The sequence below is a fragment of the Lissotriton helveticus genome, chromosome 5_1 (assembly GCF_964261635.1).
Source record: "Lissotriton helveticus chromosome 5_1, aLisHel1.1, whole genome shotgun sequence".
Taxonomy (NCBI): Eukaryota; Metazoa; Chordata; class Amphibia; order Caudata; family Salamandridae; genus Lissotriton; species Lissotriton helveticus.
The window spans coordinates 709,728,155-710,016,512 of NC_136065.1; the positions used below are offsets into that span (position 1 = coordinate 709,728,155).

The following is a 288,358-nucleotide window of genomic DNA, read 5'->3' on the forward strand; positions in this document are numbered from 1 at the left end:
TATCACAGTAGGAGGTGGTTTCTTTTGATGAAGCATGTCACCTATGATGGTTGAGAGAAATCATCCCTTAAAAGGTATAATGCACCATGGCTAGGTCACAAGCCTCAGTATCATTTTGTTTTTTGTAGGCCCAGGAGTTTCTGTTGTGGTTAAGAGGAAAGAAAGCCATCAAATGAGAATCAAGCAAATGATATTGACAAGAAAGCCGACCAATGATAAACAAAGGGCTGACCCAAATGAATTGCAAAAAATTGCATTGTACACAATAGATCTTTCACAACAAACAGCTAAAAAACATCAGTAGATGAGAACTAAAAAGGACACCGTAGATGTATTAAAAAAAAACCAGTAACAGCCCTTCAAAATAAACTTGTTTTCAACATTATGTCGAGAAATTCTCCTAAGTCCACAACAAGGTCTCCATTTCTGTCGGCTTCTTCCAGCATACCTTCCAGCTCTTTACGGGAAAAGTGCAACCCAGCTAATATGCTGGCATTCCTTAGATTTTCAATGGTTATTTTCCCATCATTATCTGTAGAAAATAAGATAGAAAAAAATGAAAAAGGTGTATATAGTTCAATGTACTTTATATTTCACTCAATATAGGAACATTTAGGTCAGGTTAGGAGTATAGCTTCTAAATGCACTAAATGCCTCCATCACCTCCTGCACTGTCCTGCCTGCATGGAAAAAGGCCAAGGTCCGGGCCCTGCTTAAAAAACCTAACCTTGATCCTGAGGATCCCGGCAGCTATCGTCCTATTTCCCTGCTCCCATGGGTGAGCAAAATTCTCGAGAAACATGTTAACATCCACCTAATGGATTTTCTCGAGAATAATCAGCTGTTAGACGCCACTCAAACAGGCTTCCGACCTAAGCACGGAACAGAAACCGCTCTGATAGCAGTCACTGAGGAAACTCGAAAGATCTTAGATCAAGGGGGATCAGTGGCAGTGGTCCTCCTTGACCTGAGCGCTGCTTTCGACACAGTCAGCCATGCCACCTTGCTGAGCCGTTTATTGGACGTAAAAATAGCAGGCGGGGCACTGCAGTGGCTCGAAACATTCCTGAGCTCTCGGTCTTTTCAGATTTTTGATGGAGACACTGTCTCAACAAGCAGACCATTGAACTGGGGAGTCCCGCAGGGCTCCTCCCTAAGCCCTGCGCTTTTTAATATCTATATGAAACCACTGGCTGAGGTTGTTCGTCCGTTGGGCATTAAAATCATCTCATACGCGGATGACACTCAGCTAGTGGTTTCTCTGGCGCAGGAGGACGGCCAATCATCTTCATCAGGACTATTAAAATGCTTGGAGGCAGTTAATCTTAAACTCAATGGGGATAAAACGGAGCTGATGCTCCTGGGACCTACAGCTCCGGAATACTTCAACTCTCTCCGGCCTCCCTGCCTAGGCAACCCCCCAGCCCCCAAAGACAACATAAAGAGCTTAGGAGTCTGGTTGGATAAGGCTCTTTCCTTCAACACTCAGGCCACGAAACTGCCTGCAACTTGTTTTGGCCTTCTTCGGATGTTGAGGAAAGTCCTCCCTCTCCTGCCTATGGAGGCCAAACAGGTAGCCGTTCAGGGCCTTATTCAATCTCGGCTGGACTTCAATAATGCTTTGTATTTCGGTGCTCCGGAATGCACATTACGGAAGCTGCAGATAGTGCAGAACTGCGGCGCCCGAACTTTGCTCCAGCTGCCCGCAGACAATCAGCCAAACCAGGGCTGAATAAGCTGCACTGGTTACCCATACGACAAAGAATCGCCTTCAAGACGATGTGCATCTCCCACCAGGCTTTTTGGTGCACAGGTCCAGCAATTGGTCGCCAACTTATAGCCCAGTACCATCCCACCAGAAATCTTAGATCAAGTCAGTCTTTTCTGGCCTCAGTGCCTAGAATAAAAAGAGCAAGAGCTGGTGGTAGGATGTTCTCCCTTAATGCTGCCAAACAATGGAACTCCCTTCCCCTCAAACTCAGGTCCAACCCCAATCTCCTCTCGTTCCGGAAACAGCTGAAAACTCTTCTGTTTAATGCCCATCATTAATCCTCCTGGTAAAACCTCTTTTGTTCAGCAAATACACCTTTTTATCAGCGCTTGGACGCTCTTGGGCAGCAACCGCGCTTTATAAATACCTATTTCATTTCATTTCATTTCATTTTCATCTGTGCTTCGGGAATGAAAGCAGAACATTATAAGAGTGATCCATTCTCACACCACCACACCCTTCACAGCAGTTTTATGACAGTGGGAGCTTTCATAATGTTTTTCTGTGTTTGGCTTGAAAAGCACATTTATGTCTGTTTTTTATTCTTTGCATTCTGATATGAGTAGTTTTGCTTTTACACTTATAAAGGACTGCAAGTACCATAAGGAAAAGAAAAACGCACCTTGGTAGAGACAATAGGTCTGGCTAATGGCTGTCAGCCTTTTGGCTTTGTCAATTCGTGTTTTTTTGCCATTTTTTATTGTTGACTTGCTTTGTTTAATAAACCATTAATGAGGCAGCCGCTATACCCTCGTCAATCGACAAAAAAAATCATTGAAAGCAAAAATATTTTTTGACCTCAATAACCATTCATTTCCATAGTAGTTGATAGCACTGAAAGGACCTTCTTTGGCCCTTATTACGATGTCGGTTGGAAAACTTCAACTGACATGGTAGGTTTACATTCGACTGCCAAATTATAATAATGGCCATCGGACTGTAAACCGGACGGGGAAATCGACTTGGTTCCGACAGGTTCAATAAACCTGTTGGCCAGTTGGAACGAGCTCATAATCCATTAAGGATTGCGTTTCCCCAGTTGGGATTATGATGTGGATTTCCGACAGCCTTTCTATGTCTCTGTTTCAGACATGGAAAGGCTGTCGGAAAGTGATTTTGGGGGCCCATAGCAGGGCCCCCTTCCCCACTGGCCCTCTGCTTGTGGCCCTGGAGGGGCACCTATAGTGCTCCCTTGAAAATCACTGCGCCCTCTGGCAAGCACCAAGAGGTGCCTGCTACACGGTGCAGGGATTTCCACAAACTCCCATTTCTCAATGGGAGCTTGTGCAGCAGGTGGTTTCTGCCAGCAGAGCAAGCTCCGATAGAGAAATTGGAGTTTGCGTCAGCACCATGTACAGTCACATCCTAATTCGGTGCGCGAAACCGCCAACCTATGGTCGGGCAGATCCCGCACCGAGACGGTGTCGGTCAGAGGCTTTCCAACTGACATCGTAATTAAGGCCCTTAGTGTGTTCTTCCTGTGATAGGACAGCATCTCATCACTTACAGTGAATTCAACTAATTACCCAATTAGCTGACTAATTTGATGCCAAGCGCTGCTGTCCTACCTTGCCTTATTTCTTTTGTTTACATTGTCACCCTCTGCTCATGACCTCTCCCTTGCCACATTTACACCCAAGTTCTTATTTTAATCTGAATTTCATGAAACTCCCTAGCAACGTACATACCCCAGGTCGCTCAATAGTCAGTTCCTCTAGTAGTGCCAAGTGACTTGTTCATTCTCAAGGAAATATGTTAATAACAGTGTAAATGTTTCACAGCATTTCTTGGTGCTTTGACAATTCCACCTTACTAACGAGTAAGGGGCAAAAACCTGGAATTGGAAGATGTAGGCATTCAAATCTTATTTATACTTGCTCTTGCTCCCGATCCCTCTCCCGAATCCTAAATGTTCACAATGCTCTAAGGAGGTGATGTCATTTCTTGTCTCTTTTGTGCAAACCCTTTGGCAGCTGTCAAATTTGCATTTCTCATTGTAGAAAAAAGGCTAAAGGCTTAGCATCATTGGTTACAAGGCAGGTCCTATCACTAAACGTCTCCATCTGTAGCTTATTTATTGTTTCTTTCAGTTTTCCAGGCAAGGATAATTGGGGGATGACAGTTTTGTGGGGTACATATATGGGGCAATCTTCATAGGAATAGGAGCTAGCGAAAGTACACAGGAAGGACTCAAACATAATTTGCAAGGAACCTTTAGTCACCAGACCCTGGGGATGACTAAATCCGGTAAAGCTTCCAACACAGACCCAAATAAAACCATGAACAGGGGACAAACACAGGCGCATCTTTCACTAGGTAACTAGGTCATGCCTGGATTCTTGGTCAGAAATCTCAAACGGTCAAGCACCTGTTTAAAACAAGATGTAAAGAAATGAGCGCGGCCGCAATGGTTAAAGTGGACCACACTTCCCAAACATTTAAATGTGAATTAAAAGGTGCAAGCTGGTTTTGTAAATATGATGCGGCCCCCATTGCTAAAAAAATATAAAAGTGGGCACCGTTCTGAATTACAGGAAAGAGTGTCATGGGTGGAATAGGAAAAATCATTCACAAAATGGTGTTCACAGATTAAATTAAATATACAGAGTAACAACACAAGTAAAAGGTCAAGTCCTCATGAGAGATTACAAATGTAGACAAGGCGGTACTAAGGAGGGACTACTAAGCCAATTTATGAATCAAAGGCAACCATTTAGAAAAGATGGTAACAGGATGCAATATAAAAGATGGGCTGAAAATGGGCGGAGCTTCAAGTCCATACCTGAATATAGCATGCTTCACAGAGCAGGACATGTGCTGCCCAGACTCAACCTAATTATGCGCATCAAAACACCTGTGCACTGGACATTCATTTAGAGCAGATTGGCCGAAGGTTCCAACATAAAGGCCAACAGCAAACAGGATAAAGTGAGAGCTCATCATCAACAAATATTCCTAGATTGTGCACTGATTGTGATGTCTTTAGTTTGTCTGGGCTAGTCCAGGGCTAGAACTTTTCAGGAGTGTTTAGTGCTCTATGGCAAGAGTACAACCTAAAGATTCTGTTTTCTCACTGTTGAATTTTAATGAGTTGCCATTCAGCCAACCTGCCATCTCTCTTAGACATTTATGGAAACCCTCTAATGAGGTGTGCCTATTGTTTTCCAATGAAAGAATTAGTTGTGTCTCATCATCATAATTTGCAAAGATAATGCCATATGATCAGATAAGAGTCAGCAGTGGGTGCAGATATAAAGAGGATAGGGCTCAGAGCTAATCCCCGAGGTACACCATGTTCTGCTTTCCTAAATTCTGAACAGAACAAGGTAGTGATATTGCCTGGGTTCTGTTTGAAAAATAGGATTTAATCCATTTTCATAGTGACCCATCCACACCTATGTCCATCAGCCTGGATAGCAGTATTCGGTGGTTGACAGTGTCAAACATTACTGACATGTCTAGTAATATTAGGACTGCTGTTTGACCTTTGTCAACCATCATTTGAAGATCATCCATTAATTGAATCAGGACAGATTAAGTGCAGTGTGTCAGTCAAAACCCCACTTTTTAGTATTCTGGAAGGTTGTGGCTTTCCAGGTAGCTTGATAGTTTCTTACAGACATGTTTTTCCACTATTTGTACAGGGTATGGGACTTTTAATTTTGGACCGTAGTTACTGGCTATTGGAGAATCAGCTTTTGGTTCCTTCAGCAAAGCGGATATTAGTGCTGTCTTCCTAGCCTGTGGAACTATGCCTGTCATTAAGGACTGATTACAGATTTTTAGTAGACTCTGGTATAAGTCATGCACCCACTCTTTCCATATTCTAGGTGGTAACTGATCCAATAGAGAGCCCGAAGTGATAGTTAAAGCCAATAAACAAAACTCTTCCTTTTTCATTGGTTCAATGCCTTCTAATTTAGTGTTTGCTGGCTCTATCATTTTGTGCCTGTTGGTCCCACTACTTGTAATCGTGTTTGTCTCCGATAGGTCTGTGTTCATGTCAGCAAAGATTAACTTAATCTTATTATTGAAGAAGTTCGATAAATTATTGCGAATATTTTGCAAGTGTTTTATTGTTTGTTTAATGCGTTCTGGCTTTGCTAGATCCCTTTCTATGTCAACTATCTTTTTTGGCCCATTCATTGCTTCTACAATTGTTTTGGTATAGTAGTTTTGTTAGCCTTTCTTATTTAGTTTTTGTATTTGTTTAATGCACTTTTTAGCAGTATCTTATGTTTTTACAGATGGATCTTCCACCATTGTCTCTCTAGTTTCTTGCTTTTAATTTTAGATTCTTTTAGGATTGTTTACGCTGATGTATCCATTATTTTATGGGTATTATTTTATCTAAAGTTTCTTTGAGTTTTTTTTGTAGATGATCATAGTTATTTCCTTCCTGCTGTTTCTTTAGTTTGTGCCATGCTTTACCTTAAACTACCTATCTTGCCAGACTCTCTTCAGCTGTTATTCTAGATCTTTTTATTTCAAAGGCTATCAGTTTGTGATCTGAGTAGCTTAGTTGGATTGTGTCCCTGCCTGTGATTAGGTCTTTCAAGGCAAATAGCAGGTAAAGGATATGTCCCTCTTGATGCGTTGTACCGCTTATTAGTTGCTCCAATACTATAATTTTGCATGAGCCTAAAAGTTCTTTTCATTGGGAGAGTGTCTTTTCTTCTGCCTAGATGCTGAAATCACTCAGCACAAAGAAATTGGATTGCCTAAGGATAAGGTTTGAGATGATTTTCAAAAATGGTTGTATGAAATTCCTTATCGACCCTGGGGTTCGATAGCACAAAAGTCCTAAGAAGACTATACACTATTTACTTTTAGAGAGAAGCCCAACATTTCCACCCCCAGTATTTTATCAACTTGTATAGAGATGATATCCCATTTTTCTTTAAATATTACTGCCACTCCTCCTCCCCTTGTTATAAAATCTAGGTTGTTGAATAACTTTAAAGCTTGGGGGCAGGATGTTCCCTGATCGACATTAGACTTTGGGGGATCCAAGTCTACGTAACAAAAAGGATGTCCCATTCGATAGTTTCCAATAGCATGTTAAGTTCAGGCGCATGTTTTACCACTGATCGTACGTTTAATAATCCACATTTCATCATCTCTACTCCTATTTTGGCATAGCTCTGAATGGCCACTGTTTCTTCCTTATACCCGAGATTCCCTCCCCTAATCCCTTCTTTGGTTCCAGTCAATCTAAGCTGTTTTAGTTCCTTACTTTAGTATGTGATCCATTCAGATTGCCTTGGCCTCCCTGTGTCAAAACCTGCAGCATGGCTGGCTCTGTGCATGGTTGATGTGCGGTTGGGCGCACACGGGCTGGCCTTTAGTTTGCCCACTGTGCATTTGCGCCATTTTCTTCAGACCTTCCTTTCATTTGACCACTAGACTGACACTTGGAAACCACCAAAGTTATGGTGTCTTCTGTGAGCACTGGCATAGCTAGCGGGGGGCAGAGGGGGGGACCACCCCAGGCGGCACTGTTTTGGAGGCGGCAAGAGCGGCACTTGTGGCCCGTGCGTTGTGGCAGCCTTTATGATTTATTTGGGGTTGTCTGACACTTTGCCAGTCAGTGTCCCCAGCCTCACTGAAGGATCAATGAGGGTCTCGTTTCATTAAAGCAGCCAGTGGGCAGTGCTTTATTTCCCTGCTTTTGTGCTCTGCCTGCCGAGACAATTAACACCTAGCTGGCATGTTCCCTGGGCCTAGGGGAACTCAGTTGTTGCTATAATGACCCGGGTTCGGCTGGCTGGCGCCGCGTAGTCTTAGACCTATACATTGTATCGACCACTGTGCACTGGAAAAATAACTTGCTAAATTTGGTCCCGGGAGCGTTCTGGGAGTCACGTGATGTGGGACTTCACATCGGCTACCTTGGAGTTTAAAAAATAAGAAGTGTCTGTCTTGGTCCAGGCAGCAGCACAAGTGATTATTGTTTTCTTTCTCTCACGCACACAAATTACACTGCAGCTTGCGCGTGGGTAGACACCGGGTGGTGGTGTCAGAGTTGCTAGCAGCAGAGAGTGGCCATGGTCGGAGGACGAGTGACAGTTCCAGGAAAGTATTTGGAGGGCATGATCATGGCAGCAGCAGCAGCACTAGTCTCTGTTGATGATCGAGGACAACCAACAGAACAGGTAACAGTGCTCAACCGAATACCATATTCGATGTGCATTTTCAGCTCTGGCTAAAGTTTGTAAATTGTACTGAAAGAAAGCTTCGTGTGTAATCTGTGCAGCATTAAAAGTGTGCACGCATACCATGAAAGGCCGTTAACGCTGTTTAATTACCATGTAGGTCAGTTATTTAACTTGGTGTCTCTTATAAGAAGGAGATGCACAGATCTACCCGGTGGTTAGATTTTCCAGAAGACGTAATCTTATATTGAATCTGCCAGCTGACAAAAGGCCCCTTCCAGCAGGTGCAAGGGACTAACTTCCGAGACAGAGAGCTCCGAGCTCTCCTTGGAGCATGCACATACACCCCTTGGCAATGGTGCCTGCATGGCAGACTGAAACACTCCTCAGCCGCTGCTGTGCTTTTTCACACTTCTTTGTTTGCTTTTAACTATTGCCGTGGAGCCTGCAAACAGAAGCAAAATAGGACCTGTTCAAAGGGACTAGAAGCCTGGAGCTGGCACGAAAGGAGCTGGTGGGGGAGAGGGACTCTGAGTGCTCACACATTTTAACGTCTACACAAAACTGCAGAAATCGGACATCAAGCTGCCTGCATGCTTTTTATATTTAACCATTCTGTTGTATTATGAAATATTTAGTTTACTCGCATGGTTGTGCAGCCTGCATCAGATTGTATGTGTCTGACAACTTTGGCTAACCTTGCCTTTTACTAGAGCCAATTGTGTTTATCATTTTAAACCACCTCAGCCTTCTCCCATTATATTTATTACATAACGGGCTCAAAAGTCCCAGCATGCAAAAGGAATGCTTATGTTGTATACCCGTGTATAAGAACTTCAGGCGCATTTCCACTGGTTCTGTCTTTTATAGACCCTAATATGGTGCAAGAAGTGGAAATCATTTCTTTAATTGATCACCTTACGCTAACGTGGCCGCTTCGGTCAGCCCGGAATAGTGTTAAATTAGAAGTATTCAAATGTCACACATAACTATACTGCCAGCATAGAAATGTCACATAAACAAACTGAAAAATTGACAGCTACGAGCATGGGGTAGTGGGTAAGCCCATTTCAGCTACTGCTAACTTCACTGTGAGGGACATAATTCTGCCCTTTCACAAGGAATGCCTCAACACAGAAATCACCCCCTTTCAGTGGCAGGCACTACTATAGCAATAAGAGTTTTTTTAGAATGAAAAAAATATTGAGCGCATGCTTCCCCCTCATTTAACAGCCCTGCCAAGTATTGGGCATCAGGCTTTAGACCAAGGCAGAGCCTGTATGTAATGTAGCTCTAGTGATAGGCTGCAGCTGGTGTGATTGTGCTGCAAGTGGGGCTGGGGAAGTAGCAGGCAGCGCCGCAGACCAGGGCAGACCGCGCAGTCACCTAATGATTTTTATTGAAGACCCTATTTCTTTTTTAAATACAGCCTGTGACCTATGATGTGACTCTTTTTAGAGTTTCTTGTTGCTTAGATTGGTGTAATTTCTGATACTTATATATGTTTCCCTCGTCTTTAATGCTTGATTTTGTTCGGGAGAAAGTGTCACTCATGGTCATTGAAATGTCACTCATATTTACACTGAAATTATGAAAATGTCACACATAGCTATCTGAAATCTTAGCAGCTATGGGTCTTTTGTAAGCCTTCTCACGGCTCAGAAGTGGGTAGTTTCCCATATTTATTTCTTCACATGGACTTTATTCCTCAGTTGCATTTGTGAGAAACTGTTACTCAAGGTGTCACAAATTTGGAACTACCAATGTCACTCATGAAAACAATTATTCCTTAGAAATGTCACATTTATCAATCTGAAAACTTGACAGCTGGGTGTAATTTCTGGTATTTATATGTTTTTCTCGTCTTCATTTCTTGATTTTTCTCGCAGTGTCACTCATAGTCATTTAATGTCACTCATAATTACAGAGAAATTCAGAAAATGTCACACCTAACCAATCTGATACCTTGGCAGCTATGCACACGTTGCACGCATGGTGGTGTGGTGTGCGCGCCGCGACAGGCCGGTCATCCCAAAGTCAGGCAGTCTCTCCTGGGCATTGTCAACCTCCCGCGCACATACAGGGGGTGGCAATCTGAGGGATAGCCCCGGGCGCCACAAGCTCTAGCTACGTCCCTGTCTGTGAGCATCAGAAGTGTCAGTGGCATCCGAGCGTTACTGCAGCCAGACCCAGACACGCGGCTCCTGATCCCGACTGTTGACTCCGGCATTCTTCCAAAATCCTGGGGTGATTCTAGGGGGCAGAAGCGGCAAAAGTGAAGATTGAGGCACAGCAGGGAGCGGAAGCGGTAGCGCGATTGCGCAGCAGTGGTGTTAGTGATCATTGCGAGACTGGGCATGCCATCTGAGTTACAGCACAAGCTGCCCGGCCCTACACTGCCCGCCTGTCTCCTCCTCGCACTCACCTCTGCCCGCCACACCAACCCTGAGCGGCCACCTCCATAGAGGAATCAGGTGGCTGGAGGAGCAGTTGCAATAAAGGAGAAACAAAGGAGTATCAAAATCACCAACTCCAAGTGGGTCCACATAGTCCTCATTGAGACGCAGAGAGAGACGCAGAGATAGAGAGGAGGGCAGTGAGAAGGGAATAGGAAGCAACTGTGTTTTTTGAGGCAGTCTGGCCTAAATGGGATACTGCAAAACTGAGGGAAGGGGAGCAACCGTACAGTGAGATAGGTGAGCAGCGGGTCGGACGGGTTGATGGGCAAGGCTAGAGCCGTGGTTGCTTCCAATTGCGCAGAGGCGGCCAACGTTAGGCCGGTGCGGCTTGCATGTCGGTAAGGACCGCTCTGCCCCGTGCCGGTCTCTGCCCTCACTCTCTCCCTTCTCCTCTCCACTCCACCCGGCGGTCTGCATACCCACTCCCTCTGCCTTTTTTCTCCCCTTCAAAGTATCTGCTCCTCCACTGTTGCTTTCCAACCTGCATCAAACCTGCATGGCATTCATTTGTTTTTATTGGCTCCCTCCCCATATATTAGCACAGTCGTCGAAAGCTCTACTTATTAGGCAAGTGAACCACAGTTTTTCACAACTTCTCTATTGGTTATCAGAGTGATTTGTTCCAGGCTATTCCACTTATTTGTGATTGGTGTTTAACATTGCTGCCTCTGATCCTGATCCAAGCCAATAGATAGCAAGAAAATTAAGCTCAGGCGCCTTTTACAGGGCAGAACTTGCGCATCAAACCCCTTCTCAAACAAAGACTCCCCTGTAACTTTGCTAAAGGGGAAAAACAATTATTCCGTTTATGGGAGAGGAAGGAGAAGGAACATTCTCAAGGAGAAACTAATGTACCATCTAATGTAAATGGGGAGACCAATGTGATTATAAATGCTGATATAAATGTTGTTACGAATGTTGATGTGGGTATGGTGGGAACTGATACGGGGGAAACTACTGGGAGCCCAGAAGCATCTAGTACATTGTTCTGGGGAACTAAATAGTTCTCCCCGTCATTTGATGTCTTCAGACTCTCCTCCACTGGTGTCAGAGGTGTCCTATAAAAACCCCCGTATAAACACTGAAGAACCCCTTGTCCGCTATTGGTAGAAAGCGTCCGAAATGAGGACTTTACCCTAGCAGACTTGGATTTGAAGCTTTGTAGGAGATATGGCTCCCATGATATTAGTAAGATTATGAAGACTGTAGACACGCCAGCTAGGATAGCACCAGTGGGGTTGAAAGTTTTTAGCAGTACCCCTTCTAATAACTCTTCCTTGATTTCTCAACTTTCTCTGACCCCTGATATAGCTGTGAGTGATATCAAACTCAGTCAACCTCCGAAGGAAGAGGCAATAGTATCAGATTCATAGGTATGTCTGGAGCGTGTGCTATCTCCTATCCTAAAGCTACATGAAAAGTTCGTGGGTGGCTTTGATTGTGTTCTGGAAACAGTGACACAAATACTAAAGGTGCTTTTCAGAAGAAAACAGAATATGGAAATAGATTCCAGTGACAAAGTAGAACAAGTAGAAATAGAATAGATTCCTAAGAAAGGTTTTGTTAATGTGGATGTTGGCTAACAGACTGTTTCTAATACCCAGGCCAATATTTTACAGTGTAAAAAATGGGTTAAAAAAGCTGTTATGCCAGTGAGTCTTCAATGAACATATATCCGAAGTTGTACTTCTTGAATCCTTATCTGAAACAACACAACCTATAATAGATATCACCCTAAAGATAAAGAATTTGGAGGAAACGTAGAGAAGGGCAGACCAGGAAATGTTTCCTATTTTTAAAACTCACTCAAATAATGGTATAGAGGGTGCTCTGGGATCCACACGGCCAAAGGAGAAATATAGACGTTAAATGTACTACAATTTACTTACTTAATCTCCCTAAGCTTCCCTTCAAGGTAATGAGTTGGTTTGTGCCAACGTAAATTCACCGCTCAATATATCTATATCTATAGCCAATGAAGACACATACAATGCCCTGCCTTCCCGTTTTGCCTTCCTCTGAACTCTACACTTCCAAAATTGGTTTTGCTAATGCTTTACAGCTGTAGCACATACTCCCATAGAGAAATGTGAGTATGCGACCACACCATGTGCGGTCGCATCATAATTAGGCAGTCGGGATGCCGACCGGAGGTCAGGTCAGATCTGCATCTGCCTGACATTGTAATAAGCCCCTTAGTAATTTTCAGTTCTTTTGCCATTTCTCAATAACACAGTATTTTTAAAACGCAACACACAATGATTCTCTTTAAAAATATATTGCCCCTGTGCAAAAGTGCATTCAATGGACCATTACCAGTGAGGTGAAATGACAAAAACCTTTTACCTTTATATTGAAGTTTGACTATTTATGCCCTAAGGAAGTGAAAATTAATTTCAAATGTTGGCATTTATAGTATCTTTGAAGGTTGTATGTTCCATTCTTGATTTTGAGTTAATAGTCAGTTCTTTCAATAAAATGGAGTTTGTAATTAAAATTCCTAAAACTATTTTTTTTTACCTCAGATCTGTGTTTTATATATTAAAGAGAGCAGGGTTTGGAAAATGATACTGCATTCGTGGTCTTTTGTTGGTTCTAAGAGGAGACATTCCCCTGTTTCTTTCTGTATAATATGTGGCATTTGCTTCCTTTTGAGTGTGAAATAAATTGTATGTTGCATTTATGTAGATGGGAGAGCTCTAATGCAGTAAAAATGTTTTTATCGTCTGGTGTTAAAAACATAATCTGTTTTAAGGTGGGTACATTTTTAAAAGCATAGTTCATTAAGACAATATTCATATTAAGTAGTAGTAATGGTTTTACTATGCTACAAATGATTATCTTTTCAGCATTTCAACTACATATGTTTGCAATAAATGTAAAAGTTAACCTGCACTCAAAGTACTCTATTCAACCCCTTCCACGCTCATGACGAGCTCAGCTCGTCATGAGTTACGCCTGTTGTACGCTCATGATGAGCTGAGCTCGTCATGAACCGCGGCTTTTTGAAAAAGTCAGCGCACAGCGGGAAAACCCGCAGCGCGCATGGGGTTAACTTGTTAAATAGAGTACTTTGAGTGCAGGTTTATTTGCACATTTATTGCAATTTCACTAGTTCTGCTCTCATACCTGAGCCTGCACCTCCTTCTGGAAAATGTCATTTGAAGACAGCACATATAACGGCCAATCAGGCTGAAATCAAAGCTTATACTCAGAAGAAGGAACAGCAATATATTCTTTGAAGAAGTTAGAACTTTTAGCACTACTGGAACAGTGTCTCAACTTTCGGAACAATTAGAATATACCATGCGCAAAGAAGTGAATCAGAGACTTCACCACTAATCCAATACCACAAAGTTGAATGGATTCCACATGGATTAAGGATTTCTATGAAACAGATGCTCTTTAAATTCAACAAGAATTTCATGTCAAAGTGGTACACAATATTAAACAAACGTTGATTGGATCTTACAATTTTAATAATTGAAGAACTCTTACAAATTCTGAAAGATTTAGCAGTAGAAATTAATTATTTAAAAACCAGCTGGAAACAAGGATAGAAAGTGAAACATGGTGAAAAACTCTAAATGACATTAATGAGAAATTGGACAATCATGCCAGAGAGATTCATGAACGTAAGCTTCGTAAGTTTAAAAGGGACACAAGAGACTACAAACTGTAGGTGGTCTACTCATGGGCTAATGCCTATGCGCAACAACATGTTAAAAAAAATATCATGCATTGTACTCTTAAAAAAGGGTAGTCACAGACTAGGATATATCACCTACACATGTACTGATAAAGCAGGCACCTCCAATCACTGAGAAATCATAAACTTCCACTTCAGTACCAACAACTTCCAAGGTAACATTTTTAGCCACAAGCCATACTCCGGACCAATGGGTTCTTCCCTGAACTAAAACACAAATCTCGTACAGGTCCAAGGAAAAACAAGCCATCAGGGTTGGACACTGAGAAGTCGGACAAAGATCTAGTTACGAATATATCTACTAGACAACTATTGTATGCATAATTGTCTGTTGTCAAAAAAGGGATGTCATTTGTTTCTACCTACCACACAAAAGCTTTGGAGATTGAAACTTCCTTATACAAATTTATGCGGAAATTATGCCTACGCTGGTTTGTACACAATTTACCTTCTACCAAAACTAATTTGGATGAACTGGAATACAAAGAATTTAAACCCAAAAGTATGTTTGTGGCACCTCACTCTCATAAATCCTTAGATGCCTTTGAAACATTGGTCGAAAACAGACTTGCAAGGTTTGCAGTACCAGAGCACAAGACATAAGAACATGACACAAATGGAACTCAAGACGTTGAATCATTTGCGAAAGGATAAGAATATTACTCTTGCGAAAGGATAAGAATATTACTCTTCAGTCCGCTGACAAGGGTGGAGCTCCTGATGGTCATGAATAGATCCTATTACGGACAAAAAGTTAATGCCCTTGTAATGAATGAAGATATAAATATCAAGTTGGATAATGATCCTACGCAGATTTCATAAAAACATTGGTAATTTGTTTGACAAAGCATAGGAGACAGGATGGACTACTAACAACACAATTTCTTCTAATGGACTATCCCAAAAAGACCACGTTTGTACATGTTACCGAAAATGTATAAGGATCTGAAAGATCCCCCCCATTCAACCCATAGTTGCAGGTAGTGAGTCTATACACAAACCCATCTAGAAATATCTGGTCTACATTTTTCAGCCATTGGTTAGAACATGGAAATCGTACATCTGTGACACCACAGATTGTTTAAATAGGCTAATGGACTTAGAATACACACCTAGCCAAGACTGGTGCTTATGTTCAACTGATGTTGCCTCTCTGTCCACTTGATTCCCCATGAAGAGGGACTGGAGGCGGTTGATTGGATGCTACTCAACAGTTAAGATGTCAAAGTTAACAAGATTTTTCTTTAGGAACTTCCCCATTTCAGCCTTTTTTACAGTTATTTTTCACGGGCAATTTCTTTTTTCACTGAGGACGGGCATATCTATGGGCTTTTCAGGGTCATCATCATATGCCAATAGTTTCATGGAAACATTCGAGCAACAATACATTTATGAGAAGAGAATATGGTCAGACAATCTAATCTCTTGCATGTGTTACATAGATGATATTCGAGTTTGGAAAGGTACACAAAAGCAATTGGTGGCAAATCTTATGTAACTGAACCAACAGAATCCTCATATCCAATACACATACAATATGAGTCAACACAGCATTCATTTTTTGGACATACAATTGGATATGACTCCAAAGGGTCTAACTACAAGAGTCTTTAAGAAACCCTCAGACAGAAACAGTGCTCTACATTATTAGAGTTTCCATCCCCCAGCACTAAAGCAACACCTACCTATGGCTCAGTTCATCGGGGTTAAAATGATCACTTCAGAAACAGACATGTGATTGTTCCGTACAGGAGTTCTATTCACAATATGAGAAAAGAAGTTACCCAGCTGGGGTATTGGATAAAGCTGTTCGAAGAGTGCAACCCATGGAACATAGGAGTCTATTACAACAATCAATCAAACCTACACAATCTAGAGAGGTTTATGTAGTGAAATGTTCAACCAAGTCAATGTAGGAAGCTGGCTAAATATATATATATATATATATAATATTCCAAAGTGCGGTATAGTGTGCACAGAGTCCAGTGGAACCCAAAAGGTAGGCAGAGGTAAAGTAGATAGCACCTCACTCTCTATTTGTGGTAGTGTGGTCGAGCAGTAAGGATTTATCAGAGGATAGTGTTAAGCATTTGTTGTACACACTCAGTCAGTAAATGAATTCACACACTCAAAGGTGTATAAAAATATTCTGATAGTTATTTTATTTTCTATAACCAAGCAAGCCCGGCACAGGTAAGCAATACATACTTTACAGTAGTAATGCAGTTTGTAAATTGTTTCAATTGCAATTGTAAATGTACTTTGATTTGATTACAGTTGTGTTACTGATAATTCAGTGCTTTTCAGAATACAGTACATATACTTTGTATAGGATTTTTTTTTAAATTACAGGTAAGTTACTTTTGAGATTACTTTTCTTACACAGTGCAGTATGCAGTTCCTGTAAACAGGTAAGTACAAGCGTTTTTTTATTACTTAGTACAACTTTAAAGAATGTCTTTAGGTTTTCCAACGCCACACTTCGAAACCTTTCATAGAAGTACAGTCAATGTTATCCTATGGAGGAAAATAGTGTTATTGGTTTATGGGTAAGTACTTTGTTTTGGGGGTTGGGGTTCTGGGGTTAGACTCAGGGGTCTCCCTCAGGGCCAAGGATGCACACTTGTTACACCTTCAGCAGCACTAGGGCAGCCAGGTGCAGAGTGCTGAGACCCAAAGTTATCCAAAGGGGGATAGGGGATCTCCGGTTGGTAGCTTCTGGCGAGCAGGCTATTGGGTTGTGGGAGCAAAGCTCCTGGACTTAAGCACAGGGCAAAGGGGGGTTTAGGCCAGCACAAAAGATGCACCCTCAGCAGGACTGGGGCAGTCGGGTGTAGAGTGCTGTTTTAGCATCGGAAGCCTTGTAGCTTTCAAGGGGGAGTCTACTGATTGCAAAAGCACTGCAGGCTCGGGGATGAAGGTCTTCTGGGTGCGACCACCACTTAGAGAGGTAAGTTGGGATCTTGGGGTTTTGTTTGGCACTGTCGGCTGGGGCTCCCAAGGCCATGGGGGGTCGCATGTAGGGGTGTCTTTTAGGGTCGGATCTTCTTACCAGCTCCTGGTCGCGGTTGGGGGGACCTTCCGGTTTGAGACTGTAGGCGTCAGCTGGAGGCTTGAGGCAGGTCAGGGGTCACCGGATCTTGGGTGAGGATCACCGGGGGGACCTCCTCTGGGTGTTGTGCCACTCAAACTCGGGCCATGGGATTTGGGTGCAGAGTGGTGCAGACCCGCAGATCCTTGCGGAACTGGAGTCTGTTGTTTGAACAAATCCGGTGTTAACGGGAGACACAGTCTTTGGGATTGAAGGTAGGCAGGTCCTCCGGCTTTGTCGAGGTTGCTGGCTGCAGGACACAACCGGATTTTGCTGGAGCAGGTTCGAGGTGGGGACAGGCTGGTAGGGCTGGGGCCAAGTCAGTGGGCGTCCTCCACTTGTTAGCTTTGGCACGGCTGTTCAATCCTTCTTCTTCTTTTCTTCTTGTCTGAATTCTTATTTCAGGGCTGCCCATGAAATACTGTATTTAGGGGGTGTTTTAGGGATCTTAGAATGACTACACCCTTGGTGTGCTCACCCCATATGGGGGGTGAGCACAGTCCCTACTCCTGATTGAGGAGTGCCTGCCCTCTGTAAGATGGCGGGCACTGAAGAGTGGGCTTCACCTCACCTCCCCCACCTAAGGGGGGGAGTTGGCAGAGGTGGGCACAACTTCTGGGCTGGCTAATGTTTCCCGCTTGTCTTCCTGCTGAAAAGGAGGGGAGACAGGAAGGGGACCAGCTCCTGCTAGCAGGAGAGGCAGAGGGTCGCATTTCAAAGGCTGCCAGGCCTTCGAAGCTCCCCTGCCACAGATGGCTCTTCCTCGCCTGGGGGAGGTGTGAACATCTCTGTCCAGGAAAGGCTTTGTTTCTGGGCTCAGGGAGCGAAGGGGTCCTAGGGGTCCAGAAACATGTCTTGTGGTGGCAGGCTGGTGTGTACCAGTCAGGGAACCCACCAGAGGCTGGTCGTTGTTTAGGGGACATCTCTAAGATGCCCTCTGAGTGCATTTTTCATTAAATCCCACACTGTCATCAGTGTGGGTTTAATGTGCTGAGAAGTTTGACACCAAACGTCTCAGTTTTCAGTGTAGCCATTATGGTGCTGTGTAGTTCGTAATGACAAACTCGCAGCACAATATACTCTTTAATGGCAGCACTGCACTTACAATGTCTAAGAATGGACTTAGACACTGTAGGGTTATAAGGCTCATGCACCTGTACCCTCAGCACGGGTATATAGCACCCAGCTAGAGGGGTGACTGATCTATGCCAGGGCAGTGAGTTGTAGGCATGACACACAGGGATGTGTGCCCGTGTCGACTCTTCTCTTTGTTGTGTACCAAAACACGCAGCCTGCAAAGGCAGTGTGTGAGTGTAAAGGTACAGGGCCTCCAAGGGTGGCACAATAAGTGCTGCAGCCCTTAGAGGCCTTCCCTGGTCACAGTACCCTGGGTACCTGTGGTACCATTTACCAGGGGCTGACCTGTGGCCAGAGAGTTCCAAATGGGTGTACAAGGTATAGTTTTGGGGAAAGAACACAGGCCCTGGGAACCTGATTGGGAGGGACCCAGGGCACAGCAAGTCAAAGTGCATCGGTAGCTTGGCAAACATTTGGGGGGTTACTCACACCAAAATCCAGCTTCCTACAGTCAGCAGTCGTTAAACGAATTATCAACAGGAGATGGGAAGTGCTGGAACAAGAATCAGACTATGGGGACCTCTTCAAAGAAAAACCTTTATTTGCACATGCACATTCCAAAAATCCCAAAGAAATGTTAAAGACACTGTCCATTCCATAGATAGAAAACCACAAAGGAATTTGTAAATGCTTCAATTGCATTCACTGTAGTAATGTCATAATGGGAAACATGTTTTCACATCCAGAGACAGGGAAAACCATCAAGTTACGTCATACTTCGGACTGTAAGTCAGACACGTTAATTTATTAATTTATGCAATTAAATGTTCTTTTTTTTTTTATCCTCATTCACGTTCATGGTTTCCAGCTGCCAAACAACCAAACAAGGGAGAAAGGTATAGAAGAGTACAGTCGTGCTGCCTCAGTCTGGGCTGGCAGGGATGGCGGTTAAGGAGTGGCAAGCAATTCCCAACAACAACAACTGGCTCACACCAATCAAGACGCCTTGTTACCCAGATGGCAGATGACAACCATTGAGCCAGTTGCCACCATTGCTATTGCCTGCCAAAGTACCAGCAGAAAAGGAGAGACTGGCATAGCAGGGAAAATGAACCATGGCTACGTAATCATCGGACCTGGGGGAAAAAAACTAACAAAAAAAAAAACAGATTCAATGGGACCAATCAAGCAAATGCCAGAAAGCTCTCTTATCTTGTTTCCCAGCCCTGGCGAGATCTAGTTTCGAGATTTGGAGGATTAAAGTGCACCAATCATGGAAGGAAGGGATGGAAGCATCCTTCCAATGCTTACAGACTTCTCTGCGAGCTGCCAGGATGGAATAGAACAGAAGGTTCTTGGCTGGACTACGAGTCTGGTCCCCAACTCCAAAGATGACAATGCGAAGATCAATCACTACTGTGAAACCCAGAGAAGATGAAAGTTTGCTGCTGATTGAGTCCCAAAAAGGTGCTAGGTGAGGACAATCGAAGAACATATGCGTGTCCGGGGCTTCTTTTAAGCCACACCGTGCACAACCCACTGTGCCCCCCAGGGAAAACTTGGCAACCTCTGCGGGGAGTAGTATGCCCTTTGTAGGGTGAAAAGATGGTTTCTACGAAGCCAGGCTGGTTTGACTAAGTCCCACAATACATTGCAGGACATTAACCACAGATCTTTCATATTCAGGCCTGGCATCAAGTCTCCCCACAATAGCTCGGGAAGGTGAAATTTGCCATCAATTTCTTCCAGTATTAGATTGTACCATTGAGAGATCTCTTTTTTTGCTGGCGGTTTATCTAACAAAAGAGATTCAAGTTCACTGCCTCCCCCTAATGGCGAGTTGTTCCAGCGTGCAGTTTGGGTGGTTAATGCTTGAGCCCAACTCGATATTTGCAAGTATTTAAATCTGGAGAGATTGGGCCCCACCTTGCTTACTAGATATTCTCAAGGAAGCAGGATCCCTTCCAAAAACAGATCTCCCCAAACTGTTATTCCAGCCTCTCTCAGCGGGAGTGCTAGTGTGTCGCCCACCCAGCCTGGAGCCAAGGGAAGATCCCATACTGGAGATCTGCTAGAGTAGTACCTCAATTTTATTGAAGACCTCACCTTAGCCCAAGTTCTTGCCAGGCCCTGCAGCGCCTTCAGTTTTACCTTTTTAAAGAATTTGGGGTCACCAAATTTAAACAAGTAGTCAGACTGCCCAACTCCTTCACACTTCAATAAAGCCAGAAACCCAATACCCTCATCTGTTGGTATTTTTAGCAGCATACGTGCGCGTGATAGTTGAAACGCCCACGCATAAACCTGCAAGTCTGGGCCCCCCCTTCTCCCTGCGGCGCCTGATTTTCTTCCAGGCCATCCTTGGATTTTTATTATTCCAAATAAATGAAGTAATTTCACCCTGTAACTTAGCCAACAAAGAGGGGTCAAAAAAAGTGGAATTATGTTAAATTAAAAAGAAACCTTCGGTAGGATAGACATTTTCACCAGATTTATTCTGCCTAATAAAGACAGGGGGAGGTGCTGCCAAGCACTCATTAGCTTCCGACATTCTTTTGCAACTACAGCAAAGTTCGAGGGGGCAATCAGACTGATATCTTTGACGATGTTTAGCCCTAAATAACGCACACTTGTGCTTAGTTGCTCATTAAATCCGCTCGCGTCATCATTCCACACCATTATCTCAGTCTTCGAGGCGTTTACCTCATATCCTGAGACTTCCCCGAATTCCAAGGCTAACTTAATGGCTGCAGGAAACGCGGTGCTAATCTTTGATGTCATTATCATGACATCGTCCGCGTAGAGGGCCACCCTCTTTTCCCAATCTCTATAGATAAAAGGCTTGATGGTATCATCCTCTCTTAATTTCTGAGCAAAAGGCTCAATATAGAGATCGAATAGCAGAGGGGATAAAGGGAAGCCCTGCCGTGTTCCTCTTGTAACTGCAAAGGGTTCACACAGGCCCCCATTTACCAATACACAAGCAGTTGGGCTATGGTACAACAGTTTTACCGCTCTGTGAAAACCCTCACCCACATTGAATTTAGCCAAGGCCCCCGACAGGTATATCCAGTTGACCCTGTCGAAGGCCTTGGTGGCATCCAACGTGAGGATAGCCAATGGAATGGAGTCCTTGGTCGCGATGTCTATAGCGCCTATTAGGTCGTAGGTTAATTCGTAAAGTTGGCGACCCCTGACAAAACCCTTCTGGTTAGGATGTAAAATATCGGGGGCAACCTGGCCCAACCTGCTTGCTAAAAGGAATGCAAAGATTTTATAATCTGCGTTCAAGATTGATATGGGACGATATGAGCCACAGTTAGTAGCAGGTTTACCAGGTTTTAAAATAAGCGCAATAGATGCGCTATTCCAAGATGTTGGTGGAAGGCCCCCTCCTGCAGTATTTGATTAAACAGGACAGCAAGGAAGGGAGATATTTCTACCATCAGATTTTTATAGATCTCAGCTGGCAAGCCATCAGGGCCTGCAGCCTTGCCCCCCTTGCTGCCCTGTACAGCCAACACAACCTCTTCCTCTGTAATCACTTTATCCAAGAAGGCACTTTGTTCAGAGGATAGTGATGGTAAAGAGATACCATCCAGCCATTTCTCTATACTATCCGAGGTGATGTTCCTGTCCTCCTGATATATGCTTTGAAAGAAATCTTTAAAGGCTGTTTTAATATCTGTATCCGAAAAAAAGGTACCTTGACTCGTTATAACAGAATCTATGATGTTGCGTGCCTGGTCGATTTTCGACTTCCAGGCCAAAAATTTGCCAGCCCCTTCCCCATATTGGAAGTGGGCTAACTTGCTCACCTCCCATTTCTGTAGGATGCGTTGATTTAGGACGGAAGCCAATTCCTCTTTTAGTGCAAGCAAATTCCTATGTAACAATGGTAGGTCGCAACTAGGAGCATTGCTACTGGTATCTATTTCAACTTGTGCTGCAAGTAAATTCGTTTCAATGGACGCTATTTCTTATGTGTATTGCCTCCTTCGGAACACTGCCTTGTTCTTAATTACACCTCGGAGAAAGCACTTAAATGCATCCCATACTATGCCGGGCTCAGCAGAGCCGATATTTGCTTGCATAAACTCCCGTGTTTCAGATTTAATGAATAAAACATCATCCGATGACGAGAGAAAGGATCGGTCAAAAGACCAAGATCTAGAAGAGGGTTTAATTACTCCAACGAGATCCAAGGATACTGAAGAGTGATCAGACAGATGTGAAGGCGAATAGCTAACGTTCTTTACAGAATTGACCAAATTACGACTTATTAGAATAAAGTCGATTCTGGATTGGTGACGGTATTTGTAGTTTCGAAACGAAAATCCAGATTCTAGTCCTGCTCTTGCCCTCCAGATATCTATGTATCCATATTTATTCATACAATTAAGTAGGAAAGCTCTAGACTTTGACAATGCTTGCTGCCTACTGCTTGGGGTCTTATCAAGCAAGGGGTCGAGCACGATATTAAAATACCCTGCTATGATAATTGGCTCAGGGAAGTGCAAAAGGTGAGAAAATAGAAGTTCCAGAGCTGTGCGATCATCCCGATTGGGCCCATAATAACCTACTAAAGTCAAACATGCTCCACCTATATCTACAGAGGCAATTGCCCACCTGCCTCCAGGGTCCACCTTCTTCAAAATAACTCTTGTGTTTATAGATTTTTTAAAGAGAATAGTCACGCCCCTTATATTTAATGTTTGGGAAGTGGATACTGAGACGTCTATCCACCTGTTCTTCTTGACCAACTCGAGCATCTCAGCCTCGATTAAGTGTGTCTACTAGAGTATAATGACCTGCGGATCCAAATCTCGCAGATATTGTACGATCCTATTTGCTCTTGGTTTGGTGCGCAGGCCATTTACATTCCAGGAGAGGATCTTAAGATTGCTCATGAGTCATAAATCGTGCCTTGCCCACAGAGTAAACTAAATCTAGCTAAGAGAAGAAAGTCACCCCGAGCTCCTACCAAGTTAAGTCAACTACCCATGTTTTGTCAAAAAAATTGTCAGAAACCAATCCGGAAATGAGGAACATTTTATACATTTTTACCCAACCCCCATCACCCCAGTGCCCCAGCCTACCCCCCCCCCCCCTCCCGTGAGAAACCCTTGTACTGTCTAACCGGAACAGATCCGGTTGGTGGTACCCCCTACCCTGCCCAAGCCCCCACAGAGTGAGTATTAGAACTAGTTATTTTTATATCTTCTTATTTTTTTTCAATCAGTTTTTCCTTTAGTTGGATTACCCTTATTTGTAAAGGCCCTTATTGCTTTCTATTACTTTAATTACCCCTTTTCTTTAGCCCCCTGTTTAACCTAACCTAATCATGATGTGCCGCACTAGAAAATTAGAGAGCTAGATAGCTAGAAAGCTAGAAAGCTAGAGAGGGGGGGGGGACAAAACAGAGAACTAAAAGAAATGCAGGACCTTAGACTGTTGAATTCATATCTCTACCTTTTAACCAGAGGCCCCCTTATCTCCCCCAAAGGACATCAGTAACTCATCTGCCGCCTGAACCGAGCGGATATTAAACATCTTATTGTTAAACATAATTTTTAAGGCGGCGGGAAAGCCCATCTGGACTGTTGCGCCTAGTTTCCGGAACGCATCCATCCTCCTTCCCAGTTTCCATTGCTTTTCCAGAGTAGCTCTGGATAGATCGTATCGTATCTGGAAAGTGAACCCTTTACCTGTTAAGGATTTTTACCTTAGGGCTAGGTTAAGAATGTGCTCCTTAAGAGCGTACGTATGAAAGTTTACTAAGATCTTTCTTGGCTTAGTCCTTTGGGGGTTACGCCTGAAAGGGTCTCTATGTATCCGTTGGATGTCTTTAGCTAACTCCTCTTTAGTTTGATCCAGGTTGAGGGACTGCTTTAAAAGCCGAATAATGAAGCATTTAATATCTGAACCCTCGCTACCCTCCGGTACGTTCAGGATTCGAATATTACAGCGCCTTGCATTGTTTTCCAATATTTCCATTCTTTCCGCTACTGCCAGGTCCTCCTTCTTGAGTTTCAGTATATCTTCTTTTGCATTATCAAGATGCAAAGATAGCCCACCAACAGTCATTTCCAAAGCTTCGGTTCTTGAGGTGAGACCATCTATTTTGCTATCTAGGGATTCACAGTAGCTTCTGATCTCTCTCTGGTTCGATGCAGACTCTTCAAACCCCCTTTTAATGTCAGCCGATAAGGTAGAAAACATGAGCTGCAAGGAAGCAACTGAAATGCATGTAGTGGAAGTAGACGTGGAAATGGTATCACTACTGCCTTCTATTATGAGAGGGGTGTCAGAGATTGCTTGCAGCGAACTACCAAGGTTTAACTGAACCTCCCGAGTTTGCCCCCCTGACCTACTAGGTCTAGTTCTGTGCCTGCCCTGCTGCATGAATCGATAACGGAAACAGCAGGAGGTGGACTGAGGGAACCCAGATTGATATTACAAGCTGCATCACCCCCCTCCTTAGTCGCCTTAGTTAGGGGACCCAACAGTACCTCTACCATAGAAACGCTTAAGCCAGTTGGAGGTACTGGTAGCATAGTACAGTTATCCTGCATAGTGCAGCTAGGGGTTACACTCGCCACCTCAACCGGGGGGGACCAACAGGGCCCCCTCCATGCTTAAAGTTGGAAAGATAACTGGTACGGTGTCTGGAACAGTTACTGATAGAAAATGTGCTACGGGGACTGACGAGAGATCAGGTGGAGACGAGGCACAAAAAAGTTCTAAGAGGCCCGATAGTGGTGGAGTGCCCGATGAACCGGAAGTAACCGGGAGAGCAGAAGAGTCGCTCGCACGGGGGGATGGTCTTGACCCAAGTCCAATACCTGTGGGACAACTTTAAAGTATGAACGCAATGAGGGCGTTATCCTAGAGCTAGAAGCGAGCACGGACTTTACAGCCTTGTTACCCCTTTTTGAACGTTTGGCTTTCACCTCAGTTGAAAGGAATGACGAGGTCTTGATTTGTGTACAGCCTCCTGAAAGTGTAGCGCTGCCTTGGAGTGAGCGCCCTGACTCCAGCTCAGAGAAGGTTTGAGATACCTGAACGGCTGATAATCCCCTTCTCCCCCCCTTCTTCTTGCGGGTATGTTTCCCTCTACCGGTGCCTTTACTCTGCAACCCCTGGCTCACCGATGGTACTACAGTAAGGGGGATCGATGAAGCTGCAGCAACTGAGGTTAGAGACTCCACCTTCTCCCCCCCTTCCACTTTCCCCTTTACCTTGCCGCTAGGGCTACTGCTCCAGTTGTTACTCCTCTCTCCGCTGTTACTGTTGCTGATGGTGTTGCCGCGGTCGATGCTGTGGCGTTGGTAGAGTCAGCAGAAACACCAACACTGGCACGAGAGTCTCTCCAGAGACTCCGCAGTCGCCATCCTCGACGGAGCTCCAGGGCGGCCCGATTCCACGGCCACAAGCCCGTCTGTGTCTGCCTCGGCGAAAGCCCGGCGGCACCAGCGCCAGGAGGTCCCGGGTCGGTTAGCACCACACCCCCCCCGAGGTGAAGCACATCAACACGGAAGAGAGAGCGCAGCGCCGTCGCTCAAACAACTTACAAAAAGCAGATAGCGGGAAGCAAAACTACTTAGTCAGGGTGAGTTTGAGCAGCTGCGCAGCTAAAACTTGAGCCTCTCAATATGTTTTAGCACAATTTTGAATGATCCTGCATGATTCTATATCTCCTGTAACCGCTGTAAACGACACTCTGCCAGGGCTTGGAGCGGAGTACCGCGGCAGCTAGCCTGCTGCCGCCATGTTTCTCGCAATTAAATGTTCTTGCAGCCAACTGTATGTTAGCAAAACAGAACACAAAATTAAAACAAGAATCACAGAACCCAAGAGTATCATCAAAGCCAAGAATCGCAATTCCTGTTTAGTGACGCATTTGGCTCGACAACAATCATAACATAGCTCAACTTCGGTTTACAGTTTTAGAGAGATTAACCACACAAGCAAACTCTATTGCACACAAAATCTTAGCGCAAAGAGAAACCTTTTGGATCAGATATTCAGATACCTTAATTTCCAAAATATTAAATGATAAACTAGTAATTCTATGTTTCTTATAAACATGGTGACAATTATTAACATGCATTGATATTTGTCACATAGCAGTGTGTCATATGTTTTAAAAGTCTTTTTTGGTTAATTTAATTCAACCTGTTCATGGAAGTAATATTGTGTTTAATCTGCAATTGTGATTGTACAATATGTGTAAATACACATTGACACTTAACCTATTCATTGTTTTATTTCTGTTTTTGTTTCCTTTGCACACTTGTTTCAAGCTCACATTCAGGCACTGGCACTATCCCGTTCTATTTCAGAATTTAACTCACAAACAGCATTTGTAAGACTGGAGGGTTTATTTTGATTTTGCGTTTCAATACTTGGTTGTTTCATATTTGCTGTGTACCTTGGTGATATGCATCTAAGAAATCGGGTCCAAAATGTTGCAATGGGCATTTTTGATTTACAATCGGATAGTCTGTCTAAGGTCTATTAGAAAGCCGACCACATGACCTAGGGATCCGGAAGTTGTTAGCCACGTAATTGTTCAGAATTAAATTACTCATTAAATATAAAGGCATGCAACTAGTTTGCTGTCAAATCATTTTGAATTTATAAACATTTTGGCATCACAATGGAACCCCTAGGGTCCATTAGTTGGGTGCACAATGTTGAGTACACCAAGTGGTATACTCTGAAGGTATATATATATATATATATATATATATATATATATATATATATATAAAACTACATATGTTTCCCATATTAATGTTTTGAGGAACAGTTCAATACATTAGAGTATACATGGTCATCAATTACTGTATGGAACATTCTCCTGTTTGTTCCAAATTACCATGCATATCTTGCACAATTGTATTGAAATAGAAACCATTTAATAATGTCATTTAATAATGTTTTGTTTACCATGATCAATGAAGGCGAATCCCTGCTTAATTTCCTCATAGTAATCTCTGGAATCACCATGCCATTCTGCAACCAGTTCCTGAAATGCTTTAAAGTTAAGCAGTCTGTAAATAAAAAAAGCATATGAGACTTTCTAAGAATGAATATAAATTAGATGTTCCTGTTCGCTAAGAGAATGTACAGTTTCCAGTTTGCTTTATATTAAAAAACTACAGCCCATAATAGGCCTTTATTTGTCCACCTGATATTCTGTATTACTCTGTATTGTCTACAGGTCCCTATCAGCCCCCTTTCAATGTATTTACTGTCAATGTCTCCATCCCTTAGGCTCAGAAGTTACTCCAAGCAACCAGTACTTTTTCTTGAGAATTGATTTTAGGAACATTATCCCCAGGGGCGTGGGGTAAGGGGGGTGAATGCCCCGGTAGTTATTGACAGGGGTGAAGTCAGAGGGTCTGCAGAGAAGCTGATGACCCTACTGCAACCTGATCAATACCTAGCTGGGAGTGCCCGCCTTCTATGATAATACTGGTGTTGTAAATAAAGCCCTTAAAAAGTGGGATTAAGTTCCCAAAATTGTTAGACACTATGGGCCCGATTACGATGCCGGTCGGACAAGCGTCCGACCGGCACCATAAGGAAGTGGAGCCTGCCGACAAAAAGTTGGCAGTCCCGCTTCCATTCTATGGATGCGACAGCCTACTTTGAATTGTGGCTTATGACGTGATCCGCAGCACAAGACTCAGTAGAAAATATACACTTTTTAAACATCCATGCACTGTGAGGCAGGCACCATGTGGTACCTGCCACATGCTGTATGGATGTTTAGGGGGCTGGTGCCCCCCAGGGCCTGTAGTGTAGGGCCAATGGGCTTGGAGTCCTTGCTAGGGGTTCCAAATAAGCCTTTCCACCAGCCTTTTTATGTCTGAAGAATCAACATGAAAAAGCTGGAGTAAAGGTCAATCATAATCACCATGGCAGTGCCAGAGAAGACACGGCCTCCATTGTGGGGAATGCGATCCGACCAACCGCCCAATAGGCTCCTTGAGCCCTTCGGAAGCTGTTGGTCAGTCCCCCTGCATCATAATGCAGCAGTCTGACTGCGGCCAAGGATGTCAGTGGGACCGACACCGACGTGTCATTGATGTCTTTCCACGAACATCGCAATGAGGCCCTATGTTTTTCATATGACTGTTTAGGTGAAAAGTTACAAAGAGCTTACCAGCTGGATTTTGTTTGGTGAAAAGACTGACATTTTTGTCCCATTTAAATGCATTGTAGTGAATTCCTAGATTTTGATTTGGATATGGATTTGATGGAATAAAAAGGAGCATATAATAAGGGTAACAGCATACTTTTTCACAATAGAAATCATTTATTGGCTATATCAACATCATTTTAGGAACCGTGGTGATTTGAACCACTGAAAACACGCTAACCTTCTGCTCGGATTTAAATAGCCATGTTTGAGAGAAAACACTTTGCTCATTTGATGGAAGCTAAAATTTGAGCACATTTTCTCTAAATAAAGAAATATCATTCTCCTCCGTGTGAGATACATTTCTGACATGCAGAGCAAAATATGTACATCCAACAGCAGAATCAGTCTGTTAATTGATTCCCCAGTGTTTTACTTCAGCTTCACAGCATAGTTCTAAAAAACAACTAGATTCTTAACATTCTATATTCAAGAAAACAGAGACGCACTTCTGGATGCCATTTAGCTGGAACAGGAACTGTAAAGCCTTTCCTATGGGACAAGGTGAAGTAAAAGTGCATCCTGGGTTTATTGCAGATAGGAAAGTAGCATGTTTAGAACATGTGAGGATAAGTATTTTCTGTAGCAATTAATCACATGATATATATTTTAAAGGGGCTACACACATTACACAAGTGATATCCTTCAATCAGAAACCCTTTTTTTTTGTTTACTCAAGTTAACCATTCTCTCTTTTTCTTAACACCTCTTCAATTTTAAGTAACAGCGTGTTGGTAGACATGAAAGGATATTTTAAGCTCACATTTAAATGTATGGGAGTAGTTATTTTTAGAGGTGCAAGAAGTTATTTAAAACAAATAGATTTGTGTTTATTATACTGTAAATAAGACCCTGATAATGACTCGTTAAATATATATACATTTTTTGTAGTTTTTCACACTTTGCTTATCGGTAGTTGCATCGACCTGTAAGAGTGCTCTCTGGCTACACATGAATATGTATTGTGAGCAAAAACCAAGAAATCGTAAATCACATTTAAATATTTATATTTATTTTCTATAAAATTGTTTTTTATATTTAAATGCTTTATTGAAATGTTCACAATAAAGAAAAATGACCAACATAATAAGTTTGGAGTGTTGTACAATATAGAAATTCGGGCCAAAGATACAAACTAATATTGCATATAATTTTGCATTATTTCAACGTTATTATTCCAAACCTTGGAAGACAATAATAAAAAAAGAAATAGAGAAAAGAGAAAGAAAAGGAAGAAAAGGAAGAAAAGAAAACAAGGAAAAGGGACAGAAAAAAGGAAAGCTCGATAAAAATCAACAAGAGAATCTATATTGAGAGACTAATGGCGCTGATATACAATTGTTAGAAAATTTACTTATAAACACTCAAAAGACAAAATAATGAAAAACAGAGCATTCGATATTATGCACATCAAATACCAGAGTTTATAAATGGAGCATGAATGCTCATAGAGGTTTGTGATTAATGAAATAAATGTCTAAGGAGTTCCACAAAGCTTGAAAGGTGGTTTCCATGGAGAGCTCTGTAGTGCAATATTGTCCATACCCCTAAGATGAAGAACTCAGTTCATCCATCCTTTATATAAAGTCTTGTGTGTATCTTTCCAATTAATAAGTATTATCTTCACAGCTGATGTAAGTAAGAGGTAAAAAAGGGCTTTATCTGTATCAGTACAAGCTTCAAACATTAAAAAGCCAGTAGTTAGTGCAGACAACTCTTGTTTTAACTCACATTTAAATACCTTGGAGGGAAAGAGAAAAACCTTGTCCCAAAATTACACCACAGCCTTACAAAGTAGAATACAATGAGCTAAATCACCAGTTTCCTCTTTACAATTCCAACACAGTGATTCGTCCCGAATTCCCAAAGAGTGTAGTTGGGCCGGGGACTGAGATGCCTTGTACAAAAGCCAATATTTAGTTTGAGATAGTACTGGGGAGATTTTATTGCTTGTTGTCGGTTTCCATACTTGTGGAAATAAAGAATCGGGTATCGGGCTAGTGGAGTGTGAATCCCAGTAGGTAACAAGATTATCTGGTATTTGCAATTGGATTGCCTATCAATTATCGGATCTAACGGAATATTAAAGTCTACACCAACTATAATGAGGTCATCTTGAGGAAGATCCTCTATAGGATTTGATGTACCCTCCCATAATTCTGGGTCATCTGTGTTGGGGCCATATATATTCACCACATGTATGAGATCCTCACCTTTCCTTAACTAAAAATCTACCATTACTATCAAGAGTTTGTGATTCTAACAAAACATTCACTTTTTTAGCTATCAAAGTGATCACACCCTTCCTTTTATGATCAGCCGGTGAACAAGTAATTGGTGAAATACAATTATGCTTAATTAACGTAGTATCTTCTTTAGATAATTTCGTTTCTTGCAATAAAATTATTTCCCCTTTGGTTTTAGCTAAACACTCAAATATTTTCCGGTGTTTGATTGGGTGATTGAGCCCTTTAACATTTATCGATATTATCTTGAGATCTTCTGCAATATTGCATGTACTAGGTTGTGCCATCACAAATACCACTGATAGCAGGTGTGTTATAGAAGAGGGGCTTACTTCCACAGTAAATACTAAGTCATTTTCATAAATCGCAATCACTACATGGATATAACCTGTTATGGTAAGAAAAAACTATAAATGCCAATAAGTATTATAATTAACATAGCACATAGGTACTCTTGTCCAATGGGGCCAAGATGCAGCCCAACTAATGATAGAAATAAGACAGTGAGCAATCGAAAAAAGAAGGAACAAAATAATAATAAGACACAAAAGGTAATACCCAAGAAACATGTCACAGCACATCTATTAGTGTTCCTCATAATCTGGGGAATTCCCAACCCCAATCAACCCTCACCCCCCTCCCTACCCAGCCCTGCAAACCTCAAATGTAGGAGGTGCGACAACAGGAGCGTCAGACTGTCTAGCAGAGATTGAGTTACATCAACAATATTACGAATTCCAGAGATTTACATTTAAAGTGAATCAGATGAAAAATTGCATGAGAGCGTCTTCAGAAGCAATCTAGCTCATAAGGAAGGCTACTGCCTAGAGCAAGAAGTAAAGGTAGCCATCCCCTTTAACAATCTTGTATCGCAATAAGTAGGGTTGATATAATCTAGTCCTCGGTCTGCAAAACACACTTATAAAAAAAGATCTGGCTATAAGATTATCAATCGCACACAAGCTAAGCACATGAAATAACAAAGTATGTGATCTTACAGTGCTACAGGTGCTGATTAAACACAAAATGGACAATTAACTGTTATCTGGTTAATAAAGGATATGTGAACATCATGGTTTCCTTTTATTGGAGGAAGATTGGGTAGACTCCATAGCTTGAGGTGGGAAACCTTCTTGAAAGTTCAGAAAATCTTTAGGGTCCGTAAAGTAGTGATGGCGATCATTGGCTATGATTCTAATCTTAGTTGGGCCGACAAAGGAAAATTTAATGTTCGTAGCTCTGAGTTTGTCTCTCAGGATGAGAAACCTCTTTCTGGTGTTCACCGTAGGCTTGGAGAAGTCCTGCGTAAAAATAATTTTGTGGCCATTCCAAATCAGTTGATGGCTTTAACATGCACAGCTGAGGATAGCTTCAGCATGCTGAAATCTTAGGTGCTTACAAATAATAGGTTGGGTTATTTGACGTGAAGAAGAATAAAAGGAAGGCACTCTATGTGCTCGGTCTAAGTCTAAAGGGTTTGAAAATGTTATACCAGTAAATTGGGGTATACAGTCTTCCAGAAAAGCTATACATGACTCCGCCACATCTTCTGAATCTTCTGGAACACCTAAAATCCTCATGTTACCTCTTCTATTTCCATCTTCAAGCTCTGTAGTTTGTTGTTGAGAGTGGCAGTAGTGTCACTAAGGTATTTCAACTATTTATTGTTTTTTAGAAGAAACATTTTCAATGTCACTGATCCTCTGTTCAGCTGCTGAAATTTTAGAATTGATTGCACTCATGTCTGCTCTGATTGCCGTAAGTTCTAACTGCATAGTGTCCATGTTTTATTGTATGGACTTACCAAGATCATGTACATCTGCGAGTCTTTTAAGAATCATGCTATGTTATGTTATGTTATGTTATGTTATGGGGTATTTATATAGCGCATAATCATCGAAGAGGTCTCTAAGCGCTGTCCGAGAGGGGTCCAATAGAGAGAGGCAGAGGGTCAGGAGTGGTTTACATAGGGCTCCAGGCTTCCAGGAAGAGAACAGTTTTTAATCACTTCCTGAAGGTGAGCAGGTTGGTCTCTTTGTGCAGGCTTTCAGGGAGTCTATTCCATAGTGGTGGCAGCATAGTTGAAAAGGCTCTCCCCCCAGCGTAGAGCGCTTAAAACGTGGACATACCAGAAGACAAGCTTCTGAAGACTGCAGCCTCCTGATGGGAACATAATGGGTCAATTTGTCCTTGATAAAATTCGGGACCGAGCCATAGATGGCTTTGTGAGTGATACATAGACTTTCGAACTTCACTCGTTGAGGTAAATGTAGCCAGTGTAGGTCCTGTAGCAGCAGAGTGACATGTGTCCTCCTGGGTTTTTTGAAGATCAGCCTGGCCTTGAAACCTGGCCAGGGATTTTTTTGGTGACCCCACGTAGAGGGAGTTACCGTAGTCCAGACAGGCCAGGATCAAAGATGGGACCATAGTCCGGATAGTAGAGAAGGATAGCAGTGCCCACAGTTTCCGGAGTTGTCGTAGCAACCCCTACGCAGGGTCCTACCACTGCTGCGACTTGTTGGGACATTGATAGTGTAACATCAATTTTTATCCCTAAACTTTTCACTACGGGTGCTGGTACAGGAGGCTGTCCCAGCTCACCAGGCCAAAACAGCTCAATCCAGGGGTTTTCTACAGTAGTGGCCGCTAGCACCTCCGTTTTATCCGGGTTTAGTTTCAGGGAATTTGCCGACATCCAATTCACCGTAAATTTCAGAATATCTTGCATTTTCGCCTGGGATGTGGGCGACTGGTCTATTTGAATAAAGATTTGGGTGTCGTCGGCATAATTATATACCCTACAATCCAACTGATTTACTGCAGCGATTAGAGGCTGCAAATAGACATAGAAGAGCAAAGGGGACAGAGCCGAACCCAGTGGCACTCCACATGTCAAGGTCCCAGGGTGAGATACCAGGTCTGTGAGTTGGACTCTTTGGGAGCGGTCTCTAAGGAAGGAAGCTAACCAAGCACTGGCTGTGTCCTGGATCCCCAAAGCAGCAATCCGCCCCATGACTTGACTATGATTCACCGTATCAAACGCCTCGGAAAGGTCCAGCAGGACCAGAGCACATGGCGTCTTCCTATCCGCTCTCAATCTCATCTCATCTAGTATGGAAAGCATAACTAATTCCGCGCTAAAGTGAGGCCTGAAGCCCGCCTGGTTGGGTTCAAGAAGATGGTTGGTCTCCAGGTAAGAAGCAAGGGACTGCAGCACATGCTGTTCTAGTCTCTTAGCCAAGAATGGCAACTGAGAGATAGGTCTGAAATTTTTCAGATCCTTATCATCCGCGCCTGGTTTCTTCAACAGCGGGATCACCCGAGCCTCTTTGAAATTGCTCAGGACCTGTCCGGTCACCAAATAATGGTTCAGGAGCGCAAGCACCCTGTCCGTTATGCTAGGTAGAGCCAATCTAAAGATCTTAGGGGGGCAGGGGTCTGAGGGGGAGCCTGATTTCCCCCTCCCCACAAGCACTGTCAGTTGTTCGTCTGTAAGAGCAGGGAAAGAGGACATGGTGGCGTCCACCACAGGAAAGTGAAATGTTGGCTCAATTGTGCATGGGAAAGTTGGGGTATTCTGGATAGTCACCAGCAGATCGCTGATCTTTCCCATAAAATAGGTTTGAAAGTTTTGGCAAACAGTTTGCGTGAAGACCGGCTTTTTTCCCTCTCTTTCCTCAGTTCATTTAGAACCTTAAAAACCTCCTTCTAGGGGCCGGACATTAAAGGCGATGCAAGATCTAGAAGGGGGGGGGGTCCGGGTTTTTTGTATAAATTCGGGTCCCCAAGATTCTTCAAAAAAGTCCGTCTAAAGGTCTTAAGATCAGCCTTGATTCTGTGGTGCAGACTGAAGCGATGTTGGGGTATAAAATATTATTCAGATCTGGCCCCCATCTGGGACTCCCCTGGCACGCCAATATGCCTTAAGGACAGTCTTTCTCAGGCTGTCAGGAGTGCAGGTGTAGCTACCTGGTCAGACCTTGTCACAGCGGAGGGTGTTCTTCCGTGGGAAGTTCTGCGGGCTAAGATAGGGGATTTTTTTTTCCCGATTTAAATACATCCAACTCCGCTCCTGGTATGTTACAGAGAAAGACAACATCGGTGGAAATTGGGAAATTGAGGTAGCACTCCAGTCTGTGGGTGTTAGGAAGAAAGAGGTAGCCCTCTGGTATAGAGAATTGCTGAATTCGGAAGAGACCACAGCCACGCCTTTAAACCAGGTATGGAGTTCATCGGTCTTTGAGGCCTCTGCTGCTGATCTTTATGAAAGATCTCTTAAATTCTTATATAGGTATGTTAAGTCGGCTTCATTGAAAAAGTACCACTATTTTGTATTAAATAGGCTGTATTTTACGCCAAAAAAAATTAGCAACGTTTGTCTGTCCCTCTCCTTTGTGTCCAAGGTGTGATTTAGCAGAAGCGGACGATATTCACATGTTCTATGATTGCCCTGTGATTGGTCCCTTTTGGACAAAAGTGGGAAAGACACTGGATAGTGTTTTAAAAGTAAAAATTGGACTGAATGGGGTGAGGGTAATATTTGGGTTGGATTCGGAAACTACTAATGAGCTCAGTGAGGAACAGATCGCCTTATTTTTCACTCTAATTATTATTGCCCACAGAGAAATTTGTATGCTGTGGAAAGATCCAGCCCCCCCACTGCATGATAAATGGCTACAGTCTGTTCTAAAAACTGTACGGCTAGAGTTGGGGGCTATACATAATAGAAATACCATAGTTTGGCTCCCACTTTGGGAATGGGCACTCGAGCTGAGGTTGGTATCCGATTCCGAGATTGTCCAATGATTACACCGGGCCCCGGGATAAAGGGGTAGCCAGGTCGGCTTCGGGTGCAGCAAGGACTCCAACCCTGGGCGCACAGGAGAGAACAAAGGGTTGCTGGTGTCTTTCTTTTGCAAGTGCCAATGGTGAGATGAGGACAATAAAAAACAAAAAAACAAAAAAAAACTCCTTCTGTGGGTTGGCTGCTTCAGTAATCCTAGTCTCATAGAAAGCAGCTTTCTTCATTAGAATAGCTTTTTTATAGGCTGCAAATGTTGTGGTGTAAGCTGCGTGTGTAGTAGAGTCATAGGTTTTTCGCCACGCTCTTTCATATTGGCGGAGGGATTGTTTGTGCTGCCGCAGCGCCTCGTTATACTAAGGGGCCCCCTTGTTCTTATCGGCCACTCTAATCTTGCGTGCGGGTGCTACAGTCTCCACCGCCTCCTTGAGAGCTTGCATGACGGCAGCACTTTCCGTGTCTAGAGTACTACTCTTGGGAGGGGCATGGTTGGGAAAGAAGGCCATCAAGTCACTGGCAGTCACTTTATTCCAACTTCGCCGCATACTCCATTTCGGAGGAGCCTGTGTAGTCTGGGAGATAAAGGAGAGATGGCCTTGCAACAGGAAGTGTTCCAACCCTGAACAAGGGGAAATGATCAGGGGATTAGGCAGCGTAAGCGATGCCCAAATCAGGTCCAAAGTGTGCCCTTTCTCATGAGTGGGGCCAGCCACCAGTTGGTTCAGAACTAATGCAGTAAGGGCATCCTCTAACTGTTGCGCCTGACCTTCCTTTGGGGTAATTTTCCAATGGAAGTTAAAATTTCCTTGTAACGAGCACGCAGGTCCTGGACCAGCTCTAGGAGGAAAGGTTCCATAAAGCCAACTGGCGTGTGTGGGGGACGATACACTATCAGTACAACTAGACAATCTCGCGCGGAGCAGAGCTTAACACCTAAAACCTCAGCCCCTGCAATATGTTCTAGGCATAGGGTTTCCGTTTTCAGCGCTTGATTGGACAGAAACGCGACCCCCCCAACCCTGGTATTGCATGGTCTATTGCAATAGATAGCAGTGAAGTCCGGTGGCAATGCTGCTACCAGGTCCGGCATGGAGTGCTCATCCAGCCAGGTTTCAGTGACACACAGAAAGTCTAGACTGTCCTTTTGCAGGAGTGAGAAGACCTCTAGGCTGTGTTTGTTCAGTGAGCGAGTATTTAGCAGTGCAAACCTGCAGTTCATATGACCGGATGGCTTTTCCTGCTTCCTAATAAGGGTATTCACTGTTCTGCTCGGCTGGTTGCAGCTGAGGTGTGGTCTCATCAGCCCATGTTGTTTAAGTTTCGAAAGGGTGAGAGGCTGCAATACGTAGTTATCTTTATTCATAGTGCACAGCTCCCGATTAGAATAGCAGAGGATGGGTCCAGGGGTCCTGGCCCCTGGTCCCGGCCTGGTGCGGACGGGCGCAGACGGGCTTCCCATTGGCGCGCCTTCAGCGTGCCAGCGGCGCGCCCGCTGCTCGCTTGTGCCATCCGGGGATTTAATGGGCCCGTGACTCCTCCCCAACCCACCACATGGCCCTGCTGTGCAGTGGCCGCAAGACTAGACCGCCGACTGCCGTAATGCAGTGGGCGGAAGTGACAGGAAGTGATAGGTACAATGGGGGCAGAGGCAACAAATTTACCAAACACAGCGGGGAAAAAATAGAAATAGTGCCAGGAATCAAATTTTTAAAAGAGCAGTAACATAGCAGCAGTTGTATTTCAAAATGATAAAAACGCAATTTCACAGCGTGTCCTTTCACGCAGCCCACCTCTCTTGGGCTTACCTCTCGAAGCGCGCTTGTGCCATCCGGGGATTTAATGGGCCCGTGACTTCTCCCCAACCCACCACACGTCCCTGCTGTGCAGCGGCCGCAAGACTAGACTGCCGTAATGCAGTGGGCGGAAGTGACAGGAAGTGACAGGTACAATGGGGGCAGAGGCAACAAAGTTACCAAACACAGCGGAGAAAAAATAGAAATAGTGCCAGGAATGAAAATTTTAAAAGAGCAGTAACATAGCAGCAGTTGTATTTTAAAATGATAAAAATGCAATTTCACAGCGCGTCCTTTCACGCAGCCCACCTCTCTTGGGCTTACCTCTCCATTTTCATCGTGCTACTCATGTCCGCTTTCGTTTTGATGGGAGAATCAGATGGAGAAGACTCCCCTTTGTTCTTTTTAAACTGCAGCCTAGCCTCTCTTTTAGCATTTGTAGCAGCAAAGAATTGGAAAAAATAATTAGGTGTAATCAAACTAGAGAAGCTACAAATAAATGGATAAAAGGCTGGTATCAATAGAGCTCTGTGAAGCCGAACAATGTACTCCATATCAGCCTGCTGTTAAGCTGAAGTGAGTCCACTCCTCAGTGAATGTACGCCATTGAGTCCCACAGTAAATGATATGGGAATGAACTGACTCCGTCAGCTTCACTTATGAGGCAAGAAAAGTCAGAAGCTGCTTTAGTATCTGCATGCAAAAAAAAAGAAAAGACAAAAATATAGCTAAATACATCACCTCATTATATATTTGGAGTACGCCTCTGGTTTAATGTATGCAGCCCCTCTTTATCAAAATTACCGGGCAAGGAGAAAATCAAAAAGATACTGGTACCCTCTTTGATATATGAGGCATTTAGGAGTCTAGCAGTGACAAGATTAGTTCCTACAGGTCTAGAACATAATTGCAATCCTGCTGCAACACCATTGATAAAGACACTAATGCAGATCTTCAAGCAACAAACACTCTCCTCTACCAGGTCGGATCTTGGCTGATAAACATGGTGATCATTCCTCTCGTATAATCACCATGACAAGGTCAGGCAGCAGACACCATTGCAATGTATTTAAATCTGTTTCAGACATCCATTTGGCTAAAAAGGCAAAAGCAGTAAATTGGCAGCGAGGACTTTATCACTCACGCGTTGTGCCCAACAAGTCAACTGGGACTTTAGCGCCGATCTGACACCAAAGAAACAATGCTCACCTTGGTCTTACTTGGCGGCCATGACGGGGTCAGGCACAGTTAGTGGATTGTGACGACAGCTAGGTCTGGTCTCCACTTCAAACCACTGCGCTCAGTCACACCAAATCAGCTGATTACGCGCTTACCCAAGCCGCTCAGTTCATTTCACTCGCTGTTGAACAGACGGACTTCGTCCTCAGTTGCAGCTGCCATTTTTGGATCAATGCGCCGCAGCGCCATACACAGCAGAACTTTACTAAATTGGTGTAAATATCTCAGCGAGGGTATGACTGAGTGAAAGTCCCATATAGCCACTGCTTAACTTGAGTTTCAAAAATCCGCTGGGCATTCAAAGCACTCCGGGCTCATAACATTCCCGATCTGCCATTTTGAGCTCTCGGAACCCCGCACATGCCAAACTGCCCACGGGAGTATCTCCAAGACCCTCAAACCATACACTCCCATGATGATATCCACAGAAGTAGCGCTCAATCAGGGGCCAAAATCGACGGAATCACACAGCCATCGGCTCTGCCGTTCAAACCACGCCCCCATTTTCTATAAAAATGTTGATCTATATAACTTATAAATGATTGCTTTCAAGGTTAATGACATTTAAAAATAAGTACAATTATAATTCACACAGAAAATGAGGCCCCTATTTTAAAACAAAATGAAAATTGTCATGGACTAAACAATTATCACAGATTTGGAACAATGTAAATATGTAGCACAAACAAATGGAACTAATGTTATCAGGGACTCTTTGTTCCATGAACATGTAGCAGCAGTGGTAATAAACATTTACAAGTATATATTAAACTTACTACACAGCAAAGTGAATGATTCTCAAGCAGAATGTTCCTCATGTTCTGTGAGTTAAGGGAATACTCTGGTTCTTTATTAGACCTCTACGATTTTCAAAAGCAGATGTCACATGAAGAAAATGTAGTGATTTGTAGGATGAAACTGTAATGAGTCTTTTCTCAGGTACTAGATATGTATTATCTGGCTAGATAATGACAAGCTAGGAGACAAATAAATGCTGCATTTTTACAAGTGTTGAGTTGTCTGATTTACAATATTTAATATTGACTTGAGTTTGCTCTTCTTCCAGTTTCATAAAATGAACTCTTATTATGTATATTGTATCCCCTGGTCTCCTTTCTTCTTTTGTATACTTGTTATGGTAATGTTGTCCTTCCATGTAACACTACTCCATGACAAGCTCAAATAGCTATCTGGAGAGGAGACCTTACACTTGGCTGGTAGTTTTGAGCACACATCCTCACATTATGTATATGACTAATTAAGGGATTTAAATATTCCAAGCAGTCTTTCACTGTCTTTGAGAAATGATTACTGTCCAAAACCAATTACAAGCTCATACTTCAGTGCTGATACTGACAGTAATGATATCAATGTATGTCATACTCCATGTACCAATACAATAGGGTTACCAGTTAAAGCAATGTCAATGTATATCAGGATCTAGAAATGCTTAACTATGTCAATATCAGTAAAGACAATATCAACATACGCTATGACAACTGTACACACAATGTTGAGAATGTCGATAAAAACGACACCAGTGACTGCCAATATATTTTCAAGAGTTCCAGTGAACTCACATCATTGCTGTTGGTTTTACCCAAGTTGACCTGCCCATCAACCAGCATCAGAGATACATGATCAGACAGGCCTTGTGACCTACGCCTACTGAATAACAGGTCACAGGCTCTCTCTTAACACAAAGACAAACGCACGCCCAGCAAAAACCCTGATCAATCCCACAGATAGATAGTTGCACCACGAACAGGTCAGAGGAAATAGGCCCGAATAAAACACGTTTGGCCAAAGGCTTGCGTTCCCCTAAAAAACACAAAGCTAGATACCGCAGGTAAATAGTAACACTCAGAAAATCAGGACATGACATGCTCAACACATGGAGTGACCGCGCACTCCTCATGCCCGACATCTGGACCCATACACACTGGCCCACATTTGCTCTCCCTGAGGTCGAAATCCATCAGTGTCCTTATCAGACGCCAAAACGTGTTAATTTATGACTGAGATACTTTTTCGGAATGCAGAAATAACTCTATAATGACTTTATTGTACCTCACAGATATATATATAATGTCAGCCAAAAGTTTGTACACCAAGAGACTTTCCTTAGACACATTTTGTTGAGACTCTCCCAGCAGCTGTGTTTAATAAACCAACTTGTTCCTGTTTTGCCAAACACTTCTTGTCTTTTAATTTATTTATGGTAAATTCATACCTGAGCAAAACAACCACCAAAATCCCTGGGTCAGATGAGATATTACATTTAATTAAGATGTACCATATCGACCAAGGAGTGACTGATATTTACCATACAGTGCGTACATTAGCGAGCTCTGAAGCAATCAGGAACAAATTGTCAAAACTGATGTCCCCTTGGTACTATAGCCCAGTATGAACAAATAAACAGTATCCTCAAAAATCAGCTTCACAGCTGGGGTGGCTGTGTGAATACAGGGATGCTTGTACACTTACTTTGGCAGTGCCCCCAAATTGACACGCTACTGAAAAGAAGTATTGGAAAACCTTGACATGACTGTGTCAGCAAACATATTAATATGTCTCCCCCATAGACAGACATACTATCTATAGTCAGCGAAAGCACAGCAACCCAGGTAATTCTTCCTCAATGGAGTACAGATAGAATCCTGGTCCACGGTGCATGGATCTACACACTTTGGTATTCAATGGCCATGCAGAAGCTTACAATGTCGATCCCTTTGATAAGACTTTCAAACAATTTGTGTCTCCTGTCTTTTATTTCTATCTTTAGAATTCAGAGTATTTGCATGCCCCCGATATCTAAAAGTGTTGCATATACTAAAGACACCAAACAAAAACAATCCATAAATGTCTCTCCGCAAGAAGTTATTGCTAAGCCCAGCCTACAGCAACAACAAAAGTGGACCCCTTCTCACTTTCAGGTGACCAGAATGAAACAAGGGATTATCAAGAGCACAAGCAAAGCTCAGTTATTCAGGTTAACAGGGATGTTAGGGTGGGGATTTTAGAGGGAGAGAGGCATGGGACATTAAGCTTGCCAGCACTCCGAGCTGTCGGCAATAAAGGATGTTCTATTTGTTCTGGTTTATTAGAAATGACAATAAAGAAAACTGATCCATAAAAAGCCAAAGATGTAACCTAATTGTTAGAAAAATCTTTACTGGAGCTTAGTAACACTAGTAAACATGAACAGTTGTATACATTATGCGGGTGCTAGCTCTCTTTGGGGATTTGGGGTGGGCTGTTAGCAGTTACTGTGAAAGGGTTACTGACTGTAAATAAACAGCCGGGGTCCTTAGTGTGGTACAAAAGGGGGTGGTCATGGACGGAGCATCTGAACCAATCAAACACTCACACCCAGTCAATAGATCTGGGTTTAATCCATCACCGTTCTTTAGCCCACTCAGCCACCCCAGTTTAGACATGGCCATATGCAAATCAGTCTGACCCTGTGCCTCATGGGAACTGTCCAGCCCGAAATGCCAAGCCATGCCGTCCCTGGACCGAAAACAAGCTTCCTAGGACCGGTTTCTGGCATTTCAGCCGTCTTCAGCCAGGCTTGCTTGAATCCAGTGGCAAAGTGAGCAAGGGACTCACGCCTGAGCATACCCTGCCAACTTATGGCAAACAAAGCGGTACAAAAGGGGGTGGTGATGGACGGAGCATCTGAACCAATCAAACACTCACACCCAGTCAAAAGATCTGGGTTTAATCCATCACCGTTCTTTAGCCCACTCTGCCACACCAGTTCAGACATGGCCATATGCAAATTAGTCTGACCCTGTGCCTCATGGGAACAGTCCAGCGCGAACTGCTAAGCCATGCCTTCCCTGGACTGGAAACAAGCTTCCTAGGACCGGTTTCTGGCATTTCAGCCGTCTTCAGCCAGGTCCTTAATGTGGCCCAACTCCCAATCTCATTCAGGACAGCAGACCCCCAATGATGACAAGTGGAGGAACAGAACTACAATTCAGAACCGTTGCTGTAGCGTTGTTTCAGAGGAAGTTTTGTGCATTAATAAATATGTACTAAGGATGTCTTCAGCCATGACCTCAAAGAAAACTCGGAATAACTGCTAAAGTTGATAAAGTGAAACCGCAAAACACCATAAATTCTGATAAACATCTCATCCCTCACAGGCTAGCTGTTATACAATTCTGCTAGCCTGTGAGGGATGAGATGTTTATCAGAATTTATGGTGTAGGAGGACTCTTGCATTATCATAGAATACCAGCCACACACTACTGAAACATTGTTACACACCCCACACACTAGCAATCTTGGTTTATAGATAGCACACCCTCACCTAGCAGTTTAGCAGTCCCAATTTACCAGAACGACTCTCACACCCCTTGCAGTCTTTTTTTTTTGCGTTGAAATTTTTTATTAGTATGTCTCACTCACTGGCAAGGGGTATTACAATAGAGGAAATAAAAGTGGCAGTTAACGTTTTACCATCAGGCAAAGCATCAGAAGAAGATACCATACCCCTGGAATTTTATAAGACCTTCATAGATGATTTGCTACTACCATTTAGTCAAGTTATAAGATCTATCGGAACAGAGGGTAGGGTTCCTGATTCATGGAACGTGACGCAAATTGTCTTTTTTCCTAAAAAAAACAAACCAGCAGATCAGTGTAGGTCGTATCAGCCAATTTCACTTATTAATACCGACGTAAAAATCTTTGCAAAGATCCTTGCAAGTCGCCTCGCTCCAATAATGCATAGACTGGTGTCGCCTCACCAGCACGGTTTATCCAGGGGAGGGATACCACTGCACATGTAAATATGGCCCTGACAGCTTTTGATGTGGCAAATGTAGGGTCAACCCCACTCGGTATGATTCTATTAGATGCTGAAAAAGCATTCGACCAAGTGGGGTGGGACTTCTTGTGGACCACACCCTCAGCTGTCTGCATTGAAGGTCAATTTAGGAAATGGGTACAAGCTCTATATGAAAACCTTGTGCTAAAATAATGTATGTTGGACTACAGTCCTCTATCTTTCCAATTCGTCATGGTACCCGTCAGGGGTACCCCTTATCACCACTGCTTTTCGCTCTTTATATAGAGCCATTTATCTCGGTTTTACAAATCCATTAGTCAATCTGTCCCCTCCTGTTAGGGGCAAACTCTCTCAAGGTCATCATATACGCAGATGATATTGCAGTATTCTCAACGGAACCAGGATGGGCACTGCAAGTGATAATAGAAGCAGGGGAGTTTGGGGTGATTTCAGGCTACAAATTAATTAGCAATAAAACTCAAGTTCTTCTAAATCATAAATCTCCGGCTCCAATACAGGGGGTCTGTTCAGCTGCTACTTACCTGGGCGTCAAGGTGGCTGCACAGATAGATACAATTATTCCTCTAAATTACGAAACACTGCTGAAAGATACAGTCAAGTCACTAAAGAACTGACACAAGTTACCTATAGGTATCATTGGGTGTATAAATATCATAAAAATTAAGATCTTGCTCAAGTTCCTCTATCTATTTCGGTCTATCCCGCTGCGAGTGACTAACTCTTTTTTTGAGCGGCTGGAGGGGATCTTAAGTAGCTTCATATGGGGCTACAAGAAGGCACGACGAGCTATAGATTTATTAAAACTTCTCTACAGCCAAGGCGGCCTCAACTTTCCTGATTTCAAAATATATTTTTGGTCAGCTTTTTTTGGTCATTTTTGAAGCTTCATTAATCATGAGAGTAGTACTTTTTTCATAAATTTACGCTGGTTGAAGAGAGTAACTTATTTCTTTTTAGAACTAATGATCCAAAATACTACAAAAGGGTTCAATTCAAGACTGCACAAGATGGTATATCTATATGGCGCGCTATTTCAATTAAGTATAACGTATCACTTTTCCATGATAAATTCCCCCTCTGGTACAATCCAGGTCTGCTAGAGATATTCCACGATCCTGTTTGTAAACTTTGGGCCAGCTATGGAGTAGTATACTTAGGTGATCTGTACGATTATAGCGGCTTTATCTCTTTAGGAAATTTGCAGATACTGTATAAACTACCAGATAACATGCAGTTTAAGTATTATCAGATCCGCGATTACTCTATACGACATCTAAATCTGATGGGCATATCCGACTCTGACATATGGAATTGTTTACACGCTATCAATGAAAAATCCTTGATCAGCAGAGCGTATAAAAGTCTGTGCACTCACAGATCGGATGATTGTGTGAGAATAGCTGATTGCTGGAGCAAAGTCCTGGGGACACCGGTCTTGGCTAACAATATATCACAAACCCTTAGCACAATGAATATGGTTGTACACTCTTCCAATCTGCAATTACAACAATATTGTACAATATGTCTATTATATTACACGTCGGAAAGAATAGTGAAGTGGTCATCTAACCATTTGCCCAGTGATCGGACAAAATGCCAAAGATGCGATCTGCATGCCGCGGACATAAAGCACATGTTTGTTACATGTCCATATCTCTCAACATTCTGGCAGAAGGTTGCTCAAGTCTTGACTCAAAAGTTGGGGATAGAAGCACCTTTAACAACTATGGAAATAATGATGGGAAGAAGGGATTTGAGCTCTAATATTGAAGATTAATTAATTATCGTGCTGGTTTCTGCAAGATGGACAATTGCCCTGGTTTGGATCTCACCAAAACCTCCCACGGTAATGGACTGGTGGACATTAGTTAGACAGACATACGATATGGAGCAAGCGCTAGCTAAATCGAAGGGAGCTCGCTCTATATACAAATTTAACATAATCTGGGATCACTGTTCTAAGAGCTAATTAACAATATGTGAGATTTATTATTGGTATTTTTCATGCTAATATTTTCACGTACGTAATCAATTATACTGTAACTACTTTACAGAGATGTATATGCTCGGATCATGATGCTACGGTTCATTCTGTGTATCCCTTATGTTGACAAATACATTTTTTTTTTTTAAAAGACATTTTTATTAGCGTTTTAAAAATACAATACATAAGTAACTTAAAATAATAGCTGGCATTAAATATTATCAGACCTATAAATATATAAATAAGTTATATCTTTGAGACATAAAATATCAACATATCTGACATATAAATATGTTAACAAGTAAATTCATATATCTTCAGGGAGGGTACCCTGATGCCTCACGATGTGTTCGTACAGGAACACGGAGCGCTTGACACGCTGTTTCTTTTGCATGCAAGTCTTTCTCACTACATACGTACTAAATGGGCCCCTGAGGGTGTGCAATCAGCCACACACACATTGGTCACAATGCAACATTTGATGGGTAATGGTTGACACCTTACAAAGTGGCTATACAAAGGCATCCATACAGTGGCAGTGGTGTATCTCCAGACTCTTCATGCCAAGTGGGACACGGACATAGGCCGGGCGCTCAGTGTCAAGGAATGGGGTATGATGTTAGAGTACCCTAGAAAGATGTCGAGAAACCCGAAATTCAAGTTCATACAACTCGTGCTCCTACATCGCGCCTACTTGATACAGTGTAAGCTGAGAACTATGTTTCAAGACGTGTCAGATGTGTGCCCGCATTGCCAATTGCCAGTGGCGGATCTGCTACACATGTTGTGGAACTGTCCATGACTAAGACACTACTGGGTGAGATTTTAACTAATATAGCTCCAGTGAGAAATAATGACAGTCTGGAATACTGTTTACTGGGGCTGGGCCCCAAAGGGAAGAACGGTAGCCCAGTCACTAAATTTAATAATTTGGCACTCATTCTGGCCCAACGTAATATCACAATGAAATGGAAAACTGCTAGACCATCGGCATTGAAAGATTGGTATGAAGAACTAATACGGTGAGGCAGGGCGGAAGGTGCAGAATTGAAAAGAGAGGAACAGCGCAGATTGCGTAAGACACCTATATCAATGGAGTGGAATTCATTGCTAGAGGAGCTTGGCGAAGTGGACATCCTAGAGTATGGATGGGCATGACCAGCGGCGGCCTTTTTGTTTTTCTTTGTACTCTTCAAAAAATGGAAGAAGAAATAATACTGAGTATATTTATATTTGGATTGTACACATGATAATATGCGGTACGCGCTGTACCTCACGGCTTGCTATAATGCGTCGTTATATTCCGGATGTAATGTATACTGCACCCAGAGATGTACAGTAATGATATCTTCTAAGATAGAGACGCTGCGCCGTGATTTTCGAGAGAGCCAAGACTACTGGGGGCTTTTTCAAAGCACTACAGGACCCAGGAGGCCCATGGGTCAGTCGCGCACCACCCGCCCCTCCCACCAGTGAAGCGGGGCCTAAAAGACCTCTTGCGTCTCCCGCTCTGCGGGAGATGCTGCGCCGTGATTTTCGTGAGAGCCAAGACTGCTAGGGGTTTTTTCAAAGCACTACAGGACCCAGGAGCGCACCACCCGCCACTCCCACTAGTGAACAGGAGTATATTTTCGAGTCTTCTTTCCCGCCTCGCGGGACGAGCCGGGCGAAGCCCGGGCCAAGGACGGGCCCATCTGAGCCCGTCCGAGAACGTCAGAGGACGGGACGGGGCCGCTCCCTTTGACTCCGCTATCAATATACTACAAAAGGTCAGTGACTCCAAGTTCCCTGCCTCTACCACTGCCCCCTCAATACATTGACTGAAGCACCATCCATAGGCAGACATGGACGCAGTCAAGGCGGGAAAGGGAGGAAATCCATATCGGGGGGCTCAATCGTGGGAACATTAGACTAATTTTTAACCAGAGCTTCTAAAGTGCTGTCATACAAGATTGAGTTAACAGAAAAAAGGCTATCCCTAGAATCATTGCCCCATAAACGGTCATTGTTGGGTGGGATAGCTCGAGCATTGTCACCAGCATCCTCACAGACGATAGCAATTGCGTCCACAGCATCTGGACATGAAGGGGAGTGCACGCAACCAGCGATAGTACTTGACAGTATATCTAGTGCCCCTGCGATTACAAACAGTGTTGAAATTGGTCTACCTATCTACCTAGTCATCCATGAAAACCCGGCATGAGTGAAATCGTGTCTGACAACCCGGTCTGCTACCAGCGCTAAACTGGGGCCCACGCATCTGGCCCCCGATCCTGCCGTTAAAAGAAAGCGGGGTGAGGCCACAACCAAGAACAAGAAGGCAAACATTCAAGTGCATGAAAACCGGGAGCCAGACCAGCAACCAAGGGCTATATTTATCCCGGAGCCTTCCCAGTCACCAGTGCACAGACTTACGACAACGCCAGGCACTGGGGAAATGGCTCCAACTGATCTAGGGGAAGATTTTTGGGTTAAACTGGAACTTGTTTTTACTGAGACCTGTCTGTCCATATATGACAGACTGAACTCTATAGAAGCTAGGCTTACCCACCTGGAAACACTGTTTACAACTGTGCAGGCTGAGGGTGTAACGCTGGTTGAATGTGGGTCGGGAAACATGGAGGGGCCCCCAAGGTTAACTAACGTAGCTTGTAAACCTGTAATATCATAGGTCTGTAATGCTACAGTGGAAATACCTGCATTACAACCCTTAAATCAAGACTGAGTGGGGAGCAATGATCGGCCCAATGGTGTGGAAATTCCAAAAATAGTTGACCAGAAGGTGGGTAGAGGCGGGGGAAGAATTACCAACCCAGGAAATTCGGCAAATATCATAGATGATCCGAATGTGCTCCCACGCTTAGACCTCCCTCCTGAGTCCACACCATATGTGGTTGTTTTAGTAGGGGTCCCAGAATTGAAACAAGGGAGAAAGGAAATATATAGCGACCTTAAAAACAAGTGCATTCACTGGTTGAGACAAAATAGGCCCCTTCCAAACCAGGTCTCAGGTGAAATCCTCTTTGCGAGACGTGTAGTCTGGGTAGGCTCACGGGCAAAAAAAACTCAGGGTGATAGTATAGTCATTAATTTCAGGGACAGAAGGGCTGTAGGACACATTTGTAATTGGGCGATTGAAAGTCCCGCAACACAGATACAATTTCTTCCCTTGACCTATTTCTACCCGGCTGCACCTATCTTTGCTAATTCTGATATTGTCACAAGAAAGCGACCCTGGGTGGCCGGGAACAACTTTTACCACTATGCGCAGGAAGGGAGCGATATAGGGATGGGGCCCCAGAATCGCCGGCCAGATTTGGCCGCTTTCCACCATGACAATCGATTCAGCATTTTGGATCTTGTTGATTGACGGTTGAGGTGTAGCCCGACAACACTTGTCAGTCCCGTCAGAAAGGCTACTGACGAAGTTCCCTGTTGCCTAGCAGGAGTTGATTGCCCTGACACAAAGTTTGGTTTGCAGAGTAGCGAGATTAAGGGGGTGGCAACTAGAAGTAGGAGCAGTGATAGACTGAGCACTGGGTGCAATCCCGCAAGAGAATCAGATGGGGCGATGACTCCACCATGGCAGGAGGCTCTAGGTAGCTCGAGAGTGAATATGGAGGTGGGGAGGATCAGCAATGCAGTCCAAATAGAGGAGGGGACTGCAGCACCAGTAGATTTAGATTTGGGGGAAGGGTATGGGGATGGATTGCGAGAGGCAAAAGGTAATATTCAAATCCTCTCATGGAACCTGGCAGGGATTAAAAATAAATTGTCGTGTCCTGCCTGGGATATGTTCATAGACAAACACGACATCTGTCTATTTCAGGAAACCTGGGCTCTAGAATGCAACAAACTAACTGGCTATGCAATATTCGATATATTGGCCACGAAGAAGGGCAGGGGTAGAACCTCGGGAGGCCTTAGTATTTTGGTGGGTATGCATTTGAGTGCAACAGCAGAGCATCTGCCCACTAACTCAATGGACATACAATGCGTCCTTCTAACCTTGCCCCCTAACAAACGAATCGCCCTAATTAACGTTTACTCGACACAGAGCGGGCTGGAGTCTACAATTGTTGAACATCTTAGTAACTATCTACCAACTTTAGATCCCGAGACTACTTTAATAGTTGGGGGCGACTTCAATTGCCAGTACGAACCTCTTAACAATCTGAATCCAGAGGGTGAAGAGGACAGTGAGTACCAGCATTGGAACATCTTGGAACCACGAATTCCAGCTGTTAGAGCGTGGGCATCGTTGGTCCTCCAAATTAATTCCTTTAAACTCTCTTTTTCCCTGAGGGCCTGCAACGGGAGATTTAAATCAGATAGTCCGGGTCAACCCACGTTTAACAGAGAAGGGCATACTTCGACCATAGAATATATTATGGTCGAATGTAGGTCTTGGGACAGGATCCATGATTTCCAGGTTGTTAGACGGAGTGATAGTGATCATAACGCTTTAGTCATGACACTCAAGCCAGGAAGCTGGGTCCCCTACCAGTACAACAACCTCTCCTGCTGCACAACAACAGGCGAAGGGTAAAATGGCCCCACATACAGGGTTCCTTAGATAAATTGGCACGTATCTACTAGCGGGCTGTGCCACACCTTATGGAAATGGAAGAGGTGGGGAGTATGGGCCAACTAGCAGGACAAGACACCAGGCCGTTAAAAATCCATAGACAGTTGACTGCCAACCTTTTGGAGGTATTTTACCCGGAAGTTAGCACTAAGGCAAGACCTCTCCCGTCACACCCTTGGTATAACTCAGCCTGTCGTACAATCAAGAGTGAGCTACTGAAAGCCATCAAAGCTAAGGATAGGATAGGTATCAAGGAACACAGGCACCTACACAAGCGGGCCATCCTATCCGCAAAGAAGGACTGGGATGTCAAGAAATGGGAGGAATTGAGAACTGCCCTCCAGAATAAGGATTTGAAATCCTTCTGGACTATAGTTAGTGGTGGCGAGAGAGAGTCGAAAGCAGCAATTGTACCAAATATAGCCCCAATAGTATGGGAGACACACTTTGGATCTTTGTATGCCTGCACAGGTGAGGATGCGGTGGCACTTCCAGCTTCTTGCCTCACCCACGAGAATCGACTGGGTGAGGAACAGGAACAGAACAGGAAATTATTCCTGCCGAAGTTGAATCTGCTATTGCCAAGTTAGTGCCAAATAAGGCGCCTGGACTGGATAGGCTGCTAGGGGACCATTTTAGGTCGCAACCGAAAATATGGGCCTCCTATCTTTGTGTCCTCTATAATTCCATCTTGAGGGGAATGGACCCGCCGGATACCTGGCGGGGTGAAGAAATAGTGCCCACATACAAAAAAGGCTGCCCCCTCCTACCATCAAACTATAGGCCCATCAGCCTAATAGATAACACGTAGAATCTGATGGGTCGACTTATTCTGGAAAGAGTCCAGGCCTGGATTGAGGAAAATGAGATCTTGAGTCCTCTCCAGGCCTGTTTTAGGGCAGGTGCATCAACTACCGACCAACTATTCAGACTTCAGGTCCTGCCTTGGAGAGTAGTGAGTGTAGAGGGTGGCAGCCTCTACCTCATCTTCGTGGACCTGAGGTCTGCTTTTGACCTGGTCCCTATGGGTAAACTGTGGAAAGTTCTTGTAGACCTAGGAATTCCATCCTACCTTCTCGACGTGCTGATTAGGCTACATACAGAAACCTATGCCCAGGTGAGATGTGGGAAGCAAGGTGAACTGTCCAAACGCTTCCCGGTAAAAAAGGGAGTGCGCCAGGGGTGCTTCCTGGCCCCCACTCTGTTTAGCATATATATAAATGGCCTTGTAGACCACCTATTAGGCCTAAAGGATATTGATACCCCGAGGCTAGCCACAGGACCGGCACCCGCATTGATGTTCGCGGATGACACTTTGTTGTTATCTAAGACTCCAATGGGGATACAGCGAATCCTGGATGGCTTTGCCAATTTTTGTGCATTGAGAGGATTGGAAATCAACTTGGCCAAAACCGAGTTCATGATTTTCAAACCCCCCTAGCAAGACCCGCCAAAATCCTGTACTAGATGGCATTCCTCTAGAGCGGGTAAAAACCTTTGAGTACCTGGGCATCACGCTCGAAGAACACCTGGAATGGGGTACCCAGGTGTCAAAGGCAGCACTCAAAATGACACAAAGAGCCGGAGGGTTAAACAAAATGCACAGACACTCTGACTATAAGCCCGTTGCACTTGTAATGGAAATTTACAAAGTCCAGGTTAGGGCTGCATCCATGTACGGGGCCGAGTTATGGGGCCACCATAAGCTTAACAACCTCACCAAGATAGAACATACATTTATGAGGAATTTGTTGCGGCTGCCTGTTAGTACTCCTCTAGTACCCCTCAGATTGGATCTAGGGCTTCAACCCATTGAGGAGGAGGCAGCACTAAGGCCGATCACATTCTGGAGAAGACTGTGGACGACCCCAGAATTATCTGCCTATAAGAACGAGTTCAGAGATCTGTGGGCGGACATTAGAGCTAAAAAGATCCCCTGGCTAACCCATATTAAGAAATACAGTAGTACGATCTGCCTGTCTGAGTTGTGGGCAACACCAGAAGTGGCCTGTTCTGCAATATCTAGGGCCAACCTTGTGCAACATTGCAGGCACTACAACCTAACCCTCTTACACAGGAGTACTACATCTGGTAAGCTGACATCTCAGTTTCTTCAAGTTAAAGTAGAGTATAAATTGGAAAAGTTTTTGGACGGGATTTACCCAGTCATGTCAAGGAAACTGTACATGCAGTTCAGAATGGGTTGTTTGCCACTTAAATCATTCACTAGCAAATGGGATACAAATAAAAACACTGAGTGCCCATCATGCAATCACCATCTAGAAGATGAAATCCCTGTCCTTTTCTTTTGTCCTAAATACTAGGCAGCATGTAGATGCTGGGTCAAACCAATTTGTAGGAATCTTGGATTCAGGGAATGCTCTAGGGCCTTTAGAGTCCTAAAATTTGATACACACCCCCGATAGTCTTCGCAGTGTCCCGCTTCCTAAATGCGATGTGGCTTAAGCGACGAAACTCTTCTATGAAATGATTAGTTGATGAAATTGTTGCAACTAAATCCTATTTGTATCTTATCGATAACTACTTCCATGGTTTAATAAGTTTTTAATCTAGGAAATGTTTTTAGAAAATTGTAAATTATTGTCAATGTAGTTGCAGTGTGAAGTTTTTAACCTATTTATATTTGTACTGTGATTTGTGTATGTATTTTATCATGTGCTTTTATGGCCCTTGGTGGCCGAAATAAAGTTATCGATTGATTGATTGATATCTTCTAATAAAAGTATGTTAAAAAAAAAGCAAATTAATCTTAGCATAAGATTATTAATACATTAATAGAAATATGCATAACAAATATAAATCTAAATCAAGAGAAAATGAAGAGTACTTAAGATAAATAAACCAACGAAATTCAAATGAAGGGTTAAAATATTAAAACGCTGAGTAATGAAATCCAAGAATCATATACAATACTGAATAAAATTGTTGAATTATTACATTCTTAAGTTACTAAAACTATTAAAAGAGTTATGTTACATTTAATCACATACTAAGAGGATAGATAAAAGAATTAAATATAAATATAATAACAGCATTTTAGCAATAAGATAAAATATTTAAAGAAGTTCTTACCCCTTAAGAAAATTAAGCAATTACAAGATCTAATTTGAATCCACCACATTTCCTAACTATATTATTCCTATCTATATCAACACATCTAAAAAGGTAATGAGATAAGGAGACAGCATCATAATACAGAACCAAAAAAGGAAAAGAGAAATTAGCATAAATACATTAATTAATTTGTTGCAATAGTCAGCATAGGATTTGCAATGATATTTACTACAGACACATCATCTGTTTGTAAAAAACGAGCCCAAACATAATTGAATAAATCAGTTTGATCATTCAAGTTGTAAATTACTCTTTCATATGAGGCAGTTTGAATCATGGCTACCAACGAGGACTCTTGAGATGGAGCTGCTGGAGATTTCCATTGTCGTAATACACATATTTTAGCTGTGGCCAATGCAGTATGTAAAAGAGGGCATTGTGGCTTAGAAAGATGTTGAGAATTTCTTGAGTCATGTAGAAGAATGGTAGCTGCTGTTAAAAGTAAGGATAGGGGTATAGTGTTATGTAAAGGCTGACCTATGTAGGACCCATAGGATTGAACCATAGGGCAATCACAAATAATATGAACAATGACACAGCCAGGAGCATCACATCTCCAGAAATTAGTATGTAGAAGTAAACCTGCATTGTATAACTTTATCGGAGACCAATGCTAGTCATGTAGAATTTTTTACAGGCAGCATTTTAATCTAGCCTCTTGATCTCCTCTATCTAAATGTTACAACAAATCCATCCATTCGTGGTCTTTGTAAACAACTGACAAGCGTGTTTGCCAATTGAGATCTCTTGATAATAGCTGCGAAAATAAGTGTGATGTAAATATTTTGTACAAACCAGATGTAACTCCATTATGTTTCCCCCTGGTATATAAATAGAATACTATAGGTGAAGTTTGCAATAACTGTAGGTGTGATCCTAGAATTTTATTAAGGCAGATGCGGAGTTGAGCATAATTTGCTTCTTGATCTGATAGGAGACTAAATTCATCTGTCAATTGTGCAAAATACTTGAGACCAACAATTATGTAAAAGCTGATCCAAGGTAAGAATGCCTGCTGTTTTCCAATGGGACCAAGATATAGTATTTCTTCTAATACGTATACCTGTGTTGTTCCAAATTGGTGCTTTATCATGAATACGTGAGTTAAAACCTAGGCTACGGGGATCCCTCTGCCTTGTTTTGCACATTGCAGCCAGTAAAGGATTGTGGGGATCAAGACGACTCGGCCTGCCCCATAAAAGATGTCTTTCTATGTGTACCCATTGTGGCCTATTGGAGTTTTCTGTTAGCATGTGCATGATTTGAGATAATTGTAATGCCAGAGAATAGTATTCAATATACAGGAGACTCAACCCCCCAGAGAGTGATGTGCCTTTAATTTGTTGATAACTAAACGTGGTTTCATAGAACCCCAGATAAAGGATTTGATCTTTGAATCTATGAGACGCAGTGTAGATAAAGGAATCTGAAGAGGAAGCATTCCAAGTGTGTAACTAAAACGTGAAAGAGTGACTGTTTTCACAGCTTGAACTCTGCCCCTCTGAGATAATCCTAATAACTCCCATTTTTCAAAATCATGTTGCATCTGGTTGATTAAAGGGCCTATATTGTCTGCAATCATTCCCTCTGTTCCTTTATTTACTAAGATACCCAGGTATTTTCAGCGTGAATGTTGCCAGTGAAAGGGAAAACCTTGTATAGCTGCCTTTGTGGTTCCATCCGATATGGAAAGCGCTTCTCTCTTATCCCAGTTAATTTTGTATCCGGAGAAGTAGGAGAAATCTTCTATAATTTTAACCAATGATGGGAGTGACCGGGGTATGTCAGTGATGGTGAGTAGAATTTCATCAGCATAAAGGTACATTTTCCAATTACCTACTGGGAGAGGTACACCTACTATATTTCCTGATTGGCGAATTGCTGTTGCTAGAGGTTCCAAAGCTAATAGGAACAGCAGGGGAGAAAAAGGGCAACCCTGGCGAGTTCCTCTACAAATTGCAAAGGAATCTGAAATAAAACCGCCTCTATTGACTTGAGCTGTAGGATGCTGATATAGTAATCTGATTTTATCTATACATTAAAATCCCAAACCAAATTTTTCCAAAACTGTAAAGAGATATTGCCATTCCACTCGATCGAATGCTTTTTCAGCATCGAGTGACAATGCCAAAGAATATTCCTGAAGAAATCTGACTGAGTGGAGTGTGTGTGACAAAGTGCGTAAATGATTCCTCGATGATCGTCCAGGTACAAAACCCACCTGAGAGTGATGAATCAGGGAGGGTAAGACTTTGCGAGGACGGGAGGCTAGGATACTGGCTAAAAGTTTAATATCACAGTTGAGAAGTGATATTGGACGATAACTACTGCAAAGTAGCTGATCTTTCCCTATTTTAGGAAGAATTGCTATTAAGGCTTTGTTGTCAATACATCCTAAAGAAGCTTTGCTATCAGCTTCTAGAAAAACAGCATCTAAAGTATCTATTATTTTTTTACCTGACCACCAGTAAAATTCTGCTGGAAAACCATCTTCCCCTGGAGCTTTATGGTATGGGAGTTTGGATATGGCTTGGGATATCTCTTTCTTAGTAATCTGTCCCTCAAGAAGTGCTCTGCCTTCTTCAGAGAGACAAGGAAATTCTACCTCCAAAAGAAAAGAGAGCATTTTGTTTTGGTCTAACTGAGTTCCTGGAGTGTATAAGGATTTGTAATAAGAAGCAAATTCATTAACGATATCTTGGGGTCGAGTTAATAAGTTTCCCTCAGACGATTTTATGGCTGGTATAGCCATGGCAGCCTCCCTTAGTCGTAATTGAGCTGCTAATAACCTCCCTGCCTTGTCACCTTGTTAGTAGGGCCTCCCTTTAATTTTTTGTAAAACGTATTCAGCTTTGGAGGTAAAAAGGCTGTTAAACACCATGTAAGCTTTCTCTAGTGATTTGCAATGTTGTATAGTAGGTTTTGTAGTATGTAATCATGTGAATGTCTCAATATCATGTTCCAACTCTTTCTGCCATTGGCATTTTGTTTATTGGCCATTGCAGCATTCTTCATGATTTGACCCCGGATAGTAGCTTTGGCCGCTGCGCATGAGTCTACAGATCCTTGATTAGAGGAAAGGTAGTTTTGAAGATGTTCTCGTAACTGTGACTTGCCCTTAAGAGTTTTATGACATTGTATATTCATCCGCCAGGGTGTGTGCCCTGGCTTAGCCAATCCTATTTGTAGGGATAAGAGTACCGGAGAGTGGTCAGATATTGATGCTTCCAATATGTGAGACTCTTGCACTAGCTGAACTATTTTCTGGGAAATTAAAAACTAATCAAGTGGTGAAAGGGTTCCATGTGTGGGTGACGTAAATGTGCATTCAGAATCGGTCAGATAGGAAAGGCGCCAATGATCTATTAAACCATTGTCTTCCATAATGTCACTCAAAAGGGGTCTATCTGGTGTGTTATTCTTATCAAAAGGGCCTGTTCTATCCAAAACAGGGTCTTTCGCCAAATTCCAGTCTCCTCCTATAATATGTTGTGAAGCATTTATCTCTGATAACGGTTCAAATGGATAAGAAAGGATTTTTTCGCTCCTCTCGGAGCATAGACAGATCCTACACAAAAATGAGTTTCTCCAATACGGAGCTTGTTAAACATGCATCTTCCATCTGGATCTTCCCATGTTTTGGATATCAGAAATGGCAAATATTTACGAATAAGAATTGCCACACCACATTTACGAGTGGGACCTGGTTTGATGAGTTTCCACTATGAACATGAATATCCTGTGAAACACCTTTCCCACCCATTCTCTGCATAGTTTACCAGATTCTAGTGCATCAAGATGTGTTTCTTGGAGTAGAGCCACATCTACCTTTTTCGATTGTAGGCAAGAAAGTACTTTTTTTCTTTTACAATAATGCGTTAAGCCATGAACATTCCATGTTATGATACGTAAAGGAGAATTAGCTATGCCTATAGGTCTATCAGTATTTTTGTATGTGGTTGAGGAGTAATAAACAACTATAGAAAAATAAATGTGTTCAATCAAAAATGTAAGAGAAAATAAATATAGAAAAGTATATGAGTAAAAGAAAAGTAAAACTATGAAATTCTATCACCAGTTACTTTTAACTTTTAACCCCGGGTCTGGGCTCACTGGAGCACCGCCACAGGTACAGACCCCCTCAGGAGGGTATAAACTTAACCAGGACCATGTAAAAGAAGATTAAAAAAGGAATGGAAATTTGAAGACCCGAGTGTATATAATATTAACTATTAGGTAGGGAGGACTCATTTCATTACGAAGTATAAATATATATTATTACATGTATGAAATTAACAATACATAGGTAAGAGATCGAGAAATTAAAATAGATTAATAGAAATGTTTAGCTATAAATATGACATTTCATATTGTAAAGCAGTATTTGATAATATATACTTAAAAAGGATTATAAATAGACATGTTATCTAATATATAACAGTAGCAATACATATATGAATAAGAATCTGATTTACAGAAGGGTAAAACTGCAAAACATTTCAAACTTTCTTCTTCAAATCAAATAGATAATAGATATGATGTAAAACTGTAAGTAATACACAGTAAAAATGTCTCTATTAAAAGGCCTTAAGTATAACATTAATGTAAATACATTTATAAGTTCAAATACTATCTAAAACATACTGAATATGGATAACACACATCTCTCCAAGTTGTAAAATCTAATTACCTACAAAGCATAAGAATTATAGGTTAGCTTGGCTTAATAAAATGGATAGTATCCGTGAAGAGCATATTAATTAAGATCATAGCAATAATAAAAGTAGACATCATCATTGTCTTTGTCTATTCGCCCTCTGAGGCAGATTTTAAGGGAGATCTAGACTTATCTCTATGCCGGTCTTGTGTAAAGGTGGTTACTGTCTGCAAGGAGAAGTGTGGAGAAGTGTGGCTCAGGGGTTAGAGGCAGCAGACCCGGAAGCTGAGATCGGTCCTGGACCAGGGTTCAATTCCCCGCCTCGGTGGGTCTTGGGCTAAAAATTCCACGGACTCGATAATTCTCGCCCCGGTGCCTCCTCGACTCTCGGGTTCACACTCTGCGACTCTGGGCAATAGCTTGCTTAATCTCCACAACGGCCCCTCGCGGCGGATTGCCTGACTTTCACCTTGTGGATACCCTGATATCTCACAGGGGAATACCAGGACGGGTTCCCTAAGCAAGCACCGGGAAACCCACTGCGGGTAGCTGTGCGCTATATAAGCTCAACTACATTTACAAGGCAGATGTTTTGTCCTCATGGGTACGGATTATTCGGTCCATGTCCCTGCCACGATGCTGAGCTTCATCAATGTTGCGATGTCTACTATCTAACAGCTGTTGAGGATGTTTAAAGCTCTGGACAGACTGATCAAAAGAAGTATGCTGTATGTCCATGTCCTGAATTAACATGTTGTCTAGGAAGTGTTGGAGGTCTTCAGGATTATAAAAGTCTTTTGATTCTCCATTTTTGGTGATACGGAAACGAGCTGGATCAAATAATACATATTTGATATCCATCTTCCTTACTTGTGGTCTCATAGCTAAGAATGCTTTTCTTCTTTCATTGCTTTCTCTCGAAAAGTCAGCTGCCATGCAAATTTCAAGACCATCATAAATGTATGAGCCTTGCGAACGTGCCATCGTTAAGATCTGTCTTACTTGCTCATATCTCAAGAAATAGGCAATTAAAGGTCTTGGATGAGGATCTGAGTCTTTACGTGGAAGACGAATACAATGAGCATGTTGAATTGCCAGTAAAGGATCAAAAATAGTACCAAGTAACTTGGGGAGGACATTACATAAGAAAGTTTGAGCATTCTGTCCTTCAACTTTTTCTGGAAAACCAAATAACAAATATTATCTCGTCTCTTGTGATCTTCTAGATCAACAAGCTTGCTTCGGAGAAGTAAAAGGTCTTGATCTCTGCTTTGTACTGAAACAAGTCTGCTTTCTACTACTGTTAACCTTTGGTCCAACCCTTACGTTTTATTATGAAATTGTACAAAATCTGCTCAAATTGATTTGGTTTCTGCAGTAAGAGAACAAATGTTAGCATCCAAATCTGTCAAACGGCAACTAATTGTCAACATTTCTTGTAAGATGCGCTCCATAGGTGCCCCTGATGTAGCTGTTGAGGTAATTAGAGACAAATGAGATGATGGTGAAGGTGGACCTTTCGTGGATATATTGCGTGACTGTTTATGAACTTCAACCTAATAGAGGTTGCCTGGAATTTTGTTTCCGTTCTTGTGATTAGACATCCGTAAATTAAAGTCTTATTCAGTGAATCATGAAAGTACTTAAGAATAAGTTTAAAGAAATGTGGTGAGAAACAGTCCTTTATGAGAGGGGTTGCCTCGCAAATGTAGTTGATCATAGCACTTACTGGTTGATAAAGTATGACTTTTTCAAACCAATAATCTTCACAGTTATTTTAATTTTTTTTTATCTATCAGAAATGTTAAGTCCTCATAAGCCTCTTTAGTGAAGAGAAAAAACAATGAGGTTCTTCCACTTGCACATCTAGATGGGCACCCGAATGCTCTGCTCTCTTATGCATTTCGGCAATACGGGTAGGAGCTAGTAGAGAGGGAGGTCGAGATTTCTGATGGCCCTTGGTCTCAAACTCCCTCTACCCTCTTGTGCATTTGTCTGCTTTCTCCCTCTCACTTTCCAGCCGGCAGAACAAAACCACAAGGACCAAAACCCAGATGCCTGATGAGGCTAATAAGGCGTAGTCATAGGACTGTTGAAAAACCGAACTATTATCATTTAGAGTATCACACTATTCAATAAAGGGAAGCCAAAAATTAACATCTCTAGAAATATTCCTATCTATGGTGGCTATTTATTTAATCAAGACCAACAAATTGTCCAAACTTGGAGAGAGTGGGGACACCCATAACTTGCAAATCTGCCTGCGAGCCAACAATGCAATGTAAAAGATAAGCCTTGCCTAACCTTTGGTAGATTTTACTTCAGGCTCCAACTGACTGAAGATAACAAGTAAAACACTTACCTTAACATGCAGCTTAAGCATTTGAGACAGCGCCCTACTCACTTCACTCCAATAAGTTTGCAATTTTATACATTCTAAAAACATGTGAAGGTCGTCAGCCTTCGTGTTCCTGCATTTCGGGCAGGGGACTTCACCTCTCCTCCCAAACTTTGACAGCTTCAAGGGTGACCATTACGCTCAATGGATGAAAAAGAGATGATTTCTCCTCAGATGTGCAGGCTTAACCGATTCAAAAAGCATAGCCATAGATACTTGCCAGTATTTTTCCAGCGATGATTCTGGCAAGTATTTTCCCACAATTCTACAGGAAGTGTAAAATCTCCATCCTCGATTTCCACCAGTAGCCAGTAAATGGTCGCTAATTCCTTCTTTTGACTAGGATGCTGCTTCAGTTTGAACTCTATATCGTTTTGTTCACCTATCTTTGTTAGTGGCTTAGCAAACCAACTTTGCATTTGCGCATATTTAAACCTGGATAGGCGAAAGTTTTTAAGCTGGCTACAACTCTCCCAGGAAATAAGCTCACCATCGCTTATTATCTGGTCCCATTGTATGAGTCCCCCCTCTAATAGAGGTTTGGCAAGATTGTCCATTCAGGGAAGCCGGGACTATCCCAGATGGGGGTTAAAAACTATGGTAGTGGATTTTTACGGTTCTCCTCACTTTGTACCATGTCTCTGCAAGCCCCTCAGAATCTTCAGCCTGACCTTTTTGAAAAAGTTTGGGTCAGCATATTTGAAAATAAACCCCTCCTTACCTCCGATTCGCAATTGTGGACCACAGGCCTCCTGTCATAGAGGGATTTGGAGAGTTAAAGATATACTTCCCATTTTTGTAAAGAAATTCACATGAGTAAAAAAGTAGATCTGGCAAGGCTATTCCTCCTTTCTCAACCCTTCTCCGCAGCTTCTTCCAAGCTATTCTCAGTCCTTTACTCGCCCATATAAACGAACCTAGGTCTCCTGGATGCTTTTTGATTCAATCTGTATTGAACGGCAAGGGGGTAGTGTCAAAGAGGATGGTCAGTTTTGGGAGAATTACCATTTTGACCAAATTACTTCTTCTGAAAATTGATAGTTGGAGATGAGACCAGGTATTCAAAAGTTTCATGATCGCCTTACGTATTTTATCGAAATTGAGTTTCGCTATTTTGCTGATGTCGTGAGATATCATAACAACCAGATACCTGATCTCATCCTTTCCGGATTCCCCTCGATGTTCCAGGACATAATTTAAGACTTGTCTCCATTGACCTCATAATCTGAGACCCTCCCGAAGTTTGTCCTTAGAGCCATCAAACGAGGCCAAGTTGTCAAAGTATTAGTGGTAAAAATCACAATATCGTCCGCGTAGAGCCCCAGTTTTTTTTCCAGATAGAGAAACTAAAAGGTATCATTTCAGGGTCCTCTCTGATCTTTCTTGCCAGTGGCTCTATGTAAAGTTTGAAGAGCAAAGGCGAGAGAGGGCAACCCTGCCTAGTTTCTCTAGATATTGTAACTGGTTGAGACAAAGAGCCATTAACTAGAATCCTGGATTCAACAGCTTGGAAAGCCCAGTAAGAGCATTACAAAAATGTGTGCCTAGGTTCAGGGAAGTAGCATCTTTTTTCACGTAGACCCACTTCACACAGTCAAAAGCCTTGGTAGCATCCAAGGCCACCAAGGCAAAAGGAAGATTATAGGTGGATGCTAGATCTATTATGCTGATCAATGAAAAGGTCAGATCTTTCAAAAATCTTCCCCAGATAGAACCTTTTTGGTCGTCACTTATTAAATCAGCCATCATCCCATTTAATCTGTCCGCCTAGATCTTAGTGTAAATTTTGTAGTCGCTATTTAGCAAGGAAATAGGGAGAAATGAATCACATTTTTTGGGGCATTTTCCGGGCTTCTATATCAGCGATATTGTGGCTTCCTTCCAGGAGGCTGGCAGGTCCATATGCTTGACGAATAGCTCATTAAAAAGCTTGACTAAAATAGGAGCTAAAATATACGCCAAGACTTTGTAGACCTCTTGAGGAATGCCGTCTGGCCCTGGGGCCTTCCCCTTTTTTTAGCTGAGCCATTATATTACCCACTTCCAGGACATCTATTTCTCCATTTAGAAGATCTGCTTTTTCTTTTGTCAATGGGTTTCCTATGCCCTCTCCTACCCACCTACTAAGAATGTCTTTAGATGGCGTAAGATCTTCGTGATAGACTTTACTGAAAAGGCTTTGAAAAACTTGCTCAATTCCTCTACTGTCACCTAATGGGCTGCCCGTTTGATCACAAATAATATCCTCAACTCTATTTCTTAGTTGTTCTTTCTTTGCCTTCCATGCCAGAAGTTTGCCACATCCTTTGCTGTATTCAAAACGAGCCATTTAGCTGGCCTCCCATCTCTTTCTCACCCCCTCTTGCAATATGGTGGATAAGCTAGCCTTCACCTGTGACACTTCTTGGAACCATCTCATCCTAGCCTCCTCGTCTATACTGGGATCAATTAGTTTTTCTTCCATGGAGCGAATCATCTCCTCCTGTACTGCCACTACTTTGTAATAGCTCCTCCTTTTCTCTGACGCTAGTGCCCCAAGTCTACCCCTAAGAACCGCCTTATAGGCATCCCATGCAACCCCAGGGGCTACTGATCCCCAATTGAGTTCGAAGAAATCTTTTGTTTCTTTTGTAAGGGCTTGTACCACTTCCTCTTCCAACAAAATTGTACGATCAAGGGTCCATCTGGACTGAGCACCAGCCTTACTAACCTCCAATGTGAGCATCACCACTGAGTGGTCTGACAGGTTGACTCCTAAATGTTCAACCTGCTGTACTTCATGCTTTAAATCTACAAAAAATATTCAATCCTAGACTGGTGCCTGTACTTCCTATTAAAGAATGTAAAGCCTTTTTGTTCCCTTGCTTTTCGCCTCCATATGTCCAACAGACCCAGTTGTTCCATCATTTGTTTAATGAACCTAAGCATGTTAGGGTTAGTGTGAGCTCCGCTATGTATGGATCTATCCAGTACGTTATTCATCACAACAATTAAATCACCGGCCAGAATGATTGGATCCGATGAGTATAAAAGCTTGGCCAACAGATCTTGTAAGGGACCCATTTTATCATGATTTGGCCCATAGTAACCCGCTAACGTGAATGGCCTATCCAAGATCTTAACTTTGGCTACTACTCATCTACCCGCTTTATCGGATGTGTAGGAGTCCAGGCTCACTTGTATTCCTCGCTCGATTAAAATTACCACCCCTTTTGTCACTGCTGTTTGGGCTGTACATGCGAAGTGTGCTACCCATTTCGTAGCCTTGAAGAGCTCTACTGCTTCCTTCTCAGTTAAATTAGTTTCCTGGGCTATAATAATATGGGCTGAAGAATCCTTCAAATACTGAAGTATTTTCGCCCTCCTACTTCTGACCTGTAAGCCATTTAGGTTCCAGGACAGTATATTTACGATCCAATCCCTTCTTACTACCCATCATCAAATACTGCTAAAAGCCTGATTCTGAAAACATTAAAAGAGACTTTAGAGGAAAAATTTTTGTTAATTTTTTTCCCACTGCTCCCCACCCTGTACACCCTCCCCCATAGAGAACCCCCCCCAGCTTCTCCATGACCCAAAGGCCATATGGATTTCCCCCCAGAGCGCATTACCATCTGACGTAAATTTACCATGACTGTGAACTTCCTTTTTTTTTCTCCCACTATCGGACCTTAAAAAAGGGGGAAAGGAAGAGTTTTTTTTTTAAAGAGAGAAATCTTTGAGTATTTCACCTCGCTTTCTCACTTATTCACTTACTTCACAATTATTTTTTTAAATCTATATTTGTTTATTTTTTTCTTTAAATTTTTCCATCTTATTATTATTATTTTTATTTCATCATCAATTTTTTCCCTTTCTATTTTCCCTTTCCCTTGTCTACTCTTCCTCTATTACCCCCATCTCTTTTCCCATAACCTAAAGCTCTTATCATGCTTCCCTTCACTGTCCTTTATTTTTACCTAATTAGGCAGAATAGCAGGGTTTAAAAAAGGTATTGGAATATTAGATTACTTTTTATTTGCTTGAAAGTCTTTTAGGAACTCGTCTACCTTCTCACCGGATTGAAAGATAAGCATTTTATTATTAACCATCACCTTTGAGTACGCAGAGAATCTCAACTGGACTACTGTACCCAAAATTCTCAGTTGGTCCATCCTTTTTCCAAGCTCCCATTGTCTGTTTGAAGTGGCAGCTGAAACATCCCATCTAAATTCGTATTTTACCCCCTCCACTTCTACAGATTTCAGGCTCAATGCTATCGAGAGTATCTTCTCCTTTAATGAGAAGGTTACGAAATTTAGCAGTATTTTCCTAGGCTTTGTCCTATTTGTGTTTAGCCTAAACGGATCTCTATGCACACGCTGAATGTCCTTACTTATTTCATCTTCGGATTCCTCTAATTGCAGCTCTTTCTTTATCATGCGTACTACGAGGGTTTTGATATCTTCTTCCTCCCTACCTTCAGGGACTTTCAAGATTTTTATGTTATTTCTCCTCTGGAAATTTTCCAACCTTTCAACTCTATCTAAATACTCTGACGATTTTAACTTTGTGATCTCAGCTGAGTTTGTGCTGACCTTCTCCCTGAGCTCCTTCACTTCCCCCTCCAATAGGACTGTTCTACTACTAAGGTCTTCCATCTTCCTCTCCAAGGTGTCACAAGCATGTCGTATTTCCCTCTGATTCCCTTCTGATGTCTCAAATCATGACCTAATCTCAACTGTAAGGGCTTTTAACACCCCACTCAGCGGTAGATCCTCACTCCCCGAGGCCCCTGAGGTGACCAGATCCTGACCCGGGGCTACTGAAACTGTTCGCTGCTGTGACCCTTCCTGGATAGCCGGGGTACTTAAACTCTCTGCAGCGGAAGGCCCGGACAGTATTTGGAGAGGTGTTGTCACTCCAGTCAATAGTATCAATTGTTTTTTTCTGGGGATATCACTGTCTCTGTGATCTTATCTTTATGTATCCCTTTTCCCCCCTCCATCATGGTCTCTGCTAAGAAGACAGTTTGGGGCACAACCTTGAAATACGTCTTAAGGGAGGGGGTGACCCTAATTTCCTGGGCAGCCTTCCGCTTCTGAACTGCAAGCTTTCTTCCCTTTGTCTTACTTGTTGTCACCTCTTTGCCCCCCACCTCCCCTTCCGCCCCATGACTTATTACTGCCTTCTGTTCCCCTCCCTTGCTTCCTTTGACACCTTTGCTTTTTTTCACTTTTCTAAGTGCATAACGAGGGTGGGTCGGTGGAGGCGGAGCGATTGCACCTTACCGCTAGGCTGAGGTGAAGACCTGGTTGGACTGGGACTGGAAACCAACGTCGTTTTCCTAGAAAGAGGCCCAGGAGTCCAGTCCTTGCCCAACTCCCCCTTGTTAAGATCAGATGGCTCCAATCACCCGCCCTTTACACAGCTTCTCTCGAGCAGGCCTTCCAGCCCGCTGGTGCTGTGACATCCTTTCTCCACCTCCATGCTGACGCTGAGCAGCACTACACTTGGGCCGCTTTACCTGCACTTCGCCCGCAGTGCTCTCGATGCCGTATGGCCCCAAACCACGCAAGTATTTCGAAAAAAAAGGAAAAAAGACAAGGGGATCAGCTTCTGTTCAGTCCGCCCTGATGCAGCTCACATTGCCATGGTTATTGCTAGATCTCCCTAAGCGCTCCGAGGGTGCTCCCACGACCGGCTAAGTGCTGGCCGGCATGTTCTCCCTCTGCCTTTGGTCCAACCCTTCCGTTTTATCATGAAATTGTACAAAATCTGCTCTAATTGATTTGGTTTCTGCAGTGAGAGAACAAATGTTAGCATCCAAATCTGTCAAACAGCAACTAATTGTCAACATTTCTTGTAAGATGCGCTCCATAGTTGCCCCTGATGTAGCTGTTGAGGTATTTAGAGACAAATGAGATGATGGTGAAGGTGGAGCTTTCGTGGATATAATGTGTGACTGTTTATGAACCTTTGTCAAAAGAGGTTGCTTGGAATTTTTGTTTCCGTGCTTGTGATTAGACATCAGTAAATCAAAGTCTTATCCAGTGAACCAAGAAAGCACTGAAGAATAAGTTTACAAAAAATGTGGTGGGAAACAGTCACTTATGAGAGCGGTTGCCTTGCAAATGTATTTGATTATAGCACTTACTGGTTTATAAAGTATGACTTCTTTCAAACCAATAGTCTTCATAGAGTTATACAGTGGCGGCTGGTGACATTTGAAAGTGGTAGGGCGTAAACTGATAATCATACTACACCGTAGCGAGCGAGCGTAGCGAGCGAGCCCGAACCCCCTAAGGAGGGTTCGGGGGGAATTCCCCCCGAGAAAATTTTGAAAAAATAGTGGAAAAATTGTGCATTTTCAAGCAAATTTGAGAAAGCAGGAAGGTTAATAAAGCAATTGTGAAAGTGCAGGTATTACATTATTAAAGAGCTGTCATATAACATAGGTAGCTGCTTATTCAGTATAACCACAGAGCTTCATAACAGGCTATGCCAATGAAAATACTGGCTGCTACCTGCTGTTATGGCTGACAAATTTGAATAGCGGCTGCCCAAATTTATTTACAAGCCACAGGTAATAGAGCTGGAAAATTCAAATGCTTTCGACGGTGGACCAAAACATGGTTTATAGGATGTGGCCTTGCCCTAACAATGGACCACATTATTACTACTGACATATAAAAATAACAATAACAGTTTGCACTGCAGGCGAATTTAAATATTGCAAATCCAAATGTGTTTACGCGATACAGTTGATGCGCTGATGCGCATTAAAATTCCACGGACCAAAAAGTAACTGTTTACTAGACCTTAAGAAGTCTTGGTCAGAACACATTTTATTAATCAGAATTTGTAGTGTAGAAAACAGTTCCTTTCTGTGCACCTTAAATTACACAGAAAGCATTGTAAATGATAAAAGCGGAAACATTTGCTGCTGCTGGCTAGTACTGTGTTTTTCTGATTCGAAAGTGCGTCATGGCTTGAAACACCCATCCCTGGGCAGTGCAGTGGGGCACCTCGAGGCGATTTCAGCCTGTTATCACTCCATATGAGATAGCCTCCCTACCTATCCTCCCCAATCCCCTCCACCGAGATAGAGGACAGATACGGCAAAGCCTTCTGAGACACCAACAGGCCACATAAATACTCTACGGTGAGCCTACCTCTCTGGAACACTCGTTGAATGTGGGAATGAAATTGGAAGCAACCCAGGAGAAGCAGTGGGAGCTTTTCACGGGCAAGGCCAGGGCAGATATTAAGCATGTATTGGTCCAGTTTCTCCCAGAGGGTGTGCACTGTGTTTTGTTTTAAAACAAGATTAAAATACATACTTTAAACGTGATCACCTCGACTTCTGCCCAGGCACACAGGCCTTTCTTAGGCCATGCTTTAGATCCCCACAGTTCGGTATTTCCCACATTTATGTTACTTGTTAGTCAACAAACGCAGTAAAATGGGATTTTGAGCCAGGAATTTGCTAACTTTCTAACCTCACATTCATTAACCCACAGAGCAACCCTCCATGCATTTTAATATGTCTTACCCAGTTATATTTATATTATAAACCTCACAAGGATGAAATGTGGAGCCAGGTCACATCTAACTATCCAACTCTGCCAAGGGCCCGCGCCACTTTCAGAATAAGAGTTACTCTTAGAGATGACACCACCCTTTGCTGGAGCAGCTGCGCGCACTATAAATGCCCATAGCATAGCATAGCATAGCACCCCATCCACAGGCTAGCCCACCCCTGTCTTATTTTGCTGAGTTGTGCACACTTTAAAACAATGACGGAGGCACATGTGGGTAGAAATGTGGTGTATAACCAAAAGAGCCTCCAAGAAGCTCCGATAGCTTGGAGTTCAAATTGCTTATTCTTGCTGATGCTGTTCTTAAGGCACGCAACCCCACAACTTAAAAAAAAAAAATGTTAAACAGTATTCAGGACATTTGCTCCCACCTAGATGTGCCCAAAAGCTAATTCAAAAGCATCCTACTGGGAAATTACATGTGTTTTTATAACAATATATCCTTAAAAAGAAGCGAAAATGCAGCAATAATAATAATTTTTAAAAACGCTTTGAAATCCTAATGGTGTTTTCTAGTGTTAGACGTGTCAGAACTTGTGCAAGTAGATGCCGCCTAAAAGTGATTATGGTGTATTAACAAATTACCAGAGGACTGGTGCTTCCCGCATTGCAGGAATTATCCCTTTCCCAGCGTTTCACATCAAAAGCCTGGCGGATTCACCAGCCCTAATCCCTGCTGGGCTCTCTCCGGTAAATATATATAGAGGCACATCGGTCGAAAGAAGCAATACGGGCCACACCTCCTCATTTAAATCTCATCATACTCTGATATGCATCTGCTCTTCTATGAGCCTGTACGTAAGGTATTCTGGGACGTGTAGTCAATTAAATCCAAAGAAGGATGCTTCTTATGGTAAATGCCCAATGTAAGCTCACCTTGAGCCCCAAGGAAAGGTGCGCTTCTAATTTCGGAAAGCGCGCTCCACATTTAAGTCCATGTTGAGACTCCATGGCCCCCTGCAATCCCGGGGTGGTGTGACTTTTATTAGTTGGAATCATCACTGGTGTTTATTCTCTGAAGGTTCCACATAGGCAACAGTTAAAAAAGATGCCACATAATGCGCTAAGCTATTTGTCCAGGATGTGCCTACAATCTTTCTCTTGGGCATTACTGTAATGTTAGCCCCTCCAACAAAAAGCCTGGTCATTGCTATTAAGTGCAGCTCGTAGAAGACGCATCTAGTACAGAGGGCAGTTCTCTACATGTGGACAAAATTAAATACATACATGAATACACACATAGACGTCACTTTTCGGATCCCACTATTGATCCTACTATTGAGGTTTACCTGTTGGGGTTAGTGCAGTGGCCCAGATGTCGTGGGTTTATTGCACCAGCTCCTTTAGAGCTGCATGTGAATGTATGAGGGCGATGATAATGATGTAGCAAGAGTATCAGGAGCTGTGAGATTTAAAATTGTTCCCTTATAAGCTATATGTATCATGTGATTGATTGGGGTAAGCAAGGTTCAGAGCTAACAGAGCACTATTTGTAACCTGATTAGCGTAAAGAGCCTGGGATGTCCCAGCACGTTATTGCAGTCCTTGGAGAAGGCTGGAAAGAGATCTGTCCCATGGGGGCAGGAAGAGCACTGTGCAGGACTGAACCGAGCAACCACTGCAATACATTATCAAAACAGCGAGCAGACACAGCGTTACAAGCATCATGAAAAAAACACACAGCTCTGTCTGGCAAATTTCTCTCTATAAAATCTGCTTTGCACAAGTCATTTAAAAAAAAGGGGGAAAACCAATTTTCTTTTAAAGGAACAGAAAAACATTTGCAATTAATTTTTTTCAGAGCCCAGACTGAACAGTTATGTCCAGTTATGTCCAAGGTGGGGTGATGAGACCAACTTAATCGTAATTGATCCGTGAAGGTGTGCGTGGCCCGTGCTGGGTTTGGTAAAATTACCTCACCCTGAGGGTTGTAGACTAAATGTACAGGAATTTATATAGCGCAAATCACCAAGCGGTTTCTTTCTTAGGGAACCCGTCCTGGTATTCCCCTGTGGGATAACCCCGGCAGGGTATCCGCAAGGTGAAAGCCAGGCATCCCGCCGCGAGGGGCCGTTGTGGAGATTAAGCAAGCTATTGCCCAGAGTCGCAGAGTGTGAACCCATGAATCGAGTAGGCACCGGAGCGAGAATTGTCGAGTCCATGGACATTTTAGGACTCAAGACCCCGCCCATTTTAGGACTCAAGACCCCGCCGAGCCGGGAATTGAACCCTGGTCCCGGGCTGACCTCTGCTTCCAGGTCTGCCTCCTCTAACCAGTGAGCCACACTTCTCCACTCTACACTACAGACAGCAGACACATACTTGTGCTGAGATTTGCCAGAAGGCCTGCTGTTAAGCGGTTTTATGAAAGAGAACAGAATGACAGCCCCGGGCACCATGCCTTTTTTTACCTGTCAAATGCAGACAATGGCAGGTACAATACTGGGTATGAACCTCGTGTGCCCACTCTTCACTAGATGTTCGGAATTACTAGTGGCACGCATTTTTTGTAAAAAATGCAGGCCAACAGGGACACAGAATAGTTTCAAAAAAAAATCTTTGTTAAAAGACAGTAAAAATACAGCAATGGATAACATTTTGACTTCCAGCCACACTAGTCCAGAGAAGTCCAATTATCAGTGCCATTCACTTTAAGGCTCTGTTTGGAAAGAGGATAGTCCCTGCATAGAGAAAGAAAAACTCTAGACTCACGACCGAACCCGGAGCCATGAGATGAGCAGCCACTTCTGAGTATATGTTTAGTTATGGAAATAAATCATATTCTATAAAATACGAGCGAAATAAATAGTAAACCAGAACAACAAGCCCCACGTCTGAGTACAGAAAGGAAAGATTTGTGTACCAACACAAGCATACTTGCAAACATGAAAAGCAATGCCACCAGCTCTTCAATTAACATAGTAATACATGCAAACTGCTATGAAGAACTGGCTGTATGATTTATCACATTAAAGGCAGGCCCAATGCGCGTACTAAGGCTTGTGAAAGCTTGCAGGTCGTTTCTGCCTGTGTTCAGTTGGTTTGAGCTCCCCTTCTATTTGTGCCCTTATAATACCGGCCCATCCACCAACAGGTGACCGAGGCCCTGGCAGTATGACCCTGGATCAGTTTCCTACCTGCCCGGCCGGGCCCCCTGCGATTGTTGCTGTCGCCTTGTAACACTTGTACTTTGGAGCAGGTGGTGCTTTTCTTTAAATACCAGGGAAAGCAGGCCTCTTTCCAGACTGCGCACAGTGCAGCCTCTAGCACAGAATGACCCTCTCGAGACAGACTGACTTCAACAGCCTCTCTCACAGTCCAGTGTGCCTTCTGATTCGAGACCGACTGACTTCAACAGCCTCTGAGAGACTGCATGCCGCCCGCCGAGCCAGTGAATGTGTGACAGTCACTTTCGCACCAACGACATCGACAGCTGCCTTATTTTTTTTGTTTCCCCTGACCTCGCTATATACCTAATACATCAAGAATGAAAACTGCGTCATTTAGACTAAGTTTGTAAAATTACCTTGGCACCCACATTTTTTCACTGGCACACAATTATTTGGCCACCCGATTAAGAACTGCGCATAAACAGAAGAAAAATCACCTGGGTAAATGGCAACTGTGCGCCCCCCCTTTTTAATATATTACCCTGTGCACACAAATCCGCACGTTCCTTTTAGAAAAGGTACATCTGATAGTAAGCGGCCGAGAACCGGGTGCTTTTTACATCTAATGAACCACTTACTCAAGGGCTTCAGTAACCCAGTCAATGCAATAATTGACGAGCCATTGGTATCAAGAGGCTAAAAATAGGATGCTCTGATGGTATAAAATATGCACACATATGGGCATATCATTTATTGCTTATATAACAACAATATGACGTTCTCTCTTGCGATGTCTGATTGCGCTTCACATTGTTAACATATACTAAATGTTTTTCAACTTGCCCCTATGTCATGACGATTTCTTTTAGTAATTTAGCATTGGTGTAAAAAAACACAGCACAAATCCTTATGAATTACACCGTTTGTGCTGCATGTGTAATTCAGAAATAGGCAAACAGATTTAGCTCCTTCAGTCAACATCATAGAAAGAGCTTTGCTCCACGGCTTGCATGGCGAAAATAATGGTGAAAAACCATAGGTAACAGAGCTGTTGCTTATGAATCGTTTTTAGGAGTGTTTTAGATATTTTAACTAGTTAAAGCAGTTAACAGTAGTGTTGTGCCTCTGACTTTACAAGGGCACTAGGTTAGTGCCCTTCCATTTCTGGTGCTTTGCAGCGGTTAACTTCGTAGTTTCTCGTTGCTCAGATGGGTGTAATTTCTGATATTTGTTACCCTCGTCTTCTTTGCTTAATTTTACTCGAGATACAGTGTCACTCATAGTTGTTGAAATGTCACTCATAATCGCACTACAATTATAGAAATGTCACTCATAGCAACCTGAAACCTTGGCAGCTATGGTGTTCCATGGCCCATGATATAGGTGTGTTAGCCAGGACACCCACAGCACTATGTAATTAGTGCTAAAGCCGGGCCATTACAGAAAACACTGCACATTATCACGTAGCTGGCAGGCAATGTGTGCAGGAGGGCCGGTGTGAAAGGAAAGGAGCGAGTGAACAGCAAGGGGGGAAAAGGGGGGGGACTCGTCATTTTTCAACAGGCGCTGGAATGTGGGAGGAAGAAGAGAGTGTGAAAAGGGGTAGGTCGTGTGAGGCCACAATGAAAAAAACGTGTTTTTTTTTTTAAACAGTAATAAAAACAAATACCTGAAACAACTAAACTCGCCTGCCTATGTCCGACCACAAGTTGGTTTCTGGCTGCTCTGAAACAAACCCACGTGTGACACACTGGAAGCAGCCATCTCGAGTCTGCGCAGACTCGATTTCTCAGCTTCCAGTCTGTTTACAGCCTTAACCCCACCCTTTCCCAACTCGTCACAGTGACGAGTTGGAAATGGGCGGTGTGACCAATTCTCCATTCTCTGATTGACGTGAAGCCCCGGGATTACAGGGCTTCACTGAAAACGCCCAGGGCTGATTTCATCCCCACGGCATCAGGGGGTGGAGACTGGTCCGCAACTCCATGCTTTTGCCGAGTTGATGACATCACAAGCCCCAGGGCGGTGAGATCATCAGCCGGCAAAAGCTGTAGACATTGCCACTCTGAGATCGTCAGCCTCGCTGCAGAATGAATCATCGCAGGTAGTGTGTGCGCACCCCCGACCCTGAAAAAAAAAAGAAGAAACTGCATTTTTAGGCTGTGTGTGTTCACTGTGTCACGAACACAAAACAGTGAAACACAACACTTTGCTTGTTTGACGAGTGCCAGCTAAAGTTAAGGGGGCGGAGCCCCGACGCCCTCAAGGAGAAACCGCCCCTGGAGTTATATACAGAACTATCACATTTAATTTACGAAGTGCTGGCAAAATTAGCATAGTGGGTCCTGACTAATAGCAGAGACAAAGGTCAATGTGGTGTTATACACAATATTAGAAAAAGACTCTTGAAAATATGATGCGAAGCAAACAAGATATTCAAGATATTTGATATTTGTTCAGTAATATTGTATAGAAATTTCTCCCTCACATTATACGTCAAAAGCTAGTAAAACAATATCAGCATACATGATTAAAAATCCATAGCTATGAGGAAGAGTTTTGTTTGTTTACTACATTGTATTCATGAGTATGAAAAGGCTCTTGAAAGATCAGTGTGAGACTTTCATAATATGTGAGTTGTTGGGTGCTTAGCGTGTGGTGCGTCACAAAAAATTCCCTCACCCATTATATAGCAAAAGTCACTAAAAACGAAATCACTATGGAATGTGAAGAAACGTGTGGAAATTCACCTCATATGAGGAACAAAATCATCACAGCCAAATGAAACTCCTCATAAAATTTCAGGAAAACATTATAAGCGAGCAGTGACTAATGATTGCAACTACAGACTTCGTAATGTTGAGATAGCATGTATAAAAACTTCAAACCACTGCACCAGTCTTACTTGTCACATTTTGAAAAATAAGAGACTTCCGGAAATACTGGAGGTATTAATACATTTGGAAGCGCTGTTCTCTGACTCTTCCTTAACGAGGTTTCCAAATGACAATTGAAGAGATTCTGTGGTAAATTCTTTTAGAAAGCGTTGATATTTCTTACGACTTTAGTGTTACTGGGACCACAGTTGATGCAGTCATATTTCCGCCATGCATGGTGTTAACCGCTCAGGAAGGCAGCAGTTGCTGCGTGCTAACTATGCAAGAGCCACGGCTTTGCTGCGTCAGAATTCTCAGTACTTGCCTACTGGGGTAGAATTTCTTTCAGTCAGAATGAACCCTAAAAGGGTCATTCAGTCAAGTCATTCAGTCATGAAATTCAGCCACAATGAAGGCACTTCGATGGGGTCTTCATATCCTTCGATTTGGTGGTCCTGGCTGTGCTGTGAAGAGCACCGCCTCTGTCAGGATTCTGTTCCAAAGCGGAGCTGCACGTTCAGGCAGCCATCTTCCTTCGTGGCCAGACCACGCCCCCACCACCCCCTGCAATCTTTCTCTCTAGCCAGACCTAAAACAGTAGTTGAGAATGTCTGCAAGCGGGGCTGAAGTATTCCTATCCTCAGGCAGTTGCCACAGCCCACGAATGGGAAAAGTATTGGAAAAGTGAAAAGGTCTGGCTTGCATTAGTAGTTATTACCCAGATCTATTGGTATGGTCAATGCATGTTTCTATATATTAAACATTATTTATTCATCAACATGTACTTTTGAGAAGCTGAAAAAACATGTAGAACAGTCCTGAATGTTCATTAATGTTCACATCCATGATGGGTATATTGTTTTTGCAGGCAAGTTTGTTGCCTTCTATTTCAAGTTAGTGCTTTCAAATCTATAGCTTAATAGACAAATAGAGTACATATACAAATATTATAGGTAGTCTTACCCGTCGTGTGTATCCAGTTGATCTGTTATTGTTCTTAACTCTTTGTCACTAATAACAAAGCCCAATAAGTCAAGAGCTTTCAGTACATCGGCCTGTTTAAGAAATCTAAAGAACATATTTTAATTAGAACTCTCCATTGACTTTAGTATATTTATATATTTTTATGTATTATATATTTCACTCATTCATTGCATTTTCTTTTGGCACTGCCACTAAAAACCCCTACAAATATAACAAAATTAGTTATAAAATGAACTGTACAATACATCTGTCAATCAATGGACAGATTCGTCTGGGTATGGTACAAAAATGGCATAACCAAAATAAAATCGGACAGACCTATTGTGTCATAAATATAATTTACAAAAATATTGTTCTGTAGGAGTTAATATTAGAACATTTCCAATATTTTCACATACAGCTCGTCCTTTTCATTTATCAGTGGCATATTTTGAATATATTTGTACAGGAAACAAAAGCGGCCTTACACTGCCTGCGCCTCCCTGATGAAATTATAGAACGTGGCATCATATGACATTTAAATGCGATGACAAATCTCAGTACTTATTTTTTAAAACAAGCTTGTTAAAAATTTGCACATGCAGCACATAACCAATTTATATCTGATGTTAGCCAAGCCCTCTTGATTTTACTAAAATTACATGTATAATAGTTATATATAAGAGCTTTCGGCCACCACTCTTTATCTATTGGCCTCTTATTGTGTCTTGAACATTTTTCTTCCATTCATCTACATCATACAACAGGGAAATTTCAGCCCTTGGCTAACTTCACTTTGAGGAATGACATTCTGTTTTTCTCAAAGGGCAGTTCCACACACAAAGTGGTTCAGTTCAGTGACAAGGGATTACTAAAAATGTGTGCTTTTTTAGACAAAAACATATTTGCTTACAGATAATTTTTTTATAAGTTCGGGGCAGTTTCTATATGAATAAAGTTTTGCAAAAACCATAACAAACCATAGAAGCAATGATAAAGCGAAAAGGCTGTCAGCCAACACCATATGATTTTGTTTTCTCTCAAATCATGATTAAAACTTGTTTTAGGTTTTAACATGCAACTCACACCAATAGCTCTTAGTCCTTGTTTATTAGAGTTACAATGATTCATGAATGAGCGTTCAGAATTATCCAAATATTTCCTGTCAAAGATATCCTGTTTGATATAAATGATAGAACACACTCCAAAATATAAATAAAAAATAACTACACCTTTCTCAAATGTTCATAATCAGTGTTTATAGTATGCAACCCTGGTTCATGCTCTGCCCAGAACGATTGTTTTAAACCAAATGTCAGAAGCTGGTAGATAGGTAGTAACTAGATCCAGGGTATACAACCTTTGAGCACGAAGGCTTCTAAAGTTGAGCAAAATCAACACAATTAGTGCAATTAGTCGAGACGAGATGATAATGTCCAATGCTTTAATTGCTTTATAGAAAAAAATGGTAGAGCCAATATTCAAATTCCATAGAGGATGCTGCTCCAAACTTGTATCTACAGCATATAACAATTCAGAGTTCATCATAAGTAACAGTTTCATCGTAGACCCAATGCATTTCAGGAAAACCCTTCCTCAGGGGTATCAGCTACTGATAAAGAAATGTTTACGACGTCAAGGATTACATACCTAGGTTTGTGTCTCATACAATATGTTGAAAGGTGGTTTATTTATAGCGATAAGAAGTGACTTACCACTAGTAATAAGGCCACAAACACAAAAAAGGATCAGTCAAGGTCTCAATAAATGATTCCCTTGCTCAACCCTTGGAGGCTGGCAACAAGCAGGCAGGCATATCTTAGGAGGCAGGTTTGTAAAACATTTAAAAACACCAATGCATTAAATAAGTAAGGCACACAACACACTAAAACTCCGACTTCAATTGATAAAAATAGGTTATATTTTTATGAACAAATTGACAAAAAAATGACATAAATCCAATGTAAGGAACCAGAGACACATATTTGTTAATCCCTTTCTAGTACTAGTACCCAAAACCCTTAAGTGCCAATTTGGGAAATCTGGTTGCACTTGACTGGGACAAAGTAAAAGTTTGAGGCCGACCGCAATGAAGCCCTGGTCGGATGCACTAAGTGGGAGGCCTCAGTTAAAATTTTACCTTCACACTTAGTCATTTTTGGGAACTTTTTCTCTCGACGTTGAGCGAGGCTCGTCTTCAGGCTGATGTTGGCAGCTTGGTTTTCTGCGAGGCCCAAGTCAAAGTCTGGAGCTTTGGAACTTTCAGCAGGACAAACCTGAAATCCAGCCTGCGTCCCAGTTCAAGGTAGCTGGCTTGACTCTCGATGTCGAGTCGGCCACCTTATGGAGCTTAATACCATAAAGTTCCCAAACTTCACCAAACTGCTAGATCATGTTTCAGAAGGTATTCTTGGGTGTTCAAAGTGTCCACACCCCCAATATAGGGTATAGAATCTCTGAGATGGTGGATGGAATGGAAGGAATACAATTCCCACAATGCACCTGGCAAATCCTTAAAAGTCCACTTGAGGCACTCCAGGATGGGAACTTCTTGGTAGAGATGATGCAGGTTAGATCAGTTAACCTGTAGCATGCAGGGATCACACTCCTTAATCCTTCTTGAAGCAAGGCAAAGTCTTTAGGGCTGTATTCCCAGAATGGTAAGCAGGTGCAGTCCTTCAGAGTTCAGACCTTTGCGGTGCAGATCAGGTTTCCAACAGGGCAGACATTCTTCTCCGTGTAGTTTCAGGCAATAGATTTGAGTCACCATGCAGCGCTTCCATATTTATGCCATTTTCCTGGATGTCAAGCAGGTCACACTCCTGAACAATGAGATGCATTGTGCCACCCAAGCATATGACCACTTGCTCCAAAATGTGGCGTATTCTTGCCCCAGAAAGCACCATTATAATCAAACATAGAGAAAGTCTCCCCTTGGACGTTAGATCAGGCTTATACAACTGTAGGAAAGTGCCCCTTTTGACATGGTTTGCCCCGACATTTTGCTTGGTGTATGATGTGATTTCAAATTGAGAGTGAACTGGGTCTGTGCAAACTAGATTTCGAGTCACACAACTCTTTCCTAAAACTGTACCACAATTGGTACATCTTCAGCCACCCCTGGAAGTCCCTAGTAAATGGTACCCCTAATACCTAGTGCATTGGGACTGGGAAGGTCCACTGGGGCTGCAGCACAAATTTTGCTATCCCAGAGACCCTTCACAAAGACTATGCAAGCTGCTATTGCAGGCTGTGTGCCTTGGTGCAGAGAAAACTGAAGAGTCGACATGGCATACAGCCCTGTGTGCTATGTCCCCTATACTGCATGAGGTATAGATAAGTCACCCCTACTGTAGGCCTTACACAGGCCTTAGACTGCTTGCTCTATAGTCCATGTGTGGACATATGTGTATGAGCAGATATGACCATACGATATCTGAGTCGTTCTTGGATATTGTAGGTGCACAGGGAAGCCATAGAGAGTACATGGTTTTGATACTTGTCATTATGAGTTTCCTAACTCCATGATGGCTTCATCTTACCCTAAGATGTTAGGAACCAAACATCTTGTCACCATAAATCCTCACTGATGCACACAAGAGACAATTTAAAGGGTCCCCTGAAAACCTACCAAGCACTGGTGTGGTCTCTGACTAATCTTAGCCAGCTTGCCACCACCAGACATGCTTCTGACCTCATGTGGTAAGAGCCGGTGCTGTCAGAGGCCAAGAACAAAGCCTGCTGCAAACAGAGGTGCTTCACTTCTCCCCCAGGCCAGTATGGCCCTCTGAGGCAGAAGCATCAAAGTCGATGTTGCCTGTGAAATGTGACCAAGGCATTTACAAAGCATGGAGGATGCCAACCCCCCCTTTCCTGTGTCACATTTGGCGGGAGGATAGGTGGGTAAATTAGGTCAATTATGAAGTGGGTCTCCATTCAGCCAGCACCCCCCCTAAGGTGGTGCAGGTGATGTGGATCCCACTTTTCTTTTACATTCATCTTTATTTGTGAAGGAATTAGCCAATTTGGATTAGGGTAGTGCCCCTTTGCAGAGGAAGTGATCGCTTAGTGGGTGTAGACACCCTAAAGGTAGGTAGAATGAATGAATGAATGAATGATTCTTTATTTGTGTGATTAATAAAAATCAATACAAAAAACGACCAATATATAAATGTAAAATAATTAAAATGGATAAATATATATACACGTCTTCTTCCTAAAACCTCCTTTGGTGTTTTTGTTTTACACGATGGAATTGATAACGGTCCTTTAGATACAACAGTGCAGTCTTTCAATGAAGGCCAGACTGGCTGGGTCCCTTATCCGGATAGTTCCAATGCACAGCCAATGTTGACCTGTCCATGAGAGCTCTGCAGTCGTGATAGATACACTTGGCAAAGTTAGCTATGTGCTTCACAGTGTCCAGCAAGTATAACTGTTTAACAGCCTCATTTGCCGTCCACGTGCCTAGTTGAAGGAGAAAGGACCTTAGATGGATTCGGCGAGCTCGCAACAAGGCAGGACAGCATAGTAGGATGTGAGCCAGCGATTTTCGCTTATAGTAGCAGAGGTGGCCCTCCTTGATGGCTGGTCTTACTTTCCCCGTAGGATACAGATCTTTTAGGAGAAACAGATGTAGTTTGGCTGGAAGAATCCTATGTAGGGCTTGCCTCCCGACCGGCTTTGTTAGATGTAGTTTAAGGCCATGCGATTTTTGGGGGGAACTTTGGGTCTCGTGAAAACCTCTAGTTGTCAGAGCTTCAATGTCCAATGTACGAGAGCATGATCTTACTTGCTTTTTTATTGCTATTTTAATGTTGGTATACTTAATTATGTTGGGGTCCCAATTCTCTGTGGCTAGTTTCAGAAGTTCTTTGGCTGACGGAAAGCTAATTGACCATGGATTGCCAGGTTGTTGAAAGATTTTGTTTATAACGGTCTTCATCGAGTTCTCTGGTGCCACCGTTGTTAGATAAAAGTATTTCGCTAGAGTCTCCAATTCTTCCAAAGATTGTTGGTTAAGATTTAATTCCAGGTGAATTAAAGTATTCCTAGTGCACACTTGTAGTCAGAATAACTTTTTGTAAGATGCACAGTGGATCTTTTCAAAGACCTGCGCAAATTTGCCTGGAAACGCCTGTATCGCATAATTGAGGGAAGGTAATAGTTTTGCCCTCAGGACTCATTGGATGGCCGTTGTTGTTGGACTTTCTAAGTCAGCATGGAGTTTGCAGATGGCGTAGGTAACCATTTTCCCTTTCTGCTGGAGCTTATGGTGGTGAACCTGTGAGCGGCCAGTTTCACTGATCCAGACCCCAAGATAGTTGTACGATTGTGTGCTATTCAACGTTAATGGACCCAGACTACATTGTCAAGTTTTTTTTCGGATGGCGTCCAAAGATCACTATTTAGGATTTTGTTGGGTTGGCAACCAGCTTATTTATTTATTTTTTGTATTCTTTTTATTAGTTTCAGCTGTGGTTATGCATACATCAACAAGCAGTATTTCAACAGTCACGTAATACATCGGTAGAGTATCAGGGGGAAGAAAGCCACCGTCGGGGAGACACAAATATTTCCACAATATACATTCCATTTGCCCCATTTTTTATCCCACTTCTTTGGGCACCCCCGAGTTATAAATACTTCCTTTACTGCTATCATACATCTATCAAAGTCTTTTGTCCACATTTGGATAGACGGTGGCCTGGCCGCCCCCCCACCCCTTAGCTATTTCTCTTTTGACAAGGGTATACACAAGTGTGGCTAGTTGTTGTTCTACCTCTATGAGGTCTGTTGCCGCCAATATATTAAGTAGACCCAACCCTGGTGTAAGAGTCAGCGCTTTCCCCAAGGCAGTTTGAATATGAGTCATGGCCCCCTCCCATAGTCGTAAAAGCACTGGGCACTCCCATATCGTATGGTAAAAGGTAGCTGTTTGGCTGCAACCCCTGAGACAAAGTGCATCCGCCCTGGCAACTATCCTTGCCAGCTTCACTCCTGTTAGGTATGATCTATGGAGAATCCTGTATTGGATCAGTCGGAACCGGAGACTAATGGCCGCTTCTCTTGGGGACATTAGGGTTGCCTGCCAGTCATCATCATCGAGTTGTCCCAGGTCTCCCTCCCACTGCTCTTTGAGCTTATGTAGAGTGTCAGGTAGGTTGTTACATAATTTTTTATAGGTCAATGTGATGGCTCTGGAGTGTAGTGGCCCATCTAGCAACCGGTCTTCCAGTGGTGACGACTCTGGTATCTCTGTAAAGTCTGACAGGGCGGTGGTGAGGGCGGGATGAACTTGTATGTATCTAAACAATTCCCCCTGCGTCATCTTATATTGATTCTGGAGCTCCTCGAGGCGTAAGATCGCTCCTTTTTTAATCAGGTTTCCAATCACTGAAATTCCAATAGTGTCCCACTTGTCAAAGCCGGGCTGATGGCAGAGAGAACCTAACTTCTGAGCGTACCATAGTGGCATTGCTTTGGTGAGGACATTGGACCACCCGAGTCCAAATTCACCTAGTGCCAGATGGCTACAGTATGAGAAAGGGGCCCAAAATAGCGCCCTCGCCTAACTTTGGAGTATAGCACTCCCAGATAACCGGATCATCCGGTCTGATATCTATCTAGCAGATATGCAGGATCATTAGGAGAACAATAAATCCATTGGTTTATCACCACTAATTGCGAGGCCCAGTAGTAAATTCTAAGGCCTGGGAGGGCTATTCCTCCATCATACCATCTTCATTGTCAATGTTTTGGTAGCAATGTGGGGGGCCCTTCCGTCCCAGAGCAGGGTACGAACCTCACTCTACACTGCTGAAAAATATGCTTCGGGGACGCGATTGGGACAATTTTGAAAAATATACAGAAAGTGAGAAAGCGCCAGCATCTTAAACAGGGCAGCATGCCCTACCAGAGACAGGAGTAGGGATCTCCAATGTTTGGCATCTGTCTTAAGCCTGGCAAGTGGAGGGGCCAAATTGCGATCATAAAAGAGGGTAGGATCAGATGTGGCATATATTCCAAGATACCAAAAGCCCTCCAATGCAACCTCAATCATGCAGTCTTGTGGGAGGCGAGAAACCGGTCCTCAGAGCATAAACCGTATCGATTTGCACCAGTTTATTTCATACCCGGAGTATTTTCTAAAGTTCGTAAAGATGTCCAGGACACCACGTATGGATTCATATGGGGAGGCCAGGTATATACTAAGATATCATCTGCGTACAGAGATATTCGGTCCTCCTGACCCTCTGCCCATTTCAGGCCCTTCACTGTCACATCGCGACAGATCCAGGCAGCTATTGGTTTCAGTATCAAAGAAAATATCAGTGGGGACAGCGGACAGCCTTGCCCAGGACCCCTTCACAATGTAAATGTTCGTGAGATATAGTTATTAATTGTAAAGCGCACGATTACCCGTAGGTGTCCTGGCGCTGAATAAAAGATGTTTATTGTTGCCCAACTCAATCATACTCATATTATCGACCTCAGATGGATGAAAGGCTGGGTGGACCTGCCGGGATTTGAACCTGTGCCCATGAGGTCGAACACAGGCCCCTGAAGCGGCTGCTTTAGTCCACTGAGCCACCGGACCCAGCCCAGGAACTTCGGGCCAAACCCCATCTTTGCCAGGACTTCGAATAGATACGGCCATTCTATGGAATCAAACGCCATAGATGCATCTAGGGATAGCACTACTGCGTCTTCTTCCAAGAATTCTCTACGTGCGAGCATGTTGATGAGACGGCGAATGTTGAGTGCAGTATTTCTCTCTGGCATAAACCCAGATTGGTCAGGGTGCACCAATGAAGAGATAGCCGGAACCAGCCTGGTGGCGAGAACTTTAGCTAGGATCTTGGCCTCTGCATTGATTAGAGAAATCAGGCGGTATGAGCCAAATTGGTCGCCAGGCTTTCCTGGCTTTCGGATTACTGCTATGGATGCCACACGTTGGTCCCTAGGCAGTGTCCCTCGCTCATAGCTTTCATTGTACATGGCGCGCAGATGAGGGGCAACTTGAGAGGCAGTAACTTTTAGGAATTCAATGGGAGTCCCATTAGGCCCCATGGCCTTCCCAGAGCAGATTCGGCTTATGGATTGTTGGATCTCGTCATCCGTCAAGTCACCTTCTAAGGCTTCTTTATCAGTCTCAGAGAGAATTTATATGTTGCTGTCTGAGAGGAGGTGGCGAGTATCCTCTGTAGTGTACGCGGTGGAGGGAGAATAAACCCTCTCTAAATGGTCCGCTAAGGCCTCCGCTATGTCTCTGGGATGTGTTATGGTCCTACCAGTGGCCATAGTCAAACTCGACACCCATCGCTCCCCTTGCTCCCTCTTCTCTAACCAGGCCAATGTTCTCCCAGCCCTACCTCCCAGTTCGTATATTCGTATATGTTGCGTATGAAGGTGTTTAGTCAGCATGCGTTCCCTTGCTTTGATCCTATACTCTTCTTGTTTTAATGTGAGGTAATGCAGCGTGTCCTCTGAAGGTGTAGTGGTATTGTCCAGTTCTAATTGACGAAGTTCGTCTTCCAGTTGGGCTAACTGGGGGTACTTTTTCTGGGTGTATCCCACCTTTAAGGACAAGGCATGGCGCTTCAGAACCACTTTAAAGGCATCCTATAGAATTTGTGCCGATGTTACCGAGCCGACATTTACATTGAAATAATTACAGGTTTGTTGACAGAGTTAAATTTTTATATCAGGGATTTTCAGTAGCCATGGGTTTAGAACTATAGTGGATCGTGGCTGTCGCTTCCAACGTGTAAGTTCTGTTCTGACTGGGGAGTGGTCTGAGATGCCTCTCAGTAGAACATGGGGATTCTGGAAGTTACCTATAGAGGCTGCATGTGTTAGAAAATAGTCTATACAGGATGAGCTCTTGTGGGCATTCAAGTAGTATGTGTATTGGGTATCATTAGGTTGTAACGTACGCCATATATCTATGAGGCCTATGGCTGTAGTGAATTCTTTCATATGTGTATTAGGACATGACACAGCCCGCTCGTCATCCATTGTCATGTTGTAATCCCCTCCCAGGACCAGTGTGCCCATTGGAAGGTCAGTCAATATTTTGCCAAGAGCCTGCAAGTGATTCCTTACCCAGTGCAGGCGGTAGGTACACTGAAATTATATTAAGTGCCCTTCCCTTCCACTGGGCCTCTAAGACAGCAAGTCTACCCTCTGGGTCTGCCCAGGTACGCTTCACAATCATAGCTAGGTTTTTCTTTCCTAGAATCCCAGTTCCCCAACCAGCTTATTTTTAACGTTGTACTCTGGGAGTGCTGTTAAAGCTTTTTTGAAGGCCGATTTTGGTATGGTCCAAAAGGACCAGGTCGTCAGCATATTGCATCTGCTAGATTTTGATTTGCCCAATCCTAGGAGTCGTTAGAGTGTCTCCATGCAGAGCGCTTCCCAAATCCGCTGTATATAAATTAAAGAGCAGCGGGGCAAGGGCACAGCCCTGCTTTAGCCCTTGATCCGTGGTGATTTATTTCTGTTGCGAACTCACATGAGAGTTTAACTCTTACCCAAGTTTGGGAATACAGCAATCTAATGGCTTGTAACAATTTCGGGCAGATGTTCCAACATGCCAATTTCTTTCATAGGATGTTATGGCCTACCCCATTGAATGCTGCTGTATAGTTAATGAAACACGCAAAAAGCGGCAAAAAGCGGCTGAGTGCCGTGAGCCATTGTTTGGTGTACTAGGTATGATAGGGCAATGATGTTGTCTAAGGTGAAGCCTCCTGATTGGAACCCGGTCTGGTAGAATGGGAGAAGATCTTCCTTGCTGACACAATCGGCTAGTTCCATGAGAAGAGTGCTTGCATAAGCAATGCCCTCAATGTACAATAAGGCAATCATACAATATATCCTAGGGTCTGTGGTTGGCCCTTTTCTTGTATATTGGGTGCAGCAGTGACCCCCCTCTAGGTAAGATATGTTTTTGTAGACTCTCACTTAGTAAGATATAATCTATTGTGGTCCGGTTGTTGTAAATGGGTGCTATTGATGCTCCTGAGTTGACTTTTGTGGTTAAAGAGTGTGTTGTTACCAGGTTGTATACCCGCATTAGGGCGTTGAATCTTCCAGTGCCCTTGTTGGAGTGGCTTTCAGGTACGTTCAGCCCTATGTCATGCATGTTAAAGTCACCAAGAATGATGGAGTCCATGCATGCATACTGCAGTAGCAGAGTTTCAATTTTGTTTAATAACCAATTAAGTTTGTCCTTCAAACCCGGCCTATGGCGATTAAAATAGACATTGATTAACAGTATTGATATTGGACATCTATCATGTTCAAGCCTTTTTAGAGTTCCAGCCAAAAACATTTCTGAGGGGTTCTTTATTACTGAGAAATGTGCTTTCAGCGCATGCTTGACATATGTGGAGATGCCCATTGGCTACTACCTGTCACTCCCTTTAACACCCCTAAATTTAGTATTTAAATGGCATCCCTGGACCTTGCAACTCAGATTCGCCAGACACAAAGAAGGAAAGGACTATGAAGAGCTGGTGAACCAAGGACTGAATCCCTGCTTCAGAACATTGGCACCAAACCCTGCCTGCTGCCTTAAGGACTCAACAGTCATAGTGTGCTGTCTTGCCCTGCAACTGAAAGTCCTCCAAGAACGCCAAAGCGCCTCCAGCCTTCCACAAATCACCAAAGAAGAACTCCCTTGAAGTAGATGTACTACTCTCCTGCAGCTGCAGGCACTGAACTGCAGAATCCAGTTTTACTGACTTGCTGCTTCCCGGCGCTTCTGACGCAGCACTTAAGTCAAAGGTAGTACAACAGCTTTGGAGGGTCAGCTCTGTCTTCCCACCAAATCTGGAGACATCAGGTCCTACCAGAGGCATGCTGAAGCAATACACAGGGTACTAAACCCTCTGCAGCATTTACTAAGACGAAGAGTCCAATCTGGTCTCCAACTGCCCAAGAAGCAAGCACCTATCAAGGGATGTCCGAATGAGGTCGCACACTGCTCGTCCCATCAGCGTGTGACCCCGGAGCATGATGGTTGATGTGGTCGGTATCAGCGGGTGCGCTTCTACCCGAGTCTTGAGTCTTGAGGGTGTTCACTGGTGTGCTTGCCATCCCTGGACACGTGTTTCGCGTTCATTAACGCTCATCAGCAGGGATTAGGCGTGTGCACGGGGTTGCTGCGTGGGCTGCCGAAATTATTCATAGGTCCAGATACCTCTTAAGGCGCGCAGGTGCGTTGTCTCAAGGTCGTCACCTCCACCGGCTCAACGGAGCCTGTATAAATAGTATGTCCGAATGAGGTCGCACACTGCTCGTCCCATCAGCGTGTGACCCCGGGGCGAACCGGATGAGGGGCTAGCAGTGTGCACTCCATTGCGATTGCTTCTTCAAATAGGCTCCCTTGACCTTTGAGCTGACGGGCTCCTGGACGACGCACCTGCGTGCTGGTTCTGGCATCGAAGACCTTGACGGTTGTTTGGCGGCCTTCTCTTCCACCCCTAACTATTTTCTCTACTGATGATGGAAGTTATCCTGAAACCCGAGCCATGTCTCGGGCGATAAAAACCCGGGACATGTATCGGGTCTAGAGATCATCAGTTCTACAAGTACCGACCTGCACCCACATGGGTGAACCACTCAAGAACACCATGTACCAGAGTCCCCAGGGGCGAACCGGAGGAGGGGCTAGCGGTGTGCACTCCATTGCGATCGCTTCTTCAAATAGGCTCCCTTGACCTTTGAGCCGACGGGCTCCTGGACGACGCACCTGCATGCTGGTTCTGGCATCGAAGCCCTTGACGGTTGTTTGGCGTCCTTCTCTTCCACCCCTAACTATTTTCTCTACTGATGAGGGAAGTTATCCCGAAACCCGAGCCATGTCTCGGGCGATACCCAAAAACCTGGGACATGTATCGGGTCTAGAGATCATCAGTTCTACAAGTACCGACTTGCACCCACATGGGTGAACCACTCAAGAACACCATGTACCAGAGTCCCCAGGGGCGAACCGGAGGAGGGGCTAGCGGTGTGCGCTCCATTGCGATTGCTTCTTCAAATAGGCTCCCTTGACCTTTGAGCCGACGGGCTCCTGGACGACGCACCTGCGTGCTGGTTCTGGCATCGAAGCCCTTGACGGTTGTTTGGCGGCCTTCTCTTCCACCCCTAACTATTTTCTCTACTGATTAGGGAAGTTATCCCGAAACCCGAGCCATGTCTCGGGCGATACCCAAAAACCCGGGACATGTATCGGGTCTAGAGATCATCAGTTCTACAAGTACCGACTTGCACCCACATGGGTGAACCACTCAAGAACACCATGTACCAGAGTCCCCAGGGGCGAACCGGAGGAGGGGCTAGTGGTATGCGCTCCATTGTGATTGCTTCTTCAAATAGGCTCCCTTGACCTTTGAGCCAACGGGCTCCTGGACGACGCACCTGCGTGCTGGTTCTGGCATCGAAGCCCTTGACGGTTGTTTGGCGGCCTTCTCTTCTACCCCTAACTATTTTCTCTACTGATGAGGGAAGTTATCCCGAAACCCGAGCCATGTCTCGGGCGATACCCAAAAACCCGGGACATGTATCGGGTCTAGAGATCATCAGTTCTACAAGTACCGACTTGCACGCACATGGGTGAACCACTCAAGAACACCATGTACCAAAGTCCCCAGGGGCGAACCGGAGGAGGGGCTAGTGGTGTGCGCTCCATTGTGATTGCTTCTTCAAATAGGCTCCCTTGACCTTTGAGCCGACGGGCTCCTGGACGACGCACCTGCGTGCTGGTTCTGGCATCGAAGCCCTTGACGGTTGTTTGGCGGCCTTCTCTTCCACCCTAACTATTTTCTCTACTGATAAGGGAAGTTATCCCGAAACCCGAGCCATGTCTCGGGCGATACCCAAAAACCCGGGACATGTATCGGGTCTAGAGATCATCAGTTCTACAAGTACCGATTTGCACCCATATGGGTGAACCACTCAAGAACACCATGTACCAGAGTCCCCAGGGGCGAACCGGAGGAGGGGCTAGCGGTGTGCGCTCCATTGCGATTACCTATCAAGGGATGTTCAGACCTCTGACTCCCACTTTCTCAGTGGCCCACCTGTCCTGTAATGGCCTCTCCAAGTTGCCTGCTCCTGTCCCAAAGGACATCTTGACGCACGCGGCCCAGCTGTTCTATCTGCTCTGTACTCAGCTCACCTGGCCTTGGTACCAGCGAATTAGCTGTGCTCCCTTGGTCCTGAGGCCCTTGCAACCTGCTCCCTTGAGTTGGACCCCTTGTACTTACCTTTAAGTCCCCTTGCGCAGAGTATTTTCAAGTGACCCCCTACTTCGTAGTGCACTAACTACCAACGTCCTCAGCAACTTGCACCTGGCCGAATCGGGGCGCTCATAAGAATCTGCTTGTGAAATATTGGGCCTGGCCTTGCTACTTACCTAAATCCTGAAGATTAAACTTGAAATCCATCTGTGTGATTATTTATGTCTTTTCTTATTTCTACCCATCAAAGTTGTGTTATTGTGCACAAAAGTAATTAATTTTGCAAACTTTGAAAATGTATATCCTATAAAGTACTTACTGTAGAATGAAGTTCCTGTAGGTAAAATTACATAAAAATCGATTATTTTTGTAAATTGGTCATGGATTTATTCTTGAGTCTGTGTCTCATTTTTTGGCCTCTGAGTACAACAAATGCTTAGCACTACTCTCTGATAAGCCTAACTGCCCACCCACACTACCACAAATACAGCCTTAGTATAAACTTCTTTTGCCTCTGTATACCAATCTGGGTCTCACTGGACTCTGTGCACAGGGTACCTCATTTTAGTGGACAATATAGAGAGCCAGCTCCCCACAACAACCCACTGGGGTGGCTAAGGTTAACTAACACTCTTCTTCCAGCCCCTTTCCTAATCTAATTACAAGAGCTCCTGTGTGGCTGGGGTTGTAGGGTGTAGAGTGAGTCTGTGCTGTCCTACAGAGTAATTCTCCATTTAAAGACCAGTTTGGCCACTCTACCACCTCTCTGCCTGTAGCTCCTGCAGCTGCAGTTCTCGTCCCATAGGAAATCCACTGTCCTCTAGCATGCTAATTCACACCTCATTAAGACACCTTGGCTCAGCCTGGCAGGGGCTAGCCGATCAGGAGAGGGCATCTGGAAGGCTGGATTTACATCCAACAGTGACAAGTTGTTGGATTTATCATAACAATCACTTAAGTCCTCAAATTACATTTTTAGCACGTTCGTGTCAAAAGAAGCATTAAATAAAATATTTCAGTGTTAGCCAATGGAGCTAGTTATTTGCAATGGGAAAAACATATTTGGCAGTGCTTCCCTCACCAGGACTTATAAAACATTGCGTATAATGTCCCTGCTTATAGTTACATGGTGCCCTACCCCTGGGGGACCTAAGGGAGACCTTAGTGGTGACATATGAAAAAATAAGGTAGATTGCTACTTTAGAAATGCGTTTAATTTCAAAGTCAAATATGCAGATAATTTAATTTTTAAGACAGTCTGCAAAGCAGGGCTGCCATTAAAATGCCAGCAGGTAACATAGCAGCGCACACTGCAATGCTGGAAATCTACTGGGTATCTGAATCATTCTGCCCTATTATATACTAGGGACGTATAGGTAGTTTGAATCCCCCTTGCCTTATTATATACTAGGTACTTACAGGGATCTGTCGCAACCAATTGTAATTATACCTAACCACCATATACCTTTAAAGCAGAGCACTGGCCCTGGGTTGGGTAAGCAGAGCCCAGGGCACAGTCAGAGTCAGTTACCACCAGTTCCAAGCAAAAAATGGGGGTGATCTGGGCCAAATGGATAACTTTCTCACACAGGCCCCACCAGACGAAAGGTGATGGGTAACTAACCTACACTCTGGTAGTTCTCATCAGCTAAATGGAAAAACCTTTAAAGTCCATCTGCTTTGGCATGGGCAAATCCTGATCTCTGTTTCACTGTGAAATCCATTCCCTGTAGGGAAATGGGCCACCTCAACAGTTAAGAATTTTTCCTCCCCATCCGCAGGAGCCATTTGAGATGTCTGTGGTCGGATTGAAGCCGGAACTGAGGGCCAAACATGTATAACCTCAAATTCATCAGGAACCAGACCACAGTAAAAGCTTTCTTTTCAATGGCACTCCATCTTTGCTCGCTGGGGAGAAGCTGCCTACTGATGAAGGCAACTGGTTGATCAAGGCCCTCTTTATTTACTTGTGCCAAAATTGTCCCAATCCCTTGGTCTGAAGCGTGTGACTAAACCTCAAATTCCTGTATGTAGTCAGGGGCAAGTGACACTGGTACTGAACACAAAGCCTCCTTCAGAGTGTCAAAGGCCATCTGACACTCTGAGGTCCAAATGACTTTCTTGGGTATCTTCTTAGAGGTGAGTTCTGTCAGGGGAGTCACAATGGTGTCATAGTTCAGAACAAGCAGTCTATAATAATACCCACTCTGGCCAAGGAATGCCATAACCTGTTTCTGGGTGCTAGGAGCTACCAAATCAACAATAGCTTGTATATTTGGCTGGAGAAGGTGTACATTGCTTGCACCTACAAGGTGGCCCAGGTACACTACTGAGCTCTGCCCTATTTGACACTTACTGGAATTAATATTCAGACCTGCTAGCTGTAGGGCCTGAAGCACTTCCTTCAGGTGGGACAAGTGATCCTTTCAAGTGGAACTGTACACATCTATATCGTCCAGATAAGCTGCACTGAATTGCTCCAAACCAGACAGGACCCTGTTCACCAGCCTTTGGAAGGTGGCAGGGAAAATCTTTAAGCCAAAGGGTATTACTTTGAATTTAAAGTGTCCTTCTGGTGTGGAGAATGCTGAAATCTATTTTACTTCTTCAGTGAGGGCAATCTGTCAGAAGCCTGAGGTCAAATCAAATGGGCTCAGGTGCCTAGCAGTCCCTAACCTATCAATGAGCGTATCGGCTCCAGGCATAGGACGATCATCAGTCTTAGTGAGTACAGTCAGTTCTGGAAGCACATCAATCAACTCATCAACCATAGCCAGTCAAAGGAGAATGGAGTAGCAGACAGTGTATGAGTCAAATACACTAAGCAGCTCTACTTTTCCGAGTCGGTGAAACAAGAACGCAGAGCCCCATACTGCCCCCTAATCTCCTGGACACACAGGATTTCCACATCTCAGAGGCCATAGTCATTAAAATCATCAAACAAATGAGAAATGATGGAGCACCGGGACCCAACGGAATTCCAGGAGCAGTGTTTAAATTTGCCCAAAACTTTTGGGCAGTGGTCTTAGCACCACTTTTCAATCACACCTTCCTCCCAACCACAGTCCTGCCAATGTGGCATGGATCTATCCTCCATCCTATATGCAAAAGGAGATTCCAAGAACCCGGCAGACTGTACCTCGAAGCCAAGGCTTATGCCTGTATTTTAATTGGTGAACTGGAAGCCTGGGCAGCCGAAAACAGCATCCTCCCTAACACCCAGTCAGGATTCAGACCAGACTGCTCAACCATTGATAACATTCTAGCACTGGCCTATCTGTCCAGACGTACCACACGGGCTAAGGGAGCACCACTATTCAGCTGTTTCGTGGACTATAGCACTGTATTTGATAGAGTCGACAGGGGCATCCTATGGCACAAATTAAATTCCTGGTTGATTCCCTCCCAACTTCTCAAAACCATAATGTCCCTGTATCAGGGTATGTGGGTCAGGACAAAAACTAGAGCTACAACAGCAAAAATGCCATTTCACAATGGCCTTAATCAAGGCTGCGTGCTGGCCCCACTACTATTTAACCTCTACAGCGCTGATCTGCCCAAATTTCTGGAAGGTGCAAGTCTAGTTACACCTAGACTCGGGAGATCACGCCTGCAGATCCTTAAATTTGCAGAGGACGTTATCATCATGGACCACACTAGAACGGGCCTACAGAGAACCCTAAATGCCCTCCACAGGTACAACTCAGAGAACAAACTCCATGAGAACTAGTCGCTGGCCAAATTAATGGTGTTTGGCAACCCCCCCACCAAAAAATGAAGGCAATGGCAAATTGGTGAACAGCAAATATCCACCTGTACATGTTACAATTATTTGGGTGTCTGGTTCAATGAGGGGCACATTCAGGGGCCCATCTCAAACATCTTAGGATAAAGGGAGCTGGGGTTATTTACAGCTTAAAACGTTTAAACCATAAGCTACACAGCCCAACAGCTGACCCTATGCTAGATGTTTTACGACCCAAGCTAGTGCCTGCCTTGCATTACGTCACTTAGCTTTTACAGGAAAACTTGGCTTGTACCTCACAAATTTTCAATCAATGGCATATAAAAAGTATATTTACCTATCATCGGCATGCAAGGAGGGCTAGGGTGAGCATGGAGCTGTAAAAGGTAAGCACTGACCTCTCCTGCCTAGGAGATCTAATGAAATACTACATCAGAACTCTGCATGCCCCAGCTATGTCACTGAAATCCCAACTTCAAATAATCTCCATAGCTGTCACAGCTACTCCAAGCCATCAACATTTAGAAGATTGAAATTACAAATTTGACCAATCTGAACATTTCCCTGCCAATGTGGAAAAAGGCAGTGAATGCACAAGTTATTGAAGCCTCATTTAAAAGAAACATTGAAAGGCTCCAACACAGGCCACTCCTCACAGCCCTGGATGCTTCATAAATTGAGGGAAAAGTCCAGCCCTTCTTTAAGTACTCACTGAGTCCTCAAAGTAAAATGCCTTAAATGAGGCTTCTAACACTACCTATTGCTGACTTCAACCCACACTGGGCATTCAGGGAAGGGCTATCTTCTTACAGGTTATTGAACTACTACTATGAGTCCTGGGTAAACTTGATGTGTTTCTGCCACACCTTGCTAATGACGGACATTGCCTCCTAATTCCTCTCTGATGGGGTAATGGCCCTAGATGCTGCAGGGAGGTATCTGACATGTGCTTTTCTAACAATACTCCACAGTCTCTTGTAAGGCTAGGAAAATTCATGGACATCATCCGAGCCGCACTGCACACAGCATAGTCCACTGGGCAGAATACGACCAAGAACAGTAAAACTCTGGATGAATAAACTATAAACCTTGGCTAACTGATCCTGATAAAACAAAAACTTTCTATTTGAAAAAACAAATTAAGTGTTTTTATACCATATTTTTGTACTGTATACTTCTCTCTTCTTCACTTTCTCACTATTACAGCCAATATATGTAATGATTTAATTAATTGAACATAAAATATAATAAGAAAGACTGCAGTCAGTCCTCTGTAGTCCACACAGAACCTTAACTCCTCCCCACCTGGGGATTAGGAATGGGCACCAGTACAACTGGCCTGGCCCATTGATTATGAGAGGGCTCAATTACTTAATATCCAAGCATTTTAGCTACTTCAGCCTTGATGCTGTATCTGACATGGTGAGACAACCGTTACAGGTTATTTTGTTACAGGTAGGCTGTTACAAGTGTTAATGTCTTGGGTAGACAAGTGATGATACCTGGGATCAAAGAAAACAGATCAGTAATCTGTTCCAGCACTTGCTTGCAGTCTTTTTTGCTGGTGTTTTGTCAATTTGGGAAAGAGTACCACTCCCTCCACTAACCCATCTAGCACATTGTTGGAGATGAGATCTGCAACTGGCTCTGTCTCCGCCTCACCTCCCTCATCTGTGACCATCAACGTGGTTATGTCTGCCATGTCTTAGTGGGGTTTCAATCTGTTGACATGCAGGACCCTGTGGGAGTTCTTGGGGGTGCTAAGGTCTCCCAGGTTGATAACTTGACCCTTCTTCTCTAGGATTGGGTAGGGTCCAGTTTTACTTATCCTGGAGGACCACAGGAGATACAGGCTCCAACACCCACACCAACTGTCCTGGAGTGTACTCAGGCATGGCATCTTCCTGCCTTTTGGTCATACTAGTGCTTCATGAGCTCCTGGCTGGCCTCCAGTTTCCTGTTTGCTTTAGACATGTACTCTGCCATGCGAGATCTCAGGCTTAGTACATAATCCAGCACATTATCCTTGACTTCCTTGAGGGCCTTTTCCCAATACTCTTTCACCAGGCACAATGGCCCCCTCACAGGGTGCCCCAAACAACAACTCAAAGGGGCTAAAGCCAACCGCTTTTTGTGGGAGCTCCCTGTAGGCAAACAGTTGGCATGGTAGGAGAACATCCCTTCCACTCCTGAGTTTGTCAGACAAACCATTGATCATGCCATTCAGGGTCTTATTGAACCTCTCTACCCAGACCATTAGTCTGGGGATGATACGGCTTGGTGTACTTGTAGATAAGGGTGGGCGGACATTTCCGTTCCGCCCACGGAATGTGCAAAAAAGGCGGAAAAATGGGGCAAATTTCCACACACTCGGGGGGGGGGGGTGGGGGGGGACAGAAGTTGGCCGCCCACCCACCGCCCGCTCGCCTCCCTACCGCAATATTACATCATTTAAAAGCCCCAAAATAAGTTTAAAAACACTTACCTTATCATGGGGGCATCTTGCTGTTCTATCTCGGCTTCTTCTTCAAACTGCGCATGCGCTGGAGCCTGCGTAGGATATTCCTTCACAGCCTGTGAACTCTGTTTCTTCTGATTCTCCCTGGCTGCCGGAGGGGGCTGTCTAGTCTTCAGCTGACCTGGTACCTGTTTTATCTTCTTCACACTCCACTATTGTGCTTGTTTATTCTGTAGCACCGCTCAAGGCCCCTTCAGGGATGCAAGACTCCCTTATTCCAGCTGAGTTCCTCCGATTACTATATCGATCAGGATATTTTTTCTTCAGACAGTTCATCGTTGTCTTTTGGTATATCACCACCACCAGCGTGGATTTGTATTTTTATCTCCTTGTTAAAATGCACTTAGCTGGTTCCACCTTGGATATATGTGTGAATCATGTATTGCATGGTATTTTTGCTCATGTGGATTGGATTCATGACTGTTTTTTCTTTTGATTAATAGCCATTACCTACCAGAAGGTTCTGCTGCAGAACTTGTCGATGGGATGTTGGCTCCACATTCCTCCTCACATAAAATGAAATGAGACCAGTCCCTTGTTAAAATTTCAGTGGTACCAGTCGCTGATGGAATTGTATGGGATAAATTACCATTCGATGTATTCGGTTCTATGAAGACCCTGCAGATACCATATGTATTCTGTGCTTCCACGGGTGATGCGATAGTGCCTGGATTGCAATCAGATGATTGGGATGTCGGTGCTGTAAATTCTATGTTTTCCAAATTGTAATGTTACACTGTCTTTGACACTGAGGAATTATATTTAAATTCTGTTAACCATGCCAATTTGTTCTGTTTTCAGCATTATGGGCACCATTGTTTGCATACTGCTAATGGACAGCATCCGTAATTTAATTATACACTGACCCCATCTAGCTTGTTATTTGAAAGGGACTCCTGCACTGGCAATTATTCCTACTGTCACACCTCTTTCGAATGGCAGTTGTCTGGTCCTTAATAATCAGGACTGTTGTGGTCTGTGGGCGGGATTCCGGTATGTGGTGTTTGTTTCCCATTTAGTTACTTTTTGCAACACAGTCCAGTTTCCCACTCCACATGGGAGTGTATATAGTTTGTTGTGGCCTTCCATTCCATCTGTGAAAACAGATTTCAATAAGCTAAGCTGACTCAAAGCCTTATTGCTTCAACAAGAAGTCACTCTCACTTTGACACCGGAGACTTTCGAATTGCACGTGGTGAGAATGTCTAGTGAAATACAGTCAATGTTAAACACAAATCTACCCGTACATTTTGAGCAATTGATACATCAAATATTTATTGTATCTGATATGGTATCAGATCGATGCATTAAATATATGATGTATCAATTGCTTGAAATGTAGGGGCCTGGCACACTTTTTTAAACTTGTGGGTTCCAGCCTCGTGACATCTTTTCAAACTATTTTTGGAGTAATCACAGATTTTATATATTCTATTTTTTCCAGCATATTTGGTGGGTTCCCGCTGATGCTTGCCTTAATTTGCGGCATCATCGTGGTGTTCCTGCTATTCCGCAATGGCTGCTCCATTTGTGGTCCTGCCTAGACAAGCATCGCAACAACTGTACCATGAGCGAATGCTATAGCTTTTTGGAATGGCACCCTTAGATGCTCTTTGTCATCTTTCACTATGCTTACTTGACCTGTGTGCAGCCTGTGCTTTATTGTATCCGGTGCACCTTTCAATGGGCACTGGACGTCTGCTTGGATACACCATCTCATCTTGCCCTGGATTTCAAACTGTTGATGGGTCCCTTAGTGGCCCATAACCAGGACTATTCCTTGGGTATTCCGACTTGTTTACAACCAAATGTTGTGACCAGTGGCCGCAGGTAATCCCTGTGGGACTACGCAGCATCTACTGGATCCTAGTTTCATCCACATCAACACAGGTTTCCCTTTCATTGTCTTGTCGACTACTGGATATGAGGAACATGTTTGTTCCTTTGACCTGCTCAACTGGATGGCTGACATTTCTAACCTTGGAGGTTCATATTTCTTACTGGAAATATTGACTTTTCACCTTGCATCCTACATCCTGGGTCCCAGCGATACTCTGTAGCTGGATACATTTTTCACTACAAATCTTTCCTTCCAATTCGACCATAGTCCTCAGAGGTGACACTGACTAAGAACTATTTCAAACGATTTGGTTCTGCTTATCACCTGATTTTGGTTTTCTTTTTGGTGCTACCATCCTGACCAAGGGAAGAGTGTCATATATCCGGTGCAGACACATTGTTGTTTTTCCTTATGTTAGCCTGGGCACGTTGCAGACTGCCCTCTGCTTTGCGCATGTTACTGTACCAAGGTATTTTGATTTGTGCCACACTGTACTTTCACACAGAACCTGTTGCTGTTTTTGCTTCTGTTCTTTCCTGGGATTTAATCTGCATACCATAGGCAAAGTCGAACAGCAATGCCCCTTGTTATTTTGTTCTGGTCAGGCCTTATAAGCTAGACAAAATACACAAATGCAGCTGTTGTTTGGGAACACATGCTTTTTCATATAGCTATGCACACGATCGGTAACAACACACTTGCAGGGAAATATTTCCAGCACCTGAGATGTAGATCTTTCATCTGTGCATGCTAAGGTACAGGATCTGCTTCTAACAGAGATGCTCTGATATATAATAATTTTGCTTCTGTGGAAGGGGAGGAAGTTTAGGCTACCCTGTCTTATATAATGACAGCTCCTTTTATGACTTATGGACTACTTACTATGCCGGCCGTATTTGTGTCAGGCATTTTCTTACTTATTGTGGCACTGCATAGTAGAGCGCAATAGTTGAAATAAACATGTTAAACTTTCCTTGTGTCTCTATCAGATATTGTTGTGGACTTGTATGTGTGTGTGTATATGAGTGTGAGAGTGAAAGGGTGTGTCCTGCAACTGTGGTTCCAGAGAGGGTCTGGGGTGTTATGTTCTAGGGTTTCTAATCTCTTGTCCTCTGTGAGTGAGTAGGAGGGCAAGTGAGACACTGTAGCTAGTTGGGCCCGGGCTCATGGGTACTCAGGTGGTAAGATGACGTAGTCCCTGTCTACTAAGGTTCTATGATCCCAAGCTTAGTTATGTGATTGCACAGAATCCCTGCAACAGTGGCATTCTACACCCATCCGCCTGCAGCTTAAATTGTGACACTGATTAAAACATAGACTTTCAATACTAGAACTTTACTTTACCCCAAGCGACTTGATGTCTCTTTGCAACAATTAGACCGGTGTTGAGAATTCAGACCTCTGCAGAGACATATGTAGCACCTATCCTTCCTTTTCTGAGAGATGCATTCCATTGGGCTTTCTTTCTTCATGCTTAGGTAGGCTTGCTTTCACCTCCACCTCCCCAAGCACCCCCTCACACCTGATGGGACCCAGATATTACTGGACGGAAGACGATCAGACACAAATTACTTTCCTGTACCAGACTTGCTGCTTAAGGTAACCCAGGCCCCTTGATACCCCCAATTACCTACTTAACAGTACCTGCTCACTTGCACTGCTGACTTCTACCTCTTGACATTTGTTGGGAAGGGAATATACCTAAATTATGTACAGTTGTGCTCCTTGCCCTGCATGCCCAAACATATACCTGTGATCCTGCTTCTTTGATTTTTGGTCATGCCACACACTAATCCTGTGTGTGAGCACTGACCTAGACACAGTCTTTAGTCAATGATAGGTTCTGGACCTTGTCCTAAACCAGGAAGGGCACACCAAGCGCAATCTTATAGTGACAAGGGACTACCACTCCCCTTGCGGGTTTAATGCTTTGGCTGTCTTGCAGTGTCTTGCGTGTTAGAAATGATGGGACCCTTTTGGCTCCTGATGGACTCCATAGAACTGTGTTGTCAATGATATCATTAAAAGTTCTGCTGGTCTGTCTCCATGGGATTCTCCCATAGTAGTAGTGCCCAAAAATAACTGTGAAGGAGCTGTATGCATATGCGTTAACATGCATCAGGCAACTAAGGCAATTGAAATAGAATGACATCCAGGTCCACACATTGCTGTCATGATAGTGCAATTAAATGGTGCCAAGGTCTCCTTTCACCTGGATTTAAATAAAGGCCATCATCAGTTGGAACTCGAAGAAGATTGCAGGTAAATTAGAACCTTTTCGGCAACTGTTGGCCTGTTTCGATACAAGAGACTAAGTTTTGGTGTGTCATCCTATCCAGAACTGTTTCAAGACATCATTCAACGAATCATACAGCCTGTCATAAAGGCATTTAATTACAGAGATGATATATTGGTTTTCATAACTCCACAAAAAGAACACAATAAAGCTCTTACACAAGTATGTCATTTACTTGCTGAAGCAGATTTGACTTTGATTGCAGACAAGTGTGAGTTCCATAAAGCAACGTGGTAGCATCTGGATGGTCCCTTTTGTCTCCCCGCTGCTGTGTCCGCCTTCTTTACCGGGCTTTGTTGCTTGCCCCTCTCTCCCCCCTCCTGGAGCCTAGGGCTCACCAGATGAGCTCACCAATATGTATTAGGGAAAACATACACAGTGTCAAACCTGCAGACGATGGACCCCTGGTAACTTTACAAGTTTTATTTGGGTATTGATGGTTATGTAGATGCCATCATTTGTTATCTTTAGTTTTATTGTGTCAATCATATCGGCATTGTCAGGGCACAAATATGCGGGAATTTTAGTACAGATGTCAGACCCAGCCTCTCCCCACAGTGCGCCTTGACACAGCAGGAACTTATTAGCAAAAGCTATCAGGTAAGGGGCAGTATTAGCCCCGGGGAAGGGTGTTTGATGTAAAGAAATGTTAGAAAATAATAATTGTTTTACTGAAATGCAAACTTTATTATAGAAACAGTTGATTGTTTTCTCCTTAACAACGTATGTCCCTGCTGTGGATATGAAAATGTAAAGATTGTATCGAAGTGATTTTACAAATACCAATAAAAACTATATTTTAAAAAAAAGTGTGAGCTCCATAAGACAAAGCTAATGTTCTTTGTCCATAATGTTTCTGATGGGGATATGACACCTGATACTGCACAAGTGCTGTCAAATGCTGAACCCCACAGGTTACTTCTATGTTACTTTCATTTCTTGGCATGGCCAATTACTGTTCCAGATCCACACAAGACTTTGGCACTGTAAGTGCTCCGTTGAGAAACTTGACAAGAAAGAATGTTTAATGTCATTAGTAACATGAATATGAGAACAGTTTTAAGAAAATCACACAATCCATTCAGAATGCTACTGAAATGGCATACTTCCATCTGAAGCTTCATACAGAGGTTGTTGTTGATGCTATCCTTGTTTGTTTAGGTGCTTTCTTTGCAAACGCAGCAGACACACAAATGCTTGAAGGCATGTTGTGGCATATGCAAGTAGATGTTTGTCCCAAACAAAACATGCTTACTCCCAACCTGAAAAAAAACTTAGCTGTGGAATGGGCTTGTGAGCATTTCCATGTATTCCTGTACAAAAAACCTTTGACTCTGGTAACTGATCATCAAACTTTACTGACTATGGCCTGAGTTAGATCTTGACAGGTTGCCCCGTCACAGCGGTGATGGTTATCCCGTTCTCCAAAATATAAATTCCATAATTTCCTATGAGATTTTTATTTCGGTAGACCTGATATTCATCACCATTGTGATGGAATAACCCGTCCGCCAAGATCTAAATCAGGCCCTTTATTTGGCAATCCAAGGGCCTAAATGCCTCCTCCCATTGAACGAAGGGGACTAGTTACAAGAGTTGACCCGGGCAGACTTTGCATTGTTGCGATACACAGAACCCTGCAAAGTGGCAAAAAAAACCTCCAGCGCTACACAGAGTTCCGTGGCTGGAGTTGCTTGCCTGCTCCTGTTCGTATGATATACGTAACACGAAGTGCATTCTCTCGCCAGAAATCACATGAGAACTGCACCACATGGTTGTGATGGGTGTGCTCATCTTGTTTATTGCTCTGTTATGGTGCTAGAGCCTACTTTCAAATCTGTCTTTAATCCGTTTAATCCTACCCCTTTCTAATTTATCTACACCTCATTTTTATTGATTATCTTTCCATGTGTCTTTGTGTTTGCGTATTTTTCATTTTTTGTAATTTGTATTGTGTGTTTACTTGACTTTTGTACTTTTTTGCTTTACTTTCTCATTTCAGCTCCTTCCTTCCTTCCTATACTCTTCTCTTCCTCCCATCCAGCGACATGGCAGAGTAGGGGGAGTGGCAGTGCCAGGCCCCCTCGAACAAGCACCACCAGCAGCAGCAGCCTACCTTGCGGTTGGCCGCACTGTAAAGGGGTACAGCTTGTGCCATTTTCTCAGAGGTGGAAGTGGCTGTACTTGTTTTTATGTGCAGCGCCACCTCCCCACCACCCTGGCAGCAGGCCAAAGACCTGGCAGTGGGTACGCCCTTCAGGACTGCTAGCAGCACAGGATGAGGGTGCGCCAGACTGTGCGCTGCTGCTCTGGGGTTCGGCACATCCAACAACAGGTTACGCACTGGTGGGCTGTCATCCTGGAAAGGGACCAGGACCTGCTCGACCTGCTGGGTCTGGAGGTTGCGGGGCTTGAGTAATAATTATTTATTTGTTGTGTCCTATCTATGCTAATATTTTTTCCCCAAATAGCAAGCATGATGCAAACATTCAGGTAAATTCAGTTTATGTTAAAATATTATGTGATCATCATCACCTAGTAGTAAGGCGACCCTTTTGGGCGGCAAAAGCTGAAACATGTTGACCGACAACTCACCAGGTGCTTTGGACCTATAATTATCCAATTAAGCACCGCCCCCTTTTTTACCCTTATCGCTCCCCTGTGAAAATAAAAACAAACTACACAGGAGATACACTTCCCACTCACGACTGTCACATACCAGACAGTCGCCCTCTTGGTGAAGGATGATGAACACCTGGGGAATGGGACACTCAGGTGCCAAAAGCCTTTGATAATTCATCTCACTTAATCAAGTAAGCAGAGGACCAAGCTATCCCACTGCCGTGACAGTTTGGCTGAGGCTCCTCATCAGAAAATTTCCAAGAGACTATGGAAAACAAGCTAAGTGATTCATTTTTTTTATTATTTAAGTACTGGTTCGGGCTGCTGAATAAATCTCTCCCTCTTCTTGTTTTCTTTTAAATCTTCCTCACATAAGCCCCATACATAAACAGAAATATACAGCATATACCTCTATATATAAGCATGTATTTGTACTGTAGATATGTACCTATATAAAGTAACTATATATGTGTATTGCTTTGTATGAACATGTAGAATAATGATGTTCTTAAAAAATAAAGATATTCATTAGTTCTGCTTAACAAATGTATATATTATTGACAGTTACATTATTCTATGTTTTAACGTGTATATAAGTGACTGCATAAATAAGTTAATATTTTATCATAACTATTTAGCAACAATTGGCTCACTATTGAATTACAAAAAGAAATAACATTTTTTTTAAAGTACAGCAACACTTGAAAAACAGAGTTTACTTAATGCATCTTTAATCTACATATACTACCTTCCTTTATGCATCTTTATACCTTCCATGTACTTATGGATCTATTTATTTATTACTTTTCTTCTAATTCAGTTTATCCAATGCACAACCCTATTTCTCACCCTAAACCGCTCTCAATATATTCTCTACCTCAACTCTCTGACTCATCTCAAACCTCTTTCTACTACTCTCTCCAATGTGCTACACTATTTATCAGCCTGTATCTCTATCAATATATCCTCTCCCTCATCTCTCTCATTTATCCAAAAACCCCGTACAACTGCTATGATAGTCAAAATAACCCGTTCTAGACTCTTCCCTACTTTATCCCTCCTTGAATCATCTCATACCTCTTTTACTATTCCGATCTCGCAAAACAAGCCTTTCAAAACCCTTCTCTCTGACTCTTCCCACGTCACCTCCCTTTTACTCATACCAAGCCTCCTCCTATTTCTATGAGTTCTAAAACAAACAAAAAGAAAGAAGTTCTAAATTCTTCCCTTTTCTATTCCTCCACTATCCTTTTCAATCTAAATAACAAACTAACATGTCCTCCACTCAAATTAATTTCATATTTCACTATACTAATTTACCACTACTTCTTTATGGGTTCCGGAGTAGTGTGCTACTTGCCAAACAGCACTTTAATACCTCATCAGGCGTCCAATGAGCTATATAAATGCAAACCTTTTTCCCTCTTCTATCCCTCCACTGTCCTTCTCAATCCAAACAACTCACTAACATCCACCACTCAAATGACTTTCATACTTCACTATACTAATTCACCACTGCTCCTTTATGGGTTCCGGAGTAGCGTGCTACTTCCCGAAAAAGCAATTTGACGCCTCGTCAGGAGTAGCAAGCACAATATAAATGAAATTACAATACAATAGTGATAGTTATTAGTATTATTGAGCTAGTGTGTTCTCCCACTTCTCTGTGCCTTCATTTTTTGCAGCTTGTACAGTACCAACCCCAAGTGATTTCCCAGTAAAGTGTAGTAACTAATAACTATGCATGCATCTATGCATTGAAAAAAATACAGACCGAGTTGACCGATCAAAGGGCGAGTGATAGAGAATGAGATGAGAAGCAAGGATGATTTGTTGCAATTCATTAGTAGCTCCAAAATATAGTTTAGGAAATTTGGAATAGGGTTTGAATATTAAGGAAGAGGTCCACATTTCTTATGGGAGAGGAGATCTGATTTATAAAAGTTAAATCAAATGTCACTGCATATGCCTCTTTCCGTCAAAATATTTTTGGGTAGATTAACTGTACCAGTAATCTTTTTTTATTTATTTAGTTTATTTTTTACATCAGTATCCAGGGGCATGAGGGATACCACCACCATTGATACACGGGCAGGTGAGGGAGCAGGAGGTGCCTTCAAAAGTGCTGATGTCTCTGCTGTCTGTAGTAAGTCCCCCTGTTAATATTAATATTACTTCCCTATCTTTCACTACTCCACATTTAGAATATTTTTTTTTTTTTTACTGTCTCCTAAATTTTTCCAACTACTCTTTGATCTATCTGTTTCCTAAATTCTTCTTATCCCTGCATTATCCTGTTTCTATTTTCTATATTTCAGCTGTTTCTATTTTCTATATTTCAGGTTTCTGTACTTGACTTCTATATATCTGTACAAGTTTGTAGCTTCCTTTTTCTTCTTCTTTTCCAGTAAGCTTTCCCTCTCCCCTCATAGACTGGCAGTATGGTAAGACTCAGAGAACCCATTTAAGGTCAGGTACTTTACTGTGTACAGTTTGCATGCCCAATTAAAGTATTCTAATGTTTGGTGAGAAGGCTTTCTTTTTCTTGCTCATGCTCAAACAGTAAAATGAGAGAGTGGCCAATGGCCATGATGGACCTGCCCAATTTTGGAGTGGAAATAGTAATTTTTACACCTACGCTATTCAACACTTTCCCTACTGTTGCACTCTCTGGAGTGGGAATAATAATTTTACCCCTATGCTATCCAACACTTTCCCTACTGTTGCACTCTCTGGAGTGGGAATAATAATTTTACCCCTACGCTATCCAACACTGTCCCTACTGTTGCACTCTCTGGAGTTGGAATAGTAATTTTTACCCCTACGCTATCCAACACTTTCCCTACTGTTGCACTCTCTGGAGTGGTAATAGTAATTTTTACCCCTACGCTATCCAAAACTTTCCTTACTGTTGCACTCTTTGGAGTGGGAATAGTAATTTTTACCCCTACGCTATCCAACACTTTCTCTACTGTTGCACTCTTTGGAGTGGGAATAGTAATTTTTAGCTCTATGCTATCCAACATTTTACTTACTGTTGTTTTTTTTTGGGAGTTATAATAGTATTTTATTCCCTCTGTTATTTAATATATTTTGTATTGTTTTAGCTAATGTAGTATATAATTAATTATAAAAATATTAAAAGTAAATTAAATTTTTTAATTTGTTTTGCATAATTATTTAATTTTTATTTATGTTAATATTTTATGTGTATAAATGAATTTGTAATTTATAATATTTTTAACTATTTATAATTTATTAAAACTGACTATTACGGGGTCGATTCCGATTCGGGAAACAAATCCGTACGACGATTCGAATTCGTAGCCGTTTCCATACGAATTGTACAAATCCGTCCGAATCGCGTAGTACGATCCGTAGGTAAAAAATATGGCCGAATCTCTGCAAACCGAATGAAAATCAAGGGAAAATCTGTACGATATGGACCCTGAAAGTGAACCGTACGAATCGTAAACATGCTGTACGTCCCGACAAGTACGATCCAGACCTGGGAATCAGAATGCGATTCGTATGGGAAAACCTCACGTATGAGCTGCGATTTGTACAGAAAACGGCGCATATGAGTGAGCCCCAAAATCAAATACGAGACAAACCCACACTGAACGAAGCGCACGCGAACCCCGTAAAAACATCGCGTATGAGCGAGCCTCAAAAATAAATACGAGACAAACCCCCCCTGAATGAAGCGCACTCGAACCCCGTAAAAAGGTTGCATTTGAGCGAGCCACAAAATCAAATACGAAACAAACCCCCTGAAAGAAGCGCACGCGAACCCCTAAAAACAGCACAAGAAGGTAGAAAGCGACTTGTACCGCTTGAACGTCGCGTTGCAGACACAAATAAACAGAAGCAAAGACAAGTAAACGAGCCATACTGAACCACGCTGACACTGTAAAAGAGCACAAAGATGGTGAAAACGACTCGCACAACACCCCAACACATGTCTTCAGTGTACAAACCATGGAAATGAATGTCCTGGCCAGATCCAAACATGCAAACAGAGGGGCTACCTCAGAACCACCCCTTATAACACACCCACCAAAAGTTCAAACTAAGCCCCACCTACAAATGGACCAATAAAAAGGGCCCACACACACAAACCATGATCCTTTGCAACAGACCCAATTGCCAAGACACACTGACAACACACCAACAACTGCACACATCCACCTTCACACATACCCCACAATCACATTCAGACCCACACACCCACATCCATACACACCGTCACCCCACACCATGTTCGCACAGAAGAATCCAAAGTTCACAAAGGAGGAGATGGAGATCCTTGTAGATAAAGTCATCAGAGTGGAGCCACAGCTGTTTGGCGCATTGGTCAGACGGACCAGCACAGCTGAGAAAACACCCGAACTCAACAGAGAGTAATGAGGAGCGATGGCACAAAAGCACCCCTACCGTGACCAGGATATGCAGCACGCCACAAGATAGTCCTGGAATTAACGGCACCCGACTGGTGCCACAGAAGTGTTTACATTTGCTACAGTGCAACATTGTGACGTCATCAGCGCAACGTTCTTGGCTTCATGGGAATAGAAATTTCTCATCAACTTACCGAGAAGGCTTGCAAAGCAGTGTTCTCCACCGGCCCTGAGGAAGCGATGTGACAGTGACATGACATACTGGCACAAAGGGCAATGCATCCATACGAACAGACTCACAGGACAGTTGACAGAACATGTGGGACATACGCTGGCCCACAGCTTCACAACATGGTTGTTGGAAATCAAAATGTACTGGCACACAAGATTAAGTGGATGAGCCAAACACATCCTGCTGCACACAGCGAGGCTGCAATTCCCCATAGAGCCTGTTGTTGTGATGTCCCACACAATCTCAACCCGTGGTATCCGCAATGTGCCAGGGGCAAGGTTTACACACATTGATGCCTTCACCAGAGTCCACACTCCACTACAGATGACTGTCAAGAAGGGTGAATGTCATGTCATGGGAGTGGTGCAACATGTAAGTTGATCCATGGTGATGAGACATGTGTGCATGGTACTACAACATGCACAGAAACAGTTCCCACACATTCCCAAACCATGCCAACACCAAACAGCCTGTTTGGATATCTTACCCGAACTGACATTTACACATGTCCGTGCATGGAACGCTGATTCAGCCCACGTTGCAATCATCATGAGGAATAGCAGGAGGACTAAGATAACATGAACAGACAACAGGCACAGCAACCTGGGAATGACAGACACACAAGAGTTCACCGGTAAAAATCTCTGCAAAAGACATGGGCAGTTACGAAACAGGAACAATGTAGGAAACATGCAAATTTCAAAGTCATTGCGCATTACTGTGTGGCATGACATCAGCACTGGCGTGACACATCAGAACACACATAAAAGTTACTTTGCATACAGTCAGCTGGACACACACATTGCAACACATGCCACTCAATGCTACAAGCTTGCTCACTCATTCCCAGTGACTCACAATTATGAGAAGAAGTTGCGTATGAGCTGACTCCGGATATCATCCTCCTCCTCCTCATCACTTGCATCGTGACCAAGCCCTTGATCCTCAACGGGTTGATGTTCCTGCTCCTCAGGATCCAGGATGAGTGGCACTGCCTTCTCAAATGCCATGTTGTGCAGCATGCAGCACACGATGAAGATCTTACAGACCTTGTCCGTTGCATATGGGAGGGATCCACCGGTCTTATCGAGGCACCGGAATCGGCTCTTCAGGAGGCCAAACATCCTCTCAATCACTCGCCTGGTCTGCCTGTGTGCATTATTGTACCGCTGATCTGCAGCTGTTCTTGGGTTGCGGTGAGGTGTCATTAGCCATGGCATGTTGGGGTATCCCGAGTCCCCTACATAGATACATCATGTAAATAAGTGGGTCAGGAGATGCCGTCAGAGCAAAAGATACTGAAACACACAGGACAAACAGAGTTTACCCACCAACAAGACATGCCCGCTCGTTGCGCAGCTGCAGCATCATTTGTGGCACCCTGCTACGCCTCATGATGAATGCATCGTGTGCCGATCCTGGAAAACGTGCACAAATGTGGGAAATCAGCATGTTAGCAAGACACACCATCAGGGCATTTATTGAAAGATAATGTTTACGGTTGCAGTAAGCCTGCTCCTGTGCCTGTGGTGGCACCAAAGCCACATGTGTCCCATCAATGGACCCAATGACATGTGGCATCCCTCCCAGGGCATATAAATCACCCTGGACATCTCCCAAATCTTCAGGAGTTGGACATTTGATGTATTCATCAATGTGCTCCAACATGGCTGCCAAAACATCACGCAGGACACGGCTGAACATCCTCTGTGACATTCCACCTACATCAGCTATGGTTAATTGAAACGTACCTGTTGCAAAAAAATGGAGGTCTGCCATCACCTTTATCTTGGGGATCAGCGCAGTAGGATACCTGTGTTGCGGTTGGAGATGTGGTGTCAGCTTGTTCGTGAACTCCTGAATTAACTGTTGAGTGAATCTGTAACGTCGGATGCAGGCACGTTCCCTCATGGTAGCCAAGTCAGGAATGGCCTTGGTAGAGGCAGTGCCCTGCAGGACATATTTGGGAATAATGGAGATTAACAGTCAGCCAACATCAATGGCAATGTACACTGCTACTACACATCAGGTCACTAAGGAGTCTGGCGTGTGCAATACATCCAGGACACTTATGCCAGCTTGCTGGCACTCCTACGAAAAGCCATATACACCTGTTGATTGACAAATAAACATGAAATGCCCTGAAATGAGCTGCTGGGCCAGTCTGAGTGAACAGCCCGAGATATCAATGGAGTGACACACATCACAATACCTGCAGTGGAAGGTTGTCATCCCATCCAGACAGCTGACTGCAAGGCACACGCACAGGTCACATGGAATGTCAAATGTACATTTCAAACACATTGCGATTAAGGTGTACAAGTGACAACAAAACAACACAGCTATTGTCACGACGCAGACATGTATGCCTGGGGAAATATGATGTCTGATGCCATCAGACCCAACAGCCGTGGGAATGCACATGTGGCATGGTGTGCTTAGATGTGAAACCATTCCCATCGCAACGCAGACCCATGTTAGATGCACCAACAGCAGATGCAGTTTACGGAACACAAACAGCAAGCCCCATTCTTACACATGACACACACCTGACATAGTCACATAGGGTCATGCTGAGCGTGAAATGTCAGTTGACAAAGTGCCCTAGTCCCTGGCATCAGGAGACAGGTGCCGGTAGTGATGACTGTGCCATCCCAGTGTTGCTGTGCATGACAAAATCTGCCTAATGATACACATGGGACAAGTGTCAAGGTGATATGTGCCACATAGTGCCCCATCACATATGACATGTGTCCACAGGTCATCACACATCGATTGTGCAACAAGATGAGATGCCCTGTGCTATATATATCACTGGCAGCCACACCTAGGGCCTGCACATGAAAGTATGCAATGACAAGTACTTGATAGACATCCTTGTGCGAACCGTACCCCTACATCCCTGCAGTGTGTGCGCCTAGTATCACTATTGTAATGGTGACATACGTGAGTGTTGAACCGCACCCTACCCCTGCATTCACATCAGTGTGTGAAACGCACCGTACCCCTGCATTCACATCAGCGTGTGAACCGCTCCGTACCCCTGCATTCACATCAGCGTGTGAAACGCACTGTGTGAAACGCACCATACCCCTGCATTCACATCAGCGTGTGAAACGCATCATACCCCTGCATTCACATCAGCCTGTGAAACGCACCATACCCCTGCATTCACATCAGCGCGTGAAATGCACCGTACCCCTGAATTCACATCAGCGTGTGAACCGCACCGTACCCCTGCATTCACATTAGCGTGTGAAACGCACCGTACCCCTGCATTCACATCAGCATGTGAAACGCACCTTACCCCTGCATTCACATCAGCGGGTGAAATGTACCGTACCCCTGCATTCACATCAGCGTGTGAAATGCACCGTATGATACGCACCGTACCCCTGCATTCACATCAGCGTGTGAAATGCACCATGTGAAACGCACCGTACCCCTGCATTCATATCAGTGTGTGAAACGCACCGTACCCCTGCATTCACATCATCGCGTGAAACGCACCATGTGAAACACATCGTACCCTTGCATTCACATCAGCATGTGAAACACACCGTGTGAAATGCACCGTACCCCTGCATTCAGATCAGCGTGTGAAACGCACCGTACTCCTGCATTCACATCAGCATGTGAAACGCACCGTACCCCTGCATTCACATCAGCGTGTGAAACGCACCGTGTGAAATGCACATACCCTTGCATTCACATCAGATTGTGAAACGCACCGTACTCATGCATTCACATCAGCGTGGTAAACGCACCGTACCCCTGCATTCACATCAGCGTGTGAAACGCACCGTGTGAAACGCACCGTATCCCTGCATTCACATCAGCGTGTGAAACGCACCGTGTGAAACACACCGTGCCTCTGCATTCACATCAGCGTGTGAAACACACCGTGTGAAAAGCACCGTACTCCTACTTTCCGTGCGTGTGTGCGCATCGTATCACTAATGTAATGGTGCGATACGCGAGCCCGTGAAACGCACCGTACACGTGTGTGGATTTCAAAATTAATAAGGGGACTAGTAGTAGGCCCTGAATGCATCCTGGGTGTCATGGATACTGATTTTGGAGTAGCTATGTGTCCAACAGGTGACCTGCAAAAGTCAGTTGGCCCAAAAAATACAATGTTGCAAAATGATTGTTGAACTGAAGCTCAAATTTTGAACGATGCAAATGCTGTCAGAGCCGTATGTTTAAAGGGATTGGAGGAAACGTACGATGCGAACGAATCTGACCTATCACTATGTACTCCTCGAACTGAATGCCCCTCAGCAGCACTGATTTAAGGCAGCAAGAACCCCTGAGAGGGCATTTGTCTGCACAACATTGGAGTGGACCACACTGCTGCTGTCTCTGCATCCTCTAGCTACAGTGGCACATACTGTGGAAAGGGCCCCAGCCTTCACAGAAGAGGAGGACCAGGCCCTGCTGGACAGCCTCCTACCAAAGTACAGCAAGCTGTATGGGAGACCAGAGGAGCAGGTGAGTGCTGACTCCACTACCTTAGACTGTGCATCTGTTCTGTGAGTGTCACAACAGGCATTGTGTCCAGGTGGGACAGACATGCAATGTGGTTTGGAGTGAGTCCCAGGGGGTGTACATGGTGATGTCTCTCATGCAGGGCATGACTCATTTCGTGTGTGTTCACTCCTCACTTGCATTGTGCTTACTGTGACATTCACTGCATAGTGAATGACACATTCAGCCGTGCCAGACCTTGGTGTCTTTATTTCCAAATGTCCTGAGGTGGGACAGTGGTCCCCCCAGTGTGACAGTTGACTGTACTCACAGATGTTCATGAGTTGCGTGGACCTGTGGTGAGATTGTCCAAATGATGTGTACAACCTCAGGGACATTGGTGTGTGTGAATGTGCCTTGTCATGTGGTTGAGTGTGTATGTAATGTGTTGCAACACTGCTGCATGGCGTATGCAGCTGCTCTCCCCATCTGATGTGACAAGTAAGCGGTGCTGTGTGCCTGACTTGCAAAGCTAGCATGACACCTGTGACACCCCACAGGCAAGTGGGACATGTGCAAAGTGAGGGTTGTATCCGCTGTTGTCAGTGACAGGCAAGCGATCTGTGCCAGGGTGTGTTTGTGTGGTCTGCTGAGGGTTCTTCAGTGGAGTGGGATATGTGACTGCTTGGCAAGTGCTGTCACACACCCTGCAGTTGCATGTGCTGCCCAGTGTGTGCCATGATCAGTGAGTGTGTTGCACCCCTTACGCCATCTGTTGGCCTTCAATGCCATGTAGTGCATTGGGGCTTGCACACAGGCCAAATTCACATGGACAATGATGCAAGCCCTGTCAGCATCCTATGCCTTGTTCACATTATCAAAGATGTGCAAGTGTGTGTCTCTGGGACATGGAGCAGGTGTATCGATGTTGTCTCACTGTGTCTTCCTGACAGGTAACACCATCTGAGAAGGGGAAAATCTGGCTGAACATCGTCAGGGCCGTCAGGTCTGCAGGGGGCACTCACCGGCACCTACGAAACGTGCAAAAGAGGTGGCAGGACAACCGGTGCTGGACCCGGCATATCGCCCGGGTCAAGTTGAAGCTGTCACCTCCATGGTGGACACCGTCACCTGACCCCCCACATGCTCCGTGTCCTGGCGGTGGTGTTCCCAGACCTCAATGGGCAGTTGCAGGAGAGACAGCAGCAAGGAGGGGGTAGGTACATGGATATTTGTTGTGTTGTGTGTCACCTACTTTTTGAAGTGCTCTGAAGCCTGGCTACACTCCCACAGTTGGGGTGTCTGGTCAGACAGGCTATATGTGCAGTGTCTTTTCGGTTCCCCAAAGTCACCTGGTGCTCATTTCATCCCTTCCCCTCCTTAACATGTGTCCCCTGGTCTGTGTGCAATCACATTTGCACATGTTCATCTAGGGTGCAAGAAAATCAGACTGCACATTGATTTCCGCATCATGTGGGAGGGTGATCTGTGACATGTGTTGGGACCTTGCCTGTGCCATGACCTGTGCACTGTGTTTGGGCTTCATATTTGTTGGCACTGATGATGAGTCTCAACATAGGAGTGTGAGGTTTCAACTGTACACCCTTGCAGCATGCATGACCTATGTTGTGTCCTCAGACATGATGTAGGGAGATATGCATAGTGCCATGACGGTTGCTCATGGTATAGTCAGCTCATTCCAGACCCACGGATCAGTGTGCCCACTACAGTACCCTGAGACACCCTGGCCTCCTAATCTTGTGTGTGATCCAACACTGTGCCCATTCTATGTGGGTTCAGCATGGGTCAGCCTCTGTAGCATTGGTCCCTGGCATAGTTTGTATTTTTCCTGTGTCTGCTACATGGGTCCACTGGACAGGGATACAACATTTGGCTTGTGCGTACTCACACTGGGCAGTGCCTGTGTGCCTATTCACAACAATCTGTTGATGGTTGTTTGTCACAAATATGTATTTCCAGCCCCACAAGGTGAACGTGGGTTACTTTTGGAATTGTTGCTGCACAGTTTTTGTTACCCCGATTCAGAGGTCTCACTTCTTGAGCTGTATCAATCACATTGACTGAGGGATGGGGGTTTTGTGCAGGAGAGGTGTACATGGGCCTGCCTGATTTAGCCTTGCCAGGTCTGACCTCTGGGTGAGAATTGGCTGAACAATTACCATGCACTGCCCCTGTGATGGTGGCCAGTGATTTCAGTTGGGGCTTGTCAGCCTATGTCATTTTGTTCCAGACATGATTCAGGCTCATACATTTTTGCCACATGTATGTAGTTCAGATGCACCGCTGTTTTGTCTTAGTGGGCACACTTCTGTGTTGACATTTTGCCTGGGGATAACGGTGTGTCCACAATGCAGCAATGATTTTGTTCATCCAATTGCTGGCCCAATAGCTTAAACATTGTCCAGAGTTGGGACATGTGTGCCACTCCATATGACAGCCAGTAGGTTTTATGTGCAAGCAACTGTGTCATCAGGGAATGGATGCCCATGTGAGGACTGACATATTTCAAGTTGTGTCACATAAATGATTGTACCTTGGCACTCACAACACTTTGTAAAAGTTGTTCATGTTTAGAATGTGTTAATATGACGAATTGTATAAATGACACTTATGTGCCTGCATGATAGATGTCTCACAAGGTAGTGCACACAAAACAACATTTCCCCTTTCTTGAAAGAAGCTGGCACCTTTTCAAAGAGACCAGTGTTAACTATTAATGGTGTGCCTTGATCTCCATATACATGTCCCCACAGGGGTCTTGAGGTCTTGAAACTCCTTTGTTGTCAATTATACAAACTAATGAGTATCAATACATCAAGACCTCCGTTGGACCATGTATATGCACAATCTGCAACGCCATTTGTTTCTAACAGTGTTTTATCTTGAAGGGTGCCAGTTTTTTCAATGAATGTGTAAATGTTTTTTAGTAAGCATTTCCTTGCAAGACATCTTTCATGCAGGCACATACGTGTTCTCTTCTCAAGATGGCGAATTACCACATTCAACACATGTCGATTGTGTAAAGTATGGTGAGTCCCAAGATACCAACATTTATTTACATTTATTTTTTGCCCAATGTACTTACTGGGCTCTGAGTGTGGTGTCACCTTGGAGAGTGAGGTGGGTTAGTTTGCCCTGAGGGGCACCACTACTGTTTATTTCTTTGTGAACTTCAGGTGGCATCACTTCATTGTATTGATCTGCTCTCCTGTAAACAAACACTAGCTTCTCTGTGTATTTCATATTCAAGTTGTGGCCTGGTGTGTTCTTTGGATCATTGTGTCCAAGTAGCATTGTGTCTATACCAACTGGGCAGTACAAGGCTCAAATATGTGCAGAGTTATCTGGCTGTTACTCATGATGGATGGCATGATTTGCAGTGTGACCTACTAATTTTGTGCTTGTGTGTCAGATGTGTACAGGTGACTGATGCATTTCTGTTTCATCTCCTTGCCCACAGCATCATCACCAGAAACAGGAGGAGAAAGCTACACGGACCAAGAGGAGGGACCCAGCCACAGTGCCACCAGCGTGGAGGAGTCAGAGGGAGCCAGTGGCACGGAGGGTGAGGGGAGTCAGTCTGCGGACCTGTTGGAAGGTGAAACATCTTACCACACCGACGGATCCGATTCTGGCTCTCTGGAAGACAGGGAATTTGCAGCAACACCGGGCAGCAGCACAGAGTCTGTACCCGCCCCCTCCAGCACCATCTCCACCCTCCCAGTTGTTCCCGTCCCTTCTGTCCGTGCAGCCCCCATGTCTCCTTCAGCCCTGGCATCGCAGCCCCTGCCCCTATCACCCCTGCTGCCCTCAGTGCAGAGTCTGTGGACTTACTCCGCCAGTTACAGGTTGGTCAGACATCGATGCTGAGTGTCCTCCATGCCCACACTCAAATACTGACACAGTTGTTGTCTTTCATGGAGGGCATGTCAGCAATGATGTCTGACCAACATTGGATTATGCAGTCCATGGACTCATCATTGACGGCAGCAATATCCCTCCTGCAGCAGTCCGTCCCCCCCCTCCTTCGGACCCATCCACACTTCCCTCTCCCATACCTGTCCAATGCACACACAGGAAGACACCATCACGTACCCCAACAGAAACAGGCAGCACACCCCCACATATGGCGAAGTGCACACCTCCTGGCACGCACACTCAGGGGGCTGCAGGCACACCCAAAGGGACTGGGCTTAGACCGCATACACGCAGCCAGAGTCACAGTGCACAACCCTCACAGCCCTCTCCCTCCACTCCAATAGTGTCCTCGGGTGTAGGGGTTTGGCTGGCCTAACTGGCTGCAGTGTGCAGCGCAGAGTATGAGTCCACCTTCGGCGCTGCCCAAACCACTGAGGAGGATACGTGCACCCACCACATCTACCCTTCCCACTCCTGTCCCTGCAGTGCCTGGTCGTGCCCCCGATGATGCCTCCCAAGGGTAAACATCCCATTAGCTACTCCATGGGCAGGCAAGTTCGGGGTAGACGGCCTATCCAACGTCCCCCTACAAGGACATTTGTGTGGACTGGCCATTGGCCTTATTTGAGCACAGACTCGCTTTTGCAAATCGTATTTTTTCCTGCTGAATAAAGCCTTTTATTTTATGTTCAACACTATTGCATTTCAGGTACTTGATGTTGGTGATGAGGGGCCTGGAGTTGGTGGCATGGTAATCTTTTGGGGTTCTGATAGATGTTTTTTGTTGATGGTCATGAGGTGGACCATGGTATCTGTGTGCCATCACAATGTCTCTGCAATTAATCATTGGTTGTGTCTGTTCAGTTTGGCTAGAGACATTGTCCCAAGGAGTGTTCCTTCCTCTGTGGCACCTGACATCTTCACTGCAGACAGTTGCACAATTGTTGTGCTGGCTGTGTGCACATTTCCTTTTTTGGTGACGGTTCCCTTCAACAATGGCCATGCCTGCTCACAGATGTTTACTGTTCATTCGTCTGTGCCATGCTTGCAAATCACTGTACTTGTATTTTGAGTATGTATAAATGCCTTCATGGACACATTCATCCTTTTCACCACTATGAATGTGTGTAATCACAGCCTACCCCTATGTTGGGGATTGTTATGCAGGGTATTTGGGCACATGACTCACAATTTTGTGCATTGTATCTAAGGGGTTTCAATCCTATTCCTTCCATGATAGACTACATCTTGGTGGTCTGACCACCACCTGGACATTCATATCAGTCCTGGGATGTGTGTGACAGTGTGTGTTCCCTTTCACTCTCTTTGTTTGGTAGGCTGTTACACCACTATACACTATTATGTCATGATGGTGGGGTGTGTATTTCTCCAGCAGCCTCCATAGGTGGGTATGCATGTGGAATTTAACATCACACCCACATGTGGTGTGCCACACACTGTGTGAAAGTAATCCATCCTCCAGGCAGTGGGACACTGCTGTAAGTGATGTGTTGCTATGGCACTATCATTATAGTCACAAGTTAGGGATGTGCACATAAGCCCCATGCAGTTGTGGTATCCTGATGATGATGTACCCCCCTATATCTGGGCATTGCTGAGAGTCCTGTGCACCCACCCCTCATATGTCTGGCCACTGCTGGGAGTCCTCTGCACCCACCCCTATACTGTTGGCCACTGCTGGGAGTCCTCTGCACCCACCCCTATACTGTTGGCCACTGCCGGGAGTCCTGTGCACCCACCCCCATACTGTTGGCCACTGCTGGGAGTCCTCTGCACCCACCCCCATACTGTTGGCCACTGCTGGGAGTCATATCCACCCACTCCTCATATGTCTGGCCACTGCTGGGAGTCCTCTGCACCCACCCATCATATGTCTGGCCTCTGCTGGGAGTCCTCTGCACCCACCACCATACTGCTGGCCACTGCTGGGAGTCCTCTGCACCCACCCCCATACTGTTGGCCACTGCTGGAAGTCCTCTGCACCCACCCCTCATATGTATGGCCACTGCTGGAAGTCATATGCACCCACCTTCATACTGTTGGCCACTGCCGGGAGTCCTGCCTACCCACCCCCATACTGTTGGCCACTGCTGGGAGTAATATCCACCCACCCCTCATATTTCTGGCCTCTGCTGGGAGTCCTGTGCACCCACCCCTCATATGTCTGGCCACTGCTCTGAGTCCTCTGCACCCACCCCCATACTGTTGGCCTCTGCTGGGAATCATAGCCACCCACCCCTCATATGTCTGGCCACTGCTGCAAGTCATTTCCACCCACCCCTCATATGCCTGACCACTGTTGGGAGTCATATCCACCCACCTCCATACTGTTGGCCTCTGCTGGGAGTCATAGCCACCCATTCCTCATAAGTCTGGCCACTGCTGGGAGTCCTCTGCACCCACCCCCATACTGTTGGCCACTGCTGGGAGTCCTCTGCACCCACCACCATACTGTTGGGCACTGCTGGGAGTCATATCCACCCACCCCTCATATGTCTGGCCACTGCTGGGAGTCATATCCGCCCACCCCTCATATGTCTGGCCACTGCTGGGAGTCCTGTGCACCCACCCCCATACTGTTGGCCACTGCTGGGAGTCCTCTGCACCCACCCCATACTGTTGGCCACTGCTGGGAGTCCTGTGCACCCACCCCCATACTGTTGGCCACCGCTGGGAGTCATATCCACCCACCCCTCTTATGTCTGGCCACTGCTGGGAGTCCTCTGTACCCACCCCTCATATGAATGGCCTCTGCTGGGAGTCCTCTGCACCCACCCCATACTGTTGGCCACTGCTGGGAGTCCTGTGCACCCACCCCCATACTGTTGGCCACTGCTGGGAGTCCTCTGCACCCACCCCCTTACTGTTGGCCACTGCTGGGAGTCACATCCACCCACCCCTCATATGTCTGGCCACTGCTGGGAGTCCTTTGCACCCACCCACATACTGTTGGCGACTGCTGGGAATCCTCTGCACCCACCCCCATACTGTTGGCCACTGCTGGGAGTCATATCCACCCACCCCTCATATGTCTGGCCACAGCTGGGAGTCCTCTGCACCCACCCCCATACTGTTGTCCTTTGCTGGGAGTCATATACACCCACCCCTCATATGTCTTGCCACTGCTGGGAGTCCTCTGCACCCACCCCCATACTGTTGGCCTCTGCTGGGAGTCCTCTGCACCCACCCCCATACTGTTGGCCACTGCTGGGAGTCATATCCACCCACCCCTCATATGTCTGGCCACTGCTGGGAGTCCTCTGCAGCCACCACCACACTGTTGGCTTCTGCTGGTAGTCCTCTGCACCCACCCCTCATATGTCTGGCATCTGCTCGGAGTCCTCTGAACCTACCCCCATACTGTTGGCCACTGCTGGGAGTCCTCTGCACCCACCCCCATACTGTTGGCCACTGCTGGGAGTCATATCCACCCACCCCCTCATATGTCTGGCCACTGCTGGGAGTCCTCTGCACCCACCCCCATACTGTTGGCCACTGCTGGGGGTCCTCTGCAGCCACCCCCCATACTGTTGGCCACTGCTGGGAGTCATATCCACCCACCCCTCATATGTCTGGCCACAGCTGGGAGTCCTCTGCACCCACCCCCATACTGTTGGCCTCTGCTGGGAGTCATATCCACCCACCCCTCATATGTCTGGCCACTGCTGGGAGTCCTCTGCACCCACCCCCATACTGTTGGCCACTGTTGGGAGTCCTCTGCACCCACCCCCATACTGTTGGCCACTGCTGGGAGTCGTATCCACCCACCCCTCATATGTCTGGCCACTGCTGGGAGTCCTCTGCACCCACCCCCATTCTGTTGGCCTCTGCTGGGAGTCCTCTGCACCCACCCCTCATATGTCTGGCCTCTGCTGGGAGTCCTCTGAACCCACCCCCATACTGTTGGCCACTGCTGGGAGTCTTCTGCACCCACCCCCATAATTTTGGCCACTGCTGGGAGTCCTGTGCACCTACCCCCATACTGTTGGCCACTGCTGGGAGTCATATCCACCCACCTCTCATATGTCTTGCCACTGCTGGTAGTCATATCCACCCGCCCCTCATATGTCTGGCCACTGCTGGGAGTCATATCCACCCACCCCTCATATGTCTGGCCACTGCTGGGAGTCCTGTGCACCCACCCTTCATATGTCTGGCCACTGCTGGGAGTCATATCCACCCACCCCCATACTGTTGGCCACTGCTGGGAGTCCTCTGCACCCACCCCCATACTTTTGGCCACTGCTGGGAGTCATATCCATCCACCCCTCATATGTCTGGCCTCTGCTGGGAGTCCTGTGCACCCACCCCTCATATATCTGGCCACTGCTGGGAGTCATCTGCACCCACCCCCATACTGTTGGCCACTGTTGGGAGTCCTCTGCACCCACCCCCATACTGTTGGCCACTGCTGGGAGTCGTATCCACCCACCCCTCATATGTCTGGCCACTGCTGGGAGTCCTCTGCACCCACCCCCATTCTGTTGGCCTCTGCTGGGAGTCCTCTGCACCCACCCCTCATATATCTGGCCTCTGCTGGGAGTCCTCTGAACCCACACCCATACTGTTGGCCACTGATGGGAGTCTTCTGCACCCACCCCCATACTGTTGGCTACTGCTGGGAGTCCTGTGCACCTACCCCCATACTGTTGGCCACTGCTGGGAGTCATATCCACCCACCCCTCATATGTCTTGCCACTGCTGGCAGTCATATCCACCCACCCCTCATATGTCTGGCCACTGCTGGGAGTCATATCCACCCACCCCTCATATGTCTGGCCACTGCTGGGAGTCCTGTGCACCCACCCTTCATATGTCTGGCCACTGCTGGGAGTCATATCCACCCACCCCCATACTGTTGGCCACTGCTGGGAGTCCTCTGCACCCACCCCCATACTTTTGGCCACTGCTGGGAGTCATATCCATCCACCCCTCATATGTCTGGCCTCTGCTGGGAGTCCTGTGCACCCACACCTCATATATCTGGCCACTGCTGGGAGTCCTCTACACCCACCCCCATACTGTTGGCCTCTGCTGGGAGTCATATCCACCCACCCCTCATATGTCTGGCCACTGCTGGGAGTTATATCCACCCACCCCTCATATGTCTGGCCACTGCTGGGAGTCATATCCACCCACCCTCATACTGTTGGCCTCTGCTTGGAGTCATATCCACCAACCCTTCATATGTCTGGCCACTGCTGGAAGTCCTCTGTGCCCACCCTCATACTGTTGGCCACTGCTGAGAGTCCTCTGCACCCACCCCATACTGTTGGCCACTGCTGGGAGTCATATCCACCCACCCCTCATGTCTGGCCACTGCTGGGAGTCATATCCACACACCCCTCATATATCTGGCCACTGCTGGGAGTCCTCTGCACCCACCCCTCATAAATCTGGCCACTGCTGGGAGTCCTCTGCACCCACCCCCATATTGTTGGCCTCTGCTGGGAGTCATATCCACCCACCCCCATACTGTTGGCCACATGGGGTGATGGCATGTGTGTGCCTCATATAAGTATTGAGAGGGTGCTGTACACAAGCGTGTGACACGCACCATACCCCAACATTCATGGCGTGTGTGTGCATTGTATTACTATTGCAAGGGTGCCATACGCGAGCGTGTGAAACACACCATACCCTAACATTCATGGTGTGTGTGTGCATCGCATGAAACGCAACGTACCCCAACATTCATGGCATGTGCGCAGCGTATCACTATTGCAATGGTGCCATACGGGAGCGCGTGAAACGCACCGTACCCCAACATTCATGGCGTGTGTGTGCGGCTCATATTACTATTGCAATGTTGCTATACGCGAGCGTGTAAGACGCACCGTACAAGTACACTTCCGTTGTTGCGGTATGTTGTTCTCACCGTATGCGCCGTCGTCATTTTCTGTGCACCAGGTCGTAGGCGTACAGGACTGGTATGTCACGGATGATGGGGTTCATGGTGTGTATGTCGCGTACCGCGGGTGCGGTTCGGGTTGGACTCTGCTTTTACGGATGTTTTGAGCTCCCGTAGAAAAAGGTCATACGGAGTGTCACAGAGACGAATCGTACTTGCTGGGCCGGAAACTGCTGCTTGATTACGTACGGACGTCGCGTAATGCGTCTTCCAGATACAATGCGCACATATTTTTTTGTCGTACGGTGTTTGGTACAATTCATACGGAGATCTGCTTTGGGTTCAGATTGTACTTCATCGTACGTACGGGGATGTTGAAGGTGTACGATTCGTACCGGAAATATGCTCTGTACAGCTATTCGTAGGGGATTTTACCGAATCGGAATCGGCCCCTAAGTAAGTATATATATTATATATTATATGTATATGTTTAATTAATTTGTTATTAAATTATGTATATTACTTATTAATATTCAATATTAAAAATATTTTTAACTATGTTTATTATATTTTTAAGTATTATTTAATTTATTTTACATATTTTTTTAATTTAAAAAACAATATTTTTTTTTAAACAATATTTTTGACATCAATATTTTTTGGGGGATATTTTTGTACTTACCTTGTTGTAGATAGGATGTCTATATTGTTGACATCGATATTAATGCTCCGATATTTTTGTACCTCGATATTGTGGCTTTCTATATTTTGTCAGACATTCGCCAGGGACGGCTCTAAGAGCGACTGCGGCGGGATGCGGCAGCGGTCACTAAGGGGGGAGTGCCAGGGGCAGCAGCGGCGGGAAGTGGTAAGTTACATTGCGGTATGGGATTTCTCTATGACGTACATGGCTATTGTTGCATGCTTCCGAGCACCATTAAAAATCTCAGCAGTTTTAACACCTGCAGATATAATTTCTCGAACCCCTACAAAAGAGATCCAATGTGCAGTGATGCACATGTAATCAGAGGCTTGGCAACTGATCCACATGTCTGTCATCAAGTGGATAGTGTGAACATCACTCTGCTGCACAGCTTGTCAAACCAATTCCAGAACATCATGATGTAGCGCTGGAACACCAACTCTGGAAATATAGGACCGGCTGGGAACCTTCCATTTCGGGGCCAGAGCTGCCACAAATTCTAGATGATCCACACCGTCCACAAAAGAAAAAGGGTCCAGCGCTAACATTTTAGCGTGCTTCACTTCGTACAAACGTGACGTTGGGTGGTTGCATTCGTACTGCCCCTCCTACCTGAACATACCAGGAAATGTGCCTGGGATTTTTTCTCTTCTGTTGATATTTTGCGAGCTGACGTTGGTAGGTTCAATGTGCATCTCAGCGGGGCAGTCACTGTATGCTCTTGCCTTGGCGTCTGTGCCTGAGTCTTGTGCCACTGCCATGTTGCTGATGAGGGCGATACTACTGCACTGTAGAGGCCAGGGCAGATTTGCGTAATGAAAATGTCTTCACCTTCCACCGTGATCGGATCGGATTCAGGCTTAGCCTTTCACCCCCTTCACCAACTCCACTTGCAGGTTTTTGGCAGCTAAGTTGCTCCTTCCACTGGATTGTGCAGTGTTTTCTAACGGGTTGTTTGGCCTCCCGTGCCATAGTTTGTACCAAGCTGTAGCCGACTAACATGTGCTCTGCAAATGAAGCATATGGCAATGTTCAGCTCAGGGTCATCAATCACCAATCTTGGACACTGGTGTTGTTCTGTAAAATGACTGTCAAATGCAAAAAGAAATGTAGCCTGGTTACTAAAACAAGTTTCTCACTCTCCAGAATTAAGCACACATTATTACTCAGTACACACAATATCGTTACCATGTGGGAGCCCAAGTCACTCGTACCAGCTCTCCACTCCGTCACATAGATGATGACTCCAACCGTGAGTCCCTCTCATGGGCGTGTACTTTACTGTAGTACAGAGTCTAAAAACAATGGAAATACTGGAGTTATTCACACAAATGCCTTTTCTTTTTACAGTCATGGGGGTGCCTGTCCCAATATCTTAGCTTCACCGCCCCCAACACTGGTTACCAAATTCAGCATTACCTATAAATTGCATTTGACAGTCATTTTACAGAACAACACCAGTGTCCAAGATTGGTGATTGATGACCCTGCCCTTACAAAATTGCCTTTAGGTAGTGTTGGCAATGAAACATGTCGGCTGAGTACGAAGTGGTCTGCATAAATGCAGCCGGTTTTACATTTTGAAAAGGTGCACAAGTAAAGAATAAAGTTGGTAATTGTGCCACCTATTTCAATTTTATTTTCACAGTGTCTTTTTCATATGGGAGTCATAATAAACACATCACAGTGTTATTATATTTTTGGCACTCATTTTTGGGACGCATCTTTATTATTTAAGGCAAGATGGCTACCAGTGATGAGATAAGTGAGCATAGCTGGTGAGTACCAATCAGCAAGCTGAACTGGTGGTGCGCACGTGAGGTGCCATCTTGTCCTTTCACACATTTTTTCATAAGGGTAACACATAGATTGATGTAACCTTTATTTGATACACTATCAAGGGTACATCCCTATATTTATGGGGTGTAAGTGGGTAATGACTGTCATATGCAAAAGTTCTTTTTTAAGAAAATTCAGACAGTAAAGTGGGAGGACACTACCTCTGGTGTAAGTGAGGAGTGTTAGGGAAAAAGAGTGAAGGAATCCCCACCTCCACTTATACAACTATCCTCAAGATGAGGAGCCTTGGATGAACAGGTCTATGTATTTATATTGTACGTTGAGAGGAGGGCAACCTGTTTGTTTCCTTCCCTCTACCGCTCCTTATTGATTGAGTACACATAATGGCCACCAGCCATATGGTCACAACAAAAAGAAAGAGGCCTGGAAAACAAAGAAATTATGCCGGCCTACAGCATAGCACACTAGCTGGCTACACAAGATGGCCACCAGCCACATGGTCACAACAACCAGCAAGAAGTCATGACCACAAACAAAGAACACATGCAGGCCTATGGCAACAGCACACTGTCTGGCTACACAAAATGACCAAAAAGTCAGGAACCCACCACTGTGATGGGTTCAGAGACCTAGTTTGTATGTATGGTCACTGCGTAATTCCGTCAGTGTCTGCCATAAGGAGAAAGAAAAATGTCTTTCTAGAGTCCCCTCACTCACCGGGGTTTCCCCACGGTGACATGCTTCATCATTGGGGCCATCCCAGTTCTCTACGAAAAGGGGCGTGCTGCGACTAGCGAACTACGCAGGAGCACTATATTTGTGAAAGGCTATGTGTGGTGTAAAGTGTTGTGGTGGTGGAGTGGTTGTGTGATTAAAAATACCGTGCTAGTGGGCCTCAACAATTTATTCTGCTCCTAGTTTGGTATGATAAAATGGGGTGACACTGTTAGCTAACCTTAAATTGGGCTAGATCAGTGGTCTGTGGTCGACATGTTTCAAGCTCCCCAAGCTTTTCATCAGGACCATACAGGGTCCAGCCCTGTATATACCACTCCTATATTTAAATAAATAGGATTGATTATGCGGTCGGGTGAGGATCGAGCAGGTAATACCGAGTGGTTTCGCCGATAGGAACAATGTTTCCACGAGGTGATCCCGCCCTCGCCTGAGACCATGAAGTGCAATTTAGCACCAATACATATACACCAGTAAGATACAAATCGTATGTATAAACACGCATGTCTAATAAGTAATAGCGCAAAAGAATAATATCAGAATCAATCCTATTTATTTAAATATAGGAGTGGTATATACAGGGCTGGACCCTGTATGGTCCTGATGAAAAGCTTGGGGAGCTTGAAACATGTCGACCACAGAACACTGATCTAGCCCAATTTAAGGTTAGATAACAGTGTCACCCCATTTTATCATACCAAACTAGGAGCAGAATAAATTGTTGAGGCCCACTAGCACGGTATTTTTAATCACACAACCACTCCACCACCACAACACTTTACACCACACATAGCCTTTCACAAATGTAGTGCTCCTGCGTAGTTCGCTAGTCGCAGCACGCCCCTTTTCGTAGAGAACTGGGATGGCCCCAATGATGAAGCATGTCACCGTGGGGAAGTCCGGTGAGTGAGGGGACTCTAGAAAGAAATTTTTCTTTCTCCTTAGGGCAGACACTGACGGAATTACGCAGTGACCATACATACAAACTAGGTCTCTGAACCCATCACAGTGGGTTCCTGACTTTTTCATATAGACTGGAGGCTGACCTAGTTTGTTTATCCTCCCTCTCCCCCCATTTCTTCTTTACACAAAATGACCACCAGCCACATGGTCACAACAACAAGTAGGAGGCCTGGAAAACAAAGACCACATGCAGGCCAATGGACACTGACTATACAAATTGGACCCTAGCCACATGACATGGGGAACAAAGACAAATGGTGCCCTATAGCAAACACACTTATACACTGGCCAAACAAAAGAGGCATGGCAACATGGAGAACACAGCATTCATTCATCAGTGCCAAAAATTAAAATGGAAAGAGCTAAAATGTTTTACAACAACACACATCCTTCAAATGCATTACCCCACCGATACACTGTTCGCGGGGAAAAAGTGAAATACCACAAAAAAACAAATGTTGTATTTTAATCCAATGCCAACCATGGCCTAAATGATGTTTCAATTCAACAGACACCACAGAAACAGTTGGTTCATGCACCTATGACTAGTACGTGGCCTACTGCAGGAAGGCCCATTGGCAGACTAGGCCACATAGTGATAGCGAATTAAAATAATATTGCAAATTCATTTAAAAGCATGTACTAAAGCTGTAAAACATTTTTCCTTTACAAGAGAAGAACAATGTCATGCAAAAAAACAGCAAACAGCAAAGAGACATGGCCAGAAACAAAGAACACATTCAGGCTTATGGCAAAAGCACATTGTTTGCCTAAGCAAAATGGCCACCAGCCACATGGTCACAACAACAAGCAGGAGGCTGGGAAAACAAAGAACACATACAGGCATTTGGCAAAAGCACACTGACTGCCTACATAAAATGGCCACTGACCACATGGTCAAACAGCAAGCAAGGAGGCATGGCCACAAACCAAGAACACATGTATGCCTATGGCAAAAGCACACTGGCTGGCTACACAAAATGGCCACCAGCCACATGGGCATAACAAAACGAAAGAGCCCTGGAAAACAAAGAACACATGCAGGGTTATGGCAAAAGCACAATGACTGGCTACACAAAATGGCCACCAGCCACAAGGTCACAACAACAACCAGCAAGAGGGCAGGGCCCCAACAAAGAACATGTGCAGGCCTACGGCAAAACCACATTTGATGGCTACACAAAATGGCCACCAGCCACAAGGTCAAAACAACAAGCAGGAGACCTGGAAAACAAAGAACACATGCAGGCCTATGGACACTGGCTATACAAAATGCCCCTCGGCCACATTGCGTGGGGAACAAAGACAAATGGTGGCCTTTTGCAAGAACACTCAAACACTGGCCAGACAAAGGAGGCATGGTAACACAGAGAACACAGCATTAATTCAACAAAATGAAAATTAACAGGGCCAAACGTTTTTACAACAACACACATCCTCCAAAGGCATTACCCCACCTATACCATGTTTACAGGGGGAAAAACCATGAAAAAACACAAAAACAAAACACATTGTGGATTATAATCCAATGCCATCCATGGCCTGAATAATGTTTCAATTCAACAGACATCACAGAAACATTTGTTTCTTGCACCTATGAATAGTACTGGGTCTACTGGCTGGAAGGCTCATTGTTGACTAGGCCACATAGTGAATCAAAAAAACATTGCAATTTTTTTTTTTTTAAACATGGATTAAATGCACTAACTTTTTGCAATATTTTTCCTTTACAAAAGATCAAAAATTACAATAAAATAATTACTAGGCCCTTACTGAAACTGCAGGCCACCCCCACCACAATACATTCTAAAATTTGATTAAAAATCAAAATACATCCTGGTGCATGCCCTCTATTAAACAAACAAAACCCTTATGAAACAGTTTTTTTAGTTACTTGTTAAATCTCAAATATAAGGTCCTTAAATCCAATGGTAAATATGCAGCAGACACAGAGTGATCCTTCTAGCTCTAAATACCTATGAAAAGTGACCTGAAGATGGACAAAGCACTGGGATTAGCCTGCTGGGCAGAAGTTGGAGACTCTGGGGCACTTACTTCTTGATGGAAAACAAGTTGAAAAAAAGGACTCCTCGCACACAAAAACAAGGCAAGCGGTCCATTTGAGAAGGTATTTTACTCCAAATTGTCATTTTGGGAAGAATTAGATTCTTCTCGAAAAGAGAACCTTCCCCAGGTTGCAGTTATGGTTGTTCGTGCACACTCACGATTGCATATGTTACAAATCAAGTGCCGGATGGCGCTGGCGCGGCCTAAAGCCATCTAAGCATTTGCAAAATCTCGCTGGAGCTCGCGGGTGGCTTGAAAATCTCATGGCACTCGCGAATGGCTAGAAAATCTTGTGGGCAGAAGCGAGCACCCGGCAAGTCGCTCCTGCACACGCAAAACCACATTGTGAGCGTGCTAGCTAAATAAAAACTCTGCTCTGTTGCGGAGTGCAGAGTTTATTGGTAACAGCACAGACATACTTCTTTTAGTTCATTTATGCTGTGGGTGCGGGGTCGGTGAACACCACATTCTCACCCAAAGAGCTGTTCACTCCAAACCTCCTCCTTTTTCCATATCCCATCCTTGTCACCACTCTTGGGATTCAAGGATACAGAGATTTATTTTGAAACAAGTTTATTTAGTGGGCTACATCGATCCCTGGTCGATCTGCCACCACAGCAACTGCCTACAAGCTCCAGGTTCTCAGAAATCCACAATCTGGATCCTGGAAGAGGAAGCCACGGTTGCTTCCAGCACCAGAGCAGAACAGGAATACAACAATATCTACCTTCAACCTCTGAGAAACCTTGGCCTGCTCGACCCATGCTACCACTGAGAGTCAAGTGCTGAAGAGCTACTTGGCCCAGTTGCTCAGAACCCATAGTAGGCCGGGTTCCAGGACATCAGGAGAAAAAGACCTCTGCCCCCATGACTGGTATCAAAATATCATACTTGCCCCATGGCACACCGAATGGGGTTCTGACATCTGTGGTAGAAGTCATTTTGATTTACAACTCTAATAGTTCCTGAAAGATATGACGATGATGATGTAGCAAAGCAAACATTTTGTTAATGCAATTTTCTGAAAAAAATACACTTTCCTGCACAGCACTTTTTCCCCATTTCTCAAAACAAACCTAGATTGATGCTATATTTTGGCTATTTACTTGGTTCTCTCAAGGAAAATCAACAAACCGTAGGTACTTTTGAAATCTCATGATGTGACCTGTTTTTCATGGATTCTTTTGTGGAGAAACGTTATGAATGCTTAAGAGTAAATCCAGTCATGTATAAATGCACTCAGGCCTGTCTCACATGTAACATACATCATTATCAAATAAAAGGCCTGCAACATAGGACAATGCTTAGGGGCAATACTGTTCAGGACCCAATCATGGGTACACCATATAATTATTATTCTACTTCTCAGGAGGGTGTCTAAGTCTTTCTTAGACAGTACTAACACATCTTAGGAATATGACATACATTTAATGTACGTTCTCAAGAGGACTTAAATGACGGAAATGGCACAGCACCCGACATTTTCCCTAAGGCTATCATACCTATGATGCTTCAGCTTGTACCAACTCTTCCGCCAAGATTACTATACTTTCATGGGCTATATCAGCATTTCTTATTAAGGCAGCTTTACATTTAATGACAAGTAGCAATAAAGTTCAGCAGTTGCTTCACTTTTCTTGGCTATGTATTTTAGCTGCCCTGGAACACCATTAATGGAAATGTATCAACAGTTTCCAACAGGACTACATAATTCAGCGGTGGGCTGTTCATATGATAGCTCCACCTTGTTTCACAGAGCTGATATAATATATATGGCAGAGAGCTGTCAAACTTTCATAAACGTTGTTAATACTTCTTCCTTTTTGGCAAACGTAAAATATATATGTCCTGCACCAGAAACATGGCCTGCTTTTCAATTCTCTGTGAACAGAGGGAAATGGTTAACCTATAGCACAATAGGCACATGGGAACTTGCATATTTTTCCATGAAATTTCAGAACACTCCAATAACTTATTGTAAAATTGCATCTACATTGCAAATTGTGATTTGCTGGTATCTCCAGAAACTGTTTTTTATTGAGCATGGCCCTCGCACAAAAAATGTCTTATAAGATACCAGCAGGAGACTGGCTTGAGCAGAATATGTCGAGACGTTTTCTTCACAAATCAGTGTGCGCAGGCTTATAACAATGCTTAATGAGAAATGTAACACATTTCACTTTGCGAAATAATATGTGCATTTCACGAATTTCACACAAGTAATTAAAACGTCATTCATTTCTTGTATTACTCCGTAAAAGCAGGAGGATCCACAGATACAATATCAAACACGACATCACTGTATCATCAGACTCAGAAAAGACAAAGATTTGCGTTTCTAGAATGTTTCGTTTTAAAGTTCAGAGAACAGTTCTTGCTGTTTTGCTGGTATACTGTTCTGTGCCACGAGGAATGCTGTTGATTTAAAAACACCTTATCGACCTTTCTTAGTGGCCTGCAACTTGGTATATTTGTTTTGGGGGGCGGCAGACATCACCATGAGCTGATGACTCTATTACTCCTCTGACAAACCTCTGAGGACTTAACAAAGCTTAACTGAAGGCATAAATAGGAAGGTATAATAGACTTACCCATTGCCATCCGTATCAGCCAAGTTGAAGACAAACCTGAGGTCCCTTATTTCTTGTGCGGTCAGCTTCGGACTGGAACTTTTTGTTTCACTTAATGTTGTTGTTTGAAGCTTTTCTGACTTCCAGTCTTGAAGGACCTTCATTAGCTGCAATTAGGTTATATATTATACATTGAAAATATGCTAACTGTATTTATGTGTAAGCACGTTTGTGTCTTTGTGTATGTGAATAATAGACATTTTGTATTTATAAGTAAAATATGTTTATTAAATACTTGTGTTACAGAGCTAATATATCGTTTTTCAAAGCAAATGGAAAGAACTTCACACTATCGATGCTCTCTCAAGTCTTCTTCTCTTAAAGAAGTTCTTCCACCGAACACGTTTCATTGAATGTCAGACAATACAACATTCCTGACTTATTCAATAATTTATTTTTTCTAATATAGCTTTCATTTTTACCAAATGTTACAGTTAAAAGTAAAGTTTGCAGCTGCCATCCACCTCTCAGTTACTAGTGGACACATTTCAAATGAAAGAGGCACTTATTACTTGTTACTTGATGTTTTGACATATGCTAATACATTTATATAAACTAACAAAGTAATATGTATTTCTGGCAATGCCAAACCTTAGATAAAATTCATAAGCGAATCATTCTTTGAGAGTGAGATTTTATTCAGCCGAATGACATTGGAGCTCATGAAGTTCCAGCAAAATAGATGACAAAAATCTCTAAGCACAGGTAGTTGTACCCTCAACCAGCAATGTAAACTTACTCACAGTTCAGTTCTCAGGTTTGAAAAACTGTTGTGCATTCATTAGACGTGTAATATTTAATTTCTTGTACATTGATAACATTTGTTAATCTGTGCATTCTTCTCACTGCACAGCCGATCTTGAGAATACTTGAAAATGCCAGAGCTAGAACATTATATCTCATTCCCCAGTCTTCCCACGCATCCGGAACTGAGCTCTGCAAAATACCGTTAATTAAAAGTCATTGAAGCTCAAGCATGGATCAGTGGTTTAGTAATATGTTCACGTGACACGAGCAAGATGGAGTTGGTTTCGTTTTTGTGTTCTCGGCCTAGGTGCTCACACTTCTACCACTTGGAATGTGTTGGTGAACAGTGAGGTGGTGAAAAATGGCAGCCAAGGGGTAACTTTCAGGTGTGCTAGCTGGGGCTTACAGATTGAATTATTTGGACAAAATCAAAATGACTGGATGGTTGTGGGAACTGCACAGTGGGTCATCCAAACCTCAAAAGGTGGTGGATTGACATCATGATGCTCAAGCTCCCTGCAGACAACTGGTACAATCAGCAGGCCATTTATTGACTCTGCCTTTTATTCTAATGAGGTTGATAAACAGTGTGATGTAAAACATTTTATTTAGACTTTTGTGGTAATAGCTGCATTAAAATGTTATTATTCATGTACTGGTCATTATGAAGGACTCAATTTATAACGCCATGGTGGCAAAAACAGGCAGAAGAGCCTGTGATCACTTTAACAAGGATAACATAACAATTAATATCATCCAAAATATCCGAAACAAGATTCTATATGATTTGTAAAAAAAAAACCAAAAGGAATGCACAAGCCTTGTAAACTATATATGCATATCAAGCACCATTTGACATTATACCGAATAAGGGGCAATAGAGGTGGCATCAATCACCAATGGAACCCCCAATGACATTAAAAAAAGATATAGTGTATGTGGTTTGACTGTGATGACGTCTCAATAAGCTACATTAAGTTATCATCTTATTGATCAGACCATAACAATTTTAAGATCTCTTTGTAGGATACGCTTTCACTGCTGATGTCCACATTTAACCTGCAGGCCATCAGTTTGAGTCCTAGCACGTCTGATTCCACCTTTTAACCTTCTGAACTACTACAAAACAGCAAATCCGCAATAGCAAATAATGTATAACAAAGTTATCATTATTGTGATAGCCCATCCTTGCCAGTTCCTGCGGAAGTGTAGTGGTGGTTAACAAAGCTGCCAACACTTCTACCTGCGTTGATACATGAACCCAAAAGACGGTTCATCTTAAATCTATGAGAGGAAGGTGCTGTAGTGTAGTTCCTATTATCCCAATAGGCTCTGCGCATTGGAATAATACCTTCAATAGTATAGACCTAGGACGGAGGTTAACTAGGTCTTCTACTGACGATATTAGACTTAAAGTTTTGGGTTTGCCAGCTAGCTCAGAGTTCACTAGAAACGTTCTCGAATAGGCAAGGAGGAGTTTAACCTCCCTGGATAGACAAGAAGGGATTTAGTTTCTGACAACCATAGAACATGACAACTTTGCTCTCCCCTAATCAAGAGTGTATCTCTAGAGTCGTGTGAAAACAAAAGACAACTTATTTTACTCAGTCAGTTCAGTGCATTCTTAGTTTCACCAGATTGTAGAGAAAAGGAAGAGACGGGTGTGTTCAATAAAAGATGTTATTTATTGATCAGTCTCTTTTCTCGTACAAGAGAAATGAATCGATATTATTGCAATACTTATGGTTAAGTAAAGTGCATACAATAAAAGCAGAAGTATAAAATAATACTGTAAAAGCATTGATATGGTTTCTAAGCCATATGATAATTAAAATTGATAAAATAGATACATACATATATACATTTTACTAATCGTACTCAACTGGTGCTTCTAACCACGCCTACCCCAATGTACCTGACCTAAGCCTAATACGTGGGCGGGAGTAGATAAGTAGCAGTTTAAGTTAAGTTTGTTTTGCCAAGTGACTGACTCAAGAATTCTCTGCAAGGGGTTATTCAGTTCTGTACCTGAGATCTAGAATGGTTGAGGGCTGGTATCTCTCGTCTCTGGTCTTGATATTCCAGCTGCCTGCGAGGGCTGCTTGGAAGCGCCGGAGCTGGATTTCTCGGCAGGAGAAAAGCAGCGTCTCGTTCTCAGCGCGTCAGGAAGGCGGGGCAGCGCCAGCGGGGTCCGCTCTGTGCTGGCCTCTTCGGCAAGTCTCGCTGCTCCGATCTCGTCACCACCGCGTGTGTTTGCTTAAGGCAATGTCGGTAATGTTTATACCTGTAAGGTGCCGAGATTGACGTAAGGATGGACATAGATACGTCAATAAGGATGTCATACGAACTGGTCGTTAGCACGTTCTTTACTGAAGTTCTCTGTGAAATCAAAACAATGGCCGTAGGGATTTTCCCAGGTTGTCATAGGTTTGATTTGTTTTGAGAACTCCGTATGCCTTATCAGGGGCTGGAGGAATAGCGCTTGTCTAATTAGATGGCATGCGTTATGACCTAATCAGATAACACGTTTCTGTGCCGTGGTGTGGCTTAATCAGATAACGGTTTTTGCACCGTGGGATGGCTGATAGTTAATTATTAATCAGAACAGGGTCAGGAATAGGGGGATCGATACAGAACCTATAGGAATACATTACACCCACTCCACGCAGGCTATGTCCATATTTACAAGATCTAGGCATAGTAAATATACAGTAGTGTATGTGTATACCGTACCACCCCCAAAATACATTTATATGCATCTCGAAATTATGTAATATACGAGAAAAAAGAATCATATGCACCATATGCACTCAAGCAGTAGAGAAATGCTAAATTAATCACGCATATTCATACATCATTATTAATAAAATGTGAAAAATAACACATGAAATGGCTCTTAATACAGAAGAAAAAAAAATGTGAGACCATTTCATCACAAAATAAAATATCCATGAACATGTCAGAGGGCAGCTAATGTCTCTAAAGTTCCTAAAATAGAAATTCAGTTCTCTAAGAATAGTTTCTACTTTAAGCAGAAGATAAGTGTCCCGAAAAATTGCAAAAAAATATTTTGGGGATTGTGAAAAAAATCTGCTGTCCATGCTGGAGAGAAAAATTGTTCATGTTACTTTATCATTAAAGTTGAAGGCCAAATTCAGGGTGATGGGAACGCCGTGTGCTCGCTTGCTCAAAAGTCATTATTTCTGCTCTGGTGAGAACATCATATTATTTAGACTGTCGAAAAAGCTGTCAACAGCTTCCTGTGAGAGTTCCACTAACTCGGAAAAAGATGTTACCATGCATTCATGAGCATGATTGCCTCCATTGATGTTTTGATCAGCATAGCTGACAGAAGGTCGTACCTGATCGATGCTGCTTTCATCTTGAACCTCACTACCCCTCAATCGTAGTGGTGAAGTCTCCACGAATGCCGTCATCAGGATTGGTAGCCGCTGGGGACAGCACAATGCATGAGCCGTGACCGGACCCAACAAAGTTTCTGCATCCATTGGCGCATCCGATTGCAGCGTCAGACAGGTGTCCAACACGCATTCTTCTCCGCATAGCAAGCACCTTAATACAGGTAAAACACAGCTTTGCCACATTGATCTAAATGAAAGAAACCAAGTCATGTTCAGGTCTCTAAGCCGGGACAGTCCAAGGATTTTAGATATCCGGTCCCGGTATCCAATGGCTAGGATTGTTTCTTCCCTTGTCGCAGGTGTTTTGTCTGTGACACGGTTTGCCATAGCGGAATAACAGGATCAAAAATAGGATTCCTGCCACTAGTCCCAAAAGGAGAGGAAGTCCACCAAAGATGGAATGGACGAAGTCCGGAAAAATACCCAGAATGGCTTTAATTGGTGTTAAAGCCACCGAAAACACTGTCTTAAATACATTTGAGACTCCACTGGTATCAGAAATATTTAAGATTTCGTTCAGGATTTCCGCGAAATGTATGGGGGAATTAGTTGATAACAATGAATGAATCTCTGCCGTTGTCCTTGCAACTTGGAGATCATACGTTTCTTTTGATGACGTGAGCCTGGTCGGCGTCTGAAGGAGCACTGTTTTCATTCTGCTTAAAGTATCAATTCGAATGGAAGCAATTTTCAAATTCAGCCATAACCTTGCCTCCCTGTCTGGCATTGCGCTGGGGAAAAATACTCGTTCACAGCACATGACCTTCGCAGTCGTAGTTATAAGATAAGGTATTCCGGGCACCAAACTACAACATCTGCGGTCTACAATTATAATGTAACTCCCGTTCGATAGTCTCCTAAAGAATGGTTCTATTTGTGTCGCAGGTGTGCCTAGCTGGTGACATGAAAGGTTATTTGAGGACCCTTCACAGGCTCCGTGTAAACTAATACCATTACACAGAAGTGTACCGCTTAGTGACATCGCACAATTATTGCCACTAAGAAACACTTCCCGGCCTTTATTACTGACACATGCATGTGAATAGGGCAAGTTCCATGTTGACTTAATGTACCCTTTACCCAATTTTTCGTACATGCCAGCCTGTATATATTTTTGGCAGTATTGAAACCTGAAAGTAGATATTGGAATATTAATTATCCCATGTATTATCCATTCACTGATAGGTCGTTCTGACATTGTCAATGGTAATCTCTCGAGTTTCTCAATGCTCAGGATTGTATAATCAGCACCCTTCTGTGCCATACTGATTTATTTATCAGTAAGGTTAAAGATATTGAATAGTGACGTCGTGTTGATTAAACGCCAAGGCACATAGCCTGAACGCAGATTTTGTAACGTCCAGCCAAGCTGTACAATAGAACGCAATTGGGACTGACCGTGTTGTAACAACAGTAAGTCTTGCGATATTATGTCGATTGCTGAAGACACAATGCTGTCCAAAGAGTATATTCTGGAGGACAGAGTCATTAACCCATTGTCCACTACAGAAAGTGATTTTTCCAAATTAATACGGTCAATTTCCCGTATTCTCTCTGACGTTTCAATTTGAGTTATTTTCCAGGCTTCGTTATAAGCTGCATATATAGAGGCTGCTATGAAGCGTTTTTGACGCTGTTTGCGCGGTCCCATAATGAAATCACGCAAGTCAGCACCATCAGTAAGTAAAGTTAGGTGTTGCTTAATTTCTGCCAGTGTGGATGTTTGTAGCCATTGAAGGCAGAGCTTGCCCACGCTGTAGGTGGTTACTATCCCTGGATGTTGTCTTTGGGAATATCTAGGGTCTGGCCTGGTCAATGTGAACCCCTGGATTTTGTTCAGGAATCTGTTTTGACAGTTATTAGTATCTGTTGGCCAGATCAACCACTGTTTCCAATCAGGATGTGTTCTGTTTTGGCTTAATATATGGTTTACGTCTATCTCCTCATCTATAGATATATTACCGTTCATTGTTGGCTTTGGAATAGACGGTTTGTTTAAGTCTTTGATTTTGGCTAGGCCAAGACAGGTAGTTTGTTGGACAGTGTCATTCAAAAATATAATTTGTTCTGGGATCATGCAGGCTCTAAACAATGATTCTATACCTTGTACTTGCCATTCCTTTGTACCCCAAACACTTTTTACTTCAACATTTTTTTCCCAGTAATCAAAACCAAATGTACTAATTTGCTCAGAAAATGAGTCTGAATATATCAATTTAGTATTTGTAAGCATGGTCTTTGTACCTGTCTTATTCGATAATTTGAAATAAAATATTTCTGCATTACTTGTGTTGAACCCTGAAAAATATGAATATTTGTCATAAAAAGTTCTTGAGCTACCTTTTGGAGGGGTTGCACAGTGTTCCCATTGATTATAATTTAAGACATTTCTAGGTTGTGCAGATTTATGCAGATAATGATTACTATAGTGATTATAGCAGAACATTTTATCATAATTAGACGAACCCTGCAAATAATCATGTTTTGTAAATTTAGCAGACATCACTAGGTCAGACATCATATTATTAATGCTTTCAACGTCCCAATCATCTGCAACTGAGCTTGGTTTTACAAAGTCACTCAATGAGATCTTGATTTGATGTGGATACTTCAGGATTTCAACCGGACCATAGATTTCATAATCAGTATTGTCCCATGCTACCTCACCGGGTATAGGATTGGCTGTGAAGTTGACTGAAGAAAGTTCTCTTTTCTCGACGTGTGAAGACGCGTGTGGTTTGAGGACCAAGTTGATTTTCTGGCATGCTGTGTCCATTGTAGCATATTTTCCCTCAATGAAATGTCCCAAACATAGTACCATGATGAGCCAAAGTATGAGGATAAGTGCACCTAAGGCCACCCAGAATTCAATCCATGGAGAAATCAGATAGGTTTCTTTCAGATGTTGAAAAAGTTCCTTAGCTTTATCTTTAAAGGTTTTTGTTGATGTTTGTTCCTTTGATTCACTCAGATCTTCAGATGAATCATTGAAGTTGATGAAGTAACCAGATGCCGTTCTGTCTATTGTTCCTATTGCTTCAGGATTACTGTTTGCTTTATTAGCGTGTTTTGTTACAGCAGCATAGTCATTTGTTACTTCATTGTAGATTGGTGTGTCTCTGCTAAATGTTTTTATTTGGGTTTTTAGAGGTTTAAGTTCCATAGCATTGTTGCATAGTCCTTGTTGTTGTTCTGTTGGCATTTCAAATGTGAGTAGCCTCTTAGATTGAACCTCTGTGTTTGTAGCAAATCTTGGTGTTCTACTACTTATCGGGAGTCCACTTGGCCTACTGTTTGTTATCGGCCACATGATTGTGGTTTTATCAGGTCGATTGATACAACTCTGTTCTCCTTTTTACCAGCAAGGGTAGTACTACTGATCTTGTCCCGTTGATAGATAAGACAGGAACTGCTTTTCTGTAAGAAGGCCCAAATTCCTTCTTTACCACGATCTTTTCTCTGACTAGATCCCCGACTTTTGGAATCCAGACAGGTCTTGCTGGGACAGGTGGTTTTTCTTCAGTGGTCGTTGGCTGTTGTTTCAACTTTATGTTGCTCAGGTCTTTCCTTGTTTCGTTTAAGTCCTGCAAAATAGCCAAACGATCTTTGATATCAAAGCTTTTTTCTTTAACAACTGAAGTCTGACTTTCAAGATCTAAGACCATCATTTTAGTTTCAAACAATAATTCGTACGGACTGAATCCCCTCAGAGAATTTCTTGGCAGGTTGTTTAGACTACGTTGGACACTTATTAGATGTTTGACCCACCCAGCTCCTGAACCTAATACCTTCGCTGTTATAGATTACTTTATGCCTTTGGTTTTTTCTTTACACCATCCCGTTCCCTCAGGTAGGAAGTGAGAAGAGTCCCGCTATGCTATGCTCATTTGGCCATGTTTTTCCACACGCTTTAGGGCAAGAGGAAAAAACATTTAGCCAAACGTAGCATGCTTCTAGCGTATATGCCATTATAGACTCGCAAATCTTTTTATAACAGTCCAGACGTCAGCCGAGTGCTGGGGTCTACATCACAAGTGGAAAATAGTCTTTATATGTTAATTGGACGCATTAATTTTTATTGTTGATCCATTCTGGAGTGAAACGCCATGGTAATATACCGTTTCTCTCGCCACTGCGATCTCTATTGCAGTCTGGGCAGTTCTTTACAAAGATGTGATGATGCAGGCTCATACCTGGCCACCAGTACACTGATTGTAATTCTTCCAGGGAATCTTTTAGTTTGAGGTGTCTTAGACCCTCACCCATATGTGCGTCTGCTATTAACAATCCTCTCCTGTCCGTGTTTGGAATCACTCTGTCCCCCACTCCAGGGATTCGAGCAAAAGGAACGGAGTTTGCATCGATTATGTATGTATAATTGAGTGGATAGTTGATCGGTAGTGCTGAGCAGTCGCCTTTTGATGACGTTTTCACCGCCAGCACTGTTTCACCGTCAATGTATTTTACTGTACGCTTTTTTCTAACTACGGAAGCCGATTCAGTTGCTACCGTTGTGGCTGTCTCAGCCAATGAATTCCCTGCAACGTGAACGCCATCACGCTGATGACTCAGCGAGTGTATCACGTGAGTTTTTGGTAGTTCTTTCTGCAAAAGAACTATTTGTTTCCAAAGCACTTTTTGCTTTATTGTTGCACCTGTGTCATCTTTGTAACCGTTTTGAATCCATTTCTGCAAATTGTTGTTATATGATTTGACGCAGTAATATGAATCGGACACTATAAGTGTCGGGAATTCGCGATCTGCATTATCTAGCGCCATTTTCAATGCTATTATTTCAGTATGTTCTTCTGAATTTGTTTCTACTGAGTGTGTTTTTACTAGCAGAGGTCTCAGTTTCCCTCCGTGCCACACTTCTTTTCTGATTTCACATGTGGGGTTATATGCTTGTTCTCCCCACCCTGGTGGTTGAGCATGGCCGTCTGTATAGATTACACAGGCGTACTGTCGTAAGGGCCGAATGTCGATTGGCAGAGGGTATGTCATTTCATATTATAGATATTTTAATTCCTTTAATTCTGGATCAAAGTAGTATTTTACTCTGTCCATTGTAATTGAATTCACCCATTGTATCCATTCTGGATTCAACGCTGTTGTTGGTAAATTACATGGGGTTGTTAATGCCTCAAAGGCTGACTCCGCTGTTCTGACTGTGATACGTCTACCATCAGCATTGTCTTTTTCTCTTGCTATAGCCGTTTGAACTGCATGAACAATGTTTTCTTTAATACTGAATTTCTTTTCAGCTTCTGTGTACAAGTGTGATTTGTATGCAATTGGTACCTTTTCTCCCTCATTAGAGGTCAGGTATGTGAATCCGCATCTTCCTGGGATGACTCGAATCACAAGATTGCGTGTGTTATCACGTGTTTCTAATTTTGTTTTAATTAACATGTCTGTTTGTAAAGATCTCAAAATTTCTGTGTGTTTTTGAGTCCAATTGATTCTTTTAAAATCTGGTTTTATTAGATCATAAAGGGGTTTGACCCTTTCTGCGTAATTTGCAATGTATGTTCTTCCGAAATTTAGGAAGCCTAGAATTGATTGTAAGTTTTTTAGTGTTCTAGGAGCTTGGAGTACAGCACATTTCTCTAGGAAATTGTCAGCCAGGCTTTTGCCTTCACTTGATAATTCATATCCTAAAAACAGGACTGTTAGATGGGCAATTCTTGATTTTTTAAAGTTGAATTTGTAACCCTCTGCTGCGAACCCAAGTATTATGGTGTTCACTCTCTTCAAGTGAGTATCCAAGTCATCATCTGTTAGGTAAATGTCGTCGACATATGATAATGCCTCGTCATCATATGTTTGTAGTAATTCTGTTACTCTCGTTGAGAATAATCCTGGGCTGTTCTTGTGCCCCTGGGGTAAACGGCAGAAACTTTTTTGCGAGCCATTTACCGAGAACGCAGTCAAATATCTGCTCTCTGGTGCTATATTTTGACAAAAGAATCCATTAGAGATGTCTAATGTTGTTTTGTATTTTTTGCGCACTATGTTATTCATTAGTGCAGCACTATGCGAGTTTTGCACTGCAAAAGTTTTGCAACATGAGTTAAGGTGTCTGTAATCCAAAACTAGACGATATGAGTTGTCTGGTTTGGAGACAGGAAACAAAGGATTGTTCATTTGTGAGGTGCAAGTTTCAATCACCCCCTGGTATTCAAGTTGATCTAGGATCTCTTTTACCTGTTTTTTAGCTTCTTGCTTAATTGGGTACTGCCTCTGTGCAGTAGGTTGTGATTTTAACTGGATTTTGTGAGGAGGAGAGTCCTCATCCCATCCTACATGATTTTTATATAAAGCAGGAGCTAGAGCTACTGCCCACTTTCTTGCAAGTGTATATTTTTTATGAATTGGAATATGATTTGAAAAGGCCGGCATAATTATATCTTCGCCATGAGGGCAGTCCCTGACAAACTCGGGTGGCCAGTCTTTTTCAGCTAGAAGGATGTCATAGCCCTTGGAGAGATTATCCCAAAATAAACCCCTTATTTTTCTAGTCTTATCCCCCTCTATACGTAATGTTATTTCATATATTTTGTGAGGTTTGCTAACTCTGGTGTCTGCAGTTTCCACTTGAATATATTCATTCGTGTCCACTGTCTCCAGATGATTCATAAGGACTTTGCGAGCTATGCTCACTTCTGCTGCACTGTCTAGCATTGTCTGAGCCCATTCTCCGTTTTTCAGCTGTGTCCTCAGTATTCTCGGCATTATTGATTACTTTAATACTGGCTACCTTCTTTTTTGGAAATTTTAATTTTTTATTCAGATGAGCAGGTTCTTTGTCTTTGGACTTGACGTGCTCTTTCCTTTGTTCTGATCGTCCTCTTCTTTCCGATTTCTGCGAGGAAGTCTGAAAAGATTGAGAGGGACGTGTATCAATATCTTGATATCTATCAGGTTTCTTTATATTATCCCTATTTCTAAGGTTGTATTTTTTTCACAGAGGGCTCCCGTTGGGGAGACTTGCGTCCTTGGTCGGGAGATCTTTCTCTTCGCCAAGGAGACCTTCCTCTGGACTGGAATCTTTTTTCTTTAGGATTGGATTGTTTATTTCCATCCCAGCTCTTTTTTTGAGTGTTTAAATTATTTTTATAAATACCTTTTCAGGACTTTCAACTAGTTGGGGTTTCACTGGTATTCCACCCAAACTATCTCTTCCTAGTTCTTCATAGGATTTTTCTATGATTCTGGCAATTTCAGTTGGTTGGTCTGCTATATCTGTCTCTTTTAACCTCTGGCGGATCGCCACGTTTGCTGCTTCTCCCTTTATGTTGGCTAATAATATAGCCGAGACCTGCTTGAAGTCTTTCAGTAATTTCATACCAAGAGTTAAAGCGGGTTCTGGACCGTATTCATCTTGAATTTGTTTTAGCACATCTGGTATTACTGACATGGATGGTACACCATGTGTTTTTGTGTATATGGAAGCAAAGACTGTACCCCAAGTGTCACAGTCCTCCACGTGTGGTGCGATTCCCATTGGAAGACAGATAGTCAGAATCCTGTGTTTCTCAACAGGGGTGGTATCCGGAAACACCGCCTCTATTTGAGTGATTTTTTGTGCTAGCCAGAAAGGTATTTGTTCCCGTTTTGCGGGTACTTTACCTAGACAGGACTGTATGTTCTGTGGTGTAATTTTATTTGTGTTACCCTGATGAGGGGTCAGCTGTGGAATTTTAATTGCTGGTTGGACTGTTGAAGTCCGCATTACATATTGGACTAATTGTCTATGTATTTTGATTAGTTGTTTTAGCTGTATAAAAAGCTCTGCTGCAAGCATTTCTTCAATGTCTGGATGTGGTGTGTATCTGGCTAGGACCGGCCACGTTGATCCTGGTCTACCTAGTGTACCGAGCCTGGTGATGTGATTATTATGTTTTAGGGCGCCATTAAACAAGAGCAGGTGCTCTTGGAATTTGAGTGGTACTTCCACCTCCTCGAAAGGAATGTACTCATCAGGAGGTTCCTCTGTTTTGTAATAGTGGAAGACCTTTGTTACAGCATTAGCTGCTGGAAAGTTTATCCATGAATAGAATACCTCTGTCTGCCGATATTTGTGTGCCTCTATTACGAATATGACTGTGCCACCTCTAGGTGTCAGTCCATTTTCTATAAGTTTTAAAGTTACAGATTTCCTTTTGTTGACCGGGATGAGTATTATATCCGGGTCTGCTTCTTGCATAGTATTATCAGCTGCTACGAGTTCAGCTGCTATTCTAGCTGTCTCTCTTTCTTCATCACTGTCTACCATTTTACCGACAGGAAGGTTATTCTGTTTGTTTGCAGATCAGGTCTCTTATGGAAACAAAGATTAGATGCACAATATTTTGGAACAGTGTATCCTTCAACGTTGACTAAACCAAGAACCATACATAGGAGTCTCCTCCTGCGAGGTTTGGCGGATATGACCTTTCACCCACTCCAGACGTCTTTGGAGTATTATGGGAAAAAAAGGGGTTCTGTGCGAAAAAGCACGACTGAGTTACTCTAATGTCTTGCGTTAGTTTTATCGCCTATCCAAATGTTTGGGCGCCATGTAGTGTAGTCCCTATTATCCCAATAGGCTCTGCGCATTGGAATAATACCTTCAATAGTATAGACCTAGGACGGGGGTTAACTAGGTCTTCTACTGACGATATTAGACTTAAAGTTTTGGGTTTGCCAGCTAGCTCAGAGTTCACTAGAAACTTTCTCGAATAGGCAAGGAGGAGTTTAACCTCCCTGGATAGACAAGAAGGGATTTAGTTTCTGACAACCATAGAACATGACAACTTTGCTCTCCCCTAATCAAGAGTGTATCTCTAGAGTCGTGTGAAAACAAAAGACAACATATTTTACTCAGTCAGTTCAGTGCATTCTTAGTTTCACCAGATTGTAGAGAAAAGGAAGAGACGGGCGTGTTCAATAAAAGATGTTATTTATTGATCAGTCTCTTTTCTCGTACAAGAGAAATGAATCGATATTATTGCAATACTTATGGTTAAGTAAAGTGCATACAATAAAAGCAGAAGTATAAAATAATACTGTAAAAGCATTGATATGGTTTCTAAGCCATATGATATTTAAAATTGATAAAATAGATACATACATATATACATTTGACTAATCGTACTCAACTGGTGCTTCTAACCACGCCTACCCCAATGTACCTGACCTAAGCCTAATACGTGGGCGGGAGTAGATAAGTAGTAGTTTAAGTTAAGTTTGTTTTGCCAAGTGACTGACTCAAGAATTCTCTGCAAGGGGTTATTCAGTTCTGTACCTGAGATCTAGAATGGTTGAGGGCTGGTATCTCTCGTCTCTGGTCTTAATATTCCAGCTGCCTGCGAGGGCTGCTTGGAAGCGCCGGAGCTGGATTTCTCGGCAGGAGAAAAGCAGCGTCTCGTTCTCAGCGCATCAGGAAGGCGGGGCAGCGCCAGCGGGGTCCGCTCTGTGCTGGCCTCTTCGGCAAGTCTCGCTGCTCCGATCTCGTCACCACCGCGTGTGTTTGCTTAAGGCAATGTCGGTAATATTTATACCTGTAAGGTGCCGAGATTGACGTAAGGATGGACATAGATACGTCAATAAGGATGTCATACGAACTGGTCGTTAGCACATTCTTTACTGAAGTTCTCTGTGAAATCAAAACCATGGCCGTAGGGATTTTCCCAGGTTGTCATAGGTTTGATTTGTTTTGAGAACTCCGTATGCCTTATCAGAGGCTGGAGGAATAGCGCTTGTCTAATTAGATGGCATGCGTTATGACCTAATCAGATAACACGTTTCTGTGCCGTGGTGTGGCTTAATCAGATAACGTTTTTTGCACCGTGGGATGGCTGCTAGTTAATTATTAATCAGAACAGGGTCAGGAATAGGGGGATCGATACAGAACCTATAGGAATACATTACAGTGCATGGGATTAGAAATGCAGAAGCTGGCTCATCCTAAAGCTTCAGTCGTACGGTGTATAGGTACAACACACAAAATCACAATTATTATAAAAGACTCCACTTGTTAGACTATGGGAGAGAGAGTCGCAATTATGACGTGAGTTGTGCATTAGCTAATGCAGAAGGACCGACAACAGGTAACCTAGACTCATTTAACGTGAGCCTTGACTCACACTTGGTAACTAAGCATGATCAGCAAGGACAATCTTGATGAAATGTGCAAGATACTGTTCGCAACAACCTCACCAAACACTACAGTTACAAAACAGTTTTGGAAAAAAAGAACCTGAAGGTTCAAACCACAATAAAAATTTCACAAAAGTGGCGAAAAGGTTCAAAGAGCATAAAAAATGTAAAATGCGCTCCAAATTTGCCCCTTGAAAAACAAGTTTAGTAATAAAAAACAATAAAAACGTAAGTACATCTAAAAGAAACACAAAGGACCTAAGTTAGTGTTTGGCAGAGAGGGTACTCCATTGCATACACAACGGAGTACCCTGCCTACCAAACCCTCGGTCCTCATGCCGTGTTTAAAGATGGGGAGACCTTAAGTATTCCGTTGACTCAAGCCCTGTAGGCTCCATCCACGAAACACTTCCTCCGACAGTATGACTGAGTATGGGCCATCTCAGGAAAGGCATACACTGCCTGCCCTACTTAGGAAAAACCTAGTGGAAGGGACAGAAACAAATTTAAAATGACCAATACACCCTGGGAGAAAAGTCCTTGGGTGTGGGGTACTTTGTTTTTTGCTTTTCAAAAGCAAACTCTCACTTTGGGAGTTGATTTGTGAAAAACAAAAGTATTTTAAAGGTTTGATGGCCGGCCATCATGGCTCATTGAACTATTCTATTCACCTGTTTTATAAAGAGCATGGCTACCCGAAACGGGCTTTGCAGCTCTAATGGTTATACCTGGAATGAGGATAGTTAAAGATGTTTAGGGAAAAAGATACGTTTCTAGTTGTTTTCTGAAACTCAAAATGTTGTCATCCATTCTCAATCTAATAGGCAAAGTATTCCAGAGTTTTGGTGACAGATATGTGAAGGAGCGACCTCCACTTCTAGCTCTCTTGACTCTGGCAACGACAAGGAGGCTAAGATTGTTAGACCTAAAAGGACTGATGGGAGGTCACCAACTGGTGGAGAACATGTGGGCTCACTTAGTGTTTTTTCCGTTGTATGATACATACTACCTTGAATTGTATTCTGTAACTTATAGGCAGCCAGTGAATCGTTTTGAGCACTGCACCTGCTGACTGCGTTTTAGGAATACCCAACAGTAATCAAGCTGCAGTGTACTGAATGATTTTCAGTTTTTTAATGACAGACCTTGGACTACCCAAGAAAAGAGAATTGCCATATTCAAGGCAGGAAAGAATCAGTCCTTGAATCACTGTCCTTCATGCCTCCACTGCGGCCATTTCAGAGGCTACCTTAAGGCTCTTGTTAAGCCGAAGCAGCTGCCAGCCACCTTCTTCACCTGGGATGACATGGAGAGATGCTTGTCTAGAGTTATCCCTAGACTCTTAACTTCCAGTTTGGGGGATGGATGTTCTCCTAGGGAAGGAGACCAATTCATTTGATCCCAAAGTGCCGAATTGTTACCAGCTACCATGACCTCTGTTTTATCCTCATTTTTGTTTTAAGCACCAGGTTGACATCCATTTGGACATCTTCCCAAGGCAACGGTTAAGTGTCCGAGAGGTTGAACCTATATTGGGAGATAGGGAGACAATAATCTGAGTATTGTCCTCATAAGATACTATTGTGAAGCCGAATGAGAGACGATAACAGATAGAGGGCTGACATTCAGATTAAAAAGTGTAGGGTTCATGGAGGAGACCTATGGTACCCCACATTTCATCTGATGGCTTGTAGAGAGGAAGGGCCCTTTAATAACCTGAAACCTTCACTTTGTCCGGAAATGAGGGAAGCCATTTTAAGGCACACCCCCTAATGCCTACTTATTCCAAACGGTGAGTCGAACAGGATAGGCGACCGTTTCAAATGCAGCACTTAGGTCAGGAAGGATCAGTGCAGCTGAACCACCCTGGTCCAAGACCCTTTTAAGGACTTCCGTGGCCCTTAAAAGCACGGTTTCTGTGCTGCAAATTGAGTGAAATCCTGTTTGCTTAGGGTGAAGGATATTATTGGCTTCCAGGTATTCCACAAGATATCTGTTTATCATCTTCTCTAAGATGTTTCTACTACCTCCGGGTCCAGTGAGGGTTTCTTAAGTAAAGGGCATATGATGGTATGTTTACATTCCTCCAAAACACTGCATTTGTTCAGGGACAGATTTTATATATATACAGTAACCATGAGGCCACAGTGAGGGCCACGCCCACTGAGGCGGGTTCTGGAAACTAAAAGTGCCGCCAAATCCTGCTTGTTGTTTTTGTCTAGTCCAATGCCCCTGGGGAAGTGAGCAACGAAACGCGTCGGGATGGACTGAATGATTTAGTGGACTAAAGTTCTGCTATGCTGTTGCTGCATTTGAATAAACAAGATTCGGCTGAAGCTTACCTGTGGTGCAGTCTTCTTCTACATCAGGCAAACTTGTTTTGTACATATATAGATATATATATAATAAAGTGGAAAGCATCACAACTCCCCCTTTCAGTAGGATATCTACTGGGGTATGGTCAAGCAGCATGCCTGATTTAACTGAGCTTGCCACAGCAAAACCTTCCTCTTTAACAGTTGAAGCAAAGTGGAAAGTTCAACTTTAATGGGATTGATTGTGAACCTTCCATCTATCTTGTCATTGTGACCTACCGATCCCGATAGAGCATCATTAATACTCCTCACTTTCGCAAATGATTCTCAAGTAAGTCACAGAGTGCTTGAGATGGAGGAGGTCCAGCTTCTGGTATGTCGGGTTTTAGGAAAGATTTTACAATAGTGTAAATTCCTGTTGAAGAGTTTGAGGATTTCTTGATCCTGTCTGCAAAGTCATTCATCCGGGGTCTTCGTATATAATGCTGATATTTTTCATAGATGATTTACAGACCTGTTTGCATGTGTTGTCATAATTGACTTCCACTTTCTTTTGCTCTTTTTACATTCCTTTTTTAGTTCCTGTAAAAACCATTACATTTTACCCAGGATTGTCTTTTCTTACTAGTTTTTAATGGGATTAGTTTATTTAGGGCCTTATTGATCCAATTTTTAAATCCTAAGTAGGATGTAGGAACCTCTTTATCTTGTAATAGTCTTGGGACTGACTTACATAGGGCCAGCTCCCAACTGACCATGTCCAATTTGGACGATTGCCGAATAATCATGAAATGTATGACTTTAGGTGTGGGCTCCCCTACAGAAAACGGAATAAGGTAATGGTCTGTCCAAACAACTGGCAGAGGGGATTCAACTGCCATGTTGGATATATCAGTAAAGATTGGGTCCAAAATATGCCCCTTATTATGCGTTGGAGAGCTAACCAGCTGAGATAGATGGATCATTGACAGGGCCTGTAGAAAATTAGCGGCCGGAGTGCATGCTAAATCCTCAAAATGAATATATATGTCACTCAGTAGTGTGAAAGTAGGCGTCTGGAAACAGTGGGCTGCTAGTACATCTGGCATGGTCTTCAGAAACTCTTTGACTGACCCTAGTGGATGGTAGACAATCCTCCCAGAAAATGTGTACATATGGAAGAGTTTGATAGAGTGTAGCAACCTTTCATCTTCTGGGATTGAGACTGGAGTAAACTTAAAGTCTAAATTATTTTTTATAATGATAGCAACCCCTCCCCCCACCTTGACAGGCTGGTCACACGTGGCAATTGTATAGCCTGCAGAAGGGCTACTGCTATATCCGGCCCGCCGTTCTCATTGAGCCATGATTCTGTTAGAAATAGTGCTCTGGCTGGGGTTCTTCCAAAAAGGTAAACAATTCTAGTTTGTGCTTAGGGAAAGATCTACAGTTGACTAAGTACATGTGCCACCTATGAGTAGGCTGACTTCACACCACCTGATTCCCTCCATTAGACGAAATACATGGTTCCAGTGCTGCCTTTGTCTTGGCTTGTTTAATGTGCATTTACTACGAGGATACTCACCCGGTAGACTAACCAAGAAGTGGCAACATACTTTCTCAGGCAGCCTATTGGAATTCGTCATATCTGCTGATGGGTAGCTTTTTGTATCTGCTGTAAAATGGGCCGAATGTGGTAGTCAGCACACCAGTGGTGTGTCCGCACACCGGCCACCATCAAATAGTATGGCTGCGAAAGACTAGAATGCCGACAGAGAAAGCAACTAGCAGCTACTGCAGAAGGACCACTTGCACTGAGCGCAGCCAAGTTGTCAGTGAGGTAAAAAATGCTGCAAAATGCCCCCAAGTATTTCTTTCTCCCGAAGAGTATCAGCGTCTTACAAAAGCAGAGGGCATTCAACTAAAAAAGTTTAAAACAGTTTTTAAAACCTAAGTTACAAGCAGTCTTATGCAGTTTGTCTTTTTAAAAAAAAACACATACAGAAATGAACACTGCAACGTGTAAGGAAATTATCCACTCAATTACCCGCTAGCTACTGCATCTGCACAAAAGCCGCCAATAAGTAGTATGGCAGTGTAAAAGACAAACATGCTAACAGAGAAGGCGACTAGCAGCTACTGTAGAAAGACTACTGCCACTGAACGTGGCCAAGTAGTCAGTGATGTCAAACATTTTGCAAAATGACCTCAAGCATTTAACACAGTTTTTGAAAGCTAAGTAAGCAGTCTTTTGGAATTAGTTTTTTTTTAAAAACACAGAAACAAACACTGGAATGGGTAGGGAAATTATCCAGTCACTTTCCCGCTAGCTAGCAACCATCCGTCAATCTTTTCTTAAATTGAGAGTAACAGCTATGACAGTAGTTCCTGCCAATGTAGAGAAATGTCTCTGGGGCCGATGGACTTCTCTAATCTTGGCAGGTGGCATTCCCTCACAATGACAGAAGTAATATCCTCCACCACCTCAACTGGGGAGACTCTGTCTACTTAACTCGAAATTGGGCTAAAGTCTCCATTTTTTTTTTTTTTGTAAAATGTGTTTTTATTGCAGAGTTGTAAGATACACAATCACTTGTTCCGACTTTCCCGCCTTTGACAGCTGCAATTCACAGGCCGTTAATTTAGCATCACACAGCCATTTAGCCCACATCCCGGAGGCCGGGCGGCGTTAGCTGGGAAAATGCCAGAAACCTAAAAGTGAAAAACAATTGCATCAGTTCGGCAAGATGGTCTTGCATCTGCTTTTCTGTATCTCCCTGTTCCCCTTTCCCAACATTTAACCTATCACAGACCCCAATAGGTAATTGCTGGATATCAGTGCAAGCCCAACTCGATTACCCCTATCCAACCACTCAACCTCCCCCTTAGGAGTCTCCCGTTATGTTAAACTCAGTGTACCGTACCCCAATTTAGAAAACTCATTCATCCGTTATTCATCACAAGGGTCAGCATATGACTCATTAAGCATTCAGTCACCCCATAAACCTTAATTAGAACCCCCAACTAACCCACCCACAACCCTCCCCCCAACTGCTGCTGGTGTGGGCATATTACACGCATACATATCCATAATCAGAAGAAACCTGATGGATCAATACTCATCTGTTGCTGTATCCCATGGAACTCCATTCAATACTCTCCCTTCCTAGTCCTCTTCCCCTGTTTGACAGTTCCTTAGCGCTCGCACTAGCTCCTCCCATGCCCTTGCCATTATCAAACTCTTTTCATTTGCTGCATGGGTGGCCTGCCTAAGTCTGACAGTACTTTCACTAAGAGCCCGTTTATGTATTGTACTCGCCCATCTCCCACTAGATGAACCCTCTTTCGACTTCCAGTGCCAGGTTATTTTCCTCCGGGCTAAGATGAGGCCCAAATCAATGAACTTGCTAGTGATTTTCATTTTAGTCGTGTGAGGAAACCAGAGCAACAGATATGTCGCCATGTCATATTCCACCTGCCTATCAGTAACTTTATTAAGAAGCGCCCCTACCTCAGCCCAGTACAGCCCTAATTTCGGACAGTCCCACAACATATGATCCAGTTCCACATCAGACATAAAACATCTAGGGCACGCTGCGTCCTGCACCTGGAAATACCTTCGGGGTAAGGTAAGCTCTATGCACTATAAAAAAGTGCACCTGCTGAAATCGAGCATTTCTGCTCCCTTTCCAAGTTCTCCTCAGAATATGACCCCATGTTGTGTCCGGTATGGGCTTCCCCACACTCGCCTCCCATTTTTGTTTCAATGCTATCAGTGGCTCTAAGCCCTCATTCAGCATTCGGGAGTGTAGGCAAGTGACCGCTCTAAATGTTCCCGCCGCCATTATCACATACTGGCAAGCCATGGTTGTCATTGGCTCCAACTGCCCAGTCTTCCAGTGTTTCCGTATTGCCGTCGTTACAGCCGCATGTAATAGGAAACTCCCATCAGGAAGGCCAAATTGATCTTGTACCGCCCTGAATGGCGACAACTCGCCATCAGTATACAGGTCGCCTATCATGTGAAGTCCCAACTCCTCCCAGTCCATGAGTGGGGACCAGTCCCCTCCGTGTGGTAGCGCTGTTAGCATACCCAGAGGAATCTCAGGTGCGTACGGGTGTGCTACCCCTGCTCTCTTGTAGCTTCTGTTCCAGCATAATCGCAGGCTCTTCTCCTCTAATGTTAAATCTCGTACATCAAGCTTCTGCTGCATGATGATGTACGAGAGGACGTGCCTCTGTATCCCCGCCCCTCGGGCCCGCGCTGGGCCCCTAAACTCCCTTGCAACATTTTGTGTAAGGATCTGCAGTTGCGCTGCTAAATAGTAAAGTTCAAAATTAGGAACTGCCATTCCCCCTTTCGTTTTCGGCCTCATCAGCGTATTCAGTGCTACCCGTCGCCTCCTGTGCCCCCATAAAAAGTCAGTGGTTAGCGTTCTCAGCTCTCGAAAGATCCGTTGAGGAATCCATATTGGCAGCGTACGGAAATAGTGGAGCAGCCGAGGCAAAGCCACCATCTTGAGCAGCGCCACTCTCTCCAGCACCGAAAGGGGAAGAGTTGCCCAGAACGCCATGCAGCCCCTCAGGGCTCTTATACAGTGTCCTATGTTCCCCTCCAACATGTTGTCAACACCATGATAAATACGGACTCCCAGATAGGTGAAACACGATCGTTCCCATATAATGTCCTCAGTTAGTTGTGGCTGGGGCATATCCGCTCGCATCGGGAAAATGCACGTTTTACTCCAGTTAACCCTAAGGCCCGACAGGTTCCCAAATTGCGACAGCATGTCAACCGCTCCCTGCAGTGCTACTACCGCATCCTCCAAGAACAACAACAGATCGTCCGCATACAGTGATATGTATTGCGGAATCCCGCAACACACAAAGCCATTATATGCCATCCCTGTCCTAGCCTGGGCCGCCAGTGGTTAAATCGCTAGTGCGAACAGCAAGGGGGAAAGTGAACATCCCTGCCTCGTTCCTCTCCGTACCGGATACTCAGAAGCCATTACTGATCCCAGTCGCACCCTGGCAGTCGCTGAGGAGTATAAAACTTTCGTCCAACGTCCAAATTGAGCGCCTAAGCCAATCTTCTCCAGCACCTTATTGAGGTACCCCCATTCCAGGCTATCAAATGCCTTTTCTATATCTATGGACAACACGGCCGGCATCAGTTCCATGTCCAGGTCGCTCCACAGCACCCGTATGAGGCGACGGATATTAGTCGAGGTTTTGGCCTAAAGTCTCCATGTGGAAATGTATGGCGAGAGCGGGATCAGTAAGAACTAATCAGCAAGTGCACATGGCTGATTTGAAGTGAGGATTAGGCCAGTGGGACACAACTGATGCTGTTTCAGAGATGGACTTAAGCCTTGTTTTGCTGATTGAGGGCTCATGGTGAGCTACAGACATTTGCTATAAAACATTTTCTCATTACAATGGGCCTCTGATGGCTGATGAATGATATAAGAATGACAGATTCTCACTCATCTAACCTTGGTGGTACTTTTGCAGTGGATATCCTGGTGTGCAATTCAGGTCTGTGGTCTGCAGCACCATACACATAGAACAATGCCTCAGTGAGAAATTATTGTGGGGTTGAAATCCTCATAGAAGAATTATTGGAAATGACTATCTGTTAGACCTGGCATCAGTGGCGTGAGTCTCCCTTCCATTTTTACTGATTGCCTCCTCTGTTTTTTATATGTTTTTGCTGGTTATATGCTTTGGGCACTGTGCCACTGCTATTCAGTGCCACAGTGCAAGTGCTCCCTATGTTAAATTGATGTACTAATTAGTGACTCCATGATTGGGTTATTTGATTTACTTGTCAGACCCAAGTACAGTGCACCATGTGTGCCCAGGGTTTGTAAATCAAATGCTGCTGGTGGGCTTGCAGCACTGGTTGTGCCACCCACAGAAGCAGCTTGTAAAGTGTGTCTCAGGCCTGCCACTGCAAGGCCTGTGTGCAGTCTGTGACTGCCATGTCGACTTGGCAAGTGCACCCACTTGCCAGTCCCTAAACCTTCCCTTTGCTTCATATCAGACACACCTATGGTAGGCCCAAGGGCATTGTAAGTATAAGGTAGGACATACCCTGGTGTGTGTGGCATGTCCTAATAGTGAGTTTCAGCCATTTTTATTTTTCCCTATTGCAAGGCTACCTGTTCTCCGTAGGCTAGAATGGACAGTTAGATTATTACATCTGATTATCTTAACTGGCTCAGGGAACATGGTAGAAATTCGAATTTAACATGCCTGAACTCAGAATGATAAAATACATCTTCTAGTAAAGTTGGTTTTAACATTCTGTGTTTGAAAATACCACTTTTAGAAAGTATGTATTTTCTTGCCTAACTGTCCAGGCCTGCCTCTGCTAGGTTGTGTATTCCTTGTCTGGAGTTTGTGAGTGACAGGGCTGGGGAATTCCAGGATAGCGGCTGGGGCAGCCCAGTGGTGAATAGAGAGATCTGCATCTAGATGGGAGGGAGGAGTTGCACCTGGGACCTGAATAGGGCTGGGCCTTCCCTCTACAATGCTGGCTCCACCTCCTGTGGTGTGTCTGATGTCTCTGCCCTGCATTGTGAAAGGAGAGAAGGAATCATGTCAACAAAGTGCTCCAGGACTGTGCCTTCCTTCCCTGTGCTGGCTCCACCTCCAGTGGGGTGTCTGATGTCTCTTCCCTGCACTGTGAAAGGAAGGAAGGAGTCATGAAAACAAAGTGCTCAGGAAACTGGTTTGGACTAAGCAGAGGCCTCTCTGCCTTCAGAGAACAAAGGATTTTGGGGTATAAGGTTTGGACTAATCAGAGGCCTCTCTGCCTTCAGAGAACAAAGGATTTTGGGGTATAAATATTGGGACCCAGTCTCCACAACGTTAGATCACTTCTGGAACAAGAAACCTTTTGCCAAGGAGAAGAACCAAGGAAGCTGCAGGAGTTTGGACTGCCCCTCTGCCTGTGTGCTATTTGCTGGGTTGGCCTGCAGTGGTTTCTTCGTTGCCAAGGAAAGGAGAAGGAAATTTTTAAGGACTTTTATCATCTTACAGAATAATTTCAAAGGGCTTGAACTTGTGCTTGCCTCCTGCTGAAGTCTCTGGGACAAAAGACTTCACTACCAGCTCCCCCGGTATATTTCCTTGCTGGGAATTCTATCTGCAGACATTTGCGTGTCGCTGGGAGCTGTAAGCGCGACGCATCGAGAGGAAGCGTGTCGCCGCCGCAGCTGAAATCGTAACCTCGTCGGAGAAGCGTGCCGCCGCCGTATCTCCCTGGAAGCGTGTCTTCGTCAAAGCTGCCTGCTGTCGCATCACTGGAGAAGTGTGACGCCTTCGAGAGAGTCACTATCGCATCACCGGAGGAGAGTTTCGTAGGGCCTGTCGCGGCTCCAAAAGTACAGAGTCGTTGCAAGGCTGCCAGGGCGTCTATGCATCGTCATCTCATCATCGCATCAAGGGTGCCATCTTCTCGCATCACAACTGGATCATCGCATCGCATCATGATGCCATCTTGCGCATCACAACGGGCCCGCAGGCAGAGAATCTACACATCACCTCCACACCAGTAAGGATCACGACGCATCCCCTACTCTGCACAAGCATTGGGGCACGACGCATCCTTTCCCCCAGATCACGGAACCCACGCATCGCCCCTTTTGCGAGCCTTTTGTTCATTTTGCGTTACGCATCCAGGTACTTTGCTGACAACTTTGGCGCATTTATCACCAACTTGAACTAAGCAACTTTTTTCATCTTTAAGTCAACTTTAAGTATAGTATTGTGGCTTTTTGTCGGTTGTGGTCTTGTGTTAAGCCTATATAAAGAATACTTATTTTTATAAAACCTGTGTTGTGTCCATTTGTAGTGTTTTTACTGTATTACTGTGATATTCACAAATGCTTAACACAATGCCTCTGAGAAGATAAGCCAGTATGCTCGTGTCAAGCTACCAAGAGGGTGAGCAGGGGTTATTTAGGAGTGTAATCCCCTTATCCTGACTTAGAAGTAAGGGTCCCTATTTGGACAAAGGTGAATACCATTACCAACTAGACACCCCCAGATCTAACACTATCTTTTTTGTGGTATCCTCTCAGATATTTTGTAATCTTTTGCTGAACACATGGTTGCTGGCCATGGGACTCTGCACACTTTACAGGTGTTAACCAGTTCTAAAGTGCTTGTGCTTTCCTTTCTAAACATGTTAACAGTGGCAGACCCCAAATTGGAACATTTAATTTACTTGTAAATCCCTAGTAAATGGTACCACACATGCACAGGACCTGTAAATTAAATGCTAGTAGTGGGCTGAAGCACTCATTGTGCCACCAAATAAAGTAACACTGTAAAATATGTCTCCAGGCCTGCCACTGCAGCCAGGGTGTTCAGTATTAAACTGCTATTCCGACCTGGCAAGAGAAACCTTTTTGAAACTTCTAAACCTTCCTTTTTAGGTCTCGCCTAGCATTGCAGCGTGAATGCGCTGCCATCGCTTTGCGAGGCATGCAGTATATACTGTAGTGTGAAGCTTTGTGGAAGCTCCGCCCACTCTCTGCCCAGTGGCTTTTGTCTTGAATGCTGCCTTCCCTTTGGTTTGGGGCTTGTTAGTCCCTCCTCATTCGTATCCTTCCACGGCTACCGGCCCCTTTAATTCCAACAGTGTTTTTCTTCCCCTGCCTTCCCCCCTCCCGCAGTCTGTGACTTCTCAGAATACACCAGCCCCCCTACTCCCGTTCATGCCTTCTTCCCACCCGCAATTCCGATTCTAATGCAATAGGTCTCGCGTTAATGTGAGTCCTATTGTATTCAATGCTTGCTTATGAAGTCCTTTCTGTGACGTACAAGGCGGTTTGGATATCCAGGCATGCATCTGTTCGCAATTGTGTCTTGCTGTTTTTTTAAATAGCCTGCTTTTTTTTGGTTCAAGCGCTTTTTTAAATGCAGATTTTTATACCGCCGGTCATGGGGAGATTAAGTGATTGCCCAGAATCACAGGATGTGAAGGCGACCCCGAGGCTCGAACCTTGGTTTCCAGCACCAAAGTCGGCAGCTCTAGCCATCAGACCACATCCTCTCTGCATCCACCAGCCTTTCACCACACAGGCGTAGCCATCTCTGCAGACAGGCGGGACTGCTGGGTCAGGTATGTCTATGAGGGCAAGGGTGTGACCCGATCTCAGAGCGGTCATTTTACACCTCGACAGGCACCATGCACATATGCATTCAGACTTTCAACCTCTACTCACGTCTGCTGGAGGCTGCTGTGGCAGCGCCAGCCGTGCCGCGGACTACTGCATTAGAAAAATACATTTTTGATGAAATGTTTAACAGTAATGCAGGTAACAGAGACGCAGAGTTTATTTTCAGCTGGTAAATGTATTACTGTACATGATAGGTATATCACCACCAGGGAAGAAATCACTAAAACTGCTGGCATCTCGGCCCTCAAAAGAAAATGCACAGGCAGTTTTTTCCAATATCTTTCTGAAACAATTGCCTGTGTTTTCATGAGATCCCCTCTTTCTGCTTCAGGCAATTTCTCCCCAGGAATCATAACTTCTCGCTCCGTAACAAAGAAACTCAATTCTATGACTGCGTGAAATGCAATTTGTAAATGTGTGCATCTGTCGCGGGTGGTGTTAAGACGGGCGCCCCGCAGGTCTTTGATTTTTAGGAGCTTCTGCTGTTTATTTCATTAATGCCGCTTCAGCTGGCCTCTGGATCATTGCTGTGGTCAGTGCTTAATTTGCAGAAAAGTAAGCAACAGCACCCAAGATATTCCAATTCAGCAGACTCCACGTCAGCTTTCACCGCGCACTCTCCCTGCCAGCCTAGCCAGGACCGGTGCCAGTTCTGAGCATCACACCCCTGAAGATGTGACTAACCCTGGCCAATCACAGCTATAGGAACGAACTAGCATTCATATGTTAAATCGTCTGCTGATGCTTAAAAATAGACAGACAGCTCACCATGTGTTGGACTGTAATAAATATACACCAGTGTCAAGAAACAAGTGCAGGTCCCGAGCACCAGCAATCGCTGGCACAAATTAAGCAGTGGTTATGGCTATTATTATCACATCTATCATGTGGTCCCCACAAATGCATGCCATGGTCCCATTTATATTCTTTCTGGTTTCACAATACCAGCCAGTTCTGTGATCGTTTTAGTGTTTCTCTTTTCACTCTTTCTCCTGTCTCTGATCTCATGATCAGGGCTGTTCTCACTGTACTTGGTCCAACAGACCTGTTTACTGGTTTGTGGGGTATCATCGACTTGTTTTTCAAACGTATAGTCTGCGTAAACAGGTAGGTCCATGATCTTGGTTTGAACCTCAGGTCTAGAGAAGGGGTGTCTGGTCATCTGCAACATCACAGCACCGCTGCTCCCCATCTGGTACACATCAGCTGTAGCATGGGGTCTAAAAACTTGCTTTCCACCAACCTGCCTTTTGCCAGCAGCATTCCTGAAGCCCTGGTGGGACTGGAGTCCCAGGGCACAATCACCCCAGCTCTGCCAGCTCCTAGGAAGTCTAATTTGCTGTGCAACGGACTACTGGTCCCTGCCTCCTTTGCTGATCCCACAGGTGCCGCTATTGACGGGGAGGTGCTACTACACAAGTGCGCATAAAGCGCTGCCTCTCCCCCCGCGGCACGGGACGCGCCTGGGCAAAGTCTGAGCCAAGAGCGGGTCCGTCCTTGCCCTTCGTTGACAGAAAGAGACAGGGCAGGGCCACCCCTCTTTCATCTATGGCTTGGGAGAGGATTTGATGCTGGGGCCGCCACAAGACTATCGGTTTGAAATCTAAGGTACTGTTTTTACTCGCGTCGCCTATCAAGGTTGTAAATATATTGACGATCTATCTGGAGGACTCTGTGGACATTTTCTTTTTCCTTTCCTTTTGTAGTTAACAGGGGACAGGGGCTTGTGGGCTATGGTTGTATCTTAAGGCTTAGCAGAGCCCTAGCTTCCGTGTGCAGGGGAGGCTAGCAAATGTATCTGCCTGGTGGATAAATCTAGGAACATGGGAAAAAAAAAGATACCAGAAGGTTGCAGGAAAGGGGGGGATGCTGGAGGGAGTGGAGCGAGTAGGGGTAACAGGGGTAAAAAGGCAAGGAAGCTTCAAAAAGGTGCAGGTAGTAATTGTGTTATGGACCGTATTGACACCTTAATCAGTGTATGTAAGGGAATTTTAGAATCTTCTCCCTTGACACTACCTATCTGCAACAAACCCCACCCCAAGTCGAGCCAACTCTCTTACCAGGCTATTCCCGTTATGTTTCTGAAATCAAAAAACAAAATACTGCTCTCTAACATCGTTGCCGGGAAAAATGAGCTTAAGGGAGAACTCCCTCCAAATACCAGTCCAATTATGACCAAGCCTAACAATGAACATATTGACCCTATAATTATCTGTGCTAATAGGTTTTAGCCCTTGATAGATCAAGCCAATAATGAAGAAGGGGAGGGTGAACGGCCCCTATTGGCCCAGGCTCTACCAACACCAGCAATACAAAGCTTAGAGGTAGGGTTGGGCACTATTAAGGAAGAGCAGGATGGTAATGTTAATGTTAGTGAAACTTGTACAGCGCACGAATACCCTCAGGTGTCTTGGCGCTTCCGGTGCAACATACTATGCTATGTGCTACTATTGCTGAAAAAGCCAGGTCTTCAGCTGTTTCCTAAATTCCAGAAGGGAATGAATTTTTCTGAGAAGCAAAGGAAGAGCATTCCATTCTCTAATAGTGTTAACTGTAAGACTTCTCCCCCCAAATTCATTTTTTTTATCCTGATTGCCCGCATCAAATATGCATTGGCTGACAGAGAGTCTTAAACTTTATCCGCTGACATACTGGCAGCCATTGAAGTTCTCGCAATGCTGATCTTACCGACTGATATCTTGGAATATCCAAAACCAGTCTTGCAGCAGCATTTTGCACTGCCTGTAGCTTCCTCAGAAGGTTGGCATGTACCTTAATGTACAGTCCGTTGCAATAGTCGATTTTCGACGAAACTAAGGAAGTTACTACTGACTTTCTGCATGTTTTCGGAATAAAAGGTAACATTTTCGTAATCATCTTATTCATAAGGAACGAAGAGGAAACCGCCTTAGAGACTTGAGCTTTGAAGCTGAGCTTTCCATCTATTATGACCCCTAGGTTTTTTGCTTTTTGAACCGGGTAGGGGGAGGGCCGAGGTTATCTGGCCACCAAGCTGGTGACCAAGGCGGAAAAAGATTACCGAACATAATCACTTCTGTTTTGCTTGAATTCAGTTTCAAGCAGTGCGTGCTCATCCAGTGACTTAAGGAGAGCATACAGTCATGAAGCTTAGATGCGTGATTAATGTCCTTATCCACTGTCGAGATCACCAGCTGGGTGTCGTCGGCATAGGATGTTGGGGTCCAATTGAAACTTCTTATTAGTGGTGCTAGCTCCGCTACATAGATATTAAAAAGTGTAGGGCTCAGCGACGAGCCCTGCGGAACACCACATGGAAGGGAAAAAGGTACCGACTTAAATTTGCCCAGATGGACTGATTGAGTCCTCTCTGCTAAAAACTATGTCAGCAAAGACAGGGCTTTACCTCCTATCCCAGCTTCTTGTAGATGACAAATCAGTAGCCTATGATCTACTGTATCAAATGCAGCCGATAGGTCAAGCAGCACCAAGGCTGCTGACCCACCGCTGTCTAATTAAGTACGGAGTTCCTCTGTGGTCTTAGTTAGAGCCGATTCTGTGCTATGATTAGCTCTAAAACAGAACTGGCTGTGGTCTAAAATGTGACTGGTTGCAACAAAATTAGAAAGATTCATATTCATGGTTTTCTCAATTATCTTTGCCGGAAGTGGAATTCTCGAAATAGGCCGATAATTAGCTGTATCTGATGCATCCAGATTATTCTTTTTAAGCAGAGGCAAAATACAGGCCTGCTTCCACACAGTGGGAAAGCTTCCTTGTTCAATCATCTGGTTGAAAATCCTTGATAGATGGGTCCTACAAGATGGCAAATACTTTGTAAAATTTTTGGAGGACAAGGGTCTTCAGGCAAGCCCGACTTAGCCAGAGAAATCAGCTTAGTGATTTGCGAAGGGGACGTCATAGAAAAATTGAGTAACTGAGGTTTTTCACCAATATCTTGTTCAGTTTGATTAACTTTTGGTGTCAAATGAGTAAATTGATCATAAATTTGCTCTATCTTTGTTCTAAAGGAAAAGGCTAGAGCGTCGCAAAATTCTTGATTAAGATTATAGGATTCATCTTTTTTAATAGGGGTTAGATTTTTTACAGTACAGAACAGTTCTTTATTAGAACCACTAGCATTTTCTATCTTAGCTGTAAAATACTGAGTTTTCTCTCCAATTAGCTTCTTTTTTAAATCAGAGAGCATGGATTTATATCTGTTCTGTTCTAGAAGATGGTAATTTGGTCACTAAGTTCTGGCTAGAAGTGGGCTCCTTGAGAGGTATGATAGAGGAGCTAACCAAAAAGGTCAAACTATTATCTTTAGATCCAACTCGAAGAAGGAAGGGTGAGGTAATAGAAAGTACTCACCAAGTGTGTTCGCAAGGTACTTCCCTGGTTATTCCACCAGCCGCCCTGGCTATTTCTAAAATAGGTAGTAAGGACAATCCTATTAGGTTCCCAACCCCTCCAGGAAGGGTAATTGCAAAGGCAACGAAAACACTAATACCACCCACGACTACGCATCCATCACGCTATGTAGTAAGTACCTTGATTAACCCTTATAAGACAGAAGTATCGAGGGACCAGACCCCCCTAGCAGAACACTCCCTTGCATGTTGACCAATCGGAGACAGGCTTCCCGCATGGGAAACGAGATCAGCACCTACTTAAATTACCTGGCACCCACAGAATACATGGTAAATGTACCTAAGTTGGATGCAAATCGAGGTATAGAGAATGTAGACTCCCTTATAAATAAAGCCATTCACTGTATACAGCATGTTAGGGGATGTCGTTCAGTGATTAGGGAAAATATAGTTAAAGCACGTAGGCTAACTTCTTCATATAACCATCAAGATTATATTGAGCTTACCATGATACGGGCAGACCTAGTGGAGAACCTTTTTCCACTGGAATTTCGTACTACCGCACCAGGGCACTCACCAATACAGTTTAGACGATTCCTTTCAAGTAGCAGGAGCAGTCATATAACATGTCACAGGCCATCTACTATGCGGGGTAGCTCTAGCCTTGAGTACAATGATTGACTGTGGAAGGAAATGCCCCTAACGCAAGTAGAACACATATTAGCTAGGCCCAACTTAAGGGATAGTCTCCTGAGTCCTGAGCACTCTACTGTAGGGATGGGCCACATATCGCAGACCACTCCGGTTAATACAACCCAGGTAGCAGTAGAGTTGGCGGCGGGTGGACTAGCTCTTTGTACTCCTAGTGGGCCACTGTCCACTTGTATGCCACAGTAAGGATTACTTGCTGTCATGGAACATAACGGGTTTGCGCACAAAGATGGGCTCCTTAGAATAGTATGCTTTAATTGAGGGGCACAATATCTGCTTGTTTCAAGAAACCTGGGCAGAACTCCCCCTATTTTGTGTAGGTTACTTGAACTACTTTATCCTGGCCAGTAAAGGTGGAAAAGGAAGACCATCGGGAGGATTGACAATTTGGGTGCGGCAAAACCTAGGGCTAAATATACAGGTACTCCCACACCAGTGCAATTATATCCAGGCAGTCAGATTGCCTATGAGCTCTCAGTGGACTATGGACATCTACAATGTCTATATCGGGGGAATTGATGGCCCTTGGTGAACTCCTTGAATCCCACTTGAAAACCTCAAACATAATAGTTGCGGGTGACCTTAACTCAACATTTGAGTCCCTTACAAGTGAGGAGGTCAATCTCACAGAAGAGGAAGACGATAGGTGGGGTATTCCAAAGTTGGAGCTGGACCACATTCCAAGGTGGACGGACGTGGCTATCCAAATTAACTCCATTTGCATGGAGAAGGGTTTACGGGCTGCCAATGGCCAGACACCTTCTTATAGACTGGGGGCTAATACCTTTAATAACGAGTATAGCGCTAGCAGGTTTGACTATGTATTGATTAGTTTGGCACTTTGGCATGCCCTTAGAGATATGTTGGTTAGAGACAGGTTAGAAAGTGATCATAATCCCCTGTGTGTGACCCTGGATTTGATCAAGCATAAGACACCCATCCTAATTGGAAACAAATATTCTCCAAGTGAAGTCATTCTATTTAACAATATGAGATGCCTTAAATGGGTAAAAGTAATTGAGATGCCTGAACTATTAGAAAGCATCGAAAAGGGTATTGACGGTGCTATAAGCGAGCTAGAGGTCTGTGTAGTAAATTCTTATGCCGTAGAGCAATCAACTTGCATTCACAACAATCTCTTTACCCACTTGCGTACTTATTTCTTCAAGCAAGGTAGGAACAAAAAGGTCACAAATAGAAAAGATAGTCACTGGTTTAACAAAGAGTGGCGTAAAGCACGAGTAGATCTGGGGGATGCCATTAAAGTTGGTGACCCGCTAGCTGTTCGAAAAGCCAGATATGTCTATAGGGCTACCCAAGTCAAGGCTAAGAGAATATGGGACGACAAAAGATGGCAGGAACTCAGGGAGGCCTGTACTACATAAAATACCAGACAGTTTTGGAATGTGTACAAATGGGATGGAGGAGGGTAGGCCAGTCAGCCCCAAAATCATGTTTCGCAGACTGACTGGGTGAACCACTTCAAACCCCAATATGCTGCATGTGTAGTTGAAGATGTGGGTGACATTACTAGGTCATTCTATCAGGATAGGGTCTTCAGTAGGGTGGAGGTTGAAGTGACTCCTAACTCCATAACGTCCGGAAAGGCTCCAGGTCCCGATGGTATCCTAGGGGATGTATTCCTCTATGATAAGGATAGATGGTGCCGATACATCCTATTGTTGACTAATGCCATTGCCCAGCGAGCTCCAGTTCCAGTATCATGGAAAGGAGCCGAAACAATTTCGGTTTACAAAAAAGGGGACAAATCAAGCCCAGGTAACTATAGGCCTGCAGTTTAATTGATTGTCTACAGAAGGTAATGGGGCGTCTGGTGTGTAATAAAAAACAAGAGTGGATTGATGATTTTAAGGTCTTATCTCCACTGCACACTGGGCTTAGGGCTTTTATAAGCACCATTGATCAAGTGTTTAGGTTTATCCTGCTCTATTGGAATACAGTGACTTTGGGCAAGGGTAGTCTGTATGCCGCTAAGTCAGCGTTTGATCTTGTGCCTCATGCCAAATTGTGGGGTACTTTACAAGAACTGGGAATGCCTCCGGAACTACTTACACTCATTATTAGATTGCATGAGGACAACAATGCCAAAATGAGATGGGGCATGCAGAGCGAAGTCACCGAATCTTTCCCTGTAGAAAGAGGAGTACATCAGGGATGTGTGATGGCATCAATGCTATTTTTTCTATTCATTAACGAAATTGTGTTGTGTTTGAGATCTGTCCCTACGGATGCCCCAACTCTAGCGAATGAAAAAAATCCCCATACTAATGTTCGCAGTCTGGAGACCCAAGTGGTCTCCAGCGAGCTCTAACAATTTTTGAGGAGTTCTGTATGAAGCAAGGCTTGGAGGTCAATATGTTGAAAATGAAACTAATGGTCTTTAATTCGCATAGGGCCTACAAAGGGGGCATTTTAAGGATCGGCTGCTACAGCAAGTTAAAGAGTTTACATATCTGGGGGTTAATATTCAAGATGATTTGAAATGGAACCACCAGATTAATCTGGCATCTCTTAAGCACAGGCAATTGTCGGGGTTTGCATACGGAACACAATACCTCTCACGCAAAGCCAATCAGCCCGGGACTTCAGATTTATAACTTGAAAGTTATTAAGCTTGACCCTCTATGGTTCTGTGCTATTGGGGTGCAAGAACCTTTCCATGCTTACAATAGCGAAAAACAGATTTTTTAGAAAAATTACCGGGCTACCACAGAGTACCCCAACTTGTCCGCTACTGTATGACCTTGGGAGGAAACCTATTGCAGATTTAGTCAAACTGCATCCCCCTTTTGTATTGGCAGAGGCTATGGACTACTCTCGAACTAGAAGTGTAAGAGCATGGGTTTCTTTCAGTAATTAGGGCAGGTACCTCTCACCGAATAAAATGGCTATGGGCGGTGAGAGACAGTCTAGCAAGTATTGGTATGATTTCGTTGTGGAAGGACCCAATAAATGCCAATTTTCCCACAAAAAATATCTTGAAGGAGAAATACTGGGAAAGGGTTCAGTTGAATACCCTCAGAAACAGTGAGTTGTCCACGTTAACAGCTACTCGACTGGAAATTATATTTCTGGTTTAGAGCGGGCACACTGCCTCTAAGAACATTTACTTCCAAATGGAATAAACCTACTGATGAAACCTGTCCTGTATATCAGCTTAGTAATGAGTTCATTTATTGTTTTTCTGTACTGGTTACGATGCACCACGTCGGGCTTGGTTGACACCGATTTGCAAGCTCATAGGCACAAGAAGGGCTAGTGAAGCTGGACGAATCCTTAGAACTGACACATCACCAATGGTTGCCATAGCAATGGTAAAATTCTTGGGGTGGTCATGGGCCATAAGAATAAACTCCCTACGCCTAGCCAATGCTAACTAAGGTAGTGATTAACTGTACATAACCTAGCTAGCACAGAAGAAGCCAATTTAATTTGAGAGTCTGCCAATTTTAAATATGATCTGTAATTTTCAAAATATGAATTTCTTCCTTGTTTTAAACAAAGTTTCAATACTTGGGATTTTAATGGATTTTTAAAGATGAATAGATTTCTCTTTTATATGGTGATGTTGTTTGACAGCTCAGGCTTTATTTTTTACACTGTTGTTGATGTTTTATTGCTATCACTTATGTTTTATACGTCTTGTGTATATGCTTTTATAACATAATCTATCATATAAAGCTTGTTTGGATTGAATTTGTTACCTTAAAACTCCATTAAGCACTGGTAAATACATTTCACGCTCCTTCATAAGAGATCTGCAGACATTGCGTTGTGAAACTAACGCCATCACACTGTTTACGTCCATTCGTCCCACTGCAAAATCTCCCACTCTGTCACTCTTACTGCTTCCGTCTGCTGGTGTCGCCACTTTTCTTAATTTCCCCAGGAAGTGCATGGCTTTTGTTTTCGGTTTTATGGACTGAAATCTGGATGTATTTATGTGTTACTATAGTTTGCCTTGGTTATTATTTATTTTAGTCACGGGTACTTGTGATTTTATTCCTCTGGTGAGAGTCCCCCTGCCACCCAAGCTTCATTTCCTTTTTAGGTTGAAACCTAGCAGACAACACAGCTGTCTGGTTTGTAAAGACACCATGTAAAGTGCTCTAATCCCTTCGGATCGAGTTAGTGCTACATACAACTGCATACAACTTGTGCGTCAAACTCGAAGGGGTGAGAAGAGCATGAAAACTAACGTTGATCTCGTGTTTCTTGTTAATGGTAACGACATCAAGCTTTGTCCGGATAATGTTTTGCTTCATTGCTCCTTTCGTAGGTGTAAGAGAGATCCTTCACACCCGCTGTCTCCACTTGCATCCGGAAGAGCAATTACCTTCAGTGGCAGTGCGCCATTCAACTGCTACTCCAACGTGTCTGCTAGAGAACAACCCGAGCTCCTTTTGCTGGCAGGCATTTCTAATGTGTGTCCTTTGTGTCATGTCATGCCAATAATAATGACATACAAAATATATCTGTAAAGGAGCTTTATTATAGACCTCCTTACTCGTGCCTGTCCCTACTCTATCTGCCCCTTTCCTGTCCTTACCCCGCCTCTTCCCTCCGCCCCGATGCTCCTCCCATCCCAGCTACTAGACTGCACGACATCACATCTCCCCCTTTGTTAACAAAATTTGAACAGATTCTAGTCCATTTCTTCAATGAGTCTCTTTGGTTTGACAAAGTCTCTTCGTGGCCTGAGACAGGGTCCACTGTCGGTCAGCGCATTTCCTTGCGATTGGCCAAAACTCACGGACGGGCTTGGTTGATTTGACTCACCAGCTTCTGGTTGCACAGTGTCTCTCTTAAGTATTGCCTTCATACCTGGTGTGCATTTCTGAAAGTGAGATGCATTGCGAGTAATTCTTCTCTGCTCCGATTCAGCTGTAAACATGGTGCCTTTGTGCTGTGTAACGGTGAGGGGTTCATCTTTAAATCTACAATCCGTTTTCTTGGTCTGCTCTTGTTTGACTACTACACAATCTCCTGTTTGCAGAGAGGGAGGCTTGGCATGCCGTCGGGCATCAGCATATATCTTCATTCTGTTCATCTCCGCACAGTCGGCCTTGACAGTTTCGTGATGAATGCGTGTCGGGGACACCGGTGCCAGAGCTCCTTCCCACGTAGGAATCCTTGTCCTGATGGGTCGACCTAACATGAGTGTGGCAGGGCATTTTCCAGTGGTGGCATGAGGAGTGGTTCGATATGCCCTTAACACTTCATTCAGAGCCACCTGTAAGTCTTTCTTCTTTAGCGTGGCCTGTTGGAAAGTCTTCTTCAGGGTGGCCATGAATCTTTCGATGGTGCCATTGGCTTGGGGCCACAGCGGGGTAACCTTCCTATGTCGAAAGTTTAGGTGTTTCGCAAAGTCACTGAATTCATGGCTATTGAAAGGGGGGCCATTGTCCGTGTTGAGTTCCTTGGGAACACCCCATGCAGCGAACACTTCATCCAGCACCGCTATTGTGCTGGAAGCACGGTTGGATGACACAAATTGAGCTATTGGGAAACGCGAATATTCATCCATGATGGCCACCACATACCGACCAGATTGGAGTGGGCCATAAAAGTCCATGGCGAGTTCCTGCCATACTCCTTCCGGCAATGGAGTCATCTGAAGGGGAACTTGAGGCTCGCCTGATTTTACCAGTTGGCACTGTGGACAGTCTTTCAACGTGGACTCAACTATTTGGTCAAGTTGCGGGAACCAGACTCTCTCTCTCAATGTTCTTTTGGTGGTAACCACTCCTCTGTGGCCTTCGTGTGCCAGGTTAACCACTCCTTGACGAAGCTGTCTCGGGATAACGATTCGATGGTCCCTCAGCGAGAGCCCTTCTGAGGTGGTTGACAGCTCATCCCTGACATGACGGAAAGCTTGCATCTCATGACGTATCTGTGAGTCTTTCATTTCATCCTCGCTCTCATGTCTCCATCGATGTGTGCGCAACCGGCGCATTACTTTCTGGAGGATGTTGTCTTGTGCTGTCGCATCCCTGATGGCCTCAAGGGGAACGGCGGGCGGTCGGGCTACACTGACCACGAAGTGTATGTACTCTTCAGCCATCGATGAGCATGATTCGTGGGATGCCTATGGATGTCTGGGCATATAGTCCGCAGGATTTTCACCCTTCCCGGGTTTGTGAATGATTGTGAAGGTGTACTCCTGCAGTCTCAGACCCCACCTCTCAATGCGAGGTGGCATCTTGGCCTTGGGGTTACCAAAGATAGTGACAAGGGCTTGGTGAGCCGTGATCATGGTAAAATGTTTGCCAAAGATGAACACGTGGAAATGTTCACATGCCCACACAACCGCTAGGCTCTCTTTCTCGGGCTGCGAGTAGGCTTTCTCAGTGTCTGAGAGGCTGCGGCTGGCGTATGCCACGATGTTGCATTGCTCCGTGTCGTTGTCATATTGAGCCAAAATGGCGCCTAGACCTACAGGACTGGCATCCACAGTTATTTCCGTCTTTCTTTTGGTGTTGAAATAGGCCAGATTGTCTGCTGACTGCACTGCTAGCTTGATTTCTTGGAATGCCCTCTCACACGAGGGGCTCCACACAAACGGTTGCCCCTGTTTCGTGAGGGCACGAAGGGGATGACTAATCGTGGCATAGTCCTTAATGTATCTGGAGCAGTAGCTGGCCATGCCCAGGAATGATCGGACGTCGCTGACATCTTGGGGGCTCTTGGTGCTGTTGAGCGCGATCACCTTCTCGGGGTCAGGCTTCTTCCCGGCGCCTGAAAAGACGTGGCCAAAGAACTTGAGTGTTGACTGGTGGACCTCACACTTGTCTTGATTCAACGTTAAATTCGCTTCCAGGAGAGCATGACACACGCGGTCCAGGGCTTGATCATGTTCTTGAGTATTTGATCCATACACCAGTATGTCGTCACTGTAATTCAGTGAATTTGGGATGTGCCTGATGGTTTGACGTATCACCTCTTGAAAAATTTCCGCTGCGGACGAGACACCGAAACTCAGTCTTTTGTAGCGAAATAGGCCCATATGAGTTGCGAACTTTGTGATATATCTCAATTTTTCATGTAGCTCCAATTGATGATATCCCCTTTTGAGATCTAATTTGGAGAAGACCCTGGCTCCATTCAATGCCGCTATCATGTCGCTCAGGTGAGGCCCTGGATGTCGTTCCCGTTCAATTGCAGTGTTGGGGAGCCTCATGTCCACACATAATCTCACTTTCTCAGGGGTGCCCTTTTTGGGGACGATCACAACGGGGGACACCCATGGTGTGGGACCGTCTGTTTTCTCAATAATGTCCGCTTGGAGCAGTTCTTGAATCTCGTCCTCCACTGCCTGTTGTAGGTGAAAAGGGACTCACCGTGGATGTTGAGCAACAGGACGCACTTGGTTATTTATGTGTAGGCGAATCAGGCACTTGTTCATTTTGCCAAGTCCTTGGAAGAGCTTGGGAAACTTCCGGACAATGTCTGGATTGTCATGCACTCGGTACAGTATTTCGACCAGTCTGAGTCTCTCGGCTGTGGGCAAACTGAGGAGACAATCGGCCTCCGGGCCATGTATGACATAAATGTAGGCTTAGATTGCTGTGGACTCATGTTTAAGTGTTGTGGCGAACTTGCCCAGACAGTGAAGTGGTTTTTTCGACATCCAGGTGAATACTCTGACGTGTGCAGGGCTTAACGTAGGCTGTGGTCTCATCTTGTTGTATTCAGTCACTGGTATGTAATTTAGCGACGCTCCACTATCAAGTACAAATTTAGTGGCGTGAGTTCCCACTTCAATGTCCAGTGGAGGATACTTTTTTAGTTGATCCGGGTCCGCCACCATGCAGACATATTCGTCGGTGTACCTTGTCTCTCGAGAAGTCGATCTTGAGTCCCTAGACGCTGACCTTCTGGTCCACTGCGAGCTGTGAGACTCTCTGCTGGAATGTGATGAGCCAGAGGATGACACTGCCTTGTCTTGCACGGCCTTTGCGTGGTGTCGCCTTTCATCCGTCCGAGATCTAGTTTTCTCACTTTTCCTCTCCGTGTTGTACACTCCACACATGATCTCGAAATGGTTCATGCGCCCACACTTCCGGCACTGTTGCCCCATGGCTGGACACGTATCGGTATGTGGAAAGTCATACCCACATCGATAGCACTTCCTTGGACGTTCTGCCTTCCTGGTGTAGTTCAATCTTTTCCCCCTCCTTCTCGAGTCGTGACGCTGATGACTCCGACGTGTGTGTCTAGACGCTGGGCGAGACTTTCTCTGATAGTCACCAGACCTTCGCTGAGGGCCAGAGCTTTGAGTCCAGTATGCCTGCTCCTTTTTCTCGCCCCGTCCTGTCTCCATGACCTTTGCGTGTTCTTCTGCCTGGTCATGCACTCTTGTAATTTCTTCAATCTCGTCGAGATTGTGACTCTTTCTCAACAGTCACCTGCGAAGGGTCTATGAATGACAACCATCAAAATCAGTCGGATGGCATCGTCCGTGGAAAAGGAGTCAAAATTGCAATATTGTGATAGTCGACGTAGTCGTGAGATGAAGGTGCTCATCATCTCCTCTTTATCTTGGCGGGCCTGATGAAACACATACCTCTCGTAGTCCACATTTCTTTTGTGTACAAACTTTCTGTTGAAGGCATCACGTACTTTATCATAAGTCCCTTTCTCATCAGTCGGTAGTTCTTTGATCACTTTTCCAATTTCTTTGCCAGCAAGATTGCGGAGTGCAATTAGTTTGTCCCTGTCTCCTGCAACTTTCGAACCTTCTAGGTAGTCTTCAAAGTCTTCCAACCACTCTTGCCACCGAGGGCCCATGCTTCCGCCCGCCACCAATGTCAATGGTTCCGGGGGGGCGTAGTTGAGAGATTATGGACACGGCAGGGGCAGCCACAGCCGCGGCTGCACCACCTCCATTTCGAGCGGGTGAGGTTGACATGGCTGGGCTGACACGATATCAACGCACTTGGGCGCGCTTTCCGTTTCTTTTCCTTTCTTTAGTTATTTATTTATTTATTTATTTTTTATTTTTTTTGCACTCGCCAATGCTTGTCTGGCAACCTCTTGCTGGTCCTTGCACTTACCAGTGCTTGTTTGGTCTTTGTCAAGGCTTGTTTGACTTTTGAAATGCTTGTTTTAACTTCAAATATAAGGTGCCTGACTTCAAAATGGCCGCTCATGTATTCCACAGGGTTGTCCTGCACAGCTGCCTGACTCTAAGATGGCCGCCACACATCACCCACGAGGCTTGGCTTCACATTCACGCTGCAGCTCACTCGGTCTCATGGGGGCATTCACCGAGCGTTTCTCTATCGCACAGCAGGGATTGATAACTCCTCTCCCACTTCCCAGGCCACTTGCATCGTCCAGGTAGGCCAGGAGTGAGTTCCGACGTTGCTTTGCGGCCGCTTGCCGTTTCTCACGCATCGGGGGTGAGACCCGATGTCGGTAATTTCCTCCTGCACCTCCGCGGGGGTCACTGGGCTCGTCCAGCTCTCCAGACGCCCTCCGGACACTTCAGGAGGACTGAGGTGGGCTCTCAGTATCTTCTCTGGGGTCCAGTCTGCAGGGCCTCTTTTGGCGCGAATTGGCGCTTCGGTGGCAAAAAGGGGGCTCTACACGGTCGCCAGATCGTGGAGCAGCACATTTACCGCTGGCCTAAGGCTGTAGGCGGCGGCTCCCTCGCGGCACACGGGAACTTACCTTTCGTCGGGGTGCCCAGGGACAGGACACTTCTCCTTTGGGTTCTGGGGATGTTTATCTTTCCATCCCACCCTCGTCGCCAGTTGTCATGTCATGACAATAATAATGACATACAAAATATATCTGTAAAGGAGCTTTATTATAGACCTCCTTACTCGTGCCTGTCCCTACTCTATCTGCCCCTTTCCTGTCCTTACCCCGCCTCTTCCCTCCGCCCCGATGCTCCTCCCATCCTAGCTACTAGACTGCACAACATCACACTTTGCACCGTTAAGTCAGTGCAGTTTTACTGCTTTCCACCTGTGGGCCTTTGTAAATAATACAAATCCAAAACAAATCCAGTGAATATTTGTGGCTCAGCAAATGAAAAGGTATGGACTGGCAATTCCCATTGCAGACATCAATGTGGACTTAATTTCAACATTTCTACAATAAATTAAAACCTGCAAAATGCTTCCTATATCTGTACATCTGAACTGTGAATGCCTTGTGACGTCCATTGTGGTATAAATCAAAAAACGTATATAATGGTTGTTTCCAATTTTCACTCATCCCCTGGAATGCTTTATAATTTGTTCCATCTTCTATTTTATTTTAATCCACATATCTTCATATCGTTAGCCTTTCATCTCCCATTTTATTTGTTTCTTTGCTTAAAAAATATTCCTCTAACTCATATATTGCACACAACTCTCTCACTCTCTCTCATACTCAATAACATCACTATATCGTTCTCTCACATACAAATCCAGCATTTATACTATTATTTCCCTTCATATCTTTCCACACACTTTCAATACCATACTTTTCAAATAATAACCAAACACACACTCTCCTCTTCTTTCACCATCTTCAACATACACAACTACAGCCTCTTTATGCATCTTAAACATTATTTCCCCTTCTATCTCTCTTTCTCACACACTATGTATGTGTTGTCTTCAAATTATTTAAAACTTCATACACAAACAACCTATCCCTCTCATTCTTACTTTCTAATTTATTCACCTCTCACTCCTCACAATTCTTTATTACCACATATTTACAATACATATACACTACCCACTATACAATTCCATATCTGATTTGAATTCAAAGCACATAATTCCACAACAAACAACATACATCCACTCCACTGCACTGCAAAAAAATAAACATGAATAAGAAACACGATTATTTACAATGACAAAAACTGAAAATTCACAAATGGGAGACCGATTGCGTTGCAAATGCTTGTTAATACTTAGAAGCCACTCTTAAGGTAGGCCTTAAAAGCCCTTAGGGCAGGATACATGGTATTTAATAAGTAGGACAAGTATATTTAATGTTTTACATGTCCTGAAACCCCCCACAGTCAAGTTTCACTGTAATAAGGCTGACAACCCCTCTAGATTATCATAGGTTTATACTATTACCTCTATAAAGTGCTAAATTCAGTTTGGGAATAATTAGAGAAATTGCTCAATGACTCATTTTAATAGTAATTTAAAATCAATTTTAGGGGGCGTGGCCAACATGGCGGAGTGATCGGACGCGTTTGTCCTGAGCTCCCGCCGGCAGCTTCACATAGCACGGGCCCGGGGGCCAATCCTGCAGCAGCCGGTCGGCCTGGCGGGTAGATCGCACTGCACTGTCCTCAGTGGGTTCCGTGAGTGACGACCCTGACCTTTCCGCCGCCGCCAGTGACCGAAACCCAGGAAAGGCGATCAGCGGAGGAGGGCGCGGTAGTGGAGCGAGGCCGCGCTGGGCGGAAAGCTTGCTGAGTAGCTTGGTGGCTTGGTGGCTCTTGTGAACGGCGATCTTCAGCGGGGACAGAGGCAGTGTACGGCTGCCCCAATAGCGAGACCTCCAGCGGGGTGCTGCTGAACCATCGACCGCGACCGCAGCCGCCATCCCTAATAGCGAGACCCACCAGCGGGGAGCTGCTGAACCATCAACCGCGGCCGCAGCCGCCATCTTGTGGAGGTACGGCGGCGGCGCTTTCCTTGGCACTGTGTGGCTCGGCCCCACCAGGCAGCGAGGGGGTGATTGCGGCGGTGCGGCAGCACTGCGGAACGGAGCACCCTCACAGGCTAAGGCGGCATTGTGCTCCGCGAAAGACGAGCAGGTGCGATGAGCGCAGATGACTGGTGGGGGACACGCACCGCCATCTTGTGTCTGGGACCTACTGGCATTGAGAGCAGCCGGGGAGCGCACTGCCCCTAGATTGCCCTGGAGCACCACGCATATCAGAGGAGGCAGTGAGCGGAGGGCATTAGGTGCGGGCCCTGTCTTACCAGGCACATGGATGGGGGCCCGGGAGACCCCTTGACCCCTGAGAAGGCTGCAGAACAGACGGAGAAGAGGCGAATTGTGGACAGCACGGCCCCAATGACCCACAACCAGATCTCGGGGTAAGCAGCTAGAGCCCATTACATGGGGGCTGGCGGCGAGGCATAATCACCATCCCTCATGCCGCGTGACGTGACCCTGAGGGGCTGCCCAGAAGCGTGCTACAGGGGCCTTGGAGGTGTAGCCACACCGCTGATTTGATACACCTGATTGCGTGCGAGCGAAGGCTGCTCTATACCGGAGCTTGGGGCATCAGGGCAGTACTCCACGCGGGTCCCCGTGAAGGACTGGACTTTTAACAGTACCAGCGGTGCCAGGGAACAACACCTATAACCTTCATGGGATACCTGTTTCGGCGCACAAATTACAGAGACACGGGATACTTCCTTCGGCGTCAAAGATCAGCGTTTATTACTGCAGGGAGGCAAAAGTCACAAGAAGTACAACAGTGTGTAGGTTCTGAGAGTCTGCTTCCCTTTGTATATGTAGGTCGCTCTCTTTTATACAGAATGTTGCCATTGCATAACATGTGGACAAAAGATTACAATCCGGTTCCCACAGTAGATTTCAAAAGGGTCGCTTTCATGTGTTCAGAATCCCGGAACATAATTACAATAGCCATGCCGGTTCCCAACTGTAAAAGTACATCTTCCCACCATTAGGCACACTCATTAGAGTTGTAAATGACAAAGGAGAAGAGACAAGAGCAGCTGCAAGGAAGTCAGACACGTGTAGAGAAAAGAGTGTGGGGGTAATATCGGAAGCATGATCGTAGGATCAAAAGAGTTGGATCCATCGCCTGCAAGGCTGTCACAATAGACCGGTACAACCAGATTACCCTCAAGCTGGGCCATCTGCCTTTGCTGTGTCATTCCTCCGGCCATAAAGACGCATGAAAGGAACATGCGTCTTCCGCAAGGCTTGGGAACTAGAGGGTCAAGGAGCGAACAGTTATCTGCTCGCTGACTACGTGAGGGCAAGAAACAAAATGGATGCCGTATCTAAAATGGAACCCGAGGGTTTAGATGAAGAACGCGTAATATTAGACGAACCCTGGCAGGTAGTGTAGCGAAATTTCGCACACTTGCCGAACTCGTCATTTGCGGTTCGTAGATACCAAACTCGTTCATATTCGGCAATGCCCAGATCATCGTAATAATTTTTACGGAACCTCACCCGGGCTGTGACGGGCCTGGTCTACTCCTGCTGCTGCTTGTGCCGTTATGTCCACGACAAGGAACAGGAAGGTCAAGACGGTCAAATAACTTTTTGCTAAGGCACAGGCGAATAAACAGACCAAAGACATGGCGGCGAACGCAACCCGATGCTCTGAGGAGCAGTCAGAGGGGTCGGAACCTATCACCAAGGCTTTCCTGGAGTCGCTCTTCACCACCTAACGGGATGATATCCACACCCTACAGAAAGACTTCACGGAGGAGATGAAAGAGATGAGACGAGATGTGGATGGCATAGGGGAACGGGTGGCGGACCTCGAGACCAAGAGCGACAACCGGGATACCGAGATGGAAGCGTTACAACAAGAAATAGTGCGGATCCATGATCAACAGGTTGACCTACAAGCACACGTAGAGGACCTGGAAAATCGCTCCCGTCGTCATAACGTAGGCATTCAAGGAGCCACGTCCACAGAGGATACAAGAGATCTGCGTAGCTTCACCTGCGAGCTCTTCAACCATATCTTAGGATGCCCGGCGGGCTCGGAGCGCAGGATTGACAGAGTGCACAGGGTGGGTCCTCCGAGGACGGCTTCGGCTCCCCCCAGACATACTGGCCTGTGTGCAGGACTTTCGCACTCAGGAAGACATCTTACAGAAGGCACGGCATCAACATCCCCTGTCCTTTAAAGGCCAATCCCCTGTGCTTTATCAGGACCTGTCTGCACTCACGCTACAGAAGCGCAGGACCTTCCGACCAGTTACGACCCATCTGCAACAACAGGGCATTTCTTACAGCTGGGGCCATCCGTTTCGCCTGATATTCAAGAAAGATAACAAACTGCACCAACTCCGGTCACTGAGGGAAGCGTGCCGTATCCTGGGAATAGACCCCCCGGAAGAAACCCCGGATGAGGACGTGCCTACCACTGAGACCGAAGATGGTAAACCACGATGGCGACAACAGACCAGTCGCCGACGAGCCCGGAAACCTCCCGTGGAAGTGATTCGTGATGGACAACGGGTGGCGGTGGAAGCGGTCTCCGCAGGGCCGGAAGTACCTCTGCCCAGTTGAGCGCAAGGCGAGCCGAAAGGCCAGTTGGGCCATAAAGTAGGTTGTGACTCCGGCTGTCGGCGGGAGGGACGGCTCCTAAGCTGTGAGTAATCTACCCCAATATTGTACTTCACCAATCACCTTCGGATAATGGACACTAAGTATGTTTCGATCTGTTGGGTACTTTTTGTTTTCCTTTGGGGGGTTCTGTTGGGGTGGGGGGGCGGGGGTTATGGGTAGGGCGGGTTCCAGGTCCAGGGACTCCTTTAGAGTTCAGTGGGGTGACATCCTTCTATACAGGCAGGGACCAGGTTCTAGGATACGCCTCGAGGAGAGGTCTGTTTCTTGGGAGGGAAGCTTGGCTAGCGCTTGACACTGCCCGGGTGGGGGTTCCACTGCCCCGTATGATCACCTATGCCCCCGACTGAGTTACGAATCCTCAACTAAATGTGCGAGGACTTAACAACCCGGTGAAACAAAAAGCTGTTCTCTCCCTTTTGGAGGCTTCTAAGGCTGACATCTGCCTACTGCAGGAAACCCATCTACTGCAGAAAGACTATCCCAGGATGCGATCTCGCTGCTTCCCACACCAATTTTACTCTTCCTCTTCCACTAAAACAGCGGGGGTGGCGTTCTTGGTGGCCCAACGTTTCAGAGGGAAAGTCCTGCAGAAAGGTGTAGAGGTGAAGGAGGTTGTTATCTTGTAGATTCTCCCTCAGGGGGACGGTCTTTTCGATCTGCTACATATATGCCCCGAACGAAGGCCAAGAGAAGTTCTTCCATTCAGCACTCACAGAGGTAGCCACATCCCCCGATCGACATATACTGGTGGGAGGGGATCTGAATCTAGTGGTGGACACTTTGCAGGATAGGTCGGGCCAACGTTCCTCTCAGGCAGGGACGCTCTCCGCCGAGGGACTGGCTAGACTGGGAGACATGGGTATGTTGGATTTGTGGCGTAGTTTCCATCCAGGCGCAAGGGAATACACATACTACTCTAATGCTCACAAAACCTATGCACGCCTAGATTATTTCTTAGCCTCCTCTTCCCTGCATGCGCTCACAACAGAGGTTGAAATAGGCGCTGTGGCCCTTTCTGACCATTCACCCATGGTGGCAGTGTTCTCCCTCCCTCCGATGTCACGAGCACCACTCTGCTGGTAGCTGTGCGATACACTACTACACCGCGCTGATTTAGTGGAGAAGGTCCAGGGGGTTATCAAGGACTACTTAGCGCACAACAGCACGGAAGACACGTCATTGGCCACACACTGGGCGGCACTAAAAGCGGTACTGCGCGGCGAGCTGATCGCAGTCTCGGCAGCCGAGATTGCGGAACGTGCGCGTATGCGGGAGGAACTATCGCAAAGGACTCGGGAACTTGAACACATGCACCAACGAACTGGGGCACCGAGGATATGGAGGCATTTGCGACAGGTCAGGCAGCAACTAGCAGCGCTTGACCAAGACTGGGCGGAATACGCAGCGTTAAGGGTGCGACACATACTACACAGGGGGAGATCGCTGTGGGAAACTGTTGGGATGTGCGCTTTGGGAAGTGCGGCGAAAACAGACAGTTCAGGAGATCGTCACGCAGGAGGGAAGGGTGGTTACCGAGGACGCGGACATAGCGGCGGCCTTTAGTGCTTTTTACACCTCCCTATACGCTGGGTCTTCGCTTGACGGGAGAGAGGTTCTTGGCATCCGTCCCCCTCCCATCACTGACCCCCGAGCAGATGGACCTGTTGGACCTGCCTATCCGGCCGGAGGAGGTGATCGCGGCCATTTCGCATCTCAAACTAGCAAAAGTGCCAGGCCCTTGACGGCTTCTCATCCATTTTTTATAAGACGTTTTGTTTGCAGGTGACACCGCTGTTGCCCGCCCTCTTTAACTCCTTCGCAGATGCTGGAACGATCCCGAGAGATCTTTTGGACGCCACCATCTCGGTCATCCCCAAACCAGGGAAGGACCACTCGCGCTGCGAGGCGTACCGACCTATCTCTCTAATCAATGTAGACCTCAAACTTTACACTAGCATTCTGGCGGCTCGACTCGCGCCGCTGATGCCAGGTCTGATTGACCCGGATCAGGTGGGATTCATCCCCGAACGCCACACGGTAGATAACACTAAAAGGGCGCTACACCTCATAGAGAAAGCCACAAGGACGACGGGAGAGTACATGATGCTCACAATTAATGCCGAGAAGGCGTTTGACCGAGTCCACTGGCCTTTGTCTTGAGCAGGTGCAGTTGAAGGCTGGGCTGGGAGACAAATTCCGTACGTGGGTCCTCAATTGCTATTCCTGCCCCACCACGACGGTCAGGGTCAATGGCTTTACCTCGTCCCGATTTCCTATTGAACGAGGCACAAGACAGGGGTGCCCGCTGTCGCCCCTGCTCTTTGCCCTGTACATGGAGCCACTGGCACAGCTGATGCGAACCACTCCGGAGGTGCGCAAAATTAAGTTCGGGGCATATATACACACTATCAGCCTTTACGCTGACGACGTCCTTCTGTCCTTATCCTCTCCAGGTACCTCCTTGCCAGCCTGTGTAGAGGTCCTAGACACGTTTTCCAGGGTGTCGGGGTTCAAGGTTAATATGACCAAATTGGAGGTGTTGGTCCTCTCCTTGGAAGTGCACACTCGGTCCCAACTACAGGAGTGTTTCCCATTCCGCTGGGCGCAGACGACTGTCCCATACCTGGGAATCCAACTGGCACCCACGTTGCCTGACATGGTCCGGATCAACTATGCGCGTCTGCGCCTTTTAATCCGCAATGAGCTGAATAGGTGGAGGCATCTTCCCTTGTCGTGGTTGGGTAAGGGGGCGGCCATAAAAATGACGGTCTTGCCGCAGATTCTTAATTTATTCTGGGCCATCCCCTTACGCCCGCCAGATGGCTGGCTTCGTCAGATGCAATCCGAACTGGCACAATTAATCTGGAATGGCAGGAAGCCCTGAATAAAACTCAGACTCGCAACATTACCTCCTAAGAAAGGATGTTTATGCCTACCGGATCGCCTGCTATACTATCAGGCGGCCCAGCTGCGAACCCTGATGGAATGGAGCAGGTGGGAGTCAGACAAACACTGGCTCTTCCAAGACCAGGCTGTAGCGGGCCGTCCGCTCCAGGAAGTGTCCTTTCTTCGTCAACAGCACCGACCTCCTAATCTTTACGCCTCACACATCACAAGGGTACTATTGGAGGTGTGGGATAGCACCAATCTTAAGCATGAGCTGACCACCTTTGCGTCCCCACTCACTCCTTTACTTGAGAACCCAGATTTTACCCCTGGACAGGATGTGGTGGCATACGCGAGGTGGCGTCCGGCGGGTTGCAGATTCCTGTTCCACCTGTATACCAGGAAGGGGATCATTCCATTTGAGACCTTCAAACAAGATTACGGCCTGCCGGAAACAGAACGACTTAGGTACCTACAGGCTCTTCATTGGGCGCTTCATCATCAGGTACGAGAGGAGGCCGACCGGCGACTACGGCCATATGAGTATTGGCTGATCACAAGGACTGCGGATAAACACCTAATTTCCGACCTATATCGCGTGCTTTTAGACCAATACTCCCAGGTATATAATTCAGGTTGGGCTCGTTGGGAGAAAGAATTGGGGCGCACTCTCAGCACAAAAGTATGGGACGGTATTTACTACAGCGCGCGACACTCTGCCTATCACATGGGCCTGACTGACACGCTCACTAAAATAGTATCATATTGTTACTACACTCCTGAGAGGCTGCATGAGATGGACCATAAAAGGGAGGCGACATGCTGGCGCGGATGCGGGGAGAGGGGGTCATTGGTCCATCTTCTTTGGGACTGTGTCCACCTCCAGGAGTACTGGAAATCAGTGTTGGATGAAGTTGATTCCCATTTCGATACTGAAATCCCTCGCTTCCCCTCCTATGTCCTATTGGGTCTACCCATTCCCATCACATACTCTTTACGGTCCCGCAGGGGTAGACTGATCGCCATCGCTATTGGGTCTGCACTACAGAACATCATGTCTGACTGGCGCACCACACACATTCCCACATTTCAGGGGTGGTTTCATCACCTGTGGGCGGTTCTTGGGAGGAAAAACTGTCCCTGATCAAAGCGGGGGAGGGTGCGAAATATGCGGAATTGTGGCAGCCGTTCCTATCCCTATTAGCCATGGAATTTAGAGAAGTCACGTGTCCTAAGTACCTGCGCCTACTGCGTCTGTCCCAGACTGAGAGCTGAGGAGATTTGAGGGAGACCAACTTCTGTTGAGGGAAGCGTTGGACCTGGACCTGGGGAGGGGGGTGGGGCGGGGGGATGTTGGGCTTGGGGGCAGGGGTGGGGTGGGAGTTTTTTATTTCTAGTTTCTTGTTTCTCAGTTGTCTGACAATGTGGCCTATATAGTGGCATTGCCCATTTTGACGAATCTGACCTGGAGAATACTCTGGGCGGCACGTTGGTCGGGTGTTTCCTGATGGGGCATGCGACGTAGCCCTGAGACACTGGGACTGAAAGATTTGGGCTTGCCCTGTCCCTCGAAACACAGCTGCGCAGCTTTGGGTGTTGGGGGGCAGCTGATACCGGGGGGTCGGTTTGTTGCTGACGCCCAATGGTACGCTATCGTTCATTTGGACGGATGCATGGTGCCCGAAGGGCACACTTTCACCCCTCCCCCCTTCCCTTTGATTTAAGACGCGGCCGGCCCTTCTGGGTTGTAGGCGGCTTGTTGTTTTAAATATCTGAAGTATCACCGTTCTCATTGAATCGAATGCACAGAATCATACTTTCGAGCCGGCCCATTGGGTTGTAGGCGATTTTTGTTTATGATGATTGTTCCTGAATACTGCTAATAAAACAGATTTAATACTAAAATCAATTTTAATGGTCAAGTCGAATTTTATTATTGTATTTTGGAAATGACACTTTTAGAAAGTTTTAATTTCCCTGCCTAACACCAAAAGACTTTCCTGCCGGTGGCCGGCTGGTACCTGACCCCTGATGGCTCCCCTTTGGCGAGATGTGTATTGATCCCAGACAGTGGACAATGGGTTCTGAGTGTGGGGTGTGGGGCTACTCCCTTGACAGGATAGCCTGGGGTCTTTAGCAGCCTCTTCCAGGGCTTCCAAAGATGCCTACCTTGTCAGTGGCAGACAAAGCTCATACCTAGGCCTGACTTCCCTAGAGAGATCACTCTAGTCAGGCTGTCACCAAACCCAGTGAGAGCATAGGAACTGACAAGAACTGGCTTTCGGGGTGGACAAAGACTTGCCCTCCACTCACAGGCTGGTACTAGGCATTAAAGGGAACCCCCATGCTGGTCCTCAAAACACTCATGGACCGGTGAAAATCAAAAGAGGACTGCCCACTGTCTGAAACCTGAAGGAAGACTGCACCTGCCTTGAACACAGGACCCCATAAGTGACTCTAAAGGTCAGTTGGCTGACCACCTGTTTGAGTTGTAAGTAGACAACAAGCTTACAGGGCCTGCAACTGCCCAGCAGACCAGTTCCAACTGGATCTACCCTGGCCCCTGCAGCGTGCCTGTGTAGGAGTGAACCCTAACCCCCAAGTGACGCCCCCAGGTCCTGAACCCTTGCCTGGTGTTAGCATATACACCACCTTTCCCCAAACTGCAAAGAGAGGGACTTAGAAACGTTTTGCCAACTTTCTTCCAGGAGATTTGTGAGAGGCTGGCTTAGTATATGGTGTTCACTTATGTAAGTGTAGTGCCCTGCACTAATTCAGACAACTCTTATGGTGATTTTAATGGTCTTAGACAACCATAGAAAGCTCTCTTAGTGGTAGCTGTGGAGAGCAGTCATCAGGCTTAGTCCAGAAGGAGTGTAAAACTGTTTTTTTACCTTGACTTAATCTTATGAAATGGGTTAAGTGAAAAAGAACCAAACATTGTAGTTATAAAGATATGTATTTATTATTAACTCTCACTAACACAATGTAGTATCTCGTTCCCAGAGATACAACACAATCCACACCATACTTTGTCAATATAATACGTAAATAGCCCAGAATACACAGAGGTCCCCATGGGGAGACCAAACTAGAGACTAAAATAGTAGAATGTGAACCACGACCTAAGTCGAGAATGGACCCGAAGACGTAGAAGAGCCGGGGACCCAAAGAACCACCCAAGGTGAGTTTCTAGGAAGCCCACGGAGGTCGTGTGCAGAGTGGGAACACAACCGCATGCTCAATGTTAGTTAATAGGTAAGTTGCAGTTGCAATTTTAAAGACGGATCCTTCCCAGTGGACCCCGAATGAATCCCGTGGAAGATGGAAGGTTGGAGAATTACCCCACCCGTGAATACCCCAGGAACCAGGATACCTACACCAGGGATGCCGGGTGCATGGTGTGAACCGCCGTAGACCACAATGGAGGACTTTGGAAAAGATGCCGCTGGCGAAGTAGGTGAAAGTGTCCGGTGGAACCAAAAGGTGTATTCAGGATGAGAGGCACCTGCAAGCAGAGGGGACAGAGTCTATGTCACTCAGGAGTGACCAGGAGTCACGGAATACGAATGCCCACCGATGTCGGAGATGCAGGATTGTTGACAGTGCCCTTGAAGTTGCAGCTGTACAGACCATGCAATGCAGAGGAAGACCAGGAGCCGTGCACGAGCTGTTCCACGTTGGATGTCAAGAGCCAAAGGGTCAGTGTCTTGCAGGGGAACCAACATGCCTTGGCAACAGCAACTAACTCAGTTGAAGAAGCACCGTCCAAGTGACTCACCAAGAGCACTGCTTCATCTGCATAGAGGAGCGTTGGGATGGGGACAGATTCTACGAATGGGATGTCCTTTGCACTCTCTGCCAATACTGATTCCAATGTATTAGTATAAAGGGCAAATGAAAAAGGGGCAAGGACACAACCTTGGCTCAGGCCCTTTTCTATATTAAAGGTTTTTGTACATTCCCCTTGTTTTCCATACTGCACGCTTGCTGTGGCTCCCCCGTAAAGCTGCCATTTGAAAGTGATTATTGGTTTCTCTACTCCCATGCTCTCCATGATGGCCCATAGCTAGGCAGAGAAGCAGAGTTGATAATGACAATCAGCGAGAATCCTCAGACCCAAGATGAGAGCTGAAGATACAGCAATATGTGTAATAAGAAGGAAAAAGCATACAGACGGGGAAGAGCCAAACACAAATGAGGGTGGGGGTGGAGGGAGAGGGTAGAGAAGAAGCAGATGGGAGCAGAGGAGTGAAAGGGAAAAGAAGTAACACAGATAGGGGAGATGGCCTGAAAATACAAGAATTCTTGTGGAGTGCATGAAGACAATAAAAAAGAAATCCCCAAAAACGGGTGCAGTAAAAGGAGACAAGTGCTAAGTCCGTGCTCTCGGGGAGGGCGAAACCCAAAAGAGGGCTTGCATGCCATGACGAATGGACAGAGGAAATGTGAGCAACCCTGAAGCCTACCAATGGTAAGCTATGGACGGGCTGTAAGCCCATTCATTGAACACATGTCTCGAACACTGAAGACCTAAAAACAGAGAAGAGCTAATCAATGGGCTGTTTCTCTCTTCTGTATATGATGAAATTCCACTACATAACATGTTTAAAGCCTTGGAGTAGAGGAAGTCTCAGCTACCCTGCCAAAACGGTTAAATATGTCTCAGGAGCATATCCTGAAGGATAAAAGGGGGGCTCAAACTCAAAATGAAACAAAAAGCAGTATGGATAAGCTGCAATTAGCTTTCTCTAGCATATTGGAAAAAGAAAATGTCGAAGAATAGCACTGGGGAGGTTAAATATAGATTTGCTATATAAGAAAATAACCACAGAAAATAACCAATCTAGCATCCGTAATACATGCCAAACACATGAAAGGAAACTGGATGACTTAAAAATCACACATCTGCACTAGCGGATGCGTTGACACAAGTGTACAGTAGATGATTGCCAGACTAGAAAATAAATAATATTACAACACTGAATGACCTAGAGGGAGCAGAGGGCACATACATTAAGGGCCAGATATACGAAAGCTTTTGACATGTCCTAACGGGCCGAAATGCCATTTGTCCTGTTAACAAATGCAAAGCAGCCTTTTCCTATGTACAAAGGCCAAAAAATTGTTGCAATTTGCGATTTCTACCCAGTACAAATGTCAAATTGCAACCACAATTTAGGAAACGCGAATAAGGATGACCTATTTGCGATTCCTAAAGCACATCTTCAAAGCATTTCTTATTTGCGAATTAGGCATGTAGGAAATACTATTACCATCAACTCAAAGTCTATTCTATAATAACCATGTGCAAAATTAAAAAATACATTTAGAAATGCATTTTTTATTGTGACATGAAGCGCACATAAGCCCAAGAGCATATGTGCACTTACATGTGCACTACAAATGTTGGGGTGCCTGAGTCTTAAGCCCAGAGGCACCCTTGGGTTTGGATTTCCTAAAATGCAATTTCATATTAGGAAATAGCAATTTAGGAAATGCAAACCATTTCCTATTTGGCCCATGAGTGAGAATGCAATAGCATTTCCCATTTACGATTTCCTAATACCGATTCCTGTTTGTGATTTCCTAATAGCGAATCCTAGTGTGTAGGAATCGCTATTAGGATATCGTAAATATTTTGCATACCATTTTGCATTTCCTAAATAGTAATTACTATGGAATCGTTATTAAGGAAATGCAAAATAAGGATTTTGTACATCTGGCCCATGATGATTAATTGCTAATGTTAGCAATGTTGGTCACTGCTAGTTGCACTGACCTTTTTCCCAACTATCATGAAATTAATAAGGTACAGATAAAATGGATTCTTAAAACATACTCACGTTGGTGCACATTAGAAGATGAGTAAGCTGGGTTAGCTCCTCCGCAATGGGAGAGGAGTGTCACCCCACTGGCTCAGATACAGCAGGTGAAAAATAAAACTATGTTCCATCATTGCTTTGTTTTTCATTTGCCGTGCTCTGAGCCACCATGTGCAGGGATGGGTGGGGCCAGGGCATGGGAGGGAAGGAGGAGGAGTGCGCATGTGTGTTTGGCCGGCCAACTCATGGAAAACTTAGATTTCTACAACCTGGCTTTCTTGTACACACGGGCTGGAGAAACTGTACAGACTCCCTGTTCTGAGGGGAGCATCTTTTCAGCCCAATCAGGCCAATCTCCACGCTGCTCTCATACACATATGGGTAAATTGATTTGTTAAATGAATCTTCTGGAATGTGAATGAGTTTTGAACTATGAAAAAGGCAGAGCACCATAGTAGAGTACCTGTGGAGAAGTGGGGCAAGAGACACACAAGTCTGAGCAGGAACTCAGTAAACAATTTAGAAAACAGACATGGGTTAAGAAGAGACTATGTGTTTCTCAGGTTGGCTGTGATAAGTGTGTGGCACTATTGATTAGAAACAAAGTAAACATAAAAAGTTATACACTTTGAAGTAGATAGAAATGGCAGATGGATAATAGTGTAGGTGCAAATGGAACAATTTCAGTATACCTGCGTGGGACACTATGGTCCTAACTCAAATGGCCCAGCGTTGTTACATCAGCTTTGTGTTCTCCCCCATAACTACATAGTGCCAATCTGGGGGGAGGCAATTTTAATACCCTGATGAACAAAACACTTGACGGCTCCACTTCCCGTTTACATTGTAATGCACCCCCGAAGGTTAGTTGTCTGAAAAACATAACAGATGATGTAGGTCTTGTACGTATAAGGAGAGAGGACAGGTCTTCAGGGGTTATACTCTTTCCATAGTAAAAAATATTATGGCGGTAATTCACGGATTAATTTCTGGTTAGTAGATGGAAAATGTTTCTTTTCTACCATACCTCAGTAAATGTAGAACTAGATAGCAAGTATTAACATCGAAGGTGGACTATGGAAAGGAGACTGCTTAATCAATCATCTCTAGTTTAGGAATTGAAATGTAACACTTTTTTTAAATAAGAGTCTGAATATTTGTCCAATAAATATAGTATGCAATGCTTATGAACCACATGTAAGAGGTATTGTTTCTAAGTGGGCAATCAAACTTTCTTCCCTCATCCCTTTCTAGTTTTGTATGTTACTGTTGCAGATCGACAGGCTGCAAAACCATATATCAAACTCACGACAAGCATCAAATTATAGTAAGAATAAAACTGAATTAGAAAAGTACTAATTGGAATGTAGAACATTGAGCGAACAAAGAACTCATGAGAAATGGGATATCACAAGTCTTAAAAACTTTGAATATGCAAAGAAGTCTGGGAATTCTTGCATGGAAAGTTAGGAGTCCGGAATCTCACGGTAACAATACATCCATTCAGAACCCTCCAGATGATCCGCCTGTGTTTCAAAGTGTAAACATCAGGCAAGCTTCTCATTAATTCCATCAAGCACTATCTAACGAACAGCTTGTGCCGAACTGCCAAGCAGTTAAGGCCTGGCTGGATTCACTCAATCATACATATTTTGAAACAAATGAAAAAGAAAATCTACACCAGGAAATATCTGAGGAACAAATACAACTGTCAATCTCTAAAATAAAAAGAGGGAATGCTGTAGCTCGGATGGCATCCTGGGAAAATTATAGAAGTCCATAACCAGTCAAGTAACCCATGTACAGAAAACACAGTTTAACAGCATCTTGATTAATGGTCTAACGTCACCATCGCCCTGTGGAGAAGCCGCCATAGTGGCTATCTTGAAACCAAATAAGAATCCAAAGAAGTGTGAATCTCATCAGCCAATCTTGTTATTAAATAGCGACTATGTTGTCTTCACTGGAATTATGTCCTGTAGGTTATTAGGGTTAGTTGATAAACAGAAAAATAAATATCAAAAGGGTTTATCTTAAGGAGATGACTTAGTCGCTTGGTACATCTGATGGTAGGTGCTATTGACCTCTTGACTCTACTTAACTCCGTTTTATTGATCGTCGCAGTTGATGCAGCCAAGGCCTCTGATCAGGTATGCTGAGATTACCTCTGGATTTAGATGTTTTGGGATTTCTAGACATTTTATTAACTCAATTAAAGGACTCTTTCTCAATACTCTGGCAAGGGTTTTGGTAAATAAGTTTCTGACTGAAAAAGTTATCATCAAAAGTAAGAACCCGTCAGGAATGCCAACTTTCTCATATACTGTTTTTTGTTGTTTTTTTCTTAATTTTTGTTTATTGGGTTTTTATAACATGATACAATGAAATCAGCATCCTCAGGCAAGAAGTACAGGAAACTTTGGCAATCACAGTAGCACTAAACATTAACAGAAGTACATCATGATTAATAAAGACACTCGGGAGAGAAAAAAGCATCAAAGAAAAGCTGATGAAACATATGTCTCCACAAGCAACGACATGGTTTACATATCCAGGGGAAGACAGTATGCAGCAAGCAACCACCCATAATCATATGATGCCGTTAAAGAGGATTACTGAGAGTAGCTCCCTCTGGTTCACCTGTTTCTTTACCTATCAAGTATTGTTGAAATGGGCCCCAATAAGAATGTGGTTTGGATTGGGGAGGAAGAAATTTGCCATTTGAGTCAGATTGGGTATTGCAGTAGTCATATCACTCATCCACTCATCAATTTTGAGGAATGGCCTCTGCCCCAATGCATGGCTATCCATCTCTTTGCTATAAGTAGCGCCATTGCCACCAACCGTCTGAGGGTTTTGTCAATTGGTTTGGTACAGCCCAGAAGAGCAATGAGCGGATCAGGGGACACTGTAAGGCCAGTGAAGTCATTGATTATCTGAAATATCTTCCCCCAAGACCAGGCCAGGTGCATAAAGTCTGCAATTGGTTCCCGGCATCGAGAAGAAGAAGCAGACTCGCACAAACCATATCTATGCAGACGTTCTGGAGTGTGCTATGCTCTATTAATGTATTTAAAATGTATTAGGTGATGTCTACCATTTATAGAGATCTTCTTAGTCATCTCACAGCAATATTCCCATTCTTTGTCCTCAAGAACCATGCCCAAATCCCTCTGCCAGACATGTCTAGGTTTAGAGAACTGCACTGATCTGTTTGCTTGTGTTGTGTTATATATTCTAGAAATCAATTTTTGGGGTGAAGGGGTCTTAATAACATAAGAGAGAGTCCTCTGGAGGCTCCTGTATGGAACTGCCCAAGAGGGATTTCAGAGCATGCCGATGTCTTAGATACTGGAACCATGCCAACGAAGTAGGAGAAAGGCCATCCGCTGTCAGCTGTTCCAAGGTACTGAATTCCCCCCTCAAATAAGTCACCTACAACAGTGATGTTGATTTAGCTCATGGCCAGGGAGACACTGCCGTCAATGCTAGAAGGGAGCCAGGAGAACCATTCCAAAGTGGTCAAGGGAGAATACAAAATGGCGCCAACTTGTCTGTTTAATAGGTTGTGCCAGGCATGGACGGTGGATTCAATAGAATCAAGGGTACTGTGTCTATGTGTCGGATTCCTGAAGATCGCCTGTGGAAGAGTTTCTGGATCAGCAGCTATTCTCTCTCTATATATATGTGAGGAGGAGCAATGGGGCAATGCAGCCAGGCGGAAGCGTGGGAATACTGTGCAGCTCTATTGTATAGGTCTAGATCTGGAGCGTTGAGACCGCCCAGAGATTACGGAAGGGTGAGGACACCCCATTTTACACAAGGTTGCTTCCCAGCCCAGGCCGACTGTATCATGAGGGATCTTAGTTTAGCGAACATATGTTGTTGGAAGACCATAGGTATTTTCTGAACAGGAACAATATTCTGGGTAGGACAACCATCTTCATCAAGGAAACACGACCTAGTAGTGATAGTGGTAAACGTGTCCATCTAGTCACATCCTCTTCCAATCTGTCAAGTACTTTCCCGTAATTATAAAACAACACTACTTCCGGGTCATTGTGTATTTGGATTCCTAGATAACTAACAGATTCAGTAGTCCACTTCAAGAGGAATTGCTTCATAGGAGAGGAAGTGGATGCGGTCAGGGTCAATATCAAGGACTTATTCCAAGTAATGTTAACCCGGGACAGCTGCCCAAAGTGAACCACTTTGTTCAGAATGTATGACGTTACAACACATACATTTACAATGCATGCCTTTACAACACAGTTTTTACATCGCAACATTCTTTACAACGCATACATTTACATTGCATGTCATTAGACCGAATTTTTTTAAACTACATTTACAACGCATTTCATTACATCGCATTATACCTTTAGAACGCATACCATTACAACACATACCATTACATTGCATTTAAGGTAAGTGTTGGATGGTGTAGGGGTAAAAATCACTATTCTAACTCCAGGTGGTGCAATAGTAGGGTAAGTGTTGGATAGTGTAGGGGTAAACATTACTATTCTAACTCCAGGGGGCGCAACAGTAGGTAAGTGTTGGATAGTGTAGGGGTAAAAATTACTATTCTAACAGTAGGGTAAGGGTTGGGTAGTGTGGGGTACTATGCTTTGTAATGGTGTGCATTGTAATGATATGCGATGTTATGTCTGCGTTGAAGTGACATGCATTGTAGTGACATGCAATGTAATGGCTGTGTTGTAGTAACATGCGTTGTAAAGGATGTTGCAATGTAATGACTGCGTTGTAAATTTAGAGTGGTGTAATGACTGCGTTGTAAAGGTTGTTTCCCCTTTGTTTAATACGGGAGTAAGGTGAGTAGAGGGGTCTTTAACATACAGTAGAAGGTATCAGCTTATGCTGAGACTATCAGTTGGTAACCCGGGAACCATATCCCCATATGACTGTGGTATTCCCTAAGGGCACATAGTAGCGGTTCTGACACCAAAGCGTACAAGAGAGGGGATAGTGGGCAACCTTGATGAGTGCCCTGGTTATAGGTATCGAAGCTGTCACAAGGTTCCCCAGTCTAATTTTTGCACATGGAGCTTTGTAAATAGTTGTAAATAGACTTTACCGACACCCAACCCCTGAGAACCTTTTCCATAAAAAGCCACTTTACAGAATCAAAGGGTTTCTCGGCGTCAAAGAACACAGCGGGCACGTTCATTTTAGGGATGATTTCCTGTATAGCAGCAAAAATCACATGGCGGTTAGATGTTAAGCTGCGGCCAGGAATGAATCCATCCGGCTTGACTCCTACTAGGCCCGGAAGTAGTGGGGAAATGCGATTGCCCAGTATCTTGGCGAATAATTTTGGGTCTATATTTAAAAGGGACAAAGGCCTATACGACGAACATGATGGGATATAAATTCGATACATACATAATATTGGCCTAATATATACAATATAACCTTATAATTGCACCTTAGTATCTCCTTAGTTTTGTATTGTTATAGTTAGGAATGATTCACATTGATATCGCTTAAACCTATTGACATAACTGAAACCATGCTGTTTCGTTTCTCTGTCTCAAGTACGGTTTCCCTGAAACCACGCGATTAAGCTCTTTTGCACGAAACCACGATTGCTGGTTTAACTGTCTGCTCCATTTGCTAGTTTGTAGCTCAGGGAAACCCAAGGTCACACCTGCCCTTCTAGTGGGATGCGCACATTCTAGCAGACTCCGTTCCTGCCCTCCCCGAGCTACAGATAGAAAGGGAGGCACCTTACTGACCTGCCCCCGGAATAGCTTAGGCCAAGCTACTAGCAATCAATTGTGCCTTATATGGGTCTTCCTGCTGGCTTCTTGACAAATTGTATCTTTCCTTCTAAGGTGACATCGTGCTATGTGTAAAACGTATATATGCTTTGTGCTGTTTGTGTGAAGTCAGTCTCCTCTGCGCACCTCTGAGGGCCGTGTAGACTGAGGCTCCCCTGTCAGGGTTTGTATTTTCTGAATAAACGATTGAACCTTCTCCATTGCCGACTGAGTTATTATTTATGAATGAGATATATGGGCTATTGGTGAGTGAAATGAAATGAAATGAAATGAAATGAAAATAAAATTTATAAAGCGCTACAGCTGCCCTCAGGCGTCCAGGCGCTGTGACTAAACAAGAGTGCCCTCAGATGAACAAACATAGATTCTAGTTACTGAAACAAAAAAGTTTTAAGCTGCTTCTGGAAACTGGTTAGGTTTGGATTGCTTCTCATGTGCAGAGGGAGGGTGTTCCATAGTCTTGATACATTATAAGAGAAGGAACGTCCTCCTGCTCTGGCTTTAAAGATTCTGGGAGTCTTGGCCAGAGATGCAGACAAGGAACAAAGTGCCTTATTGGGCAGATAAGGGGAAATCAAAGAACAGTTGATTTCTGGGCCCATTTTCCAGAGAACCTGATGAGCGATGCACAGAGATTTAAACTTTACTCTGTCCCTGACAGGCAGCCAATGCAACGTTCTTAACCCAGCTTTTATTGAAGTTCTTCGTGGGACTCCAAGTAGCGCACGAGCAGCACAATTTTGGGTGCGCTGAAGTTTTTGTAGGGTATAGTCCGGTGCTCTAAGATAAAGGGCGTTGTTAAAATCCAGGCGGGATTGAACAAGGCCCTGTATAAATATCTGCTTGGCCTCAAATGGAAGAAGGGGGAGGATTTTTTAAATCACCCTAAGGAGGCCAAAGCAGGTGGCCGCCACCTTGGTGGCCTGTGTATTGAAGCTCAGCGACTTATCTAGCCATACCCCCAGACTTTTAATGTTATCTCTGGGGGCAGGGGCCGCCCCCATGCTCGCGGGCCATAGCAGCTCCAAGGTGGAAGGGGCCGAAAGGCCCAAAAGCATGAGCTCGGTCTTATCGTCGTTGAGCTTCAGACATGAGCTCATCATCCAGCTCCTCACCTCCTCCAAACACACTGCTAAGTTGGGCGGTGATTGGAGGCCACTCTTCTGCACAAGGGAAACCACCAGCTGGGTGTCGTCCGCATAGGTAATGATGTTAATACCATGCGGACGAACAATCCCAGCCAGCGGCCTCATGTATGCATTGAAGAGCGTAGGGCTCAATGATGAACCCTGAGGAACTCCACACCCCAGAGGCCTGCTCGATGAAACGGATGTGCCGTCAAAGACCTGGAAGGTTCTATCAGTTAAAAAAGACTTGAACCAACCCAGGGCTTCTCCAGACACTCCCAGGTCGGCGAGACGGTTCATCAGAATTTTATGATGGACTGTGTCAAAAGCGGCACTCAGATCGAGGAGGATCACTGCCACTGACCCCCCGATCCAAGATCCGTCTCGCCTCCTCAGTCACAGCCAATAGAGCAGTCTCTGTCCCATGTTTTGGGCGAAAGCCCGTCTGGGAAGCATCGAGGAGATGATTTTTCTCGAGAAACTTCGTCAGGATGGTATTAATGTGCTTCTCCAGGACCTTAGATGCCCATGGGAGTAGAGAAATCGGGCGGTAATTACTAGGGTTAGCTGGATCAAGGGCAGGTTTTTTTAGCAAGGCCCGTACCATTGCATGCTTCCATGCCACAGGTACCATCCCACTCAACATGGAGGAGTTCAACAACTCCATGAGAGTAGGGAGAATGGTTTCACTGGCCAACCCCAGCGAGCCCGGAGGAGCAGGGTCACACGGTTAGCCAGACTTTATTTGTTGTGCTAGAGACTCCAATGTTTCCAAATTCAACAATGGAAAAGAATCTAGCTTGTTATGAGGGGGAGTTACTGTATCCAGGGCTGAGTCAGAGCGTTGAGTGGGTGATTCAATGGCTGGATCTGGAAAGGAAAGATACATTTTGTTAACTTTTTGAAAGAAAAAGTCAACCAGCTCGTTACATCTAGACAGGGAATTGCTATTGTCTACCGCGAGCGGGGGGGGTTTTATCAGAGAATTAACTATCCGGATAATTCTTTCGGCTTAGATTTAGCCATTGTTATTTTATCGTTATAGTAGGCTGCCTGTGAAGTTTTTATTGCAAGTTTATAATTCTTGATAGCGTCCCTGTAAGTGGTTTTGTCAATAAGATTGTAGGTCATGCGCCATTTCCTCTCTAGTCTCTTACAGGAGCGCTTTTTGTCCCTAAGTTCTTCTGTGTACCACTGTGCTGATTTACTCTGCCTCTTTGACCCAGATAGGTATGAGGGGAGAACCAAATCTAGAGAGGTGGTGATCCAGTCGTTGTATTTGTTATTATTTGCCATTGGGTCATGGGAGAGTAGAGGTCTAGTGGTGCTAAGGGCCTTCGTCCAATTATCTACAGAGAGTTTGGACCAGTTTCTGATTTTCCGAGATGTGAAAATGGATAGAGGAAGTTTATTCGTGGTCCAAGTGAAGGCTATCAAAAAGTGATCCGACCATGGTAGGCAGCTAATAGTGCCCACTTTAAGTTGATCGCTATTACTAAAAATCGGGTCTAAGAGATGACCTTTTTCATGCGATGGAGAGGGAACTAATTGCTCCAATTGAATGGCGGCCAAACTCGACACCAACTCTAGTGCCATGGGGTCTGACAGGTTATCGAAATGAACATTAAAATCTCCAAGTAAAGTAAAATTTGAGGGAGAAGAAACCAATTGGGAGACCACCGACAAGAGAGAGGTGTTAAATTGTCCGATGGTTCCCAGAGGACGATAGACAAGAATACCCGTGAAGCTGGTATTAGGGGAAAACTCGATCTCAAAAGGAAAACTCTCGCAATCCTCAATCTCCTCCTTCCACCAACGGCATAGATAGCTCTCTTTATAGATGATCGCAAGGCCACCGCCTCTGCCCTGAGGTCGGTCTACCCGCGCTATCTGGTAACCAGGAATAATAGCCTGTACCAGATCCGGCTGAGAGTCTTGATTTAGCCAAGTCTCGGTTAAAAAGATCATATCCGGTGTGTGTTCATCTAGGAGCAAAGAAATCTCCAGACAGTGCTTAGCTAAAGACCTGCAGTTAAGCAGAAACATGGAGTAGTCCTTTACCTCAGACCTGACGGTGGTAGTGGTAAGTAGCTCCGTTTTACAGTGCGTGCAGCAGCGAGGGATCTCCAATGGATATATAGAGTGGCCACAGCTAGATAACATAGATGGGTGAAGCTGATGCAGGAGGCTCGAGCTGTATGACCGCCTATCTCCCACAAAACGACCAGGGGAAGTGGCCCCTGTTCCCGGTCGGGCACGGACGGGCACAGACAGGCTTGCCTTTGGCGCGCCTTCGGCGTGCCACCGGCGCGCCCGCTGCGCCCACCCGCTGCGCGGACGGGAGACCATATCCCTATATCCGGTTTGAGGAGGGCGTGAGTCGGCCAGCAGCTGCAGCGCCACCCTTCCCTCACCCAAGATGGCCCCTGGAACCCTTTCTCCCCGAGCGTCACAAGATGGCAATGTGCGCTGGGAATCGGGGTTCGAGGGGGCCTTGAAGTGTGCAAAGTAAGTTCTCAATCAACTACGCAGTGCACGTTATACAAATTAATAAAAATACAGTTTAAAACAGCTTTTGTTTAAACGAGCAACAGAGCCCCCGGCTTCCGCCTCAGGGGAGAGACACTAAGAAAGTCAGCGCGCTGCGCTGTCGGCCTAATTAAATACTCTGGGAGGGCGGGAGGCGGCCAGCAGCTGCAGCGCCACCCTTCCCTCACCCAAGATGGCCGCTGGAACCCTTTCTCCCCGAGCGTCACGAGATGGCAATGTGCGCTGGGAATCGGGGTTCGAGGGGGCCTTGAAGTGTGCAAAGTAAGTTCTCAATCAACTACGCAGTGCACGTTATACAAATTAATAAAAATACAGTTTAAAACAGCTTTTGTTAAAACGAGAAACAGCCCCCGGCTTCCGCCTCAGGGGAGAGACACTAAGTATGTTCCTTCAAACAATCACTGGGTGTTTTGCCCAGGTTGAGGAGGGTAACTATTAAAGCCTCACAAATAGGTGGCATAAGCTTACTCTACGCCATCTCTTCTAATAGGGTGACCAGGTAGGGAATTAAGAGATCTTGGAACGCTTTATAAAAGGTAACAGTCAACCTGTCTGAAACTGGGGCAGACCCACTTTTCATAGAAGACAGGGCAACTCTAATTTCCCGTGGGGTTCAAGGGGGCCATAAGATCTTTCCTGTGACAATCCGTAAGCCAAGGAAGACGGATGTGAGATAAGTAATCATTAATAGATGAATCGTCAGGGGGGATACGAGACCTATAAAGCTCTGCATAATATCTGCTGAATCTGTCTGCAATGCCTTGCGGATCATATATCATACTACCCTCTTCGCCCTTAATTTCAACTATAGAATTGGCATCCCATGGGGGACGCTGCAATTTAGCTAACAGGGCTCTAGGGCACTCACCCTCCACATAAACGCGAGCCGTAAGGTACTTGCCCAAGTGCTTGAACACACTCTCAGCTGTATCTTGGAATTCCCACAGCAGTACTTTAATATCCTTTAGTATCTCAGTATGCCTAGTCCGCTGATGTTCTAATTCCAAAGCAGTGATATCCGCCTCTAATTCTGCAAGTCTGTTCTAAATGGACCTAAGAACCCGGCATGCCTAGCAATTGTTTCCCCATGGATGACGACTTTAAAAGTTTCCAAACAGTTGAGAAAACAGGCACAGAGCCAATATTCACACTAAAAAAGTTTTCAATAGCTGTGGCCATTTCTGAGCGGAACACCTTTTCTAAGAGGGAATATGGCGGAAATCTTCATGTGAATGGGGCATGTTTAAATGTAGGGACCGTCAATATTAACTGCACTGGAGGGTGGTCGGAGTAAGTTCTGAGAAGTGGTTCACAGTTCAAGACCAAAGAGACCAGGCTCCTTGAGACCAATCAATAAACGATCCAAGTGTGAGTGTCATGAGGTGCAAAATAGTGAGCGAACCCAGTGGTGACCACCGGACGCTGCCTCCAAATGTCTGCAAGCCCCAGCGGATCCATGAGTGTCAGTATGTCACTAGCCGGCGCAGGGGGTTTCCTGGGGAGGCCACACAATCTGTCTTTATTGAGGTCGAGTATACAATTAAAACCCCCCCACACATTTGCGGTAACTAGTTAGTGTTAAGCAAGTGTGCAGTTAGGGACTGGAAAAACTGAGGGTCATCATAATTGGGACCGTAAATTTTTACTGACTGAGCACTGAAAATCTCCGTCTGGCAGCTGGCTATAATAAATCTACCATTGTGGGTCGACCTCTTCTTCATGCAAGGACAGACCAGAACTAGGGTTGACCCAGGTGAGGATCCCCCCTAGCATGTGAAGTGAAACCAGCAGCTGAAAACAGACTCTGCAAGCACCATTTTGAAACGATCTTATTTCGAGGAGCCAAATGGGTTTCTTGTATCATTGCTATATCTACGTGGCGTCTTTTCAACATGGCGATGACTTTCCGTAGCTTAGGGTGGTCGTTAAGGCCCCAGACATTTCATGTCCAGAATTTGAGTGACTAGTCGTCATATGTAATATACGAGTACAATGTACATTACTTGTTCAGTCCCAGTGTCCTACCACGATGCAAAGTGCATAAAGATGATCAAACAGCTGCGATTCACCTGAAAAACACTGATGAAGCTTGACCCCTCCCACCCACCTCTCTAGCTATGCTGACCCCAACAAGGCATAGTCAAGCCCACAACCCCCCACCACGCGAAAATGAAAAAAAACACAAAACATACATTTAGTAATGAAATCAAACCCAGGCAACAATGGTGTGTTACACCCCAGGGCAAATGTTGCCTATGACATATCTCTAGATAGGAACCAGAGCCTGTACAACAATATGTGCCTCCAGTACTGTTCAGTTCAATAAAACATCACATTAAACACAATGCAAAATGATGTCCCCACATGTCCCCATAGGAAGCAATTGTTCACCAACCTCTCCATCCCATTCCTGAATCAAAGAGAACAAAATAAAGGGGCACCCTACAGTTCACAACCTGAATAGAAACATATTAGTCAAAGTCAAATATTGTGTGTAGGTGTCAATCCCCAGGCCAGGAGGAGACAAAACCCTGATGCTATGGACTATGCGGGGGCAGCCGAGGTAGAAGTAGGTCACCCCTGTCACTCACCACCAGCACCACTGGTTCGACAGGGCTGCAGGCTGAGCAGGATACGCGCATCCGCCTCGCTCTACTCAGGCGGCCGCAACCAGAAGCGAGTAGGACGGTGCACCAAGCCGAGCGACAGCATCCCTACTGTTGGGTCGGAGCCACCGACAGTGGCGGAGGAGGCAAGGAGCAACCTGGGAGCAGCAGGATAGCAGCCTGGCCCAACGGCAACAGCGCAGGCCCCCAGTTAGGCCTCGCGATCAGGCTGCAGGGGAGGAACCATGCCGCAGAACTCCGATCGGGTGACAGCACACTGCAGCACAGCCCTGGTGTTGATTTTCACCCTGGCTTTGCGGGCACCGACGGGCACCGGGTCATCCCTCCAGTTAGGGCAGCTTCCGGGGGATGATGCAGGCAAATTGAAGGCCAAGATTAAGACAGATCGTAGACGGCTCTCGCAGCTACCCTAAAACACGGCCATCTTGAGGACAGGCAAGCTACGCCCCCTCATTTTCTCCTATACCGTTTGTCCTGTTAATTGAACTCCTTCCCTCAGTAATTAAGAATAGATGAAGGAATAGCACCTTTTGAAGTGCAGAAGTTCAATAAAAAAAAGTTTTTCTATAAGGAGATGACCCAGAGATCACAGTTAAGATATTTGAACACACAGCTGCTGCATTCGGAGCTTTTCAGGGTATTCTATTTATTATGAAAAAATTAGATAATGACATGGAATATAGAGAACACTCCCAGAACTGATAAGAAGTGAATGAGGTGTTTGGGAATACACATTACATTTTTAACTATACTGAGATGATCACCAAAGAAAATTCAGCAAGGTAACAAAGGATTAAGGCAACTACTTAAAAATGGTTAAACCTTACATTAACATTATATGGGAGAATTAACGTAGTATAGTTGTTTATCCTTTCCTAGCTAAATTACTCATTAAACAATATGCCACTTTACTTTGACCCAGAGGCTCTCAGAAAGATTTAGAGTGACAATAATAATTTTGTTTCCGCATCCAAGGGAGCAAATATTGCGTGGTAAGAAGGAATCTAAAGAGGACTGGGCTGCACTTCCAGACATGCAACTGTACTGCTGGACTGTAACAATGTCTATCCAAACAGAAGTCTTCTCCTCTCTCACCCTTTATTGACACCTGTTACCTCTTATAGATCTAAAAGTTCACCGAGTGGATGACTTTGTTCCAGAACCAGGACAGGAAATCGGATCGAGGACATAAAACATAAACTCAACACAACAAAGCAACATATAGCTCTAGTCAGAGCTTCAAGCAATACACATTTAAAAAATGTGCATCTGTTCTGTTACGAACTAACACTATAATCGCACCTCTGTGGTCATCACACATGGCATGGGAACCCTTCCCATATAGTGTCATGGCAAAGACAACACTCTTCCAGCCACTAAGTGTAGCATGCTACCAGTGTGGACAAGTGATTCATGGCCCCACATAGGGTACTAAATACTAGACAAATACTATCATACAAGTTAAGATTCAATTCAATTTCTTGCATAGAAGGCTTACAGAGGTTTCAGACTGGTTCTGTACTTGAAGTCAGTGATTTACTAGATCATGTGTTCCTTATAAACTGTGAGAAAGGTTATCTAGCCCACATAACGAGATAGCATTTAAAGGATCTGGATTTCATATGGAGGCAGGCATCATGGGTCTTCCAGACTTCAAAGGATCACAGGGCATCTGATGACCACCATGACAGAGACATGGTTACGGGTCAAAGCGGTTTTGGTACCAAGTCTGTCAGTTATCCCAGGTGCTAGATTTCACTTAGGTTTGCTAGTGAATCAAGTCCTAGCCTCTTGAAAGGCAGGGTCCCAGGCTGCAATCTGACAATAAAGATGGATGATTGATCAGGTGTTGAGGTGGTGACTGGAGGCTTATGATCTATACAAAGGAATGTCTCTCTCTCTCTTCCAGCGATGAATATAACAGTGATAGATTCCAGCAGTTTTGGATGTTGAGCACTGATTGAAGATCAAACTCTAGACTACAGGGAAGATGATTGCTTGTGGGAAGAGACACTCTTCCAATTGGAGAGAACTGACAATTCCTTTATCTATCTAAAGCAGGGGTCTTTAAACTGTGGGGCGCGCCCCCCTGGGGGGGCGTGGATGGGTTCCCAGGGGGGCGTGAATGACTCTGCATTTGCATGTAAATGAAAATGGCCTGGAAGTGCGGCAATGTTTATTTGCTGCATTTCCAGGCTGTCTTCATTTACTTGGAGCCCTTGTGAGAACGGTATCAGCATGCCATGGGGCCGGAGGTCATGAAATATGCTGGCAGGCTCAAAAAGGTTGCTAAAAAAAACACAATCATTTGCAATGCAATAGGTCTCCAATTTGTGAAAGTTAGAGCTATTGCATTGTAAATGATGTTTCTTGACGAATTGCTGAAAACAAAAGACATTTATGTATTTTTATTTTTGCCCCATTTCAATTCCTGACCTATGTGAGGATTGCTCAAGAATGTATTTAACCAACATCCTGCTAACAGCAACAGTACCAACATAAGTGCTTCAATACCCATTAAATATCACTGAGTTAAAAACTGGCTGTATTTATTATGATGCATGAATAGAAACATATTAGGGGAGAGTTACTGTTCTTCCGGATCAGGATTGTCGTCAGCCACCAAGTGGCGAGCACTTGGAGAGCCCACCCTCACAACTGTCCCTCTCCCCTCTTTTAGAAAAATGTAGAACCTGTTTGGAATCATTAAATATGTGAAATTTCCCATCAGCGCGCACCATAAGCTTGGCTGGATAAATCATGTTATACTCCAAATTCAGGTCTCGTAGCTTGCGCTTAATGGGGACAAATTGGCGCCGTGCATCCTGAACAGACTGTGTAAAATCAAGGTATAGTGACATTTCTACGCCCGTGTCTCAAAGCTTTTAGTTCCCTAGCTTTCTTTAGAGCGGCATCTCTGTCTCTATAATTAGGGACTCTGGCAATAATAGGGCGAGGAGCAGACGCAGGGACAGGCAAAGGAGCAAGGGACCTATGGACATGCTCAATTATGAACATATTGGAAAAGGTGTCTTTGCCTAGGCAAGTGACCATTAATTGTTCTAAGAAGAGTTCCATAATGAGGATTTTGGTAGATTCAGCTACCCCAACTATACGCAGGTTGTTTGTACATGAACCCGCTTCCAAGTCCTCTGCTTTAGCCTGAATAGAGTGCATTAGCTTTTCCAACTTTGTGGTTGAGCTCAGGGTAGAATTAAGAGTGTCCTTAGTGTCAGATACTCTATTCTCGACCGTATCCAATCTAAGAGCCTGTTTGTCCAGCCTCTCTGACATCCTATCCATCCTGAAGGAAGGTGCATCTGTCTTACCGTCTATTTTCGTTAGGCTGAGTTGCATGGCCTGGAGAATCTGCTTTAGGTCAGAGTCGGCAGACAGTCACCGATTTCTGAACAATATTCGGATGAGTTTATCTCAGAGTTTTGGTGTCTAGGGGTTTTGCATTGTTCAAATTGCAATTGGGATTGGGATTTCTCTGTGCGGCCCATGATAGTCTGATGTGGCCCCCAAGCCTAGTGGTGGATGATGGTAAGAAGATGTATCAAACAACTGCGACCCTGCAAATGAGAAAGAAACCAGGGGGCGTTGGCCACAGAGCTGCAAGCAAAGTGGCGGAAATGGAATACTCCGTTAGGTCACAGGGCCAGATTATCAAAGTCAATGCACGCTCCGAATCATGCATAACCCAACACAACAGTGGCCGGGGGAAAGGGGGCAGGCTCACAGAAGAAGACCAGACAATGGGCACAGCAGGAGCATCCAGCCGACAGACCTCAATTTTGTGTGTGCTGCCCCGATCAATAACTCCAGTGGGTCCGCAGTGCCTGTGCAGAGAAGGAAGCTGGAGAGCAGTGCCACAGCAGGAGCACCCGGCGCTGGGAGAAAGGGGGACCACCAGGGAGGCCCTGGAGATGCAAATCAGGCAAAGGCCTTCACCGGGATGGGTCAGAAGTCCACAGCACTAACACCACCATAGCCCCTGGCTTATGGCACGATGCACTGCACATGTGAGGCTCCCAAACTGACATGCATCCAACTGGTGCCACAGGGTAGCTCCAAGAAAAGCACCCCAAAAGCACACTCAAGCAGGTGGAAGGAGCGGAGGGAGCGGCCACACCAGATCTCCCAGCAGGATGGCAGAATAGGGAGCTAGAGCGTCTGGGCCTTGGCGCGGGGTGAAAGTCAAATATTGTGTGTAGGTGTCAATCCCCAGGCCAGGAGGAGACAAAACCCATATGCTATGGACTATGCGGGGGCAGCCGAGGTAGATGTAGGTCACCCCTGTCACTCACCACCAGCACCACTGGTTCGACAGGGCTGCAGGCTGAGCAGGATACGGGCATCCGCCTCGCTCTACTCGGGCGGCCGCAACCAGAAGCGAGTAGGACGGTGCACCAAGCCGAGCGACAGCATCGCTACTGTTGGGTTAGAGCCACCGACAGTGGCGGAGGAGGCAAGGAGCAACCTGGGAGCAGCAGGATAGCAGCCTGGCCCAACGGCAACAGTGCAGGCCCCCAGTTAGGCCTCGCGATCAGGCTGCAGGGGAGGAACCATGCCGCAGAACTCCGATCGGGTGACAGCGCACTGCAGCACAGCCCTGGTGTTGATTTTCACCCTGGCTTTGCGGGCACCGACGGGCACCGGGTCATCCCTCCAGTTAGGGCAGCTTCCGGGGGATGATGCAGGCAAATTGAAGGCCAAGATTAAGACAGATCGTAGACGGCTCGCGGAGCTACCCTAAAACACGGCCATCTTGAGGACAGGCAAGCTCCGTCCCCTCATTTTCTCCTATACCGTTTGACCTGTTAATTGAACTCCTTCCCTCAGTAATTAAGAATAGATGAAGGAATAGCACCTTTTGAAGTGCAGAAGTTCAATAAAAAAAAGTTTTTCTATAAGGAGATGACCCAGAGATCACAGTTAAGATATTTGAACACACAGCTGCTGCATTCGGAGCTTTTCAGGGTATTCTATTTATTATGAAAAAATTAGATAATGACATGGAATATAGAGAACACTCCCAGAACTGATAAGAAGTGAATGAGGTGTTTGGGAATTTACATTTTTAACTATACTGAGATGATCACCAAAGAAAATTCAGCAAGGTAACAAAGGATTAAGGCAACTACTTAAAAATAGTTAAACCTTACATTAACATTATATGGGAGAATTAACGTAGTATAGTTGTTTATCCTTTCCTAGCTAAATTACTCATTAAACAATATGCCAATTTACTTTGACCCAGAGGCTCTCAGAAAGATTTAGAGTGACAATAATAATTTTGTTTCCGCATCCAAGGGAGCAAATATTGGGTGGTAAGAAGGAATCTAGACATGCAACTGTACTGCTGGACTGTAACAATGTCTATCCAAACAGAAGTCTTCTCCTCTCTCACCCTTTATTGACACCTGTTACCTCTTATAGATCTAAAAGTTCACCGAGTGGATGACTTCGTTCCAGAACCAGGACAGGAAATCGGATCGAGGACATAAAACATAAACTCAACACAACAAAGCAACATATAGCTCTAGTCAGAGCTTCAAGCAATACACATTTAAAAAATGTGCATCTGTTCTGTTACAAACTAACACTATAATCGCACCTCGGTGGTCATCACACATGGCATGGGAACCCTTCCCATATAGTGTCATGGCAAAGACAACACTCTTCCAGCCACTAAGTGTAGCGTGCTACCAGTGTGGACAAGTGATTCATAGCCCCACATAGGGTACTAAATACTAGACAAATACTATAATACAAGTTAAGATTCAATTCAGTTTCTTGCATAGAAGGCTTACAGAGGTTTCAGACTGGTTCTGTACTTGAAGTCAGTGATTTACTAGATCATGTGTTCCTCATAAACTGTGAGAAAGGTTATCTAGCCCACATAAAGGAGATAGCATTTAAAGGATCTGGATTTCATATGGAGGCAGGCATCATGGGTCTTCCAGACTTCAAAGGATCACAGGGCATCTGATGGCCACCATGACAGAGACATGGTTACGGGTCCAAGCGGTTTTGGTACCAAGTCTGTCAGTTATCCCAGGTGCTAGATTTCACTTAGGTTTGCTAGTGAATCAAGTCCTAGCCTCTTGAAAGGCAGGGTCCCAGGCTGCAATCTGACAATAAAGATGGATGATTGATCAGGAGTTGAAGTGGTGACTGGAGGCTTATAATCTATACAAAGGAATGTCTCTCTCTCTTCCAGCGATGAATATAACAGTGATAGATTCCAATAGTTTTGGATGTTGAGCACTGATTGAAGATCAAACTCTAGACTACAGGGAAGATGATTGCTTGTGGGAAGAGACACTCTTCCAATTGGAGAGAACTGACAATTCCTTTATCTATCTAAAGCAGGGGTCTTTAAACTGTGGGGTGCGCCCCCCTGGGGGGGCGTGGATGGGTTCCCAGGGGGGGCGTGAATGACTCTGCATTTGCATGTAAATGAAAATGGCCTGGAAGTGCGGCAATGTTTATTTGCTGCATTTCCAGGCTGTCTTCATTTACTTGGAGCCCTTGTGAGAACGGTATCAGCATGCCATGGGGCCGGAGGTAAGGAAATATGCTGGCAGGGTCAAAAAGGTTGCTAAAAAAAACACAATCATTTGCAATGCACTAGGTCTCCAATTTGTGAAAGTTAGAGCTATTGCATTGTAAATGATGTTTCTTGACGAATTGCTGAAAACAAAAGTCATTTATGTATTTTTATTTTTGCCCCATTTCAATTCCTGACCTATGTGAGGATTGCTCAAGAATGTATTTAACCAACATCCTGCTAACAGCAACAGTACCAACATAAGTGCTTCAAAACCCATTAAATATCACTGAGTTAAAAACTGGCTGTATTTATTATGATGCATAAACATCAATAATTTTCAAAGCACCTGATGCCACGTTCCTTGCACCAGCATAAATAAAAATGCTAGGATAACTCCAGTGATTAATGTTCTTTCTGGGGAGAGACCAGAGCTTTGTCTGGAAGTGGAAGTTTCTTTTGACTCATCATAGCACAGAAGGTTAATATGCCTGCTGCACAGAACATGTCCGATTCAGATCACAAAGTACATACACTATAAATAGGTCATTGGGTTATGGTTTTTCTCAGAGAGATCTTTTTGTTACTTGCAGTTTAAAAGTTAAAATACTAATATATAGGTGAGTGTTATTAACTGTCATTAAAGAGCTGCATGCAAACTTCAAGGAATATATTAAAGCTGCATATTTTTTTGTCCAGTTTTTCCTTATCCTAGTATTGCAAACGCAAAGGCAGGAAATATAAGCTCTGCTCAAAACGCGAAGGATTCACGCAACTTTTTGGCCGATCTATCATTACAGAGCAAAGCAAATCACAACTTGGGGAAGAAATAACTTCATATCAAAATTCCAAGGAAATGAGTCACACAATTGAGCACTTGGAAAAACCAGCTAACAACAGATCAGATGAACAAGAAGCCCATTCTCAATACGGCCAATTAGCATCTGCCCAATTATCTGGGAACAGTACAACGCCTACTGATTCTGGCCTGTCAAATGCGCTAAAAAACAACACGAAGTCCAGCCCCAATCCCACGAAAAACATAAAACAAGGACTCACTTTGGGTAGAATGGGCAAAAGACAGAAAGTCAAGGTATAGGACTGACGGACAGTCAACTATACGCCATTAACCAAGCAACTGTGCCAATACATATACGGGTCGACCGCACAATAACAGAACCGGCACCCGTAAATCTGACAGGCAACGCGCACCGCCCGTGTGGAGGGGGATACGCAAATAACCTGAAATTTTTGCATCCTACGAACGCGCCAATGACCAAGCCCCAGGCGGGGCGACCAAAATTGACACCCATCTGGCAAAAGCAAGACCAACAGAATGTGTGGACCTGAAATCATCAATCAACATCTATAACGGAGGGCGGTGTACAAACGATCAAGGGAATACCCCAGACGCCATATGGTTTAATCCAGATTTCATCTCCAAAGGAAGACATGACACCCTCAACAGAAGCAACATATTACGGCTACTATCCCACATTCCTTCACTGCCAAGCGTGTCAAGCACAGACTTGTTGTCGATTGAATTCATAGACGCAGAAGGTACAGGAAGGGAAGCAACGAAGGCGACTTGGGCTTCGGGAGCAATATCGCAGAAAATTCTATCTGAAACTGAGGTATTTAAAAACTGGGGCATTACGATAAAATCACATATAAAGCCAGGATACCCGGAACTACTATATCCAGGAGTAAAGTTGGAGTCCAGGGAAAATGCAGGTAGCTTCAGAACCTCGGTTCTCAGAGGCGCGGCAGGGCCATGTGGAACAGGCAGCAATGAGCATATTGAAATTACTTGCTGGAAAGGAGCAGACAGGGCAGCTCCAACTGAGCTGAAAGATCAAAGATGGATCGTGAGAACCATAAAAAACAACAATTGACAAATCGGCCAGAACCCATGGGAGCATATGCAAAACCAATTGTGCATATGCTCCTGGAATATCAATGGTTTAGCCACCAAAATGCTAGATCTAGAATTTATAGCTTACATAAGATCATTCCACATAGTGGCATTACAGGAAACATGGCTCGCTGAACCTCCACACCTCCAGGGGTACCTACGCTTCTTCACAGGTGCCAAAAGGACAGCCAAGTACGGGCACCTAAAAGCAGGCCTAGCAACATACGTAGCAACCACTAGTTTTGTCAAGACAGAAGAAATTGGGCACTCTTCGGCAGCTGCTCTTGCAGTTAAGCTGGCCCTAGTACCACCAGGTTCAGGCAAAGCCAATACCGATTGCATTCTGATCAACACTTATATCCATCCCAAAGGAAAAAAAAAGCAGCAAAGGAACTACACATCTTCTTGAAGGAGTGCATTACGGGAAGATCAACAACTATCATTGTACTTACAGGAGATTTCAACCTCAACCTCATGGGTACACCACAAGAAGAGGTAATCTTAGCTCAAAATACAACTTGGGACCTACCGTCGCAAGGGAAGCTACAAACAGCTAAACAAACAAAATTGGGAGCGCAGATACTTGAAGAATTGGAACACTTCAATATCAGAGCCCTAAACGGTAGGTTTGTGGGAGATAGGCCGCCAGCCCCAACTTATTACTCAACAAGAGCAAACTGCATATTAGATTACACTTTTATCTCACTACCTCTTTTTCATTATACAACCTCGTTCCGGATAGGAAAAAAAACTGACAGTGACCATTGCCCTCAGGAAATTGCTTTGGACATTGAGAGACCCAAACTCGAGCGATCAAATGCCCCAAAAGAGACTATTCATACTGTTAATTTAAAAAAAATTAAGTACTCAGTAGCGATGGGCTAAACTTTAATAGGAAGGGCACAACATCACTTCACGGAGCGCACTGGAACAAATGAAATCACAAAATGGGAACAATTTACAACCACCATGTCGAATTATGCAACGAAGCCCAAAGCATATGCAAAGCTCAGCAATATGGACAACCTATCTCGAGAGTACAGAGAAAAAATTAAGGAAACAAAAAACTCGATTTACCGTTTAATGAGAGAAATACAGCTGGATCCTAAAGAAAAAGCAAAGCAAAACCACCTTCGGACATTGAAATCTTCACTAAAAAAGCTGAAATGGGAAGCAAACAAAACAATGGAGGACAACTTGTGAAAAGACTCCACTCAGACATTAAACAGAATGACGGGGCAAGGTTTTGGAAAACCGCTAACATGTCCAGCAAACTTGGGGGTTTCTTCTAACATCACAGAGGAAACATGGGCACTCTATCTTGGTAAGCACTTCAATCAAGACTTACCCAATAACCGGGACTTATCCAACTCTAACATCATAATAGACTATAAAGTTGACAATGGGCAACAAACACAAGTGTGCACAAACATTAAAGACAGTTATGAATTAATTAATCCCCCAAAACTGCAACATAACATCAAATGCCAAATCAAAAAAGGCAGAAGGGAAGGAGCTCCGGGACCAAACGGGATCCCGCCAATCCTCTACAAACAAGATGTGGGTTATTGGGCAGCAGCTCTCGAACCCCTTTTTCTGGAAATCAGGAGCTCGAACATCTTGCCAGGCTCCTGGAAGGGCTCTATCATTACCCCAATATATAAAGCAGGGGACAGGGCTCTCCCTCAAAACTATCGACTAGTGGCCCTAATTGACAATGAGGCGAAGTACTTCGCAGGCCTTCTGCTGGAGGAAATACAGGCATGGGTCACAAAGAAAGCTCTGATACCGGTTTACCAGACAGGCTTTGTTAAATCAGTGGGCACGACGACCAATATACTAACTATGGGCATACTAATAGACAAGGCAGAGACAAAGAAATTGCCCCTACACCTCTGCTACAAAGATTATAAAGCGGCTTTTGACAACATCAACCGGAATCTTCTATGGTTAAAATTAAACTGCTTTTGGGGATCTCAAAACCACTGTTGGACTTATTAATAAACCTGCACACGGATACAGATAAAGGTGAGGGACGGCTCACTGCTGTCAAGGCGCATACAGACCAACAATGGCCTCAAGCAGGGCTGCGTCTTGGCCCCCACACTGTTTAATCTGTACTTGGGCGACCTGGCTCCAACTTTGAACAACTGCAACTCAGATGCTCCTAATCTAGGAGGGCTTAATCTACCATGCCTCTTATACGCGGACGATATTGTCCTAATAAGCCACACCAAAGTAGGGCTAAAAAACCTCTTGAACACCACGCAGAGCTATTCCAAGACAAACGACCTAATAGTAAACCTCGACAAAACCCAAACTATGACTATTAGCAAAAGAAAAAGGAAAAATTTTCGTGGTTTTGGAACAATTCTCGTATCAAAGACACGTCGACATATAAATATCTAGGCGTGAAGATTGATAACGGCGGTCGATTCAGTGTGCAAAGGTCTAGAATCAGAGGCAAAGGACTTGCATTGGCAATTGCCTTAAAAACACTGAATAACAAGCTTTCTGGCCCATCTCTAACACCTTTGGTACAAGTTATCCGTGCCAAACTGCTGCCTACAATAACTTATGGAAGCGAGGTGCTACGAGGCAGAGACGCAACAATACTTGACAGCACAATTATAGCCGCATATAGAATCATCTTTAGCCTTCCTAAGCGAACCTCCCCACCACAGATTAGGCTGGAGTTTGGCATTCAACAACAGCTCCTGGCATGACAGGGGGCCTACATTTGTGTATGGGACAAAGTGAGGAAATCCGCACAAGGAACATTGAACGAATATCTATGGAGGGAGTTAGAGCAGTCTCCAACCTCACCAGCAGCTAAATACTTAGCAAAAGGTCTTGTAAACACTGGGTTGGAACAGCTCTGGGCTTCCTCTACAGATCACAAAACGTTTAATAAACTGGCAAAGAAGTCGATTTAACAACAGTCGTGGGTCCAAGATAAAGCAGACTTCTCAAAAAGAACGCATGCTTGGATGATTCTGAACTCATATTCGGCAAAAGCTCCCCAGAACTATTTTGGTCTGGGCTAGGCCAAAAAGACCAAAATGTGCTTCTTAAGGTACAGGCTAGGTCTGCTGCCGTGCACTCAGCATCTCCTCGCTAAAAAAGAAAGCCGGCTATGTGGTGTCACGCAAGAAGATATCCTTCATCTGCTATGCTCCCGTGAGAAAATGCTAGAGGAGCGGAAACTTCTTTTGAAACGCCATTTTATCCGACATGGGACACGCACACGAAGGAGCGCAGTTCTTACCTGTTTTTCATCTCAGGACCCTCAGCTGAGCTGCAGCCTTGTAACATTTTTAAAGGGAGTGGAAAAAAAAAATGCCCGGACTGGATTTAGGCCCAGATCCTTGTACTGGGGTGAATGTATGACATTGTTCTACATTCTGTCCATGAACTGTGTTTTTTGCAATTTTCGCCCCGAGTGGGCTGGGTATGCTCAGACGTGAGTCCCAGGCTCTCCACACCACTGGAGTCAAGCTATCCAGGCTGATGAAGGCTGATAGCCAGAAACCGGTCCTTGGATGCTTGATTCCGGTCTGGGAAAGACATGGCTTGGTAGTTCGGACTGGACTGTTCTCATGAGGCACAGGGTCAGAGCTGATTTGCATATAGCCAGTGTCTAACCCAGGGTGGTGTGGAGTGCAAAAAAACGATGGATTTAGGCCCAGATCCTTGTACTGGGGTGAATGTATGACATTGTTCTACATTCTGTCCATGAACTGTGTTTTTTGCAATTTTCACCCCGAGTGGGCTGGGTATGCTCAGACGTGAGTCCCAGGCTCTCCACACCACTGGAGTCAAGCTATCCAGGCTGATGAAGGCTGATAGCCAGAAACCGGTCCTTGGATGCTTGATTCCGGTCTGGGAAAGACATGGCTTGGTAGTTCGGACTGGACAGTTCCCATGAGGCACAGGGTCAGAGCTGATTTGCATATAGCCAGTGCCTAACCCAGGGTGGTGTGGAGTGCAAAAAAACGATGGATTTAGGCCCAGATCCTTGTACTGGGGTGAATGTATGACATTGTTCTACATTCTGTCCATCAACTGTGTTTTTTGCAATTTTCACCCCGAGTGGGCTGGGTATGCTCAGACGTGAGTCCCAGGCTCTCCACACCACTGGAGTCAAGCTATCCAGGCTGATGAAGGCTGATAGCCAGAAACCGGTCCTTGGATGCTTGATTCCGGTCTGGGAAAGACATGGCTTGGTAGTTCGGACTGGACTGTTCCCATGAGGCACAGGGTCAGAGCTGATTTGCATATAGCCAGTGTCTAACCCAGGGTGGTGTGGAGTGCAAAAAAACGATGGATTTAGGCCCAGATCCTTGTACTGGGGTGAATGTATGACATTGTTCTACATTCTGTCCATGAACTGTGTTTTTTGCAATTTTCGCCCCGAGTGGGCTGGGTATGCTCAGACGTGAGTCCCAGGCTCTCCACACCACTGGAGTCAAGCTATCCAGGCTGATGAAGGCTGATAGCCAGAAACGGTCCTTGGATGCTTGATTCCGGTCTGGGAGACTCGTTAATTATGGTCATGGGAGACTTCAATTGCACTTTTGAGCCTCTGTTGCCAGATGAATCTCTGGATTTGTATGATGAAGACTCAAGGAGAGGCGTCCCGTCATTAGACCTTCCAATAATAAATAGATGGACGCCCAGAATTATTCAGCTAAACTCCCTCACTCTTGAGTATGGCCTGAGAGCGGCCAATGGGAGAACACGCTCAGATATAGCAGGGGAACACACATACAATAGGGTTGGGCACTCATCCAGGATAGATTACATCCTTCTAAATTTCTCTTTCTGGGCCCACATGATGGACATGATAGTTTTACCCTCCCTGGACAGTGACCATAATGCTCTTTCTCTATCCCTAACACGCTGGTGGCGGGAGAGTTATTTAGTTAGTGGAGATCGTGATGCACCTGAGCCAATGCCTTTGGGAGGGGTGGTCCCCTCAAACTGTCTAAGACGACTAAAGTGGGATAAAGTGGCAATCGATGAAGAAAAACTCTCCTGCATTCGTGCTGTTGCCTCTGCGGCCTGTGCAATTTTGGAAAATGAGCCTGTCAGTCCAAATCATATTACAGCAATGTTTAGTGAGGTTTCGACGTCAATTGGGGGCCTATTCAAAGCTAAGATAAAAAGGGGATCTAATAACCCTGATAAGCGGCATGGGAATTTTGGCTGGTACTCAAAAGAGTGTCGTGCCAGAAAGAAAGCACTAATATTGGCTGTAAAAAGTGGAGATGCTACCCTAATAGGCACTGAACGCAAGAGTTATAAAGCAGAGCTAAAGTTGGCAAGGAGAGACTGGGAAGACGCATTTTGGCAGGAACTTCGTGTTGCCAGTGGTGGAAAAAATGCAAGAGGCTTTTGGGATCTAATACGCAAGAAAAATAGACCCCTAGATACTGTCATTACTTGTAACATAACTGAGGATCGATGGTATTTACATTTTTCAAGATTGTATACAGCTCCTGTAGCAGAGGTAATGGACTTCGCTCTACCTCATATCTCTCGAGGTGATGGGAGCTTTGAGGAAAGCCTGTTCACTAGGAAAGAAACAGAAGGTGCCATAAAATCTCTTGTGCCGCGTAAAGCGGCTGGCCCCGATGGCCTTCCTGGTGACCTGCTTCGTATGGACTTGGGCAATTGGAGTATGTTAATTGCATCAGTTTTAAATGCTGCTATGGCGGGTGCACCCCTGCCCGCCTCATGGATGGCTGCGGAAGTGGTCCCTCTGCATAAGAAAGGCTCAGGAGAAGACCCAGCGAACTACAGGCCGATTAGCCTGATCGATTGTTCGCAGAAAGTAGCAGGCAAGGTTCTTCTAGCCAGAGTCCAGCAGTGGGCAGAGGAAAACAAGATTCTTTCAGATTTTCAGGCTGGGTTCCGAGCTGGCACGGGAACAATCGAACAAACATTAAGGCTACTTATGATTTATTGGAAGGTGGTCGTGATTGGGAAGGGTACCTTATATCTGGCCTTCATCGACCTCCGCACAGCCTTCGATTTGGTCCCTAGAAATAACTTATGGAAGGTTTTGTGTGACCTTGGCATGCCATCTTACCTGCTCCACTTGATTATGAGGTTCCATGAAAAAAACTATGCCCAAATTCGCTGGGGGCCGAATGGTGAAAAGACCTCAAGAATAGATGTGAATAGAGGTGTAAGACAGGGGTGCGTACTTGCACCAACACTCTTCTCGCTCTACGTGAACGGGGTGGTGGATTGCTTGACCAGGATACCAGCTGATGCACCCCGTCTGGCAGGTCGTTTAATTCCTACCCTGCTTTTTGCGGACGACACTTTACTTCTGTCAAAATCCCCGATGGGACTTCAGCAGCTTCTCTTTGGTTTTGATGCCTTTTGCAAGCAAAGAGGACTCTGTATTAACACAGACAAAACAAAGTATCTTATCCTGAATCCCCCGCAAAAACTTGGCCCCCCACCAACATTGGGGTCTGTTGCATTGGAAAGGACCAAGACGTTTGATTACTTGGGTATCCGACTGGTGGACTCGATGAAATGGGACCATCATTTGACCAAAATGTTGTTAAGTTTGAAAAGAGTAACTGGGGCTCTGTTGAAAGAGCAAAGAGCAGCCTCCACGAAACCTATAGCAGCAGTAATGGATATTTATTCGGCCAGAGGAGTAAGTGCCGCTCTTTATGGGGCGGAACTCTGGGGAACGTCAAACATGAAAGATCTTACTCGTGCTGAGAACACCTTTTTGAGAAGTTTGATGTCCCTCGGTCCCTCTGTCCCTATCCTGCCGTTGCAATTAGATATGGGCTGTCGGGCGATTGAGGACCAAGCTAAGTTACGCCCCTTGCTTCTGTGGACCCGCATCTGGAGAGTCCCTGAGCTGTCAAGTTATGCGGATGGCCTGCGTGAGATCATTAAATCCACTGGCTGGACAAAAATAAAATGGTTAAGGGACATCAAAGCATTACTTGCCAATCTGGGCCTAGAAGAAGCATGGCATCAACAGACGGCTCCGCCCAAACTAATGTTAAAACAACTCTATTGGAAATGGGTGGCAAATAAAAGAAACTCTTCTGTAACGATTTGTAAATCGTCTAGAAATTTTATGGAGTTTAAAGATGCCCCCCTCAGAGAACTGTATTTGGACATTATTTCAGCCCCATGGGAAAGATCCTTGTATTTCAAATTTAGAATAGGTCTTCTTCCCTTAATGGAACTCACAAGTCATTGGAAAATTCCCCACCAGACTGCCCCGTGGTGCCCTTTCTGCCCACAGCGCTATGAATCTGTCCCTCACTTTTTATTCGAGTGTCCTGTCTATAAAGTTCCACGGTCGAAATGGCTAAAACCCATGTGCCTTACACTGGGAACAAGACATTGTAATATGGCACTAAGGATACTACTTTCAGACACTCGTTCATTTTATGCATGCGCCACCTCGAAGTATCTTGGGTGGGCATGGCGGATTCGGTCAAAAAGACTTAGACAAATAGTTTAATCATGTTTTTATTTGCTGATTTTAATCATGCAAGGAGTCTTTTTATATGTCCTATTTCCATTGTTTAAAATGAATTTTAATTGTATGTATGCTTTTTAAGATATTTTTTATGTCGAAATAAAGCCTTTTTGACTTGACTTGACTTGACTTGGAAAGACATGGCTTGGTAGTTCGGACTGGACTGTTCCCATGAGGCACAGGGTCAGAGCTGATTTGCATATAGCCAGTGTCTAACCCAGGGTGGTGTGGAGTGCAAAAAAACGATGGATTTAGGCCCAGATCCTTGTACTGGGGTGAATGTATGACATTGTTCTACATTCTGTCCATCAACTGTGTTTTTTGCAATTTTCACCCCGAGTGGGCTGGGTATGCTCAGACGTGAGTCCCAGGCTCTCCACACCACTGGAGTCAAGCTATCCAGGCTGATGAAGGCTGATAGCCAGAAACCGGTCCTTGGATGCTTGATTCCGGTCTGGGTAAGACATGGCTTGGTAGTTCGGACTGGACTGTTCCCATGAGGCACAGGGTCAGAGCTGATTTGCATATAGCCAGTGTCTAACCCAGGGTGGTGTGGAGTGCAAAAAAACGATGGATTTAGGCCCAGATCCTTGTACTGGGGTGAATGTATGACATTGTTCTACATTCTGTCCATCAACTGTGTTTTTTGCAATTTTCACCCCGAGTGGGCTGGGTATGCTCAGACGTGAGTCCCAGGCTCTCCACACCACTGGAGTCAAGCTATCCAGGCTGATGAAGGCTGATAGCCAGAAACCGGTCCTTGGATGCTTGATTCCGGTCTGGGAAAGACATGGCTTGGTAGTTCGGACTGGACTGTTCCCATGAGGCACAGGGTCAGAGCTGATTTGCATATAGCCAGTGTCTAACCCAGGGTGGTGTGGAGTGCAAAAAACCGATAGATTTAGGCCCAGATCCTTGTACTAGGGTGAACTGGTAGATAACCCCGACTTGCTGCACTCATGCCTGGTGGAAGTCCACACCTGGATGGATGACTCAGCTCTTAAGCTGAACGGCTCTAAGACAGAGATTATGCTGTTAGGGAACAAAGCTCCCTCATTGCCATTGACATGCTGGCCGAGCTGTATGGGTGATCTCCCCATCATGAAAGAGGAGATTAAGAGCTTGGGGGTCTGGCTGGAACAAGATCTCTCCTTCAGAACTCAAGCCAAAAAAACGGCAGGAGTGTGTTTCGCCCTGCTACGTGCAGCTCGTAAAATCTTTCCGCTTCTCCCCTTTCCATCGAGGAAGCTGCTGATTCAGGGGCTTATAACATCTCGCCTCGATTACAGTAATGGCCTTTTTCTGGGTGCCCCTGAATCCACCTTTAACAAATTACAGCAGGTCCAAAATGCGGCGGCCAGACTGCTCATGGGCATTCCCAGAACTGAATCAGCTAGACCTGCCCTCAAGGCTCTGCACTGGTTACCAGGGCGGGAAAGAGTAAAATTCAAGGCACTTTGCATAGCCCACAAAATTCTTCAGGGTACTGGACCACCTATCCTAAGAAACCTTGCAGTGCCCTACAAAGCGAATAGAACGCTGAGGTCCGACCAGAAACATCTTCTCCTTGTCCCCAGAGTAAAGAGATCGCGTACGGGCGGGAGAAGATTCTCTGTGAACACAGCCACTCTTTGGAACTCTTTACCCTTAAAACTTCGTGCTGAGACCGGTACTTTGCGCTTTCGCAAAGGTCTGAAAACATATCTGTTTCCTGCGTGATTGGTCTTGACCAACTGACTGTTTCAACTGTCGAAGCTCTGTTCAAAGCGCCGGGATGCCCCAGGGTAGCTGCGCGCTATATAAAATTTTAATAATAATAATAATAATGTATGACATTGTTCTACATTCTGTCCATCAACTGTTTTTTTGCAATTTTCACCCCGAGTGGGCTGGGTATGCTCAGACGTGAGTCCCAGGCTCTCCACACCACTGGAGTCAAGCTATCCAGGCTGATGAAGGCTGATAGCCAGAAACCGGTCCTTGGATGCTTGATTCCGGTCTGGGAAAGACATGGCTTGGTAGTTCGGACTGGACTGTTCCCATGAGGCACAGGGTCAGAGCTGATTTGCATATATCCAGGGTCTAACCCAGGGTGGTGTGGAGTGCAAAAAAACGATGGATTTAGGCCCAGATCCTTGTACTGGGGTGAATGTATGACATTGTTCTACATTCTGTCCATCAACTGTGTTTTTTGCAATTTTCACCCCGAGTGGGCTGGGTATGCTCAGACGTGAGTCCCAGGCTCTCCACACCACTGGAGTCAAGCTATCCAGGCTGATGAAGGCTGATAGCCAGAAACCGGTCCTTGGATGCTTGATTCCGGTCTGGGAAAGACATGGCTTGGTAGTTCGGACTGGACTGTTCCCATGAGGCACAGGGTCAGAGCTGATTTGCATATAGCCAGTGTCTAACCCAGGGTGGTGTGGAGTGCAAAAAAACGATGGATTTAGGCCCAGATCCTTGTACTGGGGTGAATGTATGACATTGTTCTACATTCTGTCCATCAACTGTGTTTTTTGCAATTTTCACCCCGAGTGGGCTGGGTATGCTCAGGCGTGAGTCCCAGGCTCTCCACACCACTGGTGTCAAGCTATCCAGGCTGATGAAGGCTGATAGCCAGAAACCGGTCCTTGGATGCTTGATTCCGGTCTGGGAAAGACATGGCTTGGTAGTTCGGACTGGACTGTTCCCATGAGGCACAGGGTCAGAGCTGATTTGCATATAGCCAGTGTCTAACCCAGGGTGGTGTGAAGTGCAAAAAAACGATGGATTTAGGCCCAGATCCTTGTACTGGGGTGAATGTATGACATTGTTCTACATTCTGTCCATCAACTGTGTTTTTTGCGGTTTTAAAATATATGTCATTTTATATTGTGTTTTATTTTAATTCATATTTTGTAATTGTACTGCATTGGTTTTAATTAACTGTGCAAATAAACTTACTTACTTAGTTACTTATCCTAGTATTGCAAAAATGGTTCATTTGTGTAGAAATCAAGTCTTCTCATTGAAGAAAACCGCTCACAATGGTGTTACATTTTAAATTCTGAATTTGTGCTTTTCCAGACCAAGGACTCTTAAACTATACAGCCTACCAGTATGCATGACATGTGACTCCTACACCTTGAAGGCCTCTGTCTTATGTAACATTTCCTATACACAGATTAACACTTGTATGATTGTCTCCATGCAACATATGTGTGATGTAACGTGTTCTGACACCTTAAACTGGTATGAATGGCGCTATAAAACTAAATTAATCTAAAAGACAGTGGTCATGGAGACTTGGGGGGCTTTGTCAAATGGTGGTAGTGAGGGAATCCGTGGCGAGGTGGTCATTGGGGGGGGAGGGAGGCGTCAACAAACATTGTCGCACAGGGCGCCACCAGGACTAAGGCCGGCCCGGAGACCTTTATTACAGAAATTTCCTTAGTCCCGAATCTTGTGGTAGCTGTTTTTTTCTGCTTGAATCCTGATTGTAAGAAATGTGGTAATTACAGAACAACAGACTTGGTAAATTTAATTGTTATTTCCTATGAGGTTTAGATGCACACCACACAGGGAGGGACTTTCAGGGCACTGGGTGGATTGTTAGGTACTGCCCTCTTCACCCCGGGAGATTTGGGAGTGGTAATTGCTTCACAGCACTGAATTCACAACCAAGCAGTTACTCTAGGGAAGCACTGAGCCTACCAGCCAACTCTGGTACAGGGACAATAGGCTTCAGCAGCAGGTTGAGCACTGGGAAAGAGCTGCAGTCAGAGAAAGAGGTATTAGTTATAGAGGTCAAGCTCATCAAAAGGCACCAAGGACGAGTTTAGAGGTAACAGGGAAAAGACCAACGGAAAGTAAGAGGAGAATGGTGGAATAAAAGGAAGGCAGGCTTGGTTCAGGGGCAGATAGGCTGGTTCGGTGCAAAGAAATATTGGAGTCAGGAGAAAAGGCAAAAGGGTTCGTCACTAATGGAAGTTGTCAAGATGAAGTTAAAGAAGAAATTGTTAAAGGGGGTGGGAATTGTTAAGCGGCCAAGGGAATAGTTAATGTTTGTTCAAGTGCTGTGAGGACATATTAATCTGAGCGGCAATAAGCAGATGGTTCTTTTTTTGTACCTGAGCTCAAATGGCCTTATGACAACAGCAACAAGGTGTCCGTGGTGATCCCATCCCAAAGTATGTTTGGGACATTAACTGGCTGCTGAATCCACTCTCAACATATTTAAAAAACATGGCAGAAGACCACAAAAGAAGTGAATTGTGCAGCAAAATAAACCGCAACATACATAGAACTAGGTTCACTTAAAAACACAAGTGTGCAACAAGAATGTATTTGTCTTCCTGTACTGCACACTAAAGCAGAACTATCGAAAAGACATTAATCTGCCCTCGAGAATAGAATGTTTGAAAGTACTAGTTTACAGCACTGAAGAATTGGATATGCAGTACTATGCAGCAGATGATGGATTACGTAGCAAATGCGGTAATATAAGTGCCCTTTTTTTTCTTTAAAAAAGGCCATTCATTAGTGAAGCAGGTACTGCTGCCAGGTGTGTAAGTGGCCACTGCTGATTAGCAATAATTAAGCAGATGCAGCAGGACTGGGGCCCATGGGTTTGAGGGGCCCACTGCATCACAGTTATCACTGTCTACCTTTAAAAAAGAGGCATGGGAGCTTATTTTCCTTTTTAGCATTAGGACCGAGGGCACCTTTGCAGAAGAAATGGAGACATAGTGTGGGAGCTTTATGTTTTTTCTGAAAGGGACAGAGAACCTTATTCAAAATCGGAGCGATGGGCAGGCATAGTGAGAAAGAGGTGAAAGATGTAGAGGAGATAGCCTTCTACTCAAGACTGCTGTTAACAATAATACAGCAGGTGTAGTTTCATTGGGGTCCAAGAGTGGGAGGGGCTACAACACCCCAATAATGGGGAGCAGGATTTTTGGGACCACACATGTTTTTGTTTGATGCATTTGCTGTTTTATAAGTATCATACTTAGTGTGGTTTATGAGCTATAGAAAAAGTATTCCTGAAATCATCTCATAAGCCCGTCCCTTGCACACAGCCATGCCCCTCCCACTCCACCAATCATTGCCTTAAAGTTTTGTAGGGGGACCCGACCTCAAAACATTTTGCTTAGGGGGGGCTCAGAGCAAAAAGGTTTGAAGACCTCTTATCTAAAGGAAGAAAGTTCTTGTTCAAACAAGCAAAATGACTGCCAAATCTATCATAAACAGCATGGGAGACTTTTTTTGTGTATCCCTGTTCAGCATCTCAGCAGGCATTTCTTAGTAGGGAGAAAAGTATCTAGGCCGACTAAACAACATTTTTCATTCCTCTCAAGATTATCATCTGCATCCTCAGTTGTTCTCATTCATATGTCAGATGTGGGGATGCCAGATATAGATTTATTTACAACCCAGAAGACTTCACTCATCATCTTCAAGCACTCTGGTTTTAAAGGTGTTAAATGCAATATGGAGCGAAGGTACCTCATTAATTATGACTACTCCTCACCTGACTTCACTTCCCCTGGTTCCTCTTCTGACCGTGGTAAAGATTTGTCCAAAATGAGTGTTGCCCATGACTTCTTCTCCCTTGGTGATTCCAGTGTTGCCTCAGGGGTCTCTAGATCTTCTTCACTTAGTGGTATGGAAGTAGAACGGTTTGGTTGGCAGAGAAAAGGGGTTTTCACAAGCATTAACTGCAGCAGTTCAGGCTTCTAGGAGGCAATAGCCCCTTAAATTGTGATCCTCTAACTACAGTGATTGGATATTGTTTCTTTTATTCAAAAGGGGTTCCATCTATGTGTTATGGATATTATTTTAAGAATTGATTGGGCATTTATGAAGGCTTTTTTAGAATTGTGGGATGGCCTCATGAATTGTGGGTCCTTTACATTGAGTCTTCTTAAAGGCTTTATTCATGCTTGACCCTAAAAGTCGTTGCTTCCTCATTCGAACCTCATATTGGTTTTGGAGGTTTTGAAGAGATCGTCTTTTGAGCCTTAACAATCAGTAGAGTTCAGACACCTGACTTTGAAGGTTTTCATTCTGATTGTGATTACCTCAGCCAGGAGGTTAGAGGAACAGGGTTCCATTTACTGTAAACACTCTTTTGTCTGGATTTTTCATAATCAAATAATTTTGAAGTTAGAACCTTCCTTTATCGCTAAAGTCTCTTATCCTTTTTCACTTGGAGAAGAAAATTAATTTACCTGAATTTGTTCCATCTCCTTTTTCTTGAACAGGAGGGTCTCCACTTTTTTGATCTTAACAGGGAGGTTTTAATCTATCTTGAAAATTGGCATTGACAATACCTGCCATAAACATTCAACTTAAATGGGATATTGGATCAAATCTTTTCTTTGGCATTGCTATTAAATTCACCGAATTCTTTGTCCTTTAGAAATTCAGTTCATATCTGCAGGCATGAAATTTGGAGGAACTTCATTGGTACAGATTCATTTGGCAGCTATATGGGGTTCCCCTTTGACGTTTGTTAATCATTCAATATGGTAGTCAGTCAGAAGATGTGTTTAGTTCAAAGGGTCTCTCTGCTATGATACAATGTAAGAGAGTTATTTTCTGTATTAAAGTTTTGGGGCCTCATTTAAAAGTTTTTGTCATAGGGCAGCGCAGCGCTGCAAGTCTTCTTGCTGCTCTGCCCTGCTACAAAAGAGAAGGGCAGAAATGCGCTGTATGCTTGAGTTACAGCGCATTCCTGTTCTGTTCCCCAACACTTACACACAATTGGCTGCCATGCGCCAACAGATGTCCCCTTTCACCATGGTGCAAGGGTTTCTGAGTTGTGGGAATTATTGTTTTTGTGCTGGAAGGGAAATAGGGCCCTTGGTTTGCAGCAATATTTGTGTGTTTGTTTCAATTTGTCCCTGCACATGTAGGGCCTCACTTACACGCCCCTGTGCGCCGCTGGAACATCACATTCATTGACGTTCCGACAACACAGAGAGTAGTACCATATCTACAAGACCACAAAAAGTCACCATGCATGGATTTTCATGGTCTTGTAGATATGGTGTGACGCAATTCAGAACAAGTCGCTGCGTTGCCTCACACTACGTTGGGGAGGAAGCGTGCCAAGGGTGTTATGGTGAATGTTCCCACATAACACTCATGACATTTGACATATTCCCAGATTTACAACGTTCTGTAAACCTGGGGATGCATCAGAATAACTTTATTTCTCCTCGTTTTTTTCCCATTTCTATGTGTGCTGCATTCAGCGGCACACATAGAAGGAGGAAATCGCCTCATTGATTGTTTTTTGTGCAAGAAGGCGTTCCTTCCGGCACATAAACAATCAGCCTCTCTCAGAATCCCTTTTCATGTCCCCATCTTCCTTCTCACGCTCTCCTCTGATCCTGACCTGCCATCTTGTTCGGTCCTTTGTCTGTTCCTTTCTCCCTGCTCCCACTCATTCCCACGTTTCCCTTCTCTTCTCCCCCTTTTCCCTGACCCCTATTTTCCCTCGCTCCCATTGCACCTTAATATCTTTTGTTTTTGTAATGATCTAATCATTAGATGTATCTTTATAACCTTGTTTTTCCTCTTCATCGCAACGATCTTTCATGTAAATTTTGTAACATTTGTAATATGCTAAATGCTAAATTCCTCATGTAAAGCGCTCTGATACCTCCGGGTCTAGCAGCGTAATATAAAACTCTTAAAATAAAATAAATAAATAACTAAAAGCCTACATTGGTGCATGGCAGCCAATTGGGCTTGTAAATGAGGCCAGTAAAGCATGGGTATTCCTCAGAGAGTAAGGAATAGAGCGAGGGAGGCGATGAAAGGTTAATAGTTTAAGAATTTACTGGTAATTCTTCCATCCTTCTCTCCAGTCCTTAATCTCACCGCCCTCCCTCAGGGTGTTCAGCCAGTCTGGCCAATTTAAGGGAAAAGAGGGAGCTGCTTGTTTTGAGCAATCCTGTCCTACTCAGATTGCATATAAGGGAGGGCTAAGAGGTGTTTTTGTGATTGTGCACAGCGTGTTATACTGAACGTGGGAGGCATATCCACCTCATTTAATAAGGACTAGAGAGAAGAAGAATGGACTCTGAATAAAGGAAGTGTCAATAAGAAATCAAAGTAATACACTTCAGGACTTTTGCACAGATTTAATAACTGCATTCCATCAAGATGCCATAGTTTCCCAGCTCCCTAGTTTGGAGACAGGTTGCATGTGCTTTAGGTTTGCCTGAGTTTATAGCACTATTTCAGATCTTTTTTCCAATTCACCAGCAGAGAAATATCACTTGAAATCGACCCCGATCCCAAAAACGACCCTTTCGCTGCAACGTGATGCACAAGATACCACCTATGCCAGATCAGAGAAGCTAGTCTTAATGGCAGTGTTAGTGTCCGGGTCCATTGCATCTATATGTGCCATTCTCTCTACATATTTAAAATGGGTGTGTAAAATGCAAAGCCTACAGTGGTACTGCTATTATCAATGGATGCGATAGACACATTGTTGAAGGTGATGGGGCGGATTAAACTTGCTCTCAGGTTTGAGTGTGCTATTTGCATTTTAGTTAGCGCATGATAAGTTGTCCAATAATGTTTTTTTAAAGATATCATGTAATTGTTGAACCATGGCCTGGTAAAACTATTGAAAGGGGTCTACAGGGAAGGGAAGGTGGCCATGCAGAATTGTATTGATTGAACATTAAATGTATGTTCGCATACTGTTAGCATTCTTTTTAATTAGAAAAGTATATGTTAAACTGTACATCTCTCTTGAAGAATGAATTCTCGCGAGAGAAACATTTTTGATGTTCTTGTCACTTACGGCGATTATATTGGAAGATGCTCCGCAAAGAGATCAAGTGCTATCATGTTTTTCTTTTCTTAAATTTCAATTATAAATGACTTGTTCTGCAAACATTATGTCTCAATCTTTTGTTTGTTTACACTAAAATAAAGTTTAATAAGATGATCGGTAAATCAACATCCTTAAAAGTATCTCTCATGGCATAAAAAAAGTGATTTATGTGCACAGAAACGATTTTATTTTACAAATAGCCTACACAAAGTTTTTTTTAGGTTTACTGGCACCTTTCACGTGCATGTTTCACTCTTACCTTCTGTCCAAGAATTGGCGGTGGAGGAACATACAGTGGCTTTATGGGATCAGGAACAGCGTCTTTTCCCCTATCTGAATTCGATGTTTTTTTACTTATCTTCTTTTTCTTTATTTTCCGTTTAATTCCTGGCATTGTGTCTTCTCTGTGTCGTGCTTCTGTTCCTTCTGTTTGTTATTGTTTGGTAACTATTGACAACTAACTAATCACTTAGCTATCGCCACACGAGGGCAGCAGAGTTCTGTATGACTAAGATTGTCTCAAACCAATAAACTGCCGCGTCGGGTGACACAAGAGTTATACGTAAAGGTGCGTTTCAACTTTTCAAATGAAATTAAGATGTTGCCAAAATGTCGTTGAGGAAGTCGTTTTGTCAGATTTCTATGTGTGTCTCGCTATTTCAAACTATATTTTATAGCAGAAATTCGTCATCAATACAGAAGTGAAGGTAGGTCTACTTAAAAATCTGTCTAATTACCACGTTTTCCCTAATTTAGCGCCATCAAATGCAAGTAAAGGTTAAAGATTTAGGGCCAGATGTAGGTAAATTTTATTTACCGACCTCTTAAATACCGAGTCATACCGACTCGGTATTTAAGAGGTCGGAAAATAAAAATACCGAGATGTAGGTAATTGCAGATGTGCAATTACCGAATCGGAAACAGTCGGTAATTTCCGATGTGGTAAATACCGACCAGTTAATGCCCATGCATTCCTATGGGCTTTGAAGCCCATAGGATTGATTGGGCATATACCGGTCGGTATTTACCACATCGGAAAATACCGACTGTCACAAGGGTGCAGGGGGTGTCACTTTGACACCCTCTGGCACCCCCAAAAGAGGCTCGGGTGCCATGTGGCAGGCATACCTGCCCTAAGGGCAGGTCTGCCTGTCATATGGCATAGGTGTGCATGCACACATGTGCATGCACACCAGAAACTGTATTTTACCATCAAGTAGTATTTGATGGTAAAATACCGATGTTGTACTGCTTGTGGGACTCAGAAGAGTCCCACCTACATACCAATTTTCCGGAATCAGTAATGATACCGACTCGGTATTTTACATACTCGGTAAATTTACCTATCGTTAAATTTACCGAGTCTGTAAATTACAGGGACCTACATGTCAAATTGCTTTTACCAGGTGGTAACGGCCGAATTCGGCCGTTACCACCCGGTAAAAGCCTACCTACATCTGGCCCTTAGAGGCTACTTTCACTAAGCAGAATTACATTTACAAAGGGAAATACTTGCAAGTATTTATAAGGGTTGCAAGTAGACAGTGGAGGATTAAGGGTGCAAATGCCCCCTCTGGCTTGGCTTTTGAATGCGAAATTTTCTGGCCCACTCCTGGAACCTGGCCAAAATGCAAATCATAGCTGGAGGAAAGGATGGTGTTTTGCTCAGCGAAAACTTGGTGCAAATTCGAAACTGCGCTTTACTTATTTGGATGGACATTGATCTGAAGCTGGGGCTTGAAAGCATCAATTCAACACATTGACAATGAAGTCGATTTTGATCCACAGTAATCACAGAGATATCAGGGAAAGGGGAGGACTTCTTCGACTCCTCACTTTCACAGGTGCAAAAAAGCTAACATTCAAATTATTAAGTCGCAAGAAAAGACCCTCATGTAAATTTCTAAAAACATTATAGGCATACCAAGCTCCAGAGGCCTTCCTGCAACTGCCCAGCTGACCTCCTGCAACTGGACCTGGCTGAACCTGTAAATGACAAGCCTGGGCCCTGCTGGTCCGTGCTGGAGTGAGTTTCTGATCCCCAATAGGTACTTCTCAGGTCCTGGACCTTTGGTTTGGCATTCAGTTGATCTCCTCCTGGAAGAAAAGTGGAAATTCTGTAGTTTTGGGCTCTTTGTGACTGCAAATGGGCCCATTTGAGCCAAGATATTACCGCCCACACCACCCACCAACACGAAGCTCTTATGAACCCAGTCCTTCACCTTACAGCGACTGCCAGCGACAACTGGCAACGTGAAATCTGCACTCCGCACTACAGCACAGATAGCCCACGGTGACCACCAAGGTAAAGCTCCAGCAACAACAGTTCATGACACCCAACAGGATCTTCACGCTACAGCGACGACCATCCATGAGGCTTAGCCTGCTTCTCACGCTACAGTGATGACCACCCGCAACACTCTCCCTGCTCCTCCAGCACAAACTGAACTCTTTGCATCAGATGTTAAGAAGGTAACTTTTTTCAGTGGGTTGGTCATAGTCATCCTGAACTTGTGACTTTCCCAGGTTTTGCATGACCAGATAACCAAGAGTGACGCTATGTGCTACTTGCCTCAAACCTTTAAAATTGCATATCTCTGATTCTATTGCTTGGATTTGTGTAATTTTGGTGTCAAGTTTGTTAATAAATTGTACTCTATTTTGGTAAACTGGTTTGGGATTTTTCCTGTGTTGTGTTTTCACTTTTTTACTGTTTGTGCGTTGCATAAATACTTAACATATTGCCCCTAAGTTAAGTCTGACTGCTTTTCTGCCAAGCTACCACAGGGTTTGACGCAGGTTAATTAGTGGCTTTTTGTGCTTCAATCTGAAAAGGAATGTCTCTGTTGCGTGAGAAGGACTTACAATTCCCCCAACTAACAACTCAATTTCTAACAATATATTCACATAAATTTAGCAAGCGTCATGGTAGGCCTTGTATGAGCAACTCTATTTTAATGAAAAGGTTGCAAACCTTCTTGCTGTGCATAATCTTTTTCTCATTTCAAGCACAATTAAATATCTGATCAGTATAACTTAAGACTTCAAATCTATGTGAGCATTCGCTCCAAACTATGATCCGGTATTTCCAAACGTTTTCCTTCCTGCTTGTGAAACATAACTTTCCATGCTGCTCCCAATCTATATTAATTTTCAGCTGAATTCCAAGCGTTTTATATTTCTCCTCTTCCTTTCACCAAGCCCCTTTTAATTCAACCCCTCTCTTTTTTACTTTCAATGCAATGTCTTACCTTCTGTCATATGAATCATCAATAAAGTCTTTTCCAACCTCACTCAACTTACAGGCCATATTTTGTCTATGGACTTGGGCAGTGTCAAGCCTAACTTGTGACCTAAAGAAGTGGCACACAGTATGCATAGTTTTGGCATTAGCATTAGGGTTTAAGGGCCATATGTATCAACACGTTTCCCCATTGACACAGAATGGGCAAAACCCTTTGATACATCTGGCCCTCAATCTTTGTACATAGGCACCTCTGACAAATCTACACCATAATTAGAAAAACATTATTCAAAGTTACCCTGATGATGCAAAAGCGTCAACATTATACTACAAGACATACCGTAAGTGAGTGTAATATGATTTAAGGTAATACTCTCTTTTACAGATGTGGGCAGATGGGTACAAACATAACGAGCCTTTGCATGCATTAATGAGAATCCTCATGTAAAAGGTTGAAAAAAACATGTGTAGTAAAATGTTCCTCAGGACTACCTTAGGCAACAGCTTCAAATCAAAACTAGGCTGCTCCTCTACCAGGGCAGGGATAGGTTTAGCTTTAGGAGTAACTTGCTCTGCAGGGGAACTCAAATATATTACTAAGCATATCATTAGAATGATAGAAAGGATTGCTACTATCACCTCAATTGTTCTATGCTGAATTAGTGGAAGGATCAGCATGCAAATCGTCAAAACTGTCGAATTATTCACAATGAATATCAAGTCCAGCTGCTTCAAAGTTGATCCTTAACGCTCCATCCATCTTCTTCTAAAATGGCACCCTTACTCTTCCACTGGAGCTTGGCCCCTAAAGGTCATCACAAAGTTCAATCTAAATGTTCAATCATTTATAAATTTCAGTTGACTTCATATCAGTCAAAATCAAAAATCAGTCAAAGATAAAATGAGGCAGCTTTAATCATGTAGGTTTTTAAAAAACAATCTGTTAGTCCCCAGTTGTAGGTATTCTCATGTTAGCCTCACTTTCAGCAAAGTAGGTCCATTCAGCAGTTGAGCATGTCTAACTAGTTAGTGGTGTTCTTCTCGATCTTCTGATAAATGACTATTCAATGTCGCTGTCAGTTAGAAATTATGTTTCAGATGCACCCTGTCCAAGCATGAACCACAATCCTAGAAAGGGCAAGGAAGATACACACCATAAATTAACTTGCGCTCACCCTCTTGCATCTTAGCACAGAGCAGTCAGGCTCAACTTTTGAGGCAATGTGTAAAGTATTTGTGCAATATTTCAAACAGTAATACAGTGAATACACCTCCCAAAAAAACTCCACACAGTTTAGAAAATATATGTTAGTATTATAAATGGAATAAGACCAACACAACAAAAATCCAACACATAGAAGTCTAAAGATTAAATGTAAAAATAGGACTGAGAACAATAAGTGCCTATGGGGGTTATCTGGCTGTGCTGGAATGGGACACAATTTAGAGTTTTGGCCAACCACGATGGAGCGTGGGCTAGATAAAGGAGCCACACAAGGCCTGCTGAACAAGTACCCTGATCCTGGTCGAAACAGCACGATGCGGGGTACAGCTGAGTGATGGGTCGTGTTGATCCTGCCGTCGAGGTGATGTGCTGATTTTCAACACACAGTGGTTGCGCAGCGCCAGTTCTGAAGATGATGCTCGAGCTGAGAGGAGTTGGTTCTGTGGCTCTGATGCATCAGTTCTTTAAGGCAGTGCACTGGTTCTGAGTGCAATGTGCAGATTATGCTTCTGCAACAGTTAAAATGAGCCCATCCTGCTATACACTGACTGTAGATGCATCGGTTGGACTAGGGCAAGCACCTGGGTCCACTTCCAATGGACGAGGCACAGGAGCAGGTGGTAAGACTTTGATGTCCCTGAGTCTCAAAAACAGGAGGCAAGCCAGCAAGCCCTTGTTGATCACTTTGGGTTCAAGCAGAGTCCAGTTCTTCCTCAGCATGGTCAGAAGGAAGCTGGCAGCAGGGCAGCACAGCAGAAATGCAGTTCTTCCAGAGTGGCAGTCCAGCAGACTAACAGCCCTTAAGGCAGCACAGCAGTCCTTGTTCTTGAGTGAGTGAGTCATTTTTTGAGCGCTCTTATGCCGAGGCGTCTTGGCGCTGTAAGACGGAGAGATGGGAAAAAGCAGAGTTTAGGGTAGCACAAAGAGCCAGGTCTTCAGCTCTTTTCTGAACTTAGCTATGCTCTTTTCAGAACGTAGTGAAGATGGTAAACTGTTCCAAAGCTTTGGAACTTGATGGGAGAAGGATCTGCCACCCCAACGTGCTCTCTTGAACCTGGGGATGTGAAGAAGATTTTGAGTGCTTGATCTAAGTAGGCGTTCAGGAGTATAAGGTAAGAGAAAATTAGAGAGCTGCTTGGAAGTCTGCCCATACAGAGATTTGTGGGCCAGGCACAGAACCTTAAATTGAATTCTTCTCCTAACTGGAAGCCAATGAAGTTCGCCTATTGATTTGGAGGTAGGGTGTCGTTTGGGGAGATTAAGTAGAACTCTGGCCGCCGCATTTTGGATGGACTGGAGTCGATTAAGCTGTTTCTCGCCGGCACCAATATATAGGGCGTTACAGTAGTCTACCCTGGACAAGATTAGAGCTCCCACAACTGTTTTCCTCAAGGTGAAAGGGATGTAAGGCAAGATCTTTCGGAGAACCTTCAGAGTGAAAAAGCAAGATGACGTGACCTGGTTAATTTGGGCTGTGCAAGAGAGGTCATTGTCCATGATGAAACCAAGGTTTCTAACCTTGTTGACTGGGGTGGGACAGACACCGGCTTCTGGAGGCCACCATGTATCGTTCCACATGGAAGGATTTTGACCAAACTCGATCACCTCTGTTTTTCCGGCGTTAAGTTTGAGGAAGTGAGAGTTCATCCATGTCTTCACATCCGACAGACAATTCCTAAAGCTGGTGGCAGTGGCTTCTACTGTCTGAGCCAATGAAACCACCAGTTGGGTGTCGTCAGCGTATGAAACTAAGTGTAGGCCATGGGATTTGATTAGTGCGGCCAGTGGTGTGACATAGAGATTAAAAAGGGTGGGTGACAAGGCCGACCCCTGGGGGACTCCACATGGCAGAAAAAACTCCTTGGACATGAGCCTATCCCACTGGATTTGGTGAGTGCGTGCCTGCAAAAAGGAATGGAGCAGTTTTAGGGCAGTATGGGAGATGCCCAACGTTGTTAATCTGTTTAACAGGACGTCGTGATTCACGGTGTCAAACGCCGCTGTCAGATCTAGTAAAATTAGGGCGGCTCTGCCTCCTTTATCCATAGTTTGACGAATGTCCTCAGATGCTACAATCAGAGCAGTTTCCGTTGAGTGACATGCCCTGAAACCATGTTGCGTAGGATCTAATAGCAGGTTGTTCTCAAGGTGTTTTGTTAACTCTTGATTCATTGCAATTTCCAGGATTTTAGCAGGTAAGGGTAGGCAAGATATCGGGCGATAGTTCTTGGCTTCCTTGGGATCGAGGGTCTCCTTTTTAAGTAAGGGTCTGACGCACGCCTTCTTCCAACTGCAGGGAAATTGTCCGGAGTTTATCACTGAGTTGAGAAGGGGGGTTAAGGCTGCGCTAATGATTTCAGGGATCATATGTAAAACATGGGGAGGACATGGGTCCATCGGTGAGCCCGACTTGGTCTGAAGGAGCAATGTCTTAACTTGGTCACAGCTTAGCTGGGAAAAGCTAGGAAATTCCAGAATTGGTGTCCGTGAAGCTGGTTCATAATGAGCCGTCTCACACAGGGTTGACAGGGTTTCTTTACAGATTCAAAAGTATCTGATTTGGTGGGGTCCGAGACCCAGTACTTAAACCCAGTTTTGTCTTTGAAGTGGGCTGACTTCAAAAAGGGACTTTGCAGTACACTGATGTCCTTTTTTCCATGCCCTGGCTCCTGACTCATTACAGTGGGATAACCAACCATTTATCTTGGGGGCCGAACACTGCCTATTCTGATATAAGTGTCAGCTTCTCCCTCTCATTCTGCCCAGGATGAGCCGTCAGGATTCAGATGGGCACTCAGACACACCTAAGCTCCTTTGTGTGTGTGGTTGTCTAAAGGGAATGCATAAAGTCAAGCTTTCACCCACCCCAGACGTGTATTGGAGGCAGGCTGCAGGCACACACAGATTTAAGAGCAGAGAAATTACAACTTTGTAAAAGGGTTATTTCTAAAACTTTACCTGTAAAAGAGGATTTATCATTACCATTCCAATGATATAATACATGACAGAACTACTACTCCTTCACAAGTAGGAATTACAGCTTAAAAGTGTAATAAGAAAATTGGGGTGTTTCACTTCCAGGACATACACAACTTAACAGTACATGTCCAACCTTTTACTTACACAGCACCCTGCCCTATGAGCTATCTAGAACCTACCTTAGGGGTGACTTATGAGTAATAAAAGGGAAGTTAAAGGCTTGAGAAGGGGTTTTAAATGGCAAGTTGACATGGTGGTAAAACTGCACACACAGACACTGCAGCCTGAGACATGTTTAAAGGGCTGTTGTATGGGTGGCATGATCAGCACAGCAGACCCACTAATAGCAGTTGATTTACAGGCCCTAGGCAAGGGAATTGAACTCTACTAGGGACTTATATGTAAATTAAATATTCCAATTGAGTATGAACCAATGTTACCATGTTTAGAGGAGACAGCAAATGCACTTTAGCACTGGTTAGCAGTGGTAAAGGGCTCAGAGTCTTAAAGTCAACAAAAACGAGAAGGAGGAAGAAGTTAGGAATGACCCTTCAGAGAGGGCCATTTTCCAACACTGTCCCTGTGCTCACTGTTCTCTCTGTCTCCTCATTGATAGGGCTCAGGATATGTTACCCAGATATGGAAACTCTCCGTGTTTCTTTCCTCCTTGGCCACCTTTCATTTCTCGCCCTCCTACCTGTGATCACAATGCTAGTCCCTTCTCCACCTTCAGAGAATGTGCTCCCCTGCTTCTTCAGCTCAGGTCTCTATGGCTACTCTCGACTCATTCACCACAATCCCTGTTCTCAGGTTGACTTTGTGACTCTTGTGCGCACTCTTCTTCTTTGTTCTCTGAGCTCGCCTGTTGCACTATGGGGAATAATATCAAGCATGGCGTTATAATTATTGCCGTTTTAGCAGCAGAAAACTGCAGCTAAAGCGGCGATAATGGGCTTGATAATATCCCATAGAGAATTCACATAGAAGCCCATGTTGACACCAGAACATGGGCTTCTATGGGAATTCACAAGGGCATATTATCAAGCCTTTATCGCCGCTTTAGAGGCAGTTTTCTGCCGCTAAAGAGGCGATAATGTTAACGCCGTGCTTGCTAATATGCCCCCAAGTTTGGAATTTGCAAGTTAGTATTGGCCTTCACCACTTTTTCTCCATCTTGTCTCATTTTCCAGGTGTGGGAGGCAGTAATCAAGTTAGGAAGGCCTCCACATTTAACAGGAGTGTTTGTGACCAAGATTACTTGATAGTTTTCATGCCAGTGGCGAGCCAGGCATGACTTTCTTACATGCTTCTTCACTCAAACCCAGTTACCAGGACTGAGGTCATGGCACTGTTTTTGCCTTGGAAGGGAGTCGCCAACTCAGCCTGGTGAGAGACAGAATGCACCACATCAACCAGCCCTTTACAGCAGCCAAGAATGAAATCATCTGTGACATTCACTAGCTCTGTTGCAGGCACAGCAGGAAGTCTCATTGCTCTGCCCATGAGGATTTCATGAGTGGACAAGCGGTCCTCCAGTGCAACATGCTTCTCAGACTCCTCCTTATTAATGGAAGGGTATCAGGCCATTTTAAAGACATGGCTGCACACACTCTAGCAAGATGGAATTTTAGTGTGCCATTTACTTGCTCCACTATGCCAGAAGCCTCAGGTATGTAACTAAAGTGAAACCTCTGATTAATCTCTAAAGTTGCACTAAAAGTTTCAAAACCTAATTCTTGAAGTGATTTCTATGTTCTGATTACAGAGAAACCATGATCCCAAACCAAGTCTATTAGCAACAGTTTAGCTAAAGTAATAATGCAATTTCTCCTAGTAAGGTAAGCCTCAACCCTTCGGAAAAAGAATAAAATGACCACCGTAATGTTGTGTAGCGAATTACTAACAGATATCTGGACAAACTTAGGTTGCATACCATTGAAAGGACCACCTGATCTCCCTATGTGACTTGTGAAGACTAAAGTTCTCCTTTTTGCATTTAGCTTTTGGCAAGTAGCACAGCTGTCACATAACCCATCTGCAACTACATGGAACTGTGGGATAGTCCAGGAAAAGCAAAAGATACAAATCATGTGTTTCTTGACCATCTCTGATCCATCGCTCCTGCTCACACTCTGGTGCTTCTTCTGGCAATCTCCTCACCTCTTCCCTGTATTAGAAAAAGTCAGCAAAAGGCTCCTAGAAGTGTCACTCTCTGATTTATTTGAATAATCTCCATTGAATGGGCAAGACTCAAGAGCGCAATATCTGGCTATTTCATTCGTGTAGCAGTTGCCAGAGGTCACAAAATCATTTCCACTTTTGTGTGCTGCAAACTTCACAAAAGTTAGTTCAGCAGATATTTGCACTGGGTGAAGGAAACCCATACCATAGTGCCCATTCAGAATGGGAAAGCCAGACAAGGTCATGAAACCCCACTGGGATATAAAATGTGCGTAGTCGTGGACCACGCCAAACCCATACTGGCTATCAATATAAATGGTGACTCTTAAATTGTCAGAGATACAACAGGCTTTACCAAGAGTGATCAGTTCAGCATCTTGTACAGAGGCTACATTGCACAGGAGGCTTCCACTAGACCTTCTAAGGTGCAAACGGAATAAGCTGCTTTCAAAGTCCTTTGTTCATCTCTCAAGCAAGAGCTTTCCACAAACAACATATAATCAGGCTCTTCCAGAGGGACATCTTGAATATTAGCCCTGGGCTTGGCACAAAATTCTGTTGAGGCATTTGTCATCAATCCCATCATAATTTTTATCAGCAACAGGTATTGGCAACGATGTGGCTGGGTTGGAACAGGAGCACCTCTGCAGAGTGATGTTCTCCACAGTGAGGTTAACCTACTCATGCTTTGTAAGTTGGCTATCATTTGTTGGGTTTGAGTGCTGGTGAGTATGATTCTGACAGAATGGGGGACTATAACTCTAAGTGGGTATTCCGTGACTAGGCACTCACATTGCTGAATTCTGACACCAACTGCGGCCACAAAGTTTAGACAACTAGGTAACAATGCAGCTACTGGGTCAAGAGTGGCTGGGAAATATGCAACAGGTTGTATGGAATTTTTATGCATTTGGGTCAGTACTGACACGGAGCACCTTTCCCTCTCTGAACAATAAAGTATGTATGGGCACAAATAATCTGGCATTCTTAAAGCTGGGGGCTGACAGAGACTTTCTCTCAGCTTGAGAAAGGCATGCTCATATTCAATGCCCCATGGTAGCAGATTGGGCATATCTGTGTGTAAGCCTTTGTAGGAAGTTTCCACCAGTGACGGTTTAATCATGAGGGAGAGGGGGCATCATCCCTCCGCCCGCTGCAGCACTAAACAAAAAAATAAAATGGCAATGAAATGATTTAATTGCCATTTTATTTTTTATGTTTAGCAGTGCAGCAGCCTGCAGCCAGGAGTTGCCGATTGACAGCAGAGGCGGACTAGAGTAGCAAGATATACTAAAGTACTATGTTGCACTTGCATCCCATGAGGTGATGCAACTGCGATGCAATCATTAAGTCAGATTTACATAGCCACGCCAAGCCATCTAGTGTGGCCTGCGTAGCTTGGTAAATCTGAGGTAACGCAAGGCAGCGCAAGTCACTGCCTTTCTTTACTCTGCGCTGGGGAGCCATTACATGGGTGGAAAGTGGGTGTTCCCATGAATTTTGGTAGATTCCGAGATTTACGGTAGGCGCAATGTAGCCTCATGGGTACGGTGCAGTGTATGTGAAAGGTAAAATATGTACTGGTATGTTTCACATGTTCACATAGTGAAATATTGCCAATTTCGCTTTTTAGTATTGTAAGGACTTTCTCTCCCATAAGTAATCATTGGAGCTGCCTTGTAACACCTTACAAGTGTAACTTTCAGTTGGGAGGAGATGGAGCGTTGGAGTTTCGGTTCGCTGAACTCAGGATTTAAAAACAAATCTTTCTCTGAAGGTGGTTTTTAAATTGTGTTTTTGAAAATGCCACTTTTAGAAAGTAGGAAAAAATTTAAATACCAACCACACACTATTTTTGTCCTTGTGCTTAAGAAAGACAACAAACCAGTATTACTCTTAGGTTTGTTGGGTATATCTTATTCGTACCCTTTTAATCTCTGTTTTTCATTTTTTCAAAAAGATTTTTATGTGTGAAAAGGAACACAACACATTTTTACCATTTACACATATATACAAAACATTATTCACATATAAATACACACAATATACAGTTTTCACTTCGTAAACACAGATCCTTATCTGTACTAGACAAAGTAATGCTCAATGTCGAGTTCAATATACCACATATAAATGCAGACAATCAAAAATATTTTTGAAAATAAACCACACATAAATTCATTGGTCTATAAATCATTTGATGTCTATTTTATATGCCGACGCGTTTTGAACCAGCTGACATCAGTTCATAGCTTCTCTTCAGGGCTCTGTCTTTGGTAATTATCTAAAGAATGTGTACAAAGCAAAAGGTTAATTTTAATTCTCTGTTTTTGAATGCTTATCTTCTCTATCCATTCTAAATGTCGCTATTTGTACCTGTTTGTCCAGCAGCCGCCGGTCTACAGGTTTAACTTCAATCCACCTACTCCTTGTTGTTTTGATCCTGCACTCAAAGTGAAAATAAATTAATTACTATTTGTGCAGGGTATCAAAGCTCAATGGTGTCCAGCCTCATCTCTCCCAGAACATACCTTTCTATATCTTTCAGTACTCTGGGTTCTTTTCGGAATTTCTTTATGAGGAGGCGCTTATTCTGTGTTTTATGGGCCAGTCTCGACCTGGAATTTAGACAATTGTCTTGTTACGTTTCAAAAGGGCGGTTTCTTTACACCTTTTAGTCGCATTTTAAATTCCTGAAACGTACCTGCTACAATTGTACTGCGCGGTCAGCGCTCTCCGTTTATCTAAATTCCAGGTCGAGACTGGCCCATAAAACACAGAATAAGCGCACTACAAAGACTATCTTTTGAAGTAAGCCTACATTTAAGGCCGAAATGAGTATAAGAGCTGTCAGGAGGTGAACTGCCTCTTTGCTGTGTTGCTTTGCTGGGTTGGTTCGCTTTTTCTGTCTGTGGGCAGTGAAATAACTGGACTTTGCTTTCTGGAATCCTGCTTTTCAAAGTTCTCCAAGGGCTTGTGTGTGCTTGCCTCCTGTTGAAAGTCTCAAGGCCAGCAAAGACTTCATCTGCAGCTCCCCTGGACTTCTGTGCTGGGAGTTCTGACCTGCCAAGTGCTGCCAACTCCTGTTCTGGGACCTTGGAGGTGGTTTTGCTGCTTCAAAAGCTGAAAATCCATGCATCACTCTTTAGTGCCGTTTTTTTCCCACTGCAAGCTTGCCATGCAATGGATAAACCAACTCATTGTTGCGGTGCAGCCGAAAAATCATTGCTGTGCCTGTGCATGGCTGGAAGAGTCCAGAGCTCCATCTCCAACATCCGAGACCCCCGTCCTGACTCTGACGCAGGCCCTGCTATGCGGCTGATGGAATCGATGCATCATCTGTCCGTGGCATGGAAGAATAGGCGCAGTGCCTGTTTCACCACCGCCGCATTGACACCAACGTGTCCGGATCTTCCATGCATCGCACCTGGGCTCCACGTTTTCAGGGCACTGTCCGCAGTAATGAGCTGCTTTCGGAATTTGACACATCACTTCTCCTCGCAGTAAGGAATCTATGCAACACTTCTCCTGCATTCAGCAGAACTGATGCCTCCATTCCCCTGGGATTCAAGAATCCCCACATCGCTTGGATTTTCTCGCGCTTCCCTCGTCTGTGGCTGTTTTTTGTTTTGGATTTTGACACAGCAAAGGTGCTTTGTGCTAAAAATCAATCCATCCATAGCTTTCTATGGGCAAAATTGCTTAAATCTTTAAAAAGTGATATTTCTGCTGATGTATGTTGGATTTTTGTCATTTTGGTCTTGTTTGGTTTAGATAGATTGGTTATTTTTCTAAACTCGTGTGATGTTGGTTTATAGTGTTTTCACTGTGTTACTGTGTGTTTGATGTACAAATGCTTTAGGGAGGCCTGACTGCCTGTGCCAAGCTACCAAGAGGGCGATTAGGGGTTATTTTGGGTGTGTAACTCCCTTACCATGACTAGAAGGAAGGGTCCCTACTCAGACAGGATGCATACCACTGCCAACCAGAGACCCGCATTTCTAACATTGGTGGTCAGCGGTGAGGATAGGACTTGTGTTTGTACTTAACATACAGTGATTGGTGTACACTACTTCATAGTGCAGACCTTTACGCAACAACATACTGCTTTTTTCAGTTTTTGACAACTCTTGAGTTTTGGATCTACAAATCATGTCTCAGCTTTGTAAGCCAACAGTTTGAGTTGCAGAAGTTGTGTTTGAGAAAGAGGGCCTGAAATCTTATATGGTGCCTCAACTTAAACAGATGTGGATCTGGAGGTACAGTGCCAGCAAGGGGATTTTGGAGCTCAGGATCTGCCTTCTGGGGGAACACCCTCCAGGACTGGCAGCCGTGTGTCACCTAGAAATCTGTTCCCAGAGAAGCTGGAGGACAGGCGACAGGCCATAGAGCATGAGAAGGAGCTTGAGAAGCTCGTGTGAAATGAAAACAAAAGTTGGAATTGGAAAGCAAAAAGTTTGAAATGGAGCACAATCAACAAGGAAAAGAGAAGGAGAAGACTCTTGCTCTGGAGGGAAGGACATTGCATTTGGCTCATGAACTGAGGATGGGGAAGCTGGATATCAAGACCAAGCAGGTAGAGTCCTGCTCAAATTGTGGCAGCATATGTCCAGTGCAACCTGAGGGGAGAGTGTACATTTCCAAAGATATAGTAAAGGATTACAGAAGGGAAGATGACATACACAGTTGTTTTTTGCGGTATGTCAGCTCTCCACATATAAAAGGTCCCTGACTTACAGTGGTGGGTGGGTCTTTGGAAACATTTTGAAGGTAGAAGGGAGGGACACTTTGACAGCCTGCACAGAATCTAAGTTACTTTGCCATGAAGGATTCCCTGATCACTAGGTATGGCCTCACCCCAGAGCAGTACAAGGAAAAGTTTAGGACATACAGGAAGTCTGATTCCCAAGCTTGGCTTGAATTTGTATATTATGTTTGCAGAGCACTGGATGGTTGGGTTAAGGGCAGTCAAGTAACAGACTATCAGGTGCTGCATAATCTCATTGCATGGGAGAACTTGTATAGGCTTTGTTTTCCAGATCTGCACCAGCATCTGATTGACAGCAAGCTATCTGACTCTAGAAAGCTTGCTCAGGAGGCAGACTACTGGATGAGTACCAGGGTCCACCAGAGGTATGAGGGACACTCTGCCAAGGGTGGGCAGTGCCCCCAGCAGAAGAGTGGGGGGAACAAGGGTAAACAGAGGGAGTTCTCTAATGGGCCCCAATCTAGTTCCCAGTGTAAGGATTCAAATCCTCAAGTGATAAGAAACCTTGGATCTCTATAGGGAGGTCTGCAGAGAGATGTCCCCGCAGGTGTTATGCTTATCATGATAAAGGGGGATCCTAAGTGTCACAAGGGGGCACCGCCACCCACTGGTGGAAAGTCACGGGGAATGTCCAGTGTAACGCTTGGGGAGGAGTTGGTTCTAGAAAAAGGGTGGGAGCCAAATGAGATGATCTGTGTCTCACTATGGGACAGTGAGATGGTCCAGAGGACTTCCATGCCTTAGAACACTAAGAAGTACAGGCAATGTGTGACCATCAATGGACAGAGGATGGAGGCTCTGAGAAACACAGGAGCCAGTGTGACTTCTGTCAGGTGTCACCTGGTGTCTGAAGAGCAGGTGGTCCTTAATGTGTTTCACCAAGTAGTTGCTGTGAACAACTCTGAGTGGCAGTATAAGGTGGCACATGTTACCTTTGAGTGGGGGGTCTCAGGTTCCTTGAGGGTAGCTGTGAGTACATCCATGCCTATTGTCTGCTATGTCACGACCTGGAGGATTCCTCTTGGTGTGAGGTGGAACGCAGGCCACACTTGGAGATGGTGGGTCCGCCTGAGTGGACATGCATGACCACTCGGTCTATGGCAACCAGTAAGGGTGATCAGAAGGACCTGAAGCCTGAAAGAGTGGCCCAGGTACCTGCCAGAAAGAGAAGGGGCAGGGGCGTGGGAAACCTGCCCTGTAGGTTCCCACGGTCCGGGAGGAGGCTGAACTTCAATGGGATGCCCCAGGACCTACAGGGGAGCAAGTGGCCCAACTTGGAGAATTGCCTGAGCTGACCCAATAGCAGCAAGTAGGAGATCCCACTAGGGAGCAATTCTGTAAGGAGGAGCAGGAGTGCCCTTCTCTGGAGGGTCTGTGGCATCAGGCTGCAGACCAGGCAGCTGGCAAGGAGTGTAGCTCACATTGGATCTACTGGGATAATGGTCTCCTATGTAGTGATCCTAAGGTTGCTGAGCCTGGGGCAGCCCATGTGCTGGTGATACCCCAGTGCTTCAAAGCCTTCCTACTGGGTCTGGCTCATTATTTGCCTTTGGCATGACATTTGGTCAAGGACAAGACCTTTGAAAGGCTTGTCACACACTTTCTTTGGCCCCAAAGGCGAAGGAACTCTGATATGCATTGCAGGTGTTGGCCAAGTTGCCAGGCAAGTGGCAAGACTGAAGGCAGATGCAAAGCTCCACTCCAACCTTTCCAGGTTGTGAGCACCCATTTCTAGCTGGTAGGCATTGACATTGTGGGGCATCTGAAGCCCAAGACAGTCATGGGCAACAGGTGCATCCTGGTCTTAATGGACCATGCTATCGGTTACCCAGAGACTATCCCTCTGAGGACAGTGACACCGCCCCTGTAGGCCGGGCACTGAGGGGGTTTTCCTCACATGGTTTTCTCCAAGGATGTGAGGGTACCAACTTCATGTCCCAATACATGAAGGCCTTGTGGGAGGCATGTGAGGTGAACTACAAATTCACCATGCCTTACCACCCCCATGGTAATGGGTTGGTTGAAAGGCTCAACTGTACCCTGAAGGGCATGATTGGGGGTTTGTCAGACTCCATGAGGCGTGAGTGGGACGTCCTCTTGCCATGCCTCCTCTTTGCTTACAGGGAGGTATCATAGAAGGGGCTTGGCTTTAGCCCCTTTGAGCTGCTGTAGGGGCACCATGTGAGGGGACCTCTTAGTCTGGTGAAGGAAGGCTATAATAGAGCTTCCAGGAATCCCCACAGGATGTATTGACTTACCTGCTGGCCTTCAGAAATCAGACTGCAAGCTTCAAGAACCTCTATCGGGAGAACATTGAAGTCAGCCAGGAGGACATGAAATGATGGTATGACCAGATTACCACTCTGGTTGAGCTTCATCCTGGCCTGAAAGAGTGGGTCAGGGCCCCATTGGAGCCCTGTGCTCTACAGGCCAATTCGTCCGGGCCTTTTGAGGTGAAGGAACACAAGAGTGATGTCACCTACATGGTGGACTTTCAGACTCCAAGGAACCCATTAAGGGTCCTACATGTAAACCGCCTCAAAACGCACTTTGAAGGGTCCAAATTGACAATGCTCTTGGCTACAGATGAAGGGATGGAAGAGAAGAGTGAGCCTCTCCCTGACCTCCGGTCTGCCAAGAAGCTTGATGGATCCATGGAGGGTATGAACCTCTCCCCCAGTGGTGGTTCTTTTATATGAACGGAGGGGCTACGCCCTCGTCCTTTTTCTGCTCCCTCGTGGTGCTTTTTTTCTTAAAAAGAGTAAAAAAATCATTTCTGCGAGTAAACTGCCTTAGGCTGTCTGCTACACAGACATTGACTTCAGGCAGCGTTTGCAAGTCAGGTTTACGGCAGGCACAAATCATGCTCTCTGAGCATGCGCCAGCAATCCTAGATTTGTCGGGCAGAAGAGACCTCAGCCCTGAGGCTTGTGACTTCACCAGCTCGGCAAAGCCATTGTATTCCTTGCTGAAGGACCTCCCCCACCAATAGAGTTAGCCCTGGGCGCTGTCTGCCTCAGCTCTGCAGAGGCCAGGGCTACACATCAATCACACTTCACCAAGCCTCGCTCTTAACCCCACCCTACCATTTTAATTTATATTTTTGAATAATATGTCATTATTGCAAGGCTGTCAGGTCAGGAAGACTTTGTAGACTCCTTCTTGGCTTGCTCTACGTCTCTCTTGCAGGACTCTATGGACATATCCGAAGAATGTAAAAAAAACATATTGGTAATAATTTTTAAAATGTTCATTAAAAAAAGTTCAAAAGCACATAACAAAAATACACACGTAAAACGTGTGATGCTCATCAAAAGAGATGGAGATATTTTAGGAAAATTCAAATTTTTTATTCAACTAAGCACATATAAAATATTTCAATGGTTACTGGAGTACTATAATAAGACTACAATGGTATGGAATTGTATCTCTGTGAAGATGTGTTCACATTTTATAGATGTAAAATGTCTTTTTAAATTATTTAGGACATTAAAATATAAAGGAAATCATATACAATTACCTCAGTGTAACCATTGGAAATAGAAAGAATTGACATTGTGTCACATGATATTCAATTTGGTTAAATGGCGTACACTTACACTACAGTTTGCCTAGGTGTCGGGGTTTAGTTGCCATGAAATATTCTCAATATTATAACTGACATTTCCGTCAATTTTGGCAAGTGTGTCCTTCATATTGTCAGGCACAGTCGTGCACGCATTACTATCCTGTCTTTTTGGCAGGTGGATTCCTTAAGTGTCCGTCATTTAAGACGGACAATTAATGTCACTACACTCACAATGTGCAGTCCCATTAATTACTTGTTTGGGTTAAGCGTCTGTGATGGATGGTTTTAGGCAACGCATTTTTAAATGTACATTGACTTACCCATCCATGGCATAGGCGTACACATGTACTTGCAGACATTTTATCACTTGCCTCCTACTCTCTAAAGCCAACACACTTCCTCACACATTGCTGCTTCTGTGATTCAGCTGGATCCCTGAATGACATGTGGTGACTATGGGTGAGCAGAACCCACATATTTTGCTGCAGTATAATTATGAGAAAATATTAGTAAATGCAAAAGAACATGGAGAGCAGGATCCAGCAGATCTCGTGCTCGCTAAGTTAATTGTTCCTGTGCTCCTAGGTAGAATGTGTGCGCCAAATTACTCATAATTACAAGAAAGACCGTACATGCATAGTTTTCTGCAATTTTGTATCAAAAGAGTAACACAAGCTTATCTAAATTACTCTGATTACTAATAAAATGTTCAGACATGCCTACTGGTGACAGGGTGCCAACCTTCACTGAGGAAGGCCTCACTAGTGTGGCTGAAATAGCCCTGATCACTAAAGTCAGTTGTATGATCCATATGCAAGTCAGGTAAGGATTAAATGAAAAAAATAATAATAATCCGAAACATTCACGACTATTTGTCATAGCATTATGTATCTTATCTTGTACTATTGTCTTGTAATTGTTATGCAAGTGGTTGAAATGTATTTTGTTTGTTGCATGTTTGCATGTATTTATTTGCAATTTTCCATTTTTATTTTTTAATGTGTATTTGTGTTCAATGCATGTTTGATTTTTCATTATAATAACTGTGTAGCCTAATTATTTATGGAAAGCATGTTGTATAAACCTCTTTTTATACTTCAAAATCATTTATTTAATTTGCCACAAACATAAAACAACACATTTTAGATTTAAAAAAGGAGCTATGCATTCATAAATTGTATAATTAATAAAGTTTCACTAATTTATATCCTTATATGAGATTTTATGCCTTGTATATTAGAGTGTATTTGTCTATATGTGTCTTTTATGATTGTTTATGATCGAATCAAGACGGAAATTAAGCTTTAAAAATTTAGCTTTATATCCTTATATGATATGTAAAATGTGCAGTACAGTTATAAGATGTAGGAAAAAAGTCACACAAAAAAGGTTCATATTATTCGACTTGAAAGCATTGTTTTAATCCTTTTAGGAAGATATGTAATTTCTAGTAAAACTAAGTGAAATAAAGTGTTGAAGAAATAAGTCAAGAAAAACATGATTATGCCCAAAATACTATAAATGTATATATTTTTAATATCCTATGTGTTTTTATATTGATTGCACAGGCCAACAATGAGAGGACCTTTGGCAATGGTAGAAATTAGCAGCTCTTCAGAAGCTTGGAAGATCCTCCTAAATGTCAAGGTGTGTTCAGCTCTCAGTAACCCCCCATGAGGCTGCAGGTCTTGGTGGGGGCCTGCCTTGATGTGGCGAGGGACCTGAATGGAATGCAGTACCAATACGGATTGCATATCCAGCAGAGGGGTGATGAAGTAAACTGTCTACCAAACAGTACATCGGGCCAGTCGTTTTAAAAAAAAGTAACAGCAGTAATGATTGTGCAACATAATTGTGCAAATATATAAAAAAAATATAAGACTATCAATGAAGAATCACAGTGTATGGTAGGTAAGTATGCCTGCATGAAATGGCATTGACCCAAGGCTTTGACCCCTTACCTGCAGGCTTTAGCCAATGGTCAACGCCCACACTACTTTCCCTGTGTGTCCGTGTCAGCCATTGGCCGACACTGGGGAGGCATTAAAAGGAACCTCCAGGACTTGCACCTCAGGAGTCCTGCCGGTGGAGCGCAATAGCTTCTACTTCATTCACCTCTCCCTCGCTTCCATGTGTGAAGTCAGTGTGCTGCGAGGCATGCTGATGTCACAGAACCCCATCAGAGGCAGGGGAGCCAGTAAGTGAGTGCTCTTTTTGCAGCTCAGATGGTTCTTTGAGGGTGCAGGATGCTTCCCTCAGTTTGAGGGAAGCATCATTAGAATGGGGAGAATTTCTTCTCCACCGATGCCGGTCTCAAATAGCTTTCTGCTTGTGGCTCACGCCCCACCGGGGAAAACGCACATTTCATAATAAAAGGATGTTGGGGCGGTTGGCCCTCCTACCATATGGGTCAACACCCTTTGCAGCTATATATATTTTTTTTTTAGAAATGTGTGTTTTGCCCTGGGGGGCTGATTGTGCCCCCTTGCAGAAAACACACTTTTCAAAGAAATTGTTGTGGGGGGATTTGTAGGTAACCACATTTATCAATTGGTCTGTTCTGCCTTTAAGATAATTATTCCAGCCAGTGCAGCATGGGACAAAGGATCTGTGTAATTATGCTGCTGGCTAACTTCACTGTCAGTAATAGCCAATTACCAATTCAAAAGCTTTATTCGAGGATTTATCTCATAAAAGCACACACATACATTTAAAATTTATAATTAAACAATTGTTTCCTCGTTAAATACAATAGTTTAAAAAAGATTAAGCAGACATACACAATTGGTTAAAAACAAAGACATATAAAACTTGGTACATATTTACATGGGAGCCAGTAGAGATACTCCATTCGGCGTACTCTTGGGAACAGCCCTCCTTCTAATGGACCATGCCCAACCCAAATACTTAGCTGTTGCTAAAACTATAGGCATGTGGGTGGAGGTACAGATGATTCGTAAGGCCTCTACACCCCTAGATGTTCCTAGATTTTTACAAACAGGGACTAACCAAACTTTCCTCGGGATGTCATAGGCTTTACAGGAGAATAAGAAGTGGCCTATACTTTCATTTGGGTGCTCCACAGGCTGGGCAATATAGAGTGGAGGAGCACCTCCACCTACCTGTCAAAGATCTTACTGGGAGGGCACCTGATCTTCACTGAAAGAAAAGCCTCCTGTCCCCAGGGTTGGTTATGCTATCCCAATAGGGTTCCAAAACTGGATACAGTTTAGCTTCCACAAAGCGCCCCGTCATGGAGTCAGATTTAGTTTTGCTCCAGACCCTTGCAGCTACATGATCCCAGTACAGATCTTTAATCACTTTTTTGCTCGGAAAGAGCTCCCCGGTTGGATTATCCCATAAATTTGAGAGACCAAGATCACATAGGGAAGACCTAAGATTTTTCAGCCATTCTATCCTATGAAAGATATCAGCATTTATTATGGCTAAAAACCCCTCTGCGTAATGCTGGATCTCCGGGGTAGTCCAGAGCCGTCTCCAATAGAGAATCGGGCGCAACCTCACTAGATCACTAACTGCTCTCCTCCCCAGGTCAAGACCAAGGGGAATCAGTGGGGTGCTCTGCGGGAGTCCTGTGATTCCCCTAAGAAACCTGTTCTCAGAGGACTGCAAGAGGAGAAGTTTCCCAAAGCCCCACAGCTCTGCCCCATATAGAGCAGACCCACGAGCCTTGGCCTCATACACTGCCAAGACGGGTTTTATTGGTTTGGACCTGGATTTTTTATGCTCCACCCGAAGTGCCCCCGAGATTTGTTGGTGCCTTAAGACCGCCATTTCTATGTGCTGGGACCATCTTGAATCGTTTGTTATCTGTATCCCAAGATAGGTGAATACGGTAACCATGTCTAACAAACTATTATTCAAGAATATTTTCGGCCTGGGTCTACGTTTTGGTGCAAAGGCCATCAGCTTGGTTTTACCCACATTGACTTCCAGGCCATGTTCCCCGCAAAAAGAATCAAAGATGTTCAAAGCTCGCTGCAGACCGCCTGGTGTTTTGGATAGAATTAGCGTATCGTCGGCGAACATCAGGATCGGAACCCTGATGCCCGCCAACGATGGCGCATCTATACTGGCGTCCAACATTCGAGCCACAATCCCATTTATGAATAGTGAGAATAGCAGGGGAGCCATTGCGCACCCCTGGCGCACTCCACGTTCAACCGGGAAGTCATCAGAGGATTCACCATGCATGCCCCATTGGATTTTAGCGAAGTTGCATTCATGCAACCTCATAACCAGGGTAAGTAGCTCAGCCGGGAGACCCATTTCACTCAAAACTGCCCAGAGCTTTCTCCTTGGGACCAGGTCGAAGGCAGCCCGCAGGTCGACAAAAGCGACATACAGACTGCCCTCGCCTAACACCACTGTCCCCCACTGGAGCAGAGTGAAACAAAACACCTGGTCAACTGTACTAGTGGCCCGCCGAAAACCAGCCTGGTAAGGGGACAAGGCATTGTTCTCATCAACCCAGTCCATAAATTTGTTAACCACCATCCTACCTACCACTTTTTGAACGGTGGCAATCAGGCTTATCGGCCTGTAGTTGACTGGAAGAGACCAATCCCCTTTTTTGTATATGGGTATAATGATCGCTCCCTTCAATAATTCCGGGACGGCCGCTCCCTTTGCAATGGCGTTTCCCAAAAGAAATATATATCTAGCCCACCGCGCCTTATCATTAATAAAAACATCAGCTGGTACGCCATCTAAACCCGGGGCCCTTCCCCGGGGGACAGTGCTTAGAGCATATTCGGTTTCCTTAGGAGTGAATAAATCCCCAATGGAATATACAGCTTGAATTTCTTCCATGCCCTTGTACTGTGCAGTCTCTGCATATTGGGATTTAAAGTGATCTACCCAGGCACCCTCTGGGACATTGTTGCCGGGTTTATCTGGAATTCCACCTCTTCCCCACTTAACAATGTTCCAGAATAACCTAGAATCCTTTGCCCCTGAGGCCTCCTTTAGTTCGGCCCAATGCTGTTCGTCCCATAGTTTTTTAGCTAGGGATATGCTGGTCTTATAATGCTTTCTGGCGCCACTGATCGCTACCCCGTCCCTCCTCGGGATTGCTCTGCCCAAGCTTAGCCTGGCTTCCCTACACTGGTGATTATACCATTTAGCTAGTCTAGGTGGTTGTTTGCTATTTATCTTGCAGGGCCTCAGGAAGTGCGGTTTTAAGAGAGAAAAGAGTTCATCATGAATATCAGATATTTCCCTTTACCCTGGAATTACTAAGGCTGCATCCTCCATGGCGGTTGAAGCAATGTGAATATTTCTCAAGGAGCACACCTGCGCACAAAGTTCCAGGGGCTACTAAGTGAATGTGTGCCTTTCGAAAATGAGTTTTTCTAATGGCAATATAAGCATTGACAAATAGGTTTTGCAACTGCTGCCAACCTTCTGACTTTGCTTATGATTGTTAGGGCTAACATTTGCTAGTGGGGTGCATATACTGTTGCACCCAAAACCTTTTGGGCCCTATCTGACCCAGCAATCCCACCGACATCCAGCAATCGGTCCGACTGCTGCATTATGTTGCGGACAGTCAGACCGCAGCTGTCTGGGGACAGACCGCCGCCTCCAACAGCATCAAGCATCCCATCATGGAGCGGATGGACTCCTATCACTATCATGAGGGCAATACCTTAGCAGGCACCGCCGTAGGGATTAGGATGTCCCTTTCCGACTTCCTTTTCATGACGGTCCCACTGCCATGGAAAGGCAGCCGGTAAGGGACTTTAGAAGCACCAAGCATGTCCCCTGTCCCCCGTAGGCCACTGCTAAGGGGCCTGGGGGCACATGTAGTGCCCCACACACACCCATGCACTGTGTACCAGGCACCACATGGTCCATGGATGTGCACTAAGTGCCTTTTGCTACTGTAGCTTGTGCTGCAGGCCCTTTTTCTGGGCCGCAGCGAATGCCTCAGTAGTAAAAGGCAATTTCAGATTGTCTGCATGGCAATCCTATCATAATAGGGGAGGTAGGACCACCGACTCAATGTTGGATGTTCATCTGCCCGCAGCAATGACGGTCAGACACTCATCTGACCACCATCATAATCAGGCCCTTTGTCTTTTTTTGTGTTTTTGGAGAACCTGCAGCTAAATCGAATAACCTAAGTGTTATTTTATTATTTACTCACATCTCACAGATGCACACACTCACCGACCTATTTAGAGCCATACTTCACCCTTCAAAATAAGACAGTGTTTTAGAAGAAAGGCTTTAGACAGTCAGCAGAGATGGCATCTCAGTGGATCACTACTGTCCAGGCCCTTACTTAAGTTATGGAGAACACCTCTGAGGCAGGATCAGATACTGAGACAGAACTTGAGGGATAGGAAAATGGTCCTGAATCTGGAAGCGATTTTCGAGTCAGCGGAGTTCCATCCAATGACTTGTCTTCAAGTGCTGAGGAACATGATCATGGTAATCGTGATGTCCCTTCACAAGCAACTTTAGTACAGTGGAGTGACCAGAGCTCGGTAGACCGGTCCAGAGAGCAGACAGGTGCGGCGGCAAGTAGAGTTGGAGTTCTCTCTTGGCAGTCCCCCAATTTTGTGAAGCCCCAAATCCCCCAGTTCACTGAAGATCCTGGATGTAAAGTCGATACAGCAACTTTTTTGCCAATTGACTACATCAATCTCTTTTTGGATGTTAACTTCCTTAGATGAAATTGTGCAACAAATAAATGTGTGTTTAGAGCAATTCCTGAGAGAGCATGTAGGTACGCTTGGGCCCCTTTCTACAGCACACCGTAGGACTCCCACTTCACTTGAGAAGTTGAAGAAGTGTTTGAGCTTTGCCCTCAAAATGGGGACAGTGCACAAACCAAGCTTGCAGGTCTAGTGGTCTACTCGCATGGTTTGGGTAACACTTAACTTTGCCCCTTATTTGAACAGAGATTGTTTCTTGCTATTGCAGTATATGCTGCATTTCAATGATAACTCTGCTGCATTGCCCCTGGACCAGCCAGACCATGACAGGTTGTTCAAAATTCGGCCTGTTGTGGAAAATGTACCTGCCAGGTTTCCAGAAATGTATGTTCCTGGAAAGAATGTAACCCTGGGCGTAGTGAGCGTAGTGGGGCTTCGCGAAGCTACGCAAAGTGGGCGAGAAACTACGCCCACCTGCGCACTTCGCGTAGCCCCACTACGCACCACCCGCCTCCCTCCCGCCCTCAGTAAATACCCCCTTCAATGTTTAAATACGTTTAAAACCACTTACCTGGTCCGCGCGCGTCCCGGGGCTCCCTCGTCTCTTTCAGTGCCCGCGTCTTGAACCCTAATGCGCATGCGTGGCCGCCCGCGCATGCGCATTTCTAGCGAGAAATGCGCATGCGCGGGCGGCCACGCATGCGCATTAGGGTTCAAGACGCGCACTGAAAAAGACGAGGGAGCCCCGGGACGCGCGAGGACCAGGTAAGTGGTTTTAAACTTATTTAAACATTGAAGGGGGTATTTACTGAGGGCGGGAGGGAGGCGGGTGGCGGGCCAGCTACGCTCGTCCACGGAGCATGCGTAGTGCCGGCTACTACGCCCGCACCGCAAAATGCGTAGCAGACGGCACTACGCATGCTCCGTGGACGGAGCGTAGCTGCCCGCCCACCCCTAAAAGAATGTAGCCATTGATGAGTCCTTGATCCTGGACAAAGGGTGGCTGCTGTGTGTGCAGTGCATACCAAGCAAATGAGCTCATTATTGGAATCAAGTTGTACATGGTGGTGTGTGAGCGCTCACTTGGCCCTTTATACGGCTTGAGAGTGTATATAGAGAAGAAGTTGACTCTAAATTTTGTAGTTTGCCCATCGACACTAAGAATCATGGAAAATATTGTATTGGAGCTTGTCTAACTATCCCTTCATAAAAGTTATAATCTTTTTGTGGACAACATATATACGGTACCAGAGCTGTTTGGTGAGCTGTGCAAAGCTCGCTCAGTGGCATGCGGAACACTTCGATGTTGCCTCAAAGGATTCCTGCAGAATTTTGTGTGTGAGGAGCTCCAAAAATCCCAGAGCACTGCATTGCATTTCAACTTACTGCTCTCAGTTGAATTCTCTAGCAGGCGGGATGTGTACATGCTCACCACATTCCATGATGAGAGCACTTCCCTTGTCATGGCTTGGGGTCAAATGGCCGAAATTCACAAGCTCACCTGCATACTTGATTCGAACAAATACACAAGTGAAGTGGGTAAGACTGGCCATATTCTTGAGCCATACAGTGCAAGCCATAAAACATGCATGTGTTATATGAAGCTGTTTACCCACTTGATCCAGATGGCAACATACGATGTGTGTGTTGTTCATCGTCCGACCACTAGAGGAAGACCAATGAATTTCACTTGACCATCATTAGAAGACTTCATCTGCTGCAGAATCGGCTCTTTGCTGACCACATTGCTACAAGAGTTATAAAGTCTTGACCATGTTGTTGTTGCAGAGTCTTCTTTAGGAAAGGAAAGAGGTAGATGACTTGTTGTTACTGCTTCAGTGCCATCTCACCCAGCCCTATGTTTTCAAGCTTGCTTTATTGTGTAACATACAATGTGAAGGGTTGGGAAATTAACTGAGGTGGTGCTACTTTAGTAAATACATTTCAATGGCTGTGTATGGATACATACCTTTCATGGGCCACTACTTCATTAGGCAAGCAGCTTCACAAATTCTTTCCTCTACTTGAGGAAATCATGGACTTGCTTATGGCCTACCCAACACCATTATCTGCCATCAGAATGTGGTAGATGTTCAGCTCCCTGTATGTCAACTGCATCACAGTCACCAAAAGGCACATAACAGTGGGCAGAACAAAGGCCATGTTGTCAACATGTACCTTGTGCAGTAAAACCTAGTATTCAGCAGTTTTTGAAGTGCTTTTTAGGGAACTTAAACAAAACAAAGTGATGGATGGAATACTTGAATTAATCTCAGCGACTGATAATCGCTCAAGGCCACATCCTAATCCATCGATTTTCACCCACCGTGCCATCTCAGTTTGGACCCAGCCTTGTGCAAATCAGCCTTGACCCTGCTCCTCATGGGAACAGTCTAGCCCGAACTGCAAGGCCAGGTTCTTCCTGAAAAACATAATACAAACATGATTAGGGCTCATCAGACAAGCATGGCTTGATTCTAGTGGAGCACTGAGCATGGGACCCATGTCTGGGCATATCTGTTGCATGTTGGAAGTTAACTGTAACAACAACAAGGTGATGTGTGAAATGCATTAATTAATCTCAGCCACTGGAAATCATTCAGGGACGCATCCCAAGCTATCGGTTTTCACTAACCATGCCACTTCAGTTTGGACCAAGTCGTATGCAAATTAGCCTTGACTCACTCCTCATGAGAACAGTTCAGCCCAAACTGCTAAGCCAGATCTTCCCTAAACCAAAATACAAACAATATAGGACCGCTTTCACCCTGAGAAAGTCTCATCAGCCAGATATAGCTTGATTCCAGTGGCACAGTGAGCACGAGACACATGCATGGGCGTAGTTGTGCACTTAGGGCGTCAAGTATAACAACAACAAAGTGGTGGATGGAAAGCTTAAATTATTCTTAGCCCCTGGCAATCGCTCTGCACCACTCCTAACCCGTCTATTTTTGCCTACCATGACATCTTAGTTTTGACCCATTCATTTGCAAATCATTCCTATCCCTGCTCCGCATGGGAACAGTCCAGCCCGAAGGGCCAAGCTATGTTGTCCCTGAACTGGAATGCAAGCAATCTAGGACCAGTTTCACCCAGGTAAGGGCTCATCAGCTAGGTGAAGCTTGATTCCAGTTGCACATTGAGAACAGGACCCACGTCTGGGCATACTCGTTGCACTTAGGGTGTTAACTGTAACAAAAACTAGGTGATGAATGGAGTGCTTAAATGAATCCCAGCTACTGGCAATCGCTGGAGGGCACATTCCAATCCATCGTTTTTTGCCCACCATGCCTCCTCAGTTTTTACCCAGCCATATGCTTATCTGGCTTTACCTTGAAACACTCACAAAGGAACTTGACACCAACCTTTTGACACCCTAGACTTATTGGAGCTTTGACAAGGAAGGAGAATAGTTTTTTTCAGAACCATTTGTGGGAGTAGCCTAGATTTCCCCACTTCAAAGGCTAGCAGCAGGTATAAATATTGGACCTCCTGACCAAATCTTCAGTATACTACTGGACCTGCAGAGGACATCAGAATGGCTGCCTTTGACCCTCAGAGTACTGCCCTGCTGCTTGAGGCGTGTCTTGTACCACAGAGGACTGCCTTGCTGCTATCAGAGGACTGCTTTTCTGCTTGTCACATGTCTTGTACCCTCAGAGGACTGCCTGCTGCTTGAGGCCTGCCTTGCTGCTTGAAACCAGAGCTGCCAGAGTGACTGCAAAGTGCATTTAGGCAGCCTCCTCTCTAATGTACACGGACATAGCGCTGCTCCAGGCTTCTGCTTGAGTGAGTACTGACCAACACGTATTGCCCTTCCAGGCCTGGACACTTGATGGTGGTGGTGGTGCTGAAGGTGCTGCTCTGACTAACCCTAAAATAAGGGACTTAAAAGCATTCCCACCAAACAATTCCCTGAGAACCAATAGAACATGCCTGCTTGTCGATCTGCCCAAGATGCATTGACGGTTGGACTGACTCCAAGGTAAATCCAGCTACATTCTTCAAGGCAGAAGCAAATCCTGTTCAGCAAGACTTCTCACCCGAGGTATCCGGTCTTGTGGAGCCTTCCGCAGCTTCAGCCTTCAGCTACATCCCATGGGAGATTTTTGATTTCCCAAAAAGTAAAAAACTCAGAACATAGAAATCTTCCTCGTGACCTTGTCCAGTACTGCAGACTGCCTTGTCTATACCTTCTTAGGAACCTTTCTTCTAAATATCTTGGAGTACGAAGATAAGCATAGAGTCAAACCACGCTTCATCACAGTTGGCCTTAACTTTTGACCTTGCCCGGTCCTGCGCAATCAGACACCCACGGTTGGCACTTTGATCTTTTTGGCGCTATCTAATACTTAGGGGTCTATCTTAATGGCGAGCGATTCACCCGCCATTTTACACTGCCCGCCTCCCATTTCCCCCGCCATATTAGTATGGCGGTCGGACCCTGGTGGACGGAAAGACCATCCGCTGGTTTTCCACTGGTCACACAGGTGACCGGGCGGAAAAGGGGCCTGATATGGTGGCGGTGTCTGAAAGACACTGCCATCCATATTATAATGCAGGCGGGTAGCAGCCTTAATGCCGCCACGGAATGGCATGTGGGGTTCGCAGTTGGTGGCACGTTGCAGGCCGGCAGGATGTTGGGGGTGTGGGGGGGCACATGGGGGGTACCTATGGTACCCCCTGCATTTGCATGCACAACGTGGCAGGCACCGTGTGGTGCCTGTCAAGTTGTGCATGCAAATGCACAACATGCCTGTTTAACATTGTGGCAGGCCTGAATACAGCATCGCCGCCACAATGTCAACCGCCATGGTGGCGGTGGCATCTTGATAGGCACAGCGGGACCGCTGCACCTCTTGTGGTCAGTCCTGTTGACTGTTACGGTGGCGGGCGGACATGGTCCGCCCGCCATCATAATAGACCCCATAAAGTTTTAAAAAAATCATAAATCTGGTTTTACTGTTTGGATTTAATTTGGTTTGGTTTAGTTGTATTTAGTAAAACTAAGTTTCTTTAGTTTTGTAAGTTGGTGTGGGATTTTTCACTTTACGACTGGTTGTGTACTGCATAAATACTTAACACAGTGTCTCTAAGTTAGGCCCGACTGCTTTAGTGACAAGCTACAAAAGGGTTAAGTACAAAATAATTTAGTGACTTTTTTGGTTCACTCTGACAAGGATTGTGGTTGTTGCTTGAGAATGGGCTCCTCCACCCCTATAAAAAAAACAATTTCCTATAATAGTTAATGTTACTTGAGAAAATGAGGACAACAAGAAGTAGGAGCCACATGTCATCCATACAGGTAGGCATTATGTGTTAAGAATGCTTTTTATGGGGAAATGAAGGGACAGATTAAATATGTTTTTACAATGTAACATAACCAAAGTTGCTGTGCTGCACCATATGAAATGGTGAGAGCTCAAAAGCATCAAATCTACTGAGATATGGTGCTATTGCTCTTGCCTCTAGTGCTGGCCTACCTAAGGCTGCTATGTGCCAATGCACACACCCTTGCACCATACTGCATGGGTGTTCGTGTGATGTCAAGCTTAGGTTTTATACTGGAAGAGTACTCCTTCCGCACAAAATTCATTCTTTGACAAAGTTTAACACTTTGCACTTAGTATGTGTGCTGTACCTTGCAGCACGCATGCAAAGGTTTAGAAATAATACATAAATGAATAAGTCCTTACCTTAACAGGATGGTCTCTAATCGCTTTGTAAATACTACAGCATTGGTTAATAATTCTGTTTGTTACAATTGTATTCACCCCCCTTACATCATTATGTATCATCACTCCCTTGATGTCATCTTATCATTGACTAGCCCACTCTGCGTTAATCCTGAATTAGATAGGATCTGTTATGCTTGCACCATATGTTTCTATGCATATTGTTTCACAATTTTAGTCCTGTTGATCTTTTTCCTTCCTCTCCCTCTAACTGTAAAGCGCTCTGATATCCTTTGGGATCAAGTTTGCGCTATATAAAACTTTATAAATAAAGAAACTTTATAAATAAATTAAAATAAATAAATCAATGAGGCATAATTTTTTTATGACTTTCCGTTTTTACGAAAGTTAGGATTAACAGGATGATCTTTAGAGAATGCATCAGAATGTCCATTTACCACCGATTGTGTGACCTCTTGGGGTAAAGTAGCACATAGTGCTACTTAGTGTTACTTTAGGGCTACTGAACTAGCACCAATCAGTATTTGTGTTGGTAAGTAAACCCCAAAACAACTGCTTGCCCCAGGCGTGTGCCACTTTTGTGATGCAAGCCAGGCAAGTATTAGTGAATCTGCCCCATAAATGTAAGACAATCATTCTGGTTGCATACTAATAAAAATGTTTTGTTACCCAAAGGAACCCTTTTAGCAACCTTACAATAAAGGAAGAGGATCACTGACAGAATATTGAGGAGCAGAATATCGAGCTGCCAGAATATCGATGAGAAAATATTGAGTGACAGAATATCGACTTCCTTTATACAAACAGGTAAGTACGAAAATATCGAATCGTAAATATCGTTGTCAATAATGCTAAAATATCGACTTTTTTTAAATGTCTTAAAAGTAATATAAAATGTATTAAATATTACATATAATTAAGTAAAACATACTTAAAAATAATTTAAAAAGTTAACATTTATAAATAATAAATGTAATGTAAAAAAAATTAAACATGCATTTTTTAAATGATATATATTAAATTAATAATATTAAAAAATACTTAATATTTTTAATTATAACATGTAAAAAACATAATTTAAAATAGAATTACATATATATAAATAAACCTACAATATTAATATAAAATAAATAAATATAATAAGTTAAAACATAAAATAAATATATTTTTAAAAATAATACTTTACACTACATTAAATATAAGAATACTGAAGATGTTGCATAGTGTAAAGGATAAAATTACTATTTCCACTCCAATGAGTGGTACATTATGGAAAATATTGGATAGCGGGAGGGTAAAAATTACTATTCCCACTCCAGTGAGTGCAACACTATGGAAAGTGTTGGATAGCGGGAGGGTAAAATGGACTATTCCCATTCCAGCAAGTGCAACAGTAGGAAAAGTGATGGATAGTGGGTGGGTAAAAAGTACTATTCCCACTCCAGCGAGTGCAATAGTAGGGAAAGTGTTGGATAGCGGGTGGGAATAATTTATTATTCCCACTCCACCAAGTGTAACAGTAGGGAAAGCGTTGAATAGCGTAGGGGAATAATTTAGTATACCTGCTCCTGCAACATAATTAACATTATTTAACAAGTAATTATTTTTTCAAAATTAACTTACCTCCCACCAATTTCCCCTATAAACATCACCTACAATATTGTAAAATATTAATAAATTAACATAATTAATTAATTAACTAATTACAATTAATACAATTAATATCCATCAAATCTGAAATATTGCATACAATTAACACTATAAAATACCTTGAAATAAATATAATATGAAAAATAATACAAATTACATTAAAACTAAAATACTTCCTACCCTACTCCCCTATCAACCCTCAACCTACTCCTAAAAAAGTACACAATTAACATATTTACAAATTAATTATTAATTATTAATATCTAATTAATCACTAATTAAAACATAACACAATTAACATAATTACCAATTAATTATTAGTTGCTAATAATCATTGTATAATTAATTAATAATACATTAATTTACTTATGTATGCATATAAATTATTAAATACAAAATTATTAATTAATGAAATAATTAATTAATTCATTAATTCCAATTAAATTACTTCCCACCCCATTCCCCCATAAACTCACAACCCGCTACAGAATAAAATTTCACACAAACTAATTAACATATAATTAATTAATTCTAAATAATTCTAAAAAATATATTATAATTCCATTACTTCCACCCTATTCCCCTATAAACCCACGACCCGCTATGGAATTAAATTACGCAAAACTTAATTAACATAAAATTCATTACTTTTAAAAAATTCAAATATACATTACAAAAAATAATATATACATTTAACACATATACTAACACTTAAAACACTAAAAAAAATAGATATTTTTAACAACTATATTATGACTGTCGATATTATTAACTTCAATATTATGAAAAATTGTATTTCTTTCCTGCATTTCGATATTCTGCACAACTATATTTTTGTAAGTAGCTATTATGTCCACTCGATATTTTAAACTCAATCAATATTTAACATTCGATATTGTGACTGATTACTAACGGAGGATTGAAGGGAAAACACAGGTTCCAATCCTATACCTTTCAGTTTGCATACAGCACTCTCATGCCAGCTCAATGAGCCATATTAGAAGGATGGCTTTTATGAACTCCAATTAACAAAAGGGACTTTGTGACAAAAGCAATAACCCACTGAGCTAGCAAAAGAAAATACTATTCTGTGATCTGCATGTCACACGTTGTGTTTTGCAGTAGGAATATTTATCCTCTATGCTACTATATCACGCGTCACAATTGCGACAGCAGAAATTGCAGACCTTTCCCTCATGTGCATTAACTACCATAGTTTTCATGCACTTGCAAATCCCCTTAAAAATTTACTGCATCTCTGCAGTCTGGCCTCAGTTCAGCCTATCATGTAGAGCACCTCCTTGACTTTGGCTCCCAGTGTGAAGACAGCAGTCGCACTGCCCTAAAGCCATTCATTCCTGGAGGTCTTCTCCGACGAATTGCACAAATATTGACATGGTCATCATAGATTTGAATGTTTAGTTTTTGGCAAAATCCTGACTTTTTATATTTAATGTCTTCCTTTTCAGGTGTAACTGCTATTGTTACTTAGATGGGAATGGAAGTCTAAATACGGCAGGCAGAGTTTAGGCCCAATTGTATTTACTTGATGACTCCATCGACAGAGGAAGATAAATCACTGAAACTGGTAGAGGTTTGATAAAGTTTTGTCTGTCAAATAGCCAAACTCTATATCGGGCGAGTGGACCTCCATGACGGAGAACAGTTTTACAGACAATTGCTGGGGAACTACTGCATCCTCCAAACTCTAAGTTATCAGTTATTTCCAAAGATTCACTTAGAAAAATTGGAAATGTTGACATATCAGGTGCCATTTTTTAAATGTCATTATAATTTCTTGTATTGCCGCATTAGACATAATGATTGTGATTTTTGTTCATAGAAAATGTGGAACAAATAACCCGCTTTTCCCCCGAGTCCTTAGTGCATCTCTTAAGTGGAGACGAGCTGGTTCTTTGAATTATCGACCCTGTTCTTGCTCTTTGTAACCTTTTCTGCAGTGGTGATCGGGTTGAGCAGCATTATCGTTGGGTCTGTAGATCTTCATTATGAGATCTACACTGAAGCGAAGTTCAATAGTGCATGTTTTGGCTGGGCCTCAGTTTTTAAGGGTGATATACACCAACAGTGATGTGTTTTACCTGATGCTGATGATTGATGACGTGGGGCACTGGAAAGTCATCATCTGTAGAGTCATGTGCCTGCAAGACGTTATTGCGTCAGTGTTGTCGCCATCTTGAGAGGATTGAAGGAGCAGTTCTGTTATCAAATGTACTGCTCCTATGATGTGAGTGTATGTGGTGGGAGCTGGTTCAGTGATTCGTACAGCTTTTGAGTCAGTCTAGTCCCAAATGTTCTTCCAATGTTGTACTGGTTTGCACAATCTATTTTGCAATTACACCATGTTTCTCTCAAACGGTGATTCGCACACCTTGGTGGGGGTTGTGTCTGCTATTGACACAGACACTGCGGCCAGGCGACCGGCCTTGTAAGCCCTGGATATGAGGATGACGCAGGTTTATAAATGCTGTGGACACCTTTATGTGAACTTGCTAGCCCCAGTCCAGATCTTCTCTTCCTCACATCTGGCCGGGGGTATCTTTATTACCTGTACACCACATGGTGCAGCCTACACCTCACTGACAGGTATCATAGGGGTTTTTGCTGATGCCCCCACTTTTGTACACAGGGCGTTCCTGAACCATTCCATGCCACTCCTGTTGTGTCACAGGAGCGACACTACATTCCTCCCCAAAAATACAAAACGGAAAACCCACAAAGTAAACAACCCTAACAAGCATCATGACCCATATGAATCATTGACAGGCACATATCTCAATAGTGGTGGTGTAGCAGAATTATCATGAAAACAACCTTATGGTCACATGGCAGATAAGCGAAACCTTGCAAAATATCAAACATAATGGAAACTTCTCACATTAGGTGATCTCTCAGTCTGATAGACAGCATTGGGTTACGTCTCAAACCATATCGGGTGGAGATGTCATGACCAAGTAACACATGTGACAACAGAGGAGTGGAAGTCCCATCTGGAATGTCTGTTGTTTCAGGAACATCAGTGACCCCACTAGGCCACTCCTGACTTTCATCTTCAGAATAGTTCAGATCATCAATGTCCTCGGGCTCCTCCGCATCCACTGGTACATCTCCTTCAGGGGAAACTGTTAACCTTTGAAGAGAAATTTTCTTGAAAGCTGAAATACTCTAGGCCCCTTTGCACAGTGACACAAGTGCCCTTCCTGTGGACAACAGTCCATGGTTCTTTCTCAAAAGGCAACCGAATTTGCTGCTGAGGTATCGATCCTGTACCAGCACCAAGTTGCTCGCCTTCAAGTCAGACATCTTGGCCCATCGCAGATGACTGGCATGGTCATTTACTTTCTGACATCTCAGTTGAACCCGGCTGTCATGAATAGTATCAGGCTGCCACCCAGGGTGATGCAGCATTGAATCCACCATGACTCGACCAACGGATAGGTGCCCTGGAGCTTTCCCAGTGGTAGAGCAGGGTGTCTGGTGGTACTCACAAAGAAAGGCATAGATTGCAAGTTCAGGGTGTTGTTTGCTCGCACATGCAATTCAAATTACCTTGTTCAGGGTTTGCATGAGCCTTTCGGCCTCCCCTATGGCCTGCCACCTTGGGGGTATCTTCTTGTGATTGATGCCAAGGGAAGATAGATTGGTCACAATCTCCTGCTCCTGAAAAGGAGGGCCATTGTCGGTTTGCAGCTCTTCTATTAGACCATGAGTGACCATTACTTTCTCCATTTTGTGGATCACTTCACTGGCACTCAAGGACGCGACCACCCATACCTCTGGATACTTGGAGTAGTCGTCAATAATAAAAAACGTATGTCTCCCATCAGGCAGGCTCCCAAAATAGGTATAGCCAGACGTGGGTCCCTTGGTCACTGTGCCACTGGATTCAAACTAGCCTGGCTGATGAAGAGTGACATACCCTGAAACCTATACCAGGATGCTTGTATCCGGTCTAGGGAGGACCTGGCCTGGCAATTCGGTCTGGACTGTTCCCATGGTGCACAGGGTCAAGACTGATTTGCATATGGCTGGGTCCAAACTGGGGTGGCCCTTTGGGCAGAAGAATGATGGATTTAACCCAGATCTTTTGACTGGGGAGAATGTTTGCATTGTCAGCATTCCGTCCATCATTTGTGTGCTGTAACACTTTTTGCCCTAAGTGGGATGGGTATGCCCACACTTGGGTGCCTTGCTCACTGTGTCACTGGATTCAAGATAGCCTGGCTGATGAAGGGTGACATACCCTGAAACCGGTCCCAGGATGCTTTTATCCGATCCAGGGAGGACCTGGCCTGGCAGTTTGGTCTGGACTGGTCCCATGAGTCACAGGGTCAAGACTGATTTGCATATGGCTAGGTCCAAACTGGGGTGGCATTTTGGGCAAAAGAACGATGGATGCACTCAGAGGCAAGATGGCGGCTGCGTGAGCTGCGTGGAGTTTGCTCCCTGACCAGCTTACCTACAGAATGCGGCTTGGAGCTGAGCTGCTGCCTTATCGGATCACCTGAGCACAGCAGAGGCTGAACTTGAGCCAAACGTGAGCCACGCAGATCCTCGGTGCCGATCTCTCAAGCCTTCAGGCGGATGATCCTCTCCTTTGGTTTGTGCGGGCTCCACCTGACGGAACTCCGCCTGCGTGCTTTGTGGAGTAGAGCAGAGTGGGTGCCGGTGTGAGTGCCGGATCTGTGGTGGGTGTTGATCGCCGCACAGCCGCTGGAGGAACACAGTTTGCGGGAACAGGATGGCGCCTCCTCGAGTTGCTCCCAAGGACGGAGCAGCAAGCATGAAAGATTTCACCACTGTAAAAAAACAGGAGAGGGCAAAAAGCCTCGATACAGCCCCTGCTTCCAAGCAGGGGGGCAGAGATACTGTGGAGACGGCAGTGGAGAGACATGTAAACTCTGGCATGGACCAAGCCTCTCTGCATATGGGTGCTAAGAAAAAGACCCTGATGGTCCCTGGTATGTTCACTGGCAAGCCGGTAAGTGGTAAACCGAGCTACCAGTCTAAGTCTAACTCTGAGCGAACTCCCAATCAGCTAAGGAGAAAAAAACAGTTTTTACTGTTCCTACTCCATTCATATCAGACATTGTTACTACTATTACTGGTACTACAGCTACTCCCAGTATTCCCAGTAACATTACTCAGGCCGTGATTAGCCCAGGCAAAGCAATAGCCAGGACAGACAATGTGGTAGCAGGGTCAGATGCTGTGGGGATCCAGGCTGCAGGGATGTTGTCTGCGCCAATACTTCCAGAGCAATCTATTGAGACACAGCCAGAGAGGCATGCAGAGGAGAGCTTAGGCCCATACACTGACTGTTATACCCTCCCCGAGGGGCTGCAAGAAGGAGGGGATATTGTACCTGGTACTCCTGATGGGGAAAACTTTTTCTTGATGGCTGAGGAATCGGACTTCATAGGGGACAGAGACCTGGAGATCTCAGAGGCAGATGGATCGGCAGATGGATTGGTAGATAACAGCGACACAGATAGTGCTCCCACAACTGCGGATGCGCTCAGACAAGCCTCCAGCCATGTTAAGGGGAGGAAGCACCCCGGCTCCCGGCGCCATAGTGGCCATTCTGACTCCAACATCTATCTCCAGTGGGACTACTCTAATACCAACCCAGGAGGCGAAGGGGCTGAGGGAGGGATAGGGTTTCAAGAGAACCCCCATGCCTCTGGGTCTTAGGGTGAGACAGCTCCCTCAATGTCTTTAATCTATGCGACTCTCAAAGCTATGCAAATCGAGGCTTGCCAGGAGCATAAAAGGGCTCAACTGGCAACAAAAAAAATACAGGGAGCCATCAGGAAGACCACAAAAGCCTGTACTGGAGTTATGGTGCGAACAATGGCGCTGGATGAGCGGGTTGTTGGACTCGAGGCTGGGTTGAAGAGCACGGAGCAAAAGACATCTGCCAATGATGCCAGAATGATGGACATTTTATGGAAGCTCGAGGAGGCGGAGAATCGACAGCGATGAAATAATCTGCGCCTGCTGGGTATAGAAGAGAAAGTTGAAGGAGGGGACATACAAGGTTTTGTGATCAAGCTCTTCAAGTCTGCTTTTCCAGAACTTTCACACTAGAACTGGGAAGCTGAGATTCAGCGTGTCCATAGATTTCCCTTAATGGCAAAGAATAACCCCGGGCCAGACCAAAGACCACGTGCAATCCTGATATTTTTGGGGAATTTCCTATTGCAGCAAGGAATATTCGAGAAGGCCCGGCCAGATGCCAAGAAAGTAGTGGAAGGGCAGACTTTTTTCGTGCGACCCGACTTCTGCCATACAACCTTCGAGAGAAGATGGCGTTTGAGGCAGATGATCTCTCCTTTCCAGAAACTGGGTTGCGAAGTTTACTTGATGAACCCTGCCCAGCTGAAACTTATACGTCAGGGGCTGGTCAGGGTGTTTGTTTCTGAGATTCAGGCTGGGAACTATCTTAAAGAGATATCTGGCGACTAAATAAGTTTGTATTGTAATGGGGGAAAAATAAGACATGGGTTACGGGTAGCTTGCCCGTTTCCCTTCTTCTCTTTCTCAACATTTCTTTTTGGTTAGTCTCTCTTTTTGCTAATTGTTGTGCTCGCAGGGGGTTTGGGGTGACAGCGGGTAAGGGGGATGGTGAATGGGGCTTGGCTCAACTGGAGGTTTCACTGGACTGGTCAGGGAGCAACAGGGACGCATTAACGTGGGATGCATCACAAGGGTCTGGAGACCTTTTTTGCCTTGGTGAAGGGTGTGGGGGGGGGTGGGGGTGGGTGGATCCATTTTAAGGGAAAGGTAATTGGAAGCTACAAGGGAACCTTGGAAATGTGTTTTTTTTTCTCTCCTTTATAAAGGTACGGTCATATTTGTGGTGTTTGTTTTACATAATCCATGGGGGGTGTTAGGATAGCCACCATTAACATCTGTGGATTAAATGACCCAGCAAAGCGTGGTAGGATAAAAGAAGATGTTCAAATCCTGAAGGCAGACATCACCTGCCTCCAGAAGACTAACATCGAAGCCAATAGAAGTAAGATCTTGGAGATAGATGTGTTTCAATTGATCTCATGGTCCAAGAAGGAGGTCAAGACTAGGGGGATGGCTATATTTGCCCGCCGGGGTCTGGCAAATTTTTCGGGTTCCATCTCAGATAAATATGGCAGATGGGCAAACACTCAGTGCTCAATAGATATTCGCTTGTTTACGTTATGTTCAGTATATGGCCCAGTGTTAGATGACCCGGAATTGTATGACTGGCTGAGAATTGACATGGTGGGATGGCCGTTGCCAGTAATAATGTGTGGAGACTTTAACATAAACATGGGCTGCGCAATATCGAATCACCTGGAACTGATGTATCAAAGGCGTAAGCGAAAAGCCTTCAGATCTCTCTGCCAATTAAAGGAGCTCCATGGGCTAGTGGATGTCTGGGCCGCAATAAAAAGTAATGATTCTTGGTTTACATATTATTCAGCCCCACACCAATCACATTCAAGATTGGACTATTTTTTTATCTCCCAAAGCTTGGTGCAGGGCTGTAAAATTGAAAAATTCCCTAAGGTTATGTCTGACCTAAACCCCTTGGTTTTGGAGGTGCGCATTAAGTGCCAAAAAATGCCTCTACCTGGACTTTTAATAGGGCTTTGTTGAGCGACAATCTGTATACAGAACATATGGGGGTGTGGATCACCAGATTTTTTTAAGGAGAACCGGGGTAGCACCAGCTTGCAGAATGTTTGGGATACTTTAAAGGCAGGGGTTAGGGGGGAGACCACGCAGTTCGGGTGGAGGGTTCAGAAGCAAGAGAGAAGTAAGTTAAATGATCTGTATGCGGTGCTGACTAGTGCAGAGCTAAACTTGGTTAAGATTATATCTGAGGGAAGGGATATTGATGTGGCTCAAACTAAGATTTTAATAGTCAGAGCCGCTATAGTGGAGATCTCCTCAGCTAAAGCTAAAGCTAGATATCTTGCCTGGCGCACCAAACTCTATGAGAGCAATGAAAAAGTGGGGCATACGTTAGCCGTGCGAATAAGGGAAAAAGAAGTACAAACCTGGATTATGGGAGTGAATGATCCAGACATTGGTTTTGTGAATGATCCGGATGCAATTCTTGCTGCCTTTGAAAAATGTTATCAGAAGCTATACTCGGAAGATAGTAGAGATGTATTAGGGCTACAGGACGAAATTACCGGATGTCTAGAAAAGGTTAAAATAGAATTTTTGACTCTGGCAGACAGGGAAATGTTGGATGCCCCGATTACCTTTGGTGAGGTTATTAATGCACTAGATTCTGTTCCATCTGGTAAAGCGGCTGGGCCGGATTTTCTTCCGGGAGAATTCTTCAATAAATTTCAAACACAGTTGGTGCCAACTATGCTGGAGATGTTCGGTCAGATTCAGAGGGGGGAATCTCCCCCTGCTTCGTGGAGTTACGCTTAAATTGTCATATTTTTAAAGAAAGGGAAATTGGCCACAGATTTAGGGGCTTATCGGCCAATTACATTGATTAATAATGATGTCAAAATCTATTCGAAGATTTTGGCCAATAGATTGGCGTCTGTAATTAAAAGAAGAGTGTCTCATCAGCAACATGGCTTCGTCCCGGGCTGGGAAACAATAGACCATATTCGCAGGGCAATAACTTTTTTCGATTATACCAAGGTGACAGGAGACCCTATGGCCCTAATTTTATTGGATGCTGAAAAGTCATTTGACAGGGTCTCCTGGCCTTTTTTCTGGGCGGCTATGAAACATTATGGTATTGGGAAGAGTTTTATACGAGCTGTTCAAAGCATATATAAGGATCCAAATGCCAAGATACTACTGATGAGAACACAGTCGGGGGAGATCAATATAAGGCGTGGCACCAAACAAGGGTGCCCTTGTTCTCCCTTACTATTTGCGATTTATATTGACCCGTTAATAAGATTGATACAGGAGAGCCAGTCAATACTCCCAGTCTCTGCTCGAGGGGAGATGTAAAATTTTTAGGGTATGCGGATGACTTAGCTATTACCACGTCTGCACCACAGCAGGCGCAGAAGGAAATAGGCATGTTAACTTCACAATTCGGCAGAGTCTCAGGATATCATCTGAATGAAAGTAAAACGCAAATAATAATTAATGATAAGGTAGATCTTGTGGACCAACGTATTGCAGTAAATGCTAGGTATCTAGGTGTTGAGATAATTTCTAACCCTACTGCTATTGTAGATCTAAACCTTGCTCCACTACTATGTAATATGAAATTAGATACTAGGAGGATGAGCAATATACATTTGATGCTTATTGGAAGATGTAATGTTATCAAAATTATTTTTTTGCCCAAAATACTATATTATTTTAGAGCTATTACTTTGGAATTCAGTAAGATATGGTTTCGGAAATTTGACCAGGTAGTGTCGTGGATTTTATGGGCGGGGTAGCGCCCAAGACGGGCACTTAGGTTCATGACTTTACCAAGAGACCGGGGAGGCTGGTCTGTCCCTAATTTCCAAGTCTACTATTGGGCTATTACATTGAAGCACGTAGGGGAGATGGTGAATGGGGGTAATCCAGGTGGCTCAGAAAATTCTATCTTTCAAATAATCTGTGGGTAGAAGCAAGGGGCCTTTTATTGAGGCAGATTAATTTCACATACTACAAGAGGGTTAAGTTTAAGGTCTTGCTAGGGGTTTATAAAGTCTGGACCGCAGTCAGGAAAAGGTTTGAGATTGGGCGGCTTCATTGGTACTCCCCTCTAGCTAATAATGTTTTACTTCGGGAAATTTTCCATGATGCATATTTAAGAAGATGGGGTGATAGAGGGATTCACTATAGAGGGGATCTCACATGTGGTGTTAACCTACTTTACTTTGATGCTCTTAAAGAAAGATTCGGCATTGAGAGCAAGGAATTTTTCAAATATTTACAAATCCGGGATTTTTTTTTATAAAAGATGTACGAATCGGAATCGAATTCCACTATTCGATCTGCTTAACAGTAATCATCTGGCCACTGCTGTCATCTATAAATTAATTAATGATAACATGGGGAATGACCTCACAAGGCACTTTGATGGATGGCAAACAGCATTACAAGGCAGGACAGGGGGAGTGCGAGGACTCTTTGTTGATTAGCCAAACATTATGTATCTCAGCCAATCTGCAAGTGCAATGTTTTAAAACTTGGTGTGATCTTTATGTAACCCCCACACGCATATATCGATGGGGGTCACAACAGGGATACATTGTCCACGCTGTGGGTTGTTGGCCGCGGATAGCACACATATGTTTGCTACATGCCCAGGTCTTTCCCAAGTATTATCTAAAATTGAACAACGACTGGGGTCTATATTGGGTTACATCGTATCACTGACCCCGCAGGCTATAATGTTGAAAATATCTAATCAAGCCATGGAAGAAACTGACAGAAAAATGGTGTTTATTGCAATGGCGGTATTTCGTTTGTATCTGGCTACAGTATGGCTTGACGTAGATCCCCCGACAGAATATGTTTGGTTTAGTAAATTATTATCTGCATATAACTGGGAGATTGCGGTGTACAAAAGGAAGGGGAGGCGGGCAAGGGAGAAATGGGAGAAATTGTGGTTGTCTTTAACCAACTGGCTTATTAAGGATGTATGAATGAGTTTTGTTTTTGGTATGCTTATGTATATTTCTATTATCCTCTTTCTCCTTTTTTCTTATTTTTTTCTTTTAGAAGGATGGATCCATCAGGGTGGAGGGTGGGGGGGCGAAAATGTGAAAAAAATATGGGGTATCAACCACAGCCTTTCTTTTTTGCTGTATATGATACTATGTTTTCTTTTGTTCTGTGTTCTGGCATAACAATAAAAAATAAATAAAAATAACGAACGATGGATGTAACCCAGATGTTTTTACTGGGGGAGAATGTTTGCATTGTCAGTATTGCGTCCATCATTTGTTTGCTGTAACACCTTTCGCCCTAAGTGGGATGGGTATGCCCACACGTAGGTCCATTGCTCACTGTGCCACTGGATTCAAGCTAACCTGACTGATGAAGGGTGACATACCCTGAAACTGGTCTCAGGATGCTTGTATCCAGTACAGGGAGGACCTGGCCTGGCAGTTCGGTCTGGACTGTTCCCATGGGGCACAGGGTCAAGACTGATTTGCAAATGCCTGGGTCCAAACTGGGGTGGCGTAGTGGGCAAAAGAATGATGGATTTAACCCAGATCTTTTGACTGGGGGAGAATGTTTGCATTGTCAGCATTCTGTCCATCATTTGTTTGCTGTAACATCCAAAATGAAGACTGGCACCCATCCAGGGACCTTGGGGCCCAGTTTCGGTGATCACAGGAGCTGGCAGACCGGCTTCTCCGGCAGCCTGGCACCGTGGACAAGACCGGACCACATCCTCAACCTTTTCATCCATCAGGGGGAACCATACTTTGGTTCGCAATCTATTATTAGTTTTAACCATGCCTTGATGTCCTGCATGGGCTAGTTGAATAACTATGTCTGTAAGAGCAGTAGGTATGACAACGTGATGCCATCTCAACAGGCACCCCATTGAGTTTCCACTCAACTCTTGGCAAACATCATACAAACTCTCCATGATCTACCGTGCTTCTGGGTTAAGCAACACTGTCTTTCTTAAGCCTCTGCCACTAGTTGTTCTTCACAGTCTTAAACGCCTTCTGAATGCTTTCATCCTGGTAGGTAGCTTTACACAGGACTTCCATGGAAAGAGGGATGGGACAGGATTGTGCCGTCACATACCAAACATACTCCTCCATCTCATCCGTATCAGCTTCTTCAGCCGGAGTAGCCATCCAAGGATACCAAGACAGATTGTCTGCAGGGTTGTGAGATCCTGGATGATACTCCATCTAACAATTATACTTCTGAAGTTGAAGCATCCATTTTTCAATTTGTGGAGGTGGTTTAGCAGCCGTACCCTTGAACAGAGGAATGAGCGGTTTGTGATCAGTGGTTACGGTGAACGAATTACCATACACATACAGGTGGAAATGCTGGCACCCCCAGTGAATGGCTATTCCTTCCTTTTTAATTTGGTAATAGCTCTGCTCCATGTGGGTTAGAGAGCAACTTTAAAATTCCACCAGGGCTTAATCATTATATTCAGTGCAGCGCTGCATCAATACAGCTCCTATTCCTTCAGGTCCAGCATTCACTGCAATCATTTTTTTTTGCGGGGGTCAAATTAGGCCAAGTAAGTTTTAGATGAAATTGCATCCTTGGTGGCCTGAGAGGCAGCTTCCTGGTCATGGCCATAGGACCATGGAACAGACATCTTTGTGAGTTCACGTAACGGCTGTGTTACAGTGGTAAGGTCCTTAATGAAACAACCACAATAATTTACCATCCCTAAAAAATGGCGTACGTGTTACATTGGCAGAGAAGGAGCTTCCTTTATATCCCTGACTTTGGATACGAGGTTACCCCCACGGATGAAAATACGTATCTGAAAAAAATTCTATTTTTGTTGCACGAATTTACACTTGTTGTGGTGCAATGTCAGTCCGGCTTCTTGAATTCTAAAGAGTACTTTCCTTAACCTCACATTGTATTCTGGGATTGTCTTTGCGTGCATCAAGATGTCATCACTGACATTAACAACGCCAAGAAGGTCAGCCAACAGCTTTTGAATGGTGTTCTGAAACACCTTAGCCGTGCTGGATATCCCGAAGTTTAACAATTATATTGCCTCAGGCCCACATGAGTTGAGAATGTTGTTATGTATCTGGACTCCTCATCCAAGACCGGATGGCGATATCCTGATAGCAGATCAAGCTTTTAAAACCAGCTAGCTCCACTCAATTCCTCAATCGGGGCATCGATTGTGGGTGTGAGATGCCGTTCCCTTTTTATCGCCATATTGGGAAGGTGCATGTCCACACATATTTGCACCTTCCCCGGCTGCTTGGGCTTCCTGGTGACAATAATCAGTGAGACCCATGGGGTGGGCCCCATGACCTTTTCAATGATGCCAGCAGCCTCTAGCTTGACAAATTCCTTCTCCACCAAGAGTCGCACAAGGACGACAATGCTCCTATGATGTAACTCTATGGGCAGCACAGATTTATCAATATGCAGATGGATCTCCTTGCCTTTCAGGCACCCTATACCTTCAAATACTGCTGGGAATTCAGCCAAGATGTGAGGGGTGGCTTCCTGATGGATTTCAAAGGCGATAGTGATGATACCAAGGTCTTCAGCCACCCTGCATCCCAATAGCATGCCATGGCCATCCTTGGCAACATAAAATTGAGACACTACTGGCTTGGTACCGTAGGAATTGGTTGCCTTGAATTTTCCTCACATTATTAGAGGCTTGTCTTGACCATATTCAAAGACCTTGATCATTGGAGGATTCAGTGGTGGGGCCCGTTGCAGAGCCTCATAAGTCACCGCTGACACTATGTTGATGGTGGCTCCGCTGTCGACTACGGCACAGTGTGTTCCTTCATGTCGTCATCATCCATGTCACTCCCTTCCCTTCTTACTTCTGGGAGCATTTCACAGTGGGGCTCTGTCCTTGACTTTTTCCGGAGTGACAAACGCACATGAAATGATTGAGCTTGCCACACCCCAAACACTTCTTTTTTTTGTGCTGGGCACTCAGCGAGGCCATTACTACTCCCACCACAGTATCCGCAGGCCGGTGTTCTTGGGCCATCTTTCTGACTTGGTTTGGCTGGTAAATGGGCTAGGACAGCGCTGACTGGCTCAGTCTTTACCGGCACTTGTAGGGCTGCTTCCATTGGGCCGCTCTAGCATGAGACACTTCTTTGGTCCTGCCCAGCGTTAGAATATCTGCTAGATATTTTCCAGATACTTCACGGATCTGCTTGCAACATTTTGCTGAGGGACACCCTTGTATGATTTGGCCTTGTATTTACTAATTTTCATTGTTAAATCTGCACGTACTAGCTAGTTCCTTAAGGCTGACATAGACTGTATCTATGGGCTCTTCCGCCTGCTGTCGTGCTTGACGAAACACAAACCTTTTGTATTCCTGATTTGCCATAGGTTCAAAGTGCACTGTAAGAGTGGCTATTAGGGTGAGGTGTGTCTTAGGAGCTGCTTCATTGAGGGATTTGGATATTTCATAAATGTTCCTTCCTCCCAAATGTAGAATCATGGCTCTCTTTTGCGCACTGTCTACTTTGGTGGCTTCAAAGAAGAGTGACACTCTTTCCACGTGGGGGCTTGCAACAACGGGGGACCATCCACTGTAAACGGCTCCTCAGGTGGAATTGTTGCCATGGTGTTAATGTTTCTGGATGTCCTTAGGTAAACCCTGAAGACACCCCACTCTCCTCACTGTGGTGACTGGTCCTGACCAGATGTAGTTCACCTGTGTCTTTTTCCTGCATGAATCACTCCACCTGGTGGCACTCCGTGCCCCTCTTAGCAGGCTCCCGCTGCCCACTGATCTCAATGGCAGATCTTGTTGCACTTTTCCAGACACTTGGCTGAACTTCTCTTGCCAGATGGACTGGCTGGGTGATGTTTACCCGTTTTTCTTTTTTTTCTGTATGGCGCGGTGGGGCCACTCACCAGAGCAAATCCAGCTTCACCCAGGATACGGCCAGTGGATGGCACTGTGGCACAAAAACTGATGGTTTTCAGGTTCGATCCTCCTTGCACTTGGGCCCATCTTGTGTTGAAAATGGTTTGCTGTTGCAGTGCACTCCACTTCCCTTAAGTTGAACGTCGGGTGGGCTCTGTCAACTGCCAGCACATGTGGACTTTAAGCAGCCGCCCGAGGACGTGGCACGAGCGCTGCACACATCAGCAAGTGCACGACCGCCACTCAACCATCAGGACAACACCAACTCATTACCAATGTTGTGTCTGATATTGACACCGACACATGAGCCAGGCAACCAGCCTTGTAAGCCACTGGATCTGGGGGTGATGCCGGTTTATAAAAGGTGCAGACACCAGTATGTGAACTTGCTAGCCCCGGACCAGATCTTCCTCACATCTGGTCAGGTGTATCTTTATCACCTGCGCACCATGTGGTGCAGCCTACACCACTCAGGCAGACATCATAGGGGCTTCCACAGCTACCCCCCTTTGTACACAGGGCATACATGAACCAGTCTGTGCCGCTCCTGTTACGTCACAGGAGCAACATTACAGCGGGCAAGACAGGAGCATTAACACAGTGAAATCTCAGTGTTCACAGAGACTCGCACATATATTACAAGTTCTTTTGGGGGTGATAGTATTCTTCTGCGAGTATCTGCTGGGTATGGTGATTTAACACCTTTTATTAATTAGGTACTGTGGCAACATGTAATTTTGTAAATTGTGACTGCTAAAACTGTTCAAGCGTTGAGTGAATGAATGAATGAATGAAAGGAGACTTATACCGCGCTACTTAGCCCAAGGGCATCAAGGCGCCAAACAGGTCATAGAAAGTGTAGTTCAACAGTGCACCATTACAGGTATGCCTCACTAAAAAAACAATAATCCTTTTCATTTGTAGGTACTGTGGCTATATGTTATTTAGCAAATTGTAACTGGCAGAACCGTTCAAGATTTTATGCTTCTCCCCTAAGCCTTGAATGATTTGTAGGGGTTCTGAACATTTTTTAGTGTGGTTTTAATTTACCTTATGTATATTCCTGCATTTAAAACAGCAGGGAGTGTGATACCACCTACTGCCTTTTAGTGACACCTTGCTGTCCTCAAATTGAATTGGAACAATGGAAAGAGGGGTTCAAAGCATTTATAGATGTTGTTACACAGGAGAACAAATATGCTTTATTGCGTCATTAGCTAGGTCCTGAAGGGGGGAATATTTTGAGGTGCTTATCAGTGTCATGGGAGAAGGAGATGTGGATGAGTATGCCTCGGCTATTAAAATGCTAGGTGCTCAGTTTCTAAAGAAAATACATTTCATAATGGAGCAGCATAAATGTTATATGCGGCATTAACTCCCCGGGCCATCTATTGACTCCAATTTAATTGCTTTGAGAGTTCTTGGAGCTTTGTGTGATTATAACATTTTCGAGGAGGAGATGGTAAGGGTTGTAATGTATTGGAATCACATTTGGGCTGTTGTCCCTTCTCTGCCTCCTTAGTAGTAGAACTTTGGTAGAGTGAGAACTGCGAGAGCTGGTGGTACGCTTTCGGCTAGAGTCATTATTCCACATTAAACATTTTACTTCAATTCAGATTTGTGGACATTATTCACTACAAATTTCGTGACAAGCGACCTCAGCTACAAACCTACATGAATCGAGCTTGCTGCCTGTCTTCTGGATTTGTTCTCAGTGAGCAACAACAGCCTGCATGTTTACGCAGAATCTCAACACATAATGTATGCTGTTCCTGTAATATGCAAATTGTGGGCGGCTATTTTCCAACTACCTAAACTGATTACCAGCTTTCAAGGCAGGTTTTATGGTTTGGGCCTAAAGCGCACTCTAAAAAAACTGCTGGTGACTGTTTGTATTTGAACACTGTCAGCGTTTCAAACTCACACTGCGCTTACCTGCATTCCTACACGTGTTGATCTCTGCGTGCATCCTTCGTCTTCATTCTCCTTTCTGATACTGACATCATTCTGGCCTGCGTGACACATAATACAAGGTTGATTTTCCATCGAAAGCACGTTACTTGCGCTCAGCGGCCATTTTATGTAATTTGGCTGCTGTAAATTGCTTTACCTCGTACACATGAATTGTTTCCAACCATGTCAGGTTTTTTTTCTTCTCTCCCGCTGATCAGCTCCAGTACTACACAATATGACAGCAATGTTGGTACCACTACAGTGACTTTCCCGTAAGATATATTTTATTTATTTATTTTCTCTTCAATTTTGAACTGTATTGCTACAAACATGGCTTCTTTTTTACATTTAACCCCTCATCAACCATTTGAACCTGCACAAGGAGAGGAAGACCACAAATGGAACGAGTGGAAAGAATATTTTTTTAATTGTTTGGTTGGTCTTGATGAGGAAGATGACTTTTCTCCAGAGAAAAATAAAAAAATATTGCTACACTCTCTTGGTCCTGTTGGGTTAAATGTTTACAATCGTATTGAGAAGAAGCTGGATGCCCAGTATGATGTTTTCACTAATGCGCTTGAAGATCTGTATAAGTATTATGCTATCTCATTCTTTATTTCGATCATGTGATCATAAAAGATATACAATATAAGACATCATTTAAAATTCCAATTCAATAATCATTTAGTATAAAATACATGAGATAAAAGAGTGTTAAAACAAAGAAAAGTGATCCAAAGAAGAAGGATTTTCATGTATCTCCGGCCATCTTAATGTAACGTGTTCTAACATGCCACATTGCAGTTAAAAATTTAGCTAGTGCAAACACAGTGGGCGGGGATAGATCTGTCTTTAGAACTCTAAATGCAGGAATGAAAGTTCTAAATCCAAGATTTCTAAGGACCTACTCTGTGTGGAGTTATTGACCATTTCAAGTTTTTCCTCAGAAAAAAATCTAAGGAGGAAACTGTGGAAGAAGATGTTTCTGCTCCTAAAAATTTTGCATTAAACTGACGTTTTGCTACTCTTCACGATGAACTCATTAGAGACCAAATTGTTATGCACACCGCTAATCCTTCTATACAAGATAGTTTGTGAGCTAAAGGTGAAGCTTCATACAAGAGGTTGTAGAACTTTTCAAACTTGCAGACCTTACTGGAAGGTGTGCCAAGGCCATTCTGACTGATGTGGTACTGTAAAGAAAATTAAAAACAATAAGAAGTACATTTCACCAATGTGCCAAGAAAACATATTCTGGAAACAGGAAAAAAAACGTTAATGTTCTCAAGTGTTACAGATGCGGATCAGCAATACATTTAGCAAATGACCAAAAGTGTCCAGCAAAGAATCAGCGTTGTTCTGCATGTAGTATCATTGGTCATTTCCAAATTGTCTGCAAGAAAAAGTCTAGGAAAAATAAGTCTATTAAGATTTTAGAAGAACTTTCAGAAACTGACTCTTTAGATACAGACACTGAGGACACTAGCAAGTGTGTTCCTACTGTGGAGTCTAATTCTGACTCTACAGTTTTGGGGTCACACTGTGAAAGAAAGAAACCCAAATGTGAGATTTACTTTGGTGGTATTTTACTATCCATTACTGCTGATTCTTGTTCCCCATACACAATTATCAATGACACAGTGTGGGATGAGAAATTTAAAGCCATTTAGGTGAAAATCTGGTGTTTCCTGATATATCACCCAAGAGTTTCACGGGTGAACCTATCCCATTACTTGGTTATAGGAAGTTGATGTTTCAGTTCGTAATGCAAAATGTAAATTGTACATTGCCAAATTTGATCCTTCCGTTTTGGGATGGTGGGACCAAAGGGAGTTAGGTATAATCTTGAATCCCATTAGTCCCAAGCCTGTACTCTTGTTACACAGTGACAAGGAAGGGGTAGATGTGTTTTCTGATGTGAGGGGGGAACTGAGGGGTTCCCACCATTGCATTATCCTGAAAGAAAATGCCATTCCACGTATTCACAAAGCTAGGAGTATTCCTATTTCAATCAGGGAGGATGTTTCAAAAGAAATTGATAAGCTCTTGGATGCTGGAATCATAGAGCCTATAGAATCCTCTGACAGGATTTCACTCTTGGTTATCGCGAGACGAGCCAAAGGGAAGCTTAGGCTCTCTGTAGATTTGAGAGATCTAAATAAAAATATCCTTGTAGACCAATTTCCTTTGCCAAGGATTAACAAAATTCCTGCTGCTACCAAAGGTACTCAGTGGTTCGCCACTATTGATCTTACATTAGCCTACCACCAGGTACCCTTGCATCCTTGAAAGTAAAAGATTGACTGGTTTTATTACTACTCTCGGTTCTTTTCAGTTTGTAAGGGTGCCGTTTGGGTTAGCGTCCACTGCTGCGATGTTTCAGAGGCGGATGTTTAAGATCTTTAAGGGCCAAAACAAGGCTGTGCTTTTCCAGGATGACATCTTGATTATGGGGAAATCCAAGGAGGAACACAGACTGATTCTAAAGGAAATTCTGAGTCTACTACATGATAATGGGTTGACAGCTCAGATTGCTAAGTGCAAGTTTGCTTGTAAATCTGTCACTTATTTGGGACACGAAGTGAGTGGAAGAGGTATAGAACCCAAATCGTCTTTAGTTGTTGCGATCAGGAAGGCCCCCAAACTGTCAAATAAAGATGAGGTGATATTTTTCGGGGAATTGCAGAGTATTATGCTAAGTATGTCCTGCATTTTTCAAGCAAAACGTTTCCCTTAGCCCCTTCACCGCAGGGGGAGGGGGCCGCGCACGGCGCCACGGTACTCATGACGAGCTCAGCTCGTCATGAGGCACAGTGGAGCTGTGCTGACTCCGCCCACACAATGGAACGCAACGCACATGACGGGGAATTAGCCCCACGTGGGCGTTCCACGGCCGTTATGACGAGCTCAGCTCGTCATGAGCACAGCTCAACTGTGCCTCATGACGAGCTGAGCTCGTCATAAGCCTCGAAGAGGTTAACACAGTTACTTAAGATCAAGTCTGAATTTCTATTGTGATGTATTCCTATAGGTTCTGTATCGATCCCCCTATTCCTGACCCTATTCTGGTTAACAAGTTAACTAGCAGCCATCCCATGATGCAGAAACCGTTATCTGATTACGCCAGACCACGGCACAGGAGCGCGTTATCTGATTAGGTCATAACGCTTGCCATCTAATTAGGCAAAAGCAATATTCCTCCAGCCCCTGATAAGGCATACGGAGTTCTCAAAACAAATCAAACCTATGACAACCTGGGAAAAACCCTGCGGCCATTGTTTTGATTTCACCGAGAACTTCAGTAAAAGAATGTGCTAACGACCAGCTCGTATGACATCCCTATTGACGTATCTATGTCCATCCTTACGTCAATCTCGGCACCTTACAGGTATAAATATTACCGATATTGCCTTAAGCAAACACACGCGGTGGTGACGAGATCGGAGCAGCGAGACTTGCCGAAGCCCAGCAGAGAGCGAAGCCACTGGCGCTGCCCCGCCTTCCTGACGCGCTGAGAACGAGACGCTGCTTTCTCCTGCCGAGAAATCCAGCTCCGGCGCTTCCGAGCAGCCCTCGCAGGCAGCTTGGAATATCGAGACCTCAGACGAGAGATACTATCCCTCAGCCATCCTAGATCTCAGGTACAGAGCTGAATAACCCCTTGCAGAGAATTCTTGAGTCAGTCACTTGGCAAAACAAACTTAACTTAAACTGCTACTTTCTATCCCCGCCCACGTATTAGGCTTAGGTCAGGTACACTGGGGTAGGCGTAGTTAGAAGCACCAGTTGAGTACTATTAGTTAAATGTATATGTGTATGTATATATTCTGTCCATTTTAAATAACGTATGGCTTAGAAACCATATCAATGTTTTTACAGTATTATTTTATAATTCTGCTTTTATTGTATGCACTTTACTTAACCATAAGTATTGCGATAATATCGATCCATTTCTCTTGTACGAGAAAAGAGACTGATCAATAAATAACATCTTTTATTGAACACGCCCGTCTCTTCCTTTTCTCTACAATCTGGTGAAACTAAGAATGCACGTACTGACTGAGTAAAATAAGTTGTCTTTTGTTTTCACACGACTCTAGAGATACACTCTTGATTAGGGGAGAGCAAAGTTGTCATGTTCTATGGTTGTCAGAAACTAAATCCCTTCTTGTCTATCCAGGGAGGTTCAACTCCTCCTTGCCTATTCGAGAAAGTTTCTAGTGAACTCTGAGCTAGCTGGCAAACCCAAAACTTTAAGTCTAATATCGACAGTAGAAGACCTAGTTAACGTCTGGTCTAGGTCTATACTATTGGAGGTATTATTCCAATGCGCAGAGCCTATTGGGATAATAGGAACTACACTACATGGCGCCCAACGTGTTTGGATAGGCGATAAAACTAACGCAAGACTTTAGAGTAACTCAGTCGTGCTCTTTCACTCAGACCCCTTTTTCCCATAATACTCCAAAGACGTCTGGAGTGGGTGAGAGGTAAAATCCGCCAAACCTCGCAGGAGGGAACTCCTATGTATGGTTCTTGGTTCAATCAACGTTGAAGGATACACTGTTCCAAAATATTGTGCATCTAATCTTTGTTTCCATAACAAACCTGATCTGCAAACAAACAGAATAACCTTTCTGACAGTAAAATGCCAGAAAGTGATGATGAAAGAGAGAGAGCTAGATTAGCAGCTGAACTAATAGAAGCTGATAATACTATGCAAGAAGCGGACCCGGATATAAAACTCATCCCGGTCAACATAAGAAGATCTATAACGTTAAAACTTATAGACAATGGACTGACACCAAGAGGTGGTACAGTCATATTCGTAATTGAGGCACACGAATATCGGCAGACAGAGGTATTCTATTCATGGATAAACTTTCCAGCAGCAAATGCTGTAACAAAGGAGTTCCACTATTATAAAATAGAGGAACCTCCGGATACCTACACTCCTTTCGAGGAAGTGGAAGTACCACTCAAATTCCAAGAGCACCTGCTCTTGTTTAATGGCGCCCTAAAACATAATAACCACATCACCAGGCTCGGTCCACTAGGTAGACCAGGAGCAACATGGCCGGTCCTAGCCGGATACACACCACATCCAGACATCGAAAGAATGTCTGCAGCAGATGTTTTAGTACAACTAAAACAACTAATTTAAATATATAGACAACTAGTCCAATATGTATTGCGGACTTCAACCATCCAACCTGTAGTTAAAATTCCACAGCTGACCCCACATCAGGGGAACACAAATAAAATTACACCACAGAACATACAGTCCTGCCTAGGTAAAGTACCAGCTAAACGGGAACAAATACCATTCTGGTTAGCACAAAAAATCACCCAAATAGAGGCGGTGTTTCCAGACACCACCCCTGTGGATAAACACAGGATTCTGACTATCTGTCTTCCAATGGGAATCGCACCACACGTGGAGGACTGTGACACTTGGGGTACAGTCTTTGCTTCCATTTACACAAAAACACATGGTGTACCATCCATGTTGGTAATACCAGATGTGCTAAAACAAATTCAAGACGAATACGGTCCAGAACCCGCTTTAACTCTCGGTATGAAATTACTAAAAGACTTCAAGCAGGTCTCGGCAATATTACTAGCCAACATAAAAGGAGAAGCAGCGAATGTGGCGATCGGCCAGAGGTTAAAAGAGACAGATATAGCTGACCAACCAGCTGAAATTGCCAGAATTATAGAAAAATCCTATGAAGAACTAGGTAGAGATAGTTTAGGTGGAATACCAGTAAAACCCCAACTGATTGAAAGTCCTGAAAAAATATTTATTAAAAATAATCTAAACAGTCAAAAGAAGAACTGGGATGGAAACAAACAATCCAATCCAAAAGAAAAGAGATTCCAGTCCAGAGGAAGGTCTCCTCGGCGGAGAGAAAGATCTCCGGACCAAGGACCCAAGTCTCCCCAAAGGGAGTCCTCTGTGAAAAAATACAACCTTAGAAATAGGGATAACATAAAGAAACCGGATAGATATCAAGATTTTGATACACGTCCCTCTCAATCTTTTCAGACTTCCTCGCAGAAATCGGAAAGAAGAGGACGATCGGAACCCAGGGAAGGGCACGTCAAGTCCAAAGACAAGGAACCTGCTCATCCAAATAAAAAATTACAGTTTCCAAAAAAGAAGGTAGCCAGTATTAAAGTATTCAACAATGCCGAGAATACTGAGGACACAGCTGAAAAACGGAGAGTGGGCTCAGACAATGCTAGACAGCGCAGCAGAAGTGAGCATAGCACGCAAAGTCCTTATGAATCATCTGGAGACAGTGGACACGAATGAATAAATTCAGGTGGAAACTGCAGACACCAGAGTTAGCAAACCTCACAAAATATATGAAATAACTTTACGTATAGAAGGGGATAAGACTAGGAAAATAAGGGGCCTTTTTTGGGCTAATCTCTCCAAGGGCTATGACATCCTTCTAGCTGAAAAAGATTGGCCACCAGAGTTCGTCAGGGAGTGCCCACATGGCGAAGAAATAATTATGCCTGCCTTCTCAAATCATATTCCAATTCATAAAAAATATACACTTGCAAGAAAGTGGGCAGTAGCTCAAGCTCCTGCTTTATATAAAAATCATGTAGGATGGGATGAGAAGTCTCCTCCTCACAAAATCCAGTTAAAATCACAACCTACTGCACAAAGGCAGTATCCAATCAAGCAAGAAGCTAAAAAACAGGTACAAGAAATTCTAGATCAACTAGAATACCAGGGGGTGATTGAAACTTGCACCTCACAAATGAACAACCCTTTGTTTCCTGTCTCCAAACCAGACAATTCATATCGTCTAGTTTTGGATTACAGACACCTTAACTCATGTTGCAAAACTTTTGCAGTACAAAACTCGGATAGTGCTGCACTAATGAATAACATAGTGCGCAAAAAATATAAAACAACATTAGACATCTCTAATGGATTCTTTTGTCAAAATATAGCACCAGAGAGCAGATACTTGTCAGCGTTCTCAATAAATGGCTCTCAAAAAGAATTCTGTCGGTTACCCCAGGGGTACAAGAACAGCCCAGGATTATTCTCAGCGAGAGTAACAGAGTTACTACAAACATATGATGATGAAGCATTATCGTATGTCGACGACATATACCTAACAGACGATGACTTGGATACTCACTTGAAGAGAGTGAACACCATAATACTTGGGTTCGCGGCAGAGGGTTACAAATTCAACTTTAAAAAATCTAGAATTGCCCATCTAACAGTCCTGTTCTTAGGATATGAATTATCAAGTGAAGGCAAAAGCCTGGCTGACAATTTCCTAGAGAAATGTGCCGTACTCCAAGCACCTAGAACACTAAAAAACCTACAGTCAATTCTAGGCTTCCTAAATTTCGGAAGAACATACATTGCAAATTACGCAGAAAGGGTCAAACCCCTTTATGATCTAATAAAACCAGATTTAAAAAAAAACAATTGGACTCAAATACACACAGAAATTATGAGATCCTTACAAACAGATATGTTAATTAAAACAAAATTAGAAACACGTGATAACACACGCAACCTTGTGATTCGAGTCATCCCAGGAAGATGCGGATTCACATACCTGACCTCTAATGAGGGAGAAAAGGTACCAATTGCATTCAAATCACACTTGTACACAGAAGCTGAAAAGAAATTCAGCATTAAAGAAAACATTGTTCATGCAGTTCAAACCGCAATAGCTAGAGAAAAAGATAAAGCTGACGGTAGACACATCACAGTCAGAACAGCAGAATCAGCCTTTGAGGCATTAACAACCCAGTGTAATTTACCAACAACAGCATTGAATCCGGAATGGATACAATGGGTGAATTCCATTACAATGGACAAAGTAAAATACTACTTTGATCCAGAACTAGAGGAACTAAAATATCTAGAATATGAAAGAATATTCCCTCTGCCAATCGACATTCTGCCATTACGACAGTACGCTTGTGTAATCTATACAGACGGACATGCTCAACCATCCATTTGGGGAGAACAAGCATACAACCCCACATGTGAGATTACAAAAGAAGTGTGGCGCGGAGGTATACTAAGACCTCTATTAACAAAAACACACTCAGTAGAAACTAATTCAGAACAACAGACTGAAATAATAGCATTGAAAATGGCGCTAGATAATGCAGATCGCGAATTCCCGACACTCATAGTGTCCGATTCCTATTACTGCGTCAAATCATATAACAGCGATTTACAGAAATGGATTCAAAACGGTTACAAAGATGACACAGGTGCAACAATAAAGCAAAAACTGCTTTGGGAACAAATAGTTCTGTTAAAAAAAGAACTACCAAAGACTCACGTGATACACTCACTGAGTCTTCAGCGTGATGGCGTTCACGTTGCAGGGAATTCATTGGCTGAAAAAGCCACAGCGGTAGCAACTAAATCGGCTTCCGTAGCTGGAAAAAAGCGTGCAGTAAAATACATTGACGGTGAAACAATGCTGGCGGTGAAAACGTCATCAAAAGGGGACTGCTCAGCGTTACCGATCAGTTACCCACTCGAATATACATACATAATCGATGCGACCTCCGTTCCTTTTGCTCGAATCCCTGGAGTGGGGGATAGAGTAATTCCAAACAAGGACAGGAGAACTTTGTTAATAGCAGACGCACATATGGGCGAGGGTCTCAGACACCTCAAACTAAAAGATTCTCTGGAAGAACTACAATCAGTATACTGGTGGCCAGGCATAAGCCTGCATCATCACATTTTTGTAAAAAAATGCCTGGGCTGCAACAGAGATCGCAGCGGCGAGAGGAACGGGGTAATACCATGGCGTTTCACTCAATAAGGGCTAAACAATAATCAGTGAAACAAGTGTAAATAATGCGTCCCATTAACAAATAAAGACTAGTTTCCACTTATAAATGTAGACCCCAGCACTCGGCTGACGTCGGGACTGTTATACAAAGATTTGCGAGTCTAAATGGCATATACGCTAGGAGCATGCTACGTTTGACCAATGTTTTCACTTTAGCCCTCAAGCTTGTGGGAAAGCATGGCCAAATGAGCATAGCGAAGCGGGATTCTTCTCACTTCCTTCCTGAGGGATACGGGATGGTGTAAAGAAAAAAACAAGGCATAAAGCAATCTATAACAGCAAAGGTATTAGGTTCGGGAGCTGGGTGGGTCAAACATCTAATAAGTGTCCAACGTAGTCTAAACAACTTGCCAAGAAATTCTCTGAGGGGATTCAGTCCGTACGAATTACTGTTTGGGACTAGGATGCTAGTCTTAGATCTTGACAGTCAGACTTCAGTGGTGAAAGAAAAAAGCTTTGATACCAAAGATCGTTTGGCTATTTTGCAGGACTTCAACGAAACAAGAAAAGACCTGAGCAACATAAAGTTGAAACAGCAGCCAACAACCACTGAAGAACCACCACCTGTCCCAGCAAGACCTGTCTGGATTCCAAAAATCGGGGATCTAGTCAGAGAAAAGATCGCGGTAAAGAAGGAATTTGGGCCTTCTTACAGAAAAGCAGTTCCTGTCTTGTCCATCAACGGGACGAGATCAGTTGTACTACCGCCACTTGCTGGTAAAAAGGAGAACCGAGTTGTATCCATCGACCTGGTAAAACCACAATCATGTGGCCGATAACAAACAGTAGGCCAAGTGGACTCCCGATAAGTAGTAGAACACCGAGGTTTGCTACAAGTACAGAGGTGCTAACTAAAAGGCTAATCACATTCGAAACGCCTACAGAACAACAACAAGGACTATGCAACAATGCAATGGAACTCACACCTCTGAAAACCCAAATAAAAACATTTAGTAGAGACACACCAACCTACAATGAAGTAACAAATGAATATGCTGAAGCTGCAAGAAACAGTAATCCTGAAGCAATTGGAACAATAGACAGAACGGCATCCGGCTACTTCATCAACTTTGATGATTCTTCTGAAGATCTAAGTGAATCAAAGACACAGCCATCAACAAAAACTTTTAAAGATAAAGCTAAGGAACTTTTGAAACAACTGAAAGAAACCTATCTGACTTCTCCATGGATTGAATTTTGGGTGTCCTTTGGTGTATTTATCCTGATACTTTGGCTCATCATGATACTATGTTTGGGACGCTTCATTGAGGGAAAATATGCAAAAATGGACACAGCAAGCCAGAAAATCAACTTGATCCTCAAGCCACACACGTCTTCACACGTCGAGAAAAGAGAACTTTCTTCAGTCAACTTCACAGCCAATCCTATACCGGGTGGGGTAGCATGGGACAATACTGACTATGAAATTTATGGTCCGGTTGAAATCCTCAAATATCCACACCAAATCAAGATCTCGTTGAGTGACTTTGTAAAACCAAACTCATTTGCTGATGATTGGGACTTTGAAAGTATTAATGACATGATGTCTGACCTAGTGATGTCTGCTAAATTTACCAAACATGATTATTTGCAGGGTTCCTCTAATTATGACAGTATGTACTGCTACAACCACTATGGTAACCATTTTTTACATAAATCAGCACAACCTAGAAATGTTTTAAATTATAATCAATGGGAACATTGTGCAACCCCTCCAAAAGGAAGCTCAAGAACCTTTTATGACAAATATTCATACTTTTCAGGGTTCAACACAAGTGATGCTGAGACATTTTATTTCAAATTGTCAAATAAGACAGGAACAAAGACCATGCTTACCAACACGAAATTGATATATTCGGACTCATTTTTTGAACAAATGAATACATTTGGTTTTGATTATTGGGATAAAAATGTTGAAGTAAAAAGTGTTTGGGGTACAAAAGAATGGCAAGTACAAGGTATAGAATCATTGTTTAGAGCCTGCATGATCCCAGAACAAATTATATTCTTGAATGAAACTATTCAACAAACTACCTGTCTTGGATTAGCCAAAATCAAAGACTTAAATAAACCGTCTATTCCAAAACCAACAATGAACAGCAATAACTCTGCAGATGAAGAGATAGACGTAAACTTTGTATTAAACCAAAACAGAACAAATCCTGATTGGAAACAATGGTTGATCTGGCCCACAGATACTAATAACTGTCAAGACAGATTCCTGAACAAAACACAGGGGTTCACATTGACCAGACCAGACCCTAGATATTCCCAAAGACAACACCCAGGGATAATCACCACCTACAGTGTGGGCAAACTCTGCCTTCAATGGCTACAAACTTCCACACTGACAGAGATTAAACAACACCTAACTTTACTTACTGATGGTGCTGACTTGCGTGATTTCATTATGGGACCGCGCAAACAGCGTCAAAAACGCTTCATAGCAGCCTCTATATATGCAGCTTACAACGAGGCCTGGAAGATAACTCAAATTGAGACAGCAGAAAGTATACGGGAAATTGACCGTATTAATTTGGAAAAATCGCTTTCTGTAGTGGACAATGGGTTAATGACTCTGTCCTCCAGAATCGTTTCATTGGACAGCATTGTGTCATCAGCAATCGACATAATATCGCAAGACTTACTGTTGTTACAACACGGTCAGTCTCAATTGCGTTCTATTGTACAGCTTGGCTGGACGTTACAAAATCTGCGTTCAGGCTATGTGCCTTGGCGTTTAATCAACACAACGTCACTATTCAATATCTTTAACCTTACTGATAAACAAATCAGTATGGCACAAAAGGGTGCTGATTATACAATCCTGAGCATTGAGAAACTCGAGAGATTACCATTGACAATGTCAGAACGACCTGTCATTGAATGGATAATACATGGGATAATTAATATTCCGATATCTACTTTCAGGTTTCAATACTGCCAAAAATATATACAGGCTGGCATGTATGAAAAATTGGGAAAAGGGTACATTAAGACAACATGGAACTTGCCCTATTCACATGCATGTGTCAGTAATAAAGGACAGAAAGTGTTTCTTAGTGGCAATAATTGTGCGAGGTCACTAAGCGGTGCACTTCTGTGTAATGGAATTAGTTTGCATGGAGCCTGTGAAGGGAACTCAAATAACCTTTCATGTCACCAGCTAGGCACACCTGCAACAGAGATAGAACCATTCTTTAAAAGACTCTATAACGGGAGTTACATTCTAATTGTGGATCGCAGATGTTGTAGTCTACTGCCCGGGGTTCCTTATCTCGTTAGTACGACTGCGAAGGTCATGTGCTGTGGACGCTTATTGTTCCCCAGCTCCTTTCCAGACAGGGAGGCAAGGGCATGGCCTAACTTGAAAATTACTTCTATTTGAGTTGATACTTTAAGCAGAATGAAAACAGTGCTTCTTCAGACGCCGACCAGGCTCACGTCATCAAAAGAAACGTATGATCTCCTAGTCGCAAGGACGACTGCAGAGATTCACTCATTGCTATCAACTAATTCCCCCATACATTTCGCAGAAATCCTGAATGAAATCTTAAATATTTCTGATACCAGTGGAGTCTCAGATGTATTTAAGACAGTATTTTCGATGGCATTAACACCATTCAAAGCCATACTGGGTATTTTTCCAGACTTCGTCCATTCGATTTTTGGAGGTGTTCCCCTCATTTTGGGACTAATTGCAGGAATCCTATTCTTAGTCCTTATATTTCGTTATGGCAAACCATGTCACAGACAAAACACCCGCGACAAGGGAAGAAACAATCCGAGCCATTGGATACCGGGACCGGATATCAAAAATCCTGGGACTAACCCGGCTAGAGACCTGAACATGACTTGGTTTCTTTCATTTCGGCAGATATGGCAAAGATGTGTTTTACCTGTATTAAGGTGCCTGCTGTGCGGAGAAGAATGCGTGTTGGACACCTGTCTGACGCTACAATCGGATGCGCCAATGGATGCAGAAACATTGTTGGGTCCGGTAAAGGCTCATGCATTGTGCTGCCCTCAACGGCTGCCAATCCTGATGACGGCATTCGTGGAAACTTCACCACTACGATTAAGGGGTAGTGAAGATCAAGATGAAAGCAGCATCGATCAGGTACAACCTTCTGTCAGCAATACTACTCAAAACGTCAATGGGGACAATCATGCACATGAATGCATGGTTACATCCTTTTCCGAGTTAGTGGAACTCTCACAGGAAGCTGTTGACAGCTTTTTCAGCAGTCTCAATGATATGATGTTCTCACCAGAGCAGAAATAATGACTCTTGAACAAGCTAGCACACGGCGTTCCCGACACCTTGAATTTGGCCTTCAACTTTAATAATAAAGTAGCAAGATCAACTTTTCCTCCAGTCCACGGACAGCAATTTTTTTAGCAGCCCCAAAATATTTTTTTTAAATTTTACGGGACACTTTTCTTCTGCTTAAAGTAGGAACTATTCTTAGAGAACTAATTTCTGTTTTTAGAACCTTCATAGACATTAGCTGCCCGCTGGTATGTTCAAAATTGTTTTTTTTTTTTCTTGAACTGTGATGAAGTGGTCTCGAACTTTTCTTCTGTATTAGGAGCCATTTCATGTGTAATTCTCATATTCGATTACTAATAATGTATACATGCGTGATTAATTTAGCATTAGTCTACTGCTTAAGTGCATATAGTACATATGGCTATTCTATTTTCCCGTACATTACATAATTTCGAAATGCATTATATGTATTTTGGGGTGGTAAGGTATACACGATACTCTACAGTATGTTTTACTATGCCTAGATTCGTAAACATGGCCATAGTTAGCGTGGAGTGGGTGTGATGTATTCCTATAGGTTCTGTATCGATCCCCCTATTCCTGACCCTATTCTGGTTAACAAGTTAACTAGCAGCCATCCCATGATGCAGAAACCGTTATCTGATTACGCCAGACCACGGCACAGGAGCGCGTTATCTGATTAGGTCATAACGCTTGCCATCTAATTAGGCAAAAGCAATATTCCTCCAGCCCCTGATAAGGCATACGGAGTTCTCAAAACAAATCAAACCTATGACAACCTGGGAAAAACCCTGCGGCCATTGTTTTGATTTCACCGAGAACTTCAGTAAAAGAATGTGCTAACGACCAGCTCGTATGACATCCCTATTGACGTATCTATGTCCATCCTTACGTCAATCTCGGCACCTTACAGGTATAAATATTACCGATATTGCCTTAAGCAAACACACGCGGTGGTGACGAGATCGGAGCAGCGAGACTTGCCGAAGCCCAGCAGAGAGCGAAGCCACTGGCGCTGCCCCGCCTTCCTGACGCGCTGAGAACGAGACGCTGCTTTCTCCTGCCGAGAAATCCAGCTCCGGCGCTTCCGAGCAGCCCTCGCAGGCAGCTTGGAATATCGAGACCTCAGACGAGAGATACTATCCCTCAGCCATCCTAGATCTCAGGTACAGAGCTGAATAACCCCTTGCAGAGAATTCTTGAGTCAGTCACTTGGCAAAACAAACTTAACTTAAACTGCTACTTTCTATCCCCGCCCACGTATTAGGCTTAGGTCAGGTACACTGGGGTAGGCGTAGTTAGAAGCACCAGTTGAGTACTATTAGTTAAATGTATATGTGTATGTATATATTCTGTCCATTTTAAATAACGTATGGCTTAGAAACCATATCAATGTTTTTACAGTATTATTTTATAATTCTGCTTTTATTGTATGCACTTTACTTAACCATAAGTATTGCGATAATATCGATCCATTTCTCTTGTACGAGAAAAGAGACTGATCAATAAATAACATCTTTTATTGAACACGCCCGTCTCTTCCTTTTCTCTACAATCTGGTGAAACTAAGAATGCACGTACTGACTGAGTAAAATAAGTTGTCTTTTGTTTTCACACGACTCTAGAGATACACTCTTGATTAGGGGAGAGCAAAGTTGTCATGTTCTATGGTTGTCAGAAACTAAATCCCTTCTTGTCTATCCAGGGAGGTTCAACTCCTCCTTGCCTATTCGAGAAAGTTTCTAGTGAACTCTGAGCTAGCTGGCAAACCCAAAACTTTAAGTCTAATATCGACAGTAGAAGACCTAGTTAACGTCTGGTCTAGGTCTATACTATTGGAGGTATTATTCCAATGCGCAGAGCCTATTGGGATAATAGGAACTACACTACACTATGGTCTGAAGAGTGAGAAACTGCTTTTCAAGTAATCAAAGATTGTATTTGCATCGCACCTGCACTTCAGGGTTTTGATCCCACACTAAGGAGCATTGTAACAACTGATGCCAGCTGTAAGGGATTAGGAGTGGTCCTCACTCAGATTGATGCCAAAGGTAATGGACTAGTTATTGCATTTGCTTCCCATGCCATCACCCCCAACAGAGGAAAGTTACTAAGTTATAGAAAAAGAGGCCCTTGCCTGCGTTTGGGGTTTGGAGCATTTTAGAGCTTTTGTGTGGGATTCTAGGTTCACATTATATAGTGACCATAAACCTCTTACAAAGGTTTTGACCACTGAATGATTCCTAAGAGCTTCTCCCAGAATGGCACGTTTATGTATAAGGTTATTAGATGTCAATTGCGATGTGTGTTACGTACCAGGAGTTAACAACAGAATTACTGACTTTATAAGCAGGTCACCATTGCCTTTCGTTACTAAACCAGATTCTGGATGTGATGACTGGTGTGCTACTGAGGTTACAAATGTTGGTATACAAGAATGTGAGTGGGTGAAAGGTACCAAAGAAAATGGTATTTTGCAAAAACTTGTGTTTACAACTTAGATGGATGGCCCAACAAGAAGTTAAGAAAGAGCTACGTCCATATTGGGAGTTGGGACAAGAATTGACCGTTGAAAATTATATGGTGATGCATGCCAGTAGGATTATTCCTCCTGAAGGTTTGAAAGGTAAGTTGCTGGATATCTGCAATGAGGGCCACTTAGGTATTACCAAAACCAAATCCAGAATGAAATTATTTTACTGGTGGCCAGGAATGGATTTACAGATAGAAAGGAAGGTGAGAGAATGTACCTTGTACATTAATTTAGAGAAACCCTTAATTACTTTGAAACCACCCCTGTGTCCCCTTAAGTGTCCTGGTGTGCCGTAGCAAAATTTAGTCTGGACATACTAGGGCCTATTCAAGTTGGATCACAACTGAAATATGTAATAATGTTAGTGGATCATTTTGCTAAGTGGCCTGAGATTGAAGTGGTCAACAAGGTGGATGCTAATGCCCCGATAGTTTGTTTGGACAAGTTGTTCCTGAGAGAGGGTCTGCCGCACACTGTTCTTACAGACAACGGTCCCCAATTCTGTTTAGAGGTTTTCAAGGAATTTTTCAGTAAGAAAGGTGTTGTTCACCTCAAAAACGCTATACAGTTAGCTAAGGAAGATGTTGTTAGCTGGATAAAAGAGATTTGGAAAACTGTGTGGTCATACAGGATCACACCGTGTGCGACTGGTTTTCAGTCCTTTTGAAGTCATTAGAGGAAGAACTCCATAACCAAGGACACTATTGGTTTGATGAAGTGTACAAAGAAGAGTGTGTGGACTCCTTTGGTAGTTAAGAAGCAGTTGCTTAAAGCTAAAAGCAAAAGTAAGCAGTATTATGATGAAACACGCAAGGAAGTGTGTGTTCACATTGAAGATTGGGTGAGAGTACAAAAACCTGAAATATGTGGGAGAACTGGAGGTAGATAAACTAAACCTTTGCAAGTGGAACAAGTTTTGTGTAACCCGGTAAAGTTGAGTGATGTGAAAATTTGGCACATGGGGCAGATTTCATTACATAAAGGTAAGATTGGTAATGCTAAACTAAGTGCGTCAAGCACAGACAATTTTTTAAACTCCAATTGGATGCTTGATGATTTCTCTGATAATAGTTACAAAAAACAGGGACGTTATAGATAGTGCCGTGCCACCAAGCGATAAGTTCCATGGAGGACATCGGATATTACCGCTTTTGCTACATACCATTAGAATGATAGCTTCACCTCACCTATTTTATTAACTAGTAAGGTCTGCTTTCCCAATTGCCGTACATGCGGTCGAATGGGCCTGACACGATCTTATCAGACCATTCATGAGTTGAGGTATTGCACTCAAGTGACAACATAAGTAATTATACTTTGGATCTGCAGTAATCTTGGTACCGCTATCTTCGCTAGAAGTCTAGCAGTGGTATCTTGTCCACACAAGGGAAATCCGGGTAATACCCTCGAGGAAATATCACTCAGAAAACTGGATCTAACAGCTGTCCCCAGAACCACCCGTCCCAAAGAGACCCCACAACACAAGAGGGTCAAACCGTCGTCGGCAATCTATAAGAGGAAGCCATCAACCGAGCATAGAGCTGCTCTTGAACTATTTGCTTCTACCAATATTCCATTGGCTCCTCCTTTTACCAATAACCAGCTTACATGTTTTCTCAATTGCACTTTTCAATCTTCACAGTTTTTGGTTATAGTTACTTCACTGGGATCACAATTCACTTTCTGAATATGTTTGTATATAATGTAAATACATGAACAGGACCTACCTTTTGTATGTTTTTGCTTTTTGTAATCGATAACTATCATGCAAGAATAAATATCTCACTTCTGCTGAAGTGTGTATCCATAACATCTACCCTTGTTTTGTCTAGTGGGCCTATAAACGTTCTCTAACTGTTTTAATAGGTTGATGCTTTATTAAGCTAAAGCCGTATTCTCTTATTATTTTCTTTGTTTCGATCTGGTAGGCGACATTAATTGTAGCTGCAACCAATATACTGTTCTGAAAATTAGTTCCTTGTGAACATTGTCTGTGCTTAATAATTCTCTGATAAGGGGACACAACAACCACAATCTGTATGTAGCGCCTCCTTTGAGAAGGGTCGGAGAGTTGTTTCCTCTCCTCATTTTCATACTGCTTGTGTAGAGGATGGTGAGATACCATAAACTTCCATGGGAAATTCCTCATGTTCTGTTTCCCAAGAACGTTGGATTAGAAGAAGAATAAGGAGGCCAAAAAGGTTACAAGATTCCATTCGTAATTTCATTTGTTGACTGTTTTCAAAGTTTTCTTTTGCAGGTTTTTGCAAAGATTTCTTCTTTGATTTTCTATTTGTCAAGTGTCATAATGTTATTCTGCTAGTTTTTATTAAGGGGGAAGTGTTGTTTCGTAATGCAATTAGAATGTTATTTCGCATTGTTTTTAATAATGGGGGATATGTGTTGGGGGAACATTGTTTGCAACGCAGTTTTTACACCGCAGTGCCTTTACCCCGCAGCTATTACAACGCAAGTCGTTACTACGACTTGCGCTGGATGGCACTGTGGGATAAGGAATCTTGCAATTTTATATTCCAACACCTTCCCTACTGTTACGGGGACTGGTGTTGAAATATAAAATTATAAGATTCCTAAATCCACGCCCTCCAAAGCAAGTCGTTGTAACGACTTGCGTTGTAAGACTTGCGTGGTAAAGGCATGCGTTGTTACAACATGCGTTGTAACAACGTACATCCTATGTGTTGTGTTGTAATGTATTGGAATGTTATTTGGCTGTTGTCCCTTCTCTGCCTCCTTAGTAGTAGAACCTTGGTAGATTGTCTATGATGTATACTGGAATGTCCAGCTTGTCATACTTTTTTAGCTGGGGTCGTTATTCCACATTAAAAATGTTACTTCCGTTCAAATTTGTGGACATTATTCACCACAATAACAACGTGGAAAGGACCAATATTATGAAAGTACAGGAACAAATTGTTAACAGCAGACAATGTAAACCACAACAAGGCTATTGAAATTGCAAAGCAGCATAGAGTCTACCAAAGCGTTCATATAACAAATGACATTGAAATCTGATGTGCGTGCCCTGTGTAACAATGATATATCAAAAGGCAAAGGGAGAAACAATGGGTACAAACCTTAGGGTGTTGAGTGTTACAGGTGTGGCAGCAAGAAGAATTTGACTAATGCTCAAAAGTGGCCAGCTGTGAACTGATTGTGTTATAGACCCAATCTCTTGATTTGTCTTTTACTGTAACTTTATATTGCCAGCTTTGAATATCTCGACGACTGCACCTCACTGCATTTGTTTTGGTTTGTGTTGTTTTATGTTGATTTTCTTTTCAATAAAAAAGATTTTATAAAAAAGTGGCCAGCTGTGGATAAAACCTGTGCGAAGTGTAAAAACAAAAAAGGGTCATTTTGGCAAAGTTTGCCGATCTAGGCCCAGTAAGGCATTGGATAAGAGGTTTATTACTGTATAGGAGTAAAGAAACTGTTACACAAACTGATTCTGATAATAACAATGTAGTTCAGTATTTGGACAATATCTCTGTAGAACATGAGGTGATTTCCAATGAATTTGAGAGTGTCCATGTTTCCCAGGTTAGAATCTTTGGCTGCTGAAAGACCTTATCAAGTCAAGTCAAAGAAGTCTTTATTCGATATTTCATCATAAAAGACATGCTACACAACGTACATACCCAATAATGTATCAAAATTAAAATAAAAAGGAATCAAGTAAAAAGATGTGAGCAATAAGTTAAGACAATAAGTTAATATACAGTTAAGAACAAGCTAAGAGTAGTATTAAATCACAAACGTCAAGACTTCATTACAAAATAATAGAAACAATTATAAAACCAGTCCAATAAAAAAACCATTTCATTCATTGGCACAACAAACTACTATTCCAGCTAGCGGTTTACACAGCAGTCAAAAGAACCTTGATCAACCTTGCCCGTAGAATCCATGCCCAGCCCAGGAATTTTGCAACCCCAGTTACAACCAGTGTCGATGTATCTGTTTTTAAAATTCTACTGGCTGTTTTAGCTGAGCGTGTGCCCAATATTCTACATACTGGGCGTAACCACTTTTGTCTTGGTGCGTGGTACAAAGGGCAAACAAAGAGAAAATGATCTACTGTTTCACCCAACTCTGGACACAGTGGGCAATGACCAGACCCATCGTGGCCCCAGGACCTGGTTAGGCCCCTAAGCGGAAGTGACCCTACTCTAAATTGATGGAATAACTTGCGATCCATAGGTCTAGTGATGACATCCCAATAATTTTCCAACTGACTGGCATCCTTCACTACCACAAAGGACGCCGTGAGAGATCCATCTGTCATTATGGAATGCCTTTTACAAACAATCCTCTCCCAGTACATGCCTCTCAACACTTTTTTTGTGGGAAAAGTAGCTGTAACTGGGTTGGACCACAAGTCCCCCAACCCCATATCATATAGGGTAATTCTTAGGTCTCTCAACCATCCTATCTTATGGGAGCCCTGAAGATCCTTAACTTCCAGACACGCTTTCGCATAGAGTGAAAGTTCTGGCGGCGG

General features: G+C 44.1%; 1 protein-coding gene across 1 annotated transcript; it reads right to left on the reverse strand.

Annotated features, from left to right (window-relative positions):
• Positions 1-301: 301 nt before the first annotated feature.
• On the reverse strand, positions 302-220,038 carry LOC144753355 (uncharacterized). Its single transcript, XM_078641077.1, has 5 exons — positions 219,874-220,038; positions 128,713-128,858; positions 74,671-74,775; positions 27,218-27,321; positions 302-532 (listed from the first exon to the last, which is right to left on the reverse strand). Exons 1-5 carry the CDS (start codon positions 220,006-220,008, stop codon positions 360-362), a joined length of 663 nt encoding a protein of 220 aa, XP_078497203.1. The 5' UTR covers positions 220,009-220,038; the 3' UTR covers positions 302-359.
• Positions 220,039-288,358: the final 68,320 nt, after the last annotated feature.

Excerpts from the sequence above, each read along its gene's own strand:
- LOC144753355 (XM_078641077.1), bottom strand. The coding sequence starts at position 220,008 with ATGCCAGGAATTAAACGGAAAATAAAGAAAAAGAAGATAAGTAAAAAA. Across the intron at positions 128,859-219,873 it reads CGCCAATTCTTGGACAGAAG|CTAATGAAGGTCCTTCAAGA; the intron begins GTAAGAGTGAAA and ends ACCTAATTGCAG. Across the intron at positions 74,776-128,712 it reads GCTGATACGGATGGCAATGG|ATTTCTTAAACAGGCCGATG; the intron begins GTAAGTCTATTA and ends TATGTTCTTTAG.